Consider the following 242914-nt stretch of genomic DNA (forward strand, 5'->3'; position numbering starts at 1 on the left):
ATTAAAATAGGAATTTGAACATATTGATTAAGCAGTGTGCGTCCCTGCTTAACGTTCTATGTTAAGAAGGTGTCTCCGCTTTTAGTCCGCTGTTAAGTAAGGTTAACATCTGTTTGGGTAGGTGTCCCCGCTTAGGTCACTGTAATAATTTAGCTCTAAAAGCAACATTTAAACAATTTGCTACAACTTATAATCAAATATTCTTACTAAACTATAAGAAGCTCATTATATGGGAACAATTTTAAATTATACATATCCTAATTTGTAGAAGCTGCAAAGCCTCTAGGTACTTTTAAATGGAAAAAAACAAATATTATCAAAATCTTTCGATGATCAAGAATAAGATTCCATTCAAAGGTATTTTATTTCAAACTAAACAAATCAATTTTTAAGCAAAAGGTAGCTTCACAGCTAGCACTTCCCCTTTTGACTTGCCGTTTTACTCACACACCTTGATTTACAGTTATGAAAAACGATTGGAAGCTGCCTCAAAGGTCAGAGGGTCAAAAGGAACCAGATTCCATTGCACTTTGCCATAAATGCCATAAATATTTCAGCCTTCATTCTGTCTGCCGCTCCGACTTCTATTGACACCTTCACCTTCGTCATATTAATTTTGCAGAATTCTAAAGAATTTTCCATCTCTGGCTGGCCTTTTCCCACACCCGAGTTGTTGATGAAAAATGCAGTATTTTGATAAACAAATAAACACATAAATAATAAATAGATGAAAAGTCTTTTATTTGATCTGCAAGCAAAGTCAATGGCAAGAAGTATGAAATTGAATATTCGAAAACAGAAAAGGGAAAATGGAGCGCAACGAGAAAGCTTTCGGAAAGATAATTGTAATGAGCAAGAAACTTTGGCCAGTCGACTGCCTAGTCGGAAATATTGTGGTCCTTGCTGACTCTGTTTCTTTTCTCGGACTGTCGTTAAAGTTAAATGGTCTGTATGATTGCCACAAAGAGAAAGGGGCAGATGGGGCAGATGGATGGGGTGGCCACTCCCCTCCAAGGTCGTAATGAAGGCAGACAAACCCAATCAGGCAGCATCGCTTACAGATTGCATTTCCCCTGGATGATTTCCTTCTTAATTTGGTTGCTTGACTTCTCAATCTTTTGCCATGCCATATTTCCCAAGAGCTCCCTTTGACAAAACGTAAAGGGCAGCAGTGAAATGGAATTACAAATTAATAAGTTTGAGGAGGTGTTTGATAAAAATCCCACGGAAAAGGTAGGCATAACTTTCAGAAACAGCAATTTGACTGGCATTAAAGTTATACTCTCTAAAGCACATTCTCATTTCAGCACACATCAGTGTACAATTATTTTGGAATTACCGATGACAAATCGAAAAAAGACATATTCTAATGAAAATCTCATTGAACTATTAACTGTGATCCATTCACTGGCGATAAATCAAGCGAATAAAAAAGCGCAAAATATGTGAAATATGTGCAAATGTCAGCTTTTCAATCCGAATCAATAAACTTTGAATGACACGCAGAGAACCGAGTAAGGGGAATGGGATCGCCCAGTTAGAAGCGAGGATACATTGTTCCACAATTGAAATCCACTCGAAATTTTACCCCCTATCCCCACATCCTTCGCTTGGTGTCACATTTTCCATGATTTTGCTGACAGAAGTTTGTTTGTTGCCCGTTGACATATGGTGGGGCAATTTCGGGGGGGGGGGGGGGGGGCAAATCAAGGGAAAATCGGGGGCTCTGGGGTGCACAGAGGTGATTGCCGTTTAAATTACGAAATCATGCATGCGGCTGAATGAGGAAACTGCAGTGGGTTGGAGGCAGGAAACTGCTGGGTTTTGAAATTATAGTGCATTTGTGTTTTGTAATTAGACCCCAAATACCTATCGATGGCGCTGGATAAGAGGGATTGTCTGTGTGCGTTTGCCAGGCTTTTTCAACGTGCATGAGAAGTGGCCTAATGAGGCAACCCTTTTGGTTCAATGTACCACCGAAACCCTCGTAAAAAATCAAGGGAAACCCCACTACTGGCACACACAAATCCGTAAAACGATCGGCATACAGCTCGCAGCGTGAAACATAATCGCAGTAAGTGAATACACTTGGTGGTTTTGGTTGTGGGCTTTGAAAAAGTATTGAATTCTGAACAGCAATCAGGTAAATGGGTACTTTAAATATAATGGATTTAATTTGTTTCCCTAAAGTGACACTTGGTAATAAATCCAAGATAATTGCACGTTTTTCATAGATTTCATTAGTATACTAGTGTATCCAACCCTAAAAAGTATATACAATCTTGATCAGGATCAGTAGCCAAGTTGCACCCATGAGTAACTGTGTAACGGGTATCTGATAGTCCAGTTCTCTAACACCAAATGGGATTTATCTTGTATCTCACTTTTTACAAATGTCTTTGCTGACTCCTACAATACCGCCCTCAATCAGTCTCAAAAACTAGCAAGTTTTGTGTTTTGTCAGTTGTACCATCGATATCCTGGAAATCCTGGCCAACAAATTGACATTTGAGCTGACACATTGAGGACGCTTTTCCCAGCTCTTTACAACTTCTATTGATTTGCCCAAGATTTGCAATCGCAGCCAAAGTCTCCAGTGTTGTCCTTGTGGCGAACAGAGAAAAAAAGGGAAATTTCAGCCAAGTGGCCCAAACAGCACACACACACAGATATATACTTACACATTGACGTATACGAGTATCCAGATGAATTGGCAACTGCGATGATGATGCGTCAATGCATGCAAATTTGTTAGCCACAAATAAGTTGGGCCCAAAGTGGTTTTCGGGCTTTGCACACACAATATTTTGTTGCTCTTCCTGCTGAAAATTGTGGCTTCTGTTGCTTTCGTTTTTGTTGCCCCTGCTCTTGTTGTTTTGGTTGTTGTTGTGGCGGCTGTCAATGGCAGTGATTTACATAATATGGCCAACTCGATGCAACAATTTCCTGTGTGCTGGCACCCCAAATATTTGCCATCGTTTGTTTGCCTGTTTGGCCTTTTGCTCCTGGTTCATACATATGTGAACTACTTTTTTGTGCTTTTTTTTTTTTTTTGCTGTTCTTGTTTAGTCCTGTCAAAAGTTATTAGTCAGCAGGTAAAAATCAATTCAATGGGCTCTCGGTCAAACAAGCATTTCATTATTTTCGTCTCTGGCCAACAGCTAAACCAACACGTTTTGTCATCTGCCAAATGCAAAATTCATTGAGAGACTAGACGAAATTTTGCGGCTCTTGATTTTGCCCTGATGTCCTGCCAATTGGCCTAAACAATTGTTAATAGAATTTTTCTCCTGTGTGCGTAAATTGATTTGGCTCAGCCAACATACATACATATGTACGTACGCACATGTTACAGGCTTGTCTCAATTTTTGATTGCATTGTGGTAAATCGAATGAAATGTCCGACAACTTGGCGTCTAAATTAACTTAAACAAGTCAATAAATTTAATTAAGTAATTAATTTGCCAGCTGCAATGGGAAATTCCTTGCAAAGAGGGATTGGTTTCGACTTCACCGACATAATTTCTTAGCCGACATCTCTGCAGCTGGGCGCTCGCCAGTAGTTGTGTGAAATTTGTTGCATACGCATAGACGCAGCCCACAAATTTGATGACATGTGTCAGCCACCGACATCGCCACCTCACCCCCTCCCTATGCCTACGCCATTCCTCTGCTTTTTGGCCAAGTTGCCTGTGTTGTCAGACGAAATCATGGACAATTTTATGCATGTCCCTTGTTGAACCACAGCAGGCGAGAACCATGAATAGTCCGAATTGACAAGTGTTCAAGGGGCCACACAAAGACGGAACATAAAGGGAGTTCGTAAGCTCGGTGCTTCTATCCCATTCAGGATGTAGTCCAAGGGCCTATAGTTGATTCGGTTGTGGTCATATGTCTGGCACATCACATACACATCATGTGATGGACGAGAATACTCCTGTAATGTCCCCTCATGATTTTGTTTACATATGTAAATATGGAAACGCTTTTAGAGTGTCGTAGCTGAAGCTGCTAAATTATTCAAAATTGAATAATTTCGAAAAGTTAGTTGACTAACTAGGTTGCGAATTCGAATTTTTCACTAAATGGTAACTGGAATATGGTTATTGAATATTTTTATTTATTTAAAATCATAAAGTTCCATACACTACGTAAAAGTAAGACTGTAATACACAATGATGTGGTTTATCTGTCCACTGGGACTTCAACTGCTCCCTTAGTCAAATAAGTTCCATATTAACTGCTCTGCAGCCTCAATTTGAAACCATAAATGCATTTTCATTTGCGTAACGCCAAAATAAAGTCAGCTTAACAGCAACTTAATCAGTGCTAATGTCTTGACTAGCATATCGCTCAGCCTACATACATCTACGATGGGTAAATAAGATTTCCGTGTGGAGTAGCCTGCTGATGGCCAGCAGAAGTAATCTAACAATTTTAGCTGCCAGAGTGGCCTACCAAAACCAATGCAGCTGTGGCAAATCCATTCCCGCAAGCCATGCACTGCAGGCTCTATTAGGTCTAATCGCAGCTAATTTAGCTACCACAAACCGGCGCACAAACACAGATGCCCAGCCAAATGCACACAGGGAATAGCTTATGGATCTGGGGATCGGAAAAGCAGGCGTCCAGCCCCAAAACTGCTGGCTACTGGCTACTGGTAACTGGAAACTGCCAGCGGAACAGATGCAATCATAAAATCTGTTCGGAGCATAGCCAACTAACTCAGCCATTATCCCCATGGGTAGCTGCCCAGGGGGAGGGATGGGTGGCACTCGGGCTTGAGCTGGCCGAGAAATCCCTGCTCATGACAAATGTTGCCACTGTCTACTCAAGGACAACTAGTTTGAGTCGGCAGCGAACAAGGTCTTCGGTTTCCGTTTCAAACAAAGTGACCGCAATGACAGTAAATCTGATAAGTGTTTAGGCATTAGGTTATAGGTTTTTAAAGCATTATATTTAAATATTTTAAAATAATTTGAATATTTTAGTTTAAATTTTAAAATATTTAGTTCTACTAGTATATCCAAATTTTAAAATTACACAACATTTTGTAACATATTTCATGATTACATTTAAAGTAAATACAACTTTTAATACAGATGTACATATGCTAGATAAAATACTTACTACAATCTGTTGAAGTAACTCCAAAGGTACATAATAATTAATTAATTACAATTCGATACTTTTAAGTTTAATCTTTGAATTAGCATCTAGTTAATTAACCAGTCCGATATCACCCATTCGGATCGAAATGCAGGGCGAGGAATCCACAAGCAGCAGTGCCAGGAATCCCCAAAGGGGGATACTCGTATATGTTGGAGTGAAGACCCCGACCTAGTCATGCCGTTATAAAGTCCGGTCATAAATGCACTGTTATTCTGTGGCAAGAACGGACAAGGAGTGTAGCGGGAGGAGGCGGGGAGGAAAGGACTTCAAAATGGGCGGTCTGCCACACACGCCTCCCGATTTCTGCAGTGGTCGTCGCTTTTGGACATGCGTAATTAGGTTTGTTGTTGCCACTAAATATGCGTGTCAAGTTTTCAAAGGGCAGGATTCGGGGGTGTCAGAGTTGGTCTTCAGATACAGGGACTATTCCTTCGTCCGAGTGTTTTGGACCGGCACCAATTGTTAATGTCCTTCGAGTGCAGGTAACTCAGTGGGTGGCGTTGTGTGCGTAAATCGGAATGAAACCTCATTTCCGTTGCAGGCATTTCACACCCAGACTGGCTAATTTCGGGTTTTGTTTTAATAATCATCAACTGTCATCAGTGCTGGAAATGGGAGCCCGTCATTTTGGGAGGTTAGCTGCTGAGCTTGAGGTTACTGATCGGAGTATCTGATCAAAGTAAGTAAGATGGTTGTATAATATTAATCTGACTCTTTTAAAGAAATATTTAGTTGAAAAAATAATAACCATTAACGTATGCTGAAATGATGGCTTTATGAAAAACCATTGGAGCCACTCATATTGTAACAATATTATTAAGCACTTCAAGGACATATTCTTTCAAGGAAAGTCTTGCTTTAATAGAAAATCTTTCTGAGCTGGAAACTTACTTCTCATCTACGCACTTTTGCTTTGGGCCTGTTGAACTTACAATGAGTTTTTGGCTCGAATCAGGCGTCTATAGACGGCACACACACTAGCACTAATGCACACCGGCAAACGCACACACGCATGGCCAACTGTTTGGCACTTGGACTTCGACTGTACTTGTTGCTTTTAATTCAGAAGGCGGCGCCTGAAAGTATGCAGCATGAATTTCGCAGAGGGCTCAAGTTGAAGCGAAGCTCCTGCAAATGCATTTTAAATTAAAAGGGGGCGGGGCGGGGTGGGGTTCATTGCATGCAGTTTGTCATTCCATTTGTTGCTTTTTTAATTGAATCCACTTTTGGGTAAAAAGTCGAGGGCGAAGACCTGGAAAAATGCTCTTTTCTTCCAGTAAGAGCGTTCCACTTTCAATGCATTCCACTCTTACACGGCAATGCATTCAGTTTACTCTTTCGCTCTCTTTTGGCCTTCAAACTGGGCTTTCAACCAGTCAACCAGCATTTGGCTGCATTGAACGAAATGCAGAGAGATTGAAAGTCCTGACCCTTGACAACATAAATTCTATTGTGTGTTTTTTCCGACCAGTTCACTTGTTTTTTCGGTGGCAAAGGGAGGTCGGCAAAGACAGCCCGAAGAACATGGCACATCGAATTAGTTAATTGCATAAAGTACCCCTCACTGACTGATAGAGCAGACAGTTTGGCTGACAAAGTTGTCTGGCCGTAAACAATGCTGTCATTCCCTCAGCAGCGGGGCTTACGGGGGAAGGGGGTTTGGAACTACTAACTCCGGTCTAAACTAAATGGCCACTCATTTTGTTTGTTTGCTGCTCACTTTGGCAGTACGCCCATTTCCGGATAAATGAGTGAAAATTTATGTCCTTGCAAAGCTACTGAGTGCAACAACAGTACAGTGGATTGGGTTTAGGGCTCCGAAATACTGCTGACTACCATGATGCACCTAACTGAGAAGTAAACTTGTTATTGCCAAGCTAATCACTTCAGTGTGCGCATTCGAATTTCATTATAAGTGCTGTAAGCTTTCGCAAAAATTTCTCAGAACCACAGAAAGTTCAATTCAATAAATTCAGCAGATTTAAATATTATGTTCGCTTTAAATAATTTCTTTATTTTATTTCACCAATTAAAATGTTTTTCATAGCTCTGCACTCACGTGTCAATTCCCATAATTAACCGCATCCTTTAATTAGTTTACTTTATTAGTTAAATCTAATTTAAAATCTTTTCGGAATTATACATCGCAAAAATATTTATCCTTCCTTCAGGCCATTTTTCCCTGTCTCGCTTTATTTTTGCAAATTAATATTGTAAACATGCAGGGCTCCTGGAGAAAAAAACTGCAGATAGAAGAAGCAAACCAAACCAGTGGGAAAAAATTGTTGTTGACGGCAAGAATTTTCCACATTCATACACTGAACCAGCCAAGCATCAAAACAATTTGAAAAACTCGCACAAACAAGCGCCTGTGACAGGCACAAATGGAAATGCAATAAAATTAATAAAATGAAAAAAAAACGTAAAAATTAACTCAAAATATAAGCAAACCATAATTTATATGTGGCATGACATGTGAAATTACTTAATGAAATTAATTTTTGCACTTCACACGAACGCACACACATTGCAAAGGGCAAAAGAGTATGGGATTCGAATTCTGCCAGAGTTATATTCACAAAATTCCCTTAATTTATGCCATGTGAAAGGCCGAGAGCCAAGCCAATTAGTGCAGGGATATGTCACAGTTGGTTTAAAATGTGCATCATACATATAATACGATTCCGAAAAGCAGATTTACGATTTTTATCGTGGAACAAATAGTTTAAAAAGTTACCTATCAGCTTGGTTCATTAATAAAACTTAAATAAGATACAGCTTGTTAATTGAAAAGGAAATATGGAATACGCAAAAAAGTTGTATTTATAAATGTATAAGTATTATATAGAAATATTAGCATAAATTATAAATCAATACAACACTTTTACTCGCTTTTTTAAAAATAATATTTATTTGAATTAAAAGAAATTATCAATTTTAAATATGTGTTAATTTCATTTAATATTCTGCAGCCCACAGATATTCTGTCAACAAACACAAAATATAGATTTTTATGTATTTATTTATGCTAAGGCTTACGGCTATTTCTTTCAGTTTATAAAAGCAAATTAGTTTGTTCAGCTTGATTGCAGCAATTAAACTCTGATTGTTTGTCCAATTAGAAACAAAGTATTTCCAAATGAAAGTATGAACAAACAGTGCAATATTCCACATTTGATGTGCACATTCCACATTTGAGTCGTCTCATAGTTCATCAAGTGGCTTCGCATTTCGTCTCCGTTGCTTAGCCATATAATTCACTTTGGTTTTGCGCCTCCTTCTCCACCAACTGTCATTTATAACTCCTTTTTATTTACAATATTCTAGTTGGCTAAAGAAAAAAATAAAACGCAAAGCAAAACAAAGCGTAGAAACAACAATCTTTTCATAAAATCACGCAAACGCGGCGCTGAATAAGCTGGCAAACCTAAACAACAATGCAATTTTTACTGTTTGTCGCCTACACACACGCACACACACACACTCCGCCCCCTCTCTTTTCCACGCAATGAGGCCGTCTCTTTCACACCCATCCAACAGCTATCTCACACACTCCAACGTGAGGCACTTGCATGTCACAATGCGGCAGACAAGAGCGGCAGCAAAACATTTAAATCAAAATGATAAAGTTGCATACTTGAGTAGAGTTATGCGAGTCCTGTGAAGGAAAAGCGGGTGGAAAGCCAGAGGGGTGGAGGGGTTTGAGCTGGGAAAACTGGGAAAGCGGCAAATAAATATGAAAACATTTTTTCCCATTGCGGTCTGCCATTCTAGTTGCAGTTGTTGTGTCCGTATGACGATGGCAACGAGCGTGCAAAATAATATGCCAGCAACAATGCACAGCTGAAGCGCAGAAGCTCCGGCACGAGGGTGCTGGGAAAACTCCAGGAAAACAGCAGAAATAATAATGAAAGAACCCGAACCCGAACCAGAACCAGAATCACAATCATACCAACCAACTACACCAGCAACAACAACACTTGTTTTAGCCATGTTAAGGCAGCATGTAAAACGCATACTACCACTGCCCCATGCAGTTTTCCACAATTTCCCACTTGCTCATTCCCTTACCCACTCACCCCGCTGCATTTGAAGAGAAGCGGAAAAATAATTAGAGCAGTTAAATTTCACATAACTTTGTTAATGATATAAACATAAGGCTAATGGCTGATGAGGTCGGAAGTTCACCCTCCTCGAAATGCCCGGCATTTGATACTTGATAGCCAAACATCCAAGGGTGCAATGGAGTTGAAAATTGTTGCAAAATTAAGAAATGCTCTCGGAATTTTCTAAACTGCAAATGTGCACGAAATGTGATATGCATTCCAGTGAAAGTTTTGCTTTCACCAAAAGTGCTGAATACATTTTCCCCAACAAAGTTACTGTCACGCAAAATTACCAAAATTTTTAAGTGCGTCGAAAGTTTTTTCAAAGTTATTTAAGTGATTACTGCATTTTGTATATGATTAAATATAAAAAAAATATATATAGATATAAGATATATAAGTATTTTTTGTGCCACGCCAATTGATAAACTTGAGGAAATAATTAAGTCCTACGACCCTATCAAAAGGATTCTGTCTTCAGGACTTCCATGCGTCTGATATTGCAAGCTCTTTTTCCATTTGCATTCATCTAGCATTTCAGTCCCTCGTCCCAAACAATGGAGACCGTTTCTAATGTATTCCAATCATTTCTTCTTTTTTTTCTGTTCGTTTTCGTGCTTTGCGGGAAATATTTTGTCTCCCCGTAGGATTTTTTTGCCATTTTGGTTAACATTGTTTTGGTGACAGTTGCACCCGCATCTCATTCGGTTTTTAGACCCCGCCCCCCCACTCGCATTTTCAGTATTTTCCCCATTTACTCTGCTACTTTTTTCCGAAACGCCCCTGGTGACACACGGCAACATTTTGCCTTCTGTGCTGTGTCAGTAATTGTTGTTGCTGCCATTTGTTGCTGTTGTCGAGTTGTCATAGTTCTTGCCTGTTTGTTGTTCCTATTGTTGTCATAACTGTTTTTGTTTACGCTGCATATATTTTTTTTTGTACTATTATTTTCTTTTTTTTTTTTTGGATGGTACAAGAGGTGCCCATTGTTATTGTTGCTGCAACATAAATTTAAACGTGACATTTAGACACTCGACTGGGGTCCTTCGTCCTGCCGCCCAGGCCCGTCTCCATTTCAGCGCTTCTCTCAAGTGCCACGCACTGAAAAAGAACTCGAAGAGTTGAATGCTTTTCCAGGGCAGAATTCGAGGGGGTTTTGCGGTGAGCGTACTTCATTCTTAACCTCTTCAACTTGCGAACAAAGTCAGTCGGCCTTAACCGCACACTCACACACACAGACACGCTCTCACACACAGATACACACACACACACATTTGTCGTCCAATGACACATGATGGATAGCTCAGCAAAAGGGTTCTTCAAATAAAGAAAATTTTGTACACAGAATAATGATGATGGATGTTGGGCTCTGTGAGAGCGCATCAAGTTGAAGTGTATTTTGGTTAAGGATGCAAAACTGTTTTCACTTTTCATTGCTAGCTGCTTTCTTATTAATTGCTATACTTTCCAATAAATAGGTCAATAGCATTGCGGCTTTATTATAAACACTTTAGAGGAATTTATTATTCCCGCAACAAAAGTAATTTCTTCGTATATATGTGTATATTTCATTTCATTAAGTTGAATCCCCGCACTCACTATCTTTTTGCTCAGGGGGAGTTATATTTCCATAGTTAAAACTTATATGGTAGCTCCCGTAACGTTCTTATCGTTTTTTGGCCCAGCACAAGAGACTGAAATTCTTGAACCCCTTAGAGCCGAAAATCTTTAGAATGGAACGACAGATTCCAGGAACTTAGTTAGACGACCTTCAAGTTACGCCGGAGCGAGATGATGACTTGGAAACTCTTTCAGCATCGCCACTGTAGCCACTGCAGCCACACAAAAACACCAGCAGTTCCGTCGTTCCGGCAACGGTGCGTATGATAAACCGCCGGCGAAAGCCAACGTTGCGCATACGTCACGGTGTACAAGCGAGTGCAGATGCAGCAAGGGGCAAAAAGCTGCGGGGACGAAAGCAAGCGGCGGCTAGAGATTACTTCACATCGAGTGCAAGTTGCGTGTCCTTATCGCTTGGCCTCCAACTTTAAAGCGCTCTCAAGTGCACTTAACTACAATAACACCGCAGAGCGGCGTCGGCGTCGGCGTCGGCGGCGGTGGCGGCAGCAGCATCAACAGCAGTAAACAAGCTTCACATGTGGCATTTTATTAAAGTTGATGCAACTTAAAATGCATTTAAGCCAGATCCCCGGCTCACAGCTCAAAGAACGTGGCGAACTTTTGCAATTGTGGGACTATCAAACAAAACTTTTGCCAAAGCACAAAGCGCCGGGCAACAACAGAGCAATAGGGTGAAGGGGAAAGTGGGGGGGGATAGGATTTTGAGCTGGGAGCAACAACCAAAGTGTCATCATGACCAACATCCAGCAGGAGCGGCAGCAACAGCAGCAACAACTACTGCACATGAGTTATTGCATTGTCGCCGGCGTCGTCATGGTTGCTCTTCTTCTTTCACCCCAGCCACGCCTCCTTTGCTAACGCCCTCTTGCACTCCTAACCTTTTGTTGCTGTTGCTGTTGCTGTTGCTGTTGCTGCTGTTGCTGCTGTTGCTTCCCCTTTTGCTGCTGCGGTGGCCAGCGGTTCCTGCGTAGTTGTTGTTGTGCTTTCGACGCGACAGAAGGATTTAGTGAAGCTTAGCGCAGAGCAAGAAACAAAAAAAAAGGATTCGGGCAGCTGCAACAACAACTACAACAGCAGCAAGGATGCAGACAGGAAGGATTCGGGCAGCTGCAACAACAACTACAACAGCAGCAAGGATGCAGACAGGAAGTGCAAGCGAAAACTCGACTAATTGAGTACCCAGTAAACTTTGATTTAGTAGCTAATCGTTACTATATGCATCAGTAAAACTTAAGTTAAGCCATTTAACGAAAATGTCCTTTAGGTAATTACGTCTTTATAATGAATTAAAATGGCAATGATTTTAAATTTGTTGATCAGTTATTTCTATACTTTCTTTAGCTGATACTAATACTGATACTTGCTAGAATTTTCAGTGAATAACCTAAGCCAAAAAGTTATTATACTTTAGATGCAATCATCACTACAGGGTAGCAAATAGTGAAATGCAAATGCTGAAGCTCGAGCTTCCTTGGCGCAGCCTTCAAAAAGTGCGGACACACATTGACTGTCGACTTGCGTTAAATCTTCTTGCACTTTGGATTCAGATGCCACCCACTCACTCTTTGGCCAGCACCGAGCTGCAGATACTTTTGTCCCCCGCTATTTGTTTGCACTTCAAAAGGATTTTAATCAAAGTTTTTCAAGTGGCACAATGATGCACTCTATTGCCATCCCCAAAGTTGCTGCCTTTCGTTGGCGAAAAACGCAGACAGAGTGAGATTTATCTGCCGTTATTCACTGTGATTTAATTATTATTTTCATTTTTTTTTATTTTGTTTGGCCTGGCACCTAGAATTTATGATTGCTTTTCTGAACTGGCCACACTTAAAGCCATGACTTAAGCTCGTTTTTGTCTAGAGAAAGGCGATGGCGATGGCTAATTTCAATTACGCCCGCGTGGTGGTGGCAAACTTTTCATTTCATTTAATCAGCGGCAGGAACAGCGAACCGCTGCCGCAGCGGAAAACTTTTCATGTTTGGGAACACTTGCCACTGCACTTTGCTCTGCGGTTGACACACTGTCCTCGGATCCGGATCCGGATGGGGATTCGGATGGGAGCCCCATGTCCTGTGCCCACTTGTAGCCACTTAACAAATTTTGCGCCTCGCCGTTTTTCGAAGCTCTTCCCAAAAAAGGGGTACACTCACAAAACAGAAAAAAAAAAAAGATGAAAATGAAAATGAAAAGAAAAACAAATTTTGACGCCACCCTTGATTGACTGCCAACTCGGAACTGTCCACTGGAAATCCTCCACTGACCAACCGGCCAGAGAGCAGAGAGCGTGTCCCTGACACGAGGTGAGTGCTTAGGCTGGAGGACATTAGTTCTGGTCCTGGCTACTCTGGCTACTCTGGTTGCCCAGGCTGTTTCTGGTTCTCCAGTTTCTGGTGCGGGTATCATGACCAGACAAGTGTCTGCTTGTCATTGGGGCTGTGACTTGACGATGATGCTGATGGAGTTTGCTCTCAACGATGACAGACGGAAAAGTGCACTGGGCTAAGAGCACTAGCTGGAATCGCTAGAAGAACCTTTGATTTCGGAAAGTGAAGTTAGGCCCAAGATAACCTTAAAGCTAAAGGATAATCTATACTTACATATCGCTTATGGTATATCACTGCATACATAACATACCATCACTTTGCATGGCATTCTATTAACTGCAGAGTGAATATGTTTTTAGATCAATATTTTATTTTTGTGCCCTTTTTCCTCTATTGATACAATTTGTTGATTTAAAAATGTGAAATCAGCAATCATTTTTGTGAAATACTTTCGCTCCAATGGCATCCGTTTCGGTTACTGCTTTTTGGACACACATGCTCACAAAAAACCTGTTAAATAATTGGCTTTTAGCATTTTAAGCGTGTATCCAGCCATAAAGAACCAGAACCTTCTGCCCTCGAACACTCAAACCACTCGTTTTCCATTTGGTCGGGTGTCCATTAAAAGGCAATTTATGCGAATGCCTGAAAGTATGTTAAGTTTTTTATAAGCGGAAACGGATATCGACGAATGCTTACCGGATGTGGCTAATTGTTGTTGTAATGCCCTAACAAAAAGTTTATAATGTTGTGCACAGTTTTGAATAATTATTCACCATAGCTAATTACTTTTAAATCTTCAACAGTTTACAACCACAATATTTAGCTTAATAAATACATTTACTTTCGAGCAGAGTATTCAAACTGCTTCACTGAAGCTAAAAACTATATTTTCTTTTTCCTATAGTTGATTTTTGGTTAATCTAAAGCCAGAAAATAGTTGGTAAATATTTGCCAAATGCATATTTGGCCCAGATGCGGTGCAAAAAACCAACTAATAGTGAGAAAAATTAATTCGCTGTTCGGCGTCGATTGACTTTATTGTATTTACCAAATTTTGGTTTGCATTTCGCCTCTCTATCGCACAATCTCCTCCGTCCCTTTCGCACCGTATCGAAGTGAGGTCCTGGCGTAAACGTAATTAAAATAGTTCGACTATACGAATCAATAAACAAATTGATTATGCAAATTTACTGTTTATTTGCATTCGACTTGCCATTGTAATTGTCTGTGTGTGTGCGCCTCGTCTATGTAAATGTATGTGTTATCTGTGTGCATGTGTTGAACATTAATAGGTTTTGTTGTTGCCCCACGGCCAGGCATTATTTTAGCCAAAATTTATATACATTTAATGCTCAATCGGAGCGGAAATAAAAAGTTTACAAAAACACATTGTTTTTTTTTACGTTTGCTGCTTGGTAAAAATCAATGAGGAAAAGCGGAAACGGAAAGCGCATGTTTTCCATTACGGTTGCTAAATGGGTTCGGATTTCCACGTGGCTTCGGGGGCATCGAAATTGTTTGTAATTGACTTATTTTTACTGTAATTTATAAAGCGCCGCTGCAACTGCTATAATAAAGTGTTTTCTCATGATCCGCCCCCTTTTGCTATCCATTCCCCCTTTGCTGTCGTGCCTGTCGGACTGCATAAATGCATTTTTAATTAAACACGAAAAAACAAACAAACTGCACATAACAATACGACAAAGTAAACAAATTAAAATCAAATTAGTGTTGAACTTCTTTTTTTTCACACTCAGCGAACAATCCCCTGTTAAAAAAAGTGCACTAAAAACTCGCTACTTGTAAGAGTGAAAAACCATGCGCATTCCGCATTTTTGAAATAATTCCGTATTGATATACATAGTTATAAATAAAATAGGAATTTCGCCTATGTCAATATTTATAAAAAAAAAGAGTAGTGCCAAGTGTGAAAAAATTCTGTTTCATTTTAGGGATACATTGTATGTATTTAAAATATAATATAAAATGTCCTTTTTAATTGTAATAATGCTAAGAAAATATTAAGTAATTTCGTGGCATATATTACACTCATAACTTACTTCCAGGAACATATTTCCATTGCTGGCACAATTTGGCTTCCTGCCATTTGCGGTGGCAATCTCCTCCAGCCTCAGCTGCAGCACAGCACAAATACTTATCGCATCAGGTTACCACCATTATATTTAACCAGTTCCCCGGCTTTTCAGTGCCCCCCCCCATCCGCCCATTAGGTGCCTGCTCCTCGAGTGACTTCGAAATTCGCTCAAATTGCCTGGGGAAAGTCATGAAGACAGACGCAGACAGGCGGCGAAAAGGTATAGCAGGTATAGCAGGTGGAAAATCAGAAGGTTGTAGCACCTTTACCTTAACGCACTCCACTCCCCAGGACTGTTTCACAATGGCAAATTGTTGCATCCGCTTTTCTTTTAGCTTTTTAAATGCAATTTCAACACAGCACAACACACACGTGTGTGTGTGCCTTTCCCATTTGCATGTTACGATTGCTGGCGTTGCCGTTGCCGTTGCTGTTGCTCCTTGGATCTCATCCTGTTTCCGGGCGATGTTGCTGCTGTTGCTGTGTGGTGTTGCTGCTTGCCAGCTTCCTGCAACATTGCTCCATCGGGTCTCAGGACACCCAGTCTCGTCCTTCGCCTATGCAACAACAGCTTACGTTGTTTGCTTTCACTTGGCATTTTGTTGCCATTCGTTGTTCATCTTCCCTTTGCAAGTATCCTTCACCTCATCCTCGTGTCCCACCGCAAATTGCCTTTAATTCATTTTCCGCAATTACTCCCGGCGCACATGGCAGCAGGAGAAAGTTGGGGGGAAAACTACTCATTACCATGCCACCCACCACCATTCACCCTCTAGACTTTTGTCGTAGGCGCACTTTTCGCATTCCATTTGCATGCCTTCAGGGCACATTCCGTGTATCCATCTGCATAATGATGAGAGGGGATTCCCCAGTCCGAGCTGGCAACCTCCTGTCACTCGCATTGTGTCTCGTTTTAAGCGCATTAAGTGACCGCTGGTCGGAGTGGTTGGAGTGGGCGCTGCTGTCTGGACACCCCCACTCCCCGTTAAGGTCAGCTCTGATCAATGTCGACTGCCGCATGCTGGCAGCCGTGAGATGCAGCAGTCCCATGCAATTAACCGGCAACCGAAACTGAAGTGGAAGCAACAGCAGCACCAGTTCCCGAACCCAATCCAACAGCTCTGGGACACGCAGAGCAAACATTGGCGCAAGATGGAGTAACATTAGAGATGCCCCTCTGTTCGTAGCAAACAATAATTATAATGATTGTAATTTACTTAGGATCCTCTGCCATATTTACACAAATAATACCTTATTTTATATCTACAAATATCCAAGATTTTCATTTACTTACTGACATATATTAGTGGAAAGCAAGAGCGGTGCATCCCCAGCTGCTTAACCCACACCAGCTTGATGGAGACCCACTGGTGGACACGCTTCGCATCCTTGGGCTCCTGTGCGTCGCTTTTCCGCTCTGCTCCGCTTGCATCGCATCGCATCGAAATGTATCTGCATCTGCATCTCCATCTGCTTGGCATCGCATCGCATCGCTCTTGGCCAGCAATGAGATGCATCGTGCAGCGGGAATTGGAAAACTGTTAGCCGTCTGAAGGTTGCCTTGTTGATATTCCCAGTCCAAAAAGAGAGTGACACGAGGGGGGTATAGTGGGGGAGCGGTAGTCGTAAACTTTGCCGCCCGCCTTCGCTGTGCATTTGGTGGCCATTTTCAATTTACTGACGCTGTCATTGCCGGAAGACAAATGTGTGTGAAGTGCGTCCATGTGGGGCTATATGTACATATGTATGCTACACGTGAGTGCCGTACACTGAGAGAAAACGTTGATTGTAAGCCATGCCAGCTTTAGTAACTCAAATATTTCGAATGGTATTTGAAACAAGTGAAATTGTTGCACATAAAGTTTTCATAATTATAAATCACTTTAAAAATGATTGATTCATTTTGTACAACCTCTCTTATGTCATAGTTTTTCTCCAAGTGTAAATGCCTATGTACAGTGCCAGTGTGTGTGTGTGAGTTGAGTCCTTGTGTGGGTGCACTGGCATGTTGTGATTGCGGACTGTTGCTTCACTTCAGTGGCAGCAAGTCGGCGACCCAACAGCAATCCAAGTTTTTCGCCAGCTTTTCCTGATTTTCCTCGCTCACACCCTACGGAAAAACGTGCAACAGGGTGCTTCTATTTTTCTTGCCTGCTATTTTTCCGTTGTCCTTCTTCTTCACTGGGCCACATTTCTGCACAGTTGTTGGCTTTTCTTTTGGGCCGACTGTTGTAATTGTTGCTAAAGCAGCAAAACGTCGACGCTGAAATTGCAGCAACTGTAATAACAAAATGGCCCCCGGAGTTCGTCCTGCTCTCTCTCTCTCCCTCGCTCTCTCTCGCTTTTCACGGCCGTGGAAAATGGCGGGGGGAGGGGAGGAAATATTTCCAGCTTGACTTATTTTGACTTTGCTCGCTTCCCTTTCGTTTGGTTGTTCCTCCGATTTGGCGCCGCAACTGCCAGCAAAGTTTATTCAACGCAAAATGTGCAATGTGGGAACGTGCCGCATGTGGTGGGTTGTGGTGGGCGTAGTTCGCTGTACGTTTTGTGGGTGTGGCAACAGCATTTACTGCCCTTGCACACTGATTTCCTGTTGCATTTCCGGTCAGCCAACGATGAAGTGGCCTCCTTTCCCACCAGCAAGTCCTTTCCCTTTTCCATTTGAACTTCCACACACATACACACTTTGTGCTATAGCACATAAAACTAAATCGAATTTAGAACACTTCCAAAGGAAATTGGAAATTAACTAAAAATGAGTTATTTGCTATGGAAATTGTTGCCAGTTTGCGGGTGAATATATATGCACTGCACGGAGCATTCCTAATTTAGCTCTAAAAACTATTATTTAAATTAATTCATAAAATTAGTTTGGAAAATATGCGTACTTGTTGCCGTATGCATTTAAACATAATTTATTTCACTCTCAATGTGCAATAAAAGGAATTTCATTCGTGTTTAAATTGTATTCATCAAAGAAAAACTTTCATTGTTTATTTTCCATTAATTTGTTGTTTATATGAATACTTACCAATATTTACGGATTTTTGACTTAGCTTTAGAAATATGTACATTTAAACACCGCCGTAAGTTTTTAGTAATTTACTATTCATGTTGCTTTGTTTCTAAGTGGGTCACTTGTGTTTGCTTCTGAAAATGCTGACACTTTTAGTTGAATTTTTTAGTAAAATAAATCACTTTGAGGTCGAGCTGCTTCTCATGCTCATGAAAGGCATCCATTTGAATGTTTTACGGATTTCGGTGGGCCTACTCATTGTGTTTCCTCCAGATTGTGCAACCCGTGACCCCGCACCATCTTGTGGCCGTCTCCATTGTCTAGTTTTTGTGAACAATGGCAGGTGTCATGCAGGTGGAAAAGCTGCGGTTCAAGGCAGTCAGCTGGGGGGCGGTTAACGGGTTGTCCCTTTGTGCATTTTACGCGGAATTACGCAGCATAAGCAGCTGCCACCCATCCCCCCTCAAAAGAAACCCAACCGCAGACTGGGGCATGCCACCCACTGTTGCACCTGCTGTTTCTGTTGCAGCGAATGCGGCAAATGCCGCCAGCGACTTTCGTCTGCTTTGTTGTAAAAGAATCCTCCCGGAATCACCGCCCCTCCCCCTCCCCCTCCGCTTCCCCTTTCCCCCTCCCTGCAGCAGCGGCATTGTGGCCCAGAGGCAAACACAAACCCAAGCAATTGCCACTCCGCTCCTGCTCCCGCACCTGGTCCTCCTCCTGCTCCTCCTCCTGCTCCTCCTCCTGCTCCTCCTCCTGATCCTGCACCCTTAGCTCCTCCAGCTGAATGTCCTCCGACTCACCTCAGTTGATTTAAGCTGCACAAAAAAGTAAACAACGCACACGGGACAAAAGTGGGTGGTGGTGCCTGTTGGGCGGTGAGCAACTAAGAAAATGCCTGCACAAAAGTAACTCATAATTAAGGTAAGGCAGCCAAGCGGAGGAGAGAGGTGAAGAGAAAGGTGGAGTAATGTGGAGAAAGGGGGAGAAAGCAGGGCGAGTGCAGCAGACGGCCTTTCTTCCACGGCAAATGTTAAATGCCAAAAGAGTTGCCTACTTTTGGGCTGAAATGAGTTCGCAATAGGAACTAGTTCCAAAGATCAAAATTATACATTTATATTTATTTACAAAAATTTCATTGCAAGAGTTAAAGTACCAGCACGATTTGTGTGAATATAAAAAACATATCAAATCTTATATATGCGACTATTAATTAGATATTTCTTTGCTTTTTCTACTTCTTTTTTTCATTATAACTTAAAACCTACAAGAATAGATGTATGATCGCTATTTCCCAACTGGTTCTCAGCTGTGGCATCCTTGGCGCCTTCAGACAGCCAGTTGCCTTGGCTCAAACTGAAAACACACCCAAACCCAAAGCCTTTTGGCTTAAGTCGTCGACGTAGTCGCAGCTATGTTTGTATATACATATATTTTTGATATGCTTCAGCAAACACCTGCAACGTCTCAACAACAATGGGAAATATTGTTAAGTAACTGGTGAGGGGAGTGGAGGGGGAGGGGAGGGGTGGTCTGAGAGTAGTGGATGCAGTTTTTGGTGCATTAGCGGAGTGCGTTACCCTCCAGCTCCTGCTGCATCTGCTCCTCGTTTGGGGTCCTCGTTTTGGGTCCTGCTCGTCCTTTCAGCTCTGTTTATTGTTTATGTTTTTGGCTGCGATTGTTTGCTGGGGTATGGGGTTGTTGTTAATGCATGACTGGGGCGAATGCATCCTGTTGCCAGGACATACAATCTGCATTTCTCTCATTTCAGTCAGCCTCTCGCTGCTTTTCGCTTGTAGTCCGAAGAGATCGTAGGCAACTTTTGCCAAATCATGGCCATTTCTTTATTTTATTGCTCGCATATCCTGGTACGCTGCTCTGATGTACGAGTATGTGCAAATTATGCGCACTGAAATGAATATTAATAATGCGCGCCGCGCTGTAATCCATGGCGTATGCGTAACTTTTCCATTAAGCGCGAATCGTTTGTCAATTTGCCAGCGCAAATAAATCACCAGGACCCTGCTCCTACCGCCGCGAAGTAACTGGCCGCCGAAGGATTCTTGCCTTAAGCCCAATTAACCCATTAGGATAGCGGTTGCCATTTGATGCGGCAGTCAGAATGCAATTAAAAAAGCCAAGACCAATGAGCAGCATCAAACCAGAAAATGGCCCTGCAACTCTCCTCCGCCTCCTCCGCAGTTACTCCACTTACATTTAATTTTTATGTAAGCATCACAGCCCGAGGATGAGAAAAGAACCAGGACCAGGACGAAGACCAAGAAAAGTAATAACTGCGCATTGCCATTATTTATGTTTATGTCCGCACTACATCATCTTCAAATGTCCGCGCGCCTCCCTCTTCACCCCTTGCAGCTATAAAAAACAAGTGTCTGCAGTTTAGAGAAGGGCATGGGGAATACTAGATAGTTTCTAGGGATGTTAAACGCGATTTATTGTCACTGACATTAGACATACAAATCCTCAACTGATCTCAGAACTGCTTCTAGAAGTTTATCTCTAAATTTTGCAGAATAAGATACATAATATCTATCTAGATTGTTTAAAAGAGAGTTCAAGACAAACAAGGACACAATAAAATACTATAGAAAACAAGAATGTATCTTAAAATGGGAACAATTTATCACGTTGGTCTACGCAATTGGTGTACCTTTTAAGTAATTAGATTTTGACAATTCATATAACTTAGAGCAGATCCTTCTAAGTAAAATGGCAACATGTATCCCATATCCTTTGCCATCCCTAAGAGATCCCAGGCTGGTTTTTGCTGCACTCCAGTCCAAGACGACGTTTAACTGCCGCCGTTGTGAGTGCCGTTGAACTAATTTCCGTTGCCCTGCGGCAAGTCAGTGGGTGGTGGGTGGTAAGTGGAGGGTGGTGCATCGCGAATGAAGAACGAGGGGGTGGTGGCACTAAAGTGGTTGCCAGGAAGGAACTCGGTTTGCTCCACTCTGGTCTGGCTTGTAAAAATTGCATTCTTCGCGGCCTTTTCTATTGCTCGAGCATTTGTCATTGGGGCGCTCGCTAATTTGACATAAATTTTAAATGCAAGGATGTTCTGCTGGGGGAGAATGAAATGAGATGAAACATCCGGAAAGTTTGGGGGATCTGGAGCAGAGAAAAAGAACGTTTGCTTACACATACAGCGGTCATTTTTGCCCAAGCTATGGCGAAAACGCCGTAAAAATATCTGCTTTTTTTACAAAAAATATTTATTTTTATTTTATTTATACAAAATAATCCGTTTTTTGTCGATAGCAGTGAAAATAGTTATTCAAAACTGGAATGCCATACCGTGTTGAATTCGTAACAAAATTCCCTATCGATCCATGTGCGTACTTTGAAATGCTAAGCTTTTGCCATTTTTCGCAAATTTTGATGATGGTACCCCTTATCGAAAATGCAAAAATTTGTCAAATTTTTTTTTCAAATATCGAAAAATTATGGATAGACATAGTTGGCTGTGTTTATTAGCAGCACAAAACAGTCTTTATTTTAGCTGTGCGGCCATTTTTGGCCAAGTTATGGAAAAAACTTCGATTGAAAATATCAGATTTTTTACAAAACATATTTTTTTCGATTTTTTGATAAAAAATAACCCGTTTTTTTTCGACAGCAGTGAAAATAATTGTCCAAGACTGGAATGCCATAACTCGTTAAATTCGTAACAAAATTCCCTATCGATCCATGTACATACTTTGAAATGCTAATTTTTTGCCATTTTTCGTAAATTTTGATGATGGTACCCCTTATTGAAAATGCAAAAATTTGTCAAATTTTATTTTTTCGAAAACCGAAAAAGTGGGGATAGACATAGTTAGCTATGTTTATTAGCAGCACAAAACAGTCTTTATTTTAGCTGTGCGGCCATTTGTGGACAAATTATGGCAAAATCCCCGATTGAAAACATCAGATAAAAATGATTATAAAATTTCTATTAATAACATTTTTTTTGTTCAAAAGTCAATAATCAAACATCTTTATTCTTCACATTTACACTTGCAATCTTCTACTTAAAGTTATTGCCTTCTTTCCCTTCTGTTTGCTTTGCTAGCAATTGATAAAAATATTTCTTTTGGCAAATGCTTATGATAAACATGTTGTAAAGTGTCCGAATCGATTAAGTTTCTTGAAAGTAACCCAGCTCCCAGCCAACTCCTCGATTTCTTTTCTGACCGTTCAAGCAAACAAACCAATAAACTGCATGCGCTGACCAAAAACTTTTGACTTCCGAACCGAACCGAAGGGAATTCGCTGGAAATGTTAGTTTGCTCCAGTTTCTGCACTTGAAATATAAATTGAAGATACGTACACTAGATGTACAAGTACGAGTATGTCTTGCAGCAAAGATGTTTACCGACTGCCAATGCAAAAAATATCATTTAAATGGCATCACCAAATGGAGATACACAAATGGCAAACGTTTTCCAGTGGCAGTCAAGCGATGTAAAATATGTGGAGTGGACAGAGGACAGCGGGGAAATCATGAATGGACACACTATATGGTCTCTTGTTAGTCTTTGACTTTGACAGTTGTTGTTCAAATTGGCGGCAAAAGGCAAAAAAAAAAATGAAGGAAGGGTAGTAAAGCGAAGAAAAGAGTTGAGTTGAGGGCCATTAAACGAGTCTTGAATGAGCTGACCATTAGCCGGGGCATTCTGTAAACTCGGTAATTGACTGGCGCTTATGGATTGAACCACCTCTTTTTCCATTGTGGGGCGTTACACGTGCGTGCCAGTTCAAAATTTTCCAAAAAACTAAGAAAAAAATCAGCGAACAACCGCTAGTTAAGTTTGCTTTGTCATAACTAACAGTTTGCATTTGAGTTTTTGTTCGCAGCCTTTGTTGAAATTTTACAAGTCACGCACTGATTTGGCAATTTGCATGCAGCGACCGCTAGATGGCGCCAGCACGTGCTCCCTGTCAGGGGATTCCCCCTCTTTTCTACACCCCCTCCCTCTATTCGTGAAACCAATCAATATTTGAATTGGTTTCGGTTTACCAACCTTTTTTTTTTTTGCGTAATTTTAGTCCAACTTTTAATTTAAACTTTTTCTGTAAATTTCTTCGCAATGAGCTTTGAATTAAGGCCACCGCCCACACTGCGTATGCGCAATATGCAGTTGATATGGAAATGCCAAGGGATTCAGTTCGACTGGCATTTTTGGCAAATTAAATATTTTTCAAATGTGTGTCATTCGATTCGCCCCTCTAATGGCGCAACTTTCCATGCTCGAGTATTAATTTATTGCCAATCTAAATGCGAGGACGAATGCACAGGAAGTCGAATTGAAAGTGGGGTAACTTTTGCAGCATTCTGGCGTTTCCATTTGCATTGTAAGTGGGTGGAGATTCTTTGGAGGATTTCAGCTGGAAAAACAGGAGCGCATAGGGATAAATACCGTATCATAAAGTAGTAGTTTACTATATAACATAAAAATATGTTCTATTGGCTCCTGCAATGTTGTTTTCCATTTTAAATATTTAAGAAGATAACAATTATTGTAATTGACTCAATTTGCAGCCATAGTTTTCTGTTTTGGTGTTTTATAGAACTTGATCCTACCATTAACCCCGTCGCTGTCAATGGGGCATTGAATGCGATAACAGACGCATGAACCGGGATAGCTCCTTGCCCACATGTATGGATACCTCTTATCCCTGGCTACACCTACAACCGAACCTTTTCATGCTCCATTGTGTTATAAATATTCATAAAGCGCTCCGCCATTTTTCGTTGCGACCGCCGCAACTAAAGCCTTGATTTCTTGCAGTTTGCTACACCCACATGCACACTCACACACACCCATACTCACACACCCATGTAGATGTTACCAATACCTAGCCAATATGGCTGAAATATCCCCTAGCCCTCCGCCATTTTCCGAGCCCCCCTTTTGGAGCTTCCCCACACTGCCCATTTAACCGCAAGCCATGCTTCTAATGCCGCGTTGGCATAAATTTAAAGCAGCAGCTGCGGTTTTTCCACTGCTTTTCCTCCCTCTCTCCCTCTCTCTCTTTCTCTTGCATTTGCAGTTGTGGGTGGCTGGGCGCTGCTAGTGGGTGGTGCTACTGGGATTTGCTCTCTTTTAGCAAAGTGGAAGGGAGAAAGAGTGTTACAAAAACTAAACCAGGTACGGCTTTAAAACGGAAAAACCATTTTATACTGCTAATTGATTTTTCAAACACCCATTCCCCAAAAAAAAATACGTAACCAGCAAATTAAACCCCCTTCTCGATGTTGCGGCTGCCACTGCTCTTCTTGTTTGGCATTCAATTAACGGGAATTTGCATTTTACCAATAGATACACTCTGCCCACTATATATATTTGGTAAGCCTCTTCATGTCGCCCAAGTGGGCGTGGCTGGCGTAATGGCAAAAGATTCCAAGTGCTAAATCAACAAAGAGCAAAAGAACAACGAGCGATACAAATTTGTTCGCTGCTGCGCTGCCTTTAATTACAACGCTTAGCATTGATCTTCGCAATCAATCAAGCAAACGCTTCTTAACAAAATGCGAAAACTGAAAAATGCCATCACCCGTTTGTTTGATGGGGAAATAAACACAAAAACCCAGATTCTCCACCAACGTGGGTGGAACATAAACTTAACGAAATAATTAAATATTTATAAAAATTAGTTAGGCGTTAAAAAGTGATTTTTAAACGCTGAGCTGTACATATGTTTCGAGCAACCCTCGCTGAGCATGAAAATCACTTACACGTTCATCAGTAAGCAATGAACTTAACCTCTGAAATATTTATGTTGATTATGTTGATTATCCGCACTATTGTTTAAGTTAGCAGTCTTATGCTAGCATTAGTTTTAGTATTATTGCTATGGCTTAAGTTGCTTGTAATGAATAATTCTTGGTGAGAACCGAATTTAGTTCAGCTCATAAAAATCCGATGGCCATGAGATGACAAAGCATATATATGTATATAATAAATTAATAAATACTGCATATTTTTCTACATTTCTAGAACATGAACTTTTATGCATTCCTTGAAATCTTATTCTAAAAAAGGAATTACGCAGAACTAACCAAAAGGGTGGAGGTGCTATCTACGTCACGTATTTTCCACTGATTATTAACCGATGATATAAGGCGGAAACCCCCGACTTGGACCCGCCCACCGTTTACAGAGATATCTAGATGGATCTGGCCTAGACTGTTAATGATATCGCGCCCCTCCCCCGTCCCCCACCGAATTCATGATGTATGAGGGCAATAACAATTATTATCGGGCGTTGCGGGCCGGTTCATAAAACCCGATGGGTCCCACATGCGTACATAAATAATACATGAATGGCAGCAGCGCCCAAGATGACCAGCAATTGCATTTGTGGTTTTCGGCCTGGAGTTCGGTTTGGAATTAAACTCAAAGTTGGAGCTGGAGTTGAAGTCGGAGTCTCAAGGTCGCGTTACACACTTAATTTTACATTGGAGCTGCATTGTCTGCATGGTTTACTGTGTACTCCCCGATGAGGAGTGACCGAACCAACCGGTTCTGCAGCAAAATGATCTTGCTGATCTTCTGGTGCAGCAGCAGCTTCTTCTTCGTTTTGCCTCAATTTGGCAATATGAAAGAAGAAGCCACATAGCCATATAGCCGGCATGACATTGAATTGTAAATTGCGGGCGATATAAAAAACGCTCAACGCATAAAGTATACGTATGGCGAAGAAAACGTTAAAGCAGAGAGGTAAATAAAATGTAAGCCGACATCCGATGCATGTGAATTTTATCATGCGATGCGCGCAAAAGCCCTGCGACTTTGCATTGGAGATGTGCTCGTGATATAGTTTAATGCAATTTTGATTTAAGCTCAAATAATTTCTTAAATATTTATAACTCCAGAAAACAGAAGAAGCCACCTGTGAGCTCTTAAGTTTTTCTTTTCGTTTCATAGGCAACTGCCTTTTTTCGATAGTCGCCACACACGTGCCAAGTGCGATGCGAAAGGTCACACATATGCAAACAAAGTACGCTTTTTGCGCCATGTTTGCTATCTCTCTTCCCCCTCCATCCATGGTGTACAACCACCCACCTCCACCCCCTTTCCACCCCTTGACCCTTTGGTCAACTGCTGCTGTTGTTTCTGCTGCTGCTTCTTCATCGCCGGCTTGGTTGTAAAAGACATTGACATTTTTTTTTTTTGCTGACCGTTTGCTCAGTTGCTTTTCACTGTACTTTGTTGTCGTTGTTTAATGGTTTTTATACATATTTTTTAGCCAGCTATTGTTATTGTTGTTGTTGGTAGCATCGCATTACGTCACTTTCACTGTAGTTTGCGGCTTAAGGCAGCATTTGTGCTTTTGCTGTTGCCTGGCACTGTTTGCACTTGTTTTTTGGGCTACAAACAAGCAAATTGCAATAAAAATGCTCGAAATTTATGGTCCACTGGCATACATATATTTTGTTTGCGATGATTTATCCGAGACTTTTGTTCGCCTTTGCTTTCCGGCGGCACAATTTATGCCCGTTTACATGGTAAACTTTTGCTGTTTTTCCCCAGTAGTTTTACACGTTCATGCTTTTTGGTTCAAGTTCATCGGTTGGCCACCGAATTTGCAACTGGGATCAGGTTTTGTAGTTATCGTCTTGATAGATGCGTCGTTAAGTTCGCCAAGTTACGCTCGTATATATCAGCGACTATTTGGTAAACACTCATCACAAAGTTGATTTTCAAAATATTTATCGCTGTGAGTCTGTTCATTACGCATACGCCATGTTAACACCCACATTACGCATTCGCCCCGTTTGCACATAGTGTATGCTATTACGGCTTTAATCGATAAGAATCGGGCCTAAACAAAGTCATTAGTCCAATTAACGTGGCCTGACTGAACAAGCTAATTTCCCAGTGCCCAAACGGCGGCAATTTTCGGCCAGTTATTTTGAATGGGTCAATCATACGAGCATTAAACAATGTGGCCTCTGGAAAGCACAGTTTTTATTTTATTTTTAGTAGCCCTTCAAGTGCACAGTGTGAGTTGTTTAAATAAACTAAAATTTTAACATAAAATAGGGTTTTTCAATCAGATTAAACTGCGACTGGAGCAGTTCTATGCCAAATCCTTTGTGCCTGATGATCTGTTCGTGGATTACGACGTTGTCAACTATGAGAAGATCAATGTGAATCTCACAGTTCAAGTTCCCTTCCCGGGCAAACTCCTCTTGCACATCTTCGTAAGGAAGCTCTCGGATCAAGTGAGTGGATCAAACCAAGTCGATCTGGTACGCTTGACAAACAGAGATCTCTGCAAGCTCCTCGATTCACTTCGCAATATCACAGTGGAGGGAGTTCCGGGCGAAAGCCTTTTGCCCTCGACTTTCGTTGTCTCATGTCCTCTAGTTCCGGGCTTCTATTATGTGGAAAATGGCGTTATTGATTCCAAACTGATTCCCTTCCAAGTCCCTGAAGGCAGATATCTTGTACTTTTGGAGCTGATACAAGTCTACGAGGAAGTTATGAAGCTCTGTTCCTGCAGAATCAAGTTCTCCATCAAAAAACCACCTGGATACACGGAACCATCGCTGTTTAAAGATAGTGAAGAACATGAAACGACTGACAAGCCAGTGGAGAAAAATGAAGAAACTAGTACAGAAGTTACTCAGCCGAAAGAGGATAGCTCGGAAGTATCAACTGATTACGAATAATTTTAGTTTCGTGTAAGTAAATAAATAAAGATCCAGACAACTTAATTTTTTTAAATTTCGCCCTTACACAATTTTTACACAATTTCTGCAAAAGTGTCCCATCTATCAGCAAGTTTTGGGTGTGCAATAAAATTTATTATCTCCCACTATAAATTCGCCGAGATTGAGACATCTCACACATGTTACAGCCACGCCCATAAAAGTTAATTAAAAGTCCCAGGGGCATGGGAAATATATCAAACATGAGTTTTAAAACCACGCGAGACAAGCCGACGACAAAGACTGACTCAAAGATCCATCCATACAATCTAATCTTTCAATTTGTTGTCATGGTGAACTTTTTTGTTTTGATATCCATTCGACACGTATTTGTTTAGGAGTGCAGACTGTGGAATGTTTTGTGGCGGCATTCTCGAAACTTCGTAATTTACATATTTAGAGCAGGGCGAATGTTTCCGGTTTTCAGCTGCAAGATCATCTCCATCGTCGATACTTGCACGATGACTGGGCTGAAAACACTTGGCCTCCGTACCATTCATAGATTGGTTTTTATACCACAGCCCCACCCAAAATGGTTCCATCGCTTAGCTCAACTTTACTTTTATTGATTCAGTGTTCCACTCTTTGGGCTTGACAGCTGTTTAAAGTGTCAAATATTTATGGAGCCTCCTCTCAAGTGATAATTTACTTAATTGGCTTGGCCACCGATTGACGTTTCGATCTTGAACTTCAGATTAATTTACCATTTGAGTGACCGATCATAGGGCTCTAGATATAGGAATTAGCCATTAAATTGCCTAGCATTACAATTTCAACCTTCTTCCGGGTTTTGTGTAAACATTACTGGGCTGACCGCATTTGAGTTGACCTTCATTAGTCGTTGTTTTCATTTACCCAGTCTGATTATTATTTAATCAACGATCAACTTCTTCAGTGGCTTAGCGCAGCAAACAAAAGATGCCACCAAAAGCCAAGTAAACAGGGCGGCCTGGTTTTGCTTTTCGATCTCGCTGTTGAATCTGCCCAAAAAAACAAAGCACCTGCCTCAATATGCCACGCCCCTTAGGTCCGCTTTTGGCCAGGTTTTTTCTGTTTATACTTCTTTTTCGCTTACCGTCTTATTTATGCGCCAGTCTTTTGTTTATGTATCGTCCATTTGTCCTCTTCTCCATTGCGAACTGCAGTTTACACATGACATTATCATCGATGGTCACCCAAAGTTCGGCTATAAAAAGCCTTGTTGGCAGATGGAGCCAAGTGCAGTCGATTTTTGGATTAATCAGCGTAATCATCTACCCAGCAGCAGCAATCATGAAGTACCTTGCCCTGGTGAGTATTTGGATACTAATTTGGATTAAGGGGCGTAAGCCTAAAATGATTTTCAATCAAGTACAACCTTTCTGTGTGTCCTGACAAAAGTTTTTCAATATTAATATTAAAGGAAGCCTACAGAATGTTGAAGTTAATTAAAGTTGAATTAAATTTAAGAATATTACATTTGCATTATATTTATATTATAAATATTTTACAATTTATATTTTGCAGACCATCTTTGTGTGCCTTGTGGCCATCGCCTTCGTTTCTGCCGTGCCCGTGGACGAGTCCTTGATCGGCGACAATATCTACCAGCCTGCCTTCGACGATGTCCAGCGTCCCCAGGATCCGCAGTCCCTCTTCAAGCTGAAGAAGCTGCTCAAGTTGAAGAAGCTCCTGGGTTAGGAGAATATTCGCAGGCCATTTGCTTAGCACCGTTCAGATTCTAGTCCAGCCAATTGGGAACTTTGCCTCCCCCACTGCATTTCGATTTTCAACCCGTTTTGTTTAGACAATACCATATGCATAAACACACATATACACACACAAAAGCACATACATACGAGTAAAGTATACGTAATCGTAACTAAAATAAATGTTATTTTCGTACACGTCGGCTTTTCTTATATCACCACGGCTTCGGGGATGAGATCTCCATGTGTGTCCAAAAAGGAGCTAATGACTGGCAGCGGGTCGAGTTTTTGTTTACCTAGATCTGAATGGGAAACACGTTTCGTATCGTTTCTGCGGAGAGAGTGTGAAAAGCGAGCGGAATCTTCCTTACATGCGTATAGATATTGGCCAATTGCTGTCCTATATATGTAAAATGGTGCGCTTATACAGGCGGCAAGCTGTGAGATTAATGATCTTGCCTATTAATCAATGATATTTTCACTGATTGCTTTAATTAGCTAATATTGATTTAGCTTATTGGAAAAAACTTGAACTAAATATAATAAATGAAATATTACCAATTATCAGAAATATGTAAAAATAAATTATTTAGAAAACTCACCACAGACAGCAAGTCACGAAAAATCAGACATAAATCATACTTTTCCGATAATATTCGTCACCAATATGGAGTTTCAAGGAAAGTTCAAGTGACGGGAGGTCAACTGCAGCACATGGTTTTAGGCTTACTATAAACTGCCACATTCAAGTTTATTAGAGGCATTACCAAAATATAGATGATTTTAATGTTATCGTAAAGAAATAAAACTAATTGAGAGTGAAGGTTGGGCATATTCAAACGAAAGACTCAAGAAGCGAACTTGACTTTTTTTGACTCAACTATTTCTTTGCAACTTTCATGCCTTTGCATTAAGAAATGAAAACGTTGAAGTTTTGTTACCAAATACTTTCTTTAATTTCACTCATTTTTTCTTCTTAAAAACCTAAACACATAGTTAAACTATAAATCCATTAATGGGTGTGATGTGGTGTGATGTCTAGCCCAAAAACAGCAGCTTCTTGAGCAGCTTCAGCTTGAGCAGGAAGGACTGGTCGTCGGATGGGTTGGCGGACTCACTGCCAGGACCCTCGAAGCCGTCGGGAATGGCCTCCTCGCGAGGAGCAGCACTGGTGGCCATGAAGCACACGGCAAGGCAAAGGAACACGCTCTGTAAAGGATGGGTCAGTTAGTTTCGATGTGGTATTCCATGTCGGGTTTTTAGGTGACGCACCAGGAGCAAGAACTTCATGTTGTATGTGGCTTCGGTTGGGCTGGATGTATGTGATCGATCGATGGACTCGCACTGCGCGTTGACAGACCTGCTTGCACTGATCACCAGACCCCGCCGACCCGTCTATTTATATGCCTGTTCAGTTGAGAGTGAGTTGCTCGGCTGGCGGACCGCTCGTCTTTCATAGAAACTAAAACAACGCGGAGCGTCAGCCAAAGATTTAGTGATTGACGAGTCGGTGGGTGGGGGAAATCAATCTGTTTGGACTATTAAAAGTGATTTTAGTCCAACACGCATGTGATAACAAAAGCCAGGTTCCCTTTTTTTCGTAGCCAAGTTGTGGTTTCATTGTTGGACTTTCGATGCCTTATGTTTGGGCCATTTGTTTGCTTGTGGTTTCTCCGGGCTTCGCTTCTTTTTGCTAATCGGTGTTTCCTTGGCTCTGGGTTCTATTTGAGTTGGCCATTAGCTGCGAACGGATTCTCTGCTAAATATTAATTAGCGACTTGACATTGGCCTTAACGTTCTGATCAGCCATTAGCTCTTCGTTCACACCTCCATAATAGGCTAGTGTAGCTGAATTATCCGAAAATAGTTATGTTTTCAAGTGTGTAAGATGGCAAACGCTGAATTATCTGTTCCGCAAATTTAAATTTAAGCAGGCGGTTTGACAATGTCAACCTGCCAATCTTGCTAATTGTGCTGTACTGTAGAATAAAAGTCGATTGTAAAGGTAAACCACTCGTAAATAGTTTAGATCCTTTATATTTAAGCAATTTAAAACATAGTTTTCTTCTTTATAATCCATAATAATAAAGGGATATTTACAAGCGACAAAAAAGAGAAGAAGCAGAGCAAATATATCCTTTTTTTGATTTCCTTATGCACATGTGTTCCTATGCCCACGTTTATATACATTTTTAAAATATAAATGATTGGCGCCATATTCCAGGGCTGCCACCCTTATCAAAAATGTATAAGTCCAGCAACATCAATCTACGCCGATTGCAAAAAACCTATCGATACATAAAACATCCATTGCTTTAGCACAAAAGTACCAACATTAATCGAAATACCAACAGCTATCGAAATTCGATAGCGTCGATACTCTGTAACAACACAAATAAAAAAAAGAAACAAATTAGTCAAATTACAAAATTATTAGTTATCAAATAGCGGACACCATCAAACTCAAAATTAGCCCAATTTCATTCACACGCGCACAGGAAGAGAACAAACGGATACGATGACGGGTTCGTTCAGTGTGAAGCTCAAGTCCAAAAAAGGTCAATTCATTGTCAACGACCTGAACGAGCATACGACGCTGGGGGAGCTGAAAACGAAAATAGTCCAGGCCACCGACATCCAAGCGCCCCAGCTGCACGTCCTGGTCGGCTATCCGCCCAAGCCACTGGATCTCTCGCAGCAGCAGGAGCAGCGCGACCTCAAGGCGGTCGGAATCAACAGCGGAGAGACGCTGATTGTCGAGGAGAAGGCAATTGCACCAGCGACCGCCCTTGCTACCGCTGCCCCAGTGCCTGGCGGCAGCAGCATGGAGGATGACGAGGCGCTGGCGCGTCGTCTGCAGGCCGAGGAGGAGGCACAGCTGCTGCAGGAAACCGCTGGCGGTCCAGTTGCCCAGGCACCAGAGTTCCAGCTGCCGGTGGCGCCCACGGAAAGCGGGCCGAATGGCGACTTCAATGGCATCCTGCTGAAGAAGGTGGTGCCGGCGGACAACTCGTGCCTCTTCACCAGCATTCGATTCGTGCTCAACGGGAAGGTGGACAACGAGGGCAGCGAAATGATGCGACACATCATTGCCCAGGAGGTGGCTGCCGATCCGCAGAGCTACAACGACGCCGTGCTGGGCAAATCGAATGCCGAGTACTGCGCCTGGATACAGAAGGCGGACTCTTGGGGCGGCGCCATTGAGGTGTCCATACTGTCCAACTACTATGGCATTGAGATCGATGTGGTGGACATACAGAACGCCATTATCAATCGATTTGGCGAGGACAAGAACTTTGGACTGCGTGTCTTCCTGCTCTTCGATGGCATCCACTACGATCCACTGTACATGGAGACATCGTCGAGTGCTGCTCCGGCTACCATCTTCCCGGTGGAGGAGGTGGGCGTCTATCAGCAGGCCGAGCAGTTGGCCAACGAGGCGCAGTCCTCCCGCCAATACACCAATGTGGACAAATTCACGCTGCGCTGCATGCAGTGCGATGTTAGGCTGGTCGGCCAAGTGCAGGCCCAGGAGCACGCCAAGCAAACCGGACACAAGAGCTTTGGAGAGATTTAATACGTCCTGATCTTCGGCACCGTCTACATTGTGGCTTTCATGCTGTTCGCCTACTACCTGCTCACCACCTAGCCACAATCGCCGTGCGAGGAGTCATCTCATTAGCAGTACTACCTCCACATCACCGCCTACCTAAGTTATTGATTATTGTGCCCAGCCGCCTGTATTCATGTTAGACCCCATTAAATCCCTTTCGGAATGCAATAAAGTATACACCTTCATCTACACTACACTTGTCATCTTATCTCTTGGTTATCTGGCCAAGTTCCAGAAAGCTAAAGATGAAAAGAAGTAAGAACATCCAATTACGTACCAACTCGTTTACTGAGCGTCGAGGAAAATAGAGGCGTATCAAACTCCAAGTTGACCATCACATCTCAATGGACAATTACATTACATTTACTATGGCTATCTTAGGTTCAGTGCTAGGAGGCCCATGGCGGGGTCATGGCAGCGGGATTCTGGAGGTAGGACATCACCACCGCACTGACACTCAGCATGAAGGAGGAGAGCACCTGTTTGGCATCGTCGCTGGCCCGCGAGCTGGCGAAACTGATGCAGGAGCAGTACAGCGCAAACCAGGCGCACCACTTCAGCTATGAGGGATGGTAAATACTGATAAGTGCCAAGTCACTGGGTTGTAATCTTCAAGGTGTTATTACCTTCATCATCAGTCCACACATGGAGAAAATCATGCCCAGAATGTTCATGTAATCGGGCATCATGTCCTCGTTGGCGCCGCCGCTTTGGCCCTGGTTCTTGGGCGCCTTGTAGCGGTTGATCTTCTCCTTGCGGCGCGGATCCACGGTGATGCTCATCTTTAATTTATTTAATTTTCACCAATTTAATCAAAAAACCAGGTCAGATTCCAATGGATGTGTGCGGGGAATGTGAATGGCACGTACGCTGCTTGCGTACTTGTTTGAATGGCATTTGACTTCAGGTGGCAACACTCTCCAATCAGCTGTTTCTTTATTTACACCGCCGCCGCACGCACGTTTAAAATAGTTTTGTTAATTACATAAAAATCACTGTAATCACAGAAAATTGCAACAGAAAACATGGCTCTGCGGTTGCTTAGCCGTTCGATGAGCTGCCACATACGTGGCTTGCAATTAAATGCCACCGGCAGACCGTTAAATAGTTATATCAGTCGGCTAGAGATTCCGCATGCAACCTGGTCGTGCTCACAAAACCGCCGGCTGCACGTGAGGATTACGGATCAAGAAGCCGGTTTGCAGACCAAACGAGAGGCGAACCGGAACCAAAATCCTTTTCGTGAAGAAGTTCTGGAGGAACTTGTCACAGCACCTCCAAACGAGCGCCACAAGTCGAAGCCAGAAAAGAAACCCAAAGAGAAGTCCACCAAAAAGGTAAAGGACTTTGGTGATCCGGACACCTTTGGCGATGCCAAGGTAGTTGTAGCAGAAGATCCGGGTGATGTCGAGGAAGAGGAATTCATTAGCAACCCCACAAGGCGCTCAAAGAAACTACAAGCCGTGGAGTATGCCCGCCAGATCAAGGATCATCTGAAGGCGAATCGCCTAAACGATGCCATCGCTGTGCTGGAGCAACGGATGCTGAAGGAAGATCGCGCCAAGCCGGACAAGTACATATACAATCTGCTGATCAGTGGCTGTGCCAAGGCGGGCTACACCCGCAAGGCCTTCTCCCTGTACACCAAGATGCGGCAACGCGGCCTTCAAGTAACCGGAGGAACCTACACCTCACTGTTCAACGCCTGCGCCAATGCTCCCTCCTTGAGCGATGGCCTAACCAAGGCCCAAATCCTGCGGGAGAACATGCTCGAGAAGGGCTACGAACCAAATGTGAAGAACTACAATGCCATGATCAAAGCGTATGGAAGATGCGGCGATGTGGACACCGCCTACATGCTTGCGGATGAAATGATGGAGCGCCAGCTGGAGCTGAATGCCGATACATTCAACTTTCTGCTGCAGGCGTGTGCCAGCCACTCGGAGCACGGTTTCCGCCATGCTCTGCTCACTTGGCACAACATGTTGCAGCGAGGTATTAGCCCGGACTACTACAGCTTCAATGCGATGCTCAGATGTGCAAGGGATTGTGGCTTTGGTGACTTGGATTCCATGCGTGAGGTTCTCGATCGAATTGCGCCATCGGCAGCTAGAAAGAAACCAGTTCTCCAGTTGGAGGAAGGCAAGGCAGATGATTTACCCAGTGTACAATCCAGCACAGCTTCGCTGCCTGCCCAGATTGAGGTGGCCACAACAGCAAGCGAGCTGGAACTACCCAATCTCTTGCTACCACAGCCCCATCTGGGCAGTTTGGTGGCCCTGGAGGAGGTGACACGTCCACACGAGCGCTTCCTGCTACTTGGCGGTCTCACTGGCTTTCTGGAGCACATGAAGCAGCACAACATCACGCCGGACATCGAAACATTTACCGCCATGCTGGAGGTGATACCACCCACAAATACTGCGGAGAAGCAGCTGCTGACGTTTGTGCGCAAGATTGGACTCAAGGCGGACATCGACTTCTTCAACATACTGATCAAGAAGCGTTCCATGCGCTTCGATTACGAGAGTGCTAAGGAAGTGCTCCACATGGTTCGCACGGCGGGATTGCGGCCGGACATTGTCACCTACGGTGTGCTCGCCCTGGGCTGTCGCACACAGGAGGAGGCTAGGGAGCTGCTGGAACAGATGCAGGTGGCGGGCATTAAGATGAACATGCCCATACTGGGGGCCATGCTGCGACAGGGCTGCGCCAACAAATCCTTCAGCTACGTCAACGAGATCATTCAGTTGAGTCTGGAGGAGGGCCTCAAGCCAAATGAATCCTTCCTGCGTCACCTGCACAACTTTCACAGGGGTTGTGCGCGAGCCATCGATGCCAGAGTGAGTTTATCGCCAATTTTCTGCTGGTGCAATCATTAATTGTTGTGTACATTCAGCATCCATCAACCAAGACGGCAGCCTTCAAGAAGGGACACTCAAAATTCTGTGATAAATACCGCCTGTACTACGAGGAGCTGGGACTGGCCGGTCTCAAGCTGGAGGATGCCATTACCAAGATGAAGGAGCGCCCGTATGAGAAGTTCAAGCTGCCCCCAGTGGATGGAATGGAACCACTCAAGCATGAGCAACTTAAACACAAAACGAAACAGCGAAAGTACATCAAGAAGATCAAGATACATGAGCTGCAGGATGACCCTCCCAAGGAGTTGTTGAAGAGGATAGAATAAGCTAAATAGTTGAACTCCCAATAAAGTTTATTAGTATCTGTTAACCAATCATGGTGCGTTTGCGTCCGCGTGCTCTCACCTCCTCGAACTTGGAGAGCACTGCCTGCGTGTCCTTGCTGTATGCTTCGCCATAGGCGGCCAGGATGTGCTCGAATAGATACGGCTGTTCGCTGTGGGTGCTGAGTAGCGCCCGTTCCAGAACGTACAGATCCACACCCTTGTCCTCGGTGGCCTCATTGTAGTGACTCAAGCCGAAATCTATGAGGATGACATCGTAGTCGCCCCCCTTGGGATTGATGAGGATGTTTGAAGTGGTCAGATCGCCGTGTATTATGTGATTGGAGTGCATTTTCCCAATGATTTTGCCGATCCGCGTGCAGAACGCCAGCAAAGATTTCATGGCTACAGCCTCTGTCTGAGTGGACACTGTCTCCTGGATGAACTGCTTGGCCGTCTTGGCTGCATCAAAGTACTCCATATACAGCTTGTGGGTGTTGAGGTCCGTGTGGAGGATCCTTGGTGCCAGGATTCCGGCCGCTAGACATCTTCCCGACGCCTTGGCCTCCGCCTTCATGCGCTGCCGCGTGATCTGGGTGTCCAGTTCCGGGTGGCGGTACTTCTTCACGAACCGCTCCTTGATCAGGCAGGATTCCCCTTTGAAATCGCCCAGATATAGACGTCCTTCGGCGCCTTGTTTCAGGATTTCCAGGGACATTTTTTATTTCGCATCAAAACAAACCGGCTCAGTTGTCTAAACCGAGGTGGCAACTCCACGCAGTGGCGTGGTTGAGAGGGGTTGGAAAATATATCAAGGTATTTTTAAAAAGTTTGCAAAAAAAATATTTATACACAAATACAGAATTAAAAAGAAAACAAACAATATTTTGTAAACACGGAAATCTTTTAAATGTAAATCCCCTTCAAATTTGAACACCCACGCCCAAAAGTTCATTTGTCATTCACCACGAAGCGCGTGCAAGCAGCTGTTTGTGGTTTAGTATTTACTCCTATAGCGCCAATCCAATCTCTGAGTGAATCATCAGGAAAACCCATCACAACATCGTCAGAAGTCGAGAAACTAAGTTTAGGTTCACACCAAATCCCAAAATGTTCAACAATATTTTCGGAAAGAAGCCCACCGTGAAGGAGCAGCAGCGGGAGAACGATCGATCGCTGCGCAAGGCCACCAGGGACATCGAACGGGAGAGGCGGAAATTGGAGGAGGAGGAGCGCAAGCTGGAGCTGGAGATCCGACGAAATGCCGCCGCTGGAAACAACGATGCCTGCCGCATCCTGGCCAAGCAGTTGGTGGAGATCAGGAAGCAGAAGTCACGCACCTACGCGGCATCGGGAAAGATCCAGTCCATTGGCTACCAGAACAAGAACATGGGCGCCAATATCGCGCTTAGCGAAGCCATGGGCACCACGGCCAAGACGATGGGCGCAATGAACAAGGTGATGCGTCCGGAGGCCATCGGGGAAACAGTTCGCCAGTTCCAAGCGGCCAACATGAAGATGGAGATGACCGACGAGATGATTAACGACACACTGGACGACATGCTGAACGAGTCCGGCGACGAGGAGGAGTCCAATGCCGTGGTCAACAAGGTGCTCGACGAGATTGGCATCGAGATCTCTGGCAAGATGTCCAGCATTCCGGACACGGGATCCACAGACTTTGAGACGAGTGGCAAGCGCACCGAGAAGGACATTGCTGATCAACTGGCCAAATTGCGCTCCTCTTAGTTCTAAACTGTTTTCTATCTTATATTGTAACTACTGTGAAAACCGCTGTTATCCATAGCCCGTAAGGAATTATATTTATGTACAACGCTTACAAACGAGCTGTCATTCCACCGCCGGCCACAATGGACTCTCCGGTAATGTACCCCGCATCCTCGGACACCAAAAAGGAGACAACGCCAGCCATCTCCTCGCTGGTCCCCAGACGACCCATGGGTATTTTGCTCAAAGCCGCTTCATTTGCCGACTCGTTCTCGTAGAGTGCCTTGGAGAACTTGGTCCTGATGACTCCTGGCGCCAGGCAGTTGACGCGAATGCCCTCGGGTGCCAGATCCTTAGCGGCTGCCTTGGTCAAGCCAATCAGAGCGGTCTTGCTGACGGAATAGGCTCCCAGTAGCTGTGGGATTAAGATTAAGCAGAGATAAGCATTGAACAACTTGAACCATAGATAAGGCGACTAACCTCAAAGGCATCGTAGCCAGCAATGGAGGAGACGAAAACGATGCTGGAGTTCTTTTGCTGGCGAAGAAGAGGCAGTGCCTCCTTGGCCAGGAGATAGGAACTCTTCACATTCACATCGAAGATCTTGTCCCACACCTTTTCGTCGCACTCGAGAACGCCGCCCACCGCAGGATTGGTGGCGGCATTGCTGACCAGAATGTTCAGCTTGCCAAACTTGCTGATTGTCTCCGCGAAGAGCTGTTTGCGATCCTCGGGCTCGCTGACATGGCACTTCAAGCCGTGGACATTCAAGTTTAGTTTTCGCAGCTCCGCCAGAGCAGAGTCCACATTCTTTTGCTTGCGACTGCTGATGACCACTGCGGCACCATCTTCGGCCAGCCGTTTGGCAATCGCGAAACCAATGCTGCACGGGGATCAACCAGAATTTTATGGGTAAATCCTCTCCAGCTTCAAGTGATCATCTTACCCATCTGTGGAGGCGGTGACCACGGCTACTTTCCCCGTCAAACGCTTCATCGTGCCGGCTGTCGAACTTTGACTAGTGCTGGACAAGCGTTTGTGGCATTGATTGAGATTAGGGCCAACTCGATTTGGGCTGTAATTGTTGCTGTTTTGATCGAGACTTGAACTTTGACCACTTCCACTCACAGCGCCAGCACTCAGACGGAGCTTGGGCGCCCTGACCACCAGTTGTTTGCCTAGATGTAACATTTTGGAATAAGGTTTCCTAAGAAGGATCTTGAGATTCGTTGCCTAATAATTGATTTTCCCTATTTAAACTTTATATGCACAAATCTTCAAACTGTTTACTAACTCTTCTTCTTTGCGGCGGTTTGCCGTTCACAGTGAAGGCAAAAGCTTATTGTGCCAGTGGCGCCAAATTTGAAAATACATTAAAGCTATCTGTGCAGCGGCTTAGTAATAGAATACAGATTAACCTACATAATAACCAATAATATGACTAAAAATATCATTTAGCTTGAGTCAATATGTTGCACTATGCCATTTAAGGCCACTCAGTCATTGCCAGATAAGAGTTCTTGAAAGGAAAATCTTCCCACAGCAAGATAAACGCTTCGTTTCGTAATAATATAAACAAAGATAAATACGTATGACAAACAAACCGCAAAAAATGAAAAGATTGCTTGACATAATGGACTGTTTTCGGATCCGAAACATACACATACGAGCCGAAAGTGCAAATTAATAGGCGATCGCAGCGATCCAAACGATCTATACGATCCAACTTCATTTCAGACGCAGTCGTCGGCGGAAGCAGCACGCAAGTGGAGTCTCCGGTTTTCCAAGTCAATCCGGCACGCGCTTACGGCTTTGTTAGTTAGTTTTCGCCACCGTCGGCGAGGCATGTGATACGCCAAAGGGCGCCCGCGCTAGTAAAACTAATCAGCAAACTAAAGATACATTAAGCTCAGTAATACTAAGTGAAACCCCATATGAAGATGAGTGAGCAAGCCAAGGAAATCGAGGCTCTGCCGCCCACCCTGCAGGACTTCAAGGCTCCCGATCTGCCAACCAACAAGCCAGTGCTCTTCTTTCATCCGTACAACTTCCATGCGCAAAAAGTTAGTAGCCGCCTCAATCATGTGATCTTCGGAAATCTATTTGCCCAACAAATCCAGCCGCTAATGCCGCGAAATTACAAAACGAATCATTGCCAAATGAAATCATCGTTTTTATTTACTTTTTTTTGTTTTCGATGTAATGATGGGATGCCCCGCGTCGCAGATTCTCCACCCACGATCTTCGTTACAGCTCTCTGCCACTCGGATGCAATGGAGCATGACCTGGTCGTTGGCGGCGAGTTGGAAGTGTAGTACTTCTCTAGATATTGTAGAAGCTAGCTGCTGGAGTTCTCTGGTGCTCCACTCTGTATAGATATGACAGCATAGGAGTGTACTAAACACTGTTTACCTGGCTGCTGCAGGTGCTAATGAAGCGGATTGAGTGAAAAAATGCGAAAATAAACAAACTTATGTGTGGAGCAATTTCCTTGAACAGAACGATATATAATAACTGAACCGAAATAATTAAATTATTTATTCCCTCGAGCAGATCGTGTCTAAAAATATCTGTTTTGCTTAATGAAGCGAGTAATTAGAAGCGGAATATTGCAACTTAGGGTGCAACTGTAGATACATTTAAATTACGCGAAAGTTTAATATATTTGTGCTTAAAATAAACTAAGTAAAGTTAATCTCTATCATCGCAGGTTCTCATGGTTCTCTACGAGAAGAGGATCGACTTCTTTCCCTACGTGGTGGACCTGTGCAATGGCGAGCAGTACTCCAACTGGTTCCTAAACCTCAATCCCAAGGGCGATGTGCCAGTGCTGCAGGACGGCGCCCTCATTATTCCCAGCTCGACGCACATCATCAACTATGTGGAGAGCAAATTCCGCGGAGGTAATTCCCAGCTTGCCGAGTAACTTGCGTAACTTGGACTAATGAACTTCATCTTTCAGATCGATCGCTGAAGCCAGCGCACAACTCCAAGGAGTTCGACCAGATGTTGATCTTCGAGCAGGCCATTGCCCGCCTGCCGGTGGGAACACTCAGCCTGGGTTCCTTCATGCACGACGACCTAAAGCTGGTGCCCAAGGCGCCCTTCATCGGACCCGTGCGCCAGTCCTGCCTGAGTAAGTTACTCCACTTTCGCTGTGATATCCCAACTCAACTCAGCACTCGTACTCCCTGCAGAAAACAATGAAAAGGTGCTGGAACTGCTGCGCCACTCGGTGGACGATCAGGCGACCAACAAGGCAACACTGCAGCACAAGCTGGACATCCAGTTGCGCCGCCACGAGCTGGCCTCCTCGCGCGAGGATTTCCAGAAGGTCCTGGACGCCGTACGCCACTTTCTGCTCTACGTGGAGCAGGAGCTGTCCGCCCAGGCGCCGCGCAGTGAGTGGTTGACCGGCGACGAGGTGAACGTGGCGGATATTTCGCTGGGATTGCTGCTGCATCGACTGTATCAGCTGGGATTCGAGAATCAGTTCTGGACGTTTGGCAAGCTGCCGCAGGTGGAGGCCTACTTCCTGCGCTTCCGGCAACGCGAGTCCTTCCACCGCCTGCAACCGAGCAACTTTGCCATACTGCGCGAAATGTGGACACGAACGCCGGGCAACTATAAGCTAGGAGCGGGTGCCGGCTTCCTGGGTATGGCCATGTTCGCCGCCTTCGCGCACAAGTGAGGCGGAGCAGCGGGACAGCAGACTTTGTTAACAAATCCTTTTACTATTAAAGTGGGGCACATATAAACACACGAACATAAGAACGCTTAAAGCTACGCACTGCTGATGAAGGATGCTGGGGCATTGTCATGGTAAGAATCGGCTGTGGAGGAGGATGAGGAGCAGAACGCGATCCAGTGCCAGCCTCGGCTGCTTGCTTAGTAATATCATCGTTTCGTTTCGTTACATTTCATCGTTGCTGAATATACAAAAAATTTGGTATAAATTCCAATCCGTCACCTAACTATCAATTCCTTCTATGCTTGATGGCTGCTGCGGCTGCTGCAACTGGAGCTACCAGAAGCTACCTGCAACTATTTGGTGGCTTTGCCAGAGCTCAGCTCTCCAGCGTTTGCTGCTCGCGATCCCTGTCACGTTTCTGCTGCTCGGACATCAACAAATTGGCGGCTGCACTGGCCGCCTTTGGGCTGGTGAACAGCGGCATTCCCATAAACGTAGGCATCTGTTGATCCCTCGGCACGCCCGTCGTTGCCGCCTTGCCATTCAGATTTGTCCTGGAGCTGCTGGATCCCGAGCTCGTGGTGGCGGAGCCCGTTGATAAATGCGATGGACGCTTGAAGGGGAAGGTGGGTATCTCGCGTTGGTAACTGAAGCTACCATTGCCAGGCGCCTCCGGCAGCAGACCGGGCGTGGGATACCAGAAGCGGTAGGTGAAGTACCAGGTGAGTATGGCAATAATGCCGCTGATCACCTTCTCGATCATGCGATGGTAGTACAGCATGGTGCCCACCAACATGATGTCCCACAGCAGCTGCAGAGCCGCCATGCCGATGAACAGAGTGCGTATGATGGGCGTCAGGCGTTTGTACAAGAACTGCAGGCTGCGCATTTGCTCCTCGTTCAGCGTCCTCAACGGATTCGTGCCCGAGTTCTCGGCTGTGCTGCGATTGTGTCGCTCGTTGCGGATGTGCTCCTTGATGGTCTCCCAGCGGATGATGGGACGCGCCTCCTCGATCAGCACCAGGCTGGAGTGAATCAGTATAAAAGCGTGCCCGGATATGTCGAAGCCCTTCCACAGATGACCCGCCTTCAGACAGCTTGACTTGCTCGCATAGCCTGGAAACATGCACTTGTTATCATAATATCAATATGTGATATTTTTTTATACCCACCCTTTGTGGTGCAGCGGCCATAGGAGTTCTCCACGACGTTAAACATCTTGGTCCAGAAGAACCAGAAGAAGGTGGCTATGACGATGCGCGGGAAATGATGTCGCAGCATCCGCTTGTGGTCACCACAGGTAATCGTATAGGCCGAGAGCACCAGGAAAGGCACCACAAAGAGCAGCGTCCAACCCCAGCCGACCTTCACGAAGTACTGGTTGAACAGGTTGTCCGATCTGGCGAAGTAGGTCTTTGGGAAGGGCACAAAGTCACCGATTACGGAGATCACGAACAAACTACCCAGATACAAGGCGACTTTAAGGTCCGTATTGAAGAATATGGTCTTCTTGCACAGATGGATGACGCCCATGACCAGGATCTCGCGGATACTAGTGGGTGCGGCGGTGGGTCTCGTTCCGCGCGCCTCCGACCTGGTGATGTCCGGTCCTCCTGGCCGGAAATTCATGTTGGAACCGGAGGAGGGACTGCCCGCAGTGCCGCCCAAGTTAGGCCGCAGTGGACGTCTCTTTGTGGCCATCGCTGGAGCTGTTGCGTGGGTCCAAAGTGTGCCACTTGAAAACTGCGTTGTTTGTTGCCCTTTTTTGTGGTTATACTGCGAGTGAAAAGCGAAAGTGAAAGCGAAGGAATCGTACGTGTCAAAGTTCAACGGTTGCCAGAAGCGCTTACCTGAGTCGAAACACTGCCAGCGCAGTCACATCAGATTAGCTGCTTAATAAGCTTGGTTTTTCGCGGTGCTTAGAGCACGCACTGCGTTGTTTTCAGTGGTAATCTGGTAATTTTGAGTTTGGCCCAAATGTACGTGTTGCGCCTGTAGAAAATAGAACAGCTGCAGCTGGTGCGTGCGCTGCGCCGTGAATGGCAACTCTGATTGGAATTTTTTTTTGGTAAAGAATGGCATGCGTGGCGAATGGCAAGCCGATCAGCTGTTTGGGTTCAGATTTATCTCGAGCATTTTTAATTGCCGGTGCGGTTTTAATTGAACCGCGGCATGTACAACTCGGCCAAGCAGCTGCAGCGCGTGCTGACAGCACGCGAGATTCGGAAGACCTTTCTGGATCACTTCACCGTCAACCATGGCCACAAGTTCGTTCGCTCCAGCCCAGTGGTGCCCTTTTGCGATCCCACCGTCGCCTTCGTGAACGCGGGCATGAATCAGGTGAGGTAACAAGCCGATTAAACGCCATTGTTCGCCAGTTTAAAACGTTGGCCTTTGCTGCAGTTCAAGTCGGTGTTCCTGGGCACAGCAGCAGCGCCCCACCAGCGGGTTGCCAACAGCCAGAAGTGCGTCCGTGTGGGTGGAAAACACAATGATCTCTCCGTGGTGGGCACGGATGGCTATCATCACACCTTCTTCGAGATGCTCGGCAACTGGTCCTTTGGGGATTACTTCAAGGTGCGTTAGTACAGCTTACCCTGCATCACTATTTCTTCACGAGCGCTTTGCATTTCCAGCGGGAGGCATGTGCCATGGCCCTGGAGCTGCTCCGTGGTCCCTACAACATTGATCCAGGTCGTCTGTACGTCACCTACTTTGCCGGCGACAAGGTGCTGGGCATTCCTGCCGATCTGGAGTGCTTCGAGATCTGGAGGAGTTTGGGGTAATGCTTGTTACATAACTAAAAGTTGTTTTGTTAAGTACGCTTTCTTGCAGCTTTCCCGCCTCGCGAATTCTGCCCTTTGGCTGTGCGGACAACTTCTGGGAAATGGGCGCTACAGGGCCCTGCGGTCCCTGCACCGAAATCCACATAGATCATCGCCCGGATCTGGGCAGCGTGGAGCAGCGAGCCAAGTTGGTGAATGCAGGACGCTCCGATCTCACAGAGCTGTGGAATCTTGTCTTTATCCAGTACAATCGGTGAGGATTCGTCTTTAAACGCAAAGTATTCCAAGCCTAATGATGTTTATGCATTTATAGACATGCCGATGGCACCATCTCTCAGTTGCCCGCTCATCATGTGGACACGGGCATGGGATTTGAGCGTTTAACCGCTGTGCTTCAGAATAAGTCTTCCAACTACGATACGGACTTGTTTACCCCCATATTTGATGGCATCCAGCAGGCGGCCAAATCGCCGGTTTACAGCGGCAGTTTTCCGGTTGATGGAAATGGAGCACTACTCGATACCAGCTATAGGATACTAGCCGATCATGCCCGCATGGTGACCGCTTGCTTAGCCGACGGAATGCTTCCAGATCAAAAGTAAACTTCTGCTTACTTACTTTATAAGCCTCGCATATAATCCAACTTGTATTTCAGTCAGAAACTGCGTCGCGTGCTGCGCAAAGCGCTTAACATTTCGGAGCATGTGTTTGCCCAAGACAAATTGCTGACCCAGCTAGTTCCTATTGTGGTGGAGACACTTGGAGAAGCCTATCCAGAGATGGCTGCCAAGCAGCAGGCTGTCATCGACTTGATCAGCCACGAGCAGGAGGTTTACAAGAATCTTAGAGAGAGTTCTTCCAAAGCGTTTGCTGAGGTGCTAATGGAGTTTCCCAATCTGGATGACATCGATCTGATGGAGTGCCCGGGATTTGTGCCCGCCTATCGAGAGTTCCAGGTGCAGCGCAGCAAGTTTCCCAATAACACCATACCAGGGGACTTCCTCTACAAGCTGACTGATACCTATGGCCTGACCGAGGAGAGCTTCCTTAAGCTGGCCGAGTTGGAGAACATGAACTGTGATTTGGAGCGCTACAGGGCGGAGGTTAATCTGGCCAAGATCAAAGCCAAGGGCAACCAAAGGGAGATTGCTGGAGGCTCACTCTGCGATCTGGCCAACGAGCAGCGTATCGCTGAAGCTCAAGCGATGCTAACAAAGCGTCTGGCGCCCACCGACAACAGTCACAAATACGCTTACTCCTTCGACAAGGCGAGTGATTCATATCAGATACCTCCACTGAAGACTCGAGTTCTGGGCATGCTCCTCAACGATGCGGAAGTGTCACGAACCCAAGGCAGTCGCATACAGCAACCATCCACCGACCTCATTTCCATTGTGACCGCTGCCAGCAATTTCTACTATGAATCTGGAGGTCAACAATCGGATGGCGGAAAGATCCTTGTAAGGAATCATCAACAGCCAGAGCATCCTCACTTGCTAGACGTGATCAGTGTGAAACATCTCAACGACTGTGTAGTTCACGTCTGCAAGTTATCCAGTCCCACGGATGCCTTTCAGCTTGCCATTGGAGATGAGGTGGAACTGCAGGTGGATGCGCAGCAGAGACAGCTCAACACGTGCCATCACACAGGTGGGTTGGAAATATTAAAGTTATATGACTGATTACCAATAATCCATATCATTCTAGCCACCCATCTACTGAACGCCGCCATCCGCTCGCTCTTCAAGAAGGTTACCTACCAGGTCTCCAGTTCTGTGACCAGCGACCAGTGCAAACTGGAGCTGGGACTTTTGGGCAAGCGCTTGCAGAAGAGCGATGTGCAGCTCATCGAGGATCTGATCAAGTGGGTAGTCCTTCCATAAGAGATATGAATTTATGAATTTAACAGACAATCCTTTACAATAGCCGCGTTATCTGCTCTGCTACGCCGGTTCAAGTTCAGTTGCTGAGTGCAGCTGAAGTTCTGCAGCAGAACGACATCACCATGGTGCCCGGCGAAGTTTATCCAGAGCAGGGATTGCGTCTAGTCAACGTGGAGAGTCCGGAACTGCAGCTCAGCTCCAAGGAACTGTGCTGCGGAACGCATGCAACCAACACCAGTGAGCTGTCCAGCTTCTGCATCGTGAATCTGAAGCAGACTAATCGGGCGAGATTCGCATTTACCGCCGTGGCTGGCCAGGCGGCAGAAAACGTAAGTGCAAATATCTATATCTACTATATCTATTCAATCCTTTTCCCTTATCCTAGGTGCTGAAAACGGCTGCGGTACTGCGTCACCGCGTTGATCTCCTCGAGAAGCAGTTCCAAACCGATAAACTCACAAACGCTACGGAGGCGGAACTGCAGACGATTCGGCACAACATGTTGCACACGGACATCAAACTGCCATACGCCTTTAAGATGGACACGCTGGAACGCATCACCGAGATGCTGAAAAGGATCAAAGATTCGTCGCGCACCACACTAAAGTAGGTTGAACTTATCAAAGTTAAATACTCTATTTCTAAACTGCGTAATTTCAGGGAATTTGTGGATGTGGAGATGCGCACGCTGTTGCAGGAGAAGCCGTTGGATACGAACCCCTTCATTCTGCACTACCTCACCAGCTCCGCTCTCGTGGAGGAGATACCCTTGCAACGAGCCACCAAGCTGTGCCAGGATCGGCCCATCCTTGTGATCAGCGTGTGTGATAGCGTGGTCAAGGCGCGCTGTTGTGTACCAGAAAACTGTATCACCGAGAAGTTCAACGCTTCCGCTTGGCTGCAATCCTTTGCCGACACTTTTAATGGACAAATAGCTGCGCCCAAGGGTCAGAATCCGCAGGCCGTGTGCAACATGAAGGGTCGGCGGGTTAGCAATCTGTTCGAGGAGCAGCTGGAGCAGGCAATGTCCAAGGCACATGCATACGCTAAGCTTTATCTCTAGGTATTAGTTGTGATTACCCTCCAAAATGTGCTAGCTGTAAGCTTGCCCTTTGTATAATTTCTAATGTGAGGACCGAATAAATGGCGGAGTTTTAAGAAATTGCAGTATGTTTAATCACTAATCACCACCAGATCATCATCCTCTTCCTCCTCTTCTGCATTATCCTCTTGATCCTGCGGCGCCAAGCTCGAGTTCATGAACTCTTCAAAGACATCCGCATTATCGGAACTTTGATTAAAGAAGTAACTTATGTTAGCTAAGGGCTTTACTGGCGTTGGAATCTTCTCGCTGATGCGATGCTGCATCTTGAAGCGCTCCACTGGCGTCCGGGCCAACTTCTGCAGATGCCCCTTGACCAGCAAATCGAAACTGTCGTCCAGGGAGAAGCGTTTACTCTGCGGTAGCTGATCGACTTGCGAGAGGTCTCTTTTCGTTTCCACTTTGGGCGATTCGTCCACATTTCCTATGCTCATCTGCGCCAGACGCAAACTCAAATCTTCAGCCATGGGCTCGTAGTGCAGCTGGTGGCCATCGTGTTTGGTCAGTGCTGGCTGGGCACTTGGATTGGAAATGATGCCTTTGACTATGTCCGACATATCGAACTCCTCAGCATCGCAATCGCTCTCTAGATCGGAGGGCAGGAACTTGGTAATGGGAGTGGAACACTGCTGACGTTGTGGAGCGGTAACCTTGACAGTAGTGTCGTCTTTCTTGCGCCCTAGGAATTGCTGAAGTAATGGCTGGTTCTCTTCAAGTTGAGCCTTTTTCTTTCTGACCACTCGTTTTGGTTTCGCGTTTGGTTCGTTTTCCTTGTCCTCCTCTTCGGGAGCAGTTTTCTTCTTTCGCGTGGTTTTCTTGGCGGGCTTCTCCTTGGACTTCAAAAAGGCTGCTACTAAATCGGGATACGCTGTCTCCAGCATGTCCAATGGTTCAATGGTGTAGTAAAGCTCCTCGATTCCTTTGGGATGCTCCGTTTCGTACTCCGCAATCTGTTTGTCCGGAATAAGGCCCTTGAAGATGCCGCTGGGATCGTGCCAACGCAACTCCAAGCTGGGCACTCCTTTCACAGTTCGCTTCTTGATAATCTCAAGTGGCTGGATAAGTATCTTCTCCTGCTTCGATTGCTGGACCTGCCAGCGCGTGAGTATGGGAAAGAATTTTTGAAAGCAGTATATTTCGGGCCACTGCAAGAGATGTCCAATTTGCTTGATGAATTTGACAAGATTTGGCTGCCGCCAGTTGAGATTAAGATTGGGAATGGTGTCAGGTTCGCTGAGGAACTCGGCAATGATCTCCTCGTTGGGAAAGTCCGCAGATAGTAAGGCTTTCCGACGCAAAGTCAACTCGGCCTTAATGGATAATCGTTGTTCTCTGGGAAAGAGGGTTTAATGAACAAATGGTTATATAAGTTTAAAGAAACAACTCACTTCCAGAGACTTTCATCGCAGCCTCTGTGGGTGCGACAGACACTGCAGCCACTTTTTGTGTGACTCTGGGTCTTGCCAATGTGTCCACAATTGCTGCAGATGGATTTGTCGTCAACTCGCATCTCCAGCGCATTGTATTTATCGGTTTCTCCGCGCCAGCTTCTCATTCTGCAAGTATAATAAGCTATAGATATCTATTAACAATTGTATTTGCAAGTTACAACCTATCCAAAATCTCAGTCTCCTTGTACTTGTTGAAGAGTTTTAGGACGCCATCCTTTCCGATTCCACCAATGCCATCGGGACAATAATCACAGCCGCAGAGCAAGGCCATCACAATGATCTTCTGTTGGCCAAAGTCCATGCGCGATGTGATCTCCCGCATGTCGTAGATGTCCACAGCTCCGCCGGCGGCTGCCTGGGCTCCTTGGGTAGAAACGGAGAAGTTGCGATAGACACGTATGGCTCCGTAGGCAAAGCAATCCGAATCCTGGCTAATGACGCCGTCCACTAACTATGGATAGGGATTTAATCGGATTTTGTACAGAATTCTTGTGAGGATGTACATATATACGTACGCCATGCTTGTTGAGAAAGGCACAGTAGGCCTCCGCCTCGCCAGGACCTTGGACGCACTGGATTCCCATGGAGAGGAGCAGCGTTTCGCACTGTTTAAGGACATGGTTGAACCGGCTGCGTCCCTTGTCGCCCTTGGGCGCCTGACTTTGGGTGCACTCAGGCGAATTCTTGGGCTTGACTCCCCGAAACTGGAGCTCATTTCTTTTGGCTATCACCTGGCTCTTGAGTTTCGGAGCAACTCCCTCCAAAACGAAAACCGGCGTAACTTGCTCCCAAATCAAATAGCAAGTGCGAAAGAAGAGGTTCCTGGTTGTGAATCGTAATTAATAATAAATAGAAACATACAAATTTATTAAGTATTTTTAAAGCCCACTTTAAATGATGCCTTGGATGCACAAAGTAGTCCACAACATTGAGGGATTCGCAAACCCAGCCGGCCAGGTCAATAGCAACTTTCTTTCCTCGCAGTTCGTTAATGGGTTTACGTTCACAATGGGGCGTCAAAACTCCCCACAATTCCTTGACGCCCATTTAAATAAACTAAATAAAAACCCCGCGAGAAATTATCAACAAATTTGAATAGTTGTCTTCCTCAGAGTTGGCAAATCAGTTACTTCTTAGCCAGCAGCGGTTATTTTCAAAAGCAGTCAAGTGCAAAACCATTCCAATAATTGGCACTGTTAATTTATTTAACCATAATACATTATGTTATTTATAGTTAAATGCAATAACGTATAATAAATAAGTAAATATAATCTGATTCGGTTTTCTATCTACATTTACTTTTTAGCTATTTTTGATTTCACCACTAGCTACATTTTCGAGTTTTTGGCAGCACTGTGACTTTCGCCAGTCACCGCGAACCATCGTCGATAACCGATTGCAGGCTTTGTTTTGACAGATGCACGTGCGACCGCTGCGAATGGCCACTGGTCAGCAGACTCTTCCTCTTCCACATCGACGTGTCGTTTCAGCCAAAAGAAAGTCCAAATAAAATATTGAATTTAAGCTGCCACTGTGCGCGTAGGCCCGACAAAATTCAGAAGCTGCCAGTCGTCCGTACGCCAACCCACAAACAAGCACCACCGGCAAGATGGTTCTCGCGGATTTGGGTCGCAAGATAACCACGGCGCTGCACTCGCTCAGCAAGGCGACCGTAATCAATGAGGAGGCACTTAATTCCATGCTGAAGGAGATCTGCGCGGCGCTCCTGGAGGCTGATGTTAATATCCGGCTGGTGAAGCAGCTGCGCGAGAATGTCCGTGCCGTCATCGATTTCGATGAGATGGCCGGTGGCCTGAACAAGAGGCGTATGATCCAGTCGGCTGTGTTCAAGGAGCTGGTGAAACTGGTCGATCCCGGCGTGAAACCCTACCAACCTATCAAGGGCAAAGCGAATGTGGTCATGTTTGTGGGTCTCCAGGGCTCCGGTAAGACCACCACCTGTACCAAGCTGGCTTATCACTACCAGAAGCGCAACTGGAAATCATGTCTCGTGTGCGCGGATACCTTCCGTGCTGGCGCCTACGATCAGGTGAAGCAGAACGCCACCAAGGCACGCATTCCATTCTACGGCAGCTACACGGAAATCGATCCCGTGGTCATTGCCCAGGAGGGTGTGGATATGTTCAAGCGCGAGGGTTTCGAGATGATCATCGTGGACACCTCGGGTCGGCACAAGCAGGAGGAATCGCTGTTCGAGGAGATGTTGGCAGTGTCCAATGCCGTCAGTCCCGACAACATCATCTTCGTGATGGACGCCACCATCGGACAGGCTTGCGAGGCTCAAGCGAAGGCCTTCAAAGACAAGGTGGACATCGGTTCCGTGATCATTACCAAGTTGGATGGCCACGCCAAGGGAGGTGGTGCTCTGTCCGCCGTGGCAGCCACACAGTCGCCCATCATCTTCATCGGCACGGGCGAGCACATCGACGATCTGGAGCCCTTCAAGACGAAACCTTTCGTGAGCAAACTGCTTGGAATGGGTGACATCGAAGGTCTGATAGATAAGGTAAGAAATCCCACATGGGGTCAAAGTTATAAAGAAAACAATTCAAAGCACGTACTGAATATATTCCCTTTTTGCACAGGTCAACGAACTGAAGCTGGACGGAAACGAGGAGCTGTTAGAAAAGATCAAGCACGGCCATTTTACGATCCGCGACATGTACGAGCAGTTCCAGAACATCATGAAGATGGGCCCCTTCTCCCAGTTCATGAACATGATACCCGGCTTCTCGCAGGACTTTATGACCAAGGGCGGCGAACAGGAGTCGATGGCGCGCGTCAAGCGCATGATGACAATGATGGACAGTATGTCGGACAACGAACTGGACAATCGCGACGGAGCGAAACTCTTCAGCAAGCAGACCAACCGCTGCGTTCGTGTGGCCCAGGGAGCTGGCGTCATGGAGCGCGAGGTCAAGGAACTGATTGCTCACTATACGAAATTCTCGGCGGTGGTGAAGAAGATGGGCGGCGTGAAAGGACTTTTCAAGCAGGGAGATATGACCAAGAATGTAAATCCCACACAGATGGCAAAGCTCAACCAGCAGATAGCCAAGATGATTGATCCCCGGATGCTGCAACAGATGGGCGGCGTTGGTGGTATCCAGAACATGATGAGGCAACTGCAGCAGGGAGCGGCGGGCGGTTTGGGTGGCCTGGGGAACCTGATGGGCGGCTTCGGTGGCAAGTGAGCAGGTGGCTTGTAAATTTAACGATTTTTATATGATTTTGTTTTCGCGTAGTTCGTAATTTGTTAGCCATTTGTTTCCATTTGTCCAAGACCACAAAAATTGATATGCGATGTGGAAGCGAATATAGCGAATATAACGCATATAGCGTATATAACCTACATAGATGTGCAAACAGTTAACAATTCGGTTTTTGTACGGCTTGGCAGCCACAGTGTCAGTTTTTATAGTTTAAACAGTTTTCTGTACACGAACTAATGGAATTAGCATGCCTATCAGAATACCGGTAAGACGGTTGAACTAGATATAAACAATAAATAAATAATACATGAACTTGGCTTTAAATCGGTTGTGTTTATTGGGATATATACCATCGTGCACTGCTCTTTAGCAGTACTTGTATTTTCGAAGTCCATGACCTTATCGGTCACCCTGTTGACCTTACACATACAACTAAAACCAAAAACAAGTTGCGAACAGGTGCCCAGAAAACTCGAAAGGACGCGAACGCAGCAAGAAAACCAAGATAAACAAACAAGCCGGCGGGCAAATGTTAATGTTGATTTCGGGGGAGGGTCTGCACACACACTCAAAGGCATGGCTAGTGTGCGTGTACACTCAGAGAAAAGTTTGACAGACATCTGCTTTTATTTAACAAAAATAATTATGTGTCAAAAAACTTACTATGTTTTTGTTTTGCAAATATTTTGAAAATTATATTTGATTGCTTTATTTTACTTCGAAAAAAAACGTTTTGCTACGTGTGGCCTTTGGTGGTTCAGCTTTTCTCGTGGGGCTGGCAGCATCCCTCGATTCTGTCCCGGAAGTTGCCGTTCGTCTGGAATTTTGGGGTTGTCACTTTCCTTTTGCCTTGCGCTCTGAAAACTCCATAATCCGCCCCTTCCGCTTTGTGCAATAACAATGAAATGGCGATTGACAGCCATAAAAATGTCTATTAAGCTGTCAGGTTTTGACACTCATAAAACCATCAAACAAGTCAAACGAACAGGAGAGCAGAAAAATCAGCAGGACGAACCGCTGTCAAAGTTTTCGGCCTCATCCTGTGCGGCTTCCTCACGCACACATAGGCCCACATTCTCGCTAGGGGCTTATATGTGTGCCGGATCCTTTCACAATTCTTGCGTCCCCAACAAAAGGACTTTATTTATGGGTGTGTGGCATGAACAGATACATATACCCACACAGCCCACAGCATTTTACGAGCACAAAGGCTTAGGCAGGATGCCTTGGCATCCATGGCAGGATATCCTTGCCCCACAAGGATATTTCCTTAGATTTGCAACCCCAAAATGACAACAAACTAAATTGCCAGCCCTTAGAATGAAAAATGCATTTGTTTTTTTTGTTTTCTTACAGAAAATCAATTTGTCTTTTATTGATTCAGAAAAAGTTCAGTTTCATTTTTTTTGTTGTGTTTTTTGGTTTTTGGATGACAGCATTTGCTCTTTAGGTTTTCCTTTTTCTTACCAAAGAGACGTTACATTTTCCTCATGCTTTACTTTTTGTGTGTTCTTCAACTCTTCAACTCAACGTCCACAGTTAAATCTTTTGCTATTTTCGGTTTTAATGCTTTCTGCAGCTTTCAAGTTGGGCCAGGAATTTCTCAGCCTGCCCTCGCTTAGCTTCTTGCTTGATTCTTCCGTTTCCGCTTCCGGTTCGGTTCTACACTGATCTATTCTCATTTCATTTTTTCTTACTTACAATTAGATTTAATTTTTTTTCGTCATTTACTTTCTGTTTTTTTGTTTTTGTTGTTCAACTAGTCTTAAGCGAAATAAGCACAAAAGCTGCAAAATGTTTTGCTTAAACTAATTTCTCATTTTCAAACTTTTTCTTCGTTTTTATTTTTTGGGTTTTTTTTTTTAAACTGTTATCTCTCGATCTCCAATTCAGTTATCCTTCATGAATGATCTTTTGCATTAGAGTTGAGGGCACAAAAAGTACGCGTATAAATTTGAAAGTTGTAGCAAAGATTGCGCTTTTTCACACTTTTCTTGTCATTTTTTTGGTTTTCGGTTTTGGTTTTTTCGTGTTCTTCATTTTAGCTTTTACTAGAGATTTGAATACAATTCTTTCGCCATATAAAAATGCTTAGAAGCGTCACATTGATGCAAAAAATAATACTTTAAAAAATACACAGAGAGTTGAAAAGGATTCCTCATGCTTTCGATCGATCTTTTCTTCAGTTTGTTAATTTGTTTTTCTGGAGGATTACAAAGAGAGATTTAGTTTGGTTTTTCATCTGATTTAATTTTACCAGTTTGCGCATTTGCTTTGCTTGATTTTTTTTTTGGTTTTTGGGTTTTTTTTTGGTATCATTGTTAATAAGAAAATGAATAAAGTTCTTTAAAAGACTTTGATTTAAAACTTAAAAATAGCAACAAGCGAAATGTACATTACTCTCATTTAAGTATTTCTGTTTCTAAGTTTAATTAGCTGCTTGCATTTTACGCTTACTTAAAGTTAGTTTACGCATTTGTCGTCGTGTTCTCTTCCCTTTCCCCTTACTCTCCTACAATATGCCCTCCATTTATTTTCCATTCCCAAACTGTCTTATTTATTTTTTAAATATAATGAGCTTGTTTTCATACCACCATGCCACATATTCCCATCGATTTGCTAGCGTTCATTCCTCTGGCTCCGCGCTCCCACTCGCCTTTATGTGTTTTCCATTTTTCATTTTGCATTATTCATTTTTCATTTTGTTTTTGGTTTTTTGTTTGTTTTGTTTATATTCATGGTTTCGTCAAAAAAGTTTCAAAAAAATATATATTCATCATTTCCTTAAATTGGCTTAATTAAAAAATGTTCATTTATTTCTCCAGCTCGACACTCACGCTCTGCTCTGCCCGCCCCTAAACAACGACTAAGACGACTAAGTTTGCCTCCTGTTCCAAACACAATCTAATTCAATAAAGTGGGGATCAATTAGGAATTAATTTAGGAATTCGTTATCGTTATTGGTAACTATGTGGTGTGGGTTGTGAAAAAGCGTACTGGTAATTCATATAGCAAACATTTTACTACTAAGAAATCACATCGAATGAAAACGCAAAACTAAACGAAGAAAAACGCACTTAAAACCAAATTGATTTATTTTTTGTGTTTTTTTTTTAGTTTTTATTGAAATTTTTGTTGTTTTTAGTTTTCAATTTTACGCACTAGACATTTTTTTTGTTTGAATTTTAAAAATTACTTCAACACTTGCATCAAATTTAATCGATTCGCTTCTCTTGCGAGAGGTTTTCAATCAGGGGCGAGATACCCAAGCAATCTTGAATTTTGATTGGGGTCTCGGCGATTTTAAGACAAATAATAAATTAACTACTTAAAATTAGTTAAAAAACTAAAGTAAAACGCGTTAAATTAAAACAAAATACAGACGCAAAACAAACGAGTTCCCAGTTTGGTTTCTTGTCAAAGTAGATTTAAATACACACACAAAAAGTCAGTATAGCTTTTTAGATTAGAACACTCCTCGTCGGTTGATTTTTATTGTTTTACCCTCGCCAACGTCCTTTGCTTTTATCCATGCATCTCATCTCATCTCATCCTTACGTTTATTTTCAGAAATTAAACCTAACCTCAAACTGTGCGACGCGGCATTCTTCAACACTGTCGCTCTAACTACACAAAAACTACAACTTTCTACGTGTGTTGCACTCCAACTAACCAACTAATCTTTCTCCTTTCGCTACCAACTAGAAATCATATGTCCTACTCGACTCCGTCTTTCTTGCTACATTTCTTTTTCTCGTTCACTACGCTACTCGTTTCCGCATCTGCGTTCTTCTTTGCTTGTCAACACTGTACTTAGATTTTCTAAACTTACGCACTAGGCTTTGATCTTATATACTAGGTTTCTTCTCCTGCTTCTTCGACTCGATTTCATTCCCGTTCACTAAAACATAAATTTCATTTTCACTTTCCTAGGGAGGGCGGGGCGATAAGACACGGCCCCAGCTCATCTCGTTTCCTTCGTCGATTTATAAATAACTTAGACTTTAATGCTTTCTCAATTTGCTTAAGTTGCTTTTCCTGCTAACAAAGTAAAATCAATGAAAACTACAGAAAGAAAATTGCACTTTGTGTGTGAGTTTTTTGTTTCTTCTTTTTTTTTTAGTGGGGCAGGGTGGAGGTGTATGTGTGTGCGTGTGTTGTGTTTGTTGTTTCGAGGAAAACAGGATTGAAAATCTTTCAAAAATATCCTCCCAATGAGTGGTTCTTGTATTTGTGATTCTTCTTTTTTAAGGACAACAAATGCAGGCATCTTGCACGAATTTCTCTTTAAACAATTTCGCTTTTGGAATGTCTTGGCAAAATAGATATCTTTTGCGATGCCTGCATTAACTTCAGGAGGTGATTCTAGGTGTATTGTGTTACATTTTCATTTCTTTTCTTTTTATTTTTGGGTTTACAATCCTGCATTTGTTGTTATTGTTACAGTTTCAGTTCGTAGTCAGTCTAAAGCAAATAATCGTAATATGAAAAAAAAAACATTTGCATTATGTTGTTGTTTTGGTTTTAGGCTTAGGAAGACTTTTGGCGTTGTGTTTCTTACGTTTTTATATATGTATATATATATATATATAATGTATATATATGTAGATAGTTCAGTTAGGCGACTCGACAGCTCTAAACTCGAAAATCAAATCGTATCAACACATACAAAAATTTTTATATATCAAAATCAAATCAAAGACTTTGCTCAGGAATGTTGTTTGTGGTGAGAGGGTGTCCTTGCTCAAACGGAGATTCTCAAAAAGTTCTCACTTCGCCACACTTTCTCCCACCCACATCGCCCACTTGATGTTTCCCTTGTTTCGCTTATTTTGCTCATCGTGTTTCGCTAATCAATTAACATTCGAAAAAATCACAAATACAATGCTTAGGCTTGATAGGTGTGTCCGTGTTGGTGTGTTTGTTTCTCTCTGTCCAGTGTGTGTGTATGTGTGTGTCTCGGAAAAATAAATATGCTAGGCTTTGAAAAAGGTTAAATTTCAATTCTAAACTCCATACTCAACTTCATGTTCAACTCTACTTAAGAGACGCTTACAAGACTAAAGAAATCTTTGCTTACTAACTAAGTTTACTAAACGTAGTTTCTCTTCTATCTTACTTCATTTTGTTTTTTTTTTGTAATTTAACATTAATTTTCTTGGTTTTTGTTATACATTTCTGCTACTGCCTGTGCCAGTTGTTGTTGCTGCTGCTGCTGCTGTTGTTGTTGCTGTTGTTCTTTTCGATCCTAGCTGATCCTTCAAAAAATCGTACATTCTTCTCCAGCCGTCACCTTCACAAAGCTAAACTACAATGCTACAGTTTCAAATTTTATTTTCTGTTTACTGTGTTTTGCTACTTCTTGTGTGTTGTCTCGGTTTGTTTCGCTATTCCCTTTTAAAAAGTGTTTGCCTCTTGGTTTCCATGCTAATCAAACATCATTCTTCACCTGCCTCAACAACTTCGTCATATGCAGAAAAAATATACTATATCTATGTTGTTTTTGTTGGTTTTTACTTTCCTCATTAATATGTCTAAAAAACAGTTAACGTAAAAAACTGTAGACAGCTACAAAAAATTCATTCATTAAATCGACTGATGAGCACAAAAAATATGCTAAAAACTAGTACAAGATTCCCCATTTTCCTCTCGGTCTTTGTAAGCTTTTGCTTATTCTCCACATCTTCTGCTTTCTTTTAGATCTCTAGAACTACTAAATCTGTTTTTGCTTACTGCAATTTTCTTACTTTTGTTTTGCTAAGACTTAATACTAGATTTTTGCCCGTTTCAAAGGCTTCTTCTTCTCATTTCTTTTGCATACATTTTTTTTTTTTACTTCTTTCTGACTGCTTGGATAGCACAAAACGAATGTCAAATGGGGGGGGAAATAGACATTTCTTTTTTAAGGTTTGTTTTTTGTTTTGTTTTCTTTTCTTCGGATCTTTGCTTTATACAATTTGCATGTTTGGTTCAAGAAACCAACAAAAGGAGAAAACAAACCAAAGATCTCCTTTCTCTTTGTGGCTATCTACGCTTTCCTCTGCTTCCGTTCTTTGTGCTGTTCAACACGATTCAACAAAAATACAAAATAAATATTACAAATTAGACAAACAGAACAAAACATAGGTAGAGTCTGAGTTTCATCGTAAAAATCTTCTTTAGCAGGCCACAACAAAGAAAACGTTGCCTCTAAGGTAAAAAAGTTTTGCTTTCTTCTGCGCATCGTTGCGCTTTCTTCGTTCTTCTGGGGGTTTCTTTGTTGCCGCCGCAGTTTGACTTAAGATTTATGCTTTGTTTATATCATCATCGAAATGGATTTTGTTTCGTTTTTATTTGCTCTGTTTTTCCTTACGGGTTTTTAACATACATTGCACACACATTTATTTTTGTTTTTGTTGCTGTTTCGCTTTTTTCCCATCTTTCACTTCACAAATTTCTGTCTGCTTAGGTTTTGCTAGCTCAAAATTAGCAAAATAGTTTCTTTTTATTTTCTCTTCTATTTTTACATCGCTCTTCCCATCGGTTTCCCCCATGCAATTGATTTTCCTCTTGCGCTTAACAAAGTTAACTTAACTCTAATCTGCGATAGTTTTTGTTTTTTTTCTCTCTGCAGATTTCCTCAAGTTCTTACGACCCCCAAGTGAATTTCCTTTGACTTTGCTTTCTCTTCGCATCCTGCAGTTCTCTTTTTGTAAATATCTTCGACTGCTCTTCTCTCGTTTGCCGCTGTTTCTTTTGGCAATGGTTGCCGCACTGCTTTTGCTTCTCTGGTTGTTTATTTAGTGTATAACTATTCTCTATTATTTAAGTTTAGTCTTTGCTTTTCTTCACTTTTTTCTCGCGTCTTATGCGCTCGTCTCTTCGGAGACCGGCTTTACTTTTCGCATTCATGTAACCCCCTAAACTTCATCCTCACATCCAACCTTCTTATTTATACATTATTTCTCTGCCACCGCTCTCGGGGATTTTCCCGTCTTTTCGGGATGGCTTTTCTCTAGATTCTGCATGCTGTGTTTTTCATTCTTCTGCCGATGTTGTTGCTTTAGCAGTTTCCTCTTCTAGTTGTTGTTCATGTGGTGGTTGTTGTAGACTCCTTTATCCGATCCTCTGCTTTTGATGTTGATTCTCCTTCCTCCCTGGCTGTTCCGCTTCCACCAGGCTTGCTCTCACTCTCGTCCAATTTATATAGTACTCAAATGGGGTACTAATATATTATAGCTAAAAGAGTGAAAGTCTTTATAAGTACACATGTATTTAAGCAAAATTTAATTTTAGGGAAATGGGTGAGGATAAAGGGAGTATTTTTAACTTCTGTTAAGTTGGATTACATGCACATGAGGTGAATGAAAAGTAAATGATATTTACCTAGTATGGGTTACCAGTGATTAGACTGTTTAGTAACTATACTATATAAGAAAGAGAGCCATGTTGTTTGTTGTATCAAAAAGAAGCCGCAGAAATTTGGTAAGAAAATAAATAGAATATATTTGTTTAGTATTCAGTGAAGTGTTCAAAAAGTATCGGTAATGAACAGATCTTAAGCAAACAGGCAAGCGACAACAAGCAGAGCACACACAAAACACATGAAGCCGATGATTGTCAGTTTAAGTGTGTGTTGTGTTGTGTTGTTTGAAGGTGCAGTGTTGGTAAGCGTGTTTAAGTGTCGAAAGAAACGATGAAGCCTCGAAGGTTTAGGGTAAAGCTCAGTGAATGCAAATGAAATTGGGTGAGTTGGATGATTTTTGTATTGGGGTAGAGGGGCTCAAATACTAGAAGGTACGAGAGCTCTAAATGCGAAAAACGTACATGCAAGGCAGTGTTGGCAAACGCAGCTACAGCGATTAGGAGAATAAGTTTAAACTTGAACCTTGTTTTACTTATCGTTTTTTTTTTTTTTTTTTGTATAATTGAACTAACTGAAACATGAGCAATAAGGTTCAAGTAAACAAAATTTGATTTGAAGAAGTAGCCAGAAATTGAGAAGCAAACAGAGATGATAATCCAGTAGGACGGTGACAGAGACAGGAACAGAGAGAAGACAGTGGCTGAGAAGACTTCACTCACCTCGCGAAGACCTATTTGGGAGCGGCTTGATGTGGATACTGTGTGTATGCCTCGTCGGGTGATGCAGCTGTGCTAGCCTGTTCGGAATCTGTCATTGGCATTGTTGGTATAATAGTTGGTGGTGGTGCATAATATGGATAAGTTGGACTAATATACTGTAACGATGGAGAAAAGTTCTATAAAATAAACCGAAAAAAAATAAATAAATACAAATAATAATTCGAAAAAAAAAATGAAGTTCAAAGTAAGTGGAAATTAATTGGAGTAAAAGAAAGGAGTAGAAAAAGTACAAATTAGGTCTCAACGTTTAATATTTAATATACATACACAACCCACACACTTGGAAAATAGTATGGATTACGGACTATACATATTTCTTTCTTTTCAATCCATAAGGATTTAAGCAGATATGCACATGTGTATTGCACTACAGCCATGTGTATATCTGTCTCTAAGCAAGGAAACTTGAATGAAAGAGTCGCGAGTTTCGGGAGGAGATCAGAGATCGGTGGCTTACAGAGTTGCCAATCTGCAGGGTGGCCAACTGAGGCATCATCGTTCCATATGGCACGCCCGTATCGCCGCTAACCATCATCGAGATGCCACGGGGCTGCACCTGGTTAACCGCCTCCGGTTTGTATGAGGTCACTCCCAGCTGCGGGGCAGCAGCCATCTGCATGTACTGTGGAGAATATGAAGTCTAATTGACATATATTTTTAAAGCTCTAATTAATCCCGCCTGACACTGGACTAATGCACGAATTAAAAACGGCAACAAGCGATTTATAAGTCGACCAAAGCAAATTGTAAATAAATTTTTCAGAATCGACAGTTTTGAGTCGTGCAGTTCAGTCCAGTGTCATATACACATAATGGAAGTATCTCCACTACTCACCTGATCATCTACCTGAGTGATCGGTTGGGTCATCATGTAACCGGGTATCCACTGTGAGCCGGCCACTGGATAGCCACCCACCTGGGGGGCGCTGAAGCGGGAGTAGGGCACTCCGATGGGCGTGCCCACGTTCACGCTAACTCCATTCTGCTGCATTGTGGGATCGTAGGCCACGGGAATCCCCTCCGCGGAGACGTCGCGCCACGCACGCGCATTCGGATCGGGCGTCTTGAAGAGATTCTTCTTTTTTGGTCCGCCATCGGCAAACTTAACCAGCAGGGGATCTTTGGCACCCGGTATTGTGTTACCATTGAACATCTGAATGATTTGCTCGCACTTCTCGCGACTCTCCATGCGGGCAAAGCCAACGCCTAGGTGGAAAAATACGTAACATTATTACTTGGTCATCATGTAAGTATTATAAACTCACCCTTGGAGTTCATCTGCTGATCACGCAATATTCTGGTCGAAACAACTTGTCCGTATTTCGATAGCATTGCCTCCAGATCAGTTTCTTTGAAGTGGGGCGGCAAATTTGCAATATACAAATTTGTGGGATCCTGTTCCTGTTGCTGTGTGGTTGTTGTATGCAATTGGGTCAGATCAGGGTGGTGTGGTGTTGTTGATTGTTGATTGTGGGCGGTCGGGTTGGTTGTTGAAATTGAATCGATTTAAATTGGTTTGTTGGATTCGATGGTGGATTTCGGTTTGTTTGTTTCGGTTTCACACAAATTAACGTTACACAAAAGCAATTGGCGTAAGCATGTGTATTTTATTGGTTGTGCGTATGCATTTTGATGTGTGTGTGTTCGGTTGTGTGTGTTTATTGTGTTTGTGAAGTTGTTTGTGTTTGTTTAATTTTTGTATTTTTTTATTTCGAGAGAGAGAGGGGAGTAGAGAAATTAAGAACGTAGAGATTTTGTCATTAGTAAATATTCAAGTTGCTTGCCAAAAATGTTTCTGTTGTCAACTCTTTTTGGACTGTTTGTCTGTTGTCAGTGTGTTAGTGTGAGTGTTAAGTGTGCCTGACTCTTGCGAAGGTGTTTGTGTATGTGTGTGGATGTTATGTAATGCCTCAAACTTATCGAATAATACCTTATGCAAAAGAAGACCTATGAGAACTTTACCCCCTCGAAGATGAAGTGTTTTTCTTGCCCTCAACAATGCTTAAAAGAGATGGTAATCATTGATGGTACCATAGATATGCAAATCTGCGAAATCCATTTTCCGATTAACAAATTCGATTTAACCGATTTTACTCCGCTTTAATCGATTTAGAGATAATTTTGGAATAAAATAATACTATGGTAATACAGCATGATTTGCCATCTCGAATGCTTAATTAAGTTAAATACCTGCTCAGTAAATATGTCTTAGAATTTAATGAGATCTGTTTGATGTTATACTTAGAGTTTAGATTGTATTTGGTTTTTGGTTTGATTTTTGGCCGGCACAGGTTTGTAGCAATTTGCGTACTCAAACAACAAACTTTGTAGTAGGTTGAAGTAGTAGTAGAGGTTGATTATATACTTGGCTGGCTATAACTTCAAAATACGAGTATACAGTTTATACAGTTGAATATACAGATTCAATATATAGAATATCAGATATGAAGAGAGATATACGCTAGTTGTACTGTTTCTATTATGTGTCTGTGTTGTTCAATTCTAGATTACAATCATTAATGCCTACGCAAATACGTGTGGTTTGTGTTTTATTTATACAGCAAACTTTCCATTATGTCGTTGGCTATATATTTTAATGAGCCTTTAATGCCATCGGATTATAATGTCGAAAAAAGCTACCGAGAGGGGAGTAAACAAAGTTGCTAAGCTCTTTAACTGAAAAACTTTTTGATTTGTATACAAATTAATATGCACGGATGAATGGCCAAAAATTTAATTTGATACCGGATTCCAGCATCCGTAAGCCGCTGTAAATGGCTGCTAATTATTGATTAGGATTTACCACTTAAATATTGGGATGTTTACAATGTTATAACTGAAATCGGGGATAAAAAAGATACAGTTTTAATATAACTATATCTACTTAATTTTCTAACATATTTCACTAAAAACTACTTAAATTTAGTTTCTAAAGCCCCTTATCCCATTTACGAATTAAGCTACATTATTTCTTTACAAAATATATAAAGTATTGCCTAACAACTTAAAATATTTCAGTTAATTGGTTCTAAACTGGCGCATAAGTGGAAAATTAAATAAAAAAAAAAACTCATGTTTGTAAATATGAAACATGATTTCTCTAATATGATTTATTTAAATACCCGCATCGATTAAAAAACAAAACTAATATTATATAAAGAGTACCCAAATTCTAAGTCTACCTTGATGAAAAGAGGGGGCCATAGCTAGATAATGATATTAATCGGTGTTTGTATTGGATGTACTGCATTCTATAGTATATGTTGAAATAGCTTATGGAGAATGTTTTACACTAAACTCTAAATATACCTGTACTGCGAACTCTTAATGCAATTAATTTACCAAACAAATCCGCTAAAAAACTTTAATTGTTCTCACTTAATGTCATTATTTTGGGGTTCATATTTCAACTGCTAAAGGAAGATCAAAGAGAAGGATTATTTATTTTAGGACTTTCAGTTTCATTCATATGAACTAAGGAATGCCATTAATAAATGCATTTATTCCCAATTGAAATGGAAAAAATATACTATTAACATGTTTTACGCTATCAATTGAACTACCTCTATGCAAAGAAAGATAAGAAAAAAAAAGAATGGAAATCTAAAAATGTTTTGAGGTTTACTAAAAATATGTTTTCGTCTATATAGTAGGTTATATAGAGATAATATGTGTGGTTTTTGGTATACGACAAACGGTTATACAAAGAGAGTTTTTGGAACAACACTACGAACTAGAGGTTGGGTTTGGCATAGGGGTTTTATCGGATTTGGGTTTTTAGGGTGGGAAGTAATTAAATAAAGATAAGGAAAATACAGAATTACACACGCTGCGGTGTGAGAAGGTTTAAATGTATGTATATAATTTTGGCACCTCATAATATAAGTTTGAGAATATAACTTCTCAGGAAGTGGGAACCCAATTAATTTTGTAGGCTCCTGTTTCTATGCATATAAAAACGCTGCCAAAACTCGTAAAAAAGCCTGGATCTTGATATCTTAGATCTTAGATCATCTAAGATGTTAAAGCCCTTAGATACTTTGTGTTGGCAGCAGTTTTTGTGAGCACAAATACTGGGCTCTAATTTAAGAATAAAATAAGTAATTTAAGCCTTAGAAAAACTAAAAACCAAAATAAATGATTCAGGCAACCGAGGGGTCAGTACACACAATAAACGAAATGCACAAATGACTAGGGTTTGGGAGTTAGGAGTTTTTGGGGATTCTGGGAATTCTGGGAATGCTTTTCCGAGGGTTGGGGATGGGGCATCTTTGCGGTGTGTGGGGGGTGAGTATTACTTGCATGCAAACAAACGTACAATGGCCGGCCTATGAAGCACCCAGATACCCACTTTGGCCATCTGAGCTTGCACGCCCTTCCCCTGCAATCCTTTTACGGCGCACTCGGCGAAGGCTGGCTGCTCGAAGTCGACGAAGCCGTAACCTGCAAAGAAGCATATTTTGTTTTTGTTTTTCGTTGTTGGTTTTGTTTTTGTTTATATTTTTTGTTGTTTGTTTTTGTGTGTTGCGGGTGGGGGGAGGAATTTTATTTTTATTTTTTTTAATTGCATGTATAAATATATATATAAATATATTTGCAGAAACAGAGACAGAGAGAGAGAGAGCGAGAGCGAGAGGAAAATATGTTTATTTATAGTCCAATATTTGGTTGGCACATAAATCGAAAATTGAAATTGAATTTCAATAAAGAACCGAAAAAAATAGCGAATTTTCGCATTGGGTCACGTGCAACAAAAACAAAATCGAACAAAAACAAAATATTTGTTCAACAAGAAAAGGGGAGAAAAAGAAAAAAACGGGTGAAAATTAAATTAATAATTAATTCGAATAAACTTAAAAAACTAGCAAACAGAATTCAAACGCAAGTAAAAAAAAGTACTGAATAAAAATATATTTATATCGATACACGCACGCACATTTATAGAGAGCAGTCTTTGTAGATTAACTATTTTTACAGATTTTTCAGTTCAGTTATTGGGGTATTTACATATTATCGTTATCATTATTGTTAGCATTAGTTAAGTGCATCAGTAGCAGATAGTATTCGTAATAGTAGAGTGAAATGCATGAATGACACGATTGCGAAATGATCAGGAATCAAACAGAAAAACTCAAAAGCAGTAGAAGGAAATGAAGTACAAACTGCTAAATGCCAATTTCTTATTTGGAAAATTATTATTTCAAAGTATAATTTTACATATTGAAACCAAATTAATCTACACACGATAACGAACAAGCAATAAGTTGTGATTACTGAAAAACAAATGCAGAGTGTTCTTTGAAACGCTGGATTTGCAAATCCATAAAACCAATTGTTAATATTGACAAGTGAAAATAATGGGAAATTCCAAGAGCACTCTGCATTTATAAACAAACTAAAAAATAGTTAAAAAAAATCAATGAAATTTCAGTTTTTGGTTTGTTGAATATTTCTTTTCTTGCGTTTTCTTTGAATATCTTTTTTGTTTTTTTTTTTTTACATAAACACATACTAATAATACTTATACAAAAACACACATAAATAAAATAATGATGAGAATGGTGAAGAAAAAAATACCTTTACATTTGTTTGTTGTTTTATCTAAAATAGCCTTGGTTGATATAATGGTTCCGTATCTGAAAGTTGTAAACAAGAAGAGACACAGGTGGGTTAAAACAGAATTCCGCCTCAAATGGACAATGGGAATATGGTTGCATGACAACGATTCCAAAGAGTGGAAAAAGGATAATCAGATTATAAACACATTCATGTCTCTCATGGTGTCGAAGTGTGCGTGCGCCTGGTGCCACGTGCCACGTGCCACAATGTATTCTTCCATAATTTTCACAGTTTGGGAGATTGCTAGTTGGTCTGATTGGGTCGAGTTTACCTTACCGTAAGCAATTAAATTGTCATTAAAATGCAATTTTTATGCTCGTGCGCGCCAAAGTAGGCAATGGAAATTATCACAACCCTTTGGCTATCTGCTCCCCAGTTCCTGGGGCGTTACTTTGCTCATTTAAGCCCGACATAATAATTGACTTAGTCCGTGTGTAATGCCCCTTTGACTGCCGGCAGAAATTAAATCGATATCTTCTTAGTTACACTACTAGTGCTCCCCACCATTCTGCTCTCCTGCTCATAAATACATCGTCATAATAACATTAAAGCCCCTCACCACTAGCTCTAATAAGCCGCTTATTTTGATTGCACGAAGGGAAGGGGAAGAAGGACCACGCGCGGTAAAATAAAAAAAAAATGAAGAAAAATAAATTAACCTTCAATTTAATTACTTGACTTACAGCGGGTGGATGGAATTGGAGCCCTGCCTTTTCATTTGGTTTTCATGTTTCTGTGACGCCGCAAATAAGTAATGTTATTTTCGTATGCACACACAAGCATTGGCCAACAGTGCGTATGCGTAATACACATATAATAATAAGTTTGTTGGTACACCACAAAATGATTTCCTTTTTGGATACCCAAAAAAGCATTTTGATAAAGCGTGCGCACTAATTAGTGGATTTTGTTTAGTTTGCAGAAACTTGGCCTCGTCCATCAAGAAGGTCAGGGGTAGCTGCTTTTTTGGGGGTTACTTTTCGAGCAAAGGATATAAAGGACGCGGGGTGCCTTTATGGAAACGCAGCCAAGCGGAATGGACTGAGGCTAAGCCGCTCATTACCAGATGGGTGGGGGTGGTGGTGGCGGTGTTGGTGGAGCGGATGGAAATGGATTTTGGGTTCCGATCCGTCTCAAAAACACACACCACATCGTTCTGTGGTGGGCAAATCAATAGTCAGTCACATACATTTCGAATTAGTTCATTTCGTATGGATGGCATTTCGTATGCCATGATGTGACATCGAAGATACAAATGTATCTGAAAGATACGGCTCAGAAAAGGAAATAAGGGAGCGAATATATTTCAATTTTACAAATGTATTTATTTAGTATCGAAAAGCGAATACAAACATCTTTGGGATAGAAAAACGAATTCTTTACAAGGATATCCTTGCATTTTAAAATCAAAAGTGGTGCGTACTTCGAGATCCAATTGAAATCTTTAATATCTAAGGCCTTGTATTGGCATTGGAATATTCCACAAGCAACTAGCATTTCCTTTCAATACATTATAAACGTTCAATTGAAACAAGACGTAGATGCTTATTGCTCAAAGGCATCATCATTTCTGCATGGCTTGCTCGAAGGCAAATTTATTTAGCAAATCTATGGCAGAGTCCAGTAAGTAAATGCCCCGAGCTGCAAAAACAATTAAAATGAATTTGCATAATGGCCTGCCCAGGGAGCTGTGTGCCCAGATATAATGCAATTTAATGTGATATGTGGACCGCTGAGACAAGATACAAAACCGCAGGGCAGCACAGGCACAAATCACTGAGAGACTTGATTGCATCCATATCGTAGCCTGAATCTGATTTGTATGGTAATCAAAGTGGTTGAATGGGTTGTTGTTTTTCCTTTTTCTATTCTTTTTCATTTTGGAAGCCCATCTAGATAAGTTGATGTCCTGGCTGTGGTACTCACTGTGCACACATATTAACTAGATCCTTGTCGGTTGTGCCCTGCTGCAGTCCGCGAATGTAGAGATTTGTCTTGGACAACTGCTCGCCGCCCTGTTGGTTTTGATTCTGTACCGTGCCGTTGGGACCCATGTTCGTGTTGGTGTTCGTCGTGTTGCTCAGGCTGGTGCTCAGGGTGCCGCTCTGGGAGCCCGTGTTCGAGGAGCTGCTCGAGTTGGTGTTGCTCGGTGAGGCTGCCGTCGGCACTCGCTGACCGTACTGCAAAAGATGAATGAAAGTATAATTTTAATACTTGGTTGCACAACAAATATGTTCTATAAAAAAGTATAAAATAAATTGTTCTTAAATATGTAAATTTATTAATAATATTTTTAAAGGTTACCCCTTTGATACATATTGCTTTTCGCTAGTTTCCCATAACTTATATCATCAAAGAAGCATTATAGCACCATTTAAAATGGACACTTGTGCGGAAACAGATAGATAGTCAAAGCAGTCCATACATTTCACCAGCCCGCAGCTGTAGGCAATATTAAAATGTATAGAGCAAAAGTATGTCGATAATATTGAGCGATTTGGCTCCCACAATCCATAGATTGAGAGCGGAGTAGCAGGAACTGGAGGCAGTGCAAGTATTTTTATTGAAATTCCAACTGGAATAGCATAGCTGCCATTCGAAGTTATTGAATGCTGCTTGGCCCACACAATGGATAGAGATGGCGAAAGCCGAAGATAGAGATAGAGACCCCAGCACGGAGGTGAGGAAAAATGCAGAAAGAGAGCGGTAGAGAGGCAGATGCACGGGAAGAAAGAGACAGGCACATTGGCATGTTGACGACAGGCATGACGATGGCGTTTTTCACTTAAAATGCCACACATGTGCCAGAGGGACACGAATAAAGTAGAAGGATACGAAGCTCGAGCTTTGCATATAAGGCTGCAGGATATTTGGCAGCTGCAGTCGAAGGCGTTGAAAATCTATAAAATTTGTATGCAACAAACAATGGCTCCCCACACTCACACAAGCAAACATATAAAAAAAAAAAAAAAAAGTCCGACAAACTTTGCCATTGATACATTTTTGAAAATTTGCCAAAAACATTAGTTTATTCGCACAGCAGCGCAGCAGCAGCACATCAGCGAGAAATGCTGAAATATGCAGCCCACAACAGAAAAAAACTCTTCCACTGCAAATTCCCCCAAAAATTGCAAACTGAAAATCAAGCCAAGCATTTTTTCCATTGTTTCAGGCGGGGAATAAAGGTTTTGTGGGCTTTGAAAACTTTTTAGCCGGCCGCAAAATCCATTTGCATGAAAGCCACTGAATTTGGTGGGTGGTTTGGGTTGAAAAGTTCGCGCTAATTGATCCGTGTCATGATGCCCCACTCTTAGGGCTAATACTATGGTCGGTAAAACAATTCGATTAAAAAAAAAAAAATGTAAATCCCGAGAGGTGATAGAAATCAAGTAGGGCTTTACATATAAAACACCACTTCTAAATTGTTTGTTGAACGTATAAATTTGATTTTCACAGTATACGACTTTCGGTTTTCTGTTATAAATGTATTTTTATGACTATCAATACAAATAATGTTATAAAATTTAATTTCCATGAGAACTCTGCTTTTGTGGGCTGAAATGTACTGCACAAATGCTTCTTTCTGTACATTCTTTTTGGCGATTTATAAACAGACGCGAATGTCACGCGTCGGCAAGCAAGCAACCAACACAAATCATAAAACCCCACTCGTTTGCTATCTCTCTGGGCCAAGTCCAAATAAACTTTGACTCCCAAACTCGTTAAGAGTTACTCCACAAGGTCTCGCAATCTAGAAGATACATTTTGTACAGTTTTAGCTACGAAATTGCTCCCTTTCTTCTCCACTCGCATGCAAAACATAATTAAATAATAAATTCAGCCAGCCGTTTTTGTAGTCAGCAATTGTTTATCTGTTCGCTGTGTGTGCGAAACACCGAGCGAGTGAGTGTGCAAAAATACTTAAGCCAACACTCATACGCCCTGTGTGCCAATGAACTTTTCTCTCTTGACTTTCTGCTCGCGGCCTCGTCGTCGTTTGTCTGATAATGAAATTATATCGTTCTAATAATTTTATGCGCACAGCAACGACGGGCAATCGCATAAGCTACAAATTTTATATTATATATTATATACATAATATATGTTTTGTGGTCTATCTATCTATGTATTCTTATGTGTGTCACGCAAAAGTGAGCAAACGACAACTTGGCTGGCTTTTTTAATTTATACAATGTTTCTAGTCGTCGGCTTAGCTTTTTCCTAGTTTTTTGTTTTTTTTTTTTTTTTGTTTATATATTTTTTTTGGCAAAAAATTGCGTCATTTGCAAAAAATTTCACGCTGCGAAATCTGCGCGTTTTTTTTGCTTTTAAATAAGTTATCTTATTCTCCGTTTTGCCGACTCTTTCGCTAGCTATTAGTTCTACATGTTTCTCATGCTTTCCACACGGTTTTTGTGGCCCACACGTGTCTCCCAGACTTTGGCCAACTGTATTTGAGCAAAAGTTTATGCACATTAGCACGGTAGTTGGGATATGTTAACCTCTTTGTCGCTTCGCTGTTATTTATGCGCATTTAATTTGTTTACTTATTTATTGCATTTGCACGAAGCGGCAGCGAAACAAACTAAAAATACAATTTAATGGCATAAGCTCAACTTTTTGATTGCCCGCCCCGGCAGCGATGGGACACAAATGAAATGAAATGAACTAAAATGAAATGGAATGGATATAAAGTGATGTCGTCGTCGATTCCGTTCGATGACGATGACGATGGCAGAACACGCAATTGTTAATGGCCTGAACTTATGACTATTCGTTTGTTCTACCATTTGGTTTTCACTGGAAATGGGTGTTTACGGACTTACAGAATGGGGTTCGGTACGTAAGAAAACTACTTCAGTGGGGGAACTTGGAGCTTATAGCCGCTTATAAATCGATTATGAAGATTGCCAGCTGGTGTTTTAAGTTTAATGCTCCAAAATAGTTTAATGGCAAAGGGTTAAATAATAAATCAATAAAAAATGTTCTGTTCTTTTTAACTATCAGACTAAGTACTATTCTTCGAAAACAAAGCACTTCAAACTCTAGACATGTCACATTTTCGTTGAAAAATGCTTCTCCACTTTCAATCACAACTTTATCTCCATGCTAACATCTCCATTAAGAAGCCATCAACAATTATTACCCACAAATAAAGCCAAAAATCATTCCGAGAAACTGAAACCGAAAGATCTTTTTAGATCCGCTGGAAAGAGTCACGTGCCAGAAGTGTGAAATACCAAATGGACTTTTGTTTGAGTTATGATGTCTCCACGACATGAGCGCCACCCATAAAATATATTATTCACTTAAGCCGAACGCCGACTTCTCTTCGCTTTCTTCGGGGGGTCCCAAAAGCCCCTCCGAGCCCCCTTCCTCCCTTTCAACTGGGGGGCTTTGACTAATAAATCAAAATGCAAAGACCAAAGACGCATACGAAATGCGGAGTGCACTCATTTTCAGTCACTAAATCAGTTGCCGCATAAATCCACTCCGTCATGATTAGTGACAGATATTATTTGTCCAAGTGCTTGCCAGCCTGTCAAATTTGGTTAGCATATGTAGGTTGAAATCAAGCCAAAAACCAAAAACCAAAGACCCAAAAGTAGAGCCCAACTGGCCATTGACCCAATGTGAAATTGTGGGGAATTATGGGGAGTCAAATTAGAGCTGGCTGCGTGTCCGCTTACAATTCGAGGCGAATGTATTACTTGAGCGGATTTCACTTTTCCGAGAAAACCCCTTTGGGATGAGGGTTGCAAAACTCATCAAATCAAGGCACCCAAATCCGGCTTTTTCTCTGATTGGGGAGGGTGGTTTTTGCTGCTCGAAAGCCACATAAAAAATGCCTCTCACGTGACTTATACAAAATTAAATGCGTTTCGGGCTCACAACTGTGGAAGCTGGCCTGAAAATGATAGACGGATAGATGGATTCATTTGCTGTTGGAAAGAAAATGTTAGGCGTCAGATAACAGTCAGCAGAAACCGCCCAGAAAACTCCATTGGGGGTGGTGGCATGAGATATTCTACCACGTCCCCTTTCCAATAATCGACGCAAGTCATGCCAGGATTTTGTGGGGTTAAGAGGGCAGCTTTTGCCTCTGGAAATATTTGACATGCCAATGGCAAAGAATTTCGAATTATCTGCAGGTGGAATTTTACTCAGAAAAAAAGAATTTATGAAATATCCTAGAGCCAACATCAAACAAAAAAAACGTGAAAATAAAAAGCACTTTATCAGCAATAATTCCCTTTTGACAAAGAATTTCAATTTCAAATTATAGGCAGCACTTTTTCTATGAGGTCAATGACACGTTCTTTGTTCTTTTGTTTGAGCAGAATAGAAAGTTTACTAGACCCGACCTTCAAACCAAAATAAAGTTGTATTATTTATCTGGGCTGAAAAAGAGTTGCAACCAAACTTTTATAATCAGCGTGATAAGACTGTGTAATTACTTGAATCTAATCAAAGAAATTTATGAGTTTTTTCCACGAAATCGTATGCAGTTTCAAGTGACCCCATAAATAAATACAAATTCAAGTTCACGTTTATAAATACTTGTGCATATTGCCGCAGTTTGAACAATTCGTTTCTTAAAATATTTATATTTAAATATATTCATTTATATTATATATTATGTACATTTAATAATGCATGTGGGTGAGTAAATCGTTCACGGCAACATGAAAACAATAATTGAAATTCTTTGAAATGAAAAATACAAAAATATATACGCTTTTTTAACAAGTTATTTATTGTCTTTGCAACAATATGTTTTTTGTATTGAATCCTAGTTATTGCCACTTTGTTGAGTTTTAAATTGACACTATATGATCAAGTGGCCATTTTCCTTTCTGGTTTTTCTCGGTTTTTTGTTCAATTCGTTTTGCCAACATTGCGAGTTTATTGGCTGACACAAATTTGCATTGTTTTCACTTTGTTTCATTTTTAAAATAAATTTCGCTGTGTTTTGCGTTTTATTTGAATAATAAATATAAATAGCGAGATGGGGAAAAATTGTTGACAAATTTTGAATTTCACTGCGGTCTTGTTAAGCCTTTTTCTAGTTGAAATGTCTGTATACATATTAATTTGCATAATTTTTGATACCTAATCAAAGGGAAACTCTCAGAACCTCTGATTGTGACCCAAAAAAAGGGAGTAAGGAACGGATTGGAATGCGATGAGAGCAAAGACTTTAATCAAGCGGAAAGGTTTCTGTGTTTGTTCTACGTGATTCGGAAAAGGTTGAGCAGGTTTTCTACGTCTTTTTCCCTTTTGGTGCGGTATTATCTTAAATTGGAAGTCGCAATGAGCACGTGCTTTACTTGAAGGAAAGAGAAGAGGCGATGGAACTGAAAGATACATTTTATAAGCAGTTGTAGGAGATGTATCTTGCTTTTGTTATTACAAATCATTTTTAGATTGTAATCCTCTTGTATGTTTTTATAAATCTATAGCCAATTCAAATATTTTTCAATCATTACTATATCAGCCAATAAAGTTGTAGGTACATACGCCCCTTTTAAAAATCATCATCACAATAATAATAAAAGCCACAAATGTTGACTACGCTTGTGTACACTGGAAATGCTACCCTACGTCCGTTCCCCCGATTGTACCCCATCATTTCCACTATCCAAGTTAACCACAAACATTTTGTTGCACACACACAAACAAACACAGAGAGAGAGAGAAAAAAACAGACGGAAAAAGTATCTGGCAGATAGCAAAAGTCATGTCTGAGTTTTGATATTGAAATGGGCCGGCCGATGGAAAATGTGTGTGTAACCCGACAATGGGTCGCAGTTTAAATTTCATGTCAACGCCAGATACTCTCGAATAGCTTGAGCTACAGATACCATAACCATACACATATGTAGTACGTATAGTACATGCATGCAGTAGTCGGTTGGAGCCATCGAGTGGGTGGCAGGCAGGCAGTGCAGGGGCCTACGCAAATATGCGGAATATTTATGTATATGAAGAGCAGACGATGGGACCCAGACTTTCAACTCAGCAGCAGCCACTTGGCGACAGTCGCACAATAAAATGCAATAAATTTATTGAATTAAAGCAGATAACTCAATTGAGTGGACAGGCCAGTCCAAGAAGCTGGGGAGCAAAACGGACAATGCATCTTGGCATTTAGAGAAAAAAAGAAACCAGCAGAGATGAGTCAAGAACCCAAAGATGGGAAAATGCGTTTCTCACATGAAAGAATTTCAAAGCAGAAAAATAAAAACAGAAAAGCAGCGTATGAATAACCATTATTCTTGATCTGCAACCACTTGAAAACTAAAAGGTAAAACTTTAAACATAAGGTAACATATAAGTTTTATCAAAATAGAAGATAAAGTCATTCTTGAGGTGAAACCTTTATAATCTAATATCAATTCGAGTTCCAATGTTCTCAGGGTATTTCCATTTAGACGACTTTCCATTTCTATCACATGCGTGATTAGGGCCATTAAATCATAACCCATTGACCAAATGAACACCAGACGATAAGAATGGCCATATCGATTGCGAGCTAAAACCGAAATGGAAAATGCGTCATCAAAAGCGCTGTTTTAATATTCATAATCAGACAGAACCAGTTGTTTCTCAACTATTCGCAGTGATTGCCATTGCTTCAGCTCACTGACAAAGATAACACGCCATTCTGATAAACATTTATCGATACGAAAGGTGAAAGAGAGACGACCTGTTCAAAGGAAAGAGAGGGCATGACAGGTTGGAGAGGGACAGGACAAGCACAATAAATTTATCGCCGAAATGGAACAGTAAAAGCATTTTAGCGCGATTAGTCCAACAAGGGGCAACAAACAGGTATATATAAATATATGTGTGTTTATAGTACATAGAACTTGGCCAGACAGATTGGTAGGGAAAGTGAAGGGGGTTATGGTGGGGTTACGAGACCCGCCCGTCTGTTCCTTGGGGCCGAAGGTCTCTCCAGGTCTCCCAAGCGATTGTCTGTTGGCATAATACATTTTAACATTAATTGAGTGTATGATTGAGCTGGAGTTCTTGTTGTTGTGCTTCTTGTGTAGGTGGAATGGACAGCAGCAAGTAAATAAGATTTTAATTGAAGCTTTTAGCAGGAAATGGAATATTAATGGAAGCTGCTGATGAATTCTACAGCTAATGCAGCCACTTCTTCTCCAATTCCCCCCCCCCCCCCCACAAAGCTTTTGCAAAAATTAAGTGGGGGTGGAGGGGAGCATAAAAAGTATTTCCTGTACTCATCCCCCATCAATGATGAAGCTGCAAATTGCTAATCTAAGGCCAAAGTTCATCAAGTCTGGCTGCCAAGTGCATTTGGCATTTGCATGTTGCCGATGCGACAAAAACTTGTAAAGTTAGTTATCCATAGGCCCACTGAGTTGAAAAGTGGAGGCATACGGGCGGTATGCACATCACAGGTATTTCCAAAGGTAATACCAACTGATTGGACAGGGGGAGGGGAGGTCGGGGGCTCTCTCTCATAATTGCTCCTGTCAATTTTGTATACCAAACTCATTTCTGCAGAAAGGTTAAAGCTTGATTGGCATCTGGGCAAAAGCAAAATGGCAGTCTCAATGAAGATTGAAGCCTGCAGAATGGAAAATGGGCAGCTAATGCCAGGTGGTCTACAAGCGGCATAATGCGATCAAATTAGTTGGGCATGTCAATCAAATGCTAATTCAATTCAAAGTATACGGCTGATTAAAGTGAGTACTGTTAAAACTTTTGGGATGGGATAAGATGGTAAATAGCACTTAAGTCATGTAAAAAAACGCTATTTGGTCAAGGATATCCCACTTTCCAGATTATAGTTTAAGTTTGGATTTAAGTTTGAATAGTTCCTTACAAGCTTAGTATTATACGCGATATATTTACATATGTTGGTTTGCAATTACATGATATATGGCGCGTGATATTTAACAACGTTGCCACATTAGCAATGGCCACTAATCACAGAGAGCGAGACGGAAACGTAATTTTGCACTTGGGTAAAAAATAATTTATGTGACAACGTGCAGAAAACTCCGAGTGTGAGTGGGTTCCAAAAAGAATAAAGCAGGGGTCAGGAGGATGGGGATGGGGATGGGGATAAGGGAATGTGGCCAGCAAAAGCGATTGCAAATAATAAATCAAATAAAGCTGTTGAACGTGATCGGAAGCCGCAGTTAAAGAATGGTCAAGTGGGTTTCGGACACCCAGAGCGGGAAGTACGGATAGCATATAAGTATGTATATGGGTGATTCCGCATTTACCCCTTTTGCGGTGTCTGCCAATTAAACACAAATATGCTGCATTTAAATTGAATTAAGCCCAAGGCGATACAATGAAAAATAGCAACAAAAATGCGGTTCACTTTTGCCTCTCGCTCTTTAACAGTTTTAACTGCACAGAGAAAAATGCCACGGACTGCATAATCCAAACCTGACACCAGACTCATAAAAAATTCCAGTTATTCAGAGTTCAAGATACGGAAGAACATTAAAATATTTTGAAAAGCTTTTTATTATTTAATAAGAAGAATATATAACAAGTTCTGATTAGATAGTTGATATATTAAGACAAGGAAAAGAGAGATTTGGTAGTCTAACATTCTACCAAGATTAGTTAAGATCAGTGATTTTTTTTCCTATGTAGAGAAGAATACCTACTGTTTTTCCCCATTCCATGTTACACCTCTCTTCCCATAAATAATGAATGAATCAAGTCTCGACGAATGCGTGTGTAGCGGAAGTAACACTTAACTCAAACACGAGCGCACGAGTCTGTTCTAAAAGATGGATGAGGGTGATGATGCTCGGGGGTTATTGGGAGGTAAAGCCCTCCAACAAACACACATGCAGACACTCACGCACACACTTACACGAACGTGTCAATCAGACACACGGCCATATAAACACGGACAATGGCAGCCCGAAAAGTGACAAAGACAACACGTTTTGTGCTGCAAAAAGTTACAGTGGCCTCTTAAAAACCCATGGCCATCTCACTCGCACACATTCTCCGAGACTTCTCTTTCTCTATGCGGGTATTTAAATTTAATTTGCAAGCTGACAAAAAAGAAAGCAAAGCGGTTTCTTGACATCTCCCCCTTAAGTAAGTCTCCCCGTCTCTTTCTGCTCTCCACCGTTTGTCTCTTTCTGTGACAGACAGGAAGTGCAGAAGTGTCCCCCCTCCTTAAGAACCCTCAGCCCAGCATATAGCTTTTCCATATATGGCTACAAAAAGGAAAACTTAGCTGAAAGCAAGTCAAGTCAAGCACAAAACCTAAAATTCTGCTGGCTGTCGCTCTGCGTCCGTCTCTTTCGCCCCAACTATCCCCCTCTCTTTCGCTAAGTGGTTTTTTGGTCAGGCTACTAACGTTTTTAGGGGGGTCGTCGAAATGAGGAAAATATAGTGTGGTACCAAGAGGATAGTAAAGGGGGTTCTGAAGTGACAGGCTTTGTTTCTCCATTTAGTGCAAATTAGGAGGGACAACAACATTTACTGAGGTGAAAAGCCCCCTCCAACAGATTTTCAACCTAATTGAACTGTTCAATGGGGGCTGAGAAAATCAAAAGGGGGGAGTGGCCAGAAAGGGGTTGTACAAAGGATAATGAGCAAAAAGGATAGCAAGGCACTGAAGCGAGGAAAATGGAGTAGGCTTTACTTCAATAGGCTTTACACATTTTTTAGCATACGAAAACTAGATTTTTCCCGAAAGTAGTAAACCTTCATTTGGGCAGGGTTTTTATTGCTTTGAATAAATTAAAGTAAGTTTTTTGTAAATTTTCTACTTAAAACAAATATTATCCGAATTGAAATACACTTAAATTTCCATGAAAACTTGAACTTGAACAACTGTGATAAACACACATACACAATCCATTAAGATTTTCTCAGCTGTGAAATGACTTCATTTCCATTATCATCAACGTTTTAAGCTCAACCATTTTTCCCGACCAATTCAAACATCCACCTGGCCACTCTACAAAATCAACACAGAAAGCCAGAAAACTGGAAAACCAGAGCACAGGTTGCAACTGTGGTTGTTGTTCTTGTCATGTTGTTGTCGTTGCTGTTTTGGCCAGCGATTAATGGAGGAAAGTACACAAAATGTTTTATCACTCATACGCCACATGTGCCGGCGAGTAACAGAGAAAGGGCGAGTTTCAGAGCGAGACAAATGTGTCCCCAGTGCAAACAAAACGCCTACGTTAATTACACTGGCCAGCAAAAGCGGCGAAATAAACGAACTTTAACAACTACGGCAAACTGAAGCCACTGGCTGCGTGTGTTTGTCTTTTTGTGTGAATTGAAAATGACTCATTTATAAAAGCAAGCAAAGTAAAATCGAAACACACACAAAACACAAAAAAGAAGAAAAAACCGCTAGCGAATTGACCTTTAAAAGAGAAAAGGCAGGAAAACAAAAACCATAAAAAGCACCTGACAACACTTTTGTGGCCAAGACAAAAGCAAACCACTAAAATTCAATCATCTTTGAAAGAAGCTGTAAAATGCGGCGGAAGGAAGAAGAGGAAATCCGGAAAGAGAAAGGTATAATGGCAGAAAAAGGACAGCGTTATCTGCAGATATAGAAATAAGTATCATTTCAAAGGTAACTTGAGATATTTGAAGGCTGACTTTATTTAGATATGTATCATCATTAAGAGGGGAAGAACCCGGACTAGAAATATTATATTTTTGTTAATAATTTGTGACTTAACTACAATTTCATGGCACCATAAAATGACTGACATTGAAAAACTAGCACATTTAATTTATCTTTAAATGTTTGCAAGAAACTATCATAATAGTAGCAATCTTTAAACCCAAAGGTAAAAGTCGTTCGTTCTCCAAACCACAATCTGATTATAAACGCCCTACTCATTCCTCGACGTTGACTCACTTTTTTACAAAAAAGTTGCCTTAGCAGTCACGTCACTTGATCGGCCATATACATACGTTATATATATATATAGTATCTATCGCTCTTGTTTTGTCAAACAGTTGACATAATGTTTTCTGTACTTTTTTCCACAAACTGATAAGGAACAATTCTCTTTTTTTACTCCATTTCTGTTGGTGGAGAACTTGTGTTATCGCCGGGGGCTGACTAAACTCGATATTGTTATCGGGGGAGGAAAATGTGCCGGGGGGCTATTTAAGCCACCCCTGCCGCCCACTTTCCTCCACTTCAAATATATAATTCTTTGTAAATTCCAGGAATCCACCTTCATTCGTTTGAAGTTTATTAGATTAATAAAATGGTTTCCGTTTGCATTGAGAAATACATATTTTTTAAAAGGGGAAAAAACACAATTTCAGTTTTATCGCAGCAAATGTCAAGTGACTTTCCAATGAAAAGGAAACTTTAAACTCGATGGTCATTCGAGACTTTCCGTGATGGAAAAAAGCAGAGAGCCTTTCGTGACGCAAGAAAAACTTAAATTTGATATTTTATCTAAATGGATTTTCATTTTAACGTAAACTATTGTGTTTCCATGATGGGGAGAGTTCAGAATAATCTAAGTGGTCAGTGGCCATAGAAAATCTTCCATAAATATATGCTATCAATTGAATGAGATAAAATGGCAAAATTTTTCCATTTTCTTATTGTTCGATATATGTGTATACATTTTATTGTTATGACCCAAGCTTGTTGGTCTTTGTTTATTTTTATATATTTCATGCGTTTTGTACACATTATTTGTTCATTTTTTACGCTTTTCAACCGTGTATTTTTATTTACATTTCTTTTTGCTTTATTCTGTTATTATTGTTGCGTTTTATTTCGTTGGATTTGCATTTTTGAGCACGTACAAAGTTCGCACCAACGCTCCAACACACAAGACAGCCAAAAAAAAAAGAAAAAATACGCTTAGCAACCCCCGCGAAGTAAAACGTGGAAAAAGTAGCAACTTGACTAACAAATTGTTCTGTCCGATTCTGCTCCTTTTTTCCTTTGAGCCAGGAAGTTAACACCGCGCGATAAGTGCAAAGCAAAGCGAATACAAATGGGCGGAGGGGGCGGGCGGAGGGGAGGCAGGGAGGGAGGGAAATATGTAAATCCTGAAATTGCCAACAAACCATAAAAAATGCTGCGGCCGAAAAGACATAAAACAGATGAGCCAGGCGAAAGCGAAGGAAAGCCCCGAAAATTCTTAAAAGATGAAGATGAGCCAGTTGCAAAGTGGCACTGAGAAAAATTATTGAGTTATCCCAAAAAAATTTTTTTAGTTATCTTTATAATAGATTTTGTTAAGTCATAAGCAGAGCATTCTTTTTATACATAGAGCATTGCTATTTAAATTCCGTTCTTAATATTCCACCTTTGAATTTCTTTCTGTGTATGTCTAAGCGGGTGGCTGGGCGGTGGGGTCGCCGGAGAGGATGCTTCAGCTGTTTAAGGACATGTGCCGAGGTGAGAGTTCACAATTCTCCGCTCACGTTCAGCATCTTTGCCTCTTTTATTCCCTCTTATTTGCTTCTCTGCTTATTTTTTTTTACAACTTTTACTTTGTTACTGAAATAAAACAAAGAACAAAGTGAGGTTTTTGGGGGTGCTGTGTGGCGGAGTGGGTGGCGAAATAATCCCCTAAGGCCCTGGGCCAGGTTAACGATGTTGTCTGCTCGCCCTGTTTCTGGGGCGTGGGCGGTGAGAAGAGAGGAAAAGGATATATAGAGACGAGGAGAAGGAGGAGAAGGAAGGAATAAGAAATAGCAGGAGGGTGCAATGACTGCAACTTGTTCGCAGAGAAAGTTCCTTGAAGCTGTTAAGAAATTTCATTGTTGCCCATTTTCAAGGGTTGTTTTCATGTCTCACATTGCCTTCTTTATTCTCCTCTTCCTTTTCGGCGACACAAAGGACAAAGCGGAGCCAGCGAGAAGGGGTGCCACCAAAAAATGCCAAAAAATAAAGTTGCCCTCTTTATCGCACAACCAAACACCACCACTATTGCAATCAGCCCAAATAAAGGCTTAACCTTGGACTTCACAAGCTCAACCGGCGCTTCGACCTTAAGGCGTGGCAAAAAGGGGCGGCTGCATGTTGGTGGCATAAGGGAGGAGGCAGACTTAATCAGTCGTTGCCTCGTCGCTTTCATATCGGAATGTGTTCCTTGAATGGGACAAAATTACACTGGAAAAATGCTGGTTGGAGTTTAAATAATTGAAGAAATTGTAAAAAATTCGGATGAACGCTGCTTCTGCTTATAAATATATGCAAAGTAAATTATATTTCTGAGGACTTTTTTAGTATTTTAAAGAGCTTGAAGAGCTTTTAACTAATTGTCAGTTTACGAGCCTGTATTCCCCTTATTTTTTTCTGTGCAGGAATGAAGTGTGTGGAGCGATTGTAGCGTATACAATCGTGCATGGCACTACCAGCTCACACTCAAACAAACAGATACTCACAGCAATGAATCAAATGAGTCGAGGGCTGACTAATTCAAAAGCAGCGCTACTTTATATGATAAGCGCTAACTAGTTGCAGAGAGAATCAAGAAAAAACTGTTGTAAAATGTCATATGTTTTTCAATAAAAAAAAATTTGTTTTGTAGTATGACTTCAAATATTGCATTTCTCAGCCATAATATATTTTGACAAAAATAAAATTTAAAATCCAATTAATTTTTGGACATTACAGATCAACAGAGTAGATTATTGCCCAGTAATAACAAATAAGTGAGAAATGCAATTTCCGTTGCAAACCATTTTTTTTTTCTCAGTTATTACATACGTCACAATGAAAACTAAACAAAAACAAACAGAAATGTAGACGAATAATTCCCAAAGGGAAATGGAAATCAGCTGACTTTTGAGTTTTCTGCCTCTCTTTTTCCATTTCGCTGAATGAACTTTATCTTGACGTTTGGCATTTGTCACTTCATTTGGTGTTTTTTTTATGGATTTTTGAGCAAACAAAAAAATAGTCTAAAAGCGGCTAACCTTTAATCGTTGGCGAATAAATTCTACAAAAATCTTGACACACACGCAAAAAGCTTATTTAATTATACACGCAACAAAGAGAGAAAAAGAAATGAGAGAGGAAACCGAAAAAAATTGTGTTTTAATTTTGAAATGTTCGAACAAACAAACAGACATTGAACTTTAACGCAAATTTCGTCTGTGTGTGTGGGCGCTTTATATTTCTGTCTTCTCTTTTGTTATTAAGTTGAGTATGTGTCTAATTTAATATTAATTTGCCAGGGGCAGTTTGATTTTATTTACTTTTTGCTGTCGGCTTCTTTAGCTGCTTCTTCCTTTTCTTCGGCTTCTGCTTCTTTACTCTTTTCTAGGAACACGCACACTGGCACACCGGCAAAAACACACACGCACACACACTGGTGTGTTTACAAACTTTTGCGACGTTTTCAAGTGCGACGTCGACAGCGACGTTGGCTTTAACTATTTCGTTCTCCGCTTCCTCTCGCTGTTCGTTGGACTTTTTTTGCCAACGCTTTAATAACTTTCTATTGCTATTTTTATATATTTTTGAAGCACACGCACACAATCACACACGTACGTGCCGCTCTCTTTCTGGTTATAATTTAACAATTTTGCTATAAATTATAATATTATTTTTTATTTTTGTTTCGTTTTGTTCGTCAGCTTTAAGCTTACGCACACACACAATCACTTGGCGACACACACGTAAAACGAACGATGCAAAAGAGACGGTAACTACAGTTATAGTTGTTTTTGTTGCGAGAGCAGCTGATCTCAAAACGACGGGAGGAAGTAAGTGGGAGGAGAGAGTACTGCCTCTTTTTTACTGGAGAAATGGACAAACTCTGGGAACTGCGAACTGCGAACTAACCGAGGCAAAAATTGAGAAGCGAGCTGAAAGCGGAATTCAAACAACGCAGCGTCGACGGCGACGCTGGCAGAGGCAGCGCCGCATAAGGCATGCGCACAGAGCGTAAGAGAGAGCGCGCCTAATGAATGAATGAACGAGGCGGAATGCGGGAAGAGCGCAGAGAGCGGCAATGGCAAATAGTTGTAGAAAAGCGCCGGCAAGCGGAACTCCACACTCTTTCTCACTCTCTCTTTCCACCCACACCCCTAGTTCACCGGAAAAAGAAAATTCGTATGCGGCGGGGGTGTATTTTTCCCCAAATCGAGTGTGTGCAAAACGGCAAAACGCCAGAGCCAGAGAGAGAGAGAAAGAACTGACGTCAACGTCTGAGTCAGTGCTGCCTCTGTCGGCGCCTCTGCCGGCGTCGCAAAGCGCCACCACCCAAAAAAAATGCGAGAAGAAGCAGAACAAACACACACAAAATTTGCACAGTGGAACAGAAATCGAACTTGTGGCAAAACTATTACTTCATTCATCATTAGACGGGCGCGTTTCGCTCTCTCACTTGGTTTGCCAATTTTGGTACTCCCCTTCTTAGCTTTTTTTTCTGTAATTTACTTAGTTGGCAAAAAAATATAGCGAGGTACAGTTAAATGCCCGAAAATAGATAATACCTAAAGTACCTGTGTTTGGTAAAGTACCTCATTTTCTAAAAAAATATTTGGATATGCACAAGCAACATCGAAATATGTACGAGATAATAAAAGACATCTTTATCAACCAAAAAAGCCATGTATTTATGGCCTACTTTACTGATCATCCACTGTAGAGATAAGTAGTTTTTAACAAGTGGTTTTCCTTTTGGCTTTTTGGCACCGTGAGAACAGAAATTGAGCACTGCGGCTGTCTGGCATCCACTGTCTTCTATTAGCCCGGTCCCGAATTTTCCAACACCCCCCAACTGAAAAGTCACCAGCTGATGGGCAGGTCGTCAATTTCTGTCGCCCTCTCATTTTTTGGCGGCTTTTGGGCCGAATTTTGTTTGTTTGCTCGTAAAAATAAATCATCAACCGTGGAGAAAAAACTATTAAATTGGCACCATCGCACCACGAAGAACATAAAAAAAAATTTTATTATGACCACCTGTCTGCCTTGGAATCACTCATTTTTCACAATTTATTATTGAGCCACAACTTTAGAGTGATTTGAAAAGACAAATAAAAATAAGTGTTGAGTTGAAGGAATCCCCTTGTTCGCCTTAAGCTTTTGGCTAACCCACTTTTTATAATAGTGAAAAATTTAACATTGTTTTCAACTCACGAAGTTTTAGACAAAAACCAGTTTATATGTACACACAATGTAGATGGGTCGTTCATACTGGAATTGCCCATAACTCACAGCGAATGAATCTTTGACTTTTTGAGAATGCTTCCACTGGCTGATTGACAATTACTTAATTGATAAATTGGAAAAAAACACGGGGTAGGAATTTCCATAGAGGTAATTACAAGTGACCGGATCTGTCGTGTTCTATGAAAACCATAAGGTAAATATGAATAAAAATTGAGAAAAAAATATAATAGAATTCTAAGGTTGGTTCTAAATTCCAATACCATATTTCTACAAATGCATAAACCATTACCCAATTTACCTTCATCCATGAATCATCAATGTCATATTATTTCTTTTCATTCAAATTTACGATATGAACATCTAACAAAGCATCAAATCATGCAAAAAGTCTTCGATAAAGATGTGCAAAAAATGCCAATGAAACAAAAGAAACGAGTTAAAGAAAGCAATTTCAATGGAGAATAGCAATTTTATGGCTTACATTTTATTCGCGTTAAGAAGGGGATGGGGGAGTGCGAATATCAGCTGATAAAAAGCAAAACGCGTTGGCAAAAAAGAAAATCGTGTATGTGGGTTAACAGGAATAGGGGAGAAGCAGAGGGGCGGAGGGACTCGCGGAAGATGAGGGAACCAACCATGATAATAGCAAGACAAACGAAACAGAGTGAGAGAAACAATATTAAAGAGCGAGAGGGCGATAGGCGGGGGAATTTTCAATTGAAAACGAACGCGTATAAATGCGCCCATATGGAAAAGGCACCCACACACTCACGCATGGGTGTGTGTGTTGAGGAAAATTGCGACTTTGCCTGCCTTTTTATCGGCTTGCGGCATCTCCCCTCCTACTCTTCTGCCCTTCCTGCATTTTCATGCTGGTTGCTCTACGTCTCGCAGTCGACGTCAACGTCAACGTAGAAACAGCGGGGTGTGAATGCGGCAAAAAAAATACACTCGCATGGGATAGGTACGCACAGCTGCGGGCACAATAATAGAATGGCAGATTACATGACACGAGGTGTCAAACATGGGAGGCACCCAACGTAAATTATTCAAAGTATCTACATAACTTTTAAAAACCAATATTATTCGAGTTGGTCATAACTAACGTTATCCTGAAAAAATATCATGTGTGTTTTTGACATGTTTTTCATTACTGTTCTTTGTTTGCAGCACTATTGTGATGACCGCAATTGTTAATATTAAATACATTATCAACGGCGTCGCGATTACAGTAATAGCAGCGACGCCGGCAGAAGCATCCTCCCTCTATCTCTATCTCCCTCTAGCCAGTGACGCAGGCAGCATCTTCTGTGCGGCTGGTTTTTCTTCTTCTTCTTGTTCTAATAGCATTTACTGTTTGTTCAACTGTTATGCGAGTTGGACTCCAAGTTGTTTTTTTTTTGTTTTTTTTTTTGTTGTTATTGGACTGTTGCTCTCGTGCGTTTCTAGTTTTCCATGGGTCCAACTTTTACTGCCATCCTTTATCTCCCATTCTCCGTTTACCATCTCCGCTTCCCCTTACAATATCCATTGACATTGCTATTCTCTTATTTTATCGCATCTTGATTATACACTGTTATTAATAAATGGTTAAAACAAAGTAATGGAAACAGATGAACAGATGAAAATGTTCTAAAATGTTAGTTCTTTGTGATTTCAGAGCTTTTCCAGTTTCAGATTAAAATTTTAATTAAAAGTACTTTATCCAATAAACTTATAATTCCGAGTGTATTTCTTATGGGGTGCATTTACTTCTTCTGCCTCGTTTCATTCCATTTTCATTAACATTCGTTTGCAGGTCGTCAAGAAATTAAATGCTCATTATTTGGCCTTTTTTCCCAGCCATTCTTATTGTTTCCTCCTCGCATTTATGGTTTATTCATCATGCACGTTCGTTTTTCTTATCAGTCAAACTACTTTTGGCCTCTTCTTTGCTGCCTCCCTTCCTCTTTTCCTATTCTCTTGCCAGCAACTGCTGCCGACGTCGTCATCTGCGCCGGCAGCGACGCCGGCAGCGGCAGAGACGTCAGCAGCATCAACGCAACCATCACTTTGCGGCACTTCTGTCGCTGACTGACCGATTGACCATCCAAAACTGACTAAACACTAAGCCCCAAAAAGTCCCCACCCACCCAAATCACCACCACTCGTTCCACAAAATACTCACCACCCACAAACACGTACTAAAACACGCTTATAACGGTGGTAAAAATAATGGTACATATAACGCTCATAAACATGTTGCAATTATTGGCAATAATGGAGCTAAATTAGTCGTCTTTTGGTATATGGAAACAATATGTTGATTAAAAAGGATCTCCTATTCAAATGCCGCTTTAAGCATGTTCTAAGATAATTACCCGCAGCACTATCAATGAATAAGTGATAGATATATGTATGGGTATATCACTTCAACATATGGTGAAAACTATAAACTATTATCGATATTTCAGAGATTTGTAGTTCTTTTGATATACATACATATGTAAGTATGTAGATACGGGAACATTATGTCGGCCGTTTGGGTTTTTAATTGAATCCTGAACTGATCTCAAAACGATTAGTTATTATTCTAAGTTGAAAATTTGTAGGACCAAATACGACACTAAACCTTGTGACTGGACCTATTAAGGTGACCTCTTCTGTGCTGGGCAAACATTTTTATTGCATGTCGCCTGTCAATCGCTGGCAATTGTTGTTGTCAACGCAGCAGCAGCAGCGCAAAAATAATCGCAGCAGGAAATAAATATAAATGTGTATCGAAATAAATAAGTAAATATGTGCGAAAAAAAATTCGAGTTCGGAATGGTAGGAGAGGGGGGTGGAAGGGGGCATATTAAGGATGGGAAAAGGGAGACTGTGTGTAGGCTGGTGGAAGTGCACGATAAAAGCTTTAACGTTAATGACCAAGCTCGTATTTGCGAAGCCATATTTATCAGCACACATTCTTCTTTTTTCCCATCAATTGGGGGCTTTCCACGCTCACTGTGGGGCAGATCGAATAAATATCAATCAAATATTCGAAGATATTGTAAGTAAAAAATGTATCGCAAATTCCACACAATTTGTTATCCATTTTTTCGTTTTCCGAGTATTCCATATTTCTTGCTATCGATCTCAGAATTTTTTAGATAATTTTTAGGTTCCTTTCGAGTTTTCTCATGCGAAAAACAACTAAATGTAGCCAAAACTGGCGATTTTCAGGCTTTATATTAAGTCGGTCACTTTTGATCAAAAGATTTCATTGTTCTTACCAATTGGCTGAAAATTAATGATTTCTCATTATTTTTCATTAAATAGAAAATGTTACTAAATAAATATGTGCAACAAGTTAGTTTTTGGTGGGCGTCTCTTATCGATTATGGATTTCTGTTTGCGTTTGGGTTATTTTTAGGAAATATGTGATAAGAGCGAACTTTAGATAAACACGCCAAGGGTAAACAGATTTACCGCCATTAATGGGAAATTACGAAGCAAATTGTAGGCGTCGACACTCAGAAGATAAAATAGAAAAGGGTTTTGCGGAATCACAAAATCACAAAAAGTTTAATTCAGCCTTGACGCTGACTTTGTGAGCTTTGAATTTGCCAGGACAATCCTGCGGTAATACTTGGCCATTAAGCAGGCAATCCGTAGGGCTTTTCCAGCCGGCTTTTCTCAAAAGCCCCTGCCCTCTTCCACCAACCTCACATCCCTCACAAAAGCACTAAGCCACCTTAAGACGGAGCCGAGCAAGAATGTATCCATCATAATCTCATTATCCCGACTCCAGGCGAACATTTCTTGAGCACAAAAAATGGGTAGGAACTCTTCGCAAGTCACGGCAAAATATGCAAAGCAGAATATTCGGCATAGCTAAAATGAGAACAGTGGCGTACTCCTCAGTTTTAAAGCAAGCCATCCATCCATCCACAAATTCCATTTCATAATCCCTCTTAAAAACTCCTTGCTGCCACGCCCCAAAATGTCGGAGGGGGGCTAGTGATGTTCCAAGTGCAAAATGTGAATAAAATACCTGAATTGCTAAGAAATAAGCGAAATTGCATTAAGTGCAGCTGTTGTAGTGGGGGCATAACCTCCACAAAAGGGGGGTTTCGAAGCCACTGAATTGTGAGAAAATCTGGGGATTTCCGCTGGGTCGGTGTGGCCAGCAATTTCAAGGTTATACAAGAGATGGAAATTAGTTTAGTTATGCAGTGATGGCAGAGGATTTGCACTGGAAGGTTAAAATAACGAACAAAAAAGCAGCGCTTAACCTTTTCTCAAATTCAATGAATTTGCAAAGCTGTCAAAAAAATCACCAGCATTTTAAAAGCAGTTATAAAGCTGACGTAAAGTCTGCAATATAAGTAACTCCAATGACTTTAACTGCATACCTTTTAGAAGTTATTTTTAAACCTTTGGAAACTGCCAAACAAACTGATAGCTTTAAGTGCATTTCGCACTGACTTTTGACTAACTGCATCACGATTACGAGGGTATTGTTTCTAACAGCTGCGTTTGTGTTTGTGACATCCTGTTGGATGCGTGTGTGCGTTTTGTGTCTCTGTGTGCGTGTTGTCCATTTTAATGACAAACATAACCATGAAAACATGAGCATTAATGGACAGCCATCCATAATGGACATTAACTGCTGGACGGAATGCGTGGGGCGGGGGGGTGGCCAACAATTGGTTGACATTTGAAGTCATGTCTCGGACTAAATTAGACAGTCGACCCCCAAAAACCCCACACTTACTGCGCAACTGACCCCAACCCCCCACCCCACATAAATTGTATGTAATCGGTAATATATAATTTCAATGTATGAACGAAATTGGGCAACTGAGCCGAGGATTTGTCCGAGTCTCGAACTGTGGGCATGCATAAAATTGATATCTTAATGGTTGGGATGGGTGTGCCAACGAAAGCATTCAATGTTCAGGTTAATTTGGTGCGTGCTCAACCCACCGTTAAGGGAGTTATCTTTCGGGGAATGGGTGCCCAACTGCAGATGAATCCTAATGGAGTGAGAACAGTTGATGGACGGAAGTCAACACAATGGGCTACAGCATATTGGAACACAACGTTTATAATTTATGCTCGAAATTGCAGTTTTAATGCATGAACATAATCTAAAATCGTTACAATAGTATTTTATGAAAAGTTTTTAATTAATTTCATCACTTCAATCCCTAAAATCCGCTGAAATGAACATATTCAATGCCAGCACCAATGAAAATGCAGCTATCTCTCCATAAACGATATGAAAATCCGCTCTAACTAATTCAATCAAGGAACGCTTTTATCTACTCAAACGACACCCAGGGAAAAATGTAAAAAAAATTCTCTGGAAAAGCCATTAAATCGAGCTCACATCGACTCATTAATCGCTCATTAAAACGATTCCCAGCCAGACAGAAAGAGAAAGAAAGAGCGGAAAAGCGGGGAGCCAACTGCACCCAAAAGAATCATAAATCATTGCTGAAATTTTCATAAATTTAATGAACATTAAGTGTGCCCCAAGGCTTGAGCGTGTGAAGCGCAGCGGGGGCGGGGGCAATCGTTACATGACTTCCACTGGACACCAGGACTCCAGGACATCAGTAGATTGAAGGAGGAAAAGAGAGGTCAGAAAGGACCCGAAATGGCAGTCATCAGTCAAGCGTAATTCAATGTAAAGCGATATACCGATATCCACACCCTCTTTTCACATGCGAACTATACAGTACAGGAAAAACATCTTGTTATTAAATGCATAATACACGGATTTGTTTGCTTATTGAAAAGTTATCTTTTAAATACTTCTAAAAGTAAAGTGTTTTCTACTCTTTAAACCACTCTAAAGATTCTGAATGACTTAGCTTTTTTCTGTGTGTAGGGCCACCGCTGTGCCAGTGTGTGTAACTTGAGGCGAGGTGTGGGTGTCATTGGACAAGGGTGGTAAAAAGCGCGGCGGGCAGGTTTGTAATGGAGCCCAGTTTCGGTTGACAGCAAATCTGAATTTGATCACTTGGCAAACATTAAAAGCGCAACACAAGCAGCAGCAGCAGCAGCAGCGGCAGAGGGAAAAAGTGATTTATGAACATCCGTTGGGTGACCAAAAGACCCGATACTAGTCATCCCCTACATGAACCACACATAGCACCACGAATGCCACATAGCCACACCACCACCCCCACTGTGAGTATTTCTTCGCTACCCACGTGATTTCGCTAATGCCATACTTCATGTGCCTCTCCCACACATTTCCACTATGGCATTTTGTGGGCGGGTCGATTTACAAAAAAATTGCATTCTACTCAGCTTGAATTTCACCACAATTAATGAAAGACCACATGAGACAATTTCTAAAGAAATATCTTGAAAGACAGTTTCTGAAGAAATATTTTGAAGCTAAGGTCAGTCTTTAGCCTTTTACTCGTGCTAGTTATTAATAAACTATTCTCAAACACTTTTGACATTCATATTATAACCACTTCCATTAAGATCCTATGAAAAACCCTAAATTATATAAGAAGATACCTATCTATTTGAATGTCAGCAGTCATTTCGAGAACACAAGCTTATAAATAATTGTCTACATCGATATACAGGTATTTATTTATGGTATAGCCAGAAGTAAAAGTTTGCCAATTCAGATCTAAACCTAACCCCAAATCCAGTAAAAACAAAGAGTGCTGGCTTGTGGGCTGTCTTTTAAAATTATTGACATTACTCGTTGTACCGCCTGTTATGCCAACTTTTCTAATTTCTAAACAAGCCTCAGAGAGCAACAAAAGCGTAGACAAGGAGCAAAAAATAAAAGTTTATCAACGCGTAAATTGGCCATGTCCATGAGGAAACATGGTTGAGTGGCTAAAATGGTGGGGGGTTGGGGGCTTTATAGCGCGGGCTTTGGCCTTTTGACTAACGGGAATGCCACTTAACGAATCACACAGTATCAGGCGCCTTCCGCCCACTTTTCTTCGCTTTTCCAGCTACCCCGCCTGTCACTTGGCTTTCATCTTCCCGACTGGTTTGGTTGCTTGTTTTCCGCCCGCGCCATTTCTCGTCCTGCCATTTTTTGGAGCTTTCCTCCCCATTTCCTTGCCATTTTTTTTTCGCTGCCTTTTTCGGGTTAAACTCTCGACAGACGACGTTTTTTTGTTTTTTTTTTTCCTTCGACTTGTTAAAAGTGTCAATTTTCGCTATACCAGCGTGCGTGGTGGGTGGTTTTGGGATGGAAAACTGTTGGGTGGTGGGGCGTAAACTGTTTGTTTATGCTCACATGTCGGTGGGTTGGAGGTTCTGGGACATGTCGCGGCTTATTGTGTTACACAGGAGCTGCTACTCCTGCTGCTGCTGCTCCTTCTCGGAGTCCTTCCACTGATCCTGCCAGCCGAGACCGCCTCCCATCGTATCCTGCTGACAGCCTCCACCAAATTGCCAATTAAAATGTGCGACAAGTGGGTGGGAAACACTGAGCGGAAGCATTTTCCACCCATTCTCGTCTCGCTTTATTCCTCTTTTTTTTTTTTTTTGTGTTAGTTAACTTTGAGCCGATTATAGCCGTGTGGCAGCGTGGCCTAAGTGCAGGGCAAACAAAGTGATTTGAGCTTTGTCTGCCCCCTTTAGGCCCCCCCTTTTCAGGGGGGGGGGGGGACTTTAACTTTTGGCTTTGCAAAAGGGAAGCGAGGGAGTAGAAGTGCGTCCCCTCATAGTTAAAGGATACAAATCCTCGTTGAATAATTAAACAGCAAATTGCAGCAGGACAAAAGGGAACAAGTGGCGGCGGCCTATCCCCAACTGGGTTTTTTAACCCCCAACTTACCTCTTTCTTGGCGTTTTTTTTTTTGTTCTTGTTTACCTCATAAAAATTCTTTTGAAACTTACCTGCAAAAAAAGAGAAAGAGAGAGAGAGCAGAATAAGTAAAGGGTGAGCCGATTGGTGATAACATTTGGTTGGAAACAAAGGGATCAAAGGGCTTGTGACATTATTATCACTCGAATCCCGAGAGTTCTAAAACTTTTCAACACACCCAAATCAAGTAAGCTCTAAGTGACACTAAGTTTTTAAATCGAATTGAACTTTGAGCGCTGCCTTTTGACAGTCTTACCCTTGTTAGTCAACAAATTATTGGCTATTTTTAATGCGATTTCAGTGAAACTTACAGGTGAGTGGCATTCTTTGTCATTAAAGTTTGAAAACACATATGGTGATATTGCTGTTAAAGCAATCTAGATAGATTGCTTATTATATTTCCTTACATGAATATCGTTTGCCCCCTTTTATCTACACCCATTTATTCCATATCACATTCAATCCATCCATCTAGTGCTAACAATCGTTTTGACTTTGCTCTAACGTAATTGGCATCTTTCAAGAAATCGTGTTCAGTTCATTTATAAAACTCGAGCTCCTTGCAAAAAAAATCCAACAATTTGTCAAAAAAAAACTGATAGAATCCCTTACAAAACCTTCTGAACACAAAAATCCCAAAACAAAAACCACAAACAAAGGCCTTTCGAAGTGGGGTGAACAACTTGGTCCAATTTCGCATGAAAAACAATAAAAAAGAGCAAGAAACGTGTAAACTTCGTTGAAGTTCTCTATTCCACTCAGATAGAAATGCAAATATTGATGGATAGGCTGTGCCACTGGCAGCGGCAGCCTGGAAATTCATAGACAGAGATTGATGATTGATAGTGTCACACATAAATATTAACAATTCATGGCGCACACAAGCTGCCAAAAAAACAGATCAGAAAGCCCCAAAAACTTTTTGCTAAAAGCTTAGGAAAAGAAGAGGAGCGCCAAGCAAAACGCAAACAAGAGCATAGCAAAATAAACGAATCCCACGCAAAAGTCATGGAATATTAATGAAGCCCAACAACTCGGAAACTTTTACGGTCAACGTGTTGAGACCCCTTGAAAGGTGCAACACAACGGAGATTTCAATCCCCAAATTCTGTGCGGTTGCATAAATGAAATCACTGCGACAATAGATGCTGCAAAAGGTGTGAGGTGCAAAAGGCTACTGAGTTGCTGGTCACTCTTCAGGTGAACAAAAAAAACGCAACGTTGCATGCAATGCAGGGCCTAAAAAGTGTGGAAAGAACTGCAGAAATAAACAATGGGATTTTTGAAATAGAAAATTTGAAAAGGAAATCATGTTTGTTTCTCACTTTATCCTAGAATTTTTGTAACTTGGTTGTGAAAACCTCGAATATCACAACGTTATAGAGAGAACTTTACTTCTATACTTATTTTTATTTGTTTTTATGCTTCACTGTATCTATACTATAGTATATTTAACTATTATAGTATAAGCTTGCACTCCGAGTTAAAGAGCATAGAATTTATTATAGCCAAACCTACCAGTTCTTCGTCTATACACTTTTTTTTTTTGGATTATTTTCTGTTTCTTTTTCATTTGCATTTCAGTCACGTTTGACATTCATATTTGTTTGGGAATTATGTTTTGTTGCACACCCGGAGCAGAAAACCAGAAGGGAGCTGATTTTGGGGGCCTGCAGGTGGGAAGAATTCCGGGAAGGATTGCGTGTGCCATGGGTATTACCATTGTTGCTGCTGTTGTCGCTGCAGTTTCTCGTTTAACTTTGTTGACACTTCGTTTGATGAAGTGCGCTCTGTGCTCCGCTGCCAATTCTCTTGGCACTCCCCCTCAGAACCCCCAGGCCAGCCACCCAGCGTGCCCCCAGATTGCCGGGTTTTGTACCCCCTTTTGGAGCCCCGGAACTGGCATAATTGAATATGTCTTCATTTCACGTTTCTTGAGTTTCCTCGACTATTTTCCATCTGCGTTCAAGCTTGTTTTGAATTTCCCGGGCTGCGGAAGAGAGAAAAGCTGCCATCGATTGGGGAATTGAGAAAATTGAAAACGAGACGCATGATTGGGGGGTGTGAGGGGGGACCTCAAGTATAAACGCGTTTGGCAGCTGATTGTGAACTATAATGATAATTGAAGTGGAATGAAAAATATAGCAGAAGCGGGTTAAAACGCATCAAAAGCAGACACAACGTCTTGAGAAATATGAAAATTTTCACACCCCAATGCAAAATGTCGTTGGTGGAAAGACTAAGGAAATTGCAAGTGAAGTTGATCAAAATTGAAATGTATGTGACGGAATTAAAAGGAAAACAACACCTGCTTGATAAGATATTTCCAAGATGACGAAGATGTGCAGCTGAAGGCTAAGTTTTCAGGAACTTTTCTTTTAAAACCAACAGTTCAATTAAACACTGACTAAAAGCTGACTGACTTAAAATTTAATACATTTATAAGTGCTACAATAAAATACGATTTCCATTGTAAGGAACTCGCTTTGCAAAACAACCTCAACCACTTACCGCACTTCAAAAAAACAATAAAGTACCAGACATTAAACTTCAATTTGGCCTGAAACACTGAAAATGTTACAGACACAAACAAAAAGGATGTCCTGCCGGCAAGAAGAAGATAAGAAGCAGAAGAAGACAAGACCGGAAGTAGTAGAAGAAATTGGGGAGAAAGGAGTGCCGGAAGAACTTGCATTTTATGCATTAATTCAAAAATCGTGTTCAGTTGAGAGAGCAAACCGCAGTAAGTCCTCATGCTCCATTCCATCTCGAACCACTTCCCCCACTTTCTTCACTTTATCCCCACCGAAAAACCCGCAGGACCCAAGGAGAACCCTTCGCAGAAGTTGGCAACTCTGTCTGGGGTTGCCGCACATGTGTTGTTGTGCAAGTGTGTGCGTGGAAATGCAACCAAGCGTGGTCAAAAGTTCCTTAGGCCGCCTCTTTCTCACCAAAATGTTCCCTTCCATATACCTCACTGTTTTTTATTGCTCCCATACCTCTAGGCTGTTTTTACACCTGGCGCAAAACTTGAAGAACTTCCCAAAAACTTAAACTTTAAGTTGAGGAGTTTAAAAAAAGAGGGAAATTCAAAAAAAAATTAATAGAAGAAGATGGCGGTAGTAAGACAGAGTCTGAAGAATGGGTAGAAAGAAGAGCCAAGTTTGTGTGAAGAATAGCATGAAAAAAGTTTATCCCAAGCACGCAACTTGAATATTATGTGCAAAAATATTTGCGACGAATTAAGAAGTAAAAGAAGATTGCCAAAAAAAAGCAATGAAGAAAGTGTAATAGGAGTAGAAAGTTCAAGGAGTTTGAAGACAGAGTGAGATACCAGAAGAGCGCATATTTTAGTATGTATGCTGACTGAGTAAAAACGGAACCGGAAATAAGAGGAAGCACCTCAGACTAGGAAAATTGTTCCTAAATAACTAAAAATACATAGATGTGGATGGAAAACTGATGTTAAGAAAAATCGAAGAAAATTATGGACAATGCATAAAGACTTTCTAAATATTCGTATAGTACTTCATATACGTTTCTAATAGAATATTTTATTAATGATAAACTAAAAAACCAATGGATTTATTGACTATTTTAAATTTTTTTTGGTTTAAATGAAATATGCTTCAAAAAAGTTTTCCCCAAAGAGAGAGTACCAAAATATGTTTTGGAAACACAGCTAATGGCAGACAGGAGCATGCCACCAAGAGGAGGCGGCAAAAGGACATGGATTGGAGAAGAAGAAGCAATTGCACAGGAATCCAGAAGTGACAGACTGGAGGTTCAGGACTGCGCGACGTGTCAGCTGCTTTTTTTTTTGCCATGTCCTTGCCTTTAGCTCCTAGTTTTTTTTCTGTTATTTTCGTTGTAGCTGGTGTTCCCGAGTTTTTGCTGTAAATATCATTAAGTCCGCGTACGTGCCAAATGGCAGTTTAATTATGGCAAGGAGTCGGCACCAAAGCCATTCCAAAAAACCCAAGCAAACTCCGGAGGAAGAACTCCATTACCGCGAAGTTTGGGGAGTATTTTGCAATTAAAATAGATATAACATTAAAACCGCCAGCTTTTTCGTTTTTTCTATGCCGAAAAAACTATCAAAAAAGAACAATAAAAAAGTCAAAAATTTCATTTGGCTGCGTTTTAATGAGCAGCAGATGGGAAAGAGGGGAATTGCGGGGCAGGATGTTACGGGGCATAGGTGTGAATTATTAGAGCCAAAGTTAATGAAGCTGTGAAGTGAAGCGATAGATGGGAAAAAAGAAGAGATGAAAAATCAGGCTACGTAGAAGGGGAGAAATTTGAAAGAAAAGTTCCTGTTTGACAAGCTGATTAGATGTCAAAAAAAAGTGCTAATTACAAAAGTCGGGGTTGAAGAAGTTAGTAGGATTACTTGCTTAAGTTTGCAATGAAATTTAAAATAAGTAAGTACAACCATTTCCAGGCTGCGGTAAAACATGATTTTTATATACTCTTACACCGAAAAGACTATTTTTCAGAAACTGCTTAAATGAATGGTGTAATTTGCCAAATTAGTTAAGAATAGAGAGCTCTTCAGCTTACTTAACTTTTCTGTACTTTTTTTTGCCAGTTCCACATAAATTATTATCATTCTTTTTCTGACTCCACGTGCAGTCCCCATTCTCATTTGCCCCTCTGTGGAAGTTGAAGTGTTTCCATCGCAGTTTTCCCTTGACATTTCAAGGGTTCTCCTGGTGCATTTGGAAAAAGTTTTTCTTGGAACACACAACGCCCACTGTTCTTTTTCTCACCATTGCACTTTTGCTGGCAAACTCCTTGCAACTATTATTATCAACTATTATTTTGTCTAGTTAACTGTTCGAAAAAGAGGAGCTTGATGTTGCCACACTTTGGGGCAGGCACTTCAGCCCCTCCCCCCTCTCTTACCCAAATGCCAGTATCCCCGCGACACAAACATATACTTGAAATCCCCCTTTCCTTTGCGGCTGTTGCCCAATTTGCGTAAACATTTATTACGCACTCCAAGGGAAACTTTTCTCGAATAATTTTCTCTCAACTATTCTGGTAAGCTTTTGGGGGGTTTGGCCACGCGGGTGGTGTGAGTTAAATGGGGGCAGGTCTAACTGCTGGTGGGCGTGGCCATTATCCTGTGCATAATTTTATGATGATAATTAATTTCATGTTTGCCACTGCAGCAAAATGAGTCCTGCGGCTAATCGGTGTGCAAATGTACAATTGTTTGCAAAATGACTTCGAAACTATTTAGTCGCGTTTTCTACCTGAATTCATAACATATTTTAATGGTGTAAATAGAATTTGGCTTGAATTACTACTAATAATTTTATTTAAAGAGGTCTAGGAATAACCGCACTATTCTTAGCTAAAGAAATGTATTGTCCTTAAAAATCTGTCGCCTCTAACAAGAAACTTCAAAGAAAAGAGGAGGAGATTTCAGTGCACAGCCATTTTCTTTCCCATTTTGCGGTTACAACTTGTCGGGTTTTTGTCTTTTGATTTCAGCTGTCGCCATCGCCACCAAATTTGCCGTCGCCCCAACCCTTTTTGTCTCGTAAATTTAACCCCCAAAACTTTCTTCAAGATCTCCCTTAGTTATCTGCCGATTTTCCCCCTGGTCTTCTACCTAATCGCCCTTGGTACTTTAACCACTTCAATCTGCGATTTATCCCCGAACTCAAGTTTGCTGCTCGCCATTTTTGCATTTTGCCTCCTGTTTTTTATTCAGGCACACCCACTTGGCCCCCACTTTTTCATGCATCGAGTTTTATCGCTCAATGCTCATTATTCGCTGTTGTTGTTTTTGCCAACTATTTTCGAAGTAATTCCCTGAGTTTTGTTGTTCGATTTTACTTGCCGCCAACACAAAGTTTCTCCAGGCAATTTTTCCGCCTTGGGCGTTGGTTTTTTGCTGACTAGGGTTAGCTCTTGATTTTCTTAGGATGTTCTTATTTTTGCCTTTGCCCAATTTTTTTTTCTTTTTATTGTTATTGTATTGGCCACAACTGTTGCCACAATTTGAACTTTGTTTGCTGTGGCTTTCATTCCTGATTCCCTTTTCCTTGATTGGAAATATTTTGCGTTTATTTGCATGTTTTGGGACCAGAAGGATTTAGCGAAAGGGAATTGCTAGAAATATTTATATAATTTTTAATGATTTTTTTTTACTTTTTGATGACCGTTAACTTTTGAGGCCAAAAGTTAAGGGCTGCATAAAAAAGGGCATAAAAAATCTAATGAAAAGAAGGTAAATAAAAAGTCTAGAGCCCTTAGCAACGTTTATTGAGTCGGGACTAAAATGTGGGGATTTTATAAGGGCTGGCAAACAATCGTTATTACTTGATATCGAATGTGTTTTTATGAATTTATTTCTCGTTATTTCCAATGAGATCTGAGATATAATTTGCATGCTTTCGATGTCAATGCTTTCAATGTGCTATTGAGCTATTATTTGCCACCTCTTTATTTCATTCTACGAATATATCTGCTATTTACGTATAAAATCTTACCCAATAATAGTCCACAGGTTGGTTTAGAAAACTTACCTAAAAAGAGAAGAAAAATACAAATATTATAATCACTTGCACAAATACGTAAATTTTTATTAGCTTTAGCACAACTTGACTTTCTCGAGAATTCTTAAAGCCAATAAGCACTTGCTGTGAATGTAAATAGAATAAACATAAATCACTTTCAATCACCATAGTGAAAATAAATATTATCCAAACAAGCTAAATCAATTTAATCTCTCGATTGAGTCTGACCGGCTTTTCCCCCCAATAACCCCCCTTTTTTCTCCCTTTAAACCCACTTTTGAATGTCTGAGGGTGTGCAAACAATTTGTACCCTTCACCTGTGCGAAAACAGCTGGTACAAGTAGTACTGAGAATGAGGCACTCGGGAACTTGGGAACTCGAGCTCACTTTTTCACATCCCACACATGTATGGCTAACATATGGCAGAAGAAAGCAGCTCGGGAAGCTTTAAATTATATCAAAGATTTACTTGTCGAGGCAAGAAAAAGCCAGGCAAGAGACACGCCAAGGAAAAGTCCTTCGAAGGAGTGTCTGTGCAAGATGAAAAATAAATAACAATCACACAAAAATCAATATTGACAATGGAAGGGTGGGCGGCGAGGCGATTTAATGGCCGTCTGGCTGCTAAAAAAAAAAAGAAGTCAAGAACAAAAACCAAACAAGTAGGCGTGGCACTTGGGCCATATGTTGACCCGTTGCTAAACTTACCCGGAAAATATATTAACAAAAGATGGCAAAAAGCGACACTACACACAACTTTTTTAATCAAGTGTCAGCTGAAATCGAAAATTTGTACTTTACACTTCGTTTTCGTTTTCCTTTTTTTTGGTTGCAGGCAGCCTGATGACAAGTTTATTTGTTATTTGGCCGATTTCCTGAACAGCTGTTGCACACCCTCACACAGATACTCGCGCACACACACAAACACACAGACGAGAACGCACACACACAGCGATGGAACGTGGTGAATATGGTTTTTGTTGCCTGGTTTTTAGCGCACGCACATTCAGCTCGAAACGATGTCGGATGCTGACTGAGAGCCAAGTTGGCAAAAAGTGTCCGAGACCAACCGACCGCCATGATTGAAAGCCGGCTGTGTGGCAGCAAAAAGTTCTCCTGGGAATGGGATGTTATACAGGGTGGCCATGTATATATGTATATATATATATTTGTATGTACATATATACTATGTAGGGTGGGGGATAGGCAACTGGACACAACCTGTTGAGCAACAAGGACGAGAAACGAGACGAATTGGGACGAGTAGAGTCGAGTCGAAGCGAGTCGAGTAGAAATCGAATGGAGATGGCAATGACAATGTCATTGAAAAAGACTTTGTCCTCTGCATTCGACCATGAAAGAAGGGGTGGTTTTTGGGGTTAACAAAAAAGGGGGCGGGGCAACTGGCGTAACTCCCTAAAAAATATGGAGCTTCGACAGCCCACGCCCAAAGGAATCCAATAGAATGGGCCGGGGAGCTTGGTTAAGCGAACGAAATGAGTGGCGCAGACAATGCCAACTGTCATCGGAATATCAATTCCTTTCTTTTTTTTTTCTACTGAGTTCTCTGTTTTCGAACGGATATGAAGCTGACAGTCAATTAATAAACGTTCGACACTTGGCCGCCAGAGGGCGTTAGCCATGTTCTTTGCTGCCTTTCACTTTCTTCTGCTTTCTCCACATTCTTTGTGTGTGCGGTTTTTTTCTCTGCGTGGGTGGCATTTGCGTCAGAGTTTCCTCGTAATTAACATTCTGTAAAAAGTTTTCCCTCTTCCACCGCATTTTTCTGGGAAATAGCAAAAAAATGGCTTCGAGGAGCAGCTGTTTTGAGTTTAACAGGTGCCTGGCTTCATTGAAATTTTTATGAGGGAATATACTTACATAACAATAAATTGCTTTAAAGTTAAGCTTGTTGTTCTATACCCAATTGATTGATTCAAAATATTTTCTTAAAATTGTAAGAAAGATTTTTACATTTTAAAAGGGGTAATCGAGTTTAACCGTACACCAGATCTATGAAAGCTGGAAGAACTGCAAGTCGTTCATAGAGTGTTTGCTTATCATTGTATTTTTTTTTTGTTTTTTTCGGAATTTTCATTTCAGCCCGTAAGCTGTACTATTTTCCATCTAAAACGCATCCATCATTTCCGGCTTAGTCAGTAACAGCTGCCCTCATAAACGAGTCGCACATTTGTCACACATTTTAATCTAATTAGTGCTCCCCTTGGAACTCGCCACCACCCCAAAAATTTCCTTGCCAAAAACATGCAAATCAAACAAAAAAAGTTGCCAAATTTCTCTTTTTCTCTCTCCTGGCACTTTTACTCCCCAAACACTCGTTATCATTAGCTAACAACATGACAAAGGCAACAAAAAACAACTATTCCCAAAACATATGTCAAATAATAAAATAAAAACCAATCAGCAACAGCTGCAGGGCATTAACAAAGTGAGAAAGAGACGAGCATTTTACGAGAGGAAAGAGACGGAAAGAACAGAGACAAATGCACAAATTAGTTTGGCCAAATGAGCAAAATCAAATTCGCATTGCCAGCCACAAGAAATGTTCCACAGGATATAAAAGAGACACCAAACGGGAAAACTAGGGGAAAATTGGTGTAGGGGGACATTTAGTGGTTGAGAGGAGTCTACAAATGAATCTCCAAGCCACCAAAACATTCCATAGAATTTTATTAAATTTATGTTGATTAGGAAAAACTAGTTTACTTTCAACCAAAATACTATGTGAAATATATATTCGTATATATTTGAGTGATAACTTAAAAAGAATGTATAAACATATGCTGCAGGAAAGAACATCGCACTTAAAATTCTGTGGCGACCTCGAATGAAATATTTTATTTGAAATAAAAGTTCTATATGCCGTTTCATTCCAACAACATTCCCTCTCTTTCTGCGTCCACTCGCTAGGTTCAAATGCTAAAGAATTTTTCGCTTCCGGTTGAAGGCAGAGAAGCGTGGCGAAAATTTTTGCACCGAGCGTTTGTTCTTCGAAATGTCAAGGATACAACAATTACGGTAGCAGCAACAACCACAAGGCCAGTAATCAAGAAGGCTTAGAGGAAGTGGAAGAAGCAGAAACGGATTCAGCAACGGTGGCAAGGACAAAACGGCAACGCTGTCGCCGCCATCGAGAGAATGCTGTAATTAATTATTGTGGCGCACACATTGCGGCATGGTCGAGCATACAAAATGGCTACTTTGTTGACAATTCTTAGGGGGTGTTGCAATGATTGTAAGGAGCGGAAAGTTCAAGAGGTGGTGAGGGGGAGGAGGGGGTATAGCTCTGGGGGATTTGGATGCTTTGCTGTGGAGCAAGCTAGTTTACTGTACAACTAAAGATCGATTGCGACATGCCGAACACAATTGATTACACTTTATTGCCAAGCTGAAATTCAGCTGATAAGTATGCTATACAATTTGTTTGTTTCAGGGATTCCCCCTTCTTATCAAGTAATATTTGTATTGCATACTTATCAGCATATTAAAAGCTGCTTTAAAATCTCCAGAGATCAAAAGTTAGCATGTAATGCAAATTCGTTTATATAATAGTACACACAAACATTGTCAGGATAGCTGGCAAAAAATAGTCAGTCAGAATTAATACACCGTATCACTCGAGTTCATGGGGGTCACATTATGCCGTGCACACGCTGCCAAATATATTACCCCTCACGAAATCTATTGCGGAATGTTTTATTATATTCCTTTCGCTGCCGTTGTTGTTCTTCTATTTATAAATGACAAACGCAGAAATTTTCCCTGCATGGCGCCAAATGCCATCAATCAAACCAACAACAAAATACACGGCATTACGACACAAAACAAAATTCCCCCCCAAAAAAAAAAATGTAAGGTAGACGGCAAAAAATGCAAATACCCAAAAACAGACGACAAATGACAAAAAAAGGGGAAGGCGAATGAAAAAAAAAAAAAAACGAAGGGCAACGAATTCCATGGCGACTGAAGACTGACAAGGAGTTTCAGACCAGAACTTCTCCACTAAGCTCGTGGATTCCAGGACCTTAAGAGTTACATGTTCAGACACCCATACACATACGCATGCACATGACTGGCAGTCTGTAAATTAAAAGCGTTTAAAATGCGTGCTGCATACTTTTTGGGTCTGTCTGGCAGACGAGGGATGTCACTAAAGTTTGTTGCTCCCACGGCTAACAACTTTCTGCAACATGTGTGAGTAGAAAACTTTGCTCCTTGAAGCGCTGGTCTTCTCCTTTGTTTTAGAGGCAAGAAAAATAAAATAAATATGTATGCACATAATGTACATATATGTCTGTGTATCAGAATAAGACGAGCAACAGCAATCTGACAGGCAAATGCGTCTCTCATTAAGCCAAAACACACTTACACACAAGCAGCTTAAGATGTCAGTCGGGAAGCAGTTGGTCCTGGTCCAGGAATAAGGCTAAAAAAAAACAAGAGAGAACGCTATAGTCGAGTTCCCCGACTATATGATACCCGTTACTCAGCTTGTGGAAGTGCGAAGGAGGTCTTCAACACTGACAGTTTTTGGCGGTTTGTGGGCGTTGAGTGGGCGTGGCAAAAAGTTTTTTGGCAAATCGATAGAAATTTACAACACCAATACAGAAATGAAAAAATATTAAAACATTTTTCAAAAGTGTGGGCGTGGCAGCTTTGGGCGGTTTGTGGGCGTTAGAGTGGGCGTGGCAAAAAGTTTTTTGACAAGTCGATACAAATTTACAACACCAATACAGAAATGAAAAAATATTAAAACATTTTTCAAAAGTGTGGGCGTGGCAGCTTTGGGCGGTTTGTGGGCGTTAGAGTGGGCGTGGCAAAAAGTTTTTTGACAAATCGATACAAATTTACAACACCAATACAGAAATGAAAAAATATTAAAACATTTTTCAAAAGTGTGGGCGTGGCAGTTTTGGGCGGTTTGTGGGCGTTAGAGTGGGCGTGGCAGCATGATTCGACAAACTTGCGCTGCGTCTATGTCCCTGGAGTCTGTATGCTTAGTCTCAACTTTCTAGCTTTTGTAGTTCCTGAGATCTCGACGTTCATACGGACAGACAGACGGACAGACGGACGGACAGACGGACAGACGGACAGACGGACGGACAGACGGACATGGCCAAATCGACTCGGCTATTGATCCTGATCAAGAATATATATACTTTATATGGTCGGAAACGCTTCCTTCTGCCTGTTACATACTTTTCAACGAATCTAGTATACCCTTTTACTCTACGAGTAACGGGTATAAATACCAACAGGGCCAGGACCAAAGCAGCAAGTTCAGGACCACAATCAGGACCAAGCTGGCGCTTCGAGTTAATTGAATTCTGCGTAGTTTAAGTTATACGACACAGTCATAAACTTGGGCTCATATGCGTAAAACTCAAAGTTTTTGCTCGGTTATTTATGCGGTGCGTGCACGCACTTTATGAGAGCTCCACTTTTGGGGGTTAAGGTTTGGGGGAATGGGGCCATTGCTTTTAGTGTCATCTATGGAACCAAAAATGCTCGTGCCGCGTCACTTAAAGTGCTTTATTATATAGGCAGAAACATGTAAGATAACTTGAATGAATGGGGGAAATTGGTCAAAGAGATTGAATGGAATTATACTCGAAATGCAATGTGGAAACTTTTTCAATGCAGTCGCATTTGAGAAAGATATCAAGGAAACTATAATTTTTTTTTAGTTTTAGAAGTATCCTCTCTTGTAATAATTATAAATTAATATTAATATTAAGAGTATTTAAAAAAGAATTATTTGTATCAAATTCAGAATCCTACGGCTTTTAATATTGTTGAAGGCGTCAGCAAATAAAATGTCTTATTATATCTCAGCTCTGCCCACACAGTTTTCTGAGCAGCTCAAAGGAAAATAAATATATATTAAGCAAGATATATGAAACTTTGTAAGTATTTTGCTGTGCAAGTGAAGTTCGTCTGTGGATTTTTCCATGTCTTGTTGTAGTTTGTTATGACTGCATATGACTTACAGACACCACGTAAACACACACTGCTACACACCGAACACACACACACACACACACGCACACATATCCGTACGAGGCACTTCCGTTACAAGCTACCCTTAGTCAGCTTCCTCGCTTTCCCCTACTTGTGCCCACACTCTCCGCGCTTTTCCACGGACTTTGACAGGGACAGCCCACGACTTAATAACACTTTAAATTACTTTCATTTCCGTTTTTGTTATTCCAAGCGCGTCACTATGGCAGCTGGAGAAGCTGGTGGGTGGCAGGCTGCCTCTTTTCCACCCTGCCGCCGCCGACCCCCCCCCTTTTAAGTGCACCCCTCTTTGGCTCTCAAGGCGTTTGCTTATTCTTAATTAAGTTGCCGCACTAGAAAGCCACAACAGCAGCGAAGACACTCCAATAAAGGCGAATAAGTGAAGAATAACTACAGCGGTCGGTCGATAATTAGTTTTTTGCCTTCTTAGACCTTTTCAAGTATCAAGATAATTTGAAAGAGCAACGGAGAAACCAGAGTATCTGGTATATTTGCACTGTTAGTATGGAAAATCCCACGTCGATCACACACCAATCTTAAATAAAATATTCTGAAGGAACAAACATATATGGTAGTAGTTAGAAATAACTTCTCAATCCAATATATCGCACTTACTCCAAATATTTTACAGTGTAATGAGCTGTGTAGTTTGCAAATACCTAGAAAATGTTTCTACTCGAATGAAAGCAATGAAAGTGGTGGGCTTTAATTGAATTAATATTGAAATTCCTAATTAAATTACGACTTATATCGGTTAAAACTAAATACTCTCTTCGCTTTATATCTAAGAGATTTCCTCTGCCAACTTCTCTTTAGTTATAAAAAAAAATGACGCCTGCGCTGCAGGCGAAAAATTCCGCCCCAACGACGCCGGCAGCGCTGTTTGCGTCGACTGCAGCAGCGCCATGTTGTCTGTCTCACTCCCACACCGCCGCCCAACTAGTGCCATCTCCCTTCGGCGTGGGAGTCTGGGCGATATTTGCTGCTGGTTTTTTGGAGCTGAGCGTACAAGAAATTTCGAGGTTAACACGCCGGCAATTAATTTGTGCATCCATTGCAGTCGAAATTCAATTTACGCAGCCATAAAAAACAGAGAAACCCCAAAAGAAGCGTGTGAGCGGGATGGAGCGGGGCGAGAGAGGGATAGGGATAGACGGCGATTGGCAGATTGCATTTTAAATCCGCTTAACGGACTTTGCCTGGGAGTAATAGGCGGAAACGGAAGTGGGAGCGGATGAAAAGTGCGGGAGGCATACTTCAATGTTGGTCAGCCAATTAAAAAATATGAACGCAGCAACAAGATTAAAAGCGAAATGCAGCAAAACCCCACGGACCTTTATGGCGGTTCTGGTTAAAGGGAATACACTGAAAAACAGATTAATAGGAAGTAATGCAGTGAAATAAAATGGCAAAGGAAAACTTGTTATAATAAGGCAAATCAATAGAACGGAACTATCACAAAGGTATTATACAATTTCTTTGACTGATGTTAGTGTAGAAAAACTCCTTTCAGCCACAAACTTCCATCGCCTCAGTGGACACGCCACAAGTTTTCACTGTACCGAAACTGACCCCAACTTGAGCTGACCCCAAACGAGCAACGGGAACTGTGGGGCACAGGCGGCATTTGTGGAAATAGAAGAACCAGCGACATAAATAGATTTAAGCGCCGCAGGGATTTGTATTCCTTATTGGAATTTTTTTTTTTCTTTATCCAGCAGCAAAGTTTAGAATTACCCCCAACGTAATTGAAAAGTTTGCCGGCAATATATGTGAAGGGGGTTATACTACACAGTGTAGTTGTAGTGCCCCTTCGACTACCACATATATTTATGGGCAGCCAACATGGGGGATTTGAGATGGGCAATATATGTACGGCAGGACATACATAAATAGTTTTAGTTTTATATTTGAGCATACATTGCCAGAGCAATTGTCTTAATGCAATGTTAAAGTTTGCAGTTGACAAAACCGGAAGTGGTCGCCGGAGAATTGAAAAGATGGGGGTGGGGAATTCAATGGCTAGTGATGGGTTTGCAAACTAAAGTTTTCTTGATGATAGATACGGGTTTTTTAGTTTATAGTTTATGGTTTCTCAAATTTCGGTTCAAGTCGAATTTACATGAGAAATACTTACTGTGGTAAGCGAGTGGACAGGGAATTCAGTTTTGTAGTTTAATCTTGAAACAGAAACAAATAACTCAAGGCGCCATATCAATTTTCGAAATCTTTTTTCTTTAGCTGTTTAAATGTGTTAAAAACAGAATCTACACAAAAAGTGTGTTAAAAAATAATCAAAGATAGGTGGTACTTGAAGTATATACATTAAATAGCTTTAATCAAACTGATGCACAGGCTCTTCGCAATCTGCAATTTGTATTGGCGTTTACACAATATTGGGCATAGAAAATTAAACAAAACAGCTGGAATGAAACAATTACTCAGCTGCAAGTGCAGCAGAATGCACACACAAATATCCTCATCCTTGGCCCAAAACAATTCGCACAGGAGCAAAAGGGAGCGAAAGGACAAAGGGATGGCGTTGCCACCACAGCCTGACAAACAAAATAATTTGATGTAAATGCTAACTAAACACATATACACACATATACATACACATGAACAAACAAACAATTTAAACGCACACACGAATATATACATATACAGCATTTTGGTCGAGTAAAACTTTAGTTTTGGCTATTTGCTTATTTGCCCCCCACAAAATTCCCCATTTCATGTCCTTCATCCTTTGGGCCCATCGCTTGCAGCTGTTAAGTTTGATTTATGCCATTTTGCTGGGCCTAAAACAATGAGTGGGCGTGGCCGGCAGGGGGCGAACGAGCAGGGTTGCCATGCAACACTTTAATTGCCCAAATGACTGTTTATTGATTTATGTGAAAAATGTAGATTAATGCCATTAGTAGCAGTTCTCACACTCGCTCTCTGTTCAAAAACCCCTATGCCTTTATAATTGAATGAATGGAAATGGAAATTATATTTGCCTAGTAAAATTCTAAATCTAGTATTTGTATTTAAACTCGCTCATATGCGAATTTATGCCAGAATGCGAAATGCACACACATATGAATGTGTATTTATGAAGAGCCACTGCAAAGTGGGCATCGATGTCTGCTTAATTACGGCAAGTTTTTACATAAATATTTACACCTGCCTGCGTGCGTGTTTTTTAATGGGCTAAAAGCCACCCACTTAAGTACTCGGCGGTTTGATTAATTAGTTTGGCAATTAAAATAAATTAGCAAATAAATTTCAGCTCGCTCAAAGAGTAATTAAAAAACGGATTTCAATCATTGGATATGGTTCGGTTACATTTGCATCCATCAACTGCAAATATCTCTTGATCGCTGGGGAATTACACTAATCGACTTGTATTGCGATTTATTACGAAATAAATTTTAATAGTGTTTTTTACATTTCTTCATTTCCATCTTTTTTTTTTGAGTTTGCTGTAAATAAATTTTGTTTGGCCCCAAACTTTTTGATAAATCACTGCAACGGAAAGTTTGTCCCAAACTGCAGCGGGAAAATGCTGCCCTCAAGGGCCACGCCCACTGGGCACGGGGGAAACCTCCCCAACCCAAAATTCCAAAATAAAAAGTTTATTTCGAACTGCATTCGTCCGAGGCAAGTTTGAAAGCTGCTAAATTGCACAGTGGTTGCAAGTTATTGGAAATTATAAACTTTCTAGCAACTATTATATGTATTTGCGCGCTTATATTAAGTAATTTTAAAGGGAATTAAAGGGTAATTTTTAGGAATTAAATAAAAAAATTGTATAGCTCCATTTCTTGATCAAAAATTATTGCACTTCAACTTAAACTGAAATTTGGCACGCAACAAACTAGCGGCAACTTTAGGGACACACACAAACACACAGAGTTTCACACAGACAATGGCTGAGGGCACGTAGCAAATGCAAACTGACTCCCCCTCTCCGCACCTGTCACCCACGCTACCCGCCCTAACCAGCAGCTCCCCAGCCCACAAGGCCACCCATCGAACTAACACTCAACTAAGCAGATTTGTGATGGCGCGTCGCATTAATAATTTGCCAAATTAATAAATAATCACGGATTTTCTGGTTTGTTAGCTTTCCTTCTTTTTTTTTTTTCGTTTCCTAAATCCGGTTGTACGCCCACGGCCACGCCCCTCCAGCGCACTGGCGCCCTAATTCAAATGCTAAGCGCCATGAATTTTGCTCCCCAATGAGCACAAATTGGTTTCGCTCGCATCTCATCTTTTGTTTATCTTTTTTTTTGGTATTTTTTGTGTGACGACCATGGCCATGCGAAATATTGTGAATGCCGAATATTGACTACCTCTGCGCTGTCCGTTGCCATGGAATATTAAGTGGTTCGTTGGGATGGGAAGCATTTTGATCAGCCACGCATAAAGTTCTGCCACATCTAATGGATTGTCTGATATTTCCATTTGCCCCCTCGTGCCGCTGGGGAAAAAGCAGTGGATGAAGCATTTCACTTCTATGCCACTTCGTAATCGAATTGAATTTACATGCGAGATTTTTTTTTTTATTTTTGGTTCGGTTTTGGTTTGCTGCGCTGCAAACAATTGCAAATTAAATATAAATTTGGGTTTCCCGTGGGGCAAGTGGTAACGTGAAAATGTTCCCTTGGTCAGAATCCATTTCGGTTGAGTTCAGTTCATTTAGCCGGCAGCGTAGTAGCATTTATTCCATTGAAATTACTTTAGTTGATAATGTCTATATTTTTTCCATTTATTATTTATTTATTTCAGTGAAATTGCTTTAGTTGATAATGTCGATTTTTTTAAATTTATTATTTATTTATCTCAGTAAATTGCTGATCATTTACATTTTTTCTTTCGATTTTTTAAATAAATAATAGTTTGAATATTATTTTAGGTGTATATATAAGCTATTGAAGAATAATTATTTGAGCTATGAAAACTTCAAAACCTCAATAATTTACCAAAAGTACATATTTTGTGCAGAAAATAAAATGGCAAAAGCTCACCACTTATTTCGGATTAATATCTGGCCATTTTGCTAGCATTTCAGCACTCTCAGTGCTTCATTTCGATGACTGCAATTAAAATGGCAATTAAGAAAATTCTACTTCCGCCACTGAAGCTTTTCACTCCCGCACACACACACACACACACACACATGTTCCTACATACAGAATCACTCAAATTACCCATACGCACTGTAGGACACTCACAAACACTCTACCATATTAACGGAAATTAATTTCAGTGTTTCATCCGCTTGCATTTTCTTCTTTTTATTTTCTTTTTTTTTCGAGCTGTATTTTTACTCATGTGCTCGTTTTCCTTTGCCGCTTTTCTTTACTTTTTGTTTCTATAACAATGCTCTTCGCCGAGCATAGTTTTTTTTTCCTTTGTTTTTGTATAATTCCCGCTCTCCGTTTGCAGCTGATGTTCATTTCCCTGTGAATGCACAGAGTGCGGATGAATGGGAATGGAAAAGCGGGTGGTGGAAATGGAAATATGGAAAACTCTGGGCCAAAGTCAAAGTGAAAGGAGATGGGGAACAGCAGGCATTCAATGAGTTTTTGCTCCTTTTCCTGCATTCAATGCATCATCATATGCCTGAATGACTGACTGACTGAGTAAATGAATGAATGATGGAATGAATGCGTGATTGAGGGCCTCTAAATGAAAGCGTACCAGCTCTTCTTGATTGAAGGGCCAAAGGAAATGCTTAAAAATGCATATGATAATTTGTAATTGTTTCTAATTTTCCCCATCCTTGACGTCTTCGAAATTGATTCCACGAAAAATCCATGGTATAATTATCGAGTTTATTGCTGTTATGGCTTCGTGTCCATAAACTCCACATTTACCCCCTTTGCTTTTGATTTCTCAACGAGCCTCACTCAATAATTCATTCAATTCTTTGGAAACGGTCAATACACGACAGAAACTTCAACTTCAATGCAATCAACTCGACAGTTCGTTAATTTTGCAAATGTAAACGGAACTAAAGCAAGTTGGGGTTTTTTCCCCATTATTTGTAAGAAAGATACCATTTTTTAAAAATTTAAAGATGATTTTAAACTGCTTGCAAGTTTCTGGTTTTCATATTCAAAGAGCTAAATTAAAAAAGGCTTTTAAAGGCCATCGTTTGAGTCCACATGACAACCGCACTTTCGAAAACCTGTCAAAGGCTAAACAATACTCGATCATTATAGGTTTCCCCCATTTTCAAGCCAAATTCCACCCCAATTTCACCAGATTCTACCGCTCCCCCGCGCCTTTTCACAACGAGCAATGTTCATGTCTGAAAATGCAAATTGCAGACAATCAATGACCACAGGCAACAAAGGGCCAGCCAGGTGAGTGGTTGTGGGTTGACCCTCTTGAATGTCCTGGCAACCAATTGCCCACTACCAGATACATCACCCACCCACCAATGCCAAGGAAAGCCCAACCCAATCAGGTGTTGAGCTAGTGTAATTTATGCCTGGTCGGTCTGCTTCAATTGTTTGTTGGATCCAAGCATATCGGGCCGTCTGGCAAATTAAAGTCCTTGGATTCCTTGTGAGTGGAAACTGGAATTCCGAGAGACTGGCAAATAATTAATGCTCTACACAATGTGCAAGATGGGACGTAATTTTGGGGCGAGTAGATAGAGGAACGGTTTAGACACGCTCTTGGCACTTTGCGGTTGCACTTGATTCGCTTGCGTAATGCAACAAAGATGCATCTAACTTAATTAGCAACCAAATGGCAAGTAGGAGTCCTCCGCACTCTGAAATCGGATTTCTTGGCCATTGCTTTGGGGTTTCTTTGGTTTTTGCGAACTACCCACTCTTGACTATCTCCTTTTGTGGCATGTTTTCAAGTCCCGTGTCTGACAGATATTTTCCGACACACAAAACAGAATGGGGAAAAGCAATTAGCAAATAAAGGGAAATTCAAATGAACTAGTCAAGGCCTGACCTTGATAATTCCCAGCACAGATTTTCGTAAGTACCATATCAAGTATTTAAAAAGGTCAAAGATTTTGTATCCCTCAGCCAGCGAAGTTTTCACTGCTGCAGTTTAAAAATCCCCCTCGGAAAAAGCTTAAAAACTGCACAACGAAGAGGAAAAACTTTTGCAATAACTCTTTGGGTGGAGGGAAAATTGTTGCTCGCTGGTCTGAAAATCTGCGAGCAGCCATAAAATATTGTTGTTACAACGGCTTTTCCCCCGCTTGCCAGCCCGGGTATAAAAACAAAATTAACGCAATGCATCGATGTCCGAGTAAGTCCGGCGTGCTTGGAAGGGCAAGGACGGGGCGTGAAAACCGCGTAATAATAAAATATGATACGAAAACCTTGTAAAGCGACTTTCAGACAATTTATAACGGTCAGCTGCAGTCGGAGGACGAAGAAAAGTTGGGGTTTTGAACCCCTGTTCCGTTTGGTTTGCCATTAAAGACTAGGGATTGGCCAAAATAAAGGGGAAAAACAAACACAATGTAATAGTCTCATATTGGATTTGCCAAAGCCAATAGCATAACATGTGCGGAATAATTGAAGGAAACTAAGTTTTGTCTAAATGACACCATTAAAGACGAACAGAAAATGGATGATAACGTTTTGAATTGGGATTAAGCTAGTAAAGTAATTATTTATCTTTAAAATTCAAATCTTTCAAAACAAAATGTATATTAAATAGGCTACTAATCTTATAACATTTTTTTAATAAATTGAATATTGTCTAAAAGCTATCTTCGCTGATTGATAAAATGTGTGCGCAAGTGCTTGTCACATTTAATTACACGCACATTTAAATGCACGTTACTCGGTCATTAATTAAATTGCATCTTAATTGATATATCCAAACCATTTAAAATTTAAATAATTAATTTCGATAAATAAATACGTGCATATATCGGTCCGTACGACTTCCAACCGCAAAAGAATCGCGCCCGCCACTCGAATGCATTGCAATCAAATTTATTGCTACCGAAATACAAGAAAAAAAAAATGCTTCTGTGGAAACAATTGAAGAGGAAAAGGCATCCAGCGGATGCAGTGCAGCAACAGGAAGAGCAAAGTGGATAATATTACACACCCATACTGGACGAGAACAGTAGTGGTTGGTTGTTTGGGCGTGGGTGGGTGGAAAACGACTAAGCATTTTTGGGGTCACCGGAAAAACGCCCCCACTGCATCCGCATCCGCATCTGTGGCTTCCATTTCAATTTTTTTCCCTCTCTTTTTTTTTCCAGCCGCTTTCTTTTTTATTGAAATATTACCCTCGAGTCGGCTGCACTTTGAACTTCCCACCCACGCAGAAGACTGCTGCAAAATGTCAAGTGTCAGCGCGAATGTTGGCCAGTTTTTGTGGGCTGCCGCCAAATGTCAGGATGCGTGGCACGTGCGGCAATTGCTGCAGTTGCAGCAACGTCGCAACTTGCTGCTCCATCAGCAGCAACATCATCACCGCCACCACCAGGGGCTGGAACTGAAAAAGCAGCAGTGGCTTGTCACTTGCAGTTAAGTTCCATAATTTGCCAGAGCAAGCCAACAACTTGGAGCCCAATGCCCCATTGCATTAGCCACAGGCAGCTGTTGTGGCAGATGCTGCCATTCCAGGGAGACCGCAGCTTTAAGGATCCACAGAGCACTTGGTTCTAGGTATTGCAACGAGAGCTCGAAACAGTTTCATTTTAAATGCCCATTCAAATAAATGGCATTTTGTGAGTGGGTGACATCAGTATCTAATTATCAAGCAAGTTTAATTATAGCAAACTGCTCAAAAGTTTCTTGGACAGGTGTCCAGAAGTATGCAGTGAACAATTTGATTGCACCTTGGAAAAGACAACCAAGCATTTAAAAGGATGAAAGGTCATTTAATTTGATACTATTGAATGAAGTAAATTGCCTATAAAATTGTTTAGTGGAAAGAGTAGTGTATCTTAAAGCAGGCTTTTTTTCTTCTCTCCCACGCTTTTCCCGCTTCCTTTTAGTTTGCTTGCGGGGTGGGATCAAAGCCTCATGTTTTTGGTCACTTGGTTAAGGCTTGTCCAGGCGGAGACGGTTGTTGTGGGCTTCGTCCCTCTTGTTTTTGGCCAGCCAACCAGCCATCCAACCAGCTATCCAACCAGTCGGCCAACGGGGCGTATGCGTGATCTGGGCGGATCCTTTGTCCTGTTCTCGCCATCGTTTCGTTGCCTGTTTATTTGCATTGTTCGCAGGACACTGTCGCTGTGTCCTTGTGCTGGTAATGTTGGCGTGTGGCACTTGTGCACTTTGTCACTTTTGTTTTAACGCTTACGCTTTATTGAGTTAATCGCTTTATGTCCGGCATTTCTCTCCGCTGTTTGCCTTTCTGCACTTTTGCCAGCTCAGCACTTTTAATTAATCCAGCAGCCAGGAGATAGTTTCTCCTGCTTTTACCCGCTACTCCCACTTCACCCGCTTTTCCAACTTTTCCTGCTTTTGCCATACCTGCATTGCTATTACAGCTGCTTTCCTCGCTGGTTTAATCGCTACGCCTTTTCGTTATTTGTCCCCTTTTTGGTAAATAAAGTTTAATGTGTTTTCATTGATTACATCAGTGCGTGTGTACGCCTCCATTTTCCTCTCTCACGCTCTCTTTCTGTGGTCATTATATAAATAAAAGCGTATCACCCAATAAACCTCTTTTTTACCCTTTGGCCAGCTGGAATTTTGATTGAGCATGTTTGTTGATTTATGTGCGCCAGTTGTGGAATTTATATGCGGTTTTTGTGAGCTTCAGCGAAAAAAAACAATAAAAACGGCAAGTGGAACGAAATTAAATAAAAAAGTAACTCGCACAAATAGTTTGACAAATATTTCATTTAGGATGCTCCAAGCGAAATGTTAAATTTACATTAAATAACATACTTTATTTTACATTAAATAAAATGCTTTCATTAATAATATTCCGCTGCTTTTGCGTATCGAAGGTATGCAATAAATGTTTCATTAAAGATTAAAAGGTTTGAATGTACGATTTCAGGAGTTAATTGAAAAGTATTTGCGTAAAATGAGCAGAAACTTTGCAGAGCTTCAGTTTCCGATTACAGATTTAAAAAGGCTTGTATTGTATTGAATGGATTTATAATGCTTTAATGCTGATATATTATTTTATTGGTGAAATCAAAAAATGCGTTAAATTAATCGAAAAACACATGAACGTGAGCCGAAAATGAGTTTATTAAGTACTTTTTAGTATATGAACTACTATAATTTGGTTAGCATAAATCTGTGACCATTTCAGCATAACTCAATTTATATTCAAATGCAAACTGCGAAGTTTAAGCCAGTACTTTGAGTTCTATTCTTCCATTACCCCATTTTATCCCTTTCTGCGGCTTGAACGCATTCGCATTTCTATTGAAAATTTCATAACTCTCGTTTGCCAGCTTTGCATGCCAAAACGAGAGTTGATGATATATTATGTTGCATTTAGTTGCGACACATTTGCATAACACACATACGACCCGTGAGCAACGCCAGTGATAGTATAGTATAGAAAGCAAGGCGCAGGCGGATGATAGGGGCAAGGTATGAAGGTATGTCTGTGGAATATGTAAATAATATTTCAACAATAATTGCTTTTGAAGCCAAAGTGCCCAGAGAGACGCGTCCAACTGTCTTGCTGTTCGGGCAAAACAACCCATCACGCAAAACCACCTACACAAATTGAATTTTCTCGTGAGAGTGCGTCCTGTGCTGCCAACTCAATTCCACTGCTGCTGGCAGCTAAAAATAATTAAAATTTAAAACGAAATAAAATGCACAAGAATAACATTTACATTTATGCGTTTCTGTCTTCTGCTTTTCTTGCGCTCAACGGAACACAATTCAAATTCAACAAGTTGGGGCCAAAACGGAAGGAAAGCGGACAAAACGCTCTCAAGTGTGCAGATCTCAAAGGAGCCAACTGAATATACATGGACTAGTTTAAAATTAAACTAATGTTTATAGTTATTGCAAAACTAACCAGCTGCCCAAGAGAGCGGAACCAAGGGAGATATCGTGTCCTCAGAACGGAAATGTAACTGCACATTGAATAGCAATGAAGAAAACTTGCATTCCCAGCGATTGTAATCACGTCTACTCTGGATTTTCCTCTTATTTCCATCCCTTAGTTATGACAAAATGCTCAAGAAACGGCCAGAAGGAAGGACATCTGCTTGTGCTGTCCCAGTTGATGGCTATAATCTTATGTATTCTCAGGCCAAACGCATTTCCACTCAATAACTACCGACTTGAATACGGCCCAAAGACAATTGGAATTGGAATCTGCATTATAATGGGGGAAATATAGGCTTGGACTAGGCTAAACTGTATTTCCAACATATAATAATACAGGTCTTTAATAAATAAAATGGAAGCCAGAGACTCAGAAATAAGTAATAATAATAATTAGACTTTTAGTAGAAAGCGGATAATAATAATAATTATAATAATAATAAAACAAAACTAATTATAATTAAAGCAGATTTGCTTGAATTTTTATCCAACTTTTAATCCAAACATTAAGCGAGCAGAACAATTTGGGCAAACACAGAAAGACCAAGACCGTGGGGCTAACGACACTCAAATCAAAAGCGATAATCTATGGCGCCCCCCTGCAAGAAAACCTTTCATAAAATACAGGATGGAGACGAAAAAAAAAATGGAAACGAAATAAGTAGCCGCACTTTATATTTATGAGCAACATTCGCATGCAGCTTTAATGGCCATCGAACTGAACCTGAAACTGGACATCAGGAGACGACTACGACTACGAGAACGACGAGAACGACGACGAGGACTGCGACGATGACGCCCACAAAAAATACATTTCCTTCTTGGATTATTTAACTGCCATTGACGACGTTGAATGAATGAATGAATGGCTGGCTGACAGGAGGATGGAGCCGAAAAGAGCGAAGCGAAGCAAATAGAAATAAAAGTGGGTGGCATGGCATGAGTGGTGTGGTGTTGTGTGGCCCGCAGGCCACGAAAACCGTGGAAAATGCAAGAATTTTTCCGAGGAAAACTACCTGAAGGGGTGGCGCGAGTTCGTTCGTTGTGTGTGACTGGTTATTTATTTGCTCGTTTATTTTCAGCACTTTTTCGGCGCATTTATTAGAAGTTGTTCTTGCCTTTGGGCCAAAAACCAAAAAAAAAAAAAAACAAAAAGAAAAGGGGTGGCAGCAAAATAAAAGAAGAAGCAAGAAGAACTCCTTCAAAGGCTGCGAATTTTTCTTCAGCCCTTGAATTGAAATCATTTGTAAATCAAATTGAAAACTCTGGCAAAGAGATAGCTATGCACATAACAAGCTGTGACGGCGGGGTTGGTTGCTAAATTTGTCAGAACCAGGCAGCGAACATCATTCGTCATGATGGAGCACACCTCCCTTGCCACCCAGTCGATTCAATCGTTATGGGTTTTTGGGCAGGGGGCACGGATTATATTTGCACAGCAGTGAACTTTTGAGCCCAAGTGGAGTGGAGTGGAGTGGAGTGGAGTGGAGTGGAGTGGAGTGGAGTGGAGTGAAGTGGTGGCAGTAGGCAAAAAGCTGGGAAATGAGTAGAAGCCAGATAATGCTGATTAAGTCGTTGGCACACACAGGCGGCAGTTTCGACTTGTCAACTCCTCCTATCCACGAAAATTCTTAATTGTTCGTTATTAATGATGCTGCTGATACTGCGGCTGTTTGTCTGACTCTCAAATTGAAAATGGCTCGACTTTGATGAATGTCCGAGTGCGAAAAACCACAAACGGGCTAATTGATTGTCCGAAGGTCTTGATTGTGACTGTGCGTTCTATTTCTCATCAGCATAGGAAACAAATCAAAACGAGGGCCAGGCAAATGAATGCCAGCTGGCAAGTCGAGGGCATGACAATCGTAGGCAGTGTCCTTTTAGGTGGAACGAAAAAGAGCTATAGCTATGGCAGATGAAAATCACGGAGAAAGACTCTTTAGCTAGAGTGCATGAGAATCGCAGAGGAAGGCTCTTAAGCTGTGGGAGAAATTGCAAAGAAAATATGAAAATTGAAAAGAAAATATATAACTCGAAAAATGTGATTCGCTGAAACGCAGCACAAACACTTTGAATGGGAAAACAGTGGGTGCCATAAATAAATTGCTGCTTCAGCAATTTTCAATAAATGACAAGCCACTTCTTGCCCCGTCTATCTGTTGTCAAACTGAGGAACTACACTTGACAATCAATAGGTTGAATAAGAAAGCGAAGGAGGAGCGAGTTAATAAAGGTAGTGCTTGGAAGTGTAAAAACACTTGAGTTCCATTTGCCTCCTGATGGACGCACATAAATTTTCGATTATGCGCACCATTAGACATGAATTGAAGAATTCATCAAAGTGGATTTTTCGGCCCATTTTACGTGAGTAAAATTTTGCTGGTCCTGCAGTTTTTCCATTTGTTAATGGGGTTTCTTTTGGTGGAATGAGGACGCGATTAAAACGAAGCGTTTGCTGTGAGTAATTTGTAGACATTTTCGAAGATTTAATAATGGCGTATTGTATTATTTATATAAATTAGATAGCTTGTGCTGTATTTTAGCTTAATTTCAGACATTTTTATAAGTGATTAAGCATATAACACATTTAATAGGGTTTTAAAATAATTATAATAAAAATGTTTAGAGCTCGGGAATTACAAGAAGTAACCAGGACTATGCAAATATATTGCTGCATAATTTTAGACTCAAGTGATTTGCGTTTTACAGGGTATTGGAGTACTTACCGTGGTTGTGGCCGGTGTGGTGGCCGTGTGCGGCGTATAGGCGGCATACGCCGGCTGGGGCAGCGGCGCCGTATAGCGGTAGGCTGCCTGCTGGGCGACAGCAGCGGCGGCTGCGGCAGCGGCCGGGGCATAGCCCTGCGGGGTCCAGCTGGCGGCGCCGCGGTATGGAGCACCGGCGGCCAGAGCGGCGCCAGCGGCAGCGGCTGCGGGACTTGTCATGGCCGGTGGCCGCTGTGGGAGGGCGCCCTTGAGTGCGACGGCTGAGGCGGTGAGCGGGGCGCCGGGGAAGGCGCTGCGCGATGTTGGAGGTGCGGCGGCGGCGCTAGACGAGCTCCCCTGTAAAAAAGCCACAAAGGAAATTGGGTTCTGAATAATTGCAGTGATGTCGTGTTGTATTTTATATAATAAATCTAGATATATGTATAGTTCTTATCGCTTAATTATTTATAATCGCAAAACAGTTTGCAGTACTTATACCATCTCTATAAAAATCTGTAAAGCGGAATAGGTTTTCCACTGGTGTGGTTTGAGTTTCGGCATAAATAATCTGGTTTTTGCACGGGCTTTTTGTTTTGGCGTAAATAAAAACCGCAGAGCGCCAGCTGCGGCTCTGCTGTAAAGGTTTTGTTTACCGCTAGAAAAACCGCCATGACATCCGTTCTAATGCACACATGGTGGGGTTGGCAGTGCATATGAATCATGGCAGGGAGATTTTGTTTTATTGAGTGCCAGTTGCGCATTCATTGCAAAACGATAATAGAAAGTTACGCTGAAAAATATATACTACAGATATATACTCTGTAGCACTTGATAACATTACAGCGCAAAAAACGCTGATCTTGACTTTAAATGAAATGTGTACAATATCGTAAAGGTATCAAAATCACTACAGTTTTGAAATCACTTTCAAATCCCCCAACAAAATCCCCAAAGGGTTTCAGTTAAGGAAATAACAGGGTATGTTTATAGAAACATGCCTGCCATAAATAATGCCCGCCCAACTCCCACTTCTGTGGACTGGAGCACAGCACATGAGGATTGGTGGGTGGTGGGCGTGGACAGATGCAACAGTCGCCGGGTGTCCTTGCTGCCGGGTCGCTTCCTGTGCGAGTGTTGTGTGCTCCAGTTTTGCATTGCAAATGCATTTGTTGCTTTGGTCCATTTTTTTTTTGGCGCACTCATTCCCTCACCGGTTCTTTGGGGTCACTTGGCATAAACACAAATAAACCCGCCTCTGTGGTTCACATATAAAAATTTACGAGTATATGCCACTGAAATGTGCAAGGCGAAAAATGTGATGTTTTTCGGGGATTCACGCTGTCGTTTTGTCGAATCTTTCGTGGCACAAACAGAACGAAAAGAAAATCCTCCCTCCAAAAAAAAAAGGGGGGCGAAAACAAACGCAACGAAACCGGAAACAAACGAGCTCCGCCATTTTTATTTTCAGCCTGATCGAGGTAGGAAGGAACTCATGTGTGTATGTCCTGGTTTCTAAAAGGATTCAACTAAAGCCTTGCGTGCTGTCGCTGATTTTCCAATTGCAAAATATGGCAAATATTTGATTTTCAGTTTGTTTTTCACCCTATTCTACCCCATGCTCCTCTCTCTCAGTCCACGTTTTTCTATTTTTTTTTTTTTTTTAAAGGGAGCTTCACGTTTTCAGTTAATTTTCGTGGGCACGCAATTCGAATGCGGTTTTGCGGGAAACGAAGGCTGAGCTGTGGGTGCCTGTAATTTGGCAGTTAAATGGCAGAGAACGAGTAATAATGGTTTGCCATTCGAATTGGAGTGGTGGACGTGTGTGTTTGCCAAGTGGAAAAAAGTGCCAAGGGGTAAAAACGCAGGGCAGAGAAAATATGCATTGAAAAATCGAGGCAGGCGTGACAGCATTTTGACATAAACTTCAGGCTGAAAAATTGGGATTTTCAAGGTAGGGACGTGAAGGTACGAGGGCAATGTGAACCATTAAAAATGTATTCATTTTCGTTTGTTTACTAAGCTTAGAACCAAGTAAATTAAAACCATTTATTAAAAATTAATCCCTGCTATGAGTGATATTTTTAAAACGCAACTAAGCGTTTTAAAATAAAATAAATGGTAAAGATAGAACTAATAATATTTTATACAGAACCCAAAATTTGAATAGCCTTGTACAGGCCAACTTAAATGCTTTTGTTGTTCACAAAATCATCTAAAAAGTAGGCTTTAGAAATTCTGTGCAAATTGCCAACACATTGGCTCCTTAAAAGTTAGCTTCAAATCCATTCCAGCCTTCACATTCCCCATTTATTACGATTTCGCCGTAGAACATGACAGGCAAAAAACACCACCATTGCCGTTCAACCCATCAATTGCCTTCGGTGGGTCATAAAATGGAATAGCCAAACATTTTAAGCGCACAAACGCTATAAATTTAAGCCGCTAAATTAGACACGTTTGGCACATCGAACCCAGCCCCCCCCACTCACACACACACACACACACACACACACACACACACACACACACACACACGTACACACCTCAGAAAAATAGCCCCCCCAACTTTACGGCCACCGAAAATAATCATAAAGGTAATTATTTTATCGTTCGTTCAAATTCGCTTAATTTTAACGTTGACTGCAACAACGTCTGGCGGCTGGAAAAATTCCTCCACACAGGTGTATATATATACACGTATATAGGTGTATATAAAAGGTAAAACGGAAAGCTAATGGAAAATATGAAGCCTAGGAGGTGGCTAGTCTACATGCTCCAGTCTTAATGGGCAGCTGTGGCTGTTTTTGGCGAGGAATGGGGACGAGAATAGAAACGAGGACGTGATTAATTACCAAATTGGGAGCCATTATCGCGTGCACTTCGAGGGTGTTTGTAAAGTTGTTCCGACTCACGCACACACACAAATACACTGGGAATAAATGCCTCAATGAACTAAATAAATATTTTTAAAAATTTTGTAGATTTAACATTACATGGATTCAACAATTTTACTTTTAGACACCTGAACAAATCATGTAAAAACCTAAGAGATTTTTTACAAATTTAAGTAATTACTAGAGATTTCATTAGGGTGTCGCCTGTGAATTACTTAAGTTTTCTCTAGCTTCATAAAAATTCCAATTATTTTAAGTGCAGGAAAAACGCTCTCCCTGCTAGTAACTTGGTCGTGTCTCAAACATTTCTGTTGACGCTTTTGTTCTATATTCTATTACCCCGAAAACTGTTCGCTGTTATTGGTGTTCGCTTAATTTTTATGCAAAAAACGTTTCGTTTGGGTCCTTTCGACCGTTATCCGACGAAAGTCCTTCCTGGGGGCAAAATCAAGCGCAAAATATTAATGATAATAATTTATTACCAACTGACAGGTGGAGAGGCAGCAGGAGGCACACAGCAATGGGTGGGGTGGCTTTTCGGTCTTTTGGGGTTTTCGACATTTTCAGAGTTGCTATATATGGGGCGGGTATCCACTGATAAACGCTTTGTGATTAGCGGTCGTTGTTGCTGGTGTAGCTTCGTGGCTACGACGAAGAGCCTTTGTCATTTTTATTGTCATTTTTCGAAAATTTATGCGCAAATTCGATTTTGCTGCGGGCCAATGGAAATACGTGAGTTGGTATAATGTGGACAAAAAATATGGGGAGTGAGTTAAGCTCTGCATTCCTAGATACTTTAAGAAGAATGAAAAATTTAAATAAGATTAAATGCGAGGTATTTATTGAGTTTTAATTGAAATTCTGGGAGAATGAAAGTAAGCAGAAGGATATGAATGTGTTCAAAGGTAGGTAAGCATGTGCAAACAACTAAGTAAAATAGTTAGCTTAAATATGTCACTTTTTTAAATAGTTTGAAAAACAATTCCACCCTTTAATACCCATTCAAAACGTTTTCAAATTACTTAATGCAAAAACTATTTGAATAGCACATGGAAAATATATGAAAAACAGCAAACAAACTGCAATGCAAAGGCATTAAAAAAAGACGAAGGTGGAAAAGCATAAAACAAAAAATATTTGCATTTTCCTCAAGAAATGTTTGCACACACTCATAGACAGACGCGCGCACACACACACACACATGTAGACACACAAACGTAGCTGTCTCTTTGTATAATTCATATTTTCCAACCACTTATTGTTTAAACTAAATAAAGCAAAAACTTTTTCCATAATTAAAACCGACGGCAGTGGCGTGGGCGGCAACAACAATGTCTCAGGGGAGAAGGAGGCATGGAATTTTCCAGGGGGTTGCAAAAGGGGGCAAAGGGGCGAAGGGTGAGGGGCATCGTGGGTAGGCGCAAGAGCGGAAAACAAAAGGATTTTCCTTCATTTTGTTGCTGCCTTTCAGGCGCAAAATATTCGCTTATTTTTTCCGGACTTTTGCCTATTTTAATTCTATGCGGTAAATTAAATTTTCGTATTGTCCCATGTCCACCCACTCCCCCACTCACCCTCCCATTTTCACCATTTCCCGCATTAAAATTCACGAGTGAAAGCGCTTGAGGGATGAGGAGTGGGCGTGGCAAATGGGCGGAATATATAGACAAGGATACGAACGACTCGAGGGCTAAAAATAGTCAGGCGGCAGAAGAAAAGCTGCAGCTAAAAATGAAAATGAGGCACAGTGCAATACTGTTTTCATGTGTATGAGTGCATATGATATGCAACTTTTCCTGCCTATTTTGCATATTTTTCTATACAAAAAAAAAGCGAAAGCATCTCTTTTTCGAAATTATTTTATTTATACTTTTTCTGCCTTGCGGAAGAGTTGGGAATGAATATGCATATCTTGCAAATGAAACAAAAAATTTATTTGGCAGAGTAGGCGACTCTGTTGCTATTTGTTGCTTCGAAAATGTTATGCAAACAAATTGAAAAGCGATTTTATATAACATTTAACATGTTGATTTAGTTGCAAGACAGTGTTACTTTTTATTAATATATCGCATGAAATCAGTTGAGTGTGACAAGATGTATTGCGAAATTTACATTACGTTTATTATTCTTGACTTAACTTAAAAGTCCAACAAAATCAATCTCATAATTCATTTGCCAAATGGAGCCATAAACCAGGGGTTTACGCAACTAAAACGCCTATAAAACAAGCAAATCAAAATGTCTACGATTGCCATTATGCAAAATGATAAAAAAGGGACCGGGGAATACGCTCTCAAGGGATCCGGATTACCATTTGGATGGATGAATGGAAGCATGGATGACCAGGGGGGAGGCAATCCATCTTGGGGCGTTTATTTTATGAGCATGTGGCAAGTGAGGCATAAAAGTGGAAGAGACCAGGTACTGAGTAGCACCAAAGCAAGCCACCAACTCACCAATTCACTCGGCGAAGCGTGCAAGTTTTATGTTAACATCATAAACGATAATATATTACATTGCTCGACAACATTAGGCAGAGATCCCATAGAAAAGGAAAAGCGGCACAAAGCTCATGCAGTGAGGGAAACCCCGTCAGGATAATTCTCATTGCCCCCCGCCTGTGCGATAATCAATTTAAAATTTTCCACGCCTTTCACGTTGCCAACAAATTTTCATTAAATGTAACAACCAGCAGCGCACAAAAAAAAAGTCTTAAGCAGCAAGAAATCCAATAAAATGAACGAGTTGAAATGCCGTCGAAGAAAGGGTTGGGAAATTTGGTGGAAAAGCTTAGCTGCCACTGATTTGAACACATTTTTCTTGCGCTTATTTCTTATATACATTTTTTTCTGGCCCAACACAACAAAACGCACAGCAAAAACAATTGCAAACGACGGCAACAAAAGAGCGAAGCAACATAAAAAATGACATTTACGGCAAAATTACATTTTCAGCAGTCAAAACGGTGGGCAAAAAGGGGGTGTACTTTTTTGGCCGAAAACTCGGGGTGTTAGGTGCGGAAAATACGTCTAAGCCTTTAACGCCTTTGGGGCGCAGCAGCAGTCAAAACAACAAAACAATACGGAAAAATCGAGGGGAAAATGAAGAAACTTTTGCACTAAGTGATTTTGTACGCCGTGGAAAGAAAACTTAGGAAACAGATGTTTTCCGGGTTATTTATGCTTATATTTTATTTGTATCGCGAAAACTCAACAAGATGCCATTAGGCCTGGATTTACCCTTAAAACGAAAAAATACAAATCAGACTTCAACAAAAATTGATATTTCAAAACAGGTTTGCTGCCTAAATTAAAATGTTTGCTTTATAAAATTAGTTTTGATTTTTAAATGATTGATTTCAGTGATTGCGCACAACATAAAACAAATTGAATTGCATATTGCAATATTTTTCCGTTAAAGGTAACTTAATTTTCTTTGATCAGAAATCATACGCAGATTTTCCATTTCCTATAGATGCGCTTGGCCAAATGCAATTTAGTAATTTAACCTTTCGCTGCCCAAATGGGAAATGGTACTTTTTCGACAATGGAAAATAATTTCGAAACATTCACGTGCCTGAGTTACGCCAATTTCCCTGGGCATCCTGCAAACTGTTATTTATTTTAGGCCCAGCCGTAAAATTACATTTCACTTGTAGTTTTCCAGCCACCGACGACGACTGGACGTGGGCCAACTTTTTGTTAATAAATTCAAATGCAACTGGCAAATGCAGGAGCGGAATGCAGGGAAACGGCGAACTTATGCCAGCCAGGCACGACTCATTTAAGCCATCATTTAAGCCCCCTTTCAGCGGTCACGTAAGCATCATAAATTCCCGTGCCACCCACCCAGCGCAAACTTTATATTCCGCTGTCCGCTTGTCCGCCATCGAAATTGTAATTTTAGTTTTAATGAAAATTTTTAACACTCCGCGGCTGCTGCTGCTGCCACTGCATTTATATTTAGTGAGTATTTTTATTGAATTTTTAATGCGCACGCGGCAAATTACAAGCGCAATGGCCAAAGTGCAGGCAATGTAATTTTATACACTATACCCCCGTGTTGAAAACAATTAAGAGCGAACAAATTATGAAGTAAATTTATCAGCATCCAAACCAATTAAAGTTTTTAACATCCGGAATTAAAAACCAAACAACAATAACGACAACGGACCATATAAAATTAATTATTCCTTATTTCATTTGTCTTCGAAACGGCTTTTGTTTCGCCTTTGCTTTCGCGTTGCGTTTTCTTTTTGTTGTTTTCTTGTGGGTGGCTGGGAAATGAAAATCTTTAAGCGGCTTTATGGTAACAAGGATCCTGTCGCTCGGGTAATCCTCCTTTGGGCCCGGCCAATAAATCTTCGCTCTCCAAAACTCCCACGCTGAGTGGCAAGTCCCAGCTGCAGATTTTCATCCTTCCATCCTTCCAACTACTCCAGCAGCAACAACATTGTGTGTTATTTTTATTTGTCTTGCTTTGGTCGTTTGTCTAGCGGTTTCCCGTCTCTGTCATACAGAGCTCAACGCTAAAACCGCAGACAGGGGCTGGTGGGCGTGGCAGCGGATGAGGCAGCCCAAACACTCAAAGGGGGAGGTAATGCAAAACGCAAAATTTAATTATAATTTTCGGTTCTGCCTTTTCCATTTCGAGTGGCAACTGGAAAATTATTTTCTCAAGTGTGTGAGAAAAGCTGCAAGGCCGGCGAAAATTAGCCCATTTAGGATGTGTAATTGCCACGAGAGGTTGGCAGCGGTTTTCCCTGTTTGAAATTCCATAAATATCAAATTGCCAGTTTCGAAATTATTTTGTAGGTAATTTTAAGACCGCACATTAATTGCAACATTTACGTAGAGCGACTATGCAATTTATTTGTTAATAAACACAATTACGAAGTTAACATTTAAGTATGAAATTTCTATCATCTGTACTGTTTTCTTAAAGAATCTAATTCTAAAATAAACCCAAATACCTGGTAGCCGTTTAATGTTTGCCCTTTTTCTAGAATTCCAAACACGTTTGGCGGATGTAATTTCATTTCGCCAAAATACAAAAAAAAAAAAGAAAAACCCACCAGCAGCACAGGGGCAAAGTAAACAAATGGTTTCCGCTTAATGTAAACAAATCGATGATGGCAAACAATTGATGGCAAAAATCCAGAAGAGCAACCATGCCCCTCATTAAATCGGATATGACTGGCGTTTTGCGGCGGTTGGTTTCGATTATGATACGCATCACAAAAGCCAAACAAGAATCGCATTTCAAAGTAGACAGAGTTCCTTGAAGATTGTCCACTTTTCAGTTTTTTTTTTGTTGTTTTTTTCCTCTAATCTCACGGTCTGGTTGGTTTTTCCGCGGAAAAATCTGTTCTCATCTATTCAAGTTTGGCGAGCACCGAGCTTCGTCGTTAGCGTGTAATTAAAGGAAAAAGGCAAAGGAAAAGCCCTAAACTCGCTACTTGACCGCAGAAAAGTCTGCAATTGAATCGTGCAACTCTTTGGCTCAGAATTTTCAGCTTTTCTCCAGGCTTTTCCCTAGTCTCAATGTTGTTTTAATTAAAACTAATCGAGTTTCCCATCGCCGTCGTCGTCGTAGTCGTCTTCCTCTGGTTTTTTGTTTTGGAGTTTGTGCAAATTGCAACAAAATGAGTTGACAAAAACTTTTTGCAAGGCCAAAAAGTGTTTGCCATTTTGCAACATGTCTGCACACAGTGTCTGTGTGTGACTGCGCGCGCCCGCATGTGTGTGTGTGAGTGGTGTGTCTGTGTGTGTGTGTGTTTTGGTGAGTGTGAACAAAATGAAAATGTCATTGCACATAAAGGCAGGATGGAGCATACGTGACTCGCATTGCCGGAAATTAAGTGGTGTCCCAACACGTCCAAAGCGCACGAAGACGGAAAAAGCCACAGGCAGGCGAACCGAACCGGGTTAAAGGAGGCTCAAGGCCCAGCGAGGGGTTAAAGGAGCGCTGAGTAGGGGTTAAGAGGGGCGGTAGAGATGCAGTTGAGCTGTGGCAAAAGTGTATTGGCGCATCCCAGCCAGCCAGGAGACAATCAAAGCCGCACAATGTCTCTTGTTTGTCAATAGCAATGAACATTTTCCCTCAATCTACTCGAGGGAGATCGAAATAAATGAATGGACAAACTTGGTGGGAAAATACTAATAAAGTTGTACAAACTTATTCGGAGCCAGAAAGTATTAACGTTTTTATACTGTTAAAGATTCATACTTCATGTTAGAAACCTACATTTTTTAGAAATATATTTTTAACTAGCTTTAAAACGGCCTGAAAGATTAAATTCCTTGTCTACGCCCCACTTAAATCGCTTCAGTTCAAATGCGGCTGTCAAAGTCAGCAAAGTGTTTAGCACTCATTTGAAAATGTAAACCAAAGGCAGTGCCCCTCGCTTTTTCGCACTCTAAAAACACTGGGGTTTCATCAGCATTTGTTGCTGTTGGCTGAACTGTCATGTTGCCGGCGTTTGACATGTTGCTGCCACGCCATCGTCAGAAGCAAACATTTCCATGATTTTTCCACCGCATTTTGTTTTTCATTTCGGCCGCGGCAATTAGCAAATAACTCACATAATGTCCGCGAATTGAGGCAACCAGGTCCTGACCATGGTAACGCCAGGAGTTCGTGTGATTCCCCGTTGAAATGCTGCTGCGTTGATGTTGCTGCTGTTGGTTATGTCCCTGTGCAAATTGATTGTGATTGCATGGGCGATGCCATGGCTTTTGCTGGTGATTCTGATGCTGATTGTTGGCTGCAACTGCCATGGCACCAAAACTCCCATCGGCCAACTCAATAGCATCCTCTTGCAAATCGGTCGTCATGCCATGCAAATTGAAATGCCATCGGAGCAATGACAAACGATGCAGCCGCTCATGAATGTCGCTAAAGTCAAGTCGTGAGGCAGATGTATGTGGCATCGGTGGATCCGTGTATATATATCTTACTATAGCAATAATCTATATGCCAAACACTCTCGCGATGTCAAGTCATCGAACGCAAAACATTCACTGACAAAGCCCAAGAAGTCCAGCTACGCGGAGACTACAGTGCACTGAAGTTCTTTGCAACCAAATGAAAGGGGAAACTCCAACTGAAGGCCAGCGAAATCTGAGCAATCGACTGGCAATAAAACATTATACATATGAATGTATACAGAACTGGTCCTAGGAAAAAGCTTCATCATCGAATGCATATAAGTATATATTTATACAAGCACAAGCTGCGCCGTTGCCACAAAGTACAATTTTCTTAACACCTGTTTCAATAGTTACATTTACTTACCTTTTTATATATTTGCAAAATTTTTAGTTTGCACTACACTTATTATTTTAGTCACCAGTGTGACTGCAGTTTTATAGTACAAATATACCAACCAAACTTTTCGGTATCGTTCAAATGCTCATTTCGTTTTTTTTCTACTGAAAAAAAAGTTTTTTTTGGGTAAAACTACATTTTGTAAAGCACCTCAAGTATATTTTCAAATTTAAAGAACCCATTGCTTGTTATTTATAAATCCGCCTTGCATCTTTATCAAAATTATAATACTCTTTTGTCATGGTATTAAAATGTTTATGAAAGGCAGAGGCAGGAATAAAAATAAGAACATATCCCAAACCCGTAAACCTTTTTTGTAACCAAAGAATAATAAAAGAGCCGAATAAATAAATAAAATGTTGGCAATTATTTAGGCTTTTAACATGTCAGCCACGTGGCAGCCACAAAACGGAAACGGAAGCACCACCCCCCTAACACACACACACACACACAAAAAAAAACGACTCACTCACACAAGTACAAAACGAATTGAATTTTGATTTGGGTTTCAGTCCAAGAATAAACGTTACATATGTCTCGAATGAGAAATGTTTTAGGAAAGGAAATGTGATCGGAGTGAAAAATCTATTTAATTGAAGAAAAACCAATTCCCAATTTCAATGTAATGAGTTCCATTTTAGATAAAAATAGAAAGGAAATTTCGTAAAGGCAAAACGTCAAGATAAATCTAATCAAATCAAAGTCAATCGCAAGGCTCAATCGAATGCTATTTGTTTAAGGTTTCAATTATCCCAGCAAACAATCAATCCCCCCCCTTCCCCAAAAAAACAGACAACTAATTTGCCAAATTTAACAAAAGTCCAGAGACGACGACAGCGAATGCTGCGCAAACAAAGTTAATTACAATAATGAAGCTAATTTAGACCAAAAAAGAGCAAAAGGGAAAACCACAAATTAGGCCAAGAATAACGGGCAAAGGACTTTTTGCACGTGGAGTGGTTGTGGGGTTTTCGGGATGAAACTTATCTCAATCTGAGACGCATTTTTCAGCGTACTCTGCTTTTTGTCAAAGTGCTTTTGCGGTTTTTAATACCTCCTCTCACTCACGCCAACCGTCTTGAGGTCAACTAATAATACTTTTTGGCTTTTATAATTTATGGCACGGTTCGCCGATCCAGCAACCCCTATTTTCCTTTATTTTCAACCCAACCCACTAACCACTTTATATTTAATTAGTGCGTGCGGTGGTTCCAACCTCTTTCGGTGCGTGAGAACTCGCGAAAAAGTTATTAACTGCCACTAATTATACATTTCTCAAGTGATACGCATTTATATTCAGGCATTTTCCTTTTTTTTTATATGTACGAAATATATATACTTTCTTTTGCCACTGGTCCTGGTTCCTGGGTCCTTGCCATAAAAAGCTTTCCTGGTAATTAATGCTACATTTTTCTCCTCGTTTCGTTTTGGTACGCGACTCTTTGGCGCTCTCGTCTTAATTACACTGGATTATAAATATTAAAAACGGAAGCAGTTGCCAGTAATCAGGACATCGAGCAGCAGCTAAAAGCAAGTGGCAGCCATTTTCTGCTGCACTGGGAGAGAGAATTTGAGAAATGGCTGCTTAATGAGACCCGTGAACGGGGTTAATAAAAAAAAAAATCGGATATCAGGTTGAACTAATCTGAAAGCGAAGGAAAATCTATATATAAGAAATGCACCAAGTAGGACACATCTTTGTTCATATAACAGGAGAATACTTATAACTTAAAAATGTCTTTCTCCTAACAAGAAACCATCACACACTTTACGTCCCCTATGTAATATTAAAACGGCTGTACCGTGATCAAGTTACAAATATATGACAACAGCTGTTGATGTCAGGTTTCGAAAAACATCAAAATCTCATGTTGCCAAGAACAATTTCAATCTGTAAAAAAGAATGGAGCTGAAATCCATTTGGCAACAGCTGCTTATAGCACATAGAGAGCTGAAAAGTATACAACCTTCTACGAACTAACATAACAAGAAGCATCAGCATTGTAAAGTGTGTGATAAACTTAGGTCTAAGACTAACGAATGATATTAAATAGGCATTTTGAGCAGCAGACAATGCTGAACAATGCGGCGTATACGCAATATTGAGTGTCACCCCAGGCATTCTTTCAAGCCGTTTTCGCCACTTAAATCGCCCATAATAATGCAACCAGAAAAAGCATGAAAAAAAAAACTACAGAACTCTCCTGTACTTAAGAACTTGTATGACCGAGAAACTCGACATATGCCAAGGCAAGGCAGCTGGGTAAAAATAAGTGGAGGTAGAATTCCAACAGGAAGGGAATTCCAGCCATGCCCACCACTTCACATGGAGTTCGACCGACTCAACTTTGACATTTCTCTCTCTCGTTCGGACTGCCTCGAATTTTCCCGCACTGCTTTTCCACCACCCACGGTCATTTCCCTGGCACACACAATGGTATGTCCACGGCATGTGGCAGTCAGATGTGTGGGCGTGGCGTTCAACTTGTTTTTGCCGCAAAATGATTTATGACAATGCATTGAAAAGTTCGTTCTAGGCTGTCAACAAGGGAGGGGAAATGTCAATAAGGGAGCCCAGCTAGACCAGAGGCGATAGAATTGTGAGAAGGCAAGTCCTTAGCAGCACAAATGTGCACCGGGAAAAATATAAATATTTTATAAAGCATTAATAGAGTTTTTAGGGCTGGAAAACTTTAATAATAAATTAAATGGCCTCATATTTTCCAGTGTAATGTCTACGCTTTTCAATCTATTAAACTGATAGCCATCTCTTCTTCTCAGCTAACAATTTTTATCTGATTTTCAATTTGCAGCTAGAAACTGTTTAAGGCCTTAAATGTGGAAGCAAAATGTCAGGGTAGCAGGCAGCCAAATGCCAATAAGTTGTCATGTTCCGACGACAGCTGCAGCATCTCGCACATCCTGGCACATCCTGATCCTGCCGCATCCACCCACATCCCACATTCCACATATATATATAGATATCCTTTCCTTTTGCCGGGGGCCACTTACACTTACATGTTCGTTGGGAATGGCCAAAGACTGCGGGCTTCGTCTTACGGGCGACATTCATACACATTATTCAGGGATGCAGTGGGTGAATGGGTTGGTCTAGGACGTTTCTTGCTGGCAAAAGGAGTCCTGTCCTGACGTCTGAGCACGTCCCTCATATGCCACAAGAAGCTGCACACGCTGACACATTAATGTCCGCAGCGGAACATCCAGTCGCACCTGTCCTTGCCCACCTGTATATTCTCCTCTATATTCTCCGCCCCTGGAAAGCCCTCAAAACTATCCCACCATTTCCGCTGCCATCGCTGCCATTGTCGTATTTGTCTTATGAACTGTCAAACTGACATTCATTGACGCTTGACGTGTAATAAACGAAACGAAATGAAATGAAATGGTCGGGATGGCGTGGGTTAAATAAGTATGATGGGCGTTCCTCATTGCAAATATCATTTTTCAACGCATTTTATGCTTGCCCACGTTTCATACTTCCAACATGATTTTATTTATTATAGAAACTTAATTAAATTGATGACCTTTAAAAAATGGTGCACATTTTTTTCAACTTTTCCGATGCCTTTACAAGAATGTCTATAAAGCTAATGCAATTTCCAGCAAAAAATAATATTGTTCAATATTTAAACGTTATAAAAATGGAGTTCAGGCCATAGAAATAGTATTGAACATATATACAATAAGCTAGCAATGTAGTTCCTTGCACTCCAGTTTGAGGTAATTGTGAAATATAACTCAATCATCGAGAGTGGAATTTCGTTAGCTAAAAACCATTCGAAATTCCAAGAATACTCGCAGCAGCCACCAAAAACCGCCAGGGCTAACAAAGCATTTGGAAATATTTTCGGGGTGAAAGGCGGTCGAAAATGTGGATGAAGAGATGGAGAGAAAGGTGGAAAACGACGGATAACAGATTCAGGTAGATGGCCATGGCAAAAGTCCGAACGAATTTTTGCACAATGCAAACATAATGAGTTTGGGGAAATGCAAATAACTCGCAATGGAAATCATTATTGAGCACTGAACCAGACGACAGCCGGGGCGCTTAGAAAATGTGCAAATACGAGAGGTTGGTGTGCTCCAATCCTCACTGGTCATCATGCTGGCGACTCCGCACACAGGAGGAGTTGAAGTTTTTCCCGTTCACTTCGGCTGCATTGCCAAGAATTTTCCCCACGGGCTTCGGTGCAGCGCCGAAAATGGAAAATGGAAAAGAAAATGTTTAAGACCCAGTCCAGTTGTGCAGTGCACAAAAATAATTTAACTTTATAAATTTGAGTTTTATATTGTCTCATTTGGAGGAAAACGTAAATCATCTATTACCAATTGTAATATCTCAGGCTACATAATCTAGTTAATTTATTACACGTTTGATTTGAAATATTTATGAACAACTGATTTTTGCGCTCAGTGCAATCATAGGCAGTAATGGGCGACGGCATCTCATTGAGTGGGTGAGAGCCAGGCGATAATCGTTAAGCGATTGCGCTTCCTTTTCGTTTGTTTAATGAAGTGTTTAAAATTTACGATTCGAGCTAAATTTATTGCACTCCGCGAAGATATCGAATGGAGGAAGTCCGTCCACGCGGCAACCCCACTACTCGAAAATGAAAAATCTCAGAGGGGAAGATGGGGGGGAAAAAAAAAGGAACAAAGGAATCCCCTTTGATGGCTGCTCGGGGAATCAATCTTACATGTGCTCCAAAAGGGGGAGTTACGGGCAGCAATGGTATCCTTGCTGATTGGATGACGAAATAAAAACGTTGCACACAACGAGATTGTTAATAGCACTCTGTACTCTGACTCTCTCTCTCGTCTATATACTTTTACCCCAAAAAAAAAAAAAACCGTCTCGTTTGGTAAGCCAATTACGTGGATACCACACAGGGAGCAAAAACAAAAGGACAATAAAGGACTCGCTCGTAAATGCCATCAAAGCAGCTGAGCTAAGCAGAGTGACTCCTTCGTCGACGAGTTTGGTTCCCCAGTTGATGATGCTGATACCTTCACTGTTACGTTACGTATACGCCGCGTTGATTTTCAATAAACCGCACAGGCAAACCGCAAAAATAGCAGCGGAGGAAAATAAACCAAACTTGATGGCAGCACAACACAAATTCTTTGCATACTTTTCCGAGCCCACTCAAGTGGCAAGCCAACGAACGACAGCACTTGATGAGCTTTCCAATTACATTTAGCTGTGTTGTTGCCTGTTAACTGTCTCTTCCGTTGGCCGGATAAGGAATTAACTGCCGGCCTCGTAAAAGCCAAAAGCAAAAATGGCCCTCAACTGATTTCCACTGCTGACTTGGCGTGTGGACAATAAAAATTATCATAAGTTTCCTATCCCATGTGGGAAAACCACCTCGTCCATCCAGCAACTGCAAACGCAATTTGTGTAATGAAAGTCAAGAGGTTTTACCGATGTGGTTTTGTCTGAGCACTGAGCACTGAGAGCAGATCAAATCTTTTAGCAGGCTAGTCAATTGATTAAAGGAGCAGCTAATGAAAGGCTGGTTAAGTGCAGGAATAAAGGATTTATAGTGAATATAAGAATTTTTATCTGTACAAGAAGTGCAGTATGTAAAAATTGTTATATAATGTTGAGCTAAAATGAATTGTTATAATCAAGTCAACCGGATCCACCTTTCAGCAGCTTGTCAATCGTTTTGGATACCCTCTTCGTCAGTAACTGCCAACGATCGGAAACAATCGATTGGAACTTGTAAAATTATTTGTTATACAAGCAAAGTTTTTGCTATTTCAAAATCTTTGTGAAATGGCCAACCGTATGCAAGGAGGAGCCTGCTGTCCTTCAAGTTGTCAGCCCGCCTGTTCACCCTGTCCACCTTGTCCGCCCTGCGATGCACCGTAAGTTGAATGTCGTTTATGTTTTTTCATTTATATAATCTCTATAAAGCCTGGTGCGACTGAAAAAACTGTGGCCTGAGCCCTACAATCCCTGCTCCTTCAAGAATTGCCTGATCTTTGGTGGTCACGATGAGCCCTACATTCGACCTTTTGATCCCAAGGAATGTGCGCGAATGCGTCGCAGTGATATCGACCGATCTTTAGGTTATCCCATAGGCGTTGTGTCCGGTACGGTAACTGTAAAGGTGGGCATTCCGAATCAGGAAAGTATCCGCTTTGCTTCAAATCTTAAGGCATTTGCTCACTCCTATTACACTCGTCGCGATGAATGGAAACCGGAAACGATCGACATGGTGGTGGCCGAAGGTCAGGTTTTGTTTAACGATTCAGAGAACATGGACCCACCAAATTCATCAGACATGCCGGATATCTACGATGAGAATGAGCAAAAGGTGACGCGCCACTTCAAGATCAACGAAATTGAGTTTGCCATGGAGTTGGAAGCGCCCTTTGAGATCTACGGCTACGAAAACGTCATACGCAATCTTCGTAGAATTCTAAGAGCCTTCTTCAAGAAGGCCAAGTACGGCGTGTTCTTCACGCCCAGTTGGTATCTGCTTATTTGGAAGGAGAAAGGTATTTGGATGGTGCTCGATGTAAATGGCAGGGACAGAACCACCATAAAACCGAACAATGAAGAGGGATTTCCTTTACTCTTGGCTCTCAAATCCTTTGATAATGTCGTGTGGCTGATCAAGAAGGAGAGCGATCTGCATAAGAATGCCAAGTTTTCAATTAGAGAAATCCTCGTAGTTCGTATGGCCACACCTGGAAGTACGGGTCAAAGTTGGGAGCGAGAACATGGTATGCGGATGAGCCAGTTCGATGTGATTGCCTCCGATTATGCCTATGTCAAGTCCAATCTCCATCTTACCCTGAACTCCAAGGATGCGTTGAGGAATCGTAGTGCTCTACCTGTGGCCGTGGCAACTGCATTGGCTTCCAAGATCGATCATCCGGCCACGTGGGACCAGAAAATGTACGACAAGGTCATGTGCTACGGCGTTAATATGTGCAAAAATTGCTGGGAACCCTGCGGGGATCTTAGTAAACCCATGGATCTGGACGAGTTTCCACGACAGATTCGTATGGGTCAGTTTGTGGCCGAGATTATGCTGACTCCAAATGTTTACGAGGGCTGGTGGAAGTGTGTGCCCATGTACAAGTTCAACGATTTCCATTTAATGTTGGAGAAGGCTCTCGATCAAAACGATTATGTGATCTTCCAGATCAACAATCAGATGTACTCGCTGTGGAAGAAGACGGACTTTATCTACTTGATGGATCCGTATCGCCACAATATAGTTGGTCGCATTTTGGAGGAGGGCGAGGATCCGAAAAGTGCCACGGTTCGCATGTTCGGCAATATGGATCGTCTGCTGAGTGTTTTCCATCAGATTCTACTCGAATCAAATCGATCGGCTGTATTCCATATACACACGCTCCGGATAAGAAATATTACGGAATGTCCGCCGGGCACAGCTCCTGCCCTACTGCCTCCAGATGAGGATGTGGAGGTTAGATCGCTCAACGAGAATATCCGTTTCGATGAGAACTACGACAAGTGCTTGGAAGAGCTGGGTGAGATTAGCGATTTCGAGGAGGATCTGGTCTCCGAGATCGAACCCATTGTGGAGGTCAGTTCCTCGGAGGAGATGGTCGAGGAGGAGGAAGGCGGTGGCGGTGGTGCTGTCGAGGGAGGCGAGGGAGAGGAAGATGATGAGGATTAACCTGGGGCCAATGAATATTTCCATTATTGAACGAAAGAGCTCGAAATTGGTATAAAGTTCTCCAAAAGCCTCTGAATATTAAATGGATTACTGGATTTACAGTTTGCACAATAAATTTATCAATGTAAAAATTTGACATATATAAATTGGTTAATATAAAAAACATTGATTATTCAATTGTTATTTTATACAAGTAGTGGCAGTGTGCTAAAAACATCGTTTCTGTGCTTCGTATTATTCAGCAAGTCCCTGTTCAGCAGCATCATTTTGTCACTTACAGCTTTTCTACATTCAACTTTGTCTCGACATGTTATCCTTTCCGCAGGACTTTTCTACCACCATTTTTAACAAGCTCGACACGAGGACAATGTGTTTGAGAATAGCAGAAAAACGAGATCTTGCGAGGGCGCGCGTAAAACATTTTGAATTAAATGTCACGTTGTCGGTGTAAAGTCGCTTGTTCAGCGACACAATGACAACAGCAGGATATCTGGCTAAAATAGGCACAGGACGCGTGGCTCCTTGAAGCGTTTGGCATCTCTATGTTATTGCCACCACTCGACAAGCGATGGGCGGCAAGAGTGGGCGTGGTCCGTGTGTGTCATTAAAAGCAGAGCAGGTAAAGTGGTGGCAAGAAAAAAAATGTGTGTGTTGCCAGCGGCCTGCTGAGCAGCCTAACCATTTTCCCATTTACCCGAGGATGGTTACTCCGGGTTGGAAAACAGAACGGAGAACAGAACACACTCTGGGGCATCAGTCACTTTGACAGCAGGTTACCTGTGCCACCAGTTCGCTTCTTCTTCTTCTGCGTCTTCCCATCTCACCTGTGCTTATTTGCATGGCTGACAACAGCTACATTGTTGTTGCACCCGTAGACATTTCTGTCTTTATTTTGCATTCGAGAGCTGGATTCTCGCTTCTACCCAGCTACGCTACGACAACATTTCACAAAAGTCGACAGCGCGAAATTAATGGAAATTTAAAAATTGCATTTTTCGACATCCGGCGGCAGGACGAAGGAGAAAAGGATACGGAACTGACATTGCGGTCTCGCCTGTCGCTGAGAGATAATAGAGACGATGTGCTGAGTAAAATCGTTTTCAAGTTGACCATTTCTACCTTTCAGCTGGCTTTAACTGCTGCTTTTACCTTCAACCATTTCATAATTATTTAATTAAGTATTCGGCTTACCTGCAACGACAAAAAACGAGAAGAGAAATTATAGTTAGCTTTGGTATTATTATGCACATTTCATATATTTATTATAATAAATCGCATTCACTCAAATACAATTAAAATTTCATCAACTGAACAATTAAAGTGCAAAACCACTTTTTTTTTGTGTTGTGGCACATCCTTTATGGGTTGTTTGAATTTTTTCGCTGTTTGCTGATTGCATTAATTTTTAATTTTGCGTGTAAATATCGTTCCACTGCACTATGGGGAATTTGACCTGTTTTTTTGGCATAAATGTATTTTTTAAAGTGTTTCAAATTTTGAAATTTTTTTTTTTAACATATTAAGAATTGATCAAAGATTTATAATCTGTAACGCAAATGTTAAATTAACAGTCCACTGTTAAAATTAACAGCTGTAAAGTCAGCTGTTGCAAACACAAAGCACATGCCATCGGAGAGCTTCTTTTTTTAGTGCTTACTAAAATTAATATTTCTTGAACCACAAGGCCTAAACCCGTCAAATTTGAAATGTATACTCATTCTTGAGGTGTGTACTATGTGTTTCTACTAATATGTTGCTTAGTTCGTGCGCGTAAACTTAACAATTTGTATATTTATCAAGTGATGTTCTCGTCCAACTTTCAAAATAAAATTTCAACTTTGAATAGAGTTTTAAAAAATTGTTCAAATTTGTTTAGTAAGTGTGTTAGTCCATGCTGTAGAGTGATTAATTCCCTATTTAGAACACATAGGTTTCATTTGCGAATTTTTGCGACTTTTCGCGAAAATTAAATTATTAGGTAGCAACCTCTCAATTTTCAATGCGGCCCTCCTAGTAGCGTGGCGCACGCATTGTTGGGCATATCGACGACAGTCTTCTTGAAATTAATCAAGGTAACTTATGGCATGTTTCATAACACATTTTTGCATAAATGAAAAATAAAAATAAATGAAATAAAAAGCTTTATAATACCCGGCCTGGACGGAAGGCAAGGACCGTTGAACATCATATGAAAACTACTACTGAAACGGCTCTGGCCTTATGACGAACAAAAATAAAAAATAAAATTTTCTTATTTTTCAACGTTAAAATAGATACTGAAGAATATATTGGGTAGAAAAAAAAAATCGTAAAGATAGGGGGGCGGGGGGCTGATGTGGGCGGTTGTTCGAAGGCGGCGATACGCCCACTTTGCCAAATTGATTGTAAAGGTGTGTATAAGAATAGACAAAAAAATTATCATCGTATCTTAAATATTTTACGATATATTAATTTATGCCAAAAAAACAGGTCGAATTCCCCATAGTGCACTGCTGGGAAATTGTTTGTGCAATTAATTTGTAGTTGCACTTGTGCCACGCCCCCTGCTCAACTGTGGTAATTAAACTACTGCGACTGCGACTGCCACGCCCCCGCCGCCCACATGGCGTCATATGTTAGCGACAGCCGAACGACAAGCTATGCAAAACAAAAACCAGAAGCCTCGAAAGAAAAGCCGGAAAAATAAAAACAATGCATGGCACTGGACACACACAGGACAGTTGTGGGAAAATTGTGTGGGGGAGTGTCGCAATTTTCCTGCTAAGTGCACATGATAAATTAATGATTGAAGGCCCATGTGTGTTTGCTAGCAAATCGAAGGTAGACCGACACCTATGACAAAGTGATTAATTGTCAGACTGTGCCCAGCTGTGGGTGGGGAAATCAGGGCGTTGGATAACTAGAGCAGGCACATATATCCATCGAACCATCACAGGTAATTGGTGCAATTTTTGACGTGCCAGGTCCCAAGAAACCTGGCCATGTAAATAAACCTCGGTTCTAACACCCCACCTCGACATGTTAAGTGATACCCCCCCCAACACTTTGGACTTCCCACTTTTGGCTGCCACAAAGTCAAAGCACACGTCATTAAGGCACACATTTGAGAACTTCTGATTAATTGATTGGACAACTTTTGTGCCTCGATAGGGACTCAGAACAGTTTTGAAGTCGATTCTGAGAGATAAACAGCACTTGTAGGCAGACGAAAAGAAAATATAACGTATACGCAATGTTGCCGTAACAATGTGTTAGAAATTGAGATAATTAGGAGCTTACTTTCAATTTCACAATTTAATGTATAATTTATTAAAAAAATTTAAACTTCAATAAGTTACATGAAGTTACAAGAATTATTTAACTATGTAGTCCCCAAATCAATATTATGTAGTTTATTATTCGTTACATTTTGGTATGCCGCTTTAAAAACAAAAGGAAAATTTGTACATTTTAAGTTCAAAACAAAAACCAGGACCACAAATACTGTATAAAACAAATTTACATTAACTGACAACGACAGTTACTATGTGTAAACCATGGATACATGCAAATAATTCCCACTGCAAATGCAACAACTTTGACAGCAACCAACAGCAACAGAACCACAAACTTTGCGATTTTGCAACCGAATCAATGTGCAACGGCAAAAGTTTTAGGCCAAAAACTTGAAAACCCTTTTACCCTAACCCAAGGGCATTCGAAAATAAAGTTTGGATTTAGGAAATTTAACAATTAAATAAATTATAGAAATTTAAGTTGAAATACGTTAAGCAGTTCCACGGCTATTATAATAATATAATAAATATGGTAATGTTAAAAACAGTATCTCTAAGTGCATTAAAGTAATCAAAATAAAAACCATTAAACACAATTAAATATATCGATTTGTACAAGTGAAAACCATATCCTCACGCTCCATTAGGCAGCAATGTTGCCTGGGGCAGAAATGCATTTTAAATATATTGCATTTTTATGCAATAAATTCTAGTTTGGTTGAAATTAAAGTCGAATCAAATCGTTGTTATTAAACGTTTCAACTCTCTGGAGGGAAAAAATTTAGAAAATCCAGCTAATATGCAAATGTTTGCTTTAACCTGCAGGCGAGCATAAAACAAATATCCCAAAGAGTTTCATAGATACAACAAAACATAGAAGCATACAAAAAAAGAGTGGAAAACAAAGCAGGAATAATAACGAGTTTTATGGGAAGGATTTACATACATGTATGTATGCATGTGTGTGTTTGGTGTTTGCATGTGGAAGGATATAGCTCCCACAACAACTGCAATTGCAGCTAAAAGAAAACTCTGTTTCCTGTTTTTCTTTATTTTTTTTTTTACGCCACCACTTCAGTTGCAACAATAACAAGGAAACCGTCAGACGACTGTTCTTTGGCCATGGCATCATCATCTTTTCGAGTCCTTTGGCATGTTGGCCATAGAATCCTGGCCGCAAAAAAGCAGTCCCACAATCCACTGTCCCTGCACAGTCAACGGTATTTGCATGTAATTAAATTTTCCACTCGGCAACTGCTAACTGGAGCTGCTTTCTCCTATTTGCCCAGAACTGAATAAAAAGTGAAGTATAGTTTGGTGGTGGCACTGCACGAGTTTTTCCCCTGTGTTTTCAACTTTTTTTTGGATCAGAAGGTGACCGCTTCATGTTGGCCAGAAGTTCTGCCATTTAGTTTGTAATGGCCGCAAATGAGCAAGAATGGTTATCGAAACTGGACGTGAAGAATACAAATGTGGGAATCGCAATAAAAATGTTCGGTTAGAACAATTGGGCAGAAAAATGTCATAAAAATGTAAAAGCAGTCATTTTGGGTAATTGAATATATTTCTTGTCTGAAAATATTATGGCGACGAAATTTTTATTTTGGGGAACTGGAACACAATATTCTATTGCCAGTGAATAGTAAAGTAACTGATTGCTGATTACTGCTCGTCATCTCTAATATAGTATATACGTAACTCTTTTCCAGATTCCTATCTCAAATTGAATGGTAGCTCATTGCCAATGAAGTTTTTCCCCCTGACCTTTGACCCTCAATCGTGCGAAATACAATTTTCAATTATCGAGAGATCTGTGCAATTTCCCTGCCACCCCACAAACAAATGCAAATCAATTTCCCGGCAAGGAGCCAGCAAGGCAATCAACTCGCCAGCAAAAGGAGAGACCAACCAGCGAAACAATGCCAGCAAAAACGGCCAATAAAAATAAGCCAAAAATATAAACAACAATTGGCTAGAGGCAACCGCAATAGCAGAACAACACAAACATTTCACATGCGAATCAAATGTGGGCGTGGCAGCAGGGGCTGGCCAGGAGCTAGATTGAAGCACAGTAAACATTTGGCCATTTTGCCGAATGAACTTTTTATGAGGCCAAGCGAAAAACATAGCAGTGTGGCAGAAGCCAACAGCTGAAAGCTTATCCCTGCTGAACAATTTTCTTGGCCACACCAATTTAATGCTGCTGGCTCAGCGGTGGGCGGCAAAATGCCGAAATGAGCTGAATCGAATTCAATTCCAACGAAATACTCCACATAAAGCAAAAATTTCTATTAAACCAAATGGTTGCAAGCGCATAATAAAAGTCAAAGAAAACGAAAACAATGGCGCAAATTATTGGTGGCCAAAAAAATGAGTAAGTACACTTATTTTTCTGAGGGAAAGATAGATGCCAAAACTGAAAGATAAACATAGAAGTACATTTATGAATGAAGTATTCTGTTCTGTGATTTCAAGGACGAGCGACTTTAAGCAAATGATGATGAGAGCTAGTTCGCATCAGCAACATAGTAAGTTTAATTCTCATTGAGTATAAAACTAGCATACGCCAAAATTTGATTGGTGAATGCCAGCTGGCTCCTTACCAAGACACTCAAATAGAAAATGTACTGCAGGCCACAAAAATAAACAACTTCGCTCACAGATACACACGCACACGTTTGGGGGGGCAAAACGCACTTAATGAATAAGGTGTAGAGAGAAATGTAAACAGATACTTAACCTCCAGCAAAAGAAAGGCTACACACGAAATAAAAATCAACAGAAGTGAGATTAGGGGTGTGTGTATGTGTGTGAATATGTATGAAAACAGCAAAGTAAAGCCAAATGAAATAAAGGAAAATGTAAGCAAATAATAAAAGGAAAACAGCTAACAGCTAAGCGCTTTTCCTTTCCCCGCCAGCAGTCCAAAAACCTCAAAGACCAACCTCGGAAACCACTTGGACATGAAAACGAACTGAAGGTGTGTGTTTATCTATGTATGTGTGCGGTGTGTGGTGTGCGTATATGAGCACCTTAATGAGAGTGTCTGTGTGGGTTTTCCAACATATAATTAAGTGTCTGGCAAAGCGCAGCAAAGTCACGTAATTCTATTTAAGATTATTTAATAAAAAGCACACGATGAGAACAGTTAATTAACATTTTCTCTCGGCTTTCATTTGCATTTGTCTTGTTCCCATTCACTCAAAGTACGTACTACGTGGCGCATGAGTAATGTCCAAAAGTTGCAAATGCTTACCATTGCCACTAAACTTAATTAATTACTTCGCTACGCAATATGATGTAATGAAACCGAAAATTTGAGTAATTACCTTAGATTAGTACCCACCATTTTAAATTTGAAAGCCTACAACGAGGCGTATACATAATATTTACAAATATGGCTAGTCATCTTAAATTTGGCTACTGATTTCCCTTAGTCTCTCACTTAATATAGTTTTTAAGCTTCAATCATATTAGCAATAATATTTAATGGCTGGCATTTATAAAAAGAATAAATGTTTGCCTTTTGCATGAATGAACCTCCGTTTCACTTTATATTTTGTCTTTTATCATGGCCATACATCAAAATGAACCTCTAATCCAGAACGGAACTATGAAATTGAATTTCAAACTGTTGTAATATCATCCGCATTCATATCAATGTCACATCTTTTCCGCATATGATTTATGCTTGCATAAAAAATTAAATATAATTCCTTTATGCCCATTTCCTGGCGGGCAATTACACGAAGGAAAAAAAACCGAAAACAAATGAGAAATATGCAAATTTTTGAAAGCAACCATAAAAAGGTAGATAGGACTCACGAAAAATTCGTTTTTGTGTTTGTTTCACCGCAAAATGGCAAATGGCAATTTATGTGCATAAATGTATATGCATAAAAAATTCTGCACAAATTTTAATGATGTTCGCTGAAATATTTAATGTATGGGGCACTTAAAAAGCCACCAAAAAAATAAGGGAAAAAATAAATGAAATTCCGTGATGTTGAAAATATTGTAAATATTTTATAGACAAAACAGAGGATTCTTTGCTTATGGATAAAATATTTACAAATAATTATGATTGCTAACCATTTTTGGGCTTTAAACAAAATGAACACAAAGTGCAACGTTTTTAATTAATTCAAATGGTGGGGTAAAAGTGTGAAATTCCCACTTGCATGCAAATGGCAAAATAAATGGGCGTGGCTGGCATTTGAAGAATGTCAATGCTAGACTCGTGTGTGCTGAAGCCAAAACAATGCCAAATGGGCCAACAAGTCAGGCCAATTCCACTCGACTCAAGTCAACCGGCACAAGCGGACAAGTTGGCCAAAAACTTGACCAACTTGGATGGGCGCTTCGGCCCAGTGGGCGGGGCCAAATCGTCTGTAACAACCTGCAGTCAGTTCGAATCCATCAAGGTAACAACCACACCACACCACACCATCCATCGATCCATCCATCCATCTCCCCTCCCACTCTGTTTGATTGGTTTATGTGTTTGATTGGCAATTTCTAAAAATAAAACAAAAATTCTGTATAATACAAAAAGTATTTCTTGTGTGTATTGGGCCTGGTCTGTTTGCCACTTGATTGCGGTTTTAGACTTTTCCACTTGTTAAGTCTCATTCCGCAGACGAGTTTTGCTTTGGCTAGTCGACTCCAGTCGCATGGAGTGGAGCGGAGTGAATAGCGGCGACTGACGTTCGAGTTGCAGTTGCCTCCTCTTCAGGCTTTAATTTAGAACGCTGAGCGCTGAATGCGGCCGCAAAGGCGCAAGTGGCACGCAGCCGGAGAAAATACGAGAAATGGGTCGAATGGTTAGTGCCCTGTGATTTAAAGGAAAAATCCAAACAGTCAGAGCTAACACATTGCAACGGTTTTGTTAATATACTATTATACAATATATTTATATATTATTTTATTATAATATATTAAATATTTTTACAACACATTTCCAAACTAATATGCCCCCGTGATCCATTGCCTCGTGCGAGGCATACAAAGGAAAGAAACACAGATAGACGGCGCTCGATAGGCAACCAGACAGATAGAAAGAGACAGCGGCCAGGCATGGGTGCAGGTTTTCAGGGGGTTTCTGGGGTTTTTTTTTTTCCTACTGTGGTCTTTAAAGGGGGCAAGCAGGGCGAGGAAAGACGGTGCAGGCAATGAGCGTATAAAACAAATTGCATATCGCTGCAGAGGAACCTCTCAGTAACAGAGACAACAAGAGCAACAAAAACAACCTGCAATAAAATAAATGAAAATGCGCTTGGAAAAAGCATTTCAAGTGCATTTCAGGGGGGCCTGGGGGGAGGTGGGTAAAAAATCAGAGGGGTGAGGTATAAAGTGGGGAAAGCGACGCATTAAAGCACGGCCAGACTGAAAACTCAGGCCCCAGACCCAGACGGTTGTCTATTTAAACAGTCTGCAAGTGGTGGGTGGGCCAAAAACGTGCTGGCAAAGGGGGTTTGTGTTCAAGAGGGGAGGGAGATGGAGATATGGCCGTAATAGATGGATAGCCTGGGCCCAAAACCAGAATCGACCGAAAAGCCAGCGAGGCATGCAATTGTTTTAGGCCTTAAATAACTGTATTTTCCGTTCTGTTCAGTTCCGTTCCCTTGGCCATTTTCGGTCGTTTGGCGCTAAGTGGAGGGAGGCTCCCTATATCTCCAACCTCCCCTCCCCCATATATATCAACTATTTTACCCCCCCTCGTGCTGGCGGAGTGAAAGGGAGGCAAACACTAGGCAAAATTGCACATGCAAAATGTTATGGCATGTAATTGATGTCATTGTATCATTGCATGGAATGCATCGAAGACATGGCATATGGATATATAGATACGGACATTGATCGTGCCCGTGATTTATGGTTCGTTAACTTTCACCCTGTCGCAGGCACGGGCCGCCCACAAAAGACGAAAAATAAAATGGCATAATGAACATTTACCATGTGGGATAAGGTGACAATGGAATAAGTGGCCCTCGATGTTCGGTTGGCTGCCCGTCGATTATAACGGAAATTGATGGCGGTTATTATGGTCATAATTACGCGGGACTAAAGTGAAAATTCGGCGAGAGATCTCTGGATGGTTTGTAATAGCATCGATAGTTGATTTAACTTACATTCCACATAATTTAAAGAAACATCGAACATTCATTGTAATGATTTTTTAATAAATATATACAAATTTAAAGGTGTAGCTAACAACAATTAGCATATGAATTGTGCATGTCGTGATAAGTTTGTAAAACGCTGTCGAAATTTTTGTTGAAGTTGTTAAACATTTACCACATTTTTTACACTCTAGTAAAAATACCAATTATCGTTCAAGCGCTACTAGTTTTGAAGTTTTAAGCACATTTTTTTAAAATGCCTTTACCAGGATAAATTGTATATGCTTTAATCACCAAATAGTTTAACCAGAATTTCGTAAAACACTTGCTCAATTTCAACTTCACATCTATGCCATTCAGACAAATGGCAAACTTTGTGGAAATGGATCCAAATGAATCACGCGTATGGAATGTGAAATCAATTAAATGGAAATCAGCTGCAAAAAAAAATAGAAAAAAAGTAGGAGTTGGTCAGAGGGAGAGATATCTACGTATAGATAGATAGATTGAGAGAGCAGCGATAAAAAAAAACCAGACAATGACAATCTCCAGAGAGGAAAAGAGGCAACTGCGGATGCGGACAAAGAAAAGTCCGTGAGCAGGTGCATTGACTGTCAAGCTCTAAACGCATTTCATCCCCTCCCCCCTCTCCGCATCTGCCGTGGAAAACCCCTTTGGGCCAACTCAGCTCGGCGTTAACTGGCTTTGGCTTTGGCGCTGCTGGCTTAGCCATTCCATTCAGAGAACGAGGCGAGGCTAAGCGGATGCATTAGACTGTGTTGGATGTTGGACAACGGCAAGCGGAACAACGCCAAAGGAAAAAAGAGAAAAAAAGCAAAAATGCTGGAAAAAAAACAGGAAAAAAGCTTTGCAGAAAAGTGAAAATTCACAGAGGGGGGGAAAACGTAGAGAACTGGTTGCGTATGGGGGGAAGAAAATCGCGAGGGGCAGAACATCTTCCAATGACGCGAGGCAAAGACGTTTCTAACGGTTCAACAACATTGAAGTCGGGTCTCGAACAAAGATATATATATAGGTATAGGAATGCGCCTCTATAGCTTCTATCCATCTATCTTTCTTTGTCACTCTGTTTCCACACTTTTGCTTGAGCATGTTCTCTTTGGTCTCTGGCAACTATGCCCGCCTCAAAACACGATTCCCCTAACAATGGCCATTAGCAATCTGCAGACTGTTGCAGTTGTACCATCAGCAGCAACTTTGTTGCTATTTCTCTGCTTGTTGCTGTATTCCGATAGACAGTCAGTCCATCCAAGCGAATAGGCGACAAAAACTTGCTGCCGTAGTCATCGAAATTGCAGACGTCTGATGTTCAGCGTTGTCGTCGCACAACGGGGCGTATGAGTGTGCTTATTAGTAGGAAAGTAGATAGTGGTTGCATTTGGGACCGATATGTTGGAGCATTTTCGATACAGAAGGAACCAGAAAGGATAACAATACAATAGACAGGAACTTGGACAATATATACATATACCATTTAATAAGGACAGTTGGTCCATATTAGTAAAAGGAATTCGCTTGAAAAATGGTAGGAATCAATAAGTAATCAAACTAAATTGTCACCCTAAAGAGATTAAAGCACTCAATTTTACATTTTAAAGATACATATGCATACATATTCGTTTGCGCATGAAAAATTTTCAAAATTATTTTTGCGGTCGTTGCCTTTGTCAACTCAACTCATCAGCATCAGTCTTTTGCATTTCCCTGCGACCAACTAACTTCCAGCATTCGTTAGTCAAAAATTTTCCCAACTTCGGCTAGTTAACAATTTTCCCTTCCCGCCATTTACCCGTTTCAATACTGCGGCAATTTGGTTACACAGAAGAGGCTTTTGTACAATATTCAACATGTAATTTATTTTAATTAACCAACTTGACAAAGACAAACAGCGAAGATGAAGTTGGAGGGAGATAGAGTCATTAAGAAGAGTTGGAAATGAAATTTCATTTATTCATAATTCAATTAAAAATTTAGCAAACATTAAATTAACAACTTGATTAGCGCAATTCACGAGATATTTAATGGGATTAGGCAGGCAGAATTTAATTTAAGTCACAGCGTACAGTAATTGCCATCAAAATAGAAGCACCCGCAGGAGCCGCAGCAGCAGCAGCTGGAAAAGTGATAAAGTAAAGGGGAGGCGGAGGAAAAGCGGCAGAATCAACAGCGGCAGCGACAGACAAATTATGAAGCTGGCAATAAACTTCCGCTCAAAATTAGCGCAACTTCCTGGCAAGCCCCAAAAAGAGTGCCCTCCTCATCCCTCCCCTCCACAGGCCACGCCCACGACGCCCCCGCCAAAAATACGCTCAAATGCAAAGGCAACGCGGCGAGTAGGCGAATGGCGATGACGCTGACAGCGGCGATAATGATGATGGGAAATGGGACGGGTGGCGGCAATAGAATGGCAGGGGGAGGGGTTTGGGGGGACGTTGGGGGTGGTGTCGCGTTGGTGTTGGCACGTCCTCAAACTGTTGCAGTGATTCTGCAGTCGCGAAATGGGAAAAGCTTTATCGCGGCATTGTGATAGTGTACTACACTGAAAATAAAACATTTGCCCAATACAGAAAGGAATATTTTATTCACATAAATAATTTTCACGCATTAAGCTTTTATTTCAAATAATCCTTAATTGTTTAAAAACTTAAGAATTCATTTTGTGAAATATTTTTATTTATTTTTAAATATAATACTTGATTTCAAACTTGTTAGACATTACTTTTTTAGTGTACCTCAATTAGTCATAAAAAGTTTATTAATAGCGCGTGAATAATAGCAAAATAGACTCTGTTACTTATTCAATTCAGCTATGCAGTTTGTAGTTATTCTCTAATCGCCTGTGCGAAACACCAGTATCACTTATCGCCTAATAACTTTTACTTTCGGCTTACAAAATGAACATTCCCTTTCCCAAAATATTTACCTTTTTGAACTTTTACTTTTTTCAGTCGCTAAGCGTTGACTCAACTTGTTGGGGAGTGGCCACCAAAAAAGTGTTCTGCTTCCTGTTGGCGTGTATTTAGCTTGCTTCGCTCCTCTTTTATTTTCGGAAAAGGTGGCAATCCTGGCAGACAAGCGCAGACATGCACACACACAGAATCACACAAACACAAACTTAAAACTTGCACGTTAAAGGAAGCTTTCTTTCTTAAATTCCTTATTTTGTAATCAACAATTTCGATTTGTTTGGCAGTAATTACACTAAATAACGAATATTTATTATTTAAGCATTATGGGAAACCCGGAAAATGGGAAAATGCCAGTGCAAACACAGCAACAACACGCGACGCAAGTACAAACAAATGTGGCGGCTGAAAAAATCGATAAATTTGTCGGAGGCGCTGGCGTCGACGTCGTCGCTGGCAGAGCAGCAGGGGCGTCGTCAAAGGGGGCGGGGTTGTTTTGGTCGAAAAGGGATGTGCAATTGGATAGCGGTGAAGGGGGGGTTGGGGATTTCAGCCAGACATTGCCGGTTGCCATTCATTATTACTGCCGTTGTTGCTGCTGCGTTTGAATCAAAGTTCAAAGTTGCACAAAGTTCAATTCACTTTTTACCCTCTTTATATTCGTGCTTGCTTGCAAATGATTTTCTTTTAACAAATTATTTAGATTTTTCTGCACTGTCAAAAGTTTTCTTTTTTTTTTGCAATTTTTGCGCGCCCGTTGGAGTTTGTTGTTGTATGTTTGTTTGTTGGCTCTTCACTTTGACTGTTTGCTGCTCTTCCCGTGTCTGGTCTTGTGTGTGTGTTTTTTTTTGGGGAATTTCTCCAATTTCAATTCGTTTTCGTCTCGTCGGCCCGAGCAACGAAGTTCAACTAATTGCCGAACGTGCTCTAGACTCTGAATCTGAAACTGAAGTCGAGCCTCTGCCGGCGTTGCAGTCGCTCTCTGGGCAGCGCTGCGTTGCATGTGAGTCGAGACTTTGGCTTTTATTACCCAGTACTCTACGTGTTACGGGGTATCGGAGTTACTTTTCTTGCTAAGATATACGAACGAATAAGTTTGTGAAATAAGTAGGCAAAGCAACTATTAGTTTGAAGTTTGCTTACAAAAAAATTGAACAAATCGAACAAATCCTTAAAAAGACTTTCTGGATGTTAATTATTTGAACGAAATGTACATATATAATATTTATTTTCGTTAACGGGTATATTTCAGTCGTAATTTGGCAATGTTAGCATGTCTGTCGGCGTTTTTTTTACTGTTATCGTTTGGCGCTCTCTCACATGCAACTCCAGTGGAGCCAAAGGTGCAAAGGTGGGGGGAGTAGTGGCAAAAAAGCGGGAGGCAGACCAGCAGGTTTCCCTTGGCTAGACAAAAGCAGATGTTGTGCACAGCGAATAATTACTAGTAGTTTCATTTGATTAAAGTTTGAATATCTGAATAGAATAGAAATCGATACTTCTTTTATATAATACAATTGAAATTATATACTTGAGAATAGAAAATTCTTCTTCAATCTTAAATTGAAAGTTCCCATTTCTGCGCTTAGTGTAAAGTTGCCGGGCAAGTTGCACTGCGCTCTTATGTTTTGTCTGTCTCTTCTGTCTGTCTGTCTCTTTCTGTCTGTTTCTTCGGTCTCTTTCTATTGCCGGTTCGTTGCAAATATTTTGCCGGCCGCTCCTCAGTCGCTGCCACAGCCTCTGCTGCAGTCGGCGTCGACGTCGACGCCAGCGTCAACTGCAACTGAGAATTGAGAATGCGACTGTTATTCTGTGGAGCGTGGCTTTTGTTGTTGCTTGCTTTTATTATTGCAACTACTGCTGTTAGTCATTTTCTGTTCTATCGAATTGATTGTTGTTGTTGTGCCTGGAACTAGAAAAGTTTATCCAAGAAAATTTAAGATTCCTCGAAAAGCCTACCCGGTTTTGTGGTCTAGGCAAATAAACCAGATTTCAGTTAATCATGTTGGTTTTATGCTAAAGCAATTTTAGGCATTATGTGGTATTATGGATTTCCTGTTGTTAATTTATTCAATACACTCGTATAATTTCATGTGGTAAAATTACATGCTCCACATGGTAATGTAGTAACTTCGGATATAATATTATTTTTTAGATGTTAATCAATTTAAGCTCCCCACAATTTCACACGACATTAAAGAGCGCAATAAAAACCAGACCAAGCCCATAAAAAAAAATTCCATAAAATTCGCATAAAAATAATAAAGCTTTTGCCACATAACTCCCTAATTTATGCGAATGCCCCTCCCTCTAAAGGTGTCAACTTTATGATATAATCCCAGCGAACATGAAGCTAATCCCCAAGAAACCTAAACTTCATTTACAACTGGTACAAACCAATTTTATGCTAGGCAAAAGCCAAAAAACTTTTTGGTCAGATCGCCAATTATTAACAACTTGCCAAGAATCACCCTTGTTAAGAAAACCACAATGGCAAAAAAAAAAAAAAATCTGAGCAAACGAAATCGAGAAATTTCTGTTTTGGGGTAATAAAAATCTTGTACAGAAATGGATGGGGATGACTTCAACTTATATCGGGAAAAGTTTCGAGTTCCCCCTTTTGGGTTCAAAAGGGAATTTGTCGGCATTTCAAGAGTTGCGGTTTAATTGCAGCCCGGGAAAACTTTTGGAGGCAGTGGTGATGAAAATTCTGTTGGCAGTTGCAGTTGCAAGTTGTTTGAGTGGCAAGCTTGGTGCATTATTAATTAACCATGAAAATGACACCAAATGGAAGCCCACTCTAGCTGTCTCCTTCTCCAAAAAGATTTCCACATGTCAACAGCAGCAGGCGGCAAAAGGAAATCTCTTCTCTGCAGACGAGAACTCTCAACTTAAAGCCACAAACTTTTCCAAAAGTCTTTGCTTGAACAAATAAATAAATAAAAAAGATGGCAAAAATTAATGCGCGTGTAAACGCAGACAGAAACAAGAGCGAAATGGTCTTATAGGAAAAGCTGAAAAAGTTTCAACAAAAGAACTAATGCCAAAGGACAAAGCGCCAACGAAACTGAAACCAAACAAAAATGTTGCTAACGAGTAGATAAAATAAATACAACATAAAAAAGACAAACAAGAAATCAGCAGCAAAAACAAAAGGAACAATAAAACGAAATCACCAAAATCGGGAAAGAAAATGTTGATTCTTTTCAAGTATCCGACTCTTAAATTCTCCTTCATCGCAAATGTTCTGGTCTTCTATTTAATATTGCGGTCCGCAGTTCGGTGTTAATTTGGCTGTGCAAATACTGTCTTTTCAGTTTGTTTTGGTTTTTTTTTCCAATCAAACTAACTTATTGGCCAACTAAACTTGTTATTGGTTTGTGGTCAAATTTTGCAATGTGGCGAAAAATATTAAACAGATTTAATGGCCATTTTAGGAGTTGAGCTGACCAAACACAATGTTGGCATTGGCTATTTTATAAGGTATGCCATTAAAAAAAAGAACTACCCAAACTTATAAGCACCCAAGTAATAATACTATGTTAAGAAAAAATATATACGTATATTATAAAAAACTGTCAGGGACTAAAATAATAGTTTTCCTTAATGATTAGACTGTGCTAATAATATATTACAATTTTTTTTTAACAATTTTTAGAGCAATTAAAAATATATGTTTCCCAGATGGAACCCAAAGATAAAGCCATGCCCAGTCGAAAGGGTAAAATGCCTGGGTAAAAAACTAGCAAAAAATAATTTGCAGTAATACGTCACAGCAGGCGCATCGGCAGTCCTAGAAAGAGAGGGACAATGTGAAGTAGACAGAGACGGAAGCGTGGGAGTGGGGCCAAAGGCAAGCAACTTTTGCAGTTGCCTCTGCCGCTTCTTAGCCAAATGCCAGCGAAGGCCGTTCGACTGACAAAAGTACCGTAAAGGAGCCAAAGGCTCCCAAAAGAGCGAATGAGAGGGGGAATAAGTGCGAAAGAGAGGGAGCGAGTTTCAAGCATCCTCCAATGACCAAAGATAGGTTAGCGTTTTTTTTTTTCTTTTTTTGTCTATATCTTATGGCTAAAACCTGACTGCAAAACATGGCAAAAAGAAACAAAACTAAAACGGAATGTTGCTTGACAAGTCAGCAAAGTCACACGGTGGGGCCAGGGGGGCTTTGCGGGGGGACTAGGGGAGTCCAGTGGGCGGGGGGTGGCAGGCGGTATTGCTAGAGGAGCATCGGAAGACTTAGCCAACCATATCGGAAGCTCCCTAGTTCTATTGCCTTTCAGTGTATCTTGCGAAAAAGCTGGATTTCTCTGTTTCGCAGATTATCGCTTGCTGCTTTTTTTTTTGTTTTTCCGATTAAATATTCTATTATTTTTATGGGATTTAAATAAAACAGATGAAAAAATCTTATAAGTACTAGTTTTAAAAACAAGTTTGCAAATTAGATATTACGATCTTAAAATGCATAGTTTTTTGGTATCTAACACTTAGCCAGCTTTTTGAACCAACACTTTAGCTTTCCCTAAACCCAATTCTACAGGATTTGTGTAAAAAAGGGGAATGCAAATTTTATGGTCAGCGCGGTAGCCTCTTCCCCTTTAAACAAACATAGTAAACGGATATTGGTTGAAAGCCCGACACCTTTGGCCAGTATATATCCTATATATGATGCAAATCAGCAAAGCTTCAAGTTGCTGGGTTTGCGGTAGAATTCCGGCAAAGAGCCCTCATTTCAGACATATGTACGTACGTACAGAGGGAATGGTTGAGTGGGGAGGTAGTAGAAAGCGACCCCTAAGCATTCGCCGGGCCTCTTTAGATAGGTGCCCCAATCGGGCTCCCCTCGTAAACCTACGCCCATCCGACCATTCCCCAACAACCGCTTGACAAGTAGCTTACAGCCAACGAAACGGCGCGTTTTATAAGCTAACCTCTACAAAAGCCCCACCCACTTGCAGCCCACGCCCCCATATATAGTGCCATCATCAAGGTTACACACTTACACTGCGCGATACGCACATATGCGGCCTGTAACACTAACACACACGCACAACAGGCTTTGTTATTACGTCCGGAGGAGGTCTCGCTTTTTTTTTTTCTGTTTTTTTCTTATTTTTTCCCGCACAGCTCTTAACCGACAGCCAGTGGCTTAGTCAGCGGGGAGTCATTCGAAAAGGTGAGAAAATATATATGTATCGCTGGAAAAAGTTAACCAAAGTTTAGGCGCACAAACTTCAAATTCGTTGGGGCATCGGCTTATAAAGTTTGCACAAGACGAAAAAAATTAACGATAAGTATGCGGGTATATCGTTGGGTAATTTTAAAAAGCTTTAAGGGCGAGAAAGCATAAAACTTAAAGGAATACTAAAGCAGTTTTGAGCATATCATTAAGTATTAAAGATAAAAAGTACTGAAATTTGTTCCTTAAAGTAGTAGAATTTTTGTAGTGCTCCCCTTTTGCGACCCACATCACTGTTAAGCCCCCAGCACCATTTCGATCATTACGCATGTAAAGAATCCTTGCACATACGCACTCAAACACACATGCACACACACATACACGGGGATATAGTACACACACCTGAGGACATGTAAATATGTTTGGTTACTGTGCGTAGCCAAGGTATAAACTCATTTCGTGCAATTTCACCTTTCTCTAATTTTCATGTTCGCTGGCATTTCAGTGGCCAAGGAGTAGTTGGTGGAGGGGGAGGGGGTGGGTGCCTAGAAGGATGTGGCACGTGAAAGGATGAGGGTTTGCGGGGCGGGGTAAAGACCGCACGGCAAATAGCCCAAAATGGTGACATTGTTGTTTAAGGCTGGGGCAAGGAAGGCAACGCCGCACCTAAATCATGAACACAACCAGCATCATCAGAAAGAAAGGAGTTACCTACCCCCCCCAGCTAGTTTGCCACCCCCTTTGACACGCCGCCACTGTGAGTGGCTATTGAAAAATATCCACAAGCTAAGGCAAAAATCTCACTTGCAGCCATGGAATTACCACACGACCAAATCCCTTTTGAGCCTGGCCCAAAAATGTGACGTTTTCTAGTTATTTGAAGTCGCATTTCGGGATACCGTCTAGTGGAAGCATTTTAATTTATAGCTGACAGACAAAACTAATAAAGAATTATTAAAGAATTAGTCAAATATCTTTCATTATTAAACTATGACTCAAGTTTTGAATAAAAGCATTAAAGCATTTCATTAAGCAAATTGTTGTGCAGCTTAGGATTTACACAAGCAAATATATAATAATTATCTGGCTTTTAAGAGCTGTTGTGTCTTAATACTCAGATACATTTTTTTCTCAATTAATATTTTTCAGTTTGACAATTTGACTAAGATCAATACTTACAGATATCTCAAGCTGCATACGTGTGTTTAATAAATAAATCAATTTTTTTTTTGTATAAACAACTATGTATGTACAACCTCGTATTCTAAATCCTGCCAAAAATCTTGAAAAAGCATGCAAACCTTAAATGAGAAAATAACTATTAGTCTGCCCAGCTGTGGGCCATCCCTCGAGTACTAACTAGTTGCCCCTAATAAATGGATTTTTGCCTCTGGCTCAGGGGATGTACTCATGTTCTGGTGTTCCAGGGACCAAAAGGCAGCCAAAGGAAACCTTAACATGATTAATGTTGTCGAGTGCGGTCTGTTCGGTAGGTAAGGCAAGTTGGTACGAGTATAAGCCATAAGCCATAAGCCGGGCCTGATGTATTTTCATGGCTTGCATTAAAAATACATGAAATTACATGCAGGCAATCGAAGAAGAAGGACTACGTCCATCTCAACAAGTTTCAATCGATTTTTCCCCCGCGTGCGTATTGTACATATGTACATATGTATGTGTGGTTGTGCGATGGGAAAAATTATGAGCAATTTCAACCGTAGCCGAAAAATCTCTGTCGAAAAGTCTAAGAGCCCGTAACCGAGACCGAGATCCAGCCCTTGGTGTTGGCCATTAAAAATCCAAACATGCCATTGAGACAGAATGCGTGTCAGTCGGTACATGTGTGTACATGTGTGTCCATGAAAGTATCCTGCTGAGCCAGCCGTCGGATTCGAAAAACCGGAGGAGGCACTCTTGGGCATCCTCTCCGGCTCCGTTTACTGCCATTGGATGTTGGCCATTGGCCGTTGGCCGTTGGATGTTGAATGTTGGGCTTTTTGGTCACGGCGGAGAAGGTGCGTGTCAGCTCCAATGGGGCTTCGGTTTCGGCCAGGCAATTAGCCTTGACAAATGTGCGGCCGGCAGTTTGGTTTAATGGATAATGTACCTGGACATGGTATGCGAGCGATGGCCACGATGCCGAAACGAAGCGATCGTTCCCAAAAAACAAATGTGAATTTACTGGCCGAGACAGCAACCGCAGCAGAAACCATAGTGTAAAAGTACATTTTAACCCTTAAATGTGCATCCGACAGGTTGGAAAATTATTGTTATTCTTTAGTGTACAAGAGGATTTTTAAATTTATGTCAATAGTTGTGGATTTTTCTTGTACATTTTAAAGAGTCTATTTATACGTCATTTACTTAACCAGTGTACCAATTTATCTTCAAAATGGATCTTGTTGTATAGGTTGACTTACCTAAAACGAGAGAAAATAGGGAAAAATATTAGTTAATAGTTACATTAAGTTAGTTAAAACTAAGATAAATTAAAAAAAAAATAATCATTTTCATACTGCAAAACTGGTATACCTTTTCGAGGAATTGCAACTACTTAAATGCCTGATAAACTAGTAAACCCACTGATTTCGGAAATATAAACATAACATTATAAACATACATAAATGTCACAAGATAAAAATGTTGAAGATTGAAGTTGGCCAAAGAAATATTCCCATTTCCCTGAAATAATGTATCTGCAAGTGCCAACCGCAAGTTGAACGATATTTACGCATAAAAAGAAAATAAAAATCAAGCGAATCAGCAACAATTTTGCATCATAAGCGATGACATTAAAGAGCGCACAGGAAACAACAAAAAAAGAAAAAACTCTGTCAAGAGTTTTTATGCCAGCGACAGGCGTGGAAGAAATGAACTCAAGGCGCGAGATTCATTAAACTTTCATGGCCAGAAGCGAAACAGAGAACCCATCTGGCTAGCGGATATCTTAGCCAGGACGAGAAAAGGATTTGGGCGTGGGATTCATGTGGAGCGTATGGAAAGCAGCAAAGTTTATGTGGCCAAATGGAAAGTAACTGCCAATTGGCATATAACTCAACAACTGAATGCCACGCACAGTGACAGCCGCAAAAAGATACACAACATCCAGAAGATACAAATCCCCGGGCGGAGAAGCAAATACATATTCTACATACATACATACATATATATAGAGGCCGGCAGTTTTATGACTTGACTGGCGCCCAGTTTCTTCAACATTGAGCATTTTACGAGCTCAAAGGGACAGAGGGTTGAACTTGCCCTGGGAAACTCTCCTTTTGAGCTTGTTACCAACTTTCTTTTTGCTTGAGGAAAATGCCAGAGTGCACAAACTTCTTGCAAATTAGAGATGGAGAATCCGTTTTAATTGATGTGACCAAGTTCAAAAGTATGCAAAAGGCTCTTCCTCCAGCTGAATTCAATGGACGTGAGCAGCAAACGGAAATTCTTGAAATTATTCAAATGTCAAACCAAATTTCTTTTCCTCAAAAGTGGTTTTATTCCTTAATAAACTGATTGGGAGTGAGAAAGGTATTGCAATCAATATCATTTTCTCTGAGTGGCTGCATAAAGTTGTAAGGAATGAATCTATTTGCAATTCAATTAGAATTTTCATATTTGCGGCTAGTTTGTGCACAGGAATATAAATATTTGATGAAATGGTGATCTTGGTAGACACACGAAACAAAAAATTACTTGTAATTATTTTTAAATAAAAGAATAGTTATTAGAGTGTAAAATATTATGATAGCTCAAACCCAGTACTGATATTAAAATCGAATTAAATTTGGTTTTTGAAAGAATGTGGAATGACAGAAAAACACACAATTGATTAAAGATTTGAGACGGCATTTAAACCATTTGAGCGTACTCCACAGACTGACCACCACAAAGGCGAGAACAACAATTGCAGTTTTATATAAATATTTGTAAAATTCCCTTGACAATTTCCATTTCAATTCCAATTCCATTAGCCTCCTGCTGCTATTGACACATCGCAGTCCAGCCATCCAGCCATCCAGCCAGCCAGCCAAGTTGTGAAGCTGTGAACTCTTTGCGACACATGGAGAAAAATCAACACAGCTGATGGGATGGGATCGGTGGGATTTCGGAGGTCCTGCCAGCAAATAACGGAAGTGCTGATAAAAGGAGTCACAAAGGCAGCCAGGATGTGGCAGCAAATGTTTCCGCTACACAATGGACGAAATGGGATCCAAATGACCAGGTGTTTTTTTTTGATTTTTTTTTTGGGTGTGGGCGTGATTATCGCACCCATTTATAATCAGATTGCGAGGGGACAAACTCATCAAGTTTTAATATTATTGACAGACGATAGTCTCCAGTTCTTTTGGTATAACATCCCCTTCCTTCCATTCTTCTCTTGGATTTTATAGTGCCGTCTATACCTTATCGCAAATGACATAAAAACTTGGGCCAAAGTTTATGCACTTCTTGCACTTTGATGATGATGATGTGCAGGATGTGTCTCGTCCTCGCTTCCTCGCCGCTCTACCTCCTGAAATTATTCAATCGAATGACTGTTTGTTCTGGTTCTTTCTCTTTTTTCTGGTTTTACTTTGTGTGACCAGGTTACAACAAACAGACAACGAGCAGGCAGAAAAACCCCGAGCAGAATAGAAACCAAACCAGAACGCCTCATACATACACCATCCCAACTCGCTTCTGTACAAACATTGTCAAAGTACAAAAAAAAAATACTGGGAGGTTGGGGAAAAATCTGAAATTACACACACTGTTCGGATGGTGGGGTAATGTGGAGGCAACTGGTGTTTGTCTTTCGTGTTGGGGGAACAAAAAAATATATAGCAAGGCAAAGGCAATGGCAAAGGCAAATGCATTGGCTTGGAACTGACAACTCGGTTAAGCTAACAATATTTGAATAGTAAAACCCAAGGATAATGCATGAGTTGGTCAGGTTACCCTGACAAATCTGGCTAATGGCAGGTGAGGGGCCAAAGGGCGAGGGGGCGTGGCCCTGCAGCACTGCAATTATTATTGACATGCCCCCAAGCTGCCGTCCTTTCTGCTGTCTGTTTGCATAAAGTTGAGGTACAGAGAATTCTTGAATTTCACACACCATTCGAAGATCAACAGAAGTTAAGGCCAACAACTTTTGTCAGTTATCGATGAGGTGGGAAAAAGCTATACACATATATATAACTATGTATGGAAAGATAACACATAGGTATCGATTAGCGATTGAGCAAACTGCGGTATCATATTTTCCTTACATATTCATAAACTTGATCAATATGAACTTCTGCATTTAATTCTTTAGAGCCTGATTTCAAGCGTTTTAATGCAAATATATGAAACCTCTGTTTTTTATACCTTCGAAATGAAGCAACCCAGCTCAGTTGTCAGCTCGATTCTTCATCTACACAGAACTCATGACAAAAACATAAATTTCCTCAGAATTTTCTATCAGCGAGATGCGCATGTATAATGCATAAGGATCCATCATCAACAGATTGCAGCAAAGTGCGAGGAGTCAAGTGAAAAATTCCTATGAAAACGACCGAAATTATTTACAGCACGAGAACAGTGCGCAAAATGCGAATGGGTAAATCCAAAAGCGGACTGAATCCGAGTGAACAACAAAGCAATAAAGTCAACGAAATTTGATGACGATTTAATAATTCAGAAATTTGTTCATCACAAACAGACAGCAGCTGTAATTGATGGGACCAAAACCCCAAAAAGAAAAAAAAACAGACGGAGTAAAATCGTAAAATATAAAATGCAAATAAAAATTGGTTTACATATAATATATCCTTCTACTATATATGTATGCTCAATCGCCTGATAAACAACGCCGGATGTTCAATATTAAATCGTCATTGGGCATTAAAAATTAATGTTTATTTAAAAAGGCACAAAATCCGGGACACAATCGGCTTGACAAATTCGAGAACGCAAGACACCGAGAACAACTGTCAAACAGATGAAAATAAATTAAAAAGAAAACAAAGAGAAAAACAGAGGTAAAATAAACAGCAAAAAGTGGCCAAAATGAAAATAAAAGCGCGGGCAAGTGAAAACCGCGGATCTTGAAGTTAAGCAGCTTTCAGCAGGTGAAGGAAGTGAAATTCAGGTCGGGATTGTAATGCCATTAGCTTTACGGCTGCAAAAGGTCAGCGGTTAATGGTTAATGATTTCCCAGAAAAAAGGAAAAAAAATGTCAAAAAAAAAAAGGTTGCTGATCAATTAAAAAACACCGAATCGATGAACCCTTTTGGTTTCGCTTAATTTGTTTGACCCCTGAATATAGAGGAAGTTTCCAGTTTTCTTTTGTGCTCTCGCATTAATTTACTTTGTATACATTTCATTAACAACTAAAGCGAAAATTATCTCAAAAGGAGGAGCAAATTCTGCTGAGAAGTGGATTTTATCCATAAGCAAGTTTTTTTTTTCTGCTGGCGCTTATTTAAATGAAAAGTAAATTTACAAAACGTGCGCAGAATGGTGAAAATGGTGGGACAAATGCAAAGGGTTAGAACAAAAACTCGGGTATAACAAAATATGTATGTTTTTTTTAACTTGACACAACGCATAATTTCGCGGGATATTTTTTTGTTTTGTACATCCCCCTTCTCTTAGGCACCCCACTCAATTTTCTTGTCTTCTTGGGTTATACATATATCTTTTTTTTGCCTGGCTTTGCTTATGTGCGCACAAAAGCGCGCTTCATTATTTTCGTTTCCGTTGCTCTTCTGTGACACGCACACACACCAGTGCATTACACACACACACACACACACACACACATAAATAAAAGTACGCACACACACATAAGCGAGAGCTTTGTAGGCTTTTCTCATTTTGCTTGTTCGCATGTAATTTAGTGTAAATTACTTTGAGTAGAAGCCCTCGCAATTTCATTCAACACACACCGAAACCCACGCATAGACATCCCCATTTGTTCAAAGAATACGCACACACATACAAATAAAGGATCCTACACATACACACACGTCTGGAAGCCGTCGTCTGGTAGTATAATTTTTAATTGTATTTGCCTGACGTGTTATAAACGATATGAATTTATGCTACACCTTAAGTCTCACCCCAATTTTCATTTCCCCTCGCTGCTTTTACAATCTAGAATTTGTGTGAAAGGAAAATGGTTTTCTTTGTCCCCTTGGCAAAATGCCCTTTTTGTGTGTTAAAGAGGGCTATTTGGAAGGAATACTGCTCTATAGAAAAATAATAATTCTAATGTAATAAATATTAATTAAATTCAAATATGCATCAAACTTTTAATCCGCCATGACAAGACTCAAAACAAATGAGATGTGAACTTTCGAATCCTCCTAAGTAGCGAGCAAATTTTCACCATTACCGCAACTTTAACTGCGTTAAAAGCTTTTCCCCGAGCTCATCTGCATAATTTAGGCAACAATAAAAACACCAGAAAAAACCAGCAAAGGCACGAAACAAACATCTGCGCCACATGGACGAAAACAAAAGCAAAAAGATGAAAATAGAAATGAAACAAATCTCTCAAATAATCCATTAATGCGTCTAATCCCGAGGAAATTTTCCATGCACAGTCGGCCGTAGTAGTAGTCGCTTTTCCTCTGCCTTTTATATTCAGTAAGGTATAAAACGCAAAAAAAAAAAAAAAAAAAAAAGTATTAAGCGCATGTATTCCAGTTATGGGTTAATAACCCCTGCCCCGGTAGTTCGTTATGCAGTTGAAGGCGGGCACTTAATATTACTAGCCGAGCACTCGATGCAGCTGCTGCCCCGAAAAAGGATGCGCCGGAAGGGGAAACAGGGGTTAAACAGGCTGCTGCTGCTGCTGCTGCAATGGCGGCATCAAGCAAAATGGCGGCAGCCACTCACACACACACTGACACATACTGACACACACACACACGAACAGACATGCAGAGGAGAATGGCGGACATATGCATTGCATGCATATTAATAACACTAAAAACTTGCCACGTCTGTTCTCCCATTCCTCCTTCACACCCCGCCCCGCCCCGCCCTGCCACGCCCCACATCACATCACACGTACGTAGACAGAAGGACAGTTGAGTTTGAGTGTGTGAGTATGAGTGTGTGTGAGAATTGAATTGCTTCAAGTGCCCTTAAATTGCCCTCATTACATAGACAAACACGCACACACAGTAAGAGATAAAGTGTTGCTACAGCTGCGCTTTTGCAAAATGGCCACACCCACATATTCGCCTCGTTCCCCTTCTTAATCCCCGCAAAAGTGCCCCACCCCCTTTTGGGGTGTACGATCCCACACCCCCTCCCCCTTTTATCACCACCATTGCAGAGCACTCACACACATGCCACTTTTCATTTCCGGCTTTGGATTTTTCACTCTTCGCTCGCCAGAGTTGCCTGGCTTTTCCTAAACACAGCATCATCACAAGCTGCATTAGCAGAAAAGCAGCAGCAGCAGCACCAGCAGGAAAAGTAGGAAAATCTGGAAAAATGAGGGGTGTGGTGATGAAGGAAATGCAGTACAGAGCTGAACAGCAGCCACTCATCCATCTACTTATGCCTTATATTTTATCTGCTTGCACTTCTTTGCTTGACTTCTACTTAGCTTTTGCTTAGCTCTCTTCGATTTACATTAAGCATACGCCCTGTATGACTTCGCTTGTACCATACTTTACTTTACATTTTAAGCTTATTATTACTAACAGAAATTATTTTTCGTTAATTGATTAATTTTATACAGAACTTTATACGTCTCTATGCTACATGCATTTGTCGTGGGTGAGCGGTATACAAAAAAGAACAAAATAAATAGTTTGAAATAGGTGGCGTTGAGCTAGGAAAATAAACCATTATGTTGATTTAATTTCTGTGCCATTTTCTAATTATTTTTCGGCAAATTAAAATCAACAGAAGCAACAGCAGAAAATGGGCAAAAGAGCCAAAGGCATCCTCGGCATCCTTGATGCTTCTCGACTGCAATTTTCGGGTTTTAATTTGGCTTGGAATGCGGTCAGCTCGGAAAGCCTCAGTTGCATGCACATTTATAATTTTTAATTATTCCAATGAAATTCCTGGCCCCGCAAAAAGCAACCGAAAATTGCGACGACAGACAGACTGTGAATAGGTCCTTCGGCAATCTCGCCTTCCATCCTTCTTCTTCTATTTTTTTTTTTTTTCTATATATACATTTTTTGGAATGGGAATTCTAATAAAAATAGCTTAGCGTCTTCGAGCAAAATGTCGACACTCTGGATGGGATCGGATAATGTGCAGTCAACTCAGACAGGACAAGCCGCAATGTGAAGTAGCCCGCACGAAAATTCAAACACAAAAGTTCAATTTAACGTAAATACTTTTCAAGTGGGCGAGGGGAGAACGATGGGTAAGCCAGCTGCCAAAGTAGCTGGCATCTTCAGCCATCAATAGATAGTCCTCTTTTCTCGGTAAACCGAACCGAAAGTTCGAGTGGGAAATGCCAATGGGAAATGCCACCAGTAAGGAAAAAACTACTTAAGGACACGACGTCGAGACAGGAAACGGGCCTCAGATCTTTGCAGTCGTGGTATGTCGAATATGAAATGTGGCCAGATGATACCGATGCCGCCGCCTCCGCCGTCGCCGCAGGAAGGAGTTAGCCATTCAAACAATTCCGAATACCGAAAGGGAGCAGCTGCAGCGGCAAGTGCAGCTGGAGAAATATGAGATGTACAAAATGAAATAGAGCGATTGCAGGGCGAACTGCCAGGGAAAATACTTAGTCGAAGAAAATACCGGCTTGCTCGTTCAGAAATATTCAAGTTATGTGACAAGAGTGGAGAGCAACAAATGGATAAGCAGTCGTGGCAAAATTAGATGCCTCCAGTGCTAAATTATTAAAGAATTGTTTATGCAGCACATCCAGCACAAATTATTGTGTATTAAATCTTTGTAATACAATTTAGTAGTAAATATAACACACATTAATCTATACAACGCTATTACTTGTACAACTATTTCCTTTAAATGCATTCTCATAGACAAGAGCTTCTCTTTGAGATTTTTAAAAAGAACTCCCTGAAAGGATCACTGGTAAAATTATTACATTATCGAACTTCTTTGGAGAAGATATTTCAAGCGACTTCGCTGCCCTTAAGTCCACCGCCTTTTTCCATTTACATATCGAAGCTTGCAACATATCTACGAATGCCAACGGACTCGTTTGCCATTGTCATTGTAACTTCCCCAAATTTCCATGGCCCCCACTCACCGATAAATATGGGCGGTGGGTGTGTGTGTGTGGGCGTGTGGGCGTGGCTGAGACAGACAAAGCACATTTCCGTCAAACACAATAAGTCGATAAAAAGAAAAGGGTAAAGAAACGAAAACAAAAAATAGCTAAAAAGACGCAAACGGAAAAACTATTTTCCAATTTTCCAAAATGTAGATAAAAACACACACATACAGTACACATCAAGATATGTGTGAGTGTGTGTGTGGGGCAAGGGGTGGGGGCGTAAGGGGCGTGGCAAGAGGCGAAGGTTCAAAGCTGCACAAACAGAGATATGCAAAAATTGGTAATGGCAGCGAGCTGAGGCAGCAAAAGTTGCGCCAAAAAAGAACTTTCCACACGGCGCTGAAGAAAAAGAAGAAGCTGCTTCTGCTGCTGCTGCTGGAGAAAAAAGAAGATAAAGGAGATTGTAAAGGGGGCTGAAAGGGGGCGGGGTTCGAAGGAGCAGCAAAACACGAAGATGAATTATTAGAAACGTATGCAAAATGCTGCATATGCATTAGGGGTTTCTTTTTTTTTTCAGCGTCTGTGTGTGCACCACGCGAATAAATCAAAAATGTTGCAAAAATGTTGAAATTTTGCGGGAAAATGTTGCAAGGCGTGGTGTGTGTACTACACAATGCTACGCTGTAATTGGTATACACTTGTCTGGGATTCAACACTGCTGCACGTATTCTTTAAATTCTCTTTAAGTCATAAAATAAAAGGTAACTATGAAATATTATGCTAAAATATTTAAGCGTATTGCCTAAGTACTTTAAATATGTTTTTTCCATTTGGTATAGTTATATGAACGACTAATCAAATTTCAGTATGCAATTTTCCTAATGACTTCATCCGCTAGTCCTACAAACAAACATACAAAAGAGTGTTGGGTGTTTTCAGATTTTCGCTTCTGTTTCAATCCCTTTTTTTTATACAACGATAACATTGTAGATATATACATAAAATGGGGGGGAAAAATGTGTGCGTGCATTGGTGGAAAATTTGGCGTTTTTTCCCGCCCACAACTCACTGCCCCATGCAGCACGTCATTCGTTTTTACTGGGCACGTATTCTCCAAAGACTTGGCGTCCCAGCTGCACATTTTGGCTATGTTTTTAATATGCTAAGCACTTTTTTATGCGCTTTACAACACTATCGAATGTGCCAGTCCGCAGCTGCAATGCTGTCCTTCGGCTTTGCCTTCTATCTATGTATGTGTATGTATTTAAAAGTATATATGTGTGTGTGTGTGGGATGCAGTCACATTGACAGTCAATGCAGTGCGACAAGTCACAAATGTGCATATCAATGGATGTGTCAAAAACGTTGCCGAGAGTTAATAATACATTTCGCATTCCTCGAAGAAGCTGCAAACCCTTCGAAGGGATCTGCAAAATGTTGCGGACGAGGTGGGGCAAAATCCACTCCGACTAACTCCACTTCACATTCGCCAATCGCTAAGTGCATGTCAAATAACCAGGGGGCTGCGGACGGGGGTGAGTGGTGCCTGCTTTACTATGTGACTGACTGCATCCTGATTATGACACAGACTCCATATATTTGGTCCTGAAGTTTGACATTCCAAGCTGCCATTGGCTTAGCTCGCTTGGTTGCGAATGGAAAGTAACTTCGTTTTTAGCTAAAAGCCAGAAGCACTGTTTGGTTGAATGGATTGAAAATAGTTAGTAAAAAAGACTGATACTTATACCCTTAAGTGTTATTAAAACTACTTGTTTATTATGACTTTCTTGGAAAGCAGATTTAATAATCTCCAGACACGATCAACCCTCCCATAAATCTTATCTACCAAAACTAACCCTTTTAAGCAAAGGGCAACCACACTATATCACTATATCACATCTCTTACAAAGAAATCTTCGTAATGCAACTCAGCAATAAGCTAAGTAACTGCCATCCTGTGGCAAGAGAATCGAAAGGAAGACATGCCAAGTAATGAGCGTTCTGCAGTGCTTCAAGCGAGGGTCAAACCCTACATACATACATATATAAATATTGCACACAAGCGGGGTTATACCACTTCTCACACAACCCCTAAATGCTCCCTCAATTTTCCCTGCTTTCGAGCTAAAAACGATTTATGCCGAGCACGTATCATGCGAAAGTCGTCGGCACGTTACACTCCAGCCAAAGATGGGAGTACAGTCGAACTTCGCTAGCTTAAACTTTTCTAAATTAAATTTCGAATAAGTTATATGAATTGAAGTAGCGTATATAACTAATCTATTAGGATCCTCCTTAAATGTCAACATAATTTTAAACTAAGACAGAGAAATCTATAAATTATACATTTAGGTTAATGTCCTTGACCAATACATATTCTTTCAATTTAGAACCTCCTTTTGTACCTCCTCGAAATAGAACTTCAGTTTAATTGTACTGTCCAACACTGGCTAACAGTGTTGAACGGCGTAATAATGGGAAACTTCCGTTTAGCTCGAAAGGTTTGCAACAAAACACGCCGGAAAAACAGGAACGAGCACACGAAAATGGAACGCAACAAAGGGAAGCACTTAGCGGTTTACGTTGGCGGTTGGATTGGTTAACAAAACCGAGAGATAGCCATGTGAAAGGAGGTGGTTAGAAGGGGAATGGAGCTGGTACAAGAACCACCAACAGTGGTTATGGTCGGACGACGACGATGACGACGATTTGGCCAACAGCGTGGCGACACTAGGATCCGGATTATGCAGCTTTGCGCACACACGTGTGCCGAACGTGACAATTTTCGGACAAAGCTAATGATGCTGCGAACTTGCAATTTGTTTAGGAGAAAGGATATGTTGAAACGAGCTAGATATGGGGAAAATTCAGAACTATACTCATAGTTGAGCTCAAGAAAACATAATACTCTGTATTGACCTTTCAAGTTTGGAAATAAGGATAAGGATAACCAGTGGATTTACGAAGAAAGATAGTTTACAGTGAAAGTTTAGTTTCAAATGTATAGTCTTCATTTTTAAATTTCTGATAAGTAATAGGGCACACTTTCAAGAGGTATTCAACATACTGCATTTAAGCAACCGAAATGCACGAAAAATTAGTCACAAATGTCAAAGATCATGGCCCTTTCAATCTCGACAAAAAGAAGTGCAACTTTTTAATAAAAACATTGATTGAAACAAGTAGCGATGAAGGAAACAACAAAGTGAGGAATCCGTTTGACGAGCAACCGAAAAGAAAACAAAACTGAACCCTGATTATGAGAAACCAGGCAGCAGAAATGGGGGCGGGGTCACAGGGCGTGGCTTTGGCCGGAGCGTGTAATAAATTAATGAAAAGTTGATGAAGCCGGGACGACAAAGGCGTTGTCGGGGCAAAAACGGCAAAAAAAAAAATCGAAAAATATTTTCTCGCTCATCAAACAATTCAAAGCAGGGAGAGGAGGGCGGTGGCGAAGCACAAACTTTTTTCATTAACAATACGAAATCGAGAAAAAGTCAGGCGACAAAAGTTGATGATGATGGCACACATATATAAAATTCTTGTTGGCCTTCAGTTTATTTCATTTTTTTCGGGTTCTTGTTTTTCATGATTTCCCAGCACACACACACATAAGCATTGAAAGAGAGATGGCGAGAGGCAGACCAAGTGTTGAAAGTTGTTTTAATGTTAATGACATTTCATTACGCGACAACGGGGGTGAAGATATCCTGTTGACAAATTGCTCAACATATTTTATGCCACACACACACCCCCCTCCAGCGCCCTCACATAAACACCCTTCTAATGGACACCCATGGACAATGCAGTGGTGATGCTGCAATACTCATTTCATCATCCCGTTTTGCCTGGCCTGTGCCAAATTAAATAAATAAATAAAGCATCAAGCATACGCACTGTGGTACAGTAGATAAATTTAACACACCCCATCCATATTTCTTTTTCTCAGTGCGTATGTAACTAAACGTGTGTGCGTGTGCCTGTGTATACGTGTGTGTGTGTGTACATTTCTCTAGAGCATCTACTTGAAGAGCGAAGAGGAAGCAGAAACAGAAGACGAAGACGAAGGCGCCTAGAGAATGCCTCTTGATGTGCTATTTTTACAAATTTTAGGTTAAAATACTTTGGCCAAGTGGCTCTGGCAGTAGCACAAGCATGTGTCAGGACACACTCACACAAGCATCAGCCTACAAACACACACTCAGCCACACAAATAGGTATATATGTATGTATATATATACTATACATATATATATAGCTTTAAGGACGAAAGAGGAGCCGCATCTGCGAGGCGTTGTAGCGTAACGAATCTCAAAAGACTGCCACTGCTGCTTGATGCCAAAAATAAAGCGAGAAATGAAAACGTGGCAAAAGTCAAAGAATTGTTAGTGCACACCCTGGGAAATCTATTTAAGACTTCAATTTTCCTAGTTCCTTCGCTGTAGCATACATTTAGTTGCGCGCTGTATTGCAACAGAATTTGCAGCATTTTGTCCCTAATTTGTTATCTCTTAGCGAGGGTGTATTATGCATTTTAAATGTAGCTAATAACTGCTCCATATAAGTCCGAATATCTCCTCTTTTGGCTAACCATTCCAATGTATAACTTGATAATAATTTTCGATTAAATGGTACTTTGTGAAAGCTTTACATAAATTAGGCAAAACGACGCAATCAAGTTTACCAACGTAAATGCGTCAATTTAATAACTGCCGAAAAACAAAATTTTCTCAATTGGATTACAATTTATACAATTTGATCTAAAGTTGGGCAAATTGATTGGATTAAATTACACAGCTTGTAATTTATTTTGACAGACATTGATGCTCGGATGAGTGATTAGTAAATTAGATGAATTGCATTTAAGTGCAAGACCACACAAAGTCTTGAATGCAAAGTGAATTGAAATACATATGATTAATAAAATCGATTCAGACGGCCAAAGGTGGTGAATAATTGAGGTAAATTGAATGTTTAGCCATCAAAGGATACATTTTCTCTCTACCTTTTCGAAATCTAAATTTATTTTTCATTAATTCACTGCACACACACGCTGTGCAGTGAAATTCTGACATTTTCTGGTACCGAAACATATTCAACTTTGACATTTAACATCCCTTTTTCGCAACCCACTCCGCATTTTGCAGAGGACTGTGCTTCATTGACTCAACTTGATTAGTTGTTGCGACAGTTGTCGTAGTACCGAATACACATCCATAGTCCCGAACATTTTGTACAAAATAATTACAGAGCATGAAATTGAATTGAATGAAATGCCATTTCATGGAATTACCCGGAAACTTTTTTCCTTCCGTAAAGTTTCATTTTTTCTTTTTCAGCCCCTGCTTTCTATATATTTATTTTGTAGTGTCCGTATGTGAGTGAGCACACGGGACAATTTCCAGCCTTTTTTTTCTCATGGTTTTTCTTTAGTTGGTAAAAAACATTAATTAAATGCTCAGTCAGTGGCATTAAACTGGGCAAACTGTGAGCAGAAAACATTGAATCAGTTAAAAATGTGAAGCGCACTACAAATATAAAATATATGGAGCATATTAAGTTTGTGGGTAGAAATCAGTTATGAATACAAAAAAAAAAAAATGGTGAAACGGATTCAGATAACCAAAGGGTCAGCCGAAAAAAAAACTGAAACGAAAATGGTTTATGTTAAATTTGCTGGAAAACTCAAACAAACACTTTGGTGGCAAGCAGAGGAGGGTCAAAAGCAAATTGCAAATGATGAAACTTTGCCCATCATAAACGCCATTTTATGTTATCCAATATGGCGTCGCTTTCTGTCCTTTTTTTTTTTTTTTTTTGTGTGCCTCGGCCATAAAATTTTCACTTTTTAGTTTTGGGGGCCGAAAAGTTTTTGCCCCACCGAGGGTTGTGCAGATCGAGAAAGACAGGAAGACAGAGCAAGAGCTCGGCTAATCGCACATATTTCCACATCAATAACAATTACCAAAAGGACTAAGGGCCAAGGACCAAGGACCAAACAAAAACTCATCTCATTTGGTATGCAAGAGTATGGAATATTTTCACACACAAAAAAGATTTTCCACACAATTTGCCGGAGGTTGGAAAATTTAAAATTCCAGAAGTTAAAGCAGAACAGCAGCACACTTAACCTCGTCAGCAGCCACAATTTGGGTTAGTTGCAAATGTATGTCAGTTGCTAATTAGCTGCACTTCACTGGACTCCGTCGCATATAGAAAATAATAATGCATATTCATAGGCGCGCCTACTATGTGGCGATGTCACGCATACGCCATGTGAAACGCCACCACTCAAAGGTCCTTGAATGCGGCAGCAACAGTCAAAGCAACAACTGCAACAACCGCAACACGCAGCTCATAAGTTACTTTACCCGCGGTGGGCGTGGCCATCTGCCCACTTAGCACGGAAACAGAAAAATGAAAGTATTATTGCGCTACCACCCATTAACATCGGCTAAGTTCGTTGAAAGTGATCCCTAAATGCTGAGTTTACCTGCCGATAATACTATTTTAATTTGCATACAACAAAACTGAATTATACTTAACATAGTAGATGATTTTGTTTAAAGATTGCGATTTAGTAATTTACCTGAGAATGTTAGGCATTCTGCAAGCAATTACTTTGAAAGGAGCACAAGGAAAACCGAAATTGCAGATACAAAATGCTTACGAAAATCACATATTTTAACTGAAGGATTTTCCCATTGGTTTTCTCCTCCTTTTTGTGCTTAGTCTGCCAGGCATTGTGTCTGCCAGGCATTTTGCCAATTCATTTTCACTTCGAGTAAAATTAATTAGGAATCAACAAAATGAGCAAAGAAAAAAAGAAAAGGCAGTGAGCTCAGACAGTGCCTTACATAAATCTCGTTCGCCTGAGCCCTAAAAGTACAAGGAAAAAATTGCAAAACCCAAGAGGGAGCCAACGAAGGAAGACTCGAAAAAAAAAAATGTAAAAATAAATAGAAATAATAAGAGAAAAACATTTTTCACTCTTGGCAATGGACAATGAGGAAAGACTCCGAGTTCCTCGTCCCTTCAAACAACAATGAAAATGAATGAATAATATGGAAAGATTTTTCAGTTGCATTTTTTCCCGCTGCTAAACTGAACGTTGCTTTCTTTGGACTTTACTTTCTTTACTCTCCATGGTTATTTGTAATTGAAAACATTTTTGTGGCTTTATGAGTGCTCGAACAACCCTCGCAAAACCCCACTCATCCATCTGACCAAACACACAGGCTAATAATCATTATTATTTCAGATTTATTTGCGGTCATTGGGCTTGATTTTCGTTGTAATTATTGAAAATGTGCTGGCCAAGGCAGTTTTCCACTTTGCTACCCTCTTGAGCCCAATGGTTTGTCCATTTGCTTGTGGGGATTTTTAATGAAATTTTCCTTGTTCAACACACGAACAATGAGTGTCATTATCATTCCAGTTCGTCGGTCAGTCATAGTCAGCCAGTCGGTGAGTGAGCAAAGTCAGTTAGTCAAATATTTGTATAATTTGTCTTTATTGTCATTGACATTAGGCACATTTGTTGCCTCGATTATCTGGGCATTCTTTAAGTGGACATACAGCTGACGCTGCTAATGGCAGCGGGCGGAAAACGGGGGTCTTTAAGTGGCTCTGTGGTTTCGGTGGTGGGTGGTTTCGGTGGTGGGTGGTTTCGGTGGTTTACAGTGGGTGGTGGTTACCCGCCTCAGACTTCTGCTACTTTGCTCAAGATTACGTCTTCTGCTAGGTTCTCTAATTGAGCGGGAACTGTGTAATTTCCAAATATGTTAATTTTTCTTAAGAATTCTTTTTAGCAAATTTACATAAGCTGCTCAAAAATCTATAAATTCTTGTGCTGATTTGTAGGAAAATTATTCCCATATAATATTATTATTTTGGAGTCATAAAAAGTTAAATAAATTCTAAGCGAAAAATACCCTTCTCTTAAGCGCAAAACTCATTTCCCTTTCAAACTTCTTCTGCCTGAAGAACTCATGCGATTCGCGGATTACCCCGAACACAAAAAGCCTCTTCAAAATTCTTTTCAACTTGAAAATATAAGCAACATTCACGTTTTTTTTCAGGTACAAATTAATTCCACTTCTCAGCAGTGGATAATAAATGGTAATGAGAAACAAACTGGCAGGCGACACGCAGCCAGGAACAGGATAATCATCGGGCAAGATAAGCAAATTGACGGCGGCCATGGAGCCATTGAGATGGCCAACAAACCAGAAGATACCGGGCTGAAGTCCACGGCCTCACACAGCGTAATTATTTCAATATTTAATGACTGTAAAAAATCAAAAGGAGCCTATGCTAATGGCACACTCACCAAAAAAAGTGGCAGTTGCATTTTACTCAACTAAAAATGGTAAATACATACCAATTCCAACTACAATTGCATAAAACTGAAAATTCTTATAAAATGTTTAAAATTTCATACTTGAAAAGGAATTCACTGCTAAAAAAAAAGTTTCATTTGCATATTAAACTATAATTTTGTCAAGAGGCCATTCCAATGTGAGCAAAATTAAATAAGTTAAATTAAAGGCATATTCCCAGACATTGGATTTTTTGTCAAGGACCTCGAAGCTCGAAGGACACTCACCACGGGCACAGGTATCACGCAGTAGACGCAGGGATGCCCACCAACAGCAGCGGCGGCGGTGGCGGTCGGCAGTCCGTAGGCGGCGCACAGATGGTGATCCGTCTTAAATATCTTTGTTGGCGGCGGCTGGGCAATCAGCGACGAGGAGGCGCTGGAGCACGTGTACAGCGTCGTGGTGGTGCTGGTGGTGTTGCTGGTGGTGTTGCTGCTGCTGTTGCAGTTATTGCTGCTGCTGCTGCTCTTGCTGTTGCTGCCGCTGCTGTTGTTGCTGTTTATGTTGTTGCTGTTGCCGCTGTCGCTGTTGTTGCCGCTGCTGCTGTTGCTGTTGCTGCTACTGCTGCTTGTTCTGCTTGTGGCTTTGCTGGCCTTTGCTGCGTGTGTTGCTGTTGTCCCGGCAACACTTGTTGTTGCTACCGCTGCGGCTTCCTGTAGAGGTGGTGTGGTTGGTGGCGGTGGTGGTGGCGGCGGCGGTGGTGGTGTTGTTGTTGGTTGCTGCTGACTCAAGGAGCTGGCCTTAGGATATTTAACGGCTGATAGTGTTGCTCCTGCGGGTGTTGCTCCTTTCGGTGTTGCTGCTTGTGCTGCTGCTACTGTTGTTGCTCCTGCCGCCGCTGCTGATGCGGCTGCTGCTGCTGCTGTTGTTGCTGCTGCTGCTGCTGCTGTTGTGGCTACGGATGTTGTTGTCTGGACAACTGTTGCCACCAATTGGCTGACAGCTGCTGCCTTAAATTCGCCGGACTTTTGCTCCTGCTGCTGTTGTGCGTCCTGTTGGCTGAAATTGGCTAGCTTCGATGTTGCTGCGGGCAATGGCGAGGTTTTTCTCTTGATTGACGCAATTTTAATGGCTAATGGTGAGCAGTTGTGATTGTAAATTGATTTCCTGCCCTTGCTTCGGTTTTCCCCCTATTATTTGCGACTAGTTTTGAGCCTTTCTGTCTGCCTTGGTTTTTGAAGTTTTCCTATTGATTTCTTATGTAGAACATTGACTAGTTTGCTATGCGATTTTATATTGGCTAAACACTGAACACTTATTTAAGTTGAAATTTTATTTACTTTATTTGCAGTTACTTAAGCACACACATCGATAGACACAATTTATTTTTGTTTCTTATTTTTTTGGTATTCAAGCTAAGCTTTTTCAACTAATTTTTTGTTTTTTATTTTAATGGCAATTTGCTATATGTTTTTCACTCACAATTAAGCTAGTTTTTATGTGTTTACTTTTAAGCTAGAGTCACAAATTTAATTTGGTTTTTTACTTTAACTTTATTGTCTCTATTTATCGCTTAGAGTGTTTTATATATATTTTTTATTAAAATAATACTGTAGATCTTTGCTTTGGTGTTCACTTTGAAGATTCCTTTTATATTTAGTTAAATTTATTTTTTTGCTTGCTTTTAGAGTTTTTAACCCTTTGTAGTTGTGCTTTCTGCGGATTTATTTAGAGTTCTTAGTTGGCTAAGATTCGTAGGAATTTTCGCTGACAATTGTTGCGCTGAGAGACTGGAATCCTTGGACTACTTTGAGTAGTGAGTTCTTGAGCAGAATATTTGGTGTAAACTTTACGATTTTCACGCCTTGTAAATAATACTGAACTTCACTTGCACTTAACACTTCCCGGTTCTCTCAGTGGCTAATATGTATAAATATATTTGTAAATCATGGACAGAATGAACTGACTTCGACGCAGATTACGTATACGCACGGAAAATGGAAATATAAATATATGTAATATATATAAATATATATATTGAATGCAGAATCTTGCGGTATAGCTTTAAAAACTTGTATTTTCCGAATAACACAAAATGGCGAGCTTGCACTGTGTTGAAAGGATGTGTTGCAGGACTCCTTTATTTTTTGCTTACTCCTCTCGCTTGGCTATTTGTTAATAGTAGGATTTGGTTTTGGGCTTTGAATTTGATATTCGGTTAGGACTTCGATTCGATTTTGGCTTCAGACTTGGCTGTTGGTTGTCTCCGGCAATCTCAGTGTGCTTGGGGCTCTGTGGTCGCTTTCCGCTTTTGTGGTGCGCAAAATGAGGAAAAGGCGTTTGTAACTGAACTTGACAATCGTCGAATGGATTCTGAATTTCTCATTGAGTAAGGTTTTTGAGTAAGGCCTCAGCTCAGCCTGGCAGCTACGTTTCGGCTTTCCAGCTTCGGTTTTTCCCACTTCGTGTACTCGAATGCATTGGGGAGCCGGCAAAAATTGTTTTCCAGCAACAGGATCCACAAGCCGACGCAGGCGCAGTACTCAAAGGCGTTTCGTATGCCATTCAGCACTGCATTTTCAGTCGAAGTTGGAGGGAGCATTCTATATATCCCCACCAACTCCGTCGTCTGGTCAGCAGCTTCCTCAATTGAAATGCATCCCAGCCTATATGGTCGCAATTACCTTAACAACTTCGGCCTGCTCTTGCAATTGTCAACATTGAATTTAATCACAAATTACAACGTGACCAAGCACACAAAACTTTTTATAAGATATATAAATATTTTGTGTGTTGCTCAAACTTTTTAGCAGCCAAACTCAAACACTGTAAAGTTTTTCACGCTTTCTCGAAACATTTTTCGGCTACAAAACTCAAATAGAAAATGCCAAAGAGAAAATTATACATTGGAATGGGGGGCAAGGGAAAACAAATTATTCAGGTAAAATCCAAAACTGGGGTAGAAAAAGCAAATCAGAGGAGTGTAAATGATATTTCCTTTCGGACTGCAGGATAGTATTTAATTTCCTAATTACTGAAATGGGAAATAAGAAGTTAGACTGACAAGTCGGAGAACGCTGAAGGGAAATATTTCGTTTTCTGCAGCTTCTACTTTATCAAACAGATTAGTTTAAATGACAGTTGGAGTAACAGAATGCACAGTTTCAACTTTGAAAGAGTTACAAAAATGTAAAAAAAATTAATAAAATGGAAGCTTCTATAAGAATAAAGTAAATATATGTATATGGTTCATGGTTTTAAAAGGTTTAAAGTTTAATAACATAATATAAACCCAAGATATAAAACTAAGAAGGGCTTTGTTTTTTATTAAGCTAACGTATTTTTCCATGATTTTGACATCCTCTTGCACTTGCAGTTTTAGCTACAGTAAAAATCGTAAGCAAATGATTTTGTTTACCCACTCAAACTTTTTGAAAATTTAATATCCAAAACTCTCTTCAAACTTGACATTTGCAATTTTTACTCGTAAAAACGCTCCCATTTCCATCACAAAGTGCGGTCCAAAGTAATTTTAAATATATATCTTCTCTTAACTCCATAAACTTCAGCAACTTGCCCGTTTCCTCTTTTATTTATTTACTTTCCTTTCTTCATTTTTCTGTGTGGGACACAAAATGCGAAATATAATTTTCATTCCAGCCACAATAACTGACGTCGACTGAGACGCTGACTAAGCGCGAATGTTTACAATTTTAGCCGTATTTTCGCCACCCTCAACAACAAGTTTTTCTTTTTTCCAGAATTTTCCTTCTTTTTTTTTGTTGGCGTGGTCCACCAGAGTGTTGTTGTTGTTGCTGTGAGTTGAAAGCTGTTTAAATGAAAGAACGTTCCCGTGAAAAAAGCCAAAGCAACGCCTGTTGGCCATTAGAGGATGCCAAATAGATGTTGCCTACAAAGCGAGCACACCTGGAGGGATTGCAAGGAGTGTGGGGGTGGGTGGTTTCGGGATTGGGGCTTGAATTGGGCTACCTAAAAACGCAGCAAACGAGCAACATCAGCCCCAGATTCGTAGCACCCCCCAACTCTTAGTATTATGCCGCAGCAGCTTTGAATAGTTTATTATATAGAGTACATATATAAAGCATATACACCAAGAGAAATGGGATCAGGAAATCAAGCTAGTAAATGATTTATCTCACAGATAATACAAGAGTAATAAACTGCCCCAAATGGATGAGTTTATTTATCCTTTTAGGATCCCTAAGTATATATAACCCTATAGTTTGCTGTGCATATAACACGTAGGTAAACCTGATTTCGTCAGTTGAGGAAGGACGAAGGGAATTACTTACAAATGTTGCCTTTGTGTGATTCCCATTTCGTGCTTTCCATTTTTTCTTTTTTTTTTGTGGGTGTGGTGTTGTTGGTGCTTAGAAAGCAAATGCATAAATTACGATGAAAATTGCACAATGAACAAAACATTACACCCCCTACAAATGTTGTAATACCATTGAAATTAGCAAAAAGGGAATCCATCTAAAATGCTCCTTTCTTTGGTGGCCACACACACACATTATGTGTGTGTTTGTGTGCATAATGATTTATCAGGTATGAGGATAATGGGGCACTATTGCCCCGATTCTGGCATCGAGATTAGACTGCCTGCACTGCAACTGTCAGCAAATTGATGGGGAAAATGGTTAGAAGAAATCCATATCATTGCCAGGCTGCCGTGGCAGCCGCATCAGCGGGAGCAATTTTCCACTCAAATGCGTACTCTTTTCCTCTTTCCCTCTCGTCGATTCGACGATTCCCCCCCCCCAGTTTTTCCTGATTTTCCACCCATTTTCGTCCCGCATTTCCCGGATTCAAAGGACGCTGCGTATGACACATGTCGATTGCAGTGGCGCCCCCTATCGGCCGCAAGGCAAAAATGGCGCCTTCTATGTGGAAAGAAGCATCAGAATCAAAAATCATCAGCCTGAGTCCGATTTGAATGAGCGATTGAGTGAGTGACTGTGTGACTGACTGAATGACTGACTGGCGAGAGTGCGAGCGAGTGAGCCGTTTGATTGCTTGATTGATGCACGCAGCTATTGATTGATTGATGCCTTTTATTGATCCTTGATTGCTTAAATGTTTGGCCAACACTTTTTATACCACGCTGTTTCGAATTGGTTTTGGAGTTTCAAAGCGGAAATAGTATCTTTCTAAATTCAATTGAATTTCAAATATAGATGCTATTTGTATCTGACTTACGTTTGAATAGTTCTGGGATCTCGGAATCTGCGGTGGCAATTGCTGGGCATTCGATGGTCCCCTTATGCCACCGCCTCCGCCTCCCCCGCCGCCCTGCTGCTGGTGCAGCGGTCCGCCCATCTGTTGCTGCTGCTGAGGGGGAGGGGCTGGACTGTATCGTGGGTGCATTCTTTCTGGTTTCTTAATAGCACTCTCAAATTGACTCGCGACTAGAAAAAGGGGAGTAAATGAGATAATGCAGATTAGAAGGAGTGAGTCATAATTACAAATATTTAAAGTGGGCTATTATAATCTTAACCGTTGCAGATACTAACATTTAAAAACTAATATAACAAATATTATATTATAATGAGTTAAAATAGGTCGGTTTCTTTTCCTGCTAATTAACCTTCACTTCTATTTATCTACTACTTTTTTACAGCCCAACCCGTTTATTCTGTGTGCCGCACGGCAACACTGTGCTCTGCACTTTTTATGGCTCTTTCCATCTCGCCTTCTCTCTCTCTCTCTCTCTATTTATATTGCATTTTTATCGCCTTCTGTGCCATATCCAGCTCATTTAGCCGCGTTTCTAATTTGTTATTAATATTTCATATTTAGCAACTTTGTTGATTATTTGCAGCACCACTCGGCTTTTATTGTTTTTGTTCTTGCAACGGAGCGTTCAGCGAGTTATTTTAGCACTGTTTCTATCTCTTTCCCGCGCGGCAGTTGCAACATTTGCATTTTGGCATTAAAAATAGCACACAGCACAGGCCAGCCAATTTTGCAAATTTATTTTTACGCCGCCAGACGGCCACAAACACACACAGGGCACAATAATTTATTGATATGCAGGGGGAAATTATTCAATTGCAAATTGTTTTTACGCTATTGCTTTTTATCAATTGCACTTGTTGTTGTTGCTGTTTTAGTTTGTTATTGCTTATTTAAGGACAATGACAGCAAAATAGAGAACGAGAGCGCAGTGCACAAGCGAAAGAGAGTAGAGAGCGAGAGAGAGAAAGAGCGCATAGAAAGAGCACCGGCAAACAACAAGTGAGCAAAGCAAAAGGTGAAAAATAAATTTGCACTGCGATAAGATTTAAATAATTATTGCTCTCTCTCTCTCTCCCACACCCACTCTCTTTTGACTTATTCGTTTTTCCTAGTTTTATTATTGTTTTTCGTATGGTGCTGTGCCGTTGTTATTTTTGTATTTTTATGCCACTGCTTTATGTATTTTTTATCGAGTGCATTGCTCTAAAACAACAACATTCGCTTTCAATTAGCTGAGAGCCGCAAATTTGTTGCTTTTGCCATTGTTACGTCTACTTTGCGGGGCTTCCAAAGGTTGTTTTTCCCCTTGTTCGATTTGCCATTGGTTTTTAGCTTTGCCCTAATGTTGCTTACTTATTGAAATTTCGTTTTATTGCTGGTCTGTCAGCTGCTGATGGCTCTTCTTCTTGCTTCTTGTTGCACGTTCTGTTTTTTTTTTTGCACACAAAACCCACGCACACTCTGTCGCACAAACACAACACACACACACACAATCGCACGCACACGCACACTTTTTGCACTTGAAAGTAATTCGATTCGTTTTCGTTTCGATTTTTCGCCCTTTTACTTTGCTGGCTTCGTTATTTGTTTGTTGTTCCGTCACGCGCTTTAATTTATATATTTATGCAAAATATTACAACGACAAAATATAAGTTTGCGCAGCCGAAAAAAACGAAGAAAGCGCAACGCGACAGCAATCGGCAATCGTATGAGCTTCTGCTTCTTCCTTTTCTGCCGGCAACGCTCTCTTCGCTCTCTCGCTTAATTTACAGCAATATACAGTGGCGGCGAAAAGGCTAGGTGCGAGGCTAATATTTTAAACCTTCTTTTACTTTATGTCGTTATGTATAAGAAATATTTCTTAGTCGGGAATAACATAATAGTTAGGTACTAATCAAAATAGCTAGGAAGTGTATCTATAGCTTTGACATGTAGCCATGTATAATATACAAACTACGTACGAAATCTTGTGACCGCCACTGTTCATTTTTGAACTCTTTTAAGTGTATTCTCTTAGAAATTCTCTTACTATTGTCTCTTTAAGACTTGCGTTTTTAATGTTTAATAAGAACTGCTAATTATATTGGTTTTAATTTTGTTGTTTTATTTGATTATGTTTTATTGTAATTTTCTTATTAATATAAAATTTAAAAAACTGAGTTATTATAAATAATAAAATAAAATTATAATTATATTATTTACATATTTATTTTACAAAAAAAAATTAAATTAAGAATATAAAATGCTATAAAAATAACGATACAATTAAATAAAGAACAGTACTCTTGTTTTCCGTGCTGACGTTAAATAAGTTTCATTTTCGAACTTGATGCACATGGCTGTCAGTTTTCCCAATCCCATTATTTCAGTTCATTACGCAAATGTCGCAAAATAAAATGAAGGAAATAAAAATGCGGGGACAAAAAACTGTAAAGCCAGCAACAGCATCTAGTGTGTTATTTTGAAATATTTAAATAAAATTAATATTCTCAACAAGTGCGTCGCATAAAAGGGCGGCACACACAACACGTCCTGCCACCCACTTTTCACCACCCACCGCCCCACAGCTTTTGGCACATAACAAAGGACTAAGGGACTAAACAAATGATGCATGATGACGACAACGAAAAATAAGGAGATAGGGGGTTAAAACTGAAAAAATCGAAATGAGAGCGACTCCCACGCATTGTGAAGCACTGCCACGCCCACCGCCCCAACCACTCAGACAGCAGCGGGTGCAAGAATACATACATATTTATACATTTTCGAAAAAGGCTTTTGCATATACTGAAATGTGCAGTAATCAAAATATATCTAATTTGTAGATTTAAAAATTCCAAATAATTGCAAACACCTAATTTATATTATATTTTTTAATCAAACTGTTTTATCCAATTATTTGACTTGCAACTGTAAAATATGCAAGCACGAATACATATGTACATATATTATATCAGTCTGTAAACAATGTTCTGCCACTCCCACCGCCCACGTAAGCCTACCAACAATAAATTTGCAATAGCAACGACGAAATTTGAAGAATGGGCCAGGACCAACAAACAAGAAGAAGAATCAGGAGCAGACAGAAAGGACAATACGCGAAATGAAATTGGATGGCGCAAAAAAAAAAAAATGTTAATACAACAAAACATGCAAGGAATTTAAATTTATCTTAAATATGCAAATTTAATGACACTATCGAGATATGCAAATTTCCCCAAGCAGCAAAAACAAAAAACAATATACAACAAAAATGGAGCAAGAAATCAACAAATTTTAAAACAGTGAACACTGGTACAGGAAGATCATATTCATTTAAATAATAAATATTCATAACTAAGAATGTTGACACCCAAAAATAACAAAAATTCTTATAATAGGTAAAGTTTAATAACTGGAAGTGTTTGTCTTTGTAAAATTTAGGATTAACCTTTAAAGTAAATATTAAAAGACTACAATCGAGGAACTACTGTGCCTGAAAAATAGGACAAGAAATCAAAAAACGCCAATAAATCGAAAGATGGGGCAGATAGTAAAAGAAAGTCAGGATCTCACGCACAGTGGGCTGAAACACTTTCGCCTAAAACGCATGAAAAATAACATATTGGGGGTACGGAAAAACGGCATGCAAGATGGATGGGCTTGGGGGGTGGAAAGTTGCCTGCGAAACGGGGGAGGCGTGGCAACAGCCTCTCTGTGGCCAAAATGACGACGCGTTGGTATTTTCATTAAGTTTGGCACCATTTTCCTTTTGTTGCCCACTCCAAAAACCATTTTTTCCTACACTGCCTGCCCTTTTTCATGCACATTTTCCACAGCTTGGAGTGTAAAAAAAAAGTATAGAAATTTCTTCTATTGGTTTTTATAACCTTTTATATAACAATTTATAAATGAAAAAAAAAACAGCTTCAGCTGAATTTATTATTTACAAAGTAAACACGTCGATTCAAAAGGTTGAATGATTAAAAAAAAAATCATATTATTATATATATTTTGTATATGCTTCAATGGATCCATACAATGTAGGTACATTTTTTTCAGTGCAGAGTTTCTTGGCCACGGCTTGAAGCGAAAAAAATTCTTGTCGCGCAACAGCAGCAAAAAGGAGGCGGCCAAAAGTGTTGGTTATCCCGGGGAGGTAGCTAGAGGGGGGAAGGCGCTGCTACGTGACCGTAAGCAATTTGCAGTGTGGGCGAAAAGGCCGGAAAACCTGGGAGTGAGGGGGTGGAAAAACAGGAGGAGGCGGTGGGGTGCAGTGGGCACTCCTCGCTGCGTAATCGCAAATAGGAAAGTGAAATGTCAGCTGTTTCCATCATCTTGGCGCTGCGCCTCTGTCGGCATGTGACTGCCAGGAATTCAAGCTAGTTAAAAAATAAAAAAAAAATAATAATAATAGAAGCATGGGATCTAAGGGTCTACAACCACTAGTTTCCCATCGGAATGCATTGTATAGGTCACTGCGTAAGGACTAAAAAAAAAATCAGAAAAAAAACAATAGAGAAAACTACAGAGCCAGAAGAAGTGAAGTGTAGGAAACGCTTTTGTTGGCGCGTGATCTAAGGATAATTTATGACTCGCCCAAGGAGAGCAATGTGCGCAGGCAGAGGATGTCACAGGACAGGACTGACTTTGAGATAAGGAGTGCTCAAGGCGAGCTCGAGAATTTAAATTCAATCAAACTGCAGTCGGTAATTGCTCGGCCATGGATGGAAAGCATCTCAGTTCAAGGTTTTCCACTCCAGGAGATGGGAAAGTATATAGGGAATATACCAAGTTAGTTTAGAAATAGAATCAAGGTTTGCTAAGTTTAAGGTTTGTTACCCTGTTAAACAGGCATTAGTGTATCAATACTCCTATAAGCAAATAAAACACCTTATATTAAACAAAATCACTAAAAGTTATAGGCAGTTAAGCCTAACGAAAATAAGGTTTTCTCTCCTCCAATCTCCCCCAATTAAGCGCCTCTATCAATGTCCTTCGCTTTGGTTTCCGATACCACATTAATATGTTCACAAATTCACATCAAAGAGCACCCCCATATCTGCAATATATTACGTTCATAATCCATTTTCGCCCGAGCAGACATTGAATGGCATTGGTAAAATTAATTTATATAAAATGACATAGATTTAATATGCGAATGAAGGAAGAATATTGATGTTGCCTTTCCCCCATTTCCCGCCCTGTGCTCCACATTTCCGCGTAATTACCTCCATGTGTGTGTGTGTGTGTGTGCGGAAAAACCAATGGAAAGGGGAGGGGAGAAGCGGAAAAGCCATGGTGGAGTAATGCCAAAATGGCGGCGTCGCCGGCATCATCATTATCGCCATCATCGTCGCCAAGACATCGTTAAATTAAATCTATTGTCGACGCATTCAATGTGCATATAAATCATTTATGGCCTTTCAGCCAAATGCAACAGTCGCAAGGGCGCAAATGTAGACATTACAACAATTTATTATTTAATTATCTATGCCGCAAAATTTTCATTCAAAGGCCGCAAACTCAAAGCTCAAGCCATCTGAAAACCACAGTACAGGCATTAAAGTGCACCACCCACCCATACACACACACACACAGACACACACTCGCACACACATGGCCACAGTGAAAACCCCTTGAACAAAAGGCCAAAACGAAGACAACTGGGGCTGAGCATTTCATAAAATTTGATTACAGTGAATGCGTAAAGTTTACGACCAAGTGAAGGGAATTAACTGAAAGTGGCAAGGCGCTCAAACGCACACACATGTGGCGGCATCTGCGGCTTTCCTTTTCGTTCCTTGCCTTTTCTTAGCTCTATATCAGGGGAATTCCACGCCCACTTTTCCGGCCCCCCTCCGACTGTCCCCGGAAAATCCATTAGGCGGCAAATGAAAATGGTTTCTTGGCATCTTATCTGCCGTAGCGATCATAATTTTGTTGTTAAAGCTGCAAATGTTGATTATGATTAGTATTTTCAAAAATACTTAACATGTTTATGACAATATGGATTAGAGGAAAACATTTGTTGCAATTTCTGTTGATTATATAAATAATATATATTTATTTTAGTTTTTGCTTATAAGTTAAGCTGCTTATAATATCTAGCTTGTCCCTTTTCTTAACGGTTTCTACTCTTTATTAGTGCTTGCAGATTGATTGATAGCTTAACAAAAACAATATTCTTTAAAGTGTTTTCTTCCCTTGCCATTTTTTGGTCTACAAATTGTTTTTCAGCTCCTTGAAGACCAACTTCATTAGTGGATGCTGTCCAAAGTTGGAAAAAATCACAGCATTTTGGGTGAGTGATTGATCTGCAAAGTGTGTGGGCCATAAGATACTCAAGGGCTTAAAGGAAAGGCTTATGCACCAACTTCAATTTTCATTAGGCAACTAGGAAAGTTGATGTAATCTAAAAAATTCAATACTTTAGGGAATTCAAATATGTTTTTGTTATTAAACTACTAACTCACAACTTAAGCTCATTACTGTTGTAAATGACACTAAATTAAAGTTTTGCCTTTCGTTTGTGGGATCTGCAATTGTTAAGTACTTAATGCGCCAGTTTCGCCTGAAATCGGCTTATTGTTTTTAGCATAATTCTGTTGTTCCCCAATTGGAGCTGTCAAAATGTTGATAACTCCGTTACAGTTTTTGGTTTTTCCCCAAAATCCTCTTGGACAGGACCAAATAAAAATGGGAGTAGGAAATTTCCCACGCAGCGGCGGCAAGCTGTCGCATTTTGACAATCTAATCTGCTTTGGTATTAATCCTTTTTACCACAATGCTGGGCAAACAAACCCCCCTGTTATTTTCCCCAAATATTTCTTCCGGGATTTCTTAGCCCTTCCCCTCACTTTTGTAGGCAATATTTGCGGTCGTAGTTCTATTATCTTTCAAGTCCGAGGCCGCAATGACTCCAAATTGCCGGGTTGTAGACCCCGCAAAATGTTTCAGCCATCGGACCACAACCCTCTACATAAACCCAAAAACCACAGCCCCCTTTTTCACCCATTTTCCGATTTTCCGGGGGCGCTAACGAGCTTTAAACCGCGTAAACATCTGTGCGAACAGAAAACAGATTCGGACTCGCAATCGGTAAAGGAGTGCCTGAAGTGCCTTTATCTTGTTGGCTGGTAAAACCCTTTTCATGACATCACTCCACTTCGAAAAACAAAAAAAGGACAAATTTATCCTTGACGGTGTTGCGTATTTTACTTTTTTTTTTCTTAGCCAAAATTAAATTATCCTAGTACAGTGACTGCGAACCAGCGATTGCCTACTGGCTGATTCGATTAGACCTAATTTGATTGGGAATTCGTTTGAGTAGATCCTGAATATGAGCTAGATGACTTTGGTACACAGAAAAAAAGTAAGCAGCTTGAGAAATTCATTTACTTAAGCATTCGCAGGTTACAAAGTAATAATTAATTATCACAGCTTATTACAACAGATGTTTCGTTTTGTAAGAGAGTTTAGTCTTGAAAATCATAATTTTACACAAAATGTATTGATGTTTATATTGTTCTATGTGGACCTAAATCCAATCCCCTTGGCTTTCAACCTAATCGGGTTATTAATAAGCATTCATTAGCCGGCGGGCAGGGCCATAAATAAAATGCCATCTATTATGTACGAACGATTGCATTTCCACCCAAAACAATCACTTGATTTATTAAATTTATCAAACAAAAAATGGCTATACAGGAATATATATCACTGGCCACTTGAAGCCAACCGTTTCGGGTGCTGGCCTTGTATACATATATATATATATATAATATATATTTAAAAAGGGCCTAACTGCGTTTATCATGCGCCACAGGACATTGCCCAAAGTCACCTGGAAGGAGGCAAGAAACTAACTCCAGTCTTGGATTCCTCATTGAACCCCAACCTCTGCAGCATTCCGAGTGTTTCGCTTGGCTGGGCAGCAAATGTTCCATGCGCCAAAAACGCTCCGAATAATGAAAACCAAAGGCACAAAAAAAAGGAAGTTCTGGATTGAAAAAGAAAAGGACGAAGTTCCAGGCCTCGATGTACTCAATAAATAATGGCACTTTAAAGCGGCTTCTCGGTCGGGAGGTGTCTTTCATTCTACCCACTTTATTTACAGCTGTCTCTGGCAATCTCATTCTGACCTCAAAAGCTCCCATATATATATATAGTCCTTGTTAGTCGGTGCTAAGTATTTTTGACAGGACATTCGTGTAATTTAAAGCTGCCATCCCTTGGCCATTTTAGTTGTCAGCTTTGTTGGTGAGGGTCCTTGTTAGTGTCCCATGCTCCAATGACAAAGCCGTTTTGTTCTGTAGTTAACGTAATTAAAGATTACAAGTCAAACGAAATCTGGGCTTAGTTGGGTTTAAAAACTTGTAGTTTGCTGGACTAATTAAAGACGATGTCCTGTTGTTAATACAAGTTCACATTCTACAGACAAAGAAAACTAAAATGCTGCAAAAAAATTACCCCCCAGAAGCCACAGCTTTGAAATTATGCTTGAAAAATAATTAGAAAGCATTTGGTAGAACTTAAATTTTAGATTTCATTTGCAAATACATTACCATGAGTTCAAGAAAATGCTCCCCCAAAAGTTTCATTTGCAAACGTTTGCCAAAATGCGAATTTCAATTTCCCCCCCATTTCCCCCCAAATAGATCGCAAAATGTTGCGAAAATTAATATTGCCCAATTCCCCCGAAACCGTCAACATAAATTCTTCGCATTTCAACCATAAATAAAATTCCAAAAATACCAAAAACTGCCGTTGACCCATTTAAGGATGCCCTTCTAGTGGGCACACCATCTAATTACAAACGTTTTGTGAGGGGGTGGGGAGGGTGAAAATAAATGGCATGTGTTGACCTTATGCCTATGACCCCCAAATAGATTATGCCAGATGATATGAAATCTGTAGCGCAGCCAACTAAACGGAATCCTTTGCGAAATGAAACGAACTCAACTGAACCGAACTGAGTTGAGCGGAACAGAAAATGTGCAACACGCGATGAGCATAAATTGCAATTCCAATTTCCGGTTTCTGTTTCAAATGTCGCACGTTTCGCCCACGCCCCCCTTCGCCGCCCATCTATTTGGACGGTCCTCTGCCTACTGCCACGCCCACAACGCTTCCTTCAACTCACACACACACACACACACACACAGCTGTCGCACAGTGCAGCGTTGCACAATATTGTTGCAATTCATTTAATATATACGTTCCTCGTAGGTTACGGGGCACTTTTTCGGGTCTCGTAACAAATGTGCGACATTCTCTTAAGTGGCAAAAGGTTCTATTTGTTTGAAACGCAAGCAAAATTAAACAACAAAAAATATGTTGCCTACTTTTTGAACACCTTAGTGAGTCCTTTTGCAACTTAGCCGTTACTTCGTTACTAAAAAATTGTTTTGTATTTTTATTTCATTTCTAGTGCATGTATCAAAATCCATTTCAAGATCTTAAGTCATGGAACCAAATTTAATGCTCTCGAAATGTAATGTTAATTTTTTTAAGTGCCATGTGGCTGATGTTGCTGCTGCAATTGTAGTTCATATATATTTAACCGCCTAAATACTGTTTGGCAGTTGGTGCGATTGTTGCTTGTGTTTTTTGTGTTGTTTGTGTTGCAGTTGCTGTTCAGTTGTTATCGGCAGCAACCAAATGGCGGAAAATGCAGCAGCGGCAACAACGGGAATGAAAATGAAATGAAATTGACGTCAACATTTTGTTTCTTGTGTTAGTGGGCACCGCGCCCACTTTTTCAACCGCCCCATCCTCAATGAGGGCATTACAAGCTGCTTTTGTTGTTGCTGCTACTGCTACAAATGGTTATCGAACAACAACAGCATCAGCAGCAGCAGCAGCAACAACAACAAAATTGTTGCAGTTTTTGGCTGAATTACAACGAACATTGAAAGAGCATTTTGTAAGTCGCTCCATCTAGTGGTTTCACCGCATTTTCCCCACTCCCTCGTTGCATTATTTATACGTAGTTCGCTTTTCCTCTGCCCTGTTTAATATTTCATCATTAATGTTTTCCCTTCGCATTGCTAATTGCCTTGCAGTTTCTGTCTGTGTGTGTGTGTATGTTTGTGCTAATGTGCTGATAAGTACTACAAGTAAACCACCCTTCTTCACCTCTTTTTACCAGGGTATCTTGTAATAACTTGGAAAGCATGGCCATCCAAGAATGCTGTTGCATGCTGTTATGTAAATTCTTTTATTATGATTTATTTGATTGAACTTAAAACTTAAATATTACGCCTTTCTAAGAAGTCTACTAAGTGTATTTATAAAACTTTTACTCCAATTAAATTTTTACGCTTAAATCAAATTATACTGAAAACAATTCATATTTGTTTCAGCGTCCTAATTCTTTGACAAAGAACAATTTTTTACATACTTTAAGATTCAGATCACGCTCTAAAACTCATCCAGAACGGATCTGGTTAAGTAATTGTATCATTTATCTTTCATCTCGCTCTCCCATGATAATGTTCAGCCAAAAATTTACACATTCTGTCCAGCGGAAAATCGCAAAAAATCCATCCACATCCATGCTACCATGTAGCACCCATTTTCTAAGGATTCTCTGCCATTTTCTAAGCGTATTCAACTTATTTGATGTGCTGCGCATGATTAATCTTCAAAAAAGTGTCCACAAGTCAACCAGCAGCGAAAGAGATAGCAACTGATGGCGAATGTCGGTTGCGAAAGAGATAGATGGATGCTGGCGAATGTAAGCATGCCAAGGATACCAAAAACGAAAAATGTGCTTTTTTCACCATGTCTATGTATGTGCATATATGTCTGTATGTATGAATGTATGTATGTATGTATGTGGACTGAAAAATGATTAAAAACTTAACTTGCAAAAGAAGTTTCATTCCGAGCAGCAACAACAACGCAACCCCAAAAACTCCCATCCCCCCCCCGTGCACCACTTCTCCCGTATTTGCCCTGTTTTGCGGGTAATCCTTTAATGCAGCAAACGCGTATGTCACAGCAGCTGCAACTATTTCTCATCACAGCAGACGCAGACGACAAGGGGCGGACACATCCCCATATATATCCCCGTACCCCTGCACCGCTTTACCCCTATCCCTTGTCCGTTATAAAACCCAAAAACCCGCCCACCTTGCATGTCTGCCGCCCCCTTTTTGGTGCTCCCTGAATGACATTTTTGCCTGATTTTCCAGCTACTTTTGGCTGCAAATATTTTTGCTCGCACGTCTTTCATTTTACTCTATTCAATTACCCTCACTGAAGGTTTTAAAGTTCGGTAAGGAAGCTAAAAATATTTAAAGATTTAAAATTTTAAATTTACGGAATTCAATGTTAACAGTGAAATATTTATACAAAAACAGTTACCGCAGCTATGAAAAAATTATTCATAAGGGATTAAACTGCTCCTTTTTAGATAATGTTAAATTATAACATTAGCAAATATCTGAAAATTTATATGAAAAACATAGATAAAGCTCTTTTAACTCTAACTGGCAGTTAAGCTAATAATAAATATAAGAAAAGACAGTAACACAATATTTTTCAAGAACACTGAGCATGTTTTAAATTAAATATCGAAATAAAAACTGAGTAAATATTGTTTTAACTTTAAGTCTTTTCGCTCTTCCTGATACCTAAATCCCGAAAAACATTTTTGCAAGTTTTTCGCACTCCTTACCATGTTCCTGATCTTCTTACTGCTGCCCCTTGTCAAACTCCACCCATTCCTCATCCTGTCTGCGATGCATTTTACCAAAGATTTTGACATGGCATAATAAATTGTGTTGGTGCAAAAAAAGGTGGAGTAGAGCAGAAGACACCTGTACAAACACCCATGCACACGGGGCGTATGGAAAATCTACTTATGCGCCTCGAGCTATGCAAACTTTAAAAGTGTTTAGTGGATTTTCTTGCGCACTTTTTGCTCGCCTTTCTTAGTGCCGCCTTTGTTGTTTTGGCCATTCGCGCGCCACAATTTTCCGCAACATTAATTGCTTGTCATTGTCAACATCCCCAATGTGCCCCTTTTTCCACTTTTAGCCAGTTCAGCCTAATTCCGCCTCGAGATGCGAAAACGCTCATAAACTTTTGCACGCGTAAATTGTAAAATTTTCATTGCATACTTTCGTGCGTCACTCGAAAGAGAGAGATGGCATGATGCACAGAAGAGAGATAGCGAGTGCCGAATGCTGGCAACGCACAAAACTCTACACTTGAAAATATTTCATTAATTTCAATTAAATTATTTTATACACTTATACGATACGGCTTAGTTTTTAAACTTAATAACTTAAATGTCTAGTAATTCATGAATTATATTTGTTACCTATATTTTTTCTGTATGTAATTCGGCTCAAATCTTTTCTCTGCCTTTCCCCCCCAAAGAGTGCGTTGGGTTTTTTGCTATTAACATTTTTGCCTTCCGGGGCCAATTGCAAATTAACGTGTGAAATTTGAGGGGGGAAATTTTCCGGCAAGGGAAAATGCGATGAAGATGAGGAAAACTGCGCTCGCGGCGGCTGAGCAGCTGAAGCTTCAGCATAAGTTTGACCAGAAACTTTTCGCCTAGATGTTTATGCGCTCGTGGAGTACTTATTGAGATGGCTTTAATTAAAGCCAAGTCGGGTGAAAGTTCCGGGCAAAGTTAATTAGGGGCAAGCGCATTTCGCAATGGGAATCTTAAGCGGAAATATTCATCTGAATTGTCTAGACTGCTGAAGTGTAAGCGTAATTAGTTCAACAAAATTGTTCGGGCCCAAGATTCAGCTGAAAATGCTGAACGGCAGTTAGGAGCAACAGCATTTAAATCCTTTCAGAAATGAAGTAGAATCAGGAGAAACCTAATAAACAAAGAATATTAACTTCTTATGGTAATGAAGATAATATTATTATATACCAAAATAAGTCTTAAGATGTTTCCACCTTTGTTCATTTCAAGCCATTGTAATAGCATTGATATTTTCGCCTATCTAAGCAAAAAGACAAAAACTACTTTTTCAAGTATATGGATTTGATAGAGACTGACCGGACTGCCCTTTGACCTCTTCCTGATCACCCACACTTCTGAGTCCTTTTCCTTTCCCTGCCCACCTGCCCAATCTTTCAATCCTCTGGAGGCAGTGCAATCCTCACGCTTTATAAACAACTCATTTTCTCGGCACGTCGGCATATTAAATGATTGCTAAGCGCAAAAGGCAAAAAGCAGAAAAACCATTTGCAATTCATAAGCCCAAAGAGTGGGGGCTAAACGAGAGATTCCCAATCCATGACGAAGTTTTGCCCGTTCTGCAATGAATAGATGGGGGGAAAATCGAGAGGTTGGGGGGCCAAGGGAAAATTGCAGACAACGCGCGACTATTAATAAAAATATGCGAACAATGCTGGAGCGTAGAGCCAAGGGGTGAGGAGCGGGGGCCGGGGTGCAAAACGGAACGGAAACCGCCTTCAACATTGATTTCAATATGGCGGCTCACACACAAACACACACCCACACCAAACACACACACAGAAGCCCACGCAAACACACACACACACACACACATATACAATGAATGACGAACGTCGCTGAAATGAATGAAAAAGCAAAACAAAAACTTTAAATCCTTTAGTTAAACAAAAGGAGACCGCACCACACAATGCCCATGGGTGCACTGAAAATGAAATTCTTGTAAGATTTTCAACATTTTAGTAAATTCTATATGAAAGGCATAAATCTGTAAAAGAGAAATGGAAAGATGAATTTATTGTTTACTTTAAGGGACTGAAGTTTTGAAAGATCTAGATATTTCTGCGGCATCACCGATAAACCAATTCCTTGGAGCAATAAAATCAAATACTTGGAATGCTGAAATAGAGGATATCCTTAAGCAAGACTTTCTGCAGTGTATGTGGAATGGGGCGACTTGTTTTGTTTGGGGAGTTGGGGGCTGCCAGCCAAGGACTACACACTGAAATCAGCATATCCTGCCGGCTGCGGCTCTGGTCTGAACATTTATATTGTTTACGCGATGGATTAGTGGCGACTAAACGTGGCATATTGGCAACGAGACTACAACCGATGATGACGAAGGACGACGCCGGATGAATGAATGGATTGGAATGGAAGCCTTGGCAGGACTATAAAACAAAGCTGACCGCATTTCTCTAAGCGATTAAATGCGAGCGCAACCAACTTTAAATAATGTCTTCGGGGTTTTAACTCCCAATGAGTATCTGTGCGGATGAAATTCCATTTAGAAGTCAGTTTCACTTTACTGCTCTCACTGCTCTCTTATCATATTTTTTCCTTTTTTTCAGCTTTAACTTTTGCATGCTTTTAACTTCCTTTTCCCCCAAAAACAATTTTTTTTTTTGGTACGTGACCTTTGGACTAAATTCCTCCAGCAAAACTGTCGTCATCGACGTTGACTGAAACCCAATATGTTTGAAATGAAATTGTAACAATGAACCCAGATATACAAACAAACACACAGTAAATGGGGGGAACCCACGCACACATCCATAGATAAGCACATCCCACATGGCCTAAGGATTCAAGCCAAAAAAACAATGTTCCATCTGACATATCTCAAGTGCTTCCTCATTCCCATACCAAAGTTTGAATAATTTTCGATATTTTTTTCTGGCGTCAGAAATCTTTGCTCATTATTATTGGCGGTCCAACTTTGAGCAGAAACTAGAACAGAAATTGAGTAAAATATATAGCAAATTCAAGAACATTTGACAAAAGTCATGGAAGAATTCCCAAAATATAAAAAAAGGGTGGCGTTTTCAGTTCAAGCGCTTTCCACTTTGTAATTAAACACCCAATTATAATTAAAAAGGTTTAACACAGAGAAAATAGCGAAAACTTTGCCCATAAACAAAAGCCAGCAAATTCTATTAATGTGCTCAATTTGTGATGAAATCAAGTCTGAAGCCTTCAAGAGGCTCATAAAATTGTCGATGGGCTTTTTCAGGGTTGTAAGGGGTTAAATAAGGGGTTGGTCTTAGCGCGTTAAAGTACTTTTACTTACCAGTCCAATTTGGCGGTAATACAGTTTTCGTAACTATTGATTTCACAGACCCAAGAGCGTTGTCTAATTAGCCAGAAAAGAAGATTTTCGGGGTGGCAAGAGTCGTAAAAGAGAAGAGGATTTTAACGAAGTACTGCCGTAAACTAACGAAAGTAATAATAATACTAATTAATTTTCAGAATAAGATCATTTATATGGCGAAGAAGAAAAGATAAACTTAGTCTAGTTGGTGTAATATTCCAAGTAAATTTAAACAAGAAAACACTGCATTAAAAAGCGTACCCATATTTTTTGACGGATATTACCCATACGCACTGTGCTACGCGACAATCGGCCAAAAACTTTGCTTAATAAATTTCATTAAACTACCGAAAAATTACAACAAGAGATTGCAAAACGCAAGCCGGAAATTTATTATATTTAACAAACATCTTTACTGGCCAAACGGCGTAAATAAATTTCGCTTCGAAAGGAAAATTGCTGAAAGCTGCGAGTAGCGCGAAAATTTATTATGCCTCGAAAATTCATTCGATGCTGCGCCAATGCAGCAAATATTCTTTACCATCGTGGCGTTGTTCTTGTAAATGCAGCTGAGCCACAAACAACAATATGCCGAAAAACCCCAAAAAATGCGGCAATAAAATTGTATTTATTACATTTCTTGAACTTTGCCACATGAAAAATTCAAAAGCACAAATACGAAACGAGCTACACACACACATGCTCTCGTACATACGTACGTAGTTACTTACTGGAATATTTTTCAATCAATTGCAGTAAATAAAACAAAGGGGAAAAGTAATAGAACCAGACTCCAACAGCAGTTGTAATTGGTAATTGAAACTTGTGAAGTAAAATTGGCGTTTAATTTGGAAAGGTTGCTGGCGCAGGCGGTAATGGACGAGGTTGCCCATTTCTGCGCTCTGCAACTCGTCATTTTAATTGAGGCCACAGTGCCGAGTGCCATTAAAAGTCGCTGCTGTTGCTTCCTGCTGCTGCTGCTGCTGTTGCTGCCACTGCTTCCTCAACCAAAAAGCACTTAAAAGATTGCATTTAAAAAACTAAAAACGAAACCAAAACCAAACACGAGACGAGACGCAACCAAACCAAAGGCGAAGCACTTTGGCGACCCACTCACATCCAACCCCACCCAAAAACCCGCCATCGTCCAAAACTAACTAACTTTTTCAGCAGCCAGCCTAAAGTGGCCCCTGCCACGCCCACACGGCCCACGCTTGTTGTCATACGCCCTAATGGATAACGTTATCAACGCCGCCAACGCGAGACGAACGTTTAGGGGGATGTCCCCAAATCGGCAGAATGGGAGCACGAGTGCACTGACAGAAAATCTAGCATAATTTATATACAAAAAAATTATAATAATTATAAATAGCTTTATTTACTGACAGAAAATATTTCCCAATTTTTTAAATAAATTTAAATAGATTTAAATTAATTATAAAAAGCTTTATGAACTATGTATTTTTATTTTTTAGAATACAATACCATTCGTTTTTTTTTTTTTTTTTGTTAAAAAGGTTACTTAAACTTTTTTATACAATTGCCACAGCTTACTCAAATTTTTTTGTCATTTATCTAAAAATAAAAAAAAATAGGTAAGCTTATCTTTTTTTAAGCGTTTCATGTGGTTTAGTATTATATAAAGTTTTTCACTCCAAAAACCAATTATTAATATGAAAATACTTTCGAGCTAATTAATCCCATTGAAATAATTTTAATATTAAAAAGCTGGTTATACGATTTATTTAGCAAAGCGAATAAAAAAGTAGTTTTTCCGCCGTGTGAAATACAGCGACCGCGTTGAACAAAAAGCGGAAAAGCAAAGCGGGAAAACCGGGAAAACCGGGCTGTTGGATGATCCCCAATGAATGGGCCCTGGCCAGAGCCCTGTTAACCAAGTTAAAATTCAATTTTGAACACTCGGCTGCGTGCACAAAAACCGACAAAGTAAACAAATTGCGGTTACCAACACATGAGAGTCCCTCTCAAATATTTTTTTGTATTCTTCTCGTTTTCCCTGACGGAAGCAATGACAAATTTTCGACAAAAAACGAGGAAAGAAATGAAAATAGAGAAAAATTTGGGAATGGGAACTAGAGCGGGAGAGGAAATAGCAAACCCGATTCGTGGCCTGTGAAATATTAAATTAATACGTATGTAACCCGATAGGCGAGCGAGCGGTGGGCCTTCATCTGTGATTTGAAATGTGGGCGGAAAAGCGAGCGGAAAATGTGGGGAAAACGCTGCGGAGCTCACCAAAAACATTCAACATTCGACGTCGTTCGTTGCTTTGAAATTCAAAAGTTAAATATTTAGCAAGCGCAAATAGCAAAAAGCAGGCGGCGATGCCTGCGGGAAAGTGTTGTGGAGGCAGAATTTCCAAATTAGAAACAGACTTTGCCTGGCCAAATATTTGAGCATTTCGGCCTGCCAAGAAACTGCACTGACAGTTTAAGTTTTGGATTTTTGAACTCTGTTTTTTCATTTATTGGCGGAGTTGTCGGTGGTGGAGTGCTCGGCAAACAGCTCGGCAAAATGCCTTGAAAGGTGTCTTTGGCTTCACGTTTTCCCCGCTCGGAAATGAAATGTATAATATAATTATGAATTGGTCGAGTAAACTCGTAAAGTTGGGTAAACACTGAAACTACAGGCAAATAATGACGTATAAAGTTTTATTAGAATATCAAAGAGACTCCCGCAATAAAGGGTATTTGCGAATAAACAAAAACATTTAAAATTTGCGTTTGATAAACTAAATTGAAATCCATTAAATGCATTCAATGCTTAGCCTAAAGCGTTTTAGTTAAACAAATAACTAAAATAAAGCGTACACCATTTTATTGTATTAATAAAAGTGTATATGATTTAAACAAATATAATTGGAATTACCCAAAAAATGTTCTCGAACTAACACTTGAAGGTAAATTTCACGCCTTCACAGTTCTGGTCGAAACTAGGCCAATGCCTAAGAAAATAATCAAAAAAAAAAAAAGAGAAAATGAGAGAATGAGATGTGCGGTACATCCCCTTTGGGATGTTTTTCATATCTTAAGTGCAATATCGTGTCTCAGTTTCAATCACAATTGCTATCAAAGCAAAGTTCTGTTGGCACCGCAATAAGGCGAAACTATGCCTTCAGGAGGATATCAAAGGAGGAAGTAGATTGCTGGTAGTAGAGTGCGGCATGGGCATGGGCTAAAATTGTATTTTGCACAATCAACTGTGAAGGGAAAACAGAAACGTCAACCGTCAGGACTTATCCTTGGAATCGGAATCGGAATCGGAATGGAAATCCGTAATACCCATACCAATTCTCTATGCCCATTGCCACACCACCACCAACACCACGTTCGTCTCCGTCTCTCAATTTGCGTGCCCTGGCATTCGACTTGAGCCGGAAACGGAAGTGTAATGCAAACAAACAGAGTTGGTAGGTGGAATGGTGGTGTGTGTGTGTGTGTGCTGCATGGTGAATCGTGAACAAGGCCCGAAGCGATGAGAGTTGCTTGATTTATTGAGCCACGATTGATGCCACAAGTGCCTGCGTTTCACTGTTCTGGCAAATCATTCGCATTGAAGTGCCCACCATAGCAATCCATACCACATTCACAACCTCAATTTCTACCCTCACAACCCTTGACCACCACTTGACCCATGTGTGTAAGCGAGTGCAGAGAGAAAAACTATACAACTTTTAATTTTTTAGTATTCCACTGATAGTGGAACAGATTTTCGCAGTGTACGCCAGTAAGTGCGCTTGGACTTGGTGAAGCTGATAAGCGCCTTTAGCTCTACGGCAATTTGATAAGAATTAAAGGCCAGCAGTCAGTGCAATGGCAACGACAAGGAGTCGGACCAGAAGCAGCTTTGTTGTCCAGATCCCTGACATATGAAAGAGCTCGGTGGCAAAAAGCAGGCAAAAAAAAAAGTGGAGAAAAGGTTCACTGCACAATTGTAAATCACTGGAAAAGTAAACTCCATCACGGGCTTAGCCTTCCCTGAATCTCTCCCACTCCAGTAAGCAGCTAACTTCTTATGCAATTTAGCCAGGATTCACTCACTTCTCTCCCTTCGGATTCACATAATTTCACCATTGTGAAATCCTTTTAAGGGTTCTTTAGTTGCCAGAGACAACGATCAGGTTGATTGCACCCCTTTAAGTAGTTGGTTTTGTCGTTATTATTAATTATTAATTATTAATTATATTAAGCTTAAGCTTCAGGGGTGCGCGGTGCTATCGAAAAACAAACGGATTATTTTGTATCGAAAAAAAAATGTTTATAAAAAATCGGATATTTTCAATCGGCGTTTTCGCCATAACTTGGCCAAAAATAATGACTGTTTTGTGCTGCTAATAAACATAGCTAACTTTCCATACTTTTTCGATTTTCCTGCGGGGTGCGGGGTGCGAGATGCGGGGTGATTAATTACATCTTATTAAAATAAGATAATTAATTAATTAAAGTTGCGCTGCGTCTATGTCTCTAGAGTCAACATAGTTTCTACTTTTATAGTTCCTGATATCCCGACGTTCATACGGACGGGCAGACGGACATGGACAGATCGACTCGTATATAAATCGTGATCAAGAATATATAATATATACTTTATATAGTCGGAAACGCATCCTTCTGCCTGTTTTTGTTTGCTTTTTTCTTCAACGAATCTAGTATATTATTTTACTCTACGAGCAACGTGTATAATTAGCAAATAAATATATATACATATCAGTAGAAAAATGTGTTTGAATAAATTGAAATACATTGATAAATATTCCTGCATTTGCATGTAGAGTTAAGCCATTGGTAAAATCTTTCTGACTAGACCATCTCATGTTATACAATCTTTACTCTTTGTTTGCCCAAAACCTCAATTTCCATCCATAAAGCCGAGAGAAGATTTGCGCCTGGCGAAAAACCAAACGTGAAAAATAGAAACGTAAACCGAATGGCAGAAAAAAAAAAGAAAAGAAAAAATAGTAAACCAAGTAAAAAAGACCGTAAAAAGAACAGAGGGATGGCCAGGACAAAGCTATTGAACGGGGTATTTGGGTCGCTAGGTAACAGCGGCGAGAACAAATGTCTATAAAACAAAGTTATCAACGGCAGCTACGGCCAAACTAGGAAACAACAAAAATTGAAATGGCAAACAAAAAAAAAAAATAAAAATAGCAACAAAAACCAGAACCGAAGAAACAACAAGTAAAACAGAGAGCTGAAAAATGAAAATAGCGAAAATAAAACTGAAGATACATGGCACAAGGCTAAAACGACTGCAATTCAAGTCCTCGAGTGTGCTCGAGTGTGTGTGTATGAGTGTGTGTGATAGTGTGTGTTGGCCAGTGGGCGATTTTCAGTGTGTGAGTGGTATTCAACTAACGAAGCTTTAGCCGCATCGAATGGCAAAAATGTTTGCGAAACGAGAAATGGCCAAGGAAAACGCCAGCCACGGTGGATAATAAACGAAAAACGAGTTCGGGTATTAATTATTGGTTTCAGCTTCGCCTCGTTTTGTGGCAAAGACCGAAAATTAAAAGGAACATACACTACGATTGAACAAATGGCAAAGCATGGTAATTTAGACTAGTAGCAATTTTCTAAGTAAGCCCATGATTATGAATCTTTTGTAATGAATGAACTAAATGAGCCTTTAAGATTAGGGATCATACCCCAGATAATAGCGCAGCGTCAAAATGTATTTTAAAAAATTTTAAAGCTATCTTTCTAATACCTATGCACTTTGGTTTAATGAACTATATTAAAAGCACCACATTTAAATAAACTAACTAGGCATTAAGCAATTAAGATATGGCTTGCACTGTGTATTTAGCATACTCTTCAAAGGTGAATAACCATTTTTTGATGCTTTCAAAAACCAAAAGCACAATTTGCCAGCCCCTCGCCAGGATATAAAAACAAGTAAAATGGATGAATGGAAAACTGCCGAAAGAAAGGACTGGCAAAAGGAATGCCGAGGAGGCGAAGGAGGAGCGTTCCCAGATTTGAAGTTACGCGCTTGTAGTGAAATTCAAAACTTATTAAAACACAAAAGCGCACAACAAAAGGATACCAGCTAGAAATGGCGGCATGTCCTGCCCATGTCGCAGTCGACTCCCCCTCTCTTACCCTCTCTTTGCCTCTCTTTCCCACCCCGTGCGGCTGTCTCTTTCGCTCAGCAGCAGGCGTCGCCAACGCTTGTTGAATAATTTTTGGTCGCCTTTTGTGTGTTTTATGCCTTAGCCCGTCCCCCTGCCCCCTTGCCCCCTTGCCACCCAGCCCCTTATCCTTCTATATCCTCCAATGCAATTGTTGTCAGCTGCACTTAGAGACCGACTGTTGCCTGCAGAAACCACCGCACCCCTCCCCCTGCTCGCCAATTCCCTGCAAAGGCATTTGAATAAAAAGAAATTTTCGCCTTTTAGTTTTAATTATGGCCAAAGTTTTGCGCTGGCCTGTTAAATGTGTTAGGCAGGAGCAGGCGCAGCTAAAAATAATTATGAATGGCAGGCTGAAATTAAAATAATAGAAGAAAACTTGCATTGAGGAATGGCGAAGAGATTTGGCCTGCTCCTATTACAGGCTAGCTCTAAAAATATTTAGCTTAGTCTGGAAACCCAAACTAAAATATAGCTTAATTCCTAGTTATAGCTACTTGTAAATTAATACGTCTATTATACGATATTTGTATAATCCAAGTTGTTCCTAATAACTTCCTTTACTAGCCTAAACATTAAATTTGCACCCATTATCTCGCACCGTCTGAAATATTATTCATCCGCCATGTGGTCACAATTGTTAGTGGGCCCCCCCCCCCCAAAAAAAATACGAAAGAACTTTAGGTCGCAGATCTTCTTCCTTAGCAAGGCCATCAAAATTTATATTTTAATTAAAAAACTGTATGCTGAACATCCAACAGCATTGGCCAGTTGGAGCGAACTGGACACGCATGGCTTTAATTGCTCATCGTTCTTTTTTATAATACGCCTCGGGGCATATACATATAGCCAGAATCTGTGGGCGGGTGGGCAGCAGCTGTCACAAGTTGACATCATACTCTGTGAACAACGAGAACCGCAAAGACAAGAAATGGCCATGATGGTAGATGGTAGGCTGAGGGCGGTCGAAACAGGCTCGGGATGGCAGGCTGGTAGATGGCTGATACAGAAACCGCACGCGACTGAAGGCTAACCGAAATTCAGAGTTCCACCGAGCTATGGGTACACTAAGAACAACCAGTTAATACCTAGCACTTTTGTTTGCATATTATTTACAACTTTATTGAAATCAAATTGTGCTATTACAAATCTTTTATAAGGCATTATCAACCAAGTGTTTATACTCCCAAAAATCTATGATTTAATTGAAAATTTTAGCATTATTCCGCTCTCTGCAAACATAGAGGCAGTCAGAAAAGGCGACACATTCAAGGCTGCGGAATCGGTTTCTGCTTGGCTTGCAACGCTAACAAAACCAACAAAACCAGCAATTGCGCCAACAGCAGAAACAACACCAGGAGCCAGAGGAAACAAGCAACTCTGACATTGACAATTCACAAGAACATGGCATCAGTCCGTCTATATCCGTATATCCGTATATCCTTGCACCCCTTATCCTTTCTCCCCACACCCAGAATCCTTCTGTCGTCGTGCGTGTATGTATGTGATAATTAAATTTTCCAGTTTTACTTCCGTAGTCCTGCCTTTGGTCCTGCTCCTCTGGCTGCTCCAACTAGTTCTTTTCGATTTTTTTTCTTTTTTGGGATCCTTTACCCCAAAAATTTTTTGCTTGCGGTGTGGTCGGTCCAGTTGATTCGGCTGACTTTTGTCTGATGCCTGGCTGTTGGACAGCGATTCCTCACTTGATTTGGCCCCAATGAACTCGATGAACTGGCCTGAAACCGAAAGTGCCAAAATGGTCATTGATGAACGTTTCCGTTATTGGTCGAGGAAATTGTATTTCCCATCTCAGCTCAATGCTCAATGCCAGCTGCCATCGACGATGCTTAGCGCCCTGGTCAACCGATTGGAATTGGATGAGCTTATGGGGAGACCACTATACCCGTATACCATACAGTGGAGACAGTCGAGTCGAGTCGACAGTCCAGTCGACAGTCCGGTCCTAATGCGATTTGTCGCAAATGGTAAGGGGTTAAAAGGGTTGCCAATAGAGTTCGATAAAGTCCCATGTTCGAAGCTTTGCGGCTACTGTGGGTGGCTGGCAAATCGAAGTAGTTTTAGGTGGAAGTCGCTGTCTGTTAAGGGAAGTGGTTTTTATTGGGACATGCTGAAAGGTCATGAGATATAGAACCCATTTTCAGTAACTTTTGTTGAAGTCTTTGAAACAATAAATACTTTGTCAACTGATTTGCAAGGAGTTTAAATGATTAGGCCCTACCACATATGACTGGTTAAAATTAGAAAGATCTACCGCATATTTCTTTCTTTCTTTCTTTTTTTTAAGATGCTTCCGCGTTGAACAAGAACCCTTTTCAAGATCAGCTTTAATATTATGCAAATCCACTCAAGTGTTTGCTTTGGGGTGGCAAATGTATTATGCTCATGTCCTTGATGAAATTACCAAAACGTGTTAAACTCTGAAATGCGCCACAGTATCCTTCACTTCAGTTCACAGGCCCCAAACTCTGGTCCTTTCTATTGGCGCCGAATTGTTTGCCAAACAAAAAAAAAATATAAAGCAGGAAAATAAAGTAGCGAAGGAACCGCCGAAAAAGAGAAGAGAGCAGCGGACATTTTGTAAATATTTTTCATGTGTACTATGGTGGTGAAAGTATGAGGAAAAGCGGCTAAAAGGAAGCCGCATGGCAACAGAATTTTCCCTCACAAAACATATTTATTTTAGTTGTGCGCGTTTGTATGTCACCATTTGCATCCTTATGGCTACATACATATATCCTTACGAACGGCAAATATTTTGCAAAAGCGGCGCCTTTGTTGGCGTTAGTTTTTTCATTGGGCTTTTACTCTTCCATAATTATGGCCCCAAGCCGTGAGTAGTTATATTTTATTAACTAAATTTGTAATTGCCCTACAGTATATTATATATATAATTTATTATTGCATAGATCAAGCAATATCAATTGTTTGAAAAATTAAATAATTAATAATACGATTTCGTTGTATTTGTTAAGCCATTCTTTTGTAGATTACATAAAAGAATATATTCCACTACATAGTTGTTCTTTGATGTGTCCTTGTTTTTCTTTCCTCTGTTAATCCATGTAGATGTGTAATTTAAGAGAATTTCAGTCTTCGTTGGTAAAAAGTATAAATTTTTTTTCGTAGTGCTGCCTGCTTTTGGTTGTTTAAGCAAATGTGGCCGCGCTGACCCGCAGCTTTTGGCTCATTGCGAGGCCCAGGCCAGCATAAATAACGGATGGCTTGGATGGACAGGATCTAGGATCTTTTGCCCTGCAACTGCTGGTAACATGGCCCATCGTTCGTTCAATCATTCATGCAGTCATTCAAACATTGACGCCAGCTGCTCGGCTTTCAAAAACCGTCGAGCGAAACAAATGTGTTTGTTTTCCATTTTCTAGTCCCTCAGACATTTTGCTGTGTATTTTTTTTCTTGGTTTTTTTTTTTGTGTCGGTTCTTCCAAGTCTTTTGCTCACAGTAAGGCTTTTTTAAGTAGTTTTTAATAATGCGCCACACACGCGGAAAAGGACAAAAGGGATAAGCCAAGCGGCGAGCCAAAAGGACACAACCCATAGATGTGGGCAGGATCAACAAATTACATTTCACCGAACGAACGAACCAAAAAAAAAAAATACTAAAGAAGCAACACAAAACATCTGTTGCCATCGAAAGGATGATGCTGAAAAATAGCAGTCAGTTAAAGGCTTACGGGAGAAGTTAAACGTCAGGGAAAAATGTGGAAAAAAGAAACCGGCGAATTAGAGCAAGCCAGCATAAATAGGGCTTAGATAATCATATATGTGCGCTCCCAGCTTTTCAGCTCCTCCATTCCTCTATATATTCCCACCCACAGAAAAGCTAACCAAAGATAATCGTGGAGTGTTCTTTTCTTATCTCTGCTTTAGCGGCCCTTAACAGAAATTGAATTTAAATGGTTGTCAGCAACAGAAATTAGTTTTTGCTTTTCCAGAAATAAGGCAAAAAAAAATCGAAATAAATACAGGGCAAAATAGGGGAGACTATAAAGAAAAGTGCACGGCCATTCCCAGTGAATTATGAAACCAAATACAAATAGCGGCAAAATAAAAAATACCTACAGTTTGTGGGGGCCAGCAGGCTCTAATTAAAAGATGACACTCGAAGATCCAAGATGAAAATGGTTCAAGGCATGGCAAATAATTAGGTGACATCAGCAGAAGTGCAGACTATTCAGGTTGGACTCTTGAATTGTAAAAATGAAATAGCAAGAAAATAACTGAAGATGTAGATGAATAGCAATGTTTGAAAAGCTATAATTGAACTGGTTTCTTCTAAGTTCTTTTTAGATTAGATTAAAAAACTATAATTGAACTTGTTTCTTCTAAGTTCCTTTTTAGATTTTACCATAATTCCCTTAGAGTCTCTGAAATTTAAGCCTTTACCTTTGCCGAATCTGCGGAGGCTTGCCACATCTTTAAATTCATTTATTTAAATATTCGGTTTACTTCCTCTTCCTCTCGGCTTTCCGCCAACCTCTTTGTCAAGCCTCTCGAAAAGGGAACCCCAAAAAAATAAAAACGAAATAAATATAAAGGAAGCCAACCGCAACAAAGTAAAGTCTACTTTAAAACACTTTTCAGTGCATGAAACTGACAAAGAGACAGAAGAGGTTTTTTGGGGGGTAAAAATGGTGGCACGACCAGTGGCACTATCAAGACCCAAAAGAGCTGGGGGCAAAATGGGGGGCTCTTTCGAGGGGATAGGGTTGGGGATTGGGGTTGGGGATTGGCAGCAACAGCAACAGCCCAGAGAAAGAGGAACAACAGGGAAGAACAATGATAATGATGATGGGCATGCTGAGGGCTGCTGATGAGTGAATAATGCGGCACACGTTGAGTGCCGGCTAACATATGAGCATCATATATTTTGACAAAAGCCGAGTAGAGACAGGCCGTGCCACAGTGTTGTCAGTTTTTCAGTTTAAAAATTAACTCATTAAAAGATTAAACATTTCGTAATGATTACACTTAAGTTGTTAAGAATTTATAAAAGAATTTTTAAAGGCTCTATAGGTGCTTTCTGACCTTTGTATCATATATCCTGGCATTATTAGTAAATAGCAAATATCAAGTTGTTAATATTTTAAAAAAATAAATAAAAATTTAATAACGCAATTTTTAACAAATTTTTAAAATTTTTCCATAAAATAGCTAAACTGACAGCTCCTGCTTGCATTTGACATGCATGTGAGTGGGGATGCGGTGGAGCACATGAAACCAGGACAGCCCAAAAGTACTCAAATGTTCATGTGTCTTTGTCGCAGCTGGCGGCTGTCACAGCAAACAGTAAGTGAGACCGAGGACCCCGCTACCTGGGCCAACATAAACATAAATAAATTTATAATAAGGGTTGCCGGGCTTATTAAATTTTGTGCCCCCAACCAGCCCCACGTCACGTCAATGGTCCGTGTTTTTTTTTTTGCGCTGGCTACTTAAACTCTATGCAAATATTTTTTATTACAATTACTATTTTCTTTGTACGCCACCCACAGTTGTGTTAATTTTTTATTTTTAATTTTTAACGCCTCACTAGTGGCCCTGACACGATTGCAGTACACACGTGTGTTATTTGCACACGATATGAACACCGAGAACAGCAGTGACCATTTGATAGAAAAAAGCGGCTGTTATGCATTGAGTGCCACAGGTGCACGCACATACACTTTTGGGGGCAACTGCAGTGCGACAGAAACGCAAATGAATTTTGCCACACAAGTAAACAGTGATGTTGGGCAAATAAAAATATTTAATAAAATGTACATACATACGTAAATAAAATGTATATGCAAATATTGAAAAACAAGAGGCGCCGTCAAATTATGAAACCATTGAAGTTGATTTAAAATTGCCGATAGCGATGGCAATGAATGGGCAAATAAAGTGCCCTGAAAAGTGTGCTTCATATTTTGTGCGAATAAAAATTTAAATTTCACTTTGTAGTTGTGAAGGTTTATGAACAGCTGCGTTGATTTGAATGCGCTCTCCTTTGAATGCCATTCCTCCTTGGCACACACACACACACAGACACGCACACCCACACACACACACAGACAAAGACACCTCATCAGTGTGCCATTAGAGTTTCTTTTCTTCGTTAATGATTTCACTGAGCGCTTGGAGTTGTTTCTGCTTTTTTTTGCACTGAGAATATTGGCTTTAAGATTTTCTTATTCTATCATATCTTAGTAAACAATTTTTCATTACATTTAAAATATCTTAATTTATAGTTTAACATTGTAAAATGTTTAGGAAATTTCTCCAATAAAATACTGCCTTTTTCCTGACATCATCGATGGATTATGACCCAATGGAAATGTATTGATTTGCTTACCAATATATTTTTTCTCCAGTTTGACCGCTTTTTTTCGCCTTAATGGCTCCACCTGAGCAATGGCAAATGAAATGCAAATTAGTAGTTGGAGCCCGTTAGCGCAAGAATGTACTTAACGCGGCGCCAGAGTCATAAACTCGAAATGAACTCATTAGAGGTGTGTGTGCTGAATCACTTTGAATAATTGAGTTCCAGTCGGAGTTCGAGTGCGACTGCGAGTGCTAGTTCCAGTTTGAGTCCTTCGCTTGAGACTAGGCAGCCAAGGCTGCTGATCCATTGGATAGCCACATCTCTGTCCAAACCGTTTCAGCATTTTTCAATTGTCAAAGCCAGCGTGCAGCAGGAGTTGCATCAGGATCGGAATCATCAGCAGCATAGTCATCAACCATGTGCAATCCGCATGCCTTGAGGGCGACTTCCGACACACTTATTTCTTGCCGCCCTGCCGGCGTGTGTGTGTGTGTGTGTGGGTCGGTGGGCGTGGCTCCTGTCCATGTGAATGGGTCGCCCATACATGCACACTTTCAATAGCACTTTCCATTGACACCAAAAAAAGAAAAGTGTGCAAGAAAGAAAGCAATGCTGGCGAGAGTGAAGCGAAATGTTAACATTTTGCTGCTCCTCCGCCCGCAGATGGCTCCATGTGTGAGTTAACAGCAATTTGTAACGATAATTGTGTGTATTTTTCAGTGACAATAACGTTGAATGCTGATGAGTTTGCCCGGGACCAGCATCCTATGGTATGCTATGGAATGGACGCTCCAAACGAGTCCATAGATGACAGCCAGATATGCAGGATGGCAGGATAGTGCTGCCGATTCATCTTGCTGCCAAAAGAAAAGTACTTTTTCCATGGATTTTGCAACGGAGAATGGTCAAAAGTGGACCATAAAAATGCCGTTTATTTTTTGTAGTTTTGGCTTTGCAAATACATATAATTAATTGAAATCCATGTAGCCAAAGAATATTATCAAACTGACTGCAATCTAAACATTTTCATATTGATTTTTTAATAATTTAACATAATTAGCTCATTTTTTCTCAAGTATGTCAAATTTTCTTGATTTCATTTTTGACCACTCCAGTGATTTTTATTATAGCCAACTGAGATCCATTTTGTCAGAACCGCCATTCGACCCCCTTTTGGCCCTTTCCAAAGTCTCCGTAAGTGCTGGCCTAAACGGCAAACATTTTCAGTGCTGAGTGCTGTGCTTTTGGGCCCACGGGGCGGATGGAGGAAAAGTCTGAGCGAAGCGAAGCCAAGCGAGTGCGGAGTCATTGTCAAGTGTGTCAAGTGTCGGGCAAACACCAATTTAAGGCAAAAAGAAATCAACTCAACAAAAAAAAAAAAAAAAGAAGAGAAAGAAGCTGGCAAAAAGTGGGCAACCTTGCCCTAAACGCAAAAAGGGAACATTTGTGCCACGTCGCCAGGCAATTAAATTCAATTTGTCATTCACTTCAAGTTGACTATCCTCATAATTGAATTCATTTGATTGGTCGACCCCCCTCCGTGCTGCCCCCTTCGGTGTATTGTATTTCCTCTAACTGCATGCAATTGTTCATGACAATTAATAAATGTTGTGCATAATTAATTTATGTGACGCTTCTGGGCAAACAAAAGGACATCGCCTATTGACACACGCGTCACATAAGGTTTTCTATTGTGCGGTGGCTTGTGTTTGCCTAATATGTCCCGTAATTTACGAACAGTAATTAAACTGAATTATTTAAATTATGCACCTGGGGGAGAACAAAACGTTTATGTGATCACCCGAAAAAATTACTAGAAAATAATAATAAATGACAGGCGTCACATAGATAAAGCAAATTGTTTGAAAAATGTTAAACTGATTGCATTTTTTGTACAGAATGTGTTTGCGCAAAGATCTTTAGAAATCGCCACAAAAAAATTAATAACTACATAAAATATATTTTAATAAAAACTAAAATTAATTAGGCATTTGAAAAAAATTGATTTGTATCAATGTATACTTTAATAGGCTTTAAAATTATGATTTATGATTTTATAACTGCCTAAGTGGTTTAATTACCAAATAAATATAGTGGGTTTAAAGTGAAATGATTTTTTATGTTTATAACTTAAAAATTTTAACCTTTATACAAGATAGCTTAAATTAAACGTGATATTTCATTGGGTTCGGCATTGCTGTTTTAACTTTGTTTATTTTGAAACCCCTGACCAGCGCATGGAAGTCCCAGCATTTGAATAGTTTTTCCTTTTAAGCCTTTCGGGCATTTTTAAATACAGGACCACAATCGGTGGAGAAAGCCTCACCACCTCACAAAAACCCATACCGCAACTGAAATCCTAACAACTTTTTATGATGCTGAAACATGAGACGCGTGTACGTAGTTTGTATTTAGTAAAAGGATTTCACCATACACACACACACCACACTCACAGGATTTTTCTACGCTTTTCCTGCTATGCAAACATAGACGGGTCGCTCCGCATGAAACACGAACACGTATTTTGTATAACGGTATTTATAACATGTTTACTCAATAACAAAACACTTGAGCTTCTAACCCAAATACCCATAAACAAGTAAGCCACACTCTCACACTCACTTTGTGCGCTTTAAGCGAACCTGAGTTTTGGGATATGGGACTCGCTTCCTGCAGATTGGATTGGATTTCCACCAATTTAAAGGACATGCCTTTATGACAAGTTGTGGCAGGGTGAAAACGGGTTTAAATAGGTTTATATGTAGGGTATTTTATTATATCAAAACAAAGATTATGGGAAAAATTCAACTTATTACTTATATTTACGTACAATTTATTTTTAAATCCAAAATTATATGTTTAAGCTCTTTTTAATGGGGAAATTGTCATCAAACCATACTGTTTATCCCAACATTGTGTGAATTATTTAACTGCAAATAAGCATCAGGAATTTCCCTGTAAATGTGGTTGGCAACTTTGTTGGACCAATGGAACGCAAGAGGTGCTGAAAATGGCGGAGGAAAATTTCAAGGCGTAGAAAGAGACAGAGGTGAGTGCATACCATAAACAGGAGTCAAATAAATCAACGTCGTCATCATCATCATCATCATCATCATCATCATCATCATTGTCGTCATCAGCAGTCCCCACACGCGGCGTTCCAACAACAAAGTAGCAGACGACGTACACACACACACACGAACCTTCAAGGATTCACACACACACACACTTAGAAGCACACACACACACACAGACAGGAAAATCTCCAGCAGGGCAAACCATAAAGCAGCCAGCGAAATATAAATGCAATAAAATATTTTTAATGGCTCGTAAATGTAAAAATTACGCAAAATAAAGAGAAAAAAACTCGCACACACAACAAACACATCAAGAGAAATATGTAAAACGTACAATTTGAGCAAAAATATTGTACAGACTGAAGCACATACGAGTATGAATGAATGGGCCGCAAATTGTCGCTGGATATGCAAAAGTATTTGCTATATTGGGGAGGTGCAAAATTGTAATACGATTGGGTAAATTTTACAAATTAGTTAGCATAATAGTTGACGCAACAATGCAAACGCCGCAGGGGTCAAAATTTGCCTAATTGAAAGCAGCTCGAATGATGGTCAACAGTGGCAGCAACAATAGTTGTATGGCAACGACAACAAAACAACAAAAAGAGCAACAATAATCGCTGTAGCAATAGCAATAGCAATAGCAACTAACTAACTAACTAACAATAACAACTCAAAGACGAAGTATGCATATTGCAAGCTGTGCACAAACATTGTAAAGGCAATTACGGCAAATGCCAAAGTGACAAGCCGAAAGCCAAACTAAAACTGCAACAAAAGTGGTCGAAATGATGGCCAGCAGGAGTGGCTAAAGGGTGGATTAGGATAAAAACTTTTGGCCACAACGAAAGCTTCACTGTTATTTTTTCTTTTTTTTTATCGATGTTGGGAAAAATGCCGGGTCTTAAGGTTTTAGTGAAAAATAATGATTTAAAAGTTTAGGCAGATAGCTTAAATATGTTTTAGGTATATTCAGCTATACCATTTTCCTAAATAAATATTTATATAAAACTAAAAACTATACCCAACATGGAAGCCCAACGAAACAAGCGCTTACATCTTGCCCATCAAAGGGTATTTTTTGGTACAAAAAAACTTCAAACAATATCCTGTTCAAGCCCAACACGCTGGCATGTGTATGTGTATTAGTTGTTGATAAAATTAAACTGCATTGTTGAAAATCACAGCAAAATGGCGATAGAGATAATAAAAACAAAAGAGAGAGAGAGAGCCAGCAGGAAAAAGGATGCAAACTTGTGTGTGCTATGCTCTTGCGGTCGAGCATTTAAATATTTAAAAATATTTATTGCTGAAAAATGTTGAAATATTTATGGGCTAAGCTATGCACAAGATGTACCCAAAAGCACACAAAGTGGACATAAAGGGCAATTTTGTCCATCCATTTGGTATTTGTTAAAACAAAGCCCCGAGGACAAAAGCACAGACACAGATATAGACACAGATACAGACACAAATACAGACACAGACAGACAAATGCAGTCGCCTGCAGTGGATTTCTGTGTTATATATTCTTTTATTTTTGAGGTGGGTTCATAGAGGTGGCCAGCATATGGTCATATGGTAGGCAGCATGCGTAGACAGAGGAATTTTAAATATGCAGATCAGGCAAAAGGTTTTTCGGAGACGACAGGCCAAAAGGTTAAGACAAACAGCTCGGCACCGGGCTAACAGGACATGTCCTGCGGGAGGAATGTCCTGCTAATGCCCAACGATTGTCTCTCTAAGCCCAACACAAACATAAATACTAACTAGCGCCCCGAGGTTCCTGTCAGTCCTGTGAGTCGATGGCTCCAACAACGAGAATGGGAACAACAAAAATTTGCACATTATTAGCATTAGGGGGCTATACATTTTGTTTTTATTTTCGGTATTTCCAGTTTATTTTATTCCATTCTGTTTATTTGATTTCATTCTCGTTTTCCTTCATCTGGCTGGCAATTGGAATTGGCATTGTTGGGTCTGCATTTGCATTGAGTTGGGTGCAAATCCGTAACAAATCTTCGAAATTGTTTTACTGACTCTACAACATTGAAATTCATTTGATGGGCAAAATCTTTTACTGATTTTTATGCATATGCAGGACAAGAAGAGTGAAGAGTGAAGGGTGTTGGCTGTGTGTGGCCAAGAGGAATTTTCTTTTTAGTTCGAATTGAATTAAATGTTGCTAGGGGGAAATATCAACCATGTGAGGACTTTCGACGAGCTTAGGAAATTCTTTAATCAAATGCGATTTCCAGTCAAATTGCAACGGAACACAAATCAATTTGTAAACTAAGTATTTGATAAATGTTTATTTGCATCCATTTTGCAATGTTATTACTTGTGTAATTATTAAATTGGCTACAAAATTTAGCTGTGTCTACGAATGTTGCTTGGCATACTTAAATATTTGCCAAAAATGTATGATTTTATATAACATAATTGAATATATTTAACCAAAACCAAACTGGTAATAGACAAACAATGAATGAGATACTTTTAGAGTTCCGCCTTCCAGTCCTCCCATCAAACTCAAAACAAATGCAAATAGCAAATATAAAGTCCAAATTATATAAATTATATAAATACGCACGAAATGCTACTACGCCCACATCCATTTCGAATTACAGAGAGACGGCGTCTCAGGCTGACCCAAAGCCAATTGCCTTTTGCAGTGACTAAGATTTATTTGCATTTCCGTCTGAATGCATTTCTGTTTTATTTCTATAGACTAACTTGGCTATTGCTTTTTGCAGACACGCACATGACTACACACACACACACACATCCACTTCGTGGGGGAACATGTTTCGCTTTTGGCAACCAACTCGTCCTGCGTAGTCGTAAATGGTTGTAGTCGCCCAATTCATGGTGCTATACCTACTAGTCGCATTACTTATAATGCAGCATTTACTGTCTGATTTCTTTCTTTCCCATTAACAAACTCAATTTGCGAGCCATTTTCTGGCCGGCGTCAAGGATAATGGTTCTGGGATAACGCTTTATCGGTCCTTGTCTTTGGAGCTCCTGACCAATGCAACACGTTCCATCTGATACTGCACTGAGGTGAAATGAAGTTAAGGACTCTGAAAAGTAAATGTATTAAAGATCAAATTTACCTTTGAAATACTATTAAGCTTTCGAAGAAATATTTATACAAAACATATTGAACAGTTAATTCGTTTACCTATTTAAATTTTTGTATTGCTTTAAACTTCCTCATTTATTTTTGATTTTCCAGTGCACTTTTAAGTCTCAGTGTTTTGGAATTTGGTGTCCTGCGCTAACAATGTTCCATTCTGCGGGCAGAAGGAAGGATCCTGCTCCTAGTTCTGTGTCCTATGCAGAGCAGCAATTTAAAAATCGCTTACGGGCACGCCACTGCCATAAAATCAGGCATCACCATCATCATCATCTCGTGGCATCGTCATCATCTTCATGAGGTGCACGGATCCTGAACATTCGCTTCGTGCCTTTTCCTGCGTTTTGTCTCCTTTGGCTTTCTATTTTTTTTTTTTTTTTGTTCTTTTTTCCTACGGCTCTTGTGTTTTTCTTTTCTTGTTTTTTTATTGCAAAATGTTGAGTACGTGACAGATTTGTTATAATTAACATGATTGACGAGCCAGCGACGCCCAGACACTGGCCCACAAAAAAAAAAAACGAAATCAAAAACCCAATAGCCACGGCATCTACCTTTCCGAAAATTTCAAGAGATGAATATCTGGGAAAATTGTTGCAAGGATAGTTGGCATAAGGAGTCTCGATGATTTTGTCAGTTTTGGGCTTTGCAGCTCAGTTGGCAAAGTTGGCAAAGTGCATAAATTTCAATGTTAACAAACATTTCCATCGCATCCAGTCGCAGCGCATACGCTTCGATTGAAATCTAAATTGCATTGCATGCCATTCCCTCCCCTGCCGCCCACGATTACCTCACGCACACAAACACACTGACACACACACACACTGGCATACACACGGACACAGATACTAGCCCAGTTTAGGGGCTACAAATTCAACTGTAAAAATTGCTGCAGTTAAATACTGCACTTGATAACAACTACAAATGCCCGACGTGTTAGACGCCGAAGCTAACAAGCAGCGCAGCAGTCGTGGAAAGCGGTGGAAAATGGGTGGAAAATGGGGGTGAAATGTGGAGAAAATCGGGGGGCAAAGCGATGGTGAACAAAAACAAACAGGATATGGGCGGTCTGCGATATGTGCGTGTGGGTGTTCTCGGTCGGCGTTGTTTGTGTCTGTGTTTGTGCAGGACATACATTACATTACACTGCAGTTTTTGCAACTGTAAGAGGGACTACTGCCATCGGCAGCAGCACAAGGAATGACAGTGGTGGTTGTACTACTAGCAACTGCAATTGCAGAAGACCTATTTATATAGATGTATATTTGTGTCAGACTCCATAAGCGAGATGTTCTAGTCAAAGTTTAAAGCACAAAAATCATAAAAAAACACATCATATGCTTAATAAAATTTAAAATATTAAATAGAAGAAAAATGTAAAAATAAATGTACGTAAAATGGTAGTAAATAATGATTATGTTTTGCTTGTTTCTGCCAGATAATTCTCTACAAGTTCATTAAGTTTTTTTAAACTTTGAAATTTATATGAACTATAAATACTAAACAGGCCACTTTGACTATGATTTAAAATCTAAAAAAAACCCTTAACTTTAAAAGCCTATAAGGTTTAAACAATTTTTAGCTATTCGCATATATCCTTCCTTGTTCCAAAGCTCAAAGTTATTTAAGCGAAAGAGTGTTATTACAATTGCCAGCGACTCATTGGCCAACTTCAGGCCAAAAGAGCTGCTGTTACCCCCTTTGTCCTTCAGCGCAACCCCATCGCGTTTATTCAAAAGGATATTGCTGGGACTGCCAATTGGCCGCCTCAGTCGACAGCGCTGCCCTTAAACACAATTCGCAACTGGAGTTGGTGTTGCACTTGCTGCTGCTGTCATTTACAAGTGCAGCGGCAGCAACAACAACCGCAGGCATCATGAAAGAGCATTGTAACCGCAAAACGGAGATCAGCATTGCATTGCATATGCAAAAATGTAACTGAAATTCGTAAAATGCCATTCGAGGCGGGCCAGCACCGAAGTCAGCGGCATCAGGATACGGAGTTCCAGTCCGAGCACCATGGAGTCCTGCACTCTGATGCGGGTATCCTGGTATCCTGGTATCCTGGCCAGGCCATTGGCCAATCGAATAAAAAGTGCATGAAATATGTTAACGGTTATGTGTTGGCGTTTATGTTACGCCAATGTTTTTTGAGAAAGTGCACTGGAGGAAAATGCATAACAGTCAGTAACTCTTTTTTGTGTTTTGAAGGATTTGCATAAAAAACTTTGTGAGGTAAGCAATGTGTATAACAAATCCGAAATGTCAGTCTATCTTTAATTTACATATAATATACAAGTAACAACTTCCTCTGTGCAGATATGGCTTCCACATCAGAGCCATTCAGAAGGTCAATAAAAGGTCATTGAGAAGGTTATAACAGCAAGTATGTGTGGGAGATTTCGAGTGTATGTGTGTGTGGGTGTGAGAGAATTCGCTCATGCGTGAGCATGTATGAGTGGGCAGTGGATTGCTTCTGTGTGGGTGTGTAGGCACAACCTGACCAAGAGTCAATAGGTAATCCAAATTTGTAGATTTTTTATACCCGTTACTCGTAGAGTAAAAGGGTATACTAGATTCGTTGAAAAGTATGTAACAGGCAGAAGGAAGCGTTTCCGACCATATAAAGTATATATATTCTTGATCAGGATCAATAGCCGAGTCGATTTGGCCATGTCCGTCTGTCCGTCCGTCTGTCCGTCTGTCCGTCTGTCCGTCTGTCCGTATGAACGTCGAGATCTCAGGAACTACAAAAGCTAGAAAGTTGAGATCAAGTATACAGACTCCAGGGACATAGACGCAGCGCAAGTTTGTCGATTCAGGTTGCCACGCCCACTCTAACGCCCACAAACCGCCCAAAACTGCCACGCCCACATTTTTGAAAAATGTTTTAATATTTTTTCATTTTTGTATTGGTCTTGTAAATTTCTATCGATTTGCCAAAAAACTTTTGGCCACGCCCACTCTAACGCCCACAAACCGCCAAAAACTGTCCTTCGCACTTACACTAGCTGAGTAACGGGTATCAGATAGTCGGGGAACTCGACTATAGCGTTCTCTCTTGTTTTTTTTTGGCAAGAGCTTTTTGGGTCGAAAAAAACTGCTGGCTTTGCCTTGCCAAATACCAAAAGTTAACAGATTAGAATGAAGTGTGAAATGAAGGATAAAAATGAAGCAAACGAACTTCGTTTTAATTTTTTTTTTAAATTTCCAACTTTTGCCGAGTGCCTGGGCAACTTTTCTGGCAACTTATCATTTCTCATTTTACACCTTTTAATTGCCCCAACGGCCAGCTGACGGGTAGTTCATTAGTACAATTATCTATGGGTCTACAGCTGAGTTCTTGACTCTCCTATCAAATGGCAAACACTCAAAGTTGTGGTGCAAAAATAATAGTACAAAAATTGTCGAAAAAGAAATCCTCTTGTCGGAGCATGGAAATAGAATTTCCGAATTTCCAGCAGCGAATCGTATAAATCAGCTTAGAAAACTTTCATCGTATATCAACACACTAATTATGGTAATTTTATAATTTTCTAAAAATCCACCCTCGCCATTGAAATAAAAAACGAGAGGAAGCAGAAGGCGAAACCACAAGCTAAAGTCAGGGAGCCCAAAACTCGGATCCCTGGAGGCGTTTACTGTTGATGTTTAATAAGCCAAGGCTCTCTTCTTCCCACACACACACACAGGCACACACACACGCGCGCACACCCACACAAACACTAAAGTATTTTTTGGCCCTAGGAGCCTGAGACTGGCTGCAGGAAAACAAGTTCTTTTCATGAAATTTGAACATAAATTCCAATGAACGAAACAAAACCAAAGTGCAAAGCTGCCCACACACACCCCCCGGATTTTCCCTTTAGTTTTCCGTGTGGCAGTGCCCCGTCGCATGCAGTTTAGTGTTACTAGGCCCCCAGGGGGAAAACGGCATCGGGAAAGCCAGGCCGAGAAAACTGCCCAGTCTCAGTCCCAGTCGCAGTCGCTCAGTGGCAGTAAGAAAACGCCATTTCCCCAGCCGAAAGCGGCGAACTATAATATAAATTAGTCGTGCTGTTGATAGAAGCAGTAATACCTTGTACTCATATATGAGCCTTTAGGTTTGGCATTAAATTGGACATAACTACTTAAAAGTGCGCCTGAAAGTATGCAATAAAAATGATTTTTTTCAAGGAGAGCTATGGATTCTTGGCTCAAATAACTTTAACAGCTGCTTCAGTAGTTCTCTTATATTAAGTAAGTAGCCAAGGAATATATCTGTGTCAAAGAACCTGCGTACTTTTGCCCACTAATCCAGCTAATACACCTTGGAAGCTAATAAAGCCGCGGTACAAGCAGAAAACGAATGCCAGGACCTTAGCCCAAGAAGGGCGTGGGGACCATAAAGTTTTCCACCGGGCAAAAGGGGTAGTGGGAAAAGTGGGCACAGGACATGGGAAGGACGACCACTGGCAAATCAACTTTGCAACTTGAGACTGTTGCAGTCTATTAAAATTACGCCGACGGGCAAGTGGGCAAGGGCTATATTTGTATGGTTGTGTGCGCTGTGTTTGTGTGTGGGCGTGGCGCCTCTCTGTGTGTGGGCGGCAAAAGGGGGCGTGTCAAGCGCAAGCACAGCAATGGGCGCTAAATTAAAGGCAACTGCAACTGCGGCGGCATGGCGGTAGTTCCTGCTGCTCCTGCTTCTTTATCATCTCGTTACCACCCCCTTTGATACCCCCTTCGTTTCACCCTGCTTTTCCCCCTTCGTTTCCCCCTACGTTTTCCCCTCCGTTTTCCTATCGCTTTCCCACTGATACTACGCTTTCTTGTTCTTCTTCTTGTGCTTCATCTGGTTGTAGTTCTTCTTCTACTTGGAGCGCCTCATGCAGAGCTATGTTTCCGGCCGCCGCTGGCAGTTAGCAAACGTTCCAAGTCGCCGGCAACTTTTGCAATTAGAGATGGCAACGGGAAATGGCTTTCACAGCAGCGAATGGCAATGTAAAAGAAATGAGATAACAAATATTAAAGATAAAAAAATTTGTAACAAAAGATATCACCTTACTGCTGACCAAGCAAAATACCCTTATGATCCTTGCCAAAATGTTTACTATATATTATAATAATTTAAAGTTAGCTTGAGCAGCAATAGGTACTGCAAGGTACACAAAACTTTCTTAAATAAGAGATAAAAATAATGGAAAAATAATACTTATAGCTAAGAATACAAATGACTAATATTGATTAAAGTAAAGGCTTTACTTACCTAGTTCCTTTGTTACCTTGAATGAATGAATGAAAACTTCTATACAAGCGTCATAAAAACTCTTTCGAGTGCCCAGATCGTATATCATAGCTAGTAACGCCGATCTCGTCACGTGACCAACGCTGTTGGAATATCCTGGCCCCCATACCATGCATCCTGCCAGGACTCTCGGTTACGCTTGGGCTGGCCTTTACTTGTGCTACGGCTTCTGTTTCGCTTACATTCGGGAAGTGGCGAAAAGGAAGCGCTTGGAGGGATGGGGATGGGAATGGTAGATGATGGGGCCGGCCGCCTTGCATCGTAAATTTAAGACTATGCAGCTACTTGAAAACTTTTTGCAAGGCGTTGCCGTGTAGTTTATGGCTGGACCTAACTGGTTGCTGTTGATGTTGCTGCTGATGTTGTAGGTGGGCCGTCATTTTCATATCTTATGGCGGTAGTTACAATACCAAAGCGCCCAAAATGAGTGGGTCGCCGTGGTGGGGCTTGTTGTGCGGCCACTTTTGCATATTTTCATTGCCGGCGAACGAGCACTGATTGAGCAATTTCTGTACCGCTGATGATAATGCTGTTGCCCCTGCTGTTCCCCCGTTTTTACTATATGTAGTATACGAGTATGTATATCGAGGGATATCCGTGTGGCGCCGTCATCAACTTTATTACGATTATTGACGGCATCGAGCAGTGGTTTCCTTTTTTTTTTTTGGGCAACATCATCGTCGGCATCATCAGTGCACCATATCTCATGTTGGGGCTATCACTTTGTAGCGCATTGTCCAAACTTAAAATTGATAGTTTTATGGCTCTTACCCTCATTCTGGCTTAATGAGCGGCACTTGCCGTGTTTGTAGTGGCCGTAAAGTATGGCAGAGATTGTTGCCCGAAACGTGGCAGAGAAAGCCCGGACATGAAAAACTATGGAAATATTTGCATTGATTGCAAGTGGCACGTTGCAGGTTGCATGGCTTCATTATGGATTTATTGAGAAAATACTTGAACATATAAGAGATGGAAAACTGGAGAGCTGATGAATGGTTAAAAAACACAGAATAATTTTTATACAATTTCAAAGAGAACAAATAATTGTGCTCAGTTCCATTCCTAACTTTCTTTTCGGACAAAGGGAAAGTGGCAAATTATTGTCACACCCTAATTAAGCAGACCATCCCCCTTTGAGGAACATTTCCCCATTTTACGCTGATGGAGTGACACATGCCGCCAGCTTATTTCGTTCGTTGTCGCACTCAAAGTTTGACAAACAAAATTAATAAGTTTCATTTATACCTTTTGCGACGCGCAGAGCGGGGGCAAATGAGTTAATACCTGGGCTCATTAATTTGAGGGCTGAGTGACTGACTGACTGACTGATATATATGCTAATTTGCCGACTTGATGGCTGGCTGCTTAATTAATATGCATGCGGAAAGTTCGCTATAATGTCGTAATTCAGAGAAATAGATCTTTAATGCAATTGCCAGGGCCAAAAGTTTCTGATCATCGTTCTGTGTGTAAGTCTACGAGTTTTGTTTGATTTTTAATGAATACTTGAGGCAAAACTCAACGTGACTCGTCGTTACCCAGCATCTCGTCGTATCTCATGCCGCAAAAGTTAAATGTACTTAAACTTATTTGTTGTCGACTTTCCTGTGGTCTCCATGGAGGAGCCAAATGATTTGTATGACCAACTTTTTGGTTGCCTGCTTGATTTCTCGGTCGGGGAGCTTAATAAGTTTGACACTGAGTTCAGTTCAGTGCGAGTGAGTAGAACTGTATTTAGTTTGCATATCTGTTTGTCTTGGCCAAGTATAAATCTAGTTTTAATTGACTTGATCGAATGGAGGCACAACTTTCAAGTCATAGCGCTGGGTAAATACAATGTTTAGCCCGCTGCTAAGTAATTTTATACGAACAAGAGTCGAGTGCCACGGCTATCAGATACCCTGCGGGCACTGGAATATGTGTACTTAAGTGGTTGAAGCAAAATCGCGTTCCATTTCTATTTAGCCAGAGCTAATTAATTTCTTACTTCCATTCAGTGTTGGCATTTGCGCCCCCGCACACAAACTTCTCATTCTCAGTACAATAGCAGCACTTGGGGGCGTGGGGAAGAAAGAATCTCGGCTGCGAACTCAAAGCTTGTAAAACAACAACGGCAAATAGTTGGTCTTCTCTACTCTCTTTTTTTTTAACACTTTGTAGTGCATTTTTTCGGAACATTAACTGCTGTCTGTTGCCATTATCCCTAACTAGCAACCGATAGACTCACACACTTCTGCTGCTCTCTGTCTTTTTTACCCTGAGCAAATGGCAACTAAAGTGGCAGCCGTTTTTGAGGCGGGAAGAAAAGGAGCACAGCGATGCACAGAGAAAAATACTAAGTTACTTCAATAAAGAATTTGTTGTTCTTAAAACTCAAAAAATAGTATGTCATGGAAGGTAACCGTAGTTTTATTAATTTTTAAACAGCTTAGTTTTAACATTTAGTTGGTACTCAAATTAAATATAAGAACTTCTATTTTTTCTCTGTGCATCCAGCCAGAGCACTCAAGTATTCACACGAAAAGGGCAAGCTGAAGAAGAAATTGCTTTCCCCTTGTTTGCCCCTCGTGCTTAGCATTTCTCGGTAGTCTTTCAAATGTTAAATGATGCAGTTACAACAAATTACGCAGGAATGTTGAAAGGAGCTGAGGCTGGGGGATATGGCGGATTTAAGTGGGGGCTATGCCAAATGTGGAGCAAGGGGAGGGTTGGGGGGCATGCAACCAAGGTATGCACTTGGAGATTGCAGCTAGAGATGGAGGCGTGACAGGAGACAGATATGGCCATCCCTTCTACCTCTAATTGCACTTTGAGTGGGTTGTGCCTGAGATTTCGGTGAGGTGTTCTGTGGGGTGGCCAAATATTAAGCGGTCTTTTGAATAGTTGGAAAACTCTTTACCTGTGTGTGTGTCAGTGTAAGTGTGTGTGTGTGTGGGCCAAAATGAAGTTGTTTGTCGTTTCAATTTTGCTGGCGAGAGCAGGAGGCGCGAAGAGCTCTTTCAATATCCGTTGTCGTTGGATGTTGACGCGCAATTAGGAAATGTCAGCAAGTAGGAGTGGCAACTGCAGAGGGGTGGGCGGAGGTGGTGGCTAAGGGGGCGTGGCAGGTGCACAGACATGTCGCGAGGCTTACTGCAAACATAAACCGGAGAAATGACTGCACATAAAGTTGCTTTAATTGAGTTTTATGCTTTCAATTTCGGCGCTATTATGGCGCCCAACGTGTAACACGACTGCCACACACACACATGCAGACAACAGGACTCGCACACAGAGACAATGCACACATATATGTACATACATACTCATAAAGAGAGCGACATCTCCACATGACAAGCACAAAAACCCATAAAACTCATCTGTCAAACACTGAAACGCCGCCTATCAACATTCATGTTCACTAATCCCTCGCATATATGCGCAAACGGATATATCCTTGATAGTGTGCGAGTGTATGTGTGTGTGTGAGTGTGTGTTGTTCGTCAGTGTATAAGTGCGCGTCCGTGTGAGCTGCCATTATCAAGGTTTTTTGTTTGACTGACTGGAAGAGCAGAGGAAACGAAACGAGGAGTGTGCAAAAAGGATTAAGAGCAACGAAATGCGTCGCTCGACAGAAGGTAAAAGCTCCAAAAGAACGGAGAGGAGCAATGGCAGCAGTCAAAAATCATATATGCTTCACTCCTGGAAAGATGATCTATCAAATGGCATTAGTCTGGGAATAACTTGAGTTAATGGAACCTGGACAATGTACTGCGAAAAAGTGCTAAAACTTCTACCAAGGTGAATGATCAGAAAATACCATGAACATAGTACAACTTTAAATATAAAATTCTGTTAAAATATTTATTGAGGCACGATTTAGTAAAGTAAGCTAGGCCATAAATATTTCAAAAATGTATTTAACAATTTTGATATTTTCAATCGGGGTTTTCGCCATAACTTGGCCAAAAAAGGTGGCAGAGCTAAAATGAACACCGTTTTGTACTGCCAATAAACATAGCAAACTATCCCAATGACTATTTTTATAATTTTCGGAAAAAAATTTTTGTACAAATTTTCGCATTTTTGATAAGCGGTACCATCATCAAAATTTGCGAAAAATGGCAAAAAATTAGCATTTCAAAGTATGTACATTGATCGATAGGGAATTTTGTTACGAATTCAACGAGGTATGGCATTCCACTTTTGAACAACTATTTTCACTGCTATCAAAAAAAAAACGGATTATTTTTTATCAAAAAGTCGAAAAACAACATGATGTAAAAAAAAAGATATTTTCAATCGGGGTTTTTGCCATAATTTGGCCAAAAATGGCTACACAGCTAAAATAAAGACTGCTTTGTGCTACTAATAAACATAGCTAACTATGTCTATCCATACTTTTTCGATTTTCGAAAAAAAAAATTTTGACAAATTTTCGCATTTTCGATAAGGGGTACCATCATCAAAATTTGCGAAAAAAGGCAAAATTTTAGCATTTCAATGTATGTACATGGATCGATAGGGAATTCCACTTTTGGACAGCTACTTTTATTGCTATAGAAAAAATAGTGATTATTTTATATCAAAACAATACCAAAAAATTTTTGAGTGTTGTATTTGCGGTGGTTATTTTCCACTAGCTTAGCCCCATAAACCAAAACAACAGTGTATCCTTAAGCAAATAACTCTCCAGATATTTCACCAATAGCCATATATCTGCTGCCAATAAGACAAATGACCTACGAATACGTCGATGGCCATATTTCCACACCTCCATTAAGACTTTCATTCCCAGGCAACTTTTTGGTTATGCGCAAAGTCATCTATTTATGGATTTGACCAAAACTTTAACAAATTCACGCGTTCCACGTCGGAATAACAATACCACCAATTCTCGGGAAAAAGTTCGCCCTTAGTTGAAGCTTCATTAAGTTGCTTTCACCGCAGAACACACAAAGCTTGGTGGCTCAGGGGGGTGGGAAAATGTCATGACATATTTAATTAGACGCTTGTCGGCTGTATTAATTGATGGATTATGCATACAGCCATTCAGTGTACAAGCATATAGTGAGCATATATATGTGAGAGTCGGCAATCTAATTTCGTTGTTTGTCCTGGCGGACAATTCCTTTATGGTGGCCATTGATGCAGGTTTTTCGCCTGTTTTCAGCTGCTTGGCTAACCAGCGACAGCAACAACAACTGCGTTTTGGTCATAATCTTGTTGTTGACATTTTGTGCCCACACACAGACACATGGAGCTGTCAGTCCCCGTCGCCTGTACCTTCCTCTTCCCTCCGAAAACCCAAGAGCCCCACAGTTCCACACCACTGTGACATCCACAATATGCAGCCAGGACCAAAGGCTCAGCTCAGCACACAGACGTAAAAATTAGGAGAGGTATAGCGAAATGGGGACACGGCAACGCTTTTGGGTCTCATGTGTGCCTTACTAGCGGTGGAAATGAACTGTGTCACGAAGGGGAAATATACACAAATATTAATCAGTGAAATAAGGCAAGGCTACGACTATTTCTTGGGGGGCTTACTCTGGGAACTCTTTATTATATATTTCAAAGAGTTAAAAAAATAATTAATAATATATTTCTCAACTCTACAATTTCGAAACATTTGAAGAATAGTAAGCAGTGCTTTAAAACCTCACTTATTTGTATGTATAACAATCAAACTATAGTTAAGAAAAATTTATTAAAATGTTGTCCTCTTTTCCAATTAAATCTTTGTCAGTGAATCAAGGTCTTAATTAAATTTGTCGCATAACCAAAACAGTAAACTTAACCTCTTAAATTGTCATCTCCAACTACAGCGTCATTAAGCTTCCTTCTGCACAATTTTCATGCAAGCAAAGAAAATTTGACAAACAGAAACACCACAAAACCAATGTTCCTGCCCCTCGCTTCAAACATTTTTCAGCCACATGACCACATACCACCATATATACCATATACCATATACCATATCGTTCTAGCTCAGACATTTTTGGCCACACTTTGCCGGTGTAGACGAAAATTTTAATGCATTTGCCATGATTTGGCGCATAATAAATTATAAGCATGTTCATGTGCACATGTGATGTGCATGTGTGTGGTTGCCATAGAGTTGCTACAAACCAAAGGGGCTCTACTATTTATATGGGTAAAAACACCTGACGGATTTAAGTTTTATCATGAGCTCAACTGCCGTTGACTGACTGTCTGTCTGTCTGTCTGCTTGTCTGTCTGTCTATTTGTCTGTTTGTCTGCCTGGCCACAATCCCACCCATTTTGCAGGCATCTTTTGAGTTCGTCTTGGCTGAAATAGTTTTGTTTGTCAGTTGTGCATGGGTATGCGTGTATGTTAATGTTTTAAGTCTTTAAGCTCTTAATGCTTTACATTCTTTGCAGTGGCTGTCACACCTGAGACACATGCATACCCGTACGTACATTTGCCGGGATTTATATTACATTTTTTGGGCACAATTGCATTATGTCGTTTTAAGCTATACAGACAGCCAGAGAGTTTTCCAGATTGAATAAACTTTGTAAAGTGCTGATGAAAGGTGAGTCTCTGAAGGGCTAGGGGGGCGGAGGGTTTTAAATTTCCATAAAGCTCTCGGTTGGGAAAAGTGTAGAAATTGCCGACACTGGTATGCACTTTGACATGATCATAATTTGGCCGTAACAAAAAACTTTGTTAAATGACAGAAATTTCGCTTTTTAATGAAATTACACAATTATGCGGCACAATATTAATATTAATAAATCGTAAATGAAAGTTATGAAAATGTTCATAAATTCCGTAACTTTACATGGCAAATTCCGGACATAATTTATGTTAAAAGGGTCAAACAAAGAGAAAGCAGACAGCAGTAAAAAGGACATCGTTTTGACCAGTTGGAGTTATCTGGCCCTTGCATTCTGTTCACTGTAATTAATCACAATTTGCGGATACACAAATTGTCGCAGTAAAAGTCACATTTCTTCCACAAGAAAGCGAAAAAAAAAAAAACGCAATGAGACAACAAATAAAGCCCAGCCACCGAAAATGGGGCCACAGTAAAGTCAGGCTAAAAGAAATCAAATAAAAAAGGGAAGGGCGGGCAGTGGAAGGTGGTTTTCCCTTCAAAAAAAAAAAAAATAAAGAAAAGAAAATAGAACTGGCTGCACTTCCGCTGCAGAGTTTCCGGTTCTGGCCATGGCTGCTGCTTGAAACTTCTTCGTGGTGGCGCAGTCAAATAAATTGCGCTCTCAAATGGAAATGCAACCCAGACTCAACTATTTGTCTCACTAAAAATGGCGAGACCATTTGCCAGCCGCCCATTTCTTCTGCCCAGCAGCCCAGCATCCTGCGTCCTCCATCATGGCCTCGTCAAAAGGAAGGGCTGTCCGAAGGGCAGTGAGAAATCTCAAAAGGATGTCGTTGGCATTGTTTGCCTTTGACTGCGCACTTTCTGGTGCCATCCTTCGTCTTAACAAAAGTCAATGGCAATTAAGCAGCCGTCGCCGTTTTTCAGCTGACGCAGTGCCATACAAACTGAAAGCCATATCCAAAGCCAAACCCACATTGATGGCCAAAAGTTTGTCGCTAAGTTGGCGCTGGCAACAGCAAAGATTCCGCAAAGAAACCAGGCCAAATTACAATGAGTGGGCCCAGCAGACGTATGAGTTATGTTTGAAAATGTCGGCGAATGCCATTTGCCAATTCGCTGGCCCTACTACAATGCTTTAAAATATTTCAATCAATGTGTGGGCACACCGGGCGTATGAGTAATTTTTCTTGCATATCTGCAAAGGGTGTAAAATCCCAAATAAGAAGACTTTACTCGTTGAGTTTTTGTAAGAAAACTGGATTTATTTGGAGATACCTTCGGTTTAAGTAGGTGACATGAGAATCGGATCTTAAAGTAAATGGCCTACGCAGAGGCCTAAGTAAATAGTCCCCGCCTTATCGAGGTCCCACGCTCGGGCACATCTGCCTATCTTGAGCGGCGAGGACCTTATCTGTGGTCTCCCACTAAGGGACTATTTTAGGAGGCGGGGAACGATCTCAAGTGACTGACTCATGTAGCGTGCACTTAGATTACATGTTTTTGAGCGATGCACCCATGTCGCCTTAGATACCAAAATCCTAAATATAAATTATCGCTCTCGATTCATTTACATAAGATATGAACGGAGCCCAAAATTGTAAGTCTTTAAATATATTCGTGTTCATGTGTGAACATTCTGCCAAAGGGCCAGCAAAGCTGAGATGTACATTAGTATATTAGTTGCATATATAACAGTAGTGGACTGTATTTATTTGATATATGTTCATTTATTTTGCAACTAAGATTTCAATGGCCCTAGTTTTTTCTGGCTTTTAATTTTATTGGATTACAATTATGGTTTATATTATTTTTAATTCAACAATTTGTACTCAATTAACTTATTTTAAACATTTTGCTTTTTCTATGTAGAATTACATTTTCTATTAAACAACGATATAGTGGACTGTATATTTTTTTGTTATATAATTTTATTGTTTATTTACTATTGATATTTATAGTACTGGCAACGGACCTGCAAAGGTTATTGCTTGCATTCTTTGTTGCACAGCACATTTCCGTATGAAATATATTATTAATACTATCATTATTATTAAAGCAATAATTAATCCAGCATGTCCGGAAATATGATGGAAATGTAAATCTTTCAATTTTTGATGGTTCTCTTTCATAAATTTAATTTCATTATTCAATCGTTCAAATTCCTCAGTATGATTTAATATTGATAGTTTCAGCGGATCCCAAATAATCTTCGGCACTTCACTAACTTCTCCTATATAAGGTGTTGATAATAATTCTTCACTTTCGGACTGAATGTTATGGTGGGCAACTAGAATTTTATCGTCGGTTCTTGCCGTACAATATGGCGCAATGCTTAAAACTCCTTGCTGAGGCAAATCAAACAATTCAATTTGAGAGCCAGTACATTGCAGACGGACTTTTGAATTCACAGGAACCTTAAACAACCAACTACTTTTCTTTTCTAACTCTACCCAGTAACTTTTAGAGTCGACTACTGTTTTATAGATGCAGTTCGCCGCTTTATTTGGCTTTAGAGGCTGAATCTCACATGCATTATCATTCGCTGAATTCCAGGGCCAACTTCCTTTGCATATTCTCTTATTTAATTGCCATTTCTGACATTGATTTAATGTGGCTTCCGTCATTATGTGATAGGAATCTATCTCAAAATTATAAATTAAATATTCGGACGTTGTATGCACCATTATTATCCGATCTTCATTTCGAATTGGCACCGGAATAAGCCTAAACAATTTGGATGGATGCCTGCTAAACAGAGGCACTTTTGCACTAATGATCAATTTATCGTCGATGAATAAACCCCTGGCTGTTAACAGTGTATACACCTCCTTAAGTTCCGTACCTGACCGTTTTCCTGGAATTACTAGGTTCTCCGAAAGACTCTGCTGAATTTTGGCAATTTCTTTTTTAAGCTGATTTGGCCTGAGAATATTTGTATTTAGCCTACCGTGATTAATATCAATCAACAGGCTTATAATGCCTGCTTGAATTTTTTCGCCTTCTTCAATCAATGAGTGTAGCTGTTTCGTAATCATAAAGAATTTTATTGATTCCTTATAAACATAATAATTTTCTTTAAGAACTTCTGTCATGTTCTCAATTCTTATTTGCATACTTCTAAAATTGGAGTTAACATCTTCTGTTGTTCTCTTTAATAGATTAGAAGTTGAATCAACCACAGATGTTTGTTTTTGAATTAGTTTATCAAGGTTGTTCTGGTTATCTAACAAATTCTTCATATTTTCTTCTAATTGCTCTCTATCATCTTCATCCATTATACCAAATAAAATATGATACAAGGAACCCATAAATTCGAAAGGAGCACGCTTGCTTCTAGATCTAGACTGCATCATAAACAATTTATTGTTTTCTTCAAGTTCCGATAACTGACTTTGCATATTATCTAAGACTAGACTACATTGCTCTTCAAAGCTATGAAGTCTTTCGCAAACTTTCCTCATACTTTGTATAAGCGCATTACCCTTTGTTAACATTTTAAAATATGGATCCATTTTATAATAGATAACCAAATTCCAAGAAGTACTCACAATCTCAACATCTCCTAGCGGGTCTAGATATATTGCTGAGGTTTTATTTATTTTGTCTATAGAATATCTTGGTGCTATATCTTTAGGTAATGCGCTAGAAACTTGACAACTTAACACAAACAACAACATTGCCATGATGATTCCGATCTTGGACATTCCCGATGTCGCTCTAGTTCGCCTTTTTGGCTCTTGGTCAGCCTCATTTTTGTCAACAGACTTTATTCCTTCCAAGGGACAAATTTTAGTAATGGGTCTAGTGATATATCCTTCCTGCATCTTTACTTTAGCCACTCGGACCTTATCATCATTCCCCTTATGCACCTTTTCCACCTTTCCTAAAGGCCATCTTGCAGGATGACAATTCTCATCCTTTAATAAAACTATTTGCCCTTCTTCTATATTAGGAATTTCCTTTTTCCATTTATTCCTTTGCTGGAGCGTATGCAAATATTCACTTTTCCACTTAACCCAGAAATCTTTCTTCATTTTTTGGATAAGTCTCCACCTATCCAAATTTCCGATTTTTTCATCTTCCATTGGTTCGACTATTTCTAAAGGTGGTCTTCCAATTAAAAAATGACCTGGTGTTAAAACTTCTTGTTGGTCCATCTCACTAACTATAGTGTATAATGGCCTTGAATTTAAGCATGCTTCTATTTGACATAAAAGAGTTGACATTTCTTCGTAAGTCAAAATAGTGTCGCCGATTATACGCTTTAAATGGTATTTCATTGACTTAACTCCAGCTTCCCAAATACCTCCGAAGTGAGGTCCTGCCGGGGGAATAAAATGCCAATCAATCCTGTCCTTTTCAAGCTGCGCTGCAATCGTTATATTTTCTTGTATTGCATTAAATAACTCTTGATCTAATTTTCTTGCAGCTCCTACAAAATTTGTTCCGTTGTCTGAATAGATATTGGAACATTTTCCCCGTCTAGCAATAAATCTTCTGAGTGCTGCTAAAAATGCGTCTGAAGTTAGATCGCTTACCATTTCTAAGTGTATGGCTTTGGTGGCCATGCAAACGAATACGGCAACGTATCCTTTAAATGTTTTTTGGCCACGATTTTTTAAACATTTAACATAATAAGGACCTGCGTAATCTATTCCAGTATTAAGAAACGGGAATGTCATCGTCACTCTATATTTTGGCAAGTTACCCATTATTTGCTGAGCTGTATTTTGTTTATACCTTGCACACGTTACACATTCTCTTAAATACTTTTTCAACGAATTTTTCAACCCGAAAATCCAATACTTTCTTTGGATATAGTTTCGCATTAGGTTTATCCCTCCATGCAATGTTTCCTTATGAGCATTTTTTATTAATAAGCTTGTTAGGTGGCATTTTTCTAAAATGATTGGATGTTTAACATTAAATTCTGCATTGGAATTTTGCAATCTTCCTCCAACTCTTAGAACCCCATCCTTGTCCAAAAATGGATTCAATGACAATATTTTATTATTTGTCTTGATTTCCTTTTTGATTTTAAGGCACTTTATCTCTTGCCTAAACTGGTATTCTTGTTGTTTCTTAATAACAACTGTTTCCGCTATTCTTATCTCCTTTACTGAAATAATTGATGAATAGGCTTTATTTCTTGTTTTCATCTGCACGAATCTATTTATGTATGCTATTATACGTATAAGTTTTTCTATACTGGAATACCTTTCTATTAATTCGTAAATAGGATCATCTATTTTGTCATTTAATACCGTATTTATTAAGACAGGTTCTTCTACAGACTGCTGCCGAGGCCAAAGTTCTTTTGGGTCTGCTAGCCATTTCGGACCTTTCCACCAAAAATCACAGTTGATCAACTGGTTAGAATCCACTCCCCTGGATGCTAAATCTGCTGGATTATCCTCTGACTTAACATGATTCCATTCAGTATTTTTTAATTTCCGAATGTCATCCGTTCTTCTTTTTATAAATTTGATCTTACTTTGACCACTGTTAATCCATGCTAAGGTAATCGTGGAATCACTCCAAGCATAGATCTCCATTATATTGTCAATTGATCCTTTTAGTCTTTGGATTAATTCACTAAGCAGGTGAGCTGCACACAGCTCGAGTTTGGGAATTGTCTTCCTATTTTTTATAGGGTTGACTCTACTTTTGCTAGCTATTATATTAACATGAGGTCCTACTTTAGCATAGACTACTGCAGCATATGCTTTTTCGGAGGCGTCCGCAAATCCGTGAATCTGAATGACTGAAGAACTGTTTGAATTAATCCACCTTGGGATTCGAATATTCTCTAACAATAATAAATTTTCTTTATATTTTTCCCAATAATTTTTATCTTCTATGGATAATTCCTGATCCCATTCACTTTTATTTATCCAAAGTTTTTGAATAAAAAGTTTTCCTGAAACCGTGACTGGTCCCAACCATCCTAACGGATCAAATATTTTTGCTAGCGTTGATAACACAACGCGCTTATTTATATTTTTTGATTCATCATTACAATTTACGCTGAATTTAAATAAATCATTTTGAGGTTCCCATTTTAGTCCTAAAGTTTTAACACATTCATTTTCGATAATATTGAGAACCTTATTGTCCCCTGTGTCCTCCACAGTGGTTAATATTTTGGAATTGTTGGAAATCCATTTCCTTAAGTTGAATCCAACTTTCTGCAATTCATGGGAAATTAATGTTATTAACTTATTAGCTTCTTCTACCGAATCAGCTCCAGTCATTAGGTCATCCATATAGAAATCATTCCTAATTATTGCACTAATAACTTGGTTTTTACATTTATCTGCAATATCTACCAGAACCCTGGTAGCCAAATATGGTGCAGATGCAGTTCCGTAAGTGACTGTGGTTAATTTATATGTTTTAATTTTTTCTTTTGGAGAATTTCTCCATAAAATATATTGATATTTTTGATCATTATTATCTATTTTAATTTGTCGGTACATCTTTTCAATGTCTGCCGAAACAACAAATTCCCATTTTCTCCATTTAATAATAATGTCAAAAATATCTTTTTGAACTCGTGGCCCAACCCACATTATGTCGTTCAAACTTTTGTTATTCGTAGTTTTTGCTGAAGCATCAAAAACTACTCTCAATTTGGTCGTAAGGCTTGAATCTCTAATCACTGCCTGGTGCGGTAAAAAATATTTGCCTTCATCACTCACTTCAATCATGTGTCCTAAATCCATGTATTCATTCATGAATTTAGTGTAGTCAACCTTAAGTTTTTCATTTGTTTTTAGTTTTTTCTCCAGATTCATGTAACGAGCTATCGCTTGTTTCTTTGAATCTCCTAAGGTGACATCCTCCTTGAATGGAATTGACACAATGTATCGCCCATCTGAATCTTTTTTTGTCGTTTTGATAAATTTATTTTCACAGATTTCAGACTCGATATCATCTTTTTCTTCTTCTTCCACTTCCCAGTAGCGATCTAACTCTTTTATTTCTATTGTTGTGGCTACAATGGTTTCTTTTCCTTTGGATTTTTTACATCCAGAAACTATCCACCCGAAATCAGTTTTTTGCCCAAGGAGACCGTCTATTTTTATAACTCCATTTTGCAGAATGTGAGTATATACGTCTGCTCCAATGATTAGATCAATGCGACCCGGTTTATTAAAATCGGGGTCGGCTAATTTAAAGTTCTTCCATTTTTTCTGATCAACATTAATCGTGTTGACTGGAAGTGCCTTCATAAGTTTTGGGAGAATAATTGCTTCAATTTCTAAATTTTTCGGAGAATTTTTTATCGAAATAACCGCTTTGTGCTTGGAGATGCACGTTCCTGTGGAAGATACTCCACTTATTTCAGTATGAGACCGAAATTTTTTCAATTTTAGAATCTGTGCAGACTCTTCTGAAATAATTGTGCTTTGAGAGCCACTATCAATCAATGCTCTTAATTGTTCAAAGCCTCCATACCTCGACTTTACTTGAATCAAGGCCGTGGCCAACAAGGCTTGACCTGTTGTTCTACACGTATTCACTTTTTCTGGATTATGACCTGCAAAGTGAAGTAACGTGTGGTGAGGTTTACGACAAGTCGAACAAAGCTGCTCGCTTATACATTTTTTACCAAACGGATGCCTCAGACATCTTAGGCAAATCCCATTTTTTCTTACCCAGTCAGACCGTTCTGCTGGATTCATTATTTTAAATTTATGGCATTGAATTAAATAATGCCCTGGTAGTTTGCAATATGCACAATTGTCACTATAATTTTTATTCTTGTTATTATTAATCATTTTCTTTACAGGTTTTACTTCCTGTGAGAATGATGATATAGAATTGAGCCTTTGCTCTAAAAAGTCCATGACATCAGAAAGTGCCTGTATTTCTTTTGTCTTTTTAACATGGCTTTCATATAAATTGAGTGATTCTTTATTGAATTTCCGAAGAATTATGTGAGCGAAAATTGCATCCACATCTTCTGGTAATTGTGCCTTTAATTTTATAATATAAATTGACTCGTTAATCGTGTCAATAAATGTCTTTATTTGCTTATTGGATTCTAAATTTAAATTTGGCATATCCATAAGCCTATTCATATGATCTGAGAATATGTTTCTTTTATTCTCATATCGCTTGGTCAAAAACTCCCAAGTGGCTTCATAATTTTCTCCAGAGCCGAGCAGTAAATGAGTAACCACATTTCTGGCTTCTCCTTTTAATGCTGACTTTAGATAATTAAATTTGAGAGAAGTACTGAGATCCTCTCTCACATGTATAAGCTCTGTAAAGAGTTCATTAAAAAGATCCCATTCTTTGGAATCACCAAAGAAAGTGGGTATCTGTATTTTAGGCAGGGTTGGTAACTCCTCCGCCTTAACAACCGTCGACATTTCAGCTTTATTTATTGTGCCACTGAGTCGACTATTAATGGCTGTAAGAATATTTTGTTTGTCAAATTCAAGTTCGCTAATTTCTTCTTCGAATAGCGAACTCTCAAAATGACTATTCACCTGTTCAATCAGGTTATCTATTTTATGCCATAAAAATTCAATTTTATTTTTCCTTATTTTAAGGAAATCTGGACTACTGTCTATTAGTTTAGACGTATCTTCTAGATATACTCGAAATTGGCCAACATTATTTCGGAATGCCTGCTCTACTTTTAAAGCGTTGTTTTGTGCTATACCCTCTTTTTCAGGGTGACCACACATTTCAAGGTTTAATGTAGGGGGAGGGTTTGATTTAGGGACAGTGTTTGATTTAGGGAAAGTGTTTTCTACCGACTCGCCCTTAATTTTTTCATTTTTATTTTTAATTTTTTCTAACACCATCATTATTAAATCATACTGCTTCGTGTTAAAATATTCATGATCGACAACGCCGATCTTTAACAAATTGCTATGATTAGCAATGAAACATTTTTGAAGCTCATTTAATTTTAGAATTTCTACATCTGTTAATGTTGGTTTTACTTCCAACTTTCTAATTTCCAAAATAATTTCGGACTGCTTCTTAAGGAATTGAATAGTCTTTTCTGACATCATATTGAAAATTTTTTGTAATTTCTTAATATATATAGTACGTGTATATGTATCTTATATGTATTTATATATATATGTGTGTTTGGATAAACAGAAAATTCTTGTTTTGACTTAGCTGATGTCGTTGTTGTTGCTGCTGCTGTTGCTACTGCTGTTGCTGCTGTTGTTGCTGCTGTTGCTACTGCTGTTGCTGCTTCTGCTGCTGCTGTTGTTGTTGCTGCTTCTGCTGCTGGTAGAGGCTCCTTTGAATTTGACTTCCTTCTCTTTTTTAAAGCTCCGTCGATGTTTAAAGATGATTTTTTTTTTTTTTTTTTGTTTGGCACGTTTTATTATTTTTGTAGTCCAGTCAGATTTTTTGTTTTTTAGCCATTTATTTCGGCATTTATGCTCTTTTGGCATATACACTGCACTCTATTTATGAGCTGATTTAATGCTATTAGAGCATTTATAAGGCACTGTTTTCAGGCACTTTTTATTTAATTTATGCTCTTATGGCATATACACTGCACTCTCTTTATGAGCTGATTTAATGCTATTAGAGCATTTATAAGGCACTTTTGTTATGCACTTTTTAATTTCACAATTGCTGATGTATGGCCTCAAGCACGCCTTACCACAATTTATAATGGTACACAAAGCAACCTTTAGCTATCGACTATAAGGTGCTTGTTTTAAAACATAAAAGATTCTTTTGTATCTTTTTGCTTTTTATATTTATACTCTGTTCCTTACCTTTGGTAGGGGGAAACAAGAGTCATTTATTTTTGCTACCTTTAGCTGTAAGATGCTTAAAGGAGCTGGCCTTTCTCTGAGTTCCTTACCTTTGGTAGGGGGAAACTGCAGAGTCGATTAAAGGCTCGATTGACCAAATGTAAAATCCCAAATAAGAAGACTTTACTCGTTGAGTTTTTGTAAGAAAACTGGATTTATTTGGAGATACCTTCGGTTTAAGTAGGTGACATGAGAATCGGATCTTAAAGTAAATGGCCTACGCAGAGGCCTAAGTAAATAGTCCCCGCCTTATCGAGGTCCCACGCTCGGGCACATCTGCCTATCTTGAGCGGCGAGGACCTTATCTGTGGTCTCCCACTAAGGGACTATTTTAGGAGGCGGGGAACGATCTCAAGTGACTGACTCATGTAGCGTGCACTTAGATTACATGTTTTTGAGCGATGCACCCATGTCGCCTTAGATACCAAAATCCTAAATATAAATTATCGCTCTCGATTCATTTACATAAGATATGAACGGAGCCCAAAATTGTAAGTCTTTAAATATATTCGTGTTCATGTGTGAACAAAGGGCATGCCAATTTATGTAAATCTCTGCATGTTTAAAGTCAAATTTAAACGTGTTCAATGCTTGAAAAAGCTTTAAAAGTAATAAAAATGTAATGTTTGGGAAAGGAGCTCTTAGTATTCATCGTGTTCCCCATGACCATTTAATAGCTCACAGATACAGAAACTCGAGGAGTCCACCTCTTCCACTGCCAGCAGATACGGCCAGCTAGCCAGCCAAGTTTGGCCAATCCCGTCCAGACTCCCTGGAACAAACCCATTTCAATTTTAAATGACAAAGTTATGGAATGCCCCAGTCCAAGATTCTAATAAGAGAGTTTTGGAGCAACAGACAGCTAAATGTTTCCCTTGAAACCGGATGTGTGCACAAAGTGTGTGCTAGTGTGTCTGTGTGTGTGCATTGCGGTTGCATTTTAAACAATGAATATTGCACATGTATCTGTGTGGGTGTTTGGTGTGGCTGTGTTGGTGGGCTTGCTTTAACCTTTTTATGACTGACCCAGCCGAAAACCGCTGGGAAAAAAAGGAGGCGAAAGTCCGACCATTGCACGAAAAATTAGAATTGCTAATGTTTGCGGTAAAAATGCTGCTCCCCCCCTCGTATGTGTTCGTGTGTGTGTGCTTGTGTGTGTTTCTGTGGGTGTATGTGTGATTGTTTGTGTGGGTGTGTGTCATTGTGTGTGTGTGTCGCGATGTTTGTGTTGGTCAGTTTAGTTTTGACTCGGCTTGCAGAAGCATGAAATTAATTTAAATTTTGCGCACTTGGCTAATTTCTTCTGCCCTGAAATAGAACAAAAAAAAACGTAAAAGGGGAGAAACCCCTTAAAACCCCGCCAAAAAACGGAGCACAGATCCCCTTTGGAACGTATGGTCGGGGAAATGGGTATAGTGGGTAAAAACGGCGACTCTTTGCGAGATAATAGTTTTAATAGTCCCTTGAGCGGCCTTAAAAATGTATGCGCCGCGTTATGAGCAAAGAAACGCTGCGATAACTGAAAACTGGGAGTCCTGCGGGGCTTTGTCCTGCAGAGGGGATTTTATTTTCATATTTTTTTTTTTAGCTTTTTCTGGGGATGGGCGGCATTGGACCCTTGGACCTGGACCATTGGGCCTGGGCCTTTATGCTTCGTTTGTATGCAAAATCGTTTTACATTTTCGCTTCATTTCATCTCACCTCGCGCTATTTCGTAACGGGCAGTTTCTTTGGGGGATTGCGGTCCTTGGTGAGTGAGAGTGGTTCCATTGAGTGTAATCTATGATTAGCCGGCAACGTAACGAAAGGTAAGCGCCAGTCTCCAAGGGTTGCAAGTTCGTATTGATATAATATGGTAATTTCAGCGTATAAAGCTGCCAACATTTTTGGGATTGTATTATGGCGATATTATGGAGTTTACCTTTGTGGAATTTTAGAACGATCCCTTAGCGTTCAATGAAAGGATCCAGAACAAAAAAAAGTGGAGTTTAGCAAATAAAGTAATATAGAAATACATTCTTTGAGGCAAAAAAAATTAATAATAATTATTTATTATTTTATGAGTCTAGTAAACGTGCAAACCTACAATACATGCAATTCCTTGCAACTACAAAAATATAATAGATGAAAAAACATTTACTATGTTGAATGCTGATATTGAAATTGCCGCTGTCTTCGCCCATAAAATCAACCACGATTTTCCCATCAAAGGGAAAATATTTGACAGGGGAATCCTCCGCGTCCTCTGAACCTATGGGACGCCCTCCCCAAAATCGGGCAAGTCAAACAACACTTCCAATTAATCAAAACCCATAACATCGCACAGTGCCTGCAATTCGTATGCAAACATGCATTTCACATGGGGATACATTCCGCTCCCAACTAACCCGCCTGCTAACTGCTGATGGGCAATGAAGGGGTATGGGTTTTGTATGGCTTTTTTGGGGTGAAGGGAAGGAGGGTAAAGGGGAGGACTGCGACGAGGATGGCAACGCATTAAGTATGCGTTTTAATTAACTTTTGATGGCTGGACCCGAGTTTTCATCCTGGGGTACACAGCAGGCGGCAGATGGCGACACTGAGCAACAGGACAGGCCCGAAAAACTTTTTGATGCCAACAAGAAACTACAAAAAAAAAAAGAAAAACACATCTTCGCTCTGCGTGTGTTATTAAATATTAATACTGTTTTGGGAGGCCAAAAGCCGGCAAAAGAGTTATTCTCTCTCTCTCTCTCTGATTTTTTTGCAGATTTAGCGGCTCGTCAAGTGGATCCTAAATCCACTACGCATGTCCTTGGAGAGCGGAAGGTCCTGCGAGTTGGTGCTCTGAATGAGCTAGGGAAGGTTTGGCGGCGACTGCGCTTTTGGAAAAGCCGGGGAAAGTCTCCGAATGAGAGTGCCACTACGCCAAAAGGCTCAACAACTGAATTTGGTATACACACACACTCGGGGAAATGTGTGGGTGTAGGGCGTTTTGCAAAAGGAAAAAGGGAAAAGTCTGGGTGGAGTTACTATTGTGTGTGGGTGGCGCGCTGCATTCCCAAACAGCTGTTGCCGCTCGCTAGCTCTCTCTCTCTCTCTCTCTCTCTCACTCTCTCTTAGCATTTGTCTCTTTCTCTGTGACGTCAAGTGCGGCTACCGTAATTAGCCAAGACAAAATCAAGATTATTGTTATCAGGTTCGTTATTATCTCGCACTGACCGCTTGCTGGGCGGCAATTATCGTTATTCAAGCAGCCCATTAATAAGCCAGCCACAATATTGGTCTATTCATTGGCCAAAATCGCTGCATGCAAAAGTCAAAATCTTAGCCAGTCAAAGTACATATGAATTTATATTTGCCCGTTCACGATCGTACATAAATGTAGGCGGCACGCCATTAGTGGGCTTTCAATTAAATGCGCTTGCCCTCGCATAAATCACGCATACGCCACGTGGCACAGCAGCCTTCGTTTGCGTTTGCGATTGGGACTGGGATTGGTTTGGATTGGATTGGATTGGAATTGGCGTGGTTGGGTCTTGGGGACTCAAGTGGAGCCAGCGTGTGGGTTGAGTGGAAAGTCGGTGGTGCTCTATTAATTTTACCACTGTCACTTGCCACGGCTGCTCTTGTATTAATGGACCTCAAAAGCAATTCGAGATGAACTATTACAAATGTCTGGGATGGAATCGAGGAGAGAAAATACGGAGTATAGTGCAGAACCTAAATTCATAGCTTATATAAATTTACAGATTTATTTATTTATTTATTTATTTGTGCTTTATCCCTTATATATATATGTACATTTCATTAAAGCTAATGGTATAATTAGGTATTTACAGTGTTTAGCTAAGGCTTTCATCTGAAATATTTATTAATTATGTCTAGTTGACCTGTTTTAGTTTTTTGTATAACAATATTTATTATTTATTAAGGAAAACAAGGGAGAAGAAAAACCTTAATTGACTTTACAGATTTATAATGCGCTTAAATCATTAGAATTAAATTGAAATTTAATTAGATTCTTGCATAAAAACTTCAGGAACACATTCAATTAACGAGCTTCAATCAAGGGGAAGCACTTAGAAAAACAGCTAGAATGCAGATATCTTTCTTCGTTTGACACATTTGAGCAAACAAAATTAAATCAAAATTGCCCCCTAAACACTCATCCGTCCCGTGGCTCATAAAGCGATGCTAAAACCCAAAGCAAAACGACATCAAATATGCCAGCAGCTCCAAATGGGCAGATGAAGCTGCATTCGAATCTGTGTATATAACTGGTTTCTATAGCAGATTGCATCTGGAGAGCGGGACGAATGGCGACTGGGACAGATAGACAGTTGGATGGATGGATGGTTAGATGGTTGGATAGATGGATGCGAATGATTTATGCACAAACTCTAATTAAACTGTTGACTCAGGCAAATGAAACATGCGGTGATGTGTTATTAACACCAAAAGCACTTAAAATGTTTAAATAGCAATTTTCCCAGAGAGCAGTACGGGCATCCGCCCGACAAATTTATGCCCCCAATAATTACAATAACCACATATATGATAGAAGATGAAGAGTGTACGAATTGGTTGACAACTACAATAGAAGGCAAACGAGACGATGATGGGTCACATGAATTATCTAAGGCTGTAAAGTGGGATTGGCCAGGACTTAAGCTCTGTTTAATTGAACGATTTTAATTTGCCGATAATGGCGTAAGGAAATTTTAAATTCCCCCTTCTCGTCGGTCTGTAAAGAGGAGGTAAACTTTGCGTATTACGTATACGTCATGTTGTAATGAAACACCAGTATGAAAAACCCCGCACCTCTTTCTCGGATCTCACTCTGTTTTACCCTGTCCTTCAGGATACGCTTCGCATATAACGTCTCATTCCCTTTTACACATCAACATTATCATCATCATCATCGTCATCATCAGCCTTCCATTTGTCCATCCATCCTCCTTGGCTGCTCTGATTATATTGAATGGAGCGCAAATTGCGAACAGGCTGAAGTCGGCAATGGCAAAGCCATTGCAGGCATACAACTTATTCATGAAAAACGGAATGAAATTAATTGCAAATATGAAAACTTTATTAAGCGAATTTATAGCTGCACAGAGCGCGCACAGCAGATTTTCAGCACGACTTTAACCGAACTGAATTGATGCGCTGTGCCAAGGTTTTGGTCCATCAAATTCCGAGAACCTGCCATAAAAAGCCAGTCAAGACATAAAACCGAAAGTAAATTCTGCTTTATGATTAAAACTAATCATTTCGGTCAGCACCCAAAATTCTCGAGTAAAGGGGTTGAATCCAAAACTGGCGTCGTGAAAATATAAAAATTACAAATTATATTGTTGCTTGCTCAGGATTTTCATGACTATGAAGATAACGTTTTAATGGAAACCTGAAAGAAGGCTATGAACTGGGGAAAATAAAAGATGTAAATTAGATTTGCTTGGTTATTTTTGTTAGCAGTCAGCTATAAGTCCGTGCTTAAAGCTGATAAAGTTTATTTAAAGATTTGATCACTGTACACATTTTAGGGCCAATTTGATCTAATTTAAACCAAGAAGAGCTGACTTTGGCAATTATGGTAAGACAGTAATAATCAGTTGTAGCATAACCACATCTTATCCATCGCAAAAGTTTGCTGCGCAAGAAAGTCTTCTGTAAGACGGATAACAGCCAGAAGATATGGAAGTGGGATTTTGTGGGTGGCATTCGTCGTTTGGCCCAATTCCCAAAAGCCACGAAGTGAGATGGCCAAGTTGCTAGTTGACTTCTGTTGACCTTAATTACACCCCAAATGCATGCGACATGCAGCAGCAGCAGCAGCAGCAACAGCAGCAGCAGCAGCAGCAACGAGTGTTGTTTTGTAGAATCGGGGACATCATGGGACATCGGGGTCAGTCAGTCAGTCGGCGCTATGACATGCGAAAAATGCAGTTAATTAGCTATGAAGGACCCAGTCAACCAGTCAAAAAAAAAAAACCCAGCCAAATAGAGCGAAAAAGAATCCATATAGAAAGGAATGTCATCCCGCAGCAGCAGAAGCAACAACAACAATATAAAGCGGAAAATTTATGTGCTTTCAATTCAATTGCAGTTTTCGTCATCGATTGAGGCATTTCGCTACCTCCCTGCTGGCTCGTTTGAAATATGCCAAAAACACTCGCACACACAATGGAGGCCATAAAAATTCACTCAATGGCAATTAAGCCTGCCTATCGCCAAACAAAACCGTACCAAATCAACCGGAGTCCGAGCCAAGCCATCGGCCAGGAAAAGCCTCAAAAAAAAAAAGAAAAACCCGCAAAAGCCCAAAAACTGAAAGCTGCAAACCGTTGATGACAACGTCGACATCGCGGCATTATGACTTTTGGCCTTAAGCCAGGGATATTGGAGCGGCGGTAACCAAAACCGAGGCTAACCAGCAAAAATCAGCCAAGCAGTCAGTTTAGTTTCTATGTGTTTTTTTTTTTTTTTGGGTGGCGGAGGGTGGTGCAGCAAATGTGGCATAATGAAGCAAACCAGTTGCAATAAGAGGGCCAAAAAACATAACCAAAAATGGCCAGGGCATCGAAGCAACTGATTCCGCAAAAGGACAATCGAAATAAATAGTAATTAAAGAATCAACAGATTTCAAGTTTCTTACTTAGTTTCTTAGTAGTAGCGCCTAAAAATGGGTACTTAGAAAGAAAGAACTAATGATAGCTATTTAAGAAGATATGTATACCAGGTCAATAATAATAACATTATAAGAAATATTTTTAAAATATTTTATATTACAGCTGAAACAGCAACGATTTGAGTTTGGGAACATCCTTCGAGCTGATTTCTATCAAATATTGCAGCCTGCAGTTGCTGTAAGCCAAAAGACATTCAAGGTGAGCTGAGCGCAGGTTGACTAGCTGGCTGGCTTTCAGGATCGCAGGATGGCAGGATGGCAGGAAGGCAGGCAGCTGCTTGGCACTGGCCAATTGGCCGTGGTCACGCCAAATGGCCAACTGGCCAAATGGCCAACTGGCTAACGGGCTAACTGGCAAACTGGAGGAGCTGCAGCTGGAGCTGCCCACACAAATACAGAGCAGACCCAGACGAGAACGCTTTTTGAGGTGGCCACATGGTCAGCGTTGGTTTGAAACGATAAAATATCGCAAATCTATGAAGTGGCCTGCCTTCCCAAATGCTTTGCAGTTCCCTCCGCAGTTCGGGGTACTTTTGAAAATAAAATTGAAAAAAACTGCACTGACGCCATAAATCAAATGGTTATGTGTCAAAGCATCATCATAGTGTGTGGCTGCTTAGTTCGCTTAAAAGCAGTGGGTTAGTTGGATTGTGGGAGTGGCTGACAGTCTGTGAAAGGGGGTTCTTAAATTGTTGATTTATCGAAGCGCCAGTCAGTCAAAAGGGAGAAGGTATTAAAGCATGATTTGGAAAGCCAAAGTCCAAGTTCCAGCGTTTTAAGTTGAATTATACACAATATACTTATCTTTCCATATAGCAGAATCTTTCGATTGCTAATCTAAGCAAACACAACTGTTATCTAAACTACAAAATGTATTATTTTAAGCACAGATTCCTTTAAGTTTTCACTACTGCAGACACGACATTGGCAATTGTAAGAAACTGATTTGAATAGCCCAGCAATAGTCAACGTTTTCCATTTGAAATCCTGCATACAGAATAGTAAAATGCCATAGTTGGATTTCTGCAACTGAATTTATCAATTTGCTGCCTTGATTTCAGTATAAATTTTGCATAAATAGTATTTACACATTTTCATAATTGATAATTGCAAGTGATTTACATTTGCTGCAAGTGAATTAAGCCAAACGAGCTGGACACACACATGGAAAGTGTTTAAATATGCAAAGAGTAAAAAGTTTTTCCCCAGAGCAGCCAACTTGTTGCACTTAAACAGGGCAAGAGTGAGTGAAAAATTTGTTATGTGCATATATGAAAATTGTTCCATCAGCGGTAAATTGTTAAAAAAAAAAAAAAACGGAAAAGAGGAGAGGAGAAAAAATGCATTGAGTGTTGTCTGAAATAAATGCAAATTAAATGGCCAATAGTAAAAATGCGATATTATCGCCATGTCACCAAAGAAGAAATTGAACTGAACTTTTCGACTTAATTCTCTCCCAAGAGGACCATTAAAATTGCTGAGCAAAGGAAAAACATTTATTAGCTACATTAAGAGACACAAGGCAACTACTTATGGGCACTCAGGACAAGTTTTAACTAAAACTCGAACAATGCGCCCGTTAAGTGACCTCTTTATGCGCCGTAACTGTAAACGTAATCTCAGCCAATTGTGATAACAACAATCAGCTACAGCTACAGCTACCAGGCAAGTGGACCATAAAAAAGTAACCAGCAGCGCGGCAGAGAGGCTCTTAAAAAGCAGTCGAATGAAAACAGCGTGGCGAACAGGGCCAAGATGAAAGGAGCATTTCAAATGAAGCGCATTGCATTTATCCAGTTCGCTCGACGAGATGCTTAAAGGATTACAATTGCAGTGAACGGGACACAGAGCGAGAGCTGAAGATGAGCTGACTTACGCACAAAGGACGAGAGCAAGCAAAACTTTGCCCCATGTCCTGGAAAAGCTCCGCGCCCAAAATGGCGAGTCTCTACACGAGGAAAAAAATATCCTTAAAATGTAAACTATAAAATGTTTTATAAGAAATTTACTTCAGTAATAAGCTATTATAATAAAAAGTTAAAGAAACCAAAAAAATGTTAAGGGAATCAAAATACTTGATATTTAGACACATTTTTCGACAGTGCACACTTAAAAGTAAAAGGCGAAAGAACAACGCTGACTGCATGACACGAAGTTGCTTAAAAAGCCAAAGTAAAAATTAAATTAGCTAAGGAATACATTTGCAGCTTCAATTAGCAATTGCTGGCCATTGTCCGCTCATAATTCCCGGCTCGTAGCGCAACTAATCAAAAAGTGACAGAAGGACAACACACTGGCAAAGCCCGACCATGGAAACCGACTGACGACAAGTGACAACCACATGGCATTGGCCAAGCCCAGCAGTTGGCCCAAACCGCCGTCACTAATTTGCTAACATTTAACAGCAATGGCAGCTACACACCCACACACCACCATACACACACCACCACACACACACAGCAGAACGTGAAACAACAATTGTTGGATCCAGGCGAAATGCATCAACATTGCAGTCGGCTCAAATTGTAATGCAGCTGATGAATTAGCCGCTTCCTGCCCCCAAAAACCTGGGGCTGGAGGGGGCGTGGCCATCTGAGTGAACGGAGACGGGAGCTGGACTTTGGAATGAGCAGCAAATTTGGAACAATTATGGATGCAATATGAGCTAGCGAATTGTTGCAATTAGGCAAAGGTTTCAATGCGCAGCGCAAAATCATGCATATTGCGTATACGCCATGTAAATCGGCTAATTAAGTTTAAAATAAGAGTAAAAATGATTGGCTAATGTGTGGGTACCTAGCTACCAGGTCAGTAGCTAATTAAAATCAGTTAAATTGGTATAAGGTTTTAATTAGATTGTTTAACATTTGAGATTAGGTTAACATTTTTCAAAGTGTTTTTTGATAGTCAGTGGTCAAGTTTAAAATACATTTTCTACATATTAAACAAACAAGATTTTTGCTTTATTAAAGTATTCGTTTAAAGACTTTAAACCTGCACATTGCAATGGAAAATTAAAGAAAAATATTTGTCATACGCACAACGGGAATAACTGTGACAATTCCCATAGAATCCAACTCTAATTAACCACAATCCAATCCAATCCACTTCATTTCATTGCCATCCCCGTCCAGTGGCAGTAACCCCAGATAACCAAAACCAATATTTCACATCATCTGCTCATTTTGTGCACTTTCCAATTGGATCATGT

The 242914-nt window shown here is 40.5% G+C and overlaps 16 protein-coding genes and 2 long non-coding RNA genes across 40 annotated transcripts; 10 read left to right on the forward strand and 8 right to left on the reverse strand.

Moving 5' to 3' along the window:
* Positions 1-2144: 2144 nt before the first annotated feature.
* LOC120321568 lies at positions 2145-3118 on the reverse strand. Its single transcript, XR_005561267.2, has 2 exons — positions 2682-3118; positions 2145-2604 (listed from the first exon to the last, which is right to left on the reverse strand). It is a non-coding gene; the product is annotated as an uncharacterized LOC120321568 (long non-coding RNA).
* A 23312-nt stretch (positions 3119-26430) lies between these two features.
* LOC6533031 lies at positions 26431-28083 on the forward strand. The gene is made up of 2 exons (XM_039374052.1): positions 26431-27371; positions 27426-28083. Exons 1-2 carry the CDS (start codon positions 27312-27314, stop codon positions 28041-28043), a joined length of 678 nt encoding a protein of 225 aa, XP_039229986.1. The 5' UTR covers positions 26431-27311; the 3' UTR covers positions 28044-28083.
* Positions 28084-29116: 1033 nt separating this feature from the next.
* Positions 29117-29966, forward strand: LOC6533032. The gene is made up of 2 exons (XM_002093731.4): positions 29117-29372; positions 29589-29966. The coding sequence occupies exons 1-2, from the start codon at positions 29187-29189 to the stop codon at positions 29760-29762; spliced, it is 360 nt and encodes a 119-aa protein (XP_002093767.2). The 5' UTR covers positions 29117-29186; the 3' UTR covers positions 29763-29966.
* A 736-nt stretch (positions 29967-30702) lies between these two features.
* LOC6533033 lies at positions 30703-31347 on the reverse strand. The gene is made up of 2 exons (XM_002093732.4): positions 31043-31347; positions 30703-30979 (listed from the first exon to the last, which is right to left on the reverse strand). Exons 1-2 carry the CDS (start codon positions 31058-31060, stop codon positions 30809-30811), a joined length of 189 nt encoding a protein of 62 aa, XP_002093768.1. The 5' UTR covers positions 31061-31347; the 3' UTR covers positions 30703-30808.
* Positions 31348-32118: 771 nt separating this feature from the next.
* Positions 32119-33577, forward strand: LOC6533034 (ubiquitin thioesterase OTU1). Its single transcript, XM_002093733.4, has one exon. It carries the CDS (start codon positions 32289-32291, stop codon positions 33345-33347), a length of 1059 nt encoding a protein of 352 aa, XP_002093769.3. The 5' UTR covers positions 32119-32288; the 3' UTR covers positions 33348-33577.
* Positions 33578-33652: 75 nt separating this feature from the next.
* Positions 33653-34246, reverse strand: LOC6533035 (protein Asterix). Its single transcript, XM_002093734.4, has 2 exons — positions 34010-34246; positions 33653-33943 (listed from the first exon to the last, which is right to left on the reverse strand). Exons 1-2 carry the CDS (start codon positions 34163-34165, stop codon positions 33773-33775), a joined length of 327 nt encoding a protein of 108 aa, XP_002093770.1. The 5' UTR covers positions 34166-34246; the 3' UTR covers positions 33653-33772.
* Positions 34247-34305: 59 nt separating this feature from the next.
* LOC6533036 (pentatricopeptide repeat-containing protein 1, mitochondrial) lies at positions 34306-36621 on the forward strand. The gene is made up of 2 exons (XM_002093735.4): positions 34306-36226; positions 36283-36621. Exons 1-2 carry the CDS (start codon positions 34409-34411, stop codon positions 36571-36573), a joined length of 2109 nt encoding a protein of 702 aa, XP_002093771.1. The 5' UTR covers positions 34306-34408; the 3' UTR covers positions 36574-36621.
* On the reverse strand, positions 36583-37358 carry LOC6533037 (EKC/KEOPS complex subunit Tp53rk). Its single transcript, XM_002093736.4, has one exon. The coding sequence runs from the start codon at positions 37286-37288 to the stop codon at positions 36614-36616; it is 675 nt and encodes a 224-aa protein (XP_002093772.1). The 5' UTR covers positions 37289-37358; the 3' UTR covers positions 36583-36613.
* A 177-nt stretch (positions 37359-37535) lies between these two features.
* LOC6533038 (charged multivesicular body protein 2b) lies at positions 37536-38410 on the forward strand. Its single transcript, XM_002093737.4, has one exon. It carries the CDS (start codon positions 37681-37683, stop codon positions 38317-38319), a length of 639 nt encoding a protein of 212 aa, XP_002093773.1. The 5' UTR covers positions 37536-37680; the 3' UTR covers positions 38320-38410.
* LOC6533039 (dehydrogenase/reductase SDR family member 4) lies at positions 38371-39604 on the reverse strand. Its single transcript, XM_002093738.3, has 3 exons — positions 39245-39604; positions 38779-39181; positions 38371-38713 (listed from the first exon to the last, which is right to left on the reverse strand). The coding sequence occupies exons 1-3, from the start codon at positions 39487-39489 to the stop codon at positions 38408-38410; spliced, it is 954 nt and encodes a 317-aa protein (XP_002093774.2). The 5' UTR covers positions 39490-39604; the 3' UTR covers positions 38371-38407.
* Positions 39605-39976: 372 nt separating this feature from the next.
* On the forward strand, positions 39977-42272 carry LOC6533040 (ganglioside-induced differentiation-associated protein 1). Of its 2 annotated transcripts, XM_015194297.3 has the most exons (5): positions 39977-40361; positions 41009-41201; positions 41261-41434; positions 41496-41954; positions 42042-42272. In XM_015194297.3, exons 1-5 carry the CDS (start codon positions 40233-40235, stop codon positions 42053-42055), a joined length of 969 nt encoding a protein of 322 aa, XP_015049783.1. In that variant the 5' UTR covers positions 39977-40232; the 3' UTR covers positions 42056-42272. The 2 variants fall into 2 exon arrangements, with proteins under 2 accessions (XP_015049783.1, XP_002093775.2); XM_002093739.4 differs by having other exon boundaries at positions 39978-40361; positions 41496-42064.
* LOC6533041 (acyl-coenzyme A diphosphatase FITM2) lies at positions 42013-44000 on the reverse strand. The gene is made up of 3 exons (XM_002093740.3): positions 43840-44000; positions 43162-43765; positions 42013-43105 (listed from the first exon to the last, which is right to left on the reverse strand). Exons 2-3 carry the CDS (start codon positions 43688-43690, stop codon positions 42366-42368), a joined length of 1269 nt encoding a protein of 422 aa, XP_002093776.1. The 5' UTR covers positions 43691-43765; positions 43840-44000; the 3' UTR covers positions 42013-42365.
* Positions 44001-44049: 49 nt separating this feature from the next.
* On the forward strand, positions 44050-47820 carry LOC6533042 (alanine--tRNA ligase, mitochondrial). 2 transcript variants are annotated; one of them, XM_039374977.1, is made up of 10 exons: positions 44050-44334; positions 44393-44566; positions 44626-44771; positions 44825-45028; positions 45089-45373; positions 45431-46425; positions 46483-46639; positions 46702-46987; positions 47044-47264; positions 47319-47820. In XM_039374977.1, the coding sequence occupies exons 1-10, from the start codon at positions 44065-44067 to the stop codon at positions 47719-47721; spliced, it is 3141 nt and encodes a 1046-aa protein (XP_039230911.1). In that variant the 5' UTR covers positions 44050-44064; the 3' UTR covers positions 47722-47820. The 2 variants fall into 2 exon arrangements, with proteins under 2 accessions (XP_039230911.1, XP_002093777.1); XM_002093741.3 differs by having other exon boundaries at positions 44083-44329.
* On the reverse strand, positions 47811-50322 carry LOC6533043 (flap endonuclease GEN). The gene is made up of 5 exons (XM_002093742.3): positions 50101-50322; positions 49727-50033; positions 49373-49662; positions 49149-49316; positions 47811-49092 (listed from the first exon to the last, which is right to left on the reverse strand). The coding sequence occupies exons 1-5, from the start codon at positions 50256-50258 to the stop codon at positions 47832-47834; spliced, it is 2184 nt and encodes a 727-aa protein (XP_002093778.1). The 5' UTR covers positions 50259-50322; the 3' UTR covers positions 47811-47831.
* Positions 50323-50649: 327 nt separating this feature from the next.
* On the forward strand, positions 50650-52768 carry LOC6533044 (signal recognition particle 54 kDa protein). Its single transcript, XM_002093743.4, has 2 exons — positions 50650-51738; positions 51818-52768. Exons 1-2 carry the CDS (start codon positions 50821-50823, stop codon positions 52424-52426), a joined length of 1527 nt encoding a protein of 508 aa, XP_002093779.1. The 5' UTR covers positions 50650-50820; the 3' UTR covers positions 52427-52768.
* A 1527-nt stretch (positions 52769-54295) lies between these two features.
* On the reverse strand, positions 54296-179317 carry LOC6533045 (protein alan shepard). Of its 21 annotated transcripts, none has more exons than XM_015194303.3 (12): positions 178992-179317; positions 177600-177808; positions 118477-118812; positions 98661-98696; positions 68114-68367; positions 66146-66204; positions 64920-65011; positions 61834-61975; positions 61404-61774; positions 61026-61208; positions 60509-60663; positions 54296-59662 (listed from the first exon to the last, which is right to left on the reverse strand). In XM_015194303.3, exons 2-11 carry the CDS (start codon positions 177765-177767, stop codon positions 60520-60522), a joined length of 1785 nt encoding a protein of 594 aa, XP_015049789.1. In that variant the 5' UTR covers positions 177768-177808; positions 178992-179317; the 3' UTR covers positions 54296-59662; positions 60509-60519. The 21 variants fall into 21 exon arrangements, 20 of the variants coding, with proteins under 20 accessions (XP_015049789.1, XP_039230927.1, XP_039230928.1 ...); XM_039374993.2 differs by having other exon boundaries at positions 60509-60684; positions 64887-65011; positions 178992-179314; XM_039374994.2 differs by lacking the exons at positions 177600-177808; positions 178992-179317 and adding exons at positions 148705-148982; positions 149337-149506 and having other exon boundaries at positions 60509-60684; positions 64887-65011.
* On the forward strand, positions 104428-114360 carry LOC120321636. The gene is made up of 2 exons (XR_005561360.1): positions 104428-111088; positions 111147-114360. It is a non-coding gene; the product is annotated as an uncharacterized LOC120321636 (long non-coding RNA).
* On the forward strand, positions 134351-136559 carry LOC6533047. The gene is made up of 2 exons (XM_002093746.4): positions 134351-134573; positions 134623-136559. The coding sequence occupies exons 1-2, from the start codon at positions 134482-134484 to the stop codon at positions 136361-136363; spliced, it is 1833 nt and encodes a 610-aa protein (XP_002093782.1). The 5' UTR covers positions 134351-134481; the 3' UTR covers positions 136364-136559.
* Positions 179318-242914: the final 63597 nt, after the last annotated feature.

This window comes from Drosophila yakuba, chromosome 3L (genome assembly GCF_016746365.2).
Source record: "Drosophila yakuba strain Tai18E2 chromosome 3L, Prin_Dyak_Tai18E2_2.1, whole genome shotgun sequence".
Lineage (NCBI taxonomy): Eukaryota > Metazoa > Arthropoda > Insecta > Diptera > Drosophilidae > Drosophila > Drosophila yakuba.

Bases quoted from the DNA above. Each gene is read 5' to 3' on its own strand.
- LOC6533037 (XM_002093736.4), bottom strand. From the start codon at position 37,288: ATGTCCCTGGAAATCCTGAAACAAGGCGCCGAAGGACGTCTATATCTG.
- LOC6533035 (XM_002093734.4), bottom strand. From the start codon at position 34,165: ATGAGCATCACCGTGGATCCGCGCCGCAAGGAGAAGATCAACCGCTAC. The intron at 33,944-34,009 runs GTAATAACACCT...CATCCCTCATAG, and splicing joins TGTGTGGACTGATGATGAAG to CTGAAGTGGTGCGCCTGGTT.
- LOC6533038 (XM_002093737.4), top strand. From the start codon at position 37,681: ATGTTCAACAATATTTTCGGAAAGAAGCCCACCGTGAAGGAGCAGCAG.
- LOC6533047 (XM_002093746.4), top strand. From the start codon at position 134,482: ATGGCCAACCGTATGCAAGGAGGAGCCTGCTGTCCTTCAAGTTGTCAG. The intron at 134,574-134,622 runs GTAAGTTGAATG...ATCTCTATAAAG, and splicing joins TGTCCGCCCTGCGATGCACC to CCTGGTGCGACTGAAAAAAC.
- LOC6533045 (XM_039374993.2), bottom strand. From the start codon at position 177,767: ATGCACCCACGATACAGTCCAGCCCCTCCCCCTCAGCAGCAGCAACAG. The intron at 98,697-118,476 runs GTAAGTACTCCA...TTCTCTTTTTAG, and splicing joins CCACACCGGCCACAACCACG to GTAAGTTTTCTAAACCAACC. The intron at 61,976-64,886 runs GTACGTTTGTTT...ACAACCACACAG, and splicing joins TGCTTCATAGGCCGGCCATT to CAACAGGAACAGGATCCCAC.
- LOC6533042 (XM_039374977.1), top strand. From the start codon at position 44,065: ATGGCATGCGTGGCGAATGGCAAGCCGATCAGCTGTTTGGGTTCAGAT. The intron at 44,335-44,392 runs GTAACAAGCCGA...CCTTTGCTGCAG, and splicing joins GCGGGCATGAATCAGGTGAG to TTCAAGTCGGTGTTCCTGGG. The intron at 47,265-47,318 runs GTAGGTTGAACT...GCGTAATTTCAG, and splicing joins TCGTCGCGCACCACACTAAA to GGAATTTGTGGATGTGGAGA.
- LOC6533041 (XM_002093740.3), bottom strand. From the start codon at position 43,690: ATGGCCACAAAGAGACGTCCACTGCGGCCTAACTTGGGCGGCACTGCG. The intron at 43,106-43,161 runs GTGGGTATAAAA...GCATGTTTCCAG, and splicing joins TGGCCGCTGCACCACAAAGG to GCTATGCGAGCAAGTCAAGC.
- LOC6533039 (XM_002093738.3), bottom strand. From the start codon at position 39,489: ATGTTACATCTAGGCAAACAACTGGTGGTCAGGGCGCCCAAGCTCCGT. The intron at 39,182-39,244 runs GTAAGATGATCA...ATCCCCGTGCAG, and splicing joins GTCACCGCCTCCACAGATGG to CATTGGTTTCGCGATTGCCA. The intron at 38,714-38,778 runs GTTAGTCGCCTT...TTAATCCCACAG, and splicing joins CTGGCTACGATGCCTTTGAG to CTACTGGGAGCCTATTCCGT.
- LOC6533044 (XM_002093743.4), top strand. From the start codon at position 50,821: ATGGTTCTCGCGGATTTGGGTCGCAAGATAACCACGGCGCTGCACTCG. The intron at 51,739-51,817 runs GTAAGAAATCCC...CTTTTTGCACAG, and splicing joins TCGAAGGTCTGATAGATAAG to GTCAACGAACTGAAGCTGGA.
- LOC6533032 (XM_002093731.4), top strand. From the start codon at position 29,187: ATGTATCGTCCATTTGTCCTCTTCTCCATTGCGAACTGCAGTTTACAC. The intron at 29,373-29,588 runs GTGAGTATTTGG...TATATTTTGCAG, and splicing joins TCATGAAGTACCTTGCCCTG to ACCATCTTTGTGTGCCTTGT.
- LOC6533034 (XM_002093733.4), top strand. From the start codon at position 32,289: ATGACGGGTTCGTTCAGTGTGAAGCTCAAGTCCAAAAAAGGTCAATTC.
- LOC6533043 (XM_002093742.3), bottom strand. From the start codon at position 50,258: ATGGGCGTCAAGGAATTGTGGGGAGTTTTGACGCCCCATTGTGAACGT. The intron at 49,663-49,726 runs GTACGTATATAT...CCCTATCCATAG, and splicing joins CCTTTCTCAACAAGCATGGC to TTAGTGGACGGCGTCATTAG. The intron at 49,317-49,372 runs GTTGTAACTTGC...TTATACTTGCAG, and splicing joins GAGACTGAGATTTTGGATAG to AATGAGAAGCTGGCGCGGAG.
- LOC6533040 (XM_002093739.4), top strand. From the start codon at position 40,233: ATGAAGATGAGTGAGCAAGCCAAGGAAATCGAGGCTCTGCCGCCCACC. The intron at 40,362-41,008 runs GTTAGTAGCCGC...CTATCATCGCAG, and splicing joins ACAACTTCCATGCGCAAAAA to GTTCTCATGGTTCTCTACGA. The intron at 41,435-41,495 runs GTAAGTTACTCC...TACTCCCTGCAG, and splicing joins CGTGCGCCAGTCCTGCCTGA to AAAACAATGAAAAGGTGCTG.
- LOC6533036 (XM_002093735.4), top strand. From the start codon at position 34,409: ATGGCTCTGCGGTTGCTTAGCCGTTCGATGAGCTGCCACATACGTGGC. The intron at 36,227-36,282 runs GTGAGTTTATCG...GTGTACATTCAG, and splicing joins CGCGAGCCATCGATGCCAGA to CATCCATCAACCAAGACGGC.
- LOC6533031 (XM_039374052.1), top strand. From the start codon at position 27,312: ATGTGGCCTCTGGAAAGCACAGTTTTTATTTTATTTTTAGTAGCCCTT. The intron at 27,372-27,425 runs GTGAGTTGTTTA...TTTTTCAATCAG, and splicing joins TAGCCCTTCAAGTGCACAGT to ATTAAACTGCGACTGGAGCA.